The sequence below is a fragment of the Rattus rattus genome, chromosome 15 (assembly GCF_011064425.1).
Source record: "Rattus rattus isolate New Zealand chromosome 15, Rrattus_CSIRO_v1, whole genome shotgun sequence".
NCBI classification, from domain to species: domain Eukaryota; kingdom Metazoa; phylum Chordata; class Mammalia; order Rodentia; family Muridae; genus Rattus; species Rattus rattus.
This window is the reverse complement of record NC_046168.1, coordinates 39,845,519-40,096,099: the sequence shown is the minus strand read 5'-3', so window position 1 is coordinate 40,096,099 and position 250,581 is coordinate 39,845,519. Positions and strand designations below refer to the sequence as shown.

The 250,581-nt window shown below is 41.3% G+C and overlaps 2 protein-coding genes and 1 pseudogene across 3 annotated transcripts; all 3 read left to right on the top strand.

The window, feature by feature from the left end:
• The first annotated feature begins 8,909 nt into the window (after positions 1-8,909).
• Positions 8,910-15,131, top strand: Arl14epl (ADP ribosylation factor like GTPase 14 effector protein like). Its single transcript, XM_032885469.1, has 3 exons — positions 8,910-9,005; positions 11,306-11,445; positions 14,909-15,131. The coding sequence occupies exons 1-3, from the start codon at positions 8,910-8,912 to the stop codon at positions 15,129-15,131; spliced, it is 459 nt and encodes a 152-aa protein (XP_032741360.1).
• Positions 15,132-39,711: 24,580 nt separating this feature from the next.
• Positions 39,712-166,962, top strand: Commd10 (COMM domain containing 10). Of its 2 annotated transcripts, XM_032885331.1 has the most exons (7): positions 39,712-39,783; positions 41,334-41,424; positions 44,445-44,555; positions 48,480-48,635; positions 71,763-71,873; positions 165,412-165,471; positions 166,153-166,962. In XM_032885331.1, the coding sequence occupies exons 1-7, from the start codon at positions 39,743-39,745 to the stop codon at positions 166,189-166,191; spliced, it is 609 nt and encodes a 202-aa protein (XP_032741222.1). In that variant the 5' UTR covers positions 39,712-39,742; the 3' UTR covers positions 166,192-166,962. The 2 variants fall into 2 exon arrangements, with proteins under 2 accessions (XP_032741222.1, XP_032741223.1); XM_032885332.1 differs by lacking the exon at positions 71,763-71,873.
• A 28,106-nt stretch (positions 166,963-195,068) lies between these two features.
• LOC116884843 lies at positions 195,069-196,041 on the top strand (annotated as a pseudogene).
• The last annotated feature ends 54,540 nt before the right edge of the window (positions 196,042-250,581 follow it).

Below are 250,581 nucleotides of genomic sequence, written 5' to 3'. Positions count from 1 at the left end.
AGGAGCTAAGGTAAGAGCTCTACATCTGGATCCACAGGCAGTAGGAAGACAGAATGCTTCTGGACCTGGCTTGGGCTTTTAAAAACCCCAAAGCTCACCTCCAGTGACACACTTCATCCAACATAGCCACACTTACTCCAGCAAGGTCCTCCCAAGTAGTGGTACTCAGTGGTAACCAAGCATTCAAATATCTGAGCCCATGGAGGCTACGCTTATTCAAACAACAACAGATGTCTACAATATCACATGCTTTCTTGATAAAGTCATTTGTTGTCGTTTACTTTCTTTTCAACTTTACAATTTATCCATTAACATAAAACTGCTTGTAGCTGAAGTTTTGCAGAGATCTTCATTTTTACAATAGATTTGCTAAGGAAAATGCTTACTTTAGAACTTTTATTAGAGGGCTGGAGAGATGGCTAAGCAGTTAAGAGCAGAGGACCTGAGTTCAATTCCTAGCATAAACACATGGAGATTCACCACCATCCATAACTCTCATTCCAGGGAACCAGATTCCCTCTTCTGACTTCTGCAGGTACCAGGCATACACATGGTGCACAGACATCCATGCAGGCAAAATACTCATGTATTTTTTTAAAGATATCTAAAATAGAAAACAAAGCCTTTTAAAAATGTACCAGATAGCTATAGTTTCCATTGAACAAGCAACAGAAGGTATTTGTGGAAGAGAGAATAATAGGTCCAAATTGAGGTTATAGCAAATATAACTGTGTCTTGGGACTGGGACATATTCCATGCATTTTAATAAGGGTGCCATGATATTGGTAAATCAACTAGTAATACAGCATTAGCATAATAATTACAGTTCTAGCAGAGTATTTGCTATAATAGTAAACAGAAAATAAAACAGTAATATAACAAAATAATTACATTAAAAAAAGCCTGTTATGGGGCTGGAGAGATGGCTCAGCAGTTAAGAGCACTGACTGCTCTTCCACAGGTTCTGAGTTCAATTCCCAGCAACCATGTGGCTCACAACATCTGTGATGGTGTCTGATGCCCTCTTCTAGTGTCTCTGGAGAGCAGCAGTGTACTCACATATATAAAATAAATCTTAAAATAACAACAAACCTGTTAGCCTGTCTGTCATATTCACTCACAGTACTCTGTTCAGGTTGGAAACAATGTAAAACCCTGTGAGGTATCCCCAACAGGGAGCTGCCAGAGGTCCTGAACATACCTTTCTGCTTGTTCCCTCTTGGTTGTCTTATTCTGTCTGCCTTGTGGCCAACCACACCATTTTTTGCCATTTAGGAATGGCACATCTTGGAGCCTAGATCATCACACAACAGTTTCAACCTAAGTTAACCCTTCTGCAACACGTAGACTTCTTATATTTAGTTCTTGCTTGGAGCAAGCCCCTCCCAAATAAGCCCATGCCTTTCCTACTCCATTTTTCCCTGGACTTTTCTCGCTCCTTTAGAAGCTCTTTTGGATGTGATTTGACTTTTTTGGTCTCTCTTCTTCTGTGGGGAAGCTCACAGTCCTTTTACTCTTGCTTCTGGCTCAACAGTGCATTCTGTTTGTGGTGGATGTCCTCTACTCACTTGATTACAGAACTCCTCAAAGCAGGTCTGAGAGCTCCCTGAACAAAGGAATTATGACTTGTCTTTTATTACTTGCCCAGGAAAGGCTTCAACGAGCAGCAATGACTGATGATCTTAATGGCCTCCAGTGACACTGACACTGTAGGCCTTGGCTCACCTACACAACACTCATAGCAGTTCCTACCAGGAAATGGGTCTTTTGAATACAGGAGTCTTTCCTGTTTTAAAGTACCTTAATCAAACAATGGCTGCAGCAAGCCTGAAGTAATGGAACCTGGCAGGACTGGTGATTCTTATGAGGACCTCTCCAAGAGAAGGCTGGCTTCTTCAGTAAGTGCTGAGGGAGATGTTAGAACACTTGGGAAGCAGACTGTGTTGCCATGGCTCCTTAGATGCTCTTGGCTCTCAAAACAAGTGGCTTCTCAATTACACTCACAACAAATTGAGTATTGAGTTTTTTTAAAATTATTTGGCTAGACTAGGCATCTTATATTTCCTTTGTCTTAAGTGAGGATAATACACACAATACTGACTTACAACTGTTTAACGTATGGTTTTTGATTTCCCTTTTAGAGGTTTTAAATGTTCTTTCTAATGTTCTTGTTTGTTTGTTTTTAGATTTTTGAGACAGGGTCTCTATGTAGTCCTGGCTGTCCTGGGTTTTGCTGTGTAGACCTCGCTGGCCTCAAACTCACAGATAACCTCCTACACCACCAAGCCCACACACCTAATAGGAAGTAGCTTTTGAATTTGTATCTTGATATTTTCCAAGAGTAATGACACTTGGCATGATATTTCCTTCTGATAATGAGCAGTAACTATAATTCCCATGATCACAAATGAGGAAATTTGGTGGTACTCTTAGTGGTCAACCTTAAGGATTAATGCATATTAGGCAAGTATTCTACCACTGAGCTGCACAAGCAGCTAAGCATGCATTTTGGAGTCACAATTTCTTAAAGCTCTGATGGGTTGATCGATTAGGAAGTTTACTATAAGTTGAGGAGTACAGTTAACATTCTTCATATGTTACTTTTAAAATTTACTATATGCACTCGTACACGCATGTATTTCTGGGTGTGTGTGTCAGTGTGTGGTGTATATAGGAGTTTGTGTGGGTGTGGGCACTTGAGCCTCTATTACTGTACAACATGTGCTTTACCAGCAGAGGTATCTCACATGTGTTGTTTCATTAGAATCCCTTTTATTCTTTTGTCATATCACATGTTTGTCATATAGTTTAATTAGTCATTCTCTTATGCATGTACCTCAGTGTTTTGCAACTATAGACAATAGGTTGAAGTAGTTTTAAGTATAGTACATGTCAAAAATTAATATGTTATAAGCTGGTATAATAAATGAGTATAATTCATAAGCAGTAAGGTTTTTGCTCTCTGGGGATTATAAGAAAACTGAGGAGAGTTTTGAAATGTGAATCTTTCATTTGGAAAGACAGTTTTGGATTATATTCAACGGACTGGCACACCTGAGGAAACCTGAAAAGTTATTTGAAAGGGCAATGGATTCTAGATGCACAAGGTTAATGATGTACTTTAAAAAACACCATTCCATCTCTTACCATCAGATCATAATCTTTGGGAGAAACACTGGGAAGTTCCGGTGATTTCCACTGTCCTTCACAGGCGTTTATAACACCTTCTCCTTAGTTGGTGGGAAGGCTATGGAGATTCACTGGAGGAAGTTGATCACTTGGGGGGTGGTTCTTGAGGTTTCGTGGGTTTCTCCCACATCCTATTTACTTTGTTTCCAGCCGGGGTATACAGTGTGACTAGAAACCTTCCAGTCCTATGGCCATGCTTTCTCTGACATCATGAAATATATCCCTTCAAACGATAATGAACACAAGTCTTTCTTCAGTTGCAAAGTCCTCAGTAGCATCAACTGTCAACCTCACAGCCTAGAGTCACCTAAAAAGGTTTCAACTGAATAATTGTTTTATCGGATTGGGTTGTGCAGTTGTCTCTATGCGGCTGTCTTGATTGTCAATTGACTTAGGAGGGGACAGCCCACTATGTGTGATGCTTTCAGTTTCTCAGCCCGTGGTCTGAGCTACTTAAGAAAGGTCTGGGTGACAAGTAGGAGTAAGGCTGTAAGCAGATTCCCCCAAAGTTTCTGCAAGTTCCCTCTCTGGCTTCCTTCACGGATGGACCATGGCCTAGAAATGTAAGCCAAAGAAGCCCTTTCCTCCTCCAAGCTGCTTTAGGTCATTGCATTTCATCACAGCCACAGGAACGTAAGTAGAGCACCAGGCATTTTGTCATAGCAACAGGATACATAACTAATGGAGAAATTTTGTCAGTTGACAGTTTAAAATTTGTATTAGAATATGCTTTAAGGACTTAGAAAAATACAGTATAACTATTTAATATGCCTAAGAACTTCTGTACCATGGTGCATTGTTAGTTTGGGGCACCTTAACCTTTTAATCGAACTCTGTTTGGTACTTTTCCTCGTCCACCATTCTTTCCCCTTAGGAGCATTTCCTCTGCTTAGTCTCACTTCATCACCTTTGAGCTCAGCCAATCACGTTTGATTTTTCCAGGTTGATTTTTGTGCCCTTTTATAAGATCAGCAAAGTGGACATGCTACTGATTGTGTAAGAATGAAGTCAAATTTAGTCAAAGGGCATGCTTTTGGGTGTAATGATTCTGGAAAAATCCGGTGAGGTTTCTACCTTCTTGGACTTTCATCAGTCCTTAACTCAAGATCGTGCTTCTCATTACGCTCATGTTACTTGGGAGCATATATCTCTGTCTTGATATAAAGCCCAGGTCAAATACAGCTCAGTCTGGGAACCAGCTTAAGGTTTCACACCATTGCCAGATGGCTGCAAGCTTTTGGTTTCTTTCCTTGCAGTAAAAGTAACTAGGAATGAGATAGTGGGGTTTTTGTTGTTGTTGTTGTTGTTGTTGATTGTTTGTTTGTTTTTTTCCCTAGTTCATAGTAGAACAGGGCTGGGTTCAAGCTGCTAGGGAAGTGGTTTTAATGACTTGCAACATAATATTGGTGTCCTGGTGGCAGAAGATGACGTTTAGGGCGTGGAAATTTAGGGATTAATGAATTTCTTAGACACAGTCAAAAACATGGGTTAGTTTTCTCTTGGGTCAATTTTTTTTCATTAGAAATATGTAGATACCGCAGTATTTAGACTAAGGTATAAAATAGCCAAAGAGTAATTAGATGTTAATATATTAAACACTCGAAGCCAAGATATGAGATGGGGCTCTAGAGCCAAGACTTGTTTGGTTTGAATGGAAGTTGGGAGAGAAGATGCTATGATATCATTGCTTCACCTCTAGGACTTTAGAACTGACCTGCACTTAGAGATGGAGGGGCCTCCTCCCCCACCCCTACCCCATTTCTACTTTTCCTCCTCCCGGAGCCTTGATTACACAAGCATTCAATTGTAGGAACACTTGGGAGACTATAATTTTTTCCCTCGAGGGTTCTATGGTTTCTTAGCAAAACAAAGGGAACAAAAGAACACAGTTTCTCCCTCCTTTCCTGTGTCCTGTCCTTTTCATCCTCCTGAAAGGTATGTGTGCGTCCCTCTACCAATTACTACCTTCTCTCAGTTAGGCGACCACTGTTACAGGAGCACAGGAGCGGGTACCATCAGCCTGGCAGGTCATTTGAACAGGGCTCTGCTAACAACGAAGGTTAAATCAGAGGCAGAAGAGAAAACACAAGCCAGGCATGGAGTGCTGACTCAGCTGCCCAGTTACCGTGTTATGGTTAATAGTGGACAGCAATCCAAGTGCTTTTATTGCAGTGAGGACCAAGACAAAGTAAAAACTGAGAAATAAACACTAAACGGCTGTTGGGATCTGGGAAGAAGAGCCTCTGTGCTTAAGTACTGGGAAGAGTGGTTCTCTTTTCCTTCTATCCGTTGGGTATGGCAGACAGGTTTCTGTCCTTCGTGATCCTTAAAACTGCATTGAATTCCACACTGGCCCTTGCAGCTGGTAACCTGCTACTGACCCAGACCAACACTTTGGGGGTGGGGGTGAGGGTGGGGTGTGGAACAGTTGCAAGAATGCTGTAAACACAGTAAGTATGCGGAAGTATGCTAGCCTCTCGATTGCCAGATTCTCAAAACAGTACATTTTTAAATCATTTTAAATAACTGGGTATGTTCTTATAGCGAGCCACAGAGTCTCTTTCATGTGCACGTGTGTGTGTGTGTGTGTGTGTGTGTGTGTGTGTGTGTGTGTGTGTGAAGTACAGTTGTTTCTAAACAAACATTACTTATTTAACAATAGGCTCGAAAGGTTACTTTTTGTTTAGTTTAGCTTAGTTTTTTTTTTTCTCTCCTTTTCTTTTCTCTCTCTCTCTTTTTTCCCCTTGTGCTATTCTTTTAAAAAGAGAGTTTTGTGGCTTTGAAAAAGACTCCCTCAGTTTAGAGACATCAGCAAGGGAGTCAGATAACTGACCACCTGCCCTACCTTTTCCAAAACTGCCTTTAAACCTGGAGTGGCCCGGGATTTTTAGTAAGTACAGGAACTAAGGCTAGTGACAGAGAGAGGTAAAGAAATTTGACTCTTTTGTGTGAACGTGTGTACATTTCTTACTTCTAAAGAGCTTACAGGGAAATCTTACAGAGAATATCCGAGTAAATGGCTTTATCTGATACAGAGTGAAAACAGGCCAAGCCTGGGGCTAGAGTTTAAGCCAAACATTTTTTTCCTGCTTTAGTGATTTGCAGGCGTCTTAGTGATAGAGCGAAACAATACTCATTCTTTCCTATACGAGACACAAATCAGCTTTTATAAAACCAACTACACATGCCGGGTGGGCTTACTGTAAAATATCCCCCATAGACTCATGTGTTTAAAAGTTTAGATACCCCTGCCTCACGGCGCTGTTTTGGAAGTGTGGTGGACCCCATTAGCTGATGGGGCCTCGTGAGAGGAAGTAGGTCAGTGGGGGTGGGCCTTGAGGTTTTAAGACCCAGTCCCACTTCCTGTTGTCTTTCTCTGCTTCCTGGCCATAGATACAGGCGATCAGCTGTCTCCGGTTCCTACTGACTTACGTTCCTGTTTTGCTGGACCGTATTCCTGTGAATTGTAAGGAAAAATAAGCCCTAACCCTTTCAGTCACTTTTCTCAGGGCGTTTTAACCCAGGAACAACAAAAGTAACTGATACACCAAGGAGACCTAAAGATCCCTGTGACTAAAATGTGGCTTATTTTGTCTGAAGCTCTTTTGGTGGCCTGTGCCTCAGAGGGAGTTATAAAGACAAAGATCCGACTTAGTCTCTTTCATTGGTGAGAGGCCTCGAGGCTTCGACAGAGGGTCAAACTTGTCAGGGTTTAAAAGCAAACCCTGCTTATTCTCCACTGATATTTTAGCCATCCTGACTCCCAAATAAGTCCCTACTTCATCTGATGTTCAACGGAAGAAAGGATGACCAGTGCTAGAGAAATATGTGGCATTCTAATGTAGACTTTTTTAAAAAGATAATTTAAGTGGGTAAAATTGATTGCAATGGACTGAATTATAAATAATATTTAATTATATAAGTATAATTATATATTTAATATATTTTAATGTATACATTTATACACAATATATCTATAATATATTAATTATATCATAGTATATATAATATATATAATATAATATATCTCTGGCTTATGTGCTTAAGACAAGAATCTCTTTCTCATGTACCCTCTACCTGGAAGGAGGTGACTCAAGTGGCCTCAGTGTGTCCTTCCTGTTTCCTTCCAGGCTTCTCTAAGCAGTCTGTGTGCTGGTGCATATCACTACCCCTCCTTCAGCAGTGTCCTCAGTACAGATTGTGACAGATGCATTGTAGTGTCCTGAAAAGGGTAGAGACTTGAAGGCCAAATATAAGTTTCAGATTCACAGAAGCTACTAGTAACTTTGTGATTTAACTGATCTTTCAGAGTCTTGGTTTTTTTCTCTTCCAAAATAGAAAAAAATATTTGTTCATAGTTTAGTGAAATTTTAATGAAGGACTTTATGTGGAGTGTTAGTAGAAGGGAAGTGTTTAGCATGTAACAGGTTCAGTAGACACAAGATTCTTAGGGTGTGTGTGTGTGTGTATCTGTTTTAGACAGGTGTCACTATGGTGTGTAGATTGACCTGGAACTCACTAGGTTAACTTGAACTCTTGAGGGCTGGTATTTAAGGCCTGTGCCACCAAACCTGGCTATTCACAAGATATCACTGAGCATTTGAGCTGTGTGCTAGCTTTGGCTTCCTGTGAGTGAAGTGTAAACGTACTCCAAAGGTAAATACCTAACCAAAATAAGAATGTTCACTTAAAAACTGGGCATGGTAGCACATGTGCTAAGCACTAGAGAGGCAGAGGCGGTCAGATATATCTGTGAGTTTAAGGCCAGCCTAGGTAAGCCAGAGCTATATAGTGAGACCCTGTCTTGAGCAAACAAACAAACAAACAAACAAACAAACAAACAAAACTCAACTGACCTAGAAGGAAAATGAGTTTTCAAACAAGCTTGCCTCTAGAGCGACTCCAGCTTCCTGTCTAAGTCGAATAAATGGATCAGGATGTAGAACAGTTGTGTTCCCTGCAGGAAGCCGGTATTCTCTGCTGTAAATTGCCAGCTGATCTGCCCAAGGAGCTTAAGGAAGCAGATGATTTCCACTCTGACAAACCTGTTCTTGTTCCTATACTGACACCACACCGTTCTCTGCTGGCTCTAGGGCCGGATCTGCTTCAGGAGAATGTTAGGAGTCTAGAAGACTTCTTTCTTTGACTTGGCCCATGTTTTAGATCTTTCATAATGAATCTGACATGAGTTAAACTGATTTTGTGTTCTTTTAGTCAAATAGAATAACTCGAGAGTTTCTGTGTGTCCAGCCTTATTCATGGAAATGAGCTTCTTCCATAGCCAGGGCAACGCTAAGCTGGGAGCTTTAACTGCATAACTGTGATGGTGGGGATGGTGACAGGAGGTTCTTGGGAAAGGCTACCCCAAGAGAGTCAGCACAAAGGGAGAAGAGTGAATTACTCACCCGCTTTTTAAACAAGAGGGTGCTCTGCAGTTTTGCCCACTCCAGAGCCATCTGTGATCCTAAGGTTGATAAAAGATGCAAGTGATTTGCCAGTGGAAGACCTGGAAGACAAAAATGCTATTAGGACAGTTGAGGGGAATAAAATGCAGGAGGCTAAGCATGACGGGGGAGAAGGAGCCAGGCTTTCTCATGGAGTGAGGCTTTGAAAGTAAGGAGACCTGGACAAAGATCAAAAGGCAGCCCTAAGATGACAACCTGGCCTGTGTACATTGATGCACTTCATTTCTTTCCAATTTTTTTTTAATAGTTGTCAAAATGACTGAACCATCACATAAGAACAACTCTACTCAAGAGGAGCGCACAAACCATGTGTTTCCAGAGAAAAGCAGTCAGATTGGACAGAAGCAACTGGTATAGCACAAAGATTTAATGATTCTATGTTATTCGATGAGTTTCTAACATGGGATGTCTGAGGTCTCTGTGGACATGACAGAAGGTCAGGAGGTCGGGACTTCCCAAGAAAGAACTTTGCTCTCCAGCTATTGGGATTGTCTGACAAATTTTCTCTTTGCTTTGTTTTAGCCCAGTATTCTATGCAACACTAAGTCTTGTCTTCACAGCAGAGTACTTGAAAAGAATCTAATCTAATGTCTATATTTAGTTAACAAATTTGCCTTTTGTTCTAAATACTTTGTGTAGATTGATTCACCCAAGTTTTACCACAAGATACTATTAGCTTTATTTAACAAAAAGTGAACTGCTAAGGCCCAGAGAAGCAAGAATTTATGCAGTTTTCTTAATTTACAATGCATATAACAAAGAGCAGCCGTAGGCTCATCTGCTGTGTTCATTCTTAGTTTCTTAGTAGGAAACCGAACAGGAACTGAAAGTGCTTGGTTTACACTTTTCATAGCCATACCCAAGTGTAGAGCTGTGGCATAGGGTAAGTCTGTAAAACAAACCCCATCAGGATGAAACTTTACAGAAATGCTTATATTATTATATTATTCTAGATAGGCTACCTGGACTACCATTAAACTAGCTAAGCTGAGGAAAGCCTGTTACCTTGGAAATGTCCTTTTTGTTTCGAGGAATCGAATTTCTAGCCTGCGAACTTTCAGGCTACCCAGGTTTTCTCCTAAAATCATCCAGAAGAATATTTTTTCCCTCATGTATATGAGCATCCTGTTGCTGACACACCAGAAGAGGACACTGGATCCAATTACAGATGGTTATGAACCACCACATGTTTGCTGGGGATTGAACTCATGACCTCTGGAAGAACAGACAGTGCTCTTAACCACTGAGCCATCTCTCCAGCCTGAATATTTCTTTTCCTATGATATGTATATTATACACACTTGTAGCCTCAGCATTTGAGATGCTGAGGCAGGAGAATTGCCACAAGTTCAAGGCTAGCCTTGGCTACATAGTGAGTTCAATGCACTAAAGTGTCTCAAAGAAACAAACGGGGATAGAAATAATAAAAAGTCACAATTTCATTTTTGTGTGTAGATCAATGTTTGACTGGGTGTATATGACTGTGCACCCCAAGTGTATGTGCCTGGTGCCTGCAAAGTCAGAGGAGGCTATTGGGACCCTTAAAACTGGAGTAACATGGTTTCGAGCCACCATGTGGGTGCTGGGAATAGAACCCCATCCAATGCAAGAACAGCCAGGGCTCTTAACCACTGAGCTCCAGTACCACATCACCATGTTGGTTGAAGTATCTGGTTTCTTGTCTTCACAATCAGGCCCCATTTTGTTTGTAAATACAAACATCCCCCCAAAGACTTTTGAAAATCTCCCCCAACACCCCAGAAAATTGTCCTAGCAAGATTTCTCTTGTTCAAATCTGACTTTGATTGAGAGCAAACTCTCAGTGTCACTATCTGTTGAAAGCTGATGGTGTGTGAAGCCCAGGACAGAGCATAGTTCTGAGACCCATTTCAGAAGCCAGAGGTAGGTGAGGAGGACACTGCGTGCTGTGGCTTCTCATGGCTTTGACATAGTATAGTGTCTTAGTTAGGGTTTTACTGCTATGAACAGACACTTTGACCAAAGCATCTCTTATAAAGACATTTAATTGGAGCTGGCTTACAGGTTCAAAGGTTCGATCCATTATCATCATGATGGGGGCATGGCAGCATCCAGACAGGATGGTTCAGGAGGAGCTGAGAGTTCTACATCTTCATTTGAAGGCTGCTAGTGGAAGACTGACTTCCAGGCAGCTAGGATAAAGGTCTTAAGCCCACACCCACAGTGACATACCTACTGCAATAAGGCCACACACCTCCTAATAATGCCACTCTCTGGGCCAAGCATATTCAAATCATCACACATAGTAAATGGGTTTCCTCAGTGATGGTTGTGGGAGTACCATTACTGCTGTGTCCTTATGCCCAAGAAAAGCTAGCTCCGTTGTTCACCCTGTCAAGTTTGCAAGGCTGGTTGGTGACTCACAGATAAGCAAGTGTTTTGTTCCCTCTTGACACTTTTCCACACTTTATACCCTGCCCTTTATACTCTGTCTTTGGAAGGAAGAGCCTGATTTGAGAAATTGTCTTTTGAAACTCAGTCAGATGGAACTCTAGATTCTCCCTTATAAAACAGAATACTTCCTTGCTATGGTTTGATAGGAACCATAGACAGTCGGTTTTGAAGAAATGTAAAATGAACACAGCTACTAAAACACTTTATTCATTTCACAGCAACAGATAGAACGGCAGCTAAAGTGCTTGGCATTTCAAAACCCTGGACCTCAGGTGGCAGATTTTAACCCCGAGACGAGGCAGCAGAAAAAGAAAGCACGAATGTCGAAGATGAATGAGTATTTTTCTGTGAAGTACAAGTAAGACCATGACACATTTGACTGATGGGATAAGTTCGCAATTCACAGATTGCATGTGTTCTTGATTTTACCGCAAAGTAACTGAAGGTTAAAATTTTCAAAAAAAGATTTCTTTTTTCTTCTATAGTACACTACCACCCTGGTTGTTAGCATCTTTAAGAGACAGGTTGAGAGCAGGGTGTAGTGGCACATTCCTGGAATGGCAGCACTTGGGTGCAGAGGCAGAAAGATCGAAAGTTCAAAGACAGCTTGGGTTACTTAGGGAAACTGTGTGGGTGCAGAGTGGGGGAGGAGGTCTCTAAATCTCAAACTAAAAATCACCTTTTTAAAAAGGGTTTTGTACTAAAACAATGTTTTTAGTAGAAAAGTTGACTGGATATAACAAAGAAACATAACTAAAAGGAAAAATCATGTAATTGTAAGAGTGGGTACCATGCTATCACTAAATTCAACCATTGTGAATGCACAGGGATCAACAGTTCCTGGAGGCGTAGCTCAGTGATGGATCACATGCCTAGCATGCACAAGGCCCTAGCTTCCACCTTCAGCTTGACAAGGAAAACATTATAATGTCGGGAGCTGGAAGAAAGCTCAGGGGTGAGGAAGCTTGGGCAGCTCACAACTGCCTGTAAATGTAGGGAATTTAGGGACTCCGACACCATTTTCTGGCTTTGGGGAAGGGGGTCTCCGTACACATGGCATTGCTTACACACACACACACACACACACACACACACACTAAATAATTTATATGAAACAGGAGGAGTGAAGGCTGAGCATAAATTTTGAGATTTTCAAATGTTTCAAAGGTGGTGACATAAGCCATTGGTAGGATGCCAATTTTTTTTTAACTCCTTTTATCGAAAATAGATTCTTTCCTCAGCTGGGCGATGGTGACAAACGCCTTTAATTCCAGAACTCAGGAAGCAGAAGCAGGTGGATCTCTGAGTTCAAGACCAGCCTGGTCTACAGAGCAAGTTTCAGGACAGCCAGGGCTACACAGAGAAACCCTGTCTGGAAGACAGACAGACAGACAGACAGACAGACAGACAGACAAAAACGGAAAAGCAGTGGTGGCACATGCCTTTAATCCCAGCACTAGAATCTATAAAACTAGATTGTTTTCTCATACACATATCTTGATTATACTTTCTCCTCCCTCATTTTATGCATAAAATATATATAGTTGTGCTGATCTTATATAATTATTTTTAAAATAAAATTTTAGTTAATTCTCATTAAGGAAAATTGGCAGTACAATAAAGTACTTGGTTTTTTTTTTTTTACAACCAAACAAAAATGATTTATATGTATTGTTTTTAACTCTGTGAAGGTATGAGTGCCAGTGGCCATAGAGGCCAGGTCAGAGGCATCAGATCCCCCTGAAACTAGAGCTACAGGTGGTTGTGAGCCATCCAAGGTAGATGCTGATCTGAGAACTCAAGTCCTGTGGAAGAACAGGATGTGCTCTTAATTAACCACTGAGCTTTCTCTCCAGTCTCATACATGCATAATTTAAAAAAAAACATATACATACACATATACATATAATTTTAAAAAATCATATATACATGTATAATTTTTAAAATCATATATATCGCAAACCATAAGGAAACGGTTGATAAGTTCAAATACATTAAAAATGTCTTAATTAAAAGGTATTCCTGATAATGTCCGATTACAAGGCTGTTATGAAATATGTGGCAAGGTATGCCCCTGAGTATATACACTATGCAAAAGATCTGGTATAAAGGGTGTTTACTGGGGTAAGGGAGAGGCGTGAGGGCCCGGAGAAGGGGTAGAGGCAGACAGGGCAGAGAAAGGGGTATCTCAGAGAACAGAAAGGAAGAGAGAATGCTGGGAACAGAGAGAAAGCCCGAGCAGTGGCCCACACCTGGCGCACGGTGATGATGTAAGCCGTTGCATACCTCGCCCTTCCTTCCTTTTCTAGGAAAGGGGGAAAGGAAGAAAGTATGCAACTTCAACTGAACAGGAGGAGAGGAGGGGTTATGGTTGAGCACAAAGGTTGCAGAAGTACCCACTGTGACCACAGAGTGCGGTTCCAGCCTTCGGAGCTCATGGCGATAAGTGATACAAGCTGCTCCCAAGGCTCAGAAGCAGATCTGTTTTGAAGGATGTAAGGAAAGTGGTTTAGTTTCGAGTGTGTGGTAAAGTTCTTGTAAGTCTTTTTATTCATAGGAATGCTGTAGAGTTGGACAGAGAAAGTGTGGGGATCTAAAGACTGCATTTGGTGCTGCCCTCTGGCACTGAACCTTTAGTGGGCCCTTAAAATGCAGACCTCTGCCTCCTCTGTCGTTCTTTATCCACACTGGGGGTAACATAGTCATAAACGAACAGGCACCCCACCCGAAACCTTTGCCAACAGCCCCTCCCCCTTCCTTTAATGATTACAGTATAGTAACTTACAGGCTTCATCTTGAGTCATTAAGAAAAGGTAGTTTTTGCTAGAGTACTTTTAAGAGGGAGAAGGAGTACAAAATTAGTAGAAAAAAATATGAAGGGCGTGATGCTCTTGTGCTCACAGATAAGTGTAGGGAAACCAGGAATTTTAAACACACATGGTTCTCTCCAAAATGGAAGGGCTGTAATACCTGTTTTCCATCGACAGTGCTAGGAGTGGATGTGGTTAATAGCCTGATGACCTCTTCACTATCTCTATCAGGCCAGACCATACCTGGTTCCTGTCCCCACAAGCAGAATGGCTCTGTAGGACTAGGTCACATCTCCCCCACCCTTACCAATAGGACTGGGTATGGGTTATAGCCTTTGCACGATCTATATGACAGACCACACTAGATCCTCCTCCAGGCCCTACACATGTAGTCTATCTTTGAGGAAGAGGTAATGTACTTTGAAAAGAATTTTCATGCAATTATGTCTTAAACTTTATTGTACATGTGAGATTATGTTACACTGGGAAACTTTCTTTTCCAAACTGTAATTTACTTAAATACACCTTAAAAAAACCTGCCCAGTGTCAGACTCTAGAAGTTTGAGCCAACACGGACTACTGAGCTGTGCTGAACCCTGAAGCTACTGAGCTTGCCTCATGGGGATTGACATTCTGCTGGTTATGATGTTTGCAGGGCCCCCCTCCCCAGCAGGAAAACACCATCAACATGCTGGTACTTCAGAGGGAAATGTAGAACTGTTTCATCAGGAAGCTTCAGCTAGCCATTCCAGGGCTTTTAGGTGGATGAGTCAATGCTCCAGAAATGCCGGACAACTCAGTTGCTCTCAGCAACAGTCCTGGCTGCCCTTCCTGGCTGACGACCCCAGTGCCTGTGACCGCTGCCATTGTATGCTTCCAACTGTTTCTGATAATGCCTGGGATGCCATTCTCTGAGAGTAGGTTCAGTCGTGTGACACGCTGTGCGTCGACTCCTCACACGGGGAGGACAGCAGTGCTAGCTCACTTGCAGCATTATTTTTTTCTCTTCAGGGTGATGAAGAAGTACGACAAAAACGGCAGGCTGATCTGTAACGATGTGGACCTGTGTGACTGCCTGGAGAAGAACTGCCTGGGATGCTTCTACCCGTGTCCCAAGTGCAACTCCAACAAGTGTGGGCCGGAGTGCCGGTGCAACCGGCGCTGGGTCTATGATGCTATCGTCACCGAGTCTGGCGAGGTCATCAGCACCCTGCCATTTAGTGTTCCAGACTAGGAGATGATATGCATAGATTCTCATTCTTTCTCTCTCGCCCCTCCACCCCGCCCTGCGTGTGTGTGTGTGTGTGTGTGTGTGTGTGTGTGTGTGTGTGTGTGTGTACCTGTGTGTGTGTGTGTGTGTGTGTGTGTGTGTGTGTGTGTGTGTGTGTGTGTGTGTGTGGTATGTGTGTGTACTTGTTTGTTTTTTGAGAGAGGTCTTATCTGTGCTAGCCTTGAACTTATGGCAATCCTCCTGCCTCAGCTTCCCAAGTTGTATTCATTTAGGTATATTACATCACACCTGGCTTCTGTTTCTTATACATATATACATACATATATAATATATTGCATTATATATATATATTTAAGTCAAACTTCTTTCTTTTGGATAAGTGTTAGTGTTTAGGCAAAATATTATCTCAGGCTACCGATGGCTGTAGAATGGATGATAACTGCGTAGACCCTCTCAGCTTCCTCAGCTCATGGCCAAAGGCTGCAAGAGTGGACGATCAGTCTCCCTCACTGGCAAAACTCTCTGCCTTAAAGTCACCTCTCCCTTCTCAGGGTGTCTGGCTGAGAACACCATGGTTTTAAGATTTGCACAACTCTACATCTGAAAACTGTTACCTAGAACATACAATGTATGTCTTTCTTAGAATGTCATATATTACTAAGAAAAGCAGACTTGTGCCTTTGTACTATATATCTTTAGTCTTATTTTTTATTGTTTATATTTTGATGTTAAACTTAAATTTGGTGATGATAATACTTTTATTACCAAACTTTTATATTTTACTAAATTATATGTTAGTTGACTAAACTGAGAAGCAAAGACTTGAATGTGCTAAAAGTCAGTGATTAACACATTTCCTTACAAGATCAGTATTTCAGGACTTTTTATAAAAGGAAGTTAGCCTTAAATGATACTCAGTGGCTTGCATGTTTACTAGTTGGATGGATGGATGAGCAGCTGACTGAAAGCATGATGTGGGTGTCTCCGTTCTGATATACTGTAGCAGGTGTCTGGAAAGTTGAATTCAGCCTTCTATGAACAAATGTGTGTGTGTGTGTGTGTGTGTACTCACGCGGGTGCCCACGCGCGCGTTCATGTACCTGTAGAGGCCAGAGATATTGGCTTCTTTGGAGCTTGAGTTACTGACTTTTATGAACCACTTGAAATTAGTGCTGGGAACCAAACCCAGGTCCTTTGCAAGAGCAGTGTGTGCTTTAAATGTCTGAACCATTTCTCCAACGCCAAACCTGTTACTTTTCCCCATCTTAAGTCAGAGTTTCTCTTATGTTCATTGTCTGGAAGGTTCTCAAATCCTCAGTCACTAACTTAAGATGTGTACTGTGACTCAATTTACATTTGAAACAAATTCCCAGGTGATGCTGATGTCACAGACCTGGGGGCCATGTATGAAAACATGTATGAAAAGCACTTCTCTAAATTACATTAGATATGTAATGAAAAGAAGTGTCTAAACACTGGGGCGTAATTACTTGGTACTATTTTAAACCTTAAGATCTTGTTTTAAATAAATGTGTGAAGTGTTGAAAGCTGGATTTTCAGGGTTTCTTTTTCCCTCTGTAAACCATCAAAAGACTTATTTCTGTAAAATCTACGTTTGTTTGCAATTCTGACAGTCTTGGGACTTGTTACATGAGAATCTGTTTTGACATGAAAATCCCAAAGATTTTACTGTGGCTTTGAACTCCTGTCCACATAACAAGAATCTACATCCCCCTGCACTGTTTCCCACAGTTTGCCGGCTTTTATGGGTTCTAGTTTTTTTGTGGCTGCATGTTGAACCCAGGGCTTTGTGCATGCACAGTAATGCTCATCGCTGAGCTACACTGGAAACCCTTAAGTCTCTTTGGATCATCCACACGGTGAGCCAAACACTATGCCAAGTTTCTATGTTTGTGACCTTTAGCTATCACAGCCCTGAGAGGAAGATAAAAAGTGAAATCACCCAAGTCACATGGTTTGAAAGCTCACTGAGCATGTTGTTGCCCCAAGGCTAGCTAAAAATGTGGAGGCCCTTTCCATTTGATTTATTGTCTAAATAGTGGACCTGATACACTGTTTTATGACTTATTTATCTTTGAACCATGTAATGTTTCAACTCATGGGAAAAGTAGGATGGGAAACACAGAGAAGGTAGTTATGCCAAACATTGAGCTAGATGCTGGAGACAGCATCAACCAAAATCTACCTTCTCTCTACCTTCATGGAGTTTATGGGCTTAAACCAAGCCATTTTCATTTTTGTTTCTTTTCATTCTGCCTTTGCAACTGAGTAAATGTGGCCCCAATTAAGTTGGCCCCAGTGAGGAATCACTAAAAAGCTAGCAACCCTGGTATTGTTTGAGTTAGAATTTTATGTAGCACAGGCAGTCCTAGAACTCCCTACATAGCTGAGGATGACCCCAACTTTCAGATACTTTTGCCTCTACCTCCTAGGAGCTGGTATTAAAAGTCTGTATTACTATGCTGTGCTAAAGATGGAACCCAAGGCCTTGTGCATGCTCGCACGCCCTCTTCCAGCCCAGCCCTGATCTTAACACCTTCCTTGGTAAGGTGCAAAGTTGGCTAGTCTGTAATTACATGCAGGTACTTTTTGTAACATTCTGAAAGACCCCCGAAGTGGGGAGACCCTCACTCAAGTCTTGGGATGATGCAACCCCCCAAGAACTCATGTGAGATCGTCCTTGCTGTAATCACACAAGGTTTATTGATAGGAACCAGTGCACTGGGGTCGAGACTCATATCCCACGCAGGGGTAGAGGAGCTCGACCCCAAGTAGCTGGGCATTTAAAGGAAGAAACCACAACCCAAGGGGCTAGGGATGGCGTCATTGGAAAATGTTGAGAATACCAGTGAAAACTCACAAAGAGAAAGCTTCCTGTTTCTCAAGATTGTTCTTTAAGATTTTAATCTAACTTTATGGTCAGCTACCTGGGAGAGACTGGTGTAATCATCAGTTCTATGGTCAGTCAAGTTCCTGGAACAGTCACTGAACTGGCTAACCAAGATTTTTGGCTCTACTCTGTTAGGGGGTCTGAATTTTTCCTGGTCCTTCAATTCATTTCTGAGCTGCCTCCTAGTCCTTCAAACTCAGCACTTCCAGAACTGTGGCCTAGGCATGTGTTTCTTTAAAGCAGCTTCCTTGGTGGACCTCATGGTTCATGTGGAAAACTCTCCTCATGTCACCAGTCCCTGCCATCACACTAAAAACAAAGTGGTACTAATCTCTCTATTTCCTCTTGTCATTCCCTCTTAAGCCACAAGGTAATTTGGCCTTAAATGATCTGTCTTGATAAGTAAGTATATTAGCAAGTTATATTTGCAGCTTTCCCAGTAAATCGAGAGACAGAGAGAGAGAGAGAGAGAGACAGACAGACAGACAGACAGACAGACATTGCCTGTTACTTACACAAAGCCTAATAAAACATGGTTCACTGAGATTTTAGAAATCAGGTTTGTAAAATATGACTTTAGGAATCACGTTTATCTCGTTCAAATTGATCGAATACCAACTAAGTGGATTTTTGAAAAGCCTGCAATAAATTTTTGTAAAAATAAACTTTTGTGACTTGCCAGAAATTCATTTTGTAAGTATCTAATTTTGATCCCAGACTGAATGAAACTTATTAGCTACTTGATATGAGTGTGGTTCCATGGTCTGATTGCACTAACCAAGGAAATTGTCTCCTTGGTGTGATGGGATTTTTCTCTTCCTGCTTGGCTCTCATTCAATGCTGATGGTGTGTCTCATGAATATGTAATAAGAAGGGAAGAGAATTCACGCGGGTCATTTGAATATAAACTGGTATATGCTAAAGGATTCAGACAAGTCATCATGTGCCCATTTATGAAAAGATTTTGAACTGGAGTGCTGTTCCTCACCTGTCTGCATGACAGCTTTGTGGGGCTCCCGCTTATATTAGTGAAAGAATATCCACTTCGTGTCTGAGTGACCTGCTCTGCCTCCCTTCCAGCCCCAAGGCCAATATAGTTACTTTGGGATGATGGTCACGGAGGCACCATTTAATCTTTTAATTTACAGGTCTGTTTGCTTTCCTGGGAAGGGAACAAGTACCTCCCTCATATTTGGTGTTTCTGTAGTGTCTTAGAAACCTTTAAACACCTTTAGGATCAAGTCTTCAATATTGGGTTGTTCACAATTTGCTACGTAAGTCCAGGAGTTCCTTCACACACACCAGTGCCAGTGATGATCCCTGGAGGTGCACACCATGGTAGCCCTGCAAGCCGGTTCATTCTACAGTCAAACTGATTAGTCACTTGCCAGGCCTCATGTGCTTCTGATTAGCTCATATTCTTGTGTAACAAAGCAAATAGAATCTTCGTAGCTCTTTTTCTCACCCAGTTTCTCTTTCCTTCCTGCTCTGTAGTGTATGTAAACAGGAAATGACACTTCCTAAGCTATTTTAGACAAAGTTCTACACATTCTAACTTAAGTAAGTAGCCTTCAAACCTTTCTTCATAAATTTAGAGTTTGCTCTAGAAAATTCTCTTCAGCTTCTCAGATTGCCTAAAAATTCTACTGTTCCCATAGTAAAAGGAAGGGAAATGACATAACATCCCGTGTTGGACAAGCAGCATACTCTTTACTATCTAAGGCTTATACTGAAAGAGTTAAAAATACAGCCAATAAGTCAGAAGTTTAGAAATGCTATCTCACCCCTAAGAAGCCCTAAATACCTCAAATTCCAGACCCTGCTCTCTACCTGTAAGTAGGTAAAAGGTCACATTTCCTGAGCCTGCTCTCCCAGAAACTAGATAAAACGGCTTAAAGATAAGGCCCTTAGATTTGAGATTCCTGACCCAGTAAAGATAACAGAAAGCTTCTCCCGGGAACTAGCTGACCATAAAGTTAGATTACAATCCTAAAAACAATCTTGAGAAACAGGAAGCTTCGCTTTATGATATTTCACATTTTCCAATGAAGCCATCCCTGCCCCCTTGGGTTGCGGCTTCTTCCTTTAAATACCCCTTCTCCCAGCTACTTGGGGTCGAACTCTGGTGCCCCTGCGTGGGATACGAGTCTCAAACCCAGTGCATTGGTTCCTATCGATAAACCTCATGTGATTACAGCAAGGATGGTCTTGTGTGAGTTCTTCGGGGGGTCACGTCATCCTGAGACTTGAGTGAGGGTTTCCCCACACCGGGGGTCTTTCAATACTTGCTTTGAAAAAAATGTGATTATATTTTGCAGGACTGGGTCTGGCATGGCCTTGGTGGGGACAGATTGACAGGGTTCATGCCCCTAGGACGGGATCTGCAGGTGTGAGCCTGCATGAGTGTTGCTTGCTGCAATGTGCATAAGCCTTGTTTGTATTACAATGTACATATTTTACATTCATTCTTTAAGAAATGTTCTCCCTGTTAATATCAATGACTCCATGATAATCAAAGAGCAGGAGTCCTAGAGGCCAAGATGTGGCTAATGTCTCAGCAAAATAGTAAATGCTGGGGCCTTCAGGACATCCCTCAAGAGTGTGGGAAAGAGCTCTAAAAACATGAGTTCAAAAATATATGATTTCTCAACTAGGCAAAAAGTAAGGATGCACTATTAATTATTTGAGAGGCTTCACGAATCTAAAGAAACAAAGGCAGCCGCCTTAATGAGCCAGCTTGTCAGAAAGATACAAAAGCAGACAGATTCCTGTGTTCAAGGTCAGCCTGGGACACAGCAAGGTTAGGCTCAGGTGTGGTGAAAATGGTAATTTCAGAACAAGGTCCCACACCAGCTATCATCTGTGCTTAACAGAGGCAGGAAGATCTCTGAATCCCTTTGCAACGTTAAAAGAAAATGTGTGCTTACTGTCTCCTAAGAATCAAGAGGCTGGGGACCACAGGATGCTGAGACATAGGATAGACAAATGGAAACCTGGAGTAAATGACTGGATTGATATGTAAAATAAAAGAATGATCTGCAGGAGATGAGCTATACAGAGAATTCTTTCGAATGGAGATAGATTACTGCTTGGCAAACTGTCTCAAGAAGAATGTGGGGAGAGAAACAGAGGGCGATCTAGAGATTTCCACAGAGATTGAGAAAGTAAATCAGAAAATGAGAAAGCGGACTCAGAAAGAAAGCAGAACCAGGGGACTGGAGAGGTGGCTCAGTGGTTCAGAGCACTGACTGCTCCTCTAGAGGTCCTGAGTTCAATTCCCAGCAACCACCTGGTGATTCACAACCATCTGTAATGGGGTCTGATGCCCTCTTCTGGTGTCTGAAGACAGTGACTATGTACTCACATACATAAAATAAATAAATAAATAAATGAATAATTCTTAAAAAAAAAAAAAAGCAGAACCAGACTGAAAAGCTGTCTTGAGCAGAGCACAGGCTACCAGCTTGGACCAATGATTTGACCTCAAGTTGTTTGTTTCATTAAATTATTGTTTTTATGTGTTTCATTAAATTACTGTTTTTATGAGAGAGAGAGAGAGAGAGAGAGAGAGAGAGAGAGTGTATGTGTGTGTGTGTGTATACACGCGTGCACGTGCATGCACACGCACACATGCAAGTGTGGACCAGCAGTTAACCTCAGATATCATAACTCAGAAGTCATCTATCCTTGGTTTTGGGACAAAGTTTCTCATTGGGACCTTAGCATGTTGGTTTGGTTAAGCTGGCTGGCTGATAAGTGAAGTGGAGATTTCTGGTTTTGTTGAAGACTCAGTTGTATTATGTGATGTTCTTCTGGAAACTATCTTATGACAGGATGCTCTTTTGTTGAGAACAAGCACATGGTGTTATTCTGGAAGCCTGGGAAAAGGGCATGTGATGTTTTGTTAGAGTGGATGCTTGAAGAGGACATGTGATGTTTGGAAAGGATATAAATATAACCCTGCAGACAGTGGATGACACTGTCATTGGTGTAGAGAGCCTTTGGGGCCACTTGCTTCCCTTCTAGACACTTGGAAGGAATCTGACTTTATCAGTCCAGGGCAGGAATCTGGCTTTGGGCTTGAAAGAACCTAGCTCGAGTCTCAGGATGGCGTGCCCCAGGAAACACCGATCCCGGACGAGCCCCCAAATGAAAGATTCCTGAAGAGAGACCCTTACTCAAGTCTTGGAAAATCGCGGACCCTAGACACATAGAGACCATTTTGGATTGAAAAGTTCTCAGAGAGAACTTTCCCTCAGGAAGGAGACCCCCAAGCCCATCGACCAGACCAAGACCACTGGATGCAATCAGCAAGAGGATGTATTATCAGGATACACAGGCACCTGTGGGCGCTTCAGTCAACTCGGGGGACTGGCGCGCCCCGTGGAACCAGGGACGGGTTTTTTATAGGGTTCTGGGGAGCAGAAGCAAGCATACAGAAGCAGATGCATGGTTACAGGGACATAATTGGTGGATTCTAATGAGGCGAGGGTTCAGCCCGGGGGCAAGTTTCCTGGCCGCCTTCTTGGAACATAACGGCTGACTCGGCCCTCCACCAGGGTGTGGGACCTCTCCCGGGGCGGCCCTCCACCTCCCCCCTTTGTTGCCAGGCACTCAACCACAAACATCCTGTTTGGCAGCCGCCGCGTTCCCAGTGTTCTGACCCTTCCCTGAACCAGTCATCCAAGCACAGCCTTGTAAAATGGCATTACTGCTGCTAAGCCGGGGTCTCTCATTATGTAATAAACAAAGGCGAGGTTTATTACGGAGATCTATTACGGAGACAGAGGTGTCGACCCCGAAACTCAAAAGTCAGGGGTTTATATAGGGAAGGCTAGGGGGTTTGGCGCGGTTTTACACAATTGGCTGTTTCAAACAGTGATGGTTAATTTTTGGCACGGCTGTAAGTGATTGGCTCATTCAAACATAGACAACACAGCAGAAGAGTACGTGCTGACTGGGGCGTTCAGGATTTTAGAAGCTAGGGGCTTATCAGGGTTTGAAGGACACCTGGTTAAAGTGTGACTCTGAGTAAGCTGGGGGAGATGTCCTCCTGCCAAATGGTTTATGAGTCAGTCCTGATAGCTTGGGCTGGTTCCTGCATTCCTTTTCTTTATCTTTATGGCTTGTCAGTCCTGGCTGCAGGGCGGCCCCCGCCCTGCCTGGACAGTGTTTAGCCCTGAGTCTGTGGATTTTGAAACTTATTCTTTTAATTTTATGTTTTTAAACCTTAAATCTGTATAATTTTCCTTTCAGGCTGAGGCTCAGGAAATGGACCCTGATTAAGAACATTTTCATTTGAGTTAATGCAAAGCTCGAGCAGGCTCAGCAGAAGTATACATAGCCTTCCTTTTGCTTTGGTCGTCCTGACCCAAAGAAAGGTGTTTACAGGAGCCTTGCTTGTTCCTTGACCCAGAACTGATCTTATTATTCCGCATGTAATTAAAGTGGTATAAAAGCAGATTGGAAAATAAAACATCTGCTTCAGCCTTAGAACTGGCTGGAGTCGTGTTAAATGTTGTCTAATTGTTCTTTTTCTTTTCAATCCTCACTCCTGCCCTGGATAACCTGTTGACTGAGTTGGCTTGGCCACATTGGTTCACCTTGTCACTCTTTGCTGGTCTTCATTGTGTTTTGCTGACACTGGTGTTTTCTGATGGTGCTCTAGTGTTGGTTTGCCTTGCTGTGCTTGTCCGGACTTCATAGAGAGAAGCATACCAAAGAACTTCTCACATTCCAGTGACTTCAGGCAGCTTCCTCAGACTAGGGCCAATTGGCAGAAACTCTCAGTTACTACTGGACAAATTGCCATTCCTGATTCATGAACGATGTTTGTGAGTGGATCGAGCTGACACTGCTGATTCGTGTGAACTGAACTGCTGATAACCTGACAATGAAAACTGGAATTTCTCCAAAGAACTATCTCTAAACAGGTCCACATCCCCCTTTACCCTATTAACTCTTCCTTTCTGTTGGTGTTCTGTCTAAGCTCCACCCCCACAGCTGCCTGGGAACAGCCAGGTATGCTCCGCCCCACAGTTGCCTGGCAACAGCCAACTGTGCCTGACTATAAAGGGGGCTGCTTGCCCCCTCCTCTCCGAGCTCTTGCTCTCTTCGTTCTCTTCTCTTCCCTGCTCTTTCCCCTTCCCTATCCCTTCTCTCTACCCCACACCCCACCTCCACCCCCTTCCCTCCACGTACCCATGGCCAGTCTCCTTTCCTCTGCTCTACTCTTCTTCTCTCACTAAACCTCTCCACGTAGAGCCATGTTGGCTTGGTGTGTTCTGTCTGGGCACAGACTGAGATTTAAACCCTAACACTTTCCACTACCTCTCATGGGCTAGAAGGGAGGTTAAAGTGTTTAAGAACCCTTATTAAAGTAGGTTGCAAAAAATCCAAGCCTACAAACAAGCCCCACATACCTAACTGTCTTATCTTCCCCAGGGTGAGGTTACAAAGGAACACCACCATGACTTAAGGCACAACCATGCCTTAGTGCACCACCATGTCTGAAACATAAAACTAGGTAGACCAGTTCTCATTTTGTTCTCTGTTTAAAAGTTGGGGGTTTATTTGTTTGTTTGTTTTCTGGATGTGGTGGTAAACACCTGTAGGGGCAACAGAGGCAACTGGATCTCTTTGAGTTCTGGGCCAGTCAGGACTACATAGTGAGACCCTGTTTGTTTTGAATGTCACTTGCCTTCCCATGTATACTGTAGAATGTATATGGTCTGAAAGAGTTTAGGCAGCATTTAAGTGTAAGGGAGTGTGGGGTGGCTAGTCAGGGCCGCCATGGAATTGGGATGTTTGTTTCTGGCATGGAAACCTGCCTTGGGAACTAGATAGGTAGAAAGATTGCTGCCAGGCTCAGAGAGAGGCCTTTGGCAGTGTGATATGAGCAGAGCGGGTGAGATGCTTTGTTGACTGAGACTTAAGATATCTAGCAGATATCTTGGGGCACTGCGGTGTTGGACCTAAAGCGGGTAAAAAGACTTTTATTTTTTATATTTTTACAACAGATAGTTTTACACACACACACACACACACACACACACACACACACACACATACACTATGTATGTATATATACACTATATACACACACAACACCCCAGAAGAGGGCATCAGATCCATTACAGATCGTTGTGAGCCACCATGTGGTTGCTGGGAATTGAACTCAGGACCTTTGGAAGAGCAATTGGTGCTCTTAACCACAGCCATCTCTCTAACCCTGATTTGCCATTTCATTTACGTAAAATTACCTCTACTTCCCCATCATTACTTTGTAGTTTGGGGGGGGGGTGTTGGTATGTACTGTTAGATTTATAACCACATGTTTCTGAGCAGATGCAAAGGAGCCTATTTTAAATATCAGTATTCACTGCAAACATACAGATCCACGACAGACTTCATGTATAACTGTTACATATCTTACACGTTTCCAGAGCTTATTAGTTATAGAAGGTTCTTGGTTGGGTCTATGGTTCCCTGTAGGGGTAATCTGCCCTCTTGTAGACAGGGACAACTATTCCTTTCTAACACATGTGTCTCTGTGTCCTCCTCTTCCATTATCTCCGTGTGGTCAGAGTCCAGCTCACTATGCTGTATCATACAGTGAGGCACAGACAACCTCTCCTGGCCTTGATCTCAAGAGAAAACAGCCAGTCTTTCATGAGAAAATCTAACCGTTCACATGGGGCATGATTATGGAGAGAGTGTCTGTCCATCTGGATTTCCCCTTCTGTTCTGAGGGATTTCTTTGTTGCAGGGAGAGTTCAGTGTATCCACCCTTTCCTTTCCCACTCAGAACATGTTTTACCACTTCCTCTGGGCCCTGTGGTTTCTGCACAGAAACCACCTGCCATTCGATTTGCCCCTCTCTCCACCAGTAAAGTCTGGTTTCTCTTCAGATGTTTAAGATGTCTTGGTATGGATTTGTCCTGTTGAAGAACCTTGGCATAGTGTGACCAGGGTACAGAGCCCCCACTCAGCTGGAGTGGGAGAAAGGACAGTTTTGACCTTGCCCTTGGCCAGAATCGAGGGACCGTTATCCAGAAGTGTTCTGTCTTGCAGGGCTAGCTGCCCCTTTCTTGGTCTTTGGCTGCAGAAGCCATGCTGCTGAAGACCTTTCACAAACGTTTGGCATTTCTGAATGGCTGTCTTCTCCATTAGCCAGCCTTCAAATACCCAGGAGTGCTGTAAAGACCACAAACACAAACAAGCAACACAGCACTGACTTCTGCTTGTTTCTATCAGAAACTTCCCGGCCGGCTGCCTGCTTTCATCTCTGGCTGAGTTGTTTCTAGTGTCCACTATGGTTAGCTGGACTTGACGAGAAGAGTGGGAAAAGCAACTCTACTGATCTTTTGGGAAATGGGTTTTGATGTCATAAAAGTGTTTGGGGTGACCTTCTCTTCTCTCTCTTTCTTCTCTAGAAGGCTTTGCTTCAGGTAAGAATTTCATCCTTAAATGGAGTTTGTTGAGACTTACCAATAAAGTCATTTAGCCAACAAGACTTGTTTCTATTCCTCTCCTCCCCTCCCTTCCCCTCTTTTCCTCTCCTGTCCTCCCCTCCCCATTTCTTCTCTTCTCCTCTCTTCCTCAGTCTCCTCTCTGCTCTCTCCCCACTTATCCCCCCTGCCTCCCCCGTCCCCTCCTTTCTTCCCCAGCATTGATGGGAAGGGCTCACAAAGTCTCATCCCTAGCTCAGGAGTTGTTCTTGGTAATTAATGGTTGGAGGAGGTAGAGGAGGAAGAAGAGGAGAAGGAGGAAGAGGAGGAGGAGGAGGAAGAAAGGAGGAGGAGAAGGATCAGCTTTATGTAGGAATGTTTGAAATAATATGATCACTTTAAAATAATCTCATTCTTTCCTTTTCTTATGTAAATTCCAGTTATATTTTCTAGGAGTTACATACTTTATCTGTTTTCCAGTGTGCAAACTTAGTTGTACAAAACATTCTCTTTTTTATTTTTTCTTAATGACTATTCCATTTTTTTTAATTAAATTGAATAGATAGTAAAGACCAGAGTCCCTTAGTAAACTCCTTCTTCCTTAGGCTGGTCAGAGTTGGATCCTGTTAAATAACAGAGAGACAGCATCTATCTTGCCTGTTAAGTGAACAGACACTTATGGGTAATTGCATCAAATTAATTTTCTCCTAATTTCTACAACTTGCTTCTGAGACAAACCTAAGACCAAAATGAAGAGGTCCTTTGTGTCCTTACAGTGCACAGGGAACCAGTGTTTCCGGATTTGGGAATGGGTAAGGGTCTCACATACTCAGATGAAGAACATTTCATCTGAAATAAAATAGAAATTACCTTGCTTTGGGATAGTATTTGCTAGCAAACGAGAGGGGGGAGGGATGGAGGGAGGGAGAGAGGGAGGGATGGAGGGAGGGAGAGAGGACGGGAGGGAGGAAGGGATGGAGAGAGGGAGAGAGAGAGAATATAATAAAGAAAAAAGGAGGTTGCTAATCATTGTGTTGCTTCAGATTGAAAATCCTATTTTACCTTTGATTTTGTCCATACAGTACTCAGCAGCAGAGCGACATTAAACATGATCTGCATGATTTTTAGTATAGATTCTAGAAGAAGTAGAGTTCTTCGCAATAATTTTTAATAATCCACTTCCTTAAAACTACAGGAAAAAAAAAAACAAAACAGAAAAAACATGCATGGTTTTGTCTCCCCCTGCTGGCCATTTATATGTAGTTTGGTTTTAAACCAGTCTTGTTTCTTCTCCCGCCACTGTGAAATAGTTATTTTATTTAAATTTGTTGTTTGAGAATTTCCTACACGTCTACAACAATGTTATGATCAAATCCCCTCTCTCCGTTCTAACTCCTCCCTTATCCCCTCCACCACTCTTCACTCCCAACTTTGTGTGTTCCCTTTAAAATCCACCGAGTCCACTCTATGCTGCCTGTAAGTGTGTGGATGTAGGACCATGCAGCAGAGCGTGGGCGTGGATGTAGGACCATCCAGTGGAGCATATGCAGCCTACCAGGGGCCAAATTCCCGAAGAAAGCTGGTGCCCTCCCTATCCTAGTAGTCATCTTCCAGTCGCACCTGAGCTAGGAATGTGGCTTTTGTGACCCCTCCCTGTATATTCTGGGATCATGGCTGGCTTGATTTTTCTGCAGGGCTTGTTCATGGAGTCGAGATGTTGAGAGCTCGTGTACGCAATGGCTCTGTGATGTCCAGAAAACACTGTTCCTCAGTAACCTTCCTTTACCTCTGTTTCTTACTCTGGCAAATACCTTTCTGCCTTTCCACCCCATCTTCTAGGATGATCCTGGAGCCTTTCAGGGAAGGGATGTGGAGTAGCTGTCACATTTAGGGCAGAGTATTCTGTAGCCTCTTATCCTCCACTCCTCAATCCCCTGTGAGTCTCTGAATTCATCACCATTTACTGCCAACAGGAGATTTCTGATAAGGGTTGGGGGAATCCTAACCTATGCATCTGACCGTAAGTTAGGGGCAGTTTAGTATATGTACATTTAACAGTATAAAGTGGTAGGTTCTCCTTTGGGACCCATGACCTACCCTGCCATGAGTTCTTGGCCAAGTGTTTACAGTGTCCAGCATTGTTTTCTTTCTGTGAAATGACTTTACATCCAATCAGAAAGTGGCTACTTATACCCACAACATTCATGTCCTGTTTGCACCAAAAGGTCTATCTTGCCAGTCTGGTCATTACTGCAGCTCACAGAGCCCACAGCTGGGTAAGACTGCAGATAGCTTCTCTCCCCTAGTAGAGTGTATAGCACCTTCCAGCACTACAAAAGATAGGCGGGGCTGGAGAGATGGCTCAGAGGTTTAAAGCACTGGCTTCCAGAGGTCCTGAGTTCAATTCTAGCAACGATCTGTTGGTCATAACTCTAATAAGATTTGGCGCCCTCTTCTGGCCTGCGGGCATACACACAGGCAGAACAAACAAGATAGGCAGGAAGGATGAAGATTCCAGGTCAGTGCCAGCTTGATTTCTTCATGGCCTGTGATCTAAACATATGACCTCCTTAGCAGTGTGGTTCTACCATCAGGCTCTGACGAGTAACGAAGAACGATGGGATTCCCTTGTAATGTTTAGTGTGTTGGGGTGGGGAGGGGGTCTCTATGGGACCAACAACTGGAAGAGTTAGTTACCTTACACTTGGCACTGGGCTTTTTCTTTTTATAGTGTATGGGAGAGGCATTACTCCCTACCCACCAGAGAGGGTGACTTAAACTTTTTGTATATGTGTACATGTATATTTAAGGCTGGGGCTATCTACAAAGCAATCAGAAAAATAATTTAAAAGATTATTTAAATGTGATGAGCCTGAGTATTTTTCAACATATTTGCAATAAAATATTTTCTCAAAAGTTTATTTACATTACTTTATTTTTCAAAAATTTGACAGATTTTTTTTCAACATGTTAACATTTGAGTTTGGGATTCTTTTTAACTTCAGAACTAAAACTTCATACACAGGACACATCTAGAAGAAAAATAAATAGTAAATAAAGTGGATGAAGTGTTCAGCTGGAGGATGTCTGCCTCTCAGGCTGTCTGGTATCACCCTGTCCTGTGACAATGTCTGCCTCTGTCTGGTCAGTCTCAGACCTGCTCCTCAGTTGATATGTGTTACTGTGTTCACACTGCTACTCTTTCATGTTTTTAACAACACTTCCTGCTTGTGAAGAACATGTATCATTCAATCCAGTACATTGACATGCCAGGCCCCTCTCCTGCCAGAATTTTGGTAAGGATCTCTCTTCCTCTTTGCCTCAACTCTATATGCTCAGGAAATCAAATTCCTCTCTTGTCACAGAGCAGTTGATTGGAATCAACTTGAGTGCCCATCTCCCCAGATTTTACAGATTACATATGTCAATCATATATCTGTCAATCATAATCTGACAATCATACATCTGCCAATCATACATATGCCAATCATACCTATGTCAATTATACATATGCCAATCATACCATTCCTTTCTTCTCTATATCTTTCCATGTTCATTTTCTGTTGTGTTTTCATAACCTTGCTTGGTTTTCAACTGTAAGTGGCTTTGGCTAATTTGAGTAAAATGGGAACAAGGGAGGGAAGGTGTCCTCTCTTTACCAAGTGCACGAGCCTAACCTCAGAAGGACTATACCAGAGCTGTTTTATGTACCAACTGGGCACTAACTGGGCATCCACAGTATCCTCTACTGTCAACTGTGCCCAGCTGACCAAGCTGGGCTGTCAGGTGTCGGAGTAGCCAATGAAAGCAACACGCCAAGAATCATACGGACCTCCAGCCCTGAGTGGTGATAGAAGAAGGCTGCTTCTGTTCCATCCCTTTTGAGCTATGTTTTTGTGTCAGGTACCAACGTGGTACCAGGGTTTCTGAGGTCATGGATGTATAAGGATGGACATATGCCTTTTGGACAGGTGGATTGTGATGCAAAACAGCCCTATGTATGATAAACCCTTTTACAGTTCAGTGAAAAGAGTGGCTAGGTGGTTGCCATAATAGAAACTGTGTGCTACACTGGACTGTGTAATCTTGAAGACTTGGTTTCTTTACCCAGTTGCTATTCACATTACATGAGATTATAGGAACCACTGGAAGAGTCTATCTCAAAAGAGAGAGCCTATCTCAGAGGAGACACTGCAAGGCTAGAAGACATGAGAGGCCAAGCATGTCGTGCTTGATCAGTGAGAAGGCTAGGCAGCCCTGAAAATCTGTGTAGTAGCTCCTGATTCTCACGAGGCACATTAACCTCCTCCTGCCTGCTTGGCTTGTTAGACCCACTACTTAACTTCAGTAGTGCTGTGCTGCCTCTGATCCCGAAGGAAGATAATCGAGCCCATCTTGTCAATTTACTAATCTAAGCAAACAGTGAAGAGAAAGCCTTTTAAAAATCCTTGGTAAATAAAATATGGGTGGCTATATTGAAGATATGTGCTTGGAATCTTTTCAAATGCAGTAGTATTATTAATAATTCAGATTTTTCCTTTAACACAAAAAAGTCTTAGGTAAATTTTGATCATGTTTAATGAATTTCTGTCCCATATAAGGTACCATAGGATGACATTATGAGGCTGGAGAGAGAACTCTGTGATGAAGAGCATGCACTGTTTTTTCTGAGAAGTACAATTTGATCCCCAGCACCCACGTCAGGCAACCTCTTGTAACTTCAGCTTAAGGAGGATCTGATTCCTCTGACTTCTGTGCACACCTTCATTCACATACATATATGCATACACAGACACATAGACACATACACAAGACACATAGACACACAGGTACATACACACAGATACAGAACATGTATACACAGACATACACACAGACATGCACATACACAGACACATACACAGAGACATATGCACACACACAAACATGTACACACAGATACACACATATACAGAGCATATATATATACAGACACACACAGATACAGAACATGTATACACAGATATACACACAGACATGTACATACACAGACATATAGACATATGCACACACAGAGACATGTACACAGACAGATACACACATATACAGAACATATATACACAGACACACACACAGACACATATACACAAACATACAAACATATGCACATACACAGATACATACATAGACACATACCCAGACAGGCAGACACATACACACATACACAAAACATACATATTCAAAGACATGTACACACAGGCATGTACACAAACACACATATAAACATAGACACAGACACAGAGAGAGAGAGAGAGAGAAACACACAGACACAGTCACATAATTGAAAATAATTAAAATAAAAAATTTTTAAAGTGATTTTAGAGCCAGGTGTGATGGCCTACATCTTTAGTCCCAGCAGTCAGGAGGCAGAGGCAGGGGGATCTATGTGACTCCAAGGCCAGCCTGATCTACCAAACAAGTTCTAGGATAGCCAGGCTACACAGAGAAACCTTGTCTTGGAAAAAAACAGCAACAAAAATAAATATTTGGTTTCCAGTTCTCTGGAATGGATTATGGATTATATTGTTTTCACAGTGCCTCAGAACCACTACTGGTAGATAAATGGGCAAAGATCATAATCTTGCACAATGTCAATATTTTTAGTAGATATGCTACATACTTTAATACCCAATGTTTAGGAAAAAGTAAATAACATTACCCCCTTCACCATTTTTAAATAGTGGCTTTACTGTTTTTGTAAAAATAACCACTCACTACAGGAAATTCAAGTGACAAAGAAGGACACAAAGCAGAAATTATAGATGATCATATCAAAGACAGTAAGTACCCTGAACTCACCCCGCTCTGGTGATGACTCCAGATATTTCTGTGTATCAGTCACGGTACCTGTGTGTAACATGGCTTGTGGGGTTAAAGTTCTGTCACTATAGTGTGTAACCACAGAACAGGCGCTGGTGAGTTGTGTTGTTTTACAGCTTCTTTGGCTTTGTCCTTCGCGTCTAATCCTTATTTTGTTTTATCAATTTATCCCTTCGTTCTTTGTCCATTGTTAATTTCCTCACTAGGTTTTGTCTTGAGCACTCCTCTGGCGTTTTCAAGGTTTGTGTGTCACGAGTGCCTGTGTGCATTTGCATGCTGTTAGCCTATGTCAATAGTTTCTGTAGGATGTCCGCACAGTTGCCATGATGCCTCTCCCTTCCTTCTTGTCTTATTCCCAGCAGGTCTGCCAAGGCTCTACTCTCTCTGATATGCCAAAGCTTTCCTGGTTATTTGGCGTATTTGTGTAAAATCAATGCATCTTTCCATTTAGAATGCCAGGTGGATGTTTCAATATTGAATTCTACTTACTTTTAATAAAAGCTTAAAGGGAATCTGATTGTGCATTTATTAGTGGGTTCAGGTTTTACCTCTCAGTTCAGCTTTTGCTAACAGACCAGTATGGAGAGGGTTTGCTCACTTTGTCAGACTGTGTCAAAGCCCAAAGAGGATACCCCAGGCTGCAGATCCACCCTTCACTGTTACATCCCTGAGCCTCAGTGGAGTGGTGGTGGGTTGGAGAGGGGATGCTTCTCTTCCCATTTCATGCTTCCATTGCTGCTCAGCACAGGGAAAAGGGGTCAGAGTGCTTGTGGAGGTTCAGAACATTAACAAAGAAACAGATGTTGAGGGAAGTCCTTTGTCCTGTGGATGCAATGTAACACCTTCTTTCGGTTTACATTTGCAAGCTGGCTCCCTGTTTATTGTGTGGAATAATAAGGCATAATTTTCCTTGTCTTGCTGCTTCTGTTTACTGTTCTATCAATAGCACTGAAGGAAAGAGTAGCCCCTGGACCAATCTAACCTCCACCATGACCTGCATCAGCCCTCCGAGACCCTTGATCTCCAGGGATTTTTATAATTCTCCCTTGGCTAACCATTGACTTCCAGTTCTGCTCCCGTCCAAACTGGGGATACACCAGGATTCTTAGGAGCACCTTCTTTTCCCAGCACCATTTCAGCCACATGGGGAGTACATTTAGCATCCGACCCAGCTGTGGCTCTTTTCGTAGTGTATTGAGCAAAGGCGCTGTTACGGCTGTTAGTTTTCCTGATGGCTGCCAGTGATGTTTACTAGTGTTAATTTTCTTCACCAGCCAGTAGATAAAAAGCACTCTACCACGTCTACATGGGAAAGCACCATCTAATCCCTTTCAAATGGCGTTCATAGGTGAAAATTACTGAAGAAACCAGTCGGGTTTTCACACATCCTATGTGCGAATATCAGTCCTGTAAACGGCAGTGGCCTCTGGGAGGTGGAATTGAGGAAAACTTAGGTGCAAATGAAAAACAGAGAGAGGTGAAAATTCCAGATTCTTTTTCAACTTCCAGCTGGAGCACAGATTAGGAAGAGATCAATTTATGTATCACAGAGTATATTTGTGCTTCATTTTAATTAAGGTTTCCATCCTGCCCTCGACCCTACCATCCATTTGGTGACTGTAAGCGAAGGAGGATGAAGTTTTGACTGGCAAATGTAACCTGCGGCTTTGACCCTATTCTTTCTTTTCTTTTTCTAGGCATTTTGTCTTCTTTCTACATCACCATGTATTATGCAAATCCTCGGAAAGCAGACTGTGTGCAAGCACACCTGATTTCTCAAATATCACCCAAACAGGGACGTTTACGCAACCCACTCACGAGTAAAAATGCAGTCGGAAAACATTATGCCCTTTGGAATCCGGGGAAAGATTCTGGGCCGAACAGTGCAGTGTTTACGACCTATAGAAGCCTTCTTTCTTTGCTTACAGCCCCAGTTGATTCTCTCACACCTATGAGGTACTGTCAACTACAGCTAAAACCGGGCTGCCAGGCATTGGTGGTGGTGGGGGGGAGGGGGCAGAGGTGTGCACTCAACCTTAGGATGGGAGGAGGAAAACAAAGACTGGCTTCTGAGAGAGACGCTCCACAGGAGGCTTGCCCTTGGTCTAGGATGAGCCATATGGAGCCGGTAATGCTGATTCTGTCCCATCATCCTTTGCTTCACGCACCTGACAAAGTTGCTGAGGGCCATGCAGGAGGAACGACAAACAGCTTTAAAGCTCACGGAATATGGCCCACGGGTTAGCACAGCCAGACAGGCATGGCCGTGAGGACCACGTGTTCTGAGGACTTCATGCTGTCACGGAGTTCTGCTCTGCTTGCTGCCCTCACGGCCTCGTAATCTAAGAATTGTGCGAAAACTCTCAGGGGGCTTCCAGTCGTCTCACCCGGCAGTATGTCTGGCACTCACAGTAATAATGCTTGGTCCTGTTCAGGCACTGCTGCTGGAGCAGATTTATGATTCAATCACAACCCTAAGAAGGACTTAGAAATGTAGATTGTCAGCAATGACCACCGCCCTTAGAAAACATTTGGAAAAATAAAATTGTTAGTTATACTAGGTTAAGATGTTTCTGCTACTGGCTCTGACGTAGAAAATTGTAGGGAACAATCTGAAGTTCAGAAAGGCACACTCGTCTTAGTTAAGCTAGGGATCTTTATGGTCAGGGAACAAGAACAATGGCAGCGATGGCTGACGTGACTCTCACTGAGGCTGCACTGGTGAGGAGTGATTTCTTATACCCATTCTTGCCCTCAGCTTCCTGATATGATTTAATAAGAATTGCTGATGAGTAGATATGCATTCTGAGGATTTAAAATTGATATGACTGATGAAAGTTTAGATTTGTGATTCCTATAAGATTACTTTTAAAGATAAATAATAATTAATTCTATGTAACCACAAAGTGCTTCATACTAGTACAAGAAACTGGCTGAGAAAACTGCCTTGTTTGCTCACACTTTGTTAATCTATAACAAGTTGCTTAGTTATGAATATATGTGGGTTCTTGAGAAGAATTTGTTTTCTTTACCTGTACTATGTAATGGTATTTCTTATGAAGGTGTTGGGGAACATACTGTCTTTCCATAGTCTTTCCACTAGAAGAAAAATAGAACGTAATCACATTGTAATTTTATACTGCTTGAAAGATTTTGCTGGAGGGGGGGATAAATAAGCTATGGAAGGAAAAAATTGTTGAAACTTTGTTCCACCTACCCACCAAGCATGTGTATATATATGTATATATGTATATATGTGTGTGTATGTGTGAAATGCTTGGAGCCTGCTTGTTGGAACATTGTTCCATCCATTCAGTATGTGACATGTATATGTATATGTCTGTCTATAGGTCTGCATGCATGCATGCATGTATGAATGCATGTATGTATATGTATGAAGTTATTGGAGTCTGCCTTTTGCATCAACCATTCTGTGTGTGTATGGATTTCCTTTCGTTCTTTTCTTTCTTGGTAGCCACTAATAGCTGTGCCGCAGGAGGAAGGAGGAGTCTTTCCAAAGCCCTGCCAACCCACCTCCCTCACTCAGCCCAATCGGTCCAGACTCCTCCCTTTGGTACTCTGTCAGGGAAGCACATTTGTGATCCTTTCTCCTTCATTTTCCCATCAATTTTTCACTTGCAAACTTGGAGTGTTAATGGGGACACAGAAAGTTGGGCCTGAAAGAGGTTCTTAAAGAAAAAGACAGAGCTAGCCTCTGCCTAGAAATCCTTCAAGAAACATGGGGTGGGGGTGGGGGTGGGGGTGGGGGTGGGGGTGGGGGTGGGAGTAGGAGAGCTCTCCTAACATTAGAATCTTTGACCTATTGCCTCATAAGAACTTCTGAGACCCTTTCCTTTTTTGGAAACAAGGGCTGATGCAGATGCTTTCTGCTCCATTTTCCCAGGCTCAGCACCAATCTCTCTCTGTTCCTCACTTTGTTTCCCTGGAGCCTGTGAGTAGTAGAAACCCCAGGCTCTCCTGATAATGCCGCTGGGGCTGCTAGCACTCGCTGATTAACTTCTGAAGGTAATCACTTGCTTTTGGGCCTGACCTGCTGAAGGGTGTATTTGGAGTGGCCCCTTGGTGTGTCTGGAGTTCACTTAGGGTGGGAGATTTCTGGAAGAAATTAGCCTACTTTACAAGACACCAAAAACATAAATCATGCCTATTGGACGGAGGGAGTGTCAGTAGACAAAAAAAGAGAAAGAGACTTTGTAAAAGAAGAGACTGCAGGACCAGGTTCGTAGAATGAAGGGTAGGTTCCCAGGAAAGATGGAGGTGATGCTACATTTCCTTTCAATAGGAGATAGAAACTGGTTGGGAAGCTGGGTGTGGTGTTGTGAACCTTTGATTCCAGCACTCAAAGGCAGAGGCAGGTGAATTTCTATGAGATCAAGGACATCCTGGTCTATAAAGTGAGTTCCAGGACAGCCAGGGCTACATAGAGAAACACTGTCTGGAAAAACAAACAAACAAAAAAAAAAAAAAAAAAAAAAAAAAGAAGGAAGGAAGAAAGGGAGGGAGGGAGAGACTGAGAGGGAGGGCGGGGGAGACTTGTTGGAGAATTTTAGGGCAGGGATTCTGAAAGTGAGCAGTTCTGGTTCTGTCCTGACCAGACAGGAATGCCAGAAGTATTTGGAGGCTCCAGTTTTCTGGTCTGGTTGGTATTAGTTACTTTCCTCACTGCTGTACCAAAATGCCGGATCAAATCAACTTAAAGAAGAAAGGGTTTATTCTGGCTTATTCCAGAGGAAGTCAGTTATAGCCAAAAAGGCACGGTGGCAGGAGCACATGTAGCTTGGTCACGCTGTGTCTACAGACAGGAGTGATGAATGCTGGTGCCAAGTTTGCATTATCCTTTTTAATGCAGTACAGGACCCTGCCTGAGGAATGGCGCTGCCCATGAAAGCTGGGTATTCCCACTTAATATACCTCGATCCTCCTCCAGAGACATGGGAGGGGAGTGGAGGGCAGTGTGGGTGGGGCACAGAGTGGGTCATGGAGGAAGGCTAGGGCAGGACATAGGTTTGTCTCTGGGTTAAGTTTAGAGTCTGTCAAGTTGACAGTATTAGCCATCACACAGTTGGATAACATCGCTTTGTATTTTGCTCCCCCATCTTTACTTCTTCTCCACTCTCATCCCCACGTCTCTGGAATTACCTCTAACAAGGTACTGGTACTAGCGTATAGGTAACTGTGCTTGTTTCTCAGAGAACTGTGGCTAACACAGAAGGTAGAAATGTAGACCTGAAGTAGGAAACTGGAAAACCTTCGCTGCACTTAGGAGAGCTGGGTATCTGCAATAGATTAGTGGTAGCGGGCCTGGCCTCTGCATCCATCCTGAGCTGGCCTGACTAGTTTAGAGGGCAGGGGTAAAGGGTGGGGATGGAATCCCGACTCCAGTCAGTCCTTGCACTGCAGCAAGCAGTCCCAAGTAGACAACTTTAAGGACCTTCTCATGGACTTATGTGTCTGTACACCAGATGGTGCAAAGACAGCTTAGGGGTGAAATTATGCACAGCATCACTTTATATCAGTAGGTGATCAGTCATTTATGGAAAGAATCAGTGTGATAGACCATTGTGACTGGCAAGGACTCTCTCTGGAGGTCTGTGCTTTGTACTACTCTTGGGAGAGAGTCTCTCAAAGGTACAGACCACATACCTTAGTCCTCATCACAGTCTAGGGAAGCAGACATCGTCATCTCCAGATTTCAGATCAGGCGCTGGAAGGTGTGTGAGGTTACACAGAATCCAGATTTGAGCCTCCTTCACTAAATAAAGCTCCAGCTGTGTTTTTCAAGACAGTCAAGGAAGGGCTGACATTCACAAGGGATTTGAAACAGTTTTAGTTGATTAGTGACTTTGCCTCAGCAATGAATCAAGACATTAGCAAATGCTTTAAAGGCTGAGGAGAAATTGGACCCCTCTAAAGTTGTGCCAGGTAAGGCAATCTGTGTTTGGATCGTACACCCGTAATTAGGTAGATTCACACACATCTTTTTCAGATATGCATAAATTGGGGGAGTGTGTAGAGTGTTGTGGAACTAAATGTATTTGTATGTGTTCAACATACTGTATAATTGACTCAATTATCCATGTGGGGATTATTCACTTTTAATTTGCAATCTGGCTTCTCTCAGTTACAGTGTTGTTCGGTTGCTCCAGGAATGCCAATGAATTTAAATAATAATTTAAGTAAAACATAATTAGGAAGGAAAATTAAATTTGATCTTTTGCCAGCTCTTGAACAGTCTACTATTGAAATGTAACTCTAATCCATGGGCTGTCTTCATTTTTCTATGCCTTTCACTCTTACAGGACACCATCTTTCTCACCATAGTCTTAAAAATAAACAACCCTCCTAACATTTAATGGCTACCCATTTATTTACAGATAGTGCACAGAGCCAAAGCCTCTCATAGAAGTAGCTTCTAGCATTACTTCCAGCCTGTCTTTGACACCCCAGTCAAATACTTCTACTCCTCAACCTTTGCTCTGGGGACAACCTCAACTCTGCCGACTTAGGAAGCTTTCAAATCTTCCAGCCCTACCCACTGTCGCTTCTAGGTCTTAACACACTCCACTGTTTTTTTTTTCTTAAGGCAGAAGAAGGTGTTTGTAATAAAGCATGTTCTCCTTTCTCTCTTGTGAGAAACAACTATACAGTTCTCGGTGAGTTTGCTTCCTTCTATGCGATGCTGGACCCCAAAGAGCATCTCCACGACGAATACGTGTACATATTAATTGATGATAAAAACGTAAATGCAGGGCTTTTGGTATTTTGTCTGTTCGAAGCTACAGTGACTGGTTCAATGCTAAGTAAGCAGTGGGCTCTCAATGAACCCACTGTGGAAGGAATTAGACCACTATGTTCAAGCGCAGAACTCTGTTCTGCAGAACACTCTTGGGGTGCAGACACAGGGGGTGGGGATGGGGGTGGGTCAGTGGCACAAGAGTTGGCAGCACAATCTGACGGTACGCCCTTTGGCCCATTTTTCCGTCCGCAGACTCCTTGGATTTTGCTTAAACCCTGCGTAAACCTGAAAAAAAAATGTAAATGCATTATGCACTACATGTGCGTGCATGCCCAGCCATGTATAAACGTAGATAAAACGCACACATAAACACACAGGCCTAGCCAGGGATGCAGATGTAGAAATAAAAAAAATATGTACAGTTCCAATTTTGAAATGGTCGGAAGGTAGAAAGGAGCACCATGACCCCTCTTCCTTTCTGGACCACGTACAAGCCTTCTGAAATCAAGCGCATGGTAGACCGAAGTCGCAAACCTGCCGGGCGGCAAGACTTGGCCCTTCCGGGTTTCCGTCAGGCGCGCCGTGATTGGCTGGATTCTGCACAGCTGACAGTCGCGCGGGCGAGGGAGCTTCAAGGATGGCGGCGTCCGCGGCGCTGATCCTGCCCGAGAGCCCCAGGTAGCGGTCAGGCTGAGCGCCCAGCCACGCGGGGGTGACCTGTCAGGGAGGGAGCGGGGTTGCTGCCACCGCCTGCTGCTGTGGTGCGGCTGGCCAGGCTCACGAGCCGGAGCGGAGCTGCGGAGGGTCTTGTTGGGGCTCAGAGGAGGGCGTGGGCGGGCGTGAAGGATGGCTTGGGTGGGCGTGGAGAAAGGAGTGGGCGGGGCGGGGCGTGGGGAGGAGTGCTTCCAGTCTGGAGTGATTCCTTCCTCTTGGAGCTTGCAGTGCTGGCTGCTTCTCTTCTGTAGCTGAGAAAGTGACTTTGTAGCACAGGTGGAAGTTGATAGACGCCACCTAAATTCTGTCCACTCTCTTGGGAAAAGACTTCCTGCTTTTAGTTATTTCAGACCTGATGATAGTGAGAAAGGCTCACGCTGGTACTACGGAGTGATTAACAAGGGTGATTTATAAATAAAACGTGTTAATAGCCCTTTGAAACCGAGGTCCGATAGTTTAGGCATTAGTGACTTACTTATCCAGTTTTGGCATATTCAGTATATGCAGTTATGCCTACCACACAATTTGAAAATGGTTATTCCAAGTGACGCAGGTTTTAAACGCCATTGATAGTGTTGCCATTTATGTAGTTTTTATTTATTTATTTTGGGTGTGTTAGGTTAGAGTGATATAAAGCCCAGTTTTAAAGTTTTTTTTTTTTTGTTTTTTGTTTTTTTTTTTTTTTCGGGGATGGGGGCCAGGGAGTGGAGCAGTTCTTACTGTGTTGCCTAGGCTAGCCTCAAACTCGTGGACCCAAGAACCCTTACCCTCCCAACAAGCTGGCTCTATTGGCTGTCCTACCACACCTTGCTGAGATTTCCCCCATTAGAACAAAATTATTCCAGGAAAAAACTCGACTCATTCTGTGGGGGCAGAAGAAACATTCGTGCATGTAGGCAAATATTGAAAATTGAACACAACACTCCTGCATTGGAAGAAGACAGTTGGTATTGTAACGTTTTTCCTTTTTTCCCTGGATCTGATACCCACTTCTTATCTTCAAGCCCATGTCCTGGGGGATGCACACCACGAAGGTATACTCGGTATATGCACAGTTATGCTCACCAAACACTTTGAAATTGGTTATTCCAAGCGACACAGGTTTTCTTCAAATAACTGCATTTCAAATAAGTATGTATTATCTTTCCCCTCCCCTCACGGATACTTGCCACCATTATCCTTTATGGTTTTGGTGTAGTGGCCTCATTTGCTGTTTTGCATAGTTGTATTTTGGATTAGGTTGTAGCTTGCGTTTTCACTGCTAAACCACTGCTGTTCCTGACTGGGTAGATGCCTCCGCAAGTACTTTGCTTGGGAAAAGAAAACTTATCAGATGTACTCCTTAACAGGAGTGCTTTGGGTAGAGCCTCCTTGGGAGATGCTCACTGATTGACCAACTGTCCTTCACGCCACTTTATCTCACTGAAAGGGCATAGCTACCAGAGTAGTTGAAATAAAAATGTACAGACGACGATGGCAAATACACGTAAAACTCATTTTGAAACTCTGTTTAGCATGAAGAAAGCAGTGCCGCTGATAAATGCAATAGACACAGGAAGATTCCCACGACTTCTCAGCCGGATTCTTCAAAAGCTCCACCTGAAGGTTTGCATTTCTGTGTTCCCGTGGCTTGTGACTTCTCTGATTCTCTGAAACATTATGCTAGTATATGGAGAATTGTGAGAAATATTGTTCTCTAATGGGTTCTTGGAAACTCTAGATCTGTGGAAGTTTGGTGATATTCTCTGGTCAGAAGCTTGGGAGACTTTGTATTCTGTAAATAACTAAAATAAATGGAACTTTGTAGAACGCTCTGCATGCTAATGTTCAGGTCATACATTGAAGGGTTTGACTTGGGAATTGTTTTCCTTTGGCATGTTCTGTGGAACATGCTTTGGGGAAATGCTGGTTTCATTCTTCCTGGTAGTTCAGGCTGCAGAGGTGGTGAAGAACACCTACAGAAGCCAGGCAGTTCTGGTGCATGCCTTCAACCTCAGCACTTGGGAGGCAGAGGCAGGTGGGTCTCAGAGTTTGAGGCCTACCTGGTCCAGTAGCCAGGGCTACACAGAGAAACCCTGTCTTGAACCCCCATTCTTCCCTGCCAAGAAATAGCACATACTACTGTTGCAGAGGACCTGTGTTTGGTTCCAAGCACCCAGCTAGTGGCTCATAACCACCTCCAGATCCAGGGGTCTGATTCTTTCTTCTGGCTTTCTTGGGTTCTTGTACGCATACGGTGCATGTAAACATAAGCAGGCACACGTGCATACATCTATAAATGATAAATCTTAAAAAAATGCAGTCAGGATTTCTTCTCACATAGTATTTAATATCTGATCTTTCTCCTTTTATTTCAAGCATATAGTTGGTTTGGCTATGTAGATGCTTGGTAACTAATTCATTATTTGGTGACCAGTTTAACGTAACATTCTTTATTGGTTTGTAAAACTGCATTGACCATCTTTATGGGACACATGCTAAGTGTTCTGCACGTTCCTAGGCACAAACATTTAGTTCTAGCCAAGACTCTTACCTTCCCTTTCTTTATTAGCAAGGAGACAGCCCCAAACCCATTGTCTTTTCCCCCGAATTGTCTCTCAGATTCAAATTTTCCACATTGTTTTATTTCAGATCCTTCTTGCTTCCTGGCTTTAGTATCTGTCTCTCATCATCTTTTTGGTTTTGATCTTTTTTTTTAACATTTATGTATTTCTGTTTTTTAAAAAAATGAGTGTTTTGTTGCATGGGTACCACATGTTTTCTTGGTTCCCATAGCGGCCAGAAGAGTGCATTGAATCCCCTGGAGCTGGAGTTAGAGATGGTTGTAAACTGCCTTATGAGTTGCTGGGAACAGAACATGTCTTTTGCAAGAGCAGCAAGCACTCTTAGTCACCAAGCCAACCTTCCAGCCCCTGATTGATTCCTAGTAATACCATTACAGTAACGTTCCCAAATGTTTTTCTCTTTTTAAAATGTCAATCATATTTTAACAGCACGTAGAGACATCAGTGAGTGTCCCTTATCACATGGAGAAAACTTCAGAATCCTTAACACTGTGCGAGATGCATTAGACTACGGCAGTGGCCTACATTCTCCTTCCTTTCCACTTGCAGTCTCACTGGATGGTGCTCGTTTCCTACGCTGTGCTAGGCCTTTTTCAGCTCTGTGTTGTGCATGCATTTTTGTCCTCGCTTCCAAAGCTTTTGTTCTCTGCTTCACTGAGAGAATATCACTGTGTCGTAAGAATGCTGTGGTCCCACTCTCAAGCTTTGTGAGGTTCTCTTCTCTGTGCCTTCAGGACATTTGCTTGGTTCTCAGCTCACTTTAGCACTGCATTTGCTTGGTTCTCAGCTCACTTTAGCACTGCATTTGCTTGGTTCTCAGCTCACTTTAGCACTGCATTTGCTTGGTTCTCAGCTCACTTTAGCGCTGCATTTGCTTGGTTCTCAGCTCACTTTAGTGCTGCATTTGCTTGGTTCTCAGCTCACTTTAGCACTGCATTTGCTTGGTTCTCAGCTCACTTTAGCACTGCATTTGCTTGGTTCTCAGCTCACTTTAGTGCTGCATTTGCTTGGTTCTCAGCTCACTTTAGTGCTGCATTTGCTTGGTTCTCAGCTCACTTTAGTGCTGCATTTGCTTGGTTCTCAGCTCACTTTAGCACTGCATTTGCTTGCTTCTCAGCTCACTTTAGTGCTGCATTTGCTTGGTTCTCAGCTCACTTTAGTGCTGCATTTGCTTGCTTCTCAGCTTACTTTAGTGCTGCATTGCCAGCACTTATTTCACAGTCAGGAGACGACCAAACCCTAACCTCTGACCCATGCCATTCTCATCGTGGAGTTCCCTTCCCGACTTGTTCAGTATACACTTGGTATGTAGTCACTTTGGGAGTTAGTGCAAAACAACATAGGACCTCCAAGTTCCTGCCTACGGTAAATTTGTGACGTAGATGGTGAGTCAGGAGGAATCACAGTAATAGGAACAGTCTGTGGCATGCCTCATCCTCATCTTACAGGTCAGCAGTCTGCATTGGGAAAAACTGAGGGAAGTTGCACAAACTTTTGTCGCTGAGAACTTAGAAACATGTTTGTGGCCTCTGATCTTCAAAAATAGTGGTTACAACTCATCTAATGAAGAATCCTCTGTGATTGACCCCATGGGGGAAATTTTAGGCCCCCATATGAAATCTGTGGATGTAACTGCTGTGGGCTTCACTCTGTAGAGCCAGCTGTCTAGGGTCTTGACCAGGCCTGTAAGAAACAGCAAGACAGACTAGTGAGGGTCAGGTGGGGAATGTCAGTGCACTGTGATAGGGTGAGTAGGCAGTTTCAAGAAGTGACTGCTCATTATGAGATGAAATGAGAAATTAAGAAAACCAGATGTAAGAAATATAAAGCATGGGTGTCTAAACTTAAAGCAAAAACCTCCCGCTCCTCAGCCCAGAGTCCCAGCGATTAGTCAGGTCACCACAAAGGGTTTGCTTTATTTCTTACAGTTGTCTAGAATGCATGTTGTAATGTAGAGTATAAGCACACAAGTTTCCTTTCAGGACAGCCTCTTCTTCTCCTGTATGAGGGACTGAGTCTTCTGAGTGTGTGCTCTATGATGACTGAATGCTGTGTTTGTAGGCCGAGAGCAGTTTCAGTGAAGAAGAGGAAGAAAAACTTCAGGCTGCGTTCTCTCTAGAGAAACAAGAACTTCACCTGGTTCTGGAGACAATATCATTTGTTTTGGAACAGGTATTTTTATTGCCTCAAATTTCCTGCTTACTGCATACTTTTATTACTTTAATATCTATGGCTTTCTATATATTTATATAGCTACATAAGATGGATATTTTAATCAAGAGTTTCAGTTACTGAAACATTTTAGAACGCCTGGCTTCTTCCCATAGTACTTCATTCTGCAAAAATAAACATGATACAGTAGTAGTTAAAGCTTCCCTCTGAATTGGGCCTTCATCTGGCTTTAAGTCATTGTTTCTTGGTATACCCGGAAAAGTGAGCATTTTCCATTTGTGAAGTTGAACAGGTGATTGGGTGGCATGCACTTGGTTAGGATGATTCAGAAAAGAAATAATGTCTTTTTTTTTTTTTACTTTTGAATTTCCTTCCTATACCATTTCTTCTCAAGGTTCATTTCATGATTTTTAGGCCTGTAAGTCCTATCACTGCAGCCCACTTCGCTTAGTCCTGTAGCCATACCTTATTTGTGTGGTTTTTGATCATTACGGTAGGGCACATTGCTAGTCTTTCATTATTCCACACACATCAGTTTGTTTCCATTACTAGACTTTGAATGTATTGTAGGCCAGGATCTTATTTTTTCGCACCTCTTTTATAAGCTTAGCTTAAAAGAGCTGAGCTTAAAATAGATTTTTAGTAAATTCCTATCAGCTTATTAAATAGGATACTCCTGAAATAAAAGGTTCGGTAGTACTGCAGTTTCATGAACGTTGTAGAGAACAGGTACTATTAGGACAAGCTGTCAGGCAGCTGCTGCCACTTTATGGAGACTGTGGATGGAATTTGTTACCATGAGAGATTACCTGAAGAAACAGCTTTAGGAAGGATTTATTTTGGTTACAGTTTGATTCCAGGGAGGAGGGATGAGAAGACATGGGAGCAGCTCCTGTCCGTGATGTAGGAATGTAAGCCATACCATTCCTATTTCTGCATATCAAGAAGTGCAGAACTTGCCCTGTAGTTGGAGCTGGGCTCTCACAAATGTGCCTGCTTTCCAGTAAGGACCCAGTAAGGACCCACTTCCTAAAGGTTCCACAGCATCTCCAAACAGCCACCAGCCTGGGACTAAGCCTTTAAACATACTAGCCTAAAGGGGAACACTTCACTCTGAAGTGGTAACATTCCACCCTTTGCCTCCATACTCTTTTTGCATCTCATAATGAAATAAGAATTTAGTTTAAATTCAGACATCCTCATAAACACTCTTCAGAGATCCCAAGACCAAATCCCTTCTGAAACACAGAACAGTCTTTTAGCTACGAGCCCTGGTAAAACAAACAAACAAACAAACATCAAGTTACATGTTTTTAATGTACAGAGTAAGTATTCCATTTTAAAAGGTAGCATTCCATGGAAAGACCAGCACACATCAGGGAAACACCGAGCTCTGCAGTTTTTTGTCTAGCATCTGTAGCTAACATGGCCTGATGTGGATCCCAAGGGGCTTTACACAGCCCTGTGGCACAATGGGCGTCTGTCTTGGCCTGGCTTCATTTGGTGCCTGCAGCTTTTTCCCATGGGTGCCACATATTTCTGGTATTCAGATGCTCCTGTCTCTATTACACCTTTGGGTTCATCTTTGCAACATCATGAACAGCCCAGTCAGGCACTCTGGTGTCTCACTGCTACACGTTGTCTGACCTCATTAGTTTTCTAGAACCTGGAAGTCTCCATAATGTTATAAGTCCTGCATTCTGCATAGCTGCAGACCCAGCACTGTGTAGATGCAGCTCTCAGTTCCTGCCGCAAGGTTGAGATGTAGCTTAGCATCCATTTATGACAGTTGCAGCATCTTTTGTGTGGGGACAGTAACCCAGGCAACCGTTTTCCAGCTGTTAGCCCTGGAGCGGTCTCTGTTTAGGCACTCTGTTTTTCTCTCTCCTTTCAGATGAATGGCTTTCAGTGTTATACCCTAGAGCCTTCAGTGGGTAGTCTCTTCTTCCCAGTGCTTCGTTCCCGTTGTCCCAGTGTGAAGTGTAAAGCGCCAGGTTTTCCTTCATCTCATTATTCTCCTTAGCGATCAATACCTCTGTGTCTGCATCCCCTGTGCCTGCCCTGCCTTTAATTCTGTGTTCCAGCTTTTTTCTTGTCCTTTTTTATTTCTTTTCCTTTTACCTTCCAATACCTGGTTAAAGGCAGTGAGCAGTAACCATGCCAACAGAGTATGTACTGCCTTCACATTTCCTCAACCAAACATATTAATTAGTCCATTATCTTTTGTGTCTGCATGTGTCTGTGCACCTTGTGTGTGTCTGGTGCCCTCAAAGTCCAGAAAAGGATATGGAGCTAGAGTTACAGACAGTTGTGAGCTGCTATGTAGGTGCTGGGATCTGAATCTAGGACCTCTGGAAGAGCAGCCAGTGCTCTTAAACTGCTGAGCTCTCTCTTCAGCCCAGAGTCCACTATTTTTTAATTTAGCCTCACTCAAAACTTCAGGACGCATGTAGAATGCAGTCACACGGTATGTCAGAATGTCACAGGAATGACTTCTAGCTCCGCTTCTGATCGTCCTTATTCCTCCCTGAAACCTCTTGAGCATTACCTTCCCTGTCAGCATCTCTATCAGAATCAGCCTCATGTTCTTCCTAGAGCATTCGGGATCTTTTCTAGCCTGTGGCTCCAAATTCTTTCACTTATATTCCACTCATATGCGAACTACAAAGGCCTATAATTCGCAGGGTCAGGCTTATCCCAGTAATAGGCACACTCCATATACCAGTTTTCTCTCTTATTTGTTGTTATTGTGACCAAATACATGACCCAGAGTAGGAAAGGTTTATTTTGGTACATGTGATTTTAGGGGTACAATCCATTTTGGGAAGCATGGAGGTGGGAGCGACTTGTGACTGGGGTGATGGGAACATGCAGCCACTGGTGATTTGCATCAACAGTTAGGAAGCGGAGAGCTCAGGCCTAATTAGGGCCAGGCTGTAACCCATAATGCCCTTCTCTAGATAGGTCCCATGTTAAAAGGTTCCAGTCTTCCAAAGAGAGTGCCGTCCGCTTGGACTAAGTGCTCAGGCTCATGAACCTGTGGAAGACACTGCATATTCACACCTTAATGTGGGATATCATGAAGCGATGGCTGGTGCTTAAACTTGGTGAAGCATCAGTAGAAAAAACGGTAGTTTAACAGAACAGCCCAGGGGTTTGTGGGAAAGTTGTTTTCAATTCGTGTAGGGAACAGAACAGATATTGTTAAAATTATTTAATTTCTTTATTAAGTGTAACTTTAGTTGGTAGATAAAGGTAGCTTTAAGGATTCTTTAGGGGGCTGGGGATTTAGCTCAGTGGTAGAGTGCTTACCTAGGAAGCGCAAGGCCCTGGGTTCGGTCCCCAGCTCCAAAAAAAAAAAAAGGATTCTTTAGGAAAAGTTTATTTGCTGTGACCATTGTAAACTTTAAAGTGATTAAATGAAATAAATGGAATAAAACTTTACTAAGTAATTTTGGTGTTATTTAAACCACAGGCAAAATAAAACATTTAGCCTGAACAAGTTAGGCCTACTGACTGAACTTTAGCTGTTGGTTTTGTATATTAATAGAACTGTTGAAAATGCCTGTGAGAGTTCCGTGAAGTCTTTTTGATTTAAATAGTTTTAATGCTGAGACTGGAGGTACAGATGGCTCAGAAGTTAAGAGCACTTACTGCTCTTGCAGAGAACCGAAATTCAGCTTCCAGCATCTGCTTCGGGCTGCTTAAAAGCACTGTAATGCCAGCATCAGGAACTCAATGCCTCTGGCTTTTACAGCCCAGAATATACTCTTATTCACAAGCAGTCGCACAGACAGACAGACAGACAGACACACACACACACACACACACACAGTACTTAATTTGCTTTAAATACATATGCACTGCTTACAGTCAAGTCTGTATGTGAACCTGAGGATGTGTGTACTTCCCCGTCTTTGGCAGGCAGTGTATCACAACGTGAAGCCAGTGGTCCTGCAGCAGCAACTAGAGACCATTCATCTTACACAGGACAAAGCAGAAGCATTTGCCAATGCCTGGTCGACTATGGGTCAAGAAACAGTTGAGAAGTTCAGGCAGAGGATCCTGGGCCCTCTCAAGGTACAGGACATGCTGCAAACATATTTCTCAAAAAATTATAGCACCCGTCTTAAAAATGATAATATTTTTGTTAAGAGGTAAAGTAAGGTAAAAAGTCAAATCGAATATCCCTGTTCAATCTTTTCTTCATATTAGCATATTTGTTACCACAACATGATTTAATTTTGACAGTTTAAAATATGCCTTTGTCATTTAAGAGTAGGAATGAGTCAATATCCTTACGCCCTCTAGCAGTGATCTCTGTTCCCAAGTGAGACTTACTGTTAACACTTACTGAGTCATATTCTTGCTTGTTTTTGTGGATACATTCATGCCTAGCAGAGCCCCTTACACCATGGGTGCTGACTTAACCATGTGTCAGCTCCCGTAAAACAAGCACCGGCAGAACAGTAAACTCAGCGTCACAAGGTGCTCTGCTAACCGGCCCTCACAGAGCAGATAGGTGGGCAGACTGCCTTTCCCTATACATTCTCCGTATTACTTTGATCTTCTGATGTGCAAACAGCTTTGTGTTCCCAGGGTAAATCTTCTGCGTCATCCTTTTAATATGCGGCTGGTTTGACTTGCTGGTATTTGGCTAAAGGTTTGTCCACCTGTTTATGACACATCTGAGGTGGGCTGGGAGCTGCTCCTCTGCCTCCCAGGAACTTCTCTGCAAGATCGGCATTGCTCAGCATTGGCAGAGGTGCGCTGGGTCAGCAGTCACAGACTTTGCAGCCCTTTATGGTGCATTAGGTTTGTGGTGCTGTCTTGTGTTTTTAGCTTACTTTCACCTAGTCCACAGTTTTGATGTCTTTTTATGTACTTGTGCATATGTATTTTGTGGTAAGGTGTCTGGATATTTTGCTTAACTGTACTCCACACTAGAGAAGACAGAGATGCAGCTTTCACTGTATTCCAGGCATAGATCCTACAGAAACGCATTTTTTTTTTCAGTCTTAGTGTATAAGAGGTACTTGCTTGCCTTCCCTTGCCTCCCCTTAGGTTGGAATTGAATTCTAATTGAAGTTCTAATTCTCAGTGTGATGTTCAGTGTGATGTGTGATGCTCTGTGTGCTGTGTGATTGGACAGTGTCTCTGCCGGTCTGTAGCTGTCTTTCTTTTTTCTGTAATGGCATGTCCCACACAGCTCACGCTTTAGTTATTATGTTGGTGCTCCAAATACCATTTGGTCTGTTCTTGGTCCATGCTTAGTTTTGTGCCCAAGAGTGCCTAAGTCTTTTGTTCCTCATCAGTGTATTATACAGTGTTGACGCTTGCACGTAAGTCTGAGACCCATGTTGAACAACATCTCGGTAAGGTGCAAGGTGCAGGCTGACGGCCGTGTTTTCTGTTCTTGGTGCCCCTCAGTGCCAGTGTTGTCACTATAATTATTATGGACATTTATCTTCTCGTCTCCACATTGCCCACACCCTCTGTCAAAAGTCATTTCATGTATTGTCTAAGTCTTTTGGTGAATTCTGTGATTCTTTTGATCTATTTGTCTATTCTAGAATTCTTCCGCCTTAAGCTGGAGCTTTGTAATAAGAAGGCCAGGCGTGTTTCAAGCCGTTAATCACAAGACTCAGTAGGCAGAGGCAGTCAGATCACTGTGAATTTGAGGCTAGCCTGATCTACATAGTGAGTTCCAGAATTGCCAGAGCTACATACAGAGTGATCTGCACTCCACCGCCTCCCAATTGGTGTGAGTGGAGCTGGAGAGATTGATTGCAGTAAAGAGCGCTTGCTGCTGTTTCAAAGGTCCCAGGTTCTACTTTCAGCACCACGCCAGGGGGCTCACAGAAGCCACTATCTGCAGCTTCCTGGGATGGCATCCCTCTGCTGGCCTCTGCAGGCCCCTACACACACACACACACACACACACACACACACACACACACACACACACACACACACACACACACACACACACACACGAACACACGCACACACGCACACATACACAATCTGAGCTTGATGGCTTTGTTCTCACTTTCATATTTTCTTTGGGTATTTTAGTTTCTTACCTTTACATATACATTTGAAGAATGACTTTCATTATCTACAAACAATCCTGCTGGCATATTGATTAAGATTATATTTGATTTAATGATGAATTGGTAGAGGAATAAATTCTTAGTAGTATGGTATAGATTTCTCCATTTATTAATCCCTTCTTTGATTTCTTTGGCAGTGTTCTTTATTTTTATCACAGAGCCTGTGCATATTTTGTTGTTTTATAGCTAAGTATTTTATTCTGTTTCTAAAACTGTTATAAATATGCTATTTTTAAAACATTGGTTCAGTTGTTTACTGTTAGATACTAGAAATAGTATAATTAATTCCTTAGAAATAGTTTTTGTGATAACAGAGATTGAACCCAAGGCCTCCTGAGAGTGAGTAGGCCCTCCATGACATGACTTCACTAATTAGGGATTAGAGCTTTTTAAAAACAGATTTCTTTCAATTATTTTCAAATACATTTCTTGTAATTGTTTTTGCATAGATATTTAAAGTATTTGTGAATAGAGACTTTTTCCCACAATCTGCACAGCTCCCACACTTCTTTTGTTTTTAATCTATGTGACTTGCATGTGTGCGTGTGTGTGTGAATGTTAGGTCATGTTGGGTGTTTCCCTCAATCTCACCCCTAACCCTGACACACACCTTATGTTTTGGAATGGAGTCTCTCTGTAGGACCTGGAACTCACTGATTCAAGTAGACTGGGATGGCCAGTGAGCCTCTTGTGTCAGCTGGTTTCTGTCATGCTGCTCTTGACGTTATAGATGTAGCCAGTGTTTCCATGCTGAGGATCTGAACTCAGGTCTTCATGCTTGCTTAGCAGTCCCTTTACTGACTCAGCCATCTCTGCAGTCCCCCTTTGCTTTATTTTCTTGGCTTCTTGATTGACATGTTCCCAGTTTTGGGGAGGGGGACACTGTCTCTCACTAAATATTACCCCCAGTGTCTACAAATGTTCCCTGTTGTTTCCATCTGAGTTCCCCTCTGTGTCTGGTTGTCCTTCTGTCCTCTGAGTTTCTGCCTGGGTTTTCATCCTTTCCGTTTCTTTGTTTACCTCCCTCCTGTACATATTTCAGTCTTCCATTTTGTTTGCCTGAAATTCTTTCTTCTTTTAAACGCTGCATTTGGAGACTCTTCTTTTATTATTCCAGTTTAGCTTGTGATTTCCTTCCGTGTTACAGTGTCTGCTTCCGCAGCTTCCAGTGCTGTCTGTGCTGCTCACCTGCGGGAGGCTCTAGCTGGGAGGTAGTTCTCAGTGACCCCAGATGCTGCTTAAGAATTAAATAACCAGTTGTCATAGGAAATTGGAAATTGGGAAAAAAAAACTTGAGGGCTGGGTGTTGTGACGTATTATCCCAGCAGCTCGGGAGTCTGAGGGAGGAAGGTCACAAATTGATGACGTCCAGGACATGGATGTAATGTGGTAAAATGGACACTGAGAGAATGAAGTTGGGAAGCCTGGAAGAAACTGGAAAGAGTAGATTGTGTTTTGCCAGTGTATGTGTATGTACCATGTGTATGACTGGTGTCAGCAGAGGCCAGAGGAGGGCATTGGGTCTCCTGGAACATGAGTTACAGTTGATTTTGAGCCTTCATGCGAGTCTGGAGTACTGAACCACTGAGCCTTCTCTTCAGTCCCCAAGTTACCTTTTAACGATTAAATAATATTTCCCTGTAATTCTCTGTTGTCCCACTCATTCATCCACTGGCAGACACTTAGATTGTTAGTGCATCTTGGCATTGTGAACAGGGCTGCAGTGGACATGAGCATGCAGGTTTCAATTTCATTTCTTTTGGTTATTTACTTAGCCTGGATCCCTGTCTCATTTGGTAGTTCTATTTTCAAGTCACTTTTCCTTAACTAAATTTGTCTTTGACCGTTTCGTATGTAAACATAATGCATAGTGACCACTCTGTGTTACATCTTCCCTTGTTTTCCCTCTGCCCTCAGATACTCCTGCCTTCCCACAGAGCTCGTCCTTATGTACGTATGTACCTATTCATTTTGTTTTCTGACCTACTGGGTACCAGAGCTATCTGTGTGACCATGGGTTTGGATCTTTCCTCTGTAGGTTGGTGGCTACACGGCTGATAACAATGATTGCAGCTCCCAGAATCCATCAATGGCAGTTTTCACTGTTTTGAGGAACACCCCTGCTGTTTTCAGTAATGAATGAACCAATTTACATTTGTAGTGTCAGTGTGAGGGGAATTGTGTGCCTGGTACTCACAGGGATCCAGAAAAGGGTGTCAGATCCCCTTTGACTGGAGTTACAGATGGTTGTGGGTGGTGAGAATTCAACTGGGGTCCTGTAGAAGAGCAGCTAGTCCTCCTAAATACTGAGTTGTCTCTCCTGCCCCACTAGGTGTCTTCTTGATAACAGCTGTGGTAGTTTGAGTAGGTTTGACTCTCATAGTCTCGTGTTTGAATGCTTGGCCTGTAGCAAGTGGCACTATGAGGAGATGGGGCCTTGTTGGAGTGGGCGTGGCCTTTTGGAGTAGGGGTAGCCTTGTTGGAGGAGATGTGTTACTAGGGGTGGGCTTTGAGGTTTCCTGTGCTTAAGCTCTACCCAGTACAGAATCCTAGTTTCCTCCTGGCTGCCTACAGAAGGCAGTCTTAGTTTCCTCTTGGCTGTCAAGATGTAGAACCTCTTGGTTTCTCCAGCACCATGTCTGCCTGCAGGCTGCCATGCTTCCTACCATGATCACAGACTAAACCTCTGGAACTGTCAGCCAGCTCCAGTTAAATGTTGTCCTTTGTAAGAGTTGCCTTGGTCATGGCATGGTGTCTCTTCACAGCAACGAATCCCTCACTAAGACAGCAGCTTACTAACATGTTGAGGCGACACTCCTCTCCGGCTTTGTTTGGTATATTCCTGGTGTGTGACACTAAGCACCTTTGCCATGCCTGTTGGTAGGTTCTGTTTAAAAAAAACTTTATCCATTTTTAATTTTTGTTAAGATTTATTAATTTTTTTTAAACTTTGTATGCATGTGTGTACGCATGAGTGTGAATGAGTGTGTGGTGTTTGTGCACATGTGTGTGTTTATGGGCCTGTGCACTGGAGTGTCAAAGCCAGAGGGGGCCAGAAGAGGGTGTCAGATGTCTTGGAGCTAGAGTCGTAGGTGCTTTGAGCAGTTTGATATGGAAGGATTGGAAACCTAACTCAGTTCCTCTGGAAAAGCAGCAAGTGCTCTCAAGTGCTGAGTCACGTCTCCAGCCCGCTCTATCCACTTTAAAAACTGGATTGCTATTTTGTCAACCCTTGTTTGAATCCTTTTATTTTTTTGAACACTTATCAGATAATATGATGTTTTTCTGTTTTGCACCTTGCTGCTCAAGGGCTTTGAGTTTAGCACAATCACAGTTGCTTTTTCTCTGTGACCTTTGCTTTTGCTTTTGTATTCTAAGAACTACTGCCAGAGCATTGCAGAAGTTTTCCCCCTGAACATTCATTATACCTGGTATTTAGGTATTTAAATGATTGAAAATTAATTTTTGCATATGATGTAAGAGCCCAGTTTGTGTTCTTATGCATAGCCAGTTTCCTCCACCATTTGATAAGGAGACTGCATTTTCCTATTGTGTGTGCTTAGTGTCCTTCTCAAAGATAAATTGAGAAGCAGTTGAAAGACATAGTGGGAAAGCACTCTCTTTACGTCTTTATTATTTAGATCTGGGAAGTTGGCGAGAGTACTGAGAAACCATCAGAATCGTCTTTTCCAGCGCTTTATTGCAAGTTTTCAGTTCTGTCTCCTCACCTTTCAAAAGCACTGTCTTAATCTCTTGGAGACGACGTTACTGCTGCTTATCTGGCTTTGTGTTCTTGCCTCTTATCTTATTCTTGCCTCTGTCTGTCAGCAGAGCTTTCAAACATTGTCCTAATGCTATGTGATCATAACCACAGAAAATGAGCATTATTTTTTAATTTTATTCATTAATTTTTATTTAGAATCCTTTAATATATTCGAACCATATTAAAAGTAAAAACCATTGTGTCAAATGTTTTTACCAATAATAACTTTGTTTCTGAAACTTTTTTTGAGGCACTGTTCTTAAATTGTGTTTTTGTATTTTTTTTCTAAAATACCTTTAAAAAGTAAGGTAATGGAAATGTCTAGAAGGCCAATTATAAGTCCTCCCAAAGTAGCTTGTGCATTGATCTCTCTTCTTAAGAGAGAGTTTATGTATTGGGGAGTTTTTAAGTATAAGTTTAACTCTTGTTTGTTTTGAATGTTCACAGTGTGCTCAATGTGATTTTTCTTTTGTCAAGCACAGCTTCCTCTTTTCATTTCACCATTTACATACAGATTTTTTTGAAATATATAGCCATTGTGATATATGATGAACTTTTATTGTCTTTATACAGGTTTTGCCTGCATTTAAAAATAGATGGTCCAGGTTTCTTTTTTTCTAAGATAGTAATATCTCTAAACACTAAAATAATTCCCTTTAAGCCATTACAAGATTTGTTGTATTAACTATAACAGTCAATTGTTTATTTCATTGTTGAATACCTGTTTTTACTTAGGATATTTTCATTTATTTGTCGAGAATTATATACATACATAAAATGCATTTTGATCTTAGTTACCCTCTTTCCTCCCTCTTAGTCTAACATGGCCTCCTTCCAACTTCATGCTCTTCAATTAAAGGAAAGAAAAAAACCCGCCGAGTCCAGTTAATTCCACCTGTGTGTGTATGGGCAACCTACCTACCTAATGGCCGCATCCTTTTAGAAAACGACTCTTTCTCCTGTACCAGCCAACAATTACCTAGGGATAGGGCCTTATGGCCCCCTTCCTCATCCATGCTACAACTTTGCTGGCTTGTTCTTCTGTAGGCCTTGTGCAGGTAACCACAGCTGATTTGAATTGACGAATGCAGTAGTCACATTCTGTCCAAAAGACAACATTTCCCAGCACTCCTTGCTGTTCTCTGGCTTTTTGCTCACCTTTGTGATGTTCCCTGAGCCTTTGGATGGAGGACTTGATATAGACATTCCATTTATGGATGAGCACACAGACTCTTATTTTAGCATTTGTCCCAGTTATGATTCTACTATACTGACCTCTGCCCACTGCTTCTCTGGCCAAGGTTAAGAGCACCACAAAGCTATGGTTATAAACATAATTCTTTAGAAGAAGGATTAACATCATTGATTAAGAAAACAGCAACAATAGATTCCCCTCTAAGGCCCATGGTCTCTGTGGTCATGAGATTAGACATGAAATCTCCCCTATGGAGCAGACCACAAATCTAACCAGAAAGCAGTTTGTTAGCCTTTTAATGGCCGTGCCGCTAGTGTGCCAGGTCAGTACTGTAGCACCTAGGGTTCCACATTGGATAAGACTATTGATGTCTTTTCTCTTCCAGTGGCACTGGAGCTAGCTTGGAGGGAGAAAGCTTCCCAGGTAGTGAGAGATCTATCTCTCAATGACCTGAAAGCAAAGGAGTGTGTGGAGTCTTCGGCATTACAGTCTTACAATCTAGTTATGGTGGGTGACCAAGAGCAGTAGCAATAGCTTGTGTTGTTTGAGGCCTCCCTGATCAGCAAGTCATAGTGAGAGAGCCTATGTTTGCAACTGAGAGTTCTGTTTAATAACATATAACTCCTGGGAGGAGCATTCTCTACCCATGCAGATGCTCTTCTCTTTTACTGAGTGTAAGAAATTAGAATTTGCTTTTCCTTCTGCTGGGTTGCCTTGCCCAGCCTTGATATGATATGCCTGGTCTTAGTGTGACTTGATATGCCATATTTGGTTGATATCCCTGGGAGGCCTGCTCTTTTCTGAAGGGAAACAGCTGATTGAGAGAGCGGAGAATTGGTGGGGAGGAACTGGGAAGAGTAGAGGGAGAGAAAACTGCAGTCAGGATGTAATATAAGAGAGAAAAAAAATAGAACTTGACATTTTATAATTTATATTTTGCATATTGTCATTTTAATATTTTTATTGCATCTCCTTTGGCTTTCAAAGAATAGATGAATAGTTTTATGATAAAGGGGACAGAGTATTTTCAGCATCTAAGTCTTTAAACACAGTGTCACTGTAATTGCATACATGTCTATGGTCTTTCAGGATTTAAATGCCTCTTAGCTTTATTGTCCTTATTTATGAGCGAGGTACTTTTGTAATCATATGCACAGCCAACTCAGATTACTGCCTCTATTACTTAAGTCATTGGCATGCAATTAAATAAAAGGCATAATTTTTCTAGGTGTTTGAATTCATTGAGTATGAGGTTCTGAGATACTCTGCTATATATATTTAAGCTTGTTTTTACAGAAATATAACTTTCTTGCAATAAAATTGAGGGATGTGAAATATTGAACTGGTGAGTTTCAGCACCTCTGTATACTCAGTCACCCCTGTATACTCAGTCACCCCTGTATACTCAGTCACCCCTGTATACTCAGTCACCCCTGTATACTCAGTCACCTCTGTATACTCAGTCACCCCTGTATACTCAGTCACCCCTGTATACTCAGTCACCTCTGTATACTCAGTCAGTCACCCCTGTATACTCAGTCACCTCTGTATATTCTGTAAAACAGATATCATGTATTCATCAGCCAGGTGTCTAGGTTATCTCAGTCCCTCCATCTCACCCTCTCTATCTTTTTAAGAGAATCTGTGACTGGCCTGGAACTAGCTGTGTAGATCAAGCTGGCCTGAACTCACAGGGATCCACCTGGTCTGCCTCCTGAGTGCTGGGACTGAAGATGTGTACCAGTGTACCCCAGTATACCAAGTGTCCTCTTCTTGATTATATTGCTGTAGCTTATTTCTGTGTGATATTGGAGTTTATATAAACAGACTTGTATAACACGTATTAACTTAGTGACAGTGACACCTTCTTGGATTGTCTGGTTTGCTGTAGGTATTAGTTGTTCTTTTATTGCTAAGTAACAGTCCACTGATTAAAAGTCACAGTTTGTTTCTATTTGCAGATGTTGGGGCAGTCACAGTTCTATGTCCTTAAGAGTAACACTGATATGAACATTTGTGGACAAGTATTTCTTTAAAAAGTGTCTTTATTTGTTGATAACTTTATACACAACATATTTTGATCATGTTTCTCTCCCCATTTTCCCCCCAACTCCTCCAAGATCCACTCCTCTCCTCTCCTCTTAATTTTGTGTCCTGTTCTTGCTTTTGTTGTTTTTTTTTTTTTTAATTTTATTTTTTAACTTGAGTATTTCTTATTTACATTTCGAGTGTTATTCCCTTTCCCGGTTTATGGGCCAACATCCCCTAATCCCCCTCCCCCTCTCTATGGGCACTCCCTCCCCATCCTCCCCCACCGCCACCCCCCCCCAACAATCACGCTCAGTCTTAGCAGGACCCAGGGCTTCCCCTTACACTGATGATCTTACTAGGATATTCATTACTACCTATGAGGTTGGAGCCCAGGGTCAGTCCATGTATAGTCTTTAGGTAGTGGCTTAGTCCCTGGAAGCTCTGGTTGCTTGGCATTGTTGTTCATAAGGGGTCTCGAGCCCCTTCAAGCTCTTCCAGTTCTTTCTCTGATTCCTTCAACGGGGGTCCTGTTCTCAGTTAAGTGGTTTGCTGCTGGCATTCGCCTCTGTATTTGTTGTATTCTTGCTGTGTCTCTCAGGAGAGATCTACATGCGGTTCCTGTCTGCCTGCACTTCTTTGCTTCATCCATCTTGTCTAATTGGGTGGCTGTATATGTATGGGCCACATGTGGGGTAGGCTCTGAATGGGTGTTCCTTCTGTCTCTGTTTTAGTCTTTGCCTCTCTATTCCATGCCAAGAGTATTCTTGTTCCCCTTTTAAAGAAGGAGTGAAGCATTCACCTTTTGATCATCCGTCTTGAGTTTCATGTGTTCTAGGCATCTAGGGTAATTCAAGCATTTGGGCTAATAGCCACTTATCAATGAGTGCATACCATGTGTGTTTCTCTGTGATTGGGTTACCTCACTCAGGATGATATTTTCCAGTTCCAACCATTTGCCTACGAATTTCATAAAGTCATTGTTTTTGATAGCTGAGTAATATTCCATTGTGTAGATGTACCACATTTTCTGTATCCATTTCTCTGTTGAAGGGCATCTGGGTTTTTTCCAGCTTCTGGCTATTATAAATAAGGCTGCTATGAACATAGTGGAGCACGTGTCTTTTTTTATATGTTGGGGCATCATTTGGGTATATGCCCAAGAGAGGTATAGCTGGATCCTCAGGCAGTTCAATGTCCAATTTTGTGAGGAACCTCCAGACTGATTTCCACAATGGTTGTACCAGTCTGCAATCCCACCAACAATGGAGGAGTGTTCCTCTTTCTATGCATCCTCACCAGCATCTGCTGTCACCTGAGTTTTTGATCTTAGCCATTCTCACTGGTGTGAGGTGAAATCTCAGGGTTGTTTTGATTTGCATTTCCCTTATGACTAAAGATGTTGAACATTTCTTTAGGTGTTTCTCAGCCATTAGTCATTCCTCAGCTGTGAATTCTTTGTTTAGCTCTGAACCCCATTTTTTAATAGGGTTATTTGTCTCCCTGCGGTCTAACGTCTTGAGTTCTTTGTATATTTTGGATATAAGGCCTCTATCTGTTGTAGGATTGGTAAAGATCTTTTCCTAATCCGTTGGTTGCTGTTTTGTTCTAAGCACAGTGTCCTTTGCCTTACAGAAGCTTTGCAGTTTTATGAGATCCCATTTGTTGATTCTTGATCTTAGAGCATAAGCCATTGGTGTTTTGTTCAGGAAATTTTTTCCAGTGCCCATGTGTTCTAGATGCTGCCCTAGTTTTTCTTCTATTAGTTTGAGTGTATCTGGTTTGATGTGGAGGTCCTTGATCCACTTGGACTTAAGCTTTGTACAGGGTGATAAGCATGGATCAATCTGCATTCTTCTGCATGTTGACCTCCAGTTGAACCAGCACCATTTGCTGAAAATGCTATCTTTTTTCCATTTGATGGTTTTGGCCCTTTGTCAAAAATCAAGTGCCCATAGGTGTGTGGTTCATTTCTGGGTCTTCAATTCTGTTCCATTGGTCTATCTGTCTGTCTCTGTACCAATACCATGCAGTTTTTATCACTATTGCTCTGTAATACTGCTTGAGTTCAGGGATAGTGATTCCCCTGAAGTCCTTTTTTTGTTGAGGATAGTTTTAGCTATCCTGGGTTTTTGTTATTCCAGATGAATTTGCAAATTGTTCTGTCTAACTTTTTGAAGAATTGGATTGGTATTTTGATGGGGATTGCATTGAATCTGTAGGTCGCTTTTGGTAAAATGGCCATTTTTACTACATTAATCCTGCCAATCCATGAGCATGGGAGATCTTCGATCTTCTGAGGTCTTCTTCAATTTCTTTCTTCAGAGGCTTGAAGTTCTTATTGTACAGATCTTTTACTTGCTTGGTTAAAGTCACACCGAGGTACTTTATATTATTTGGGTCTATTATGAAGGGTGTCGTTTCTCTAATTTCTTTCTTGGCTTGTTTCTCTTTTGTGTAGAGGAAGGCTACTGATTTATTTGAGTTAATTTTATACCCAGCCACTTTGCTGAAGTTGTTTATCAGCTTTAGTGGTTCTCTGGTGGAACTTTTGGGATCACTTAAATATACTATCATATCATCTGCAAAAAGTGGTATTTTGACTTCTTCTTTTCTGATCTGTATCCCCTTGATTTCCTTTTGTTGTCTGATTGCTCTGGCTAGAACTTCAAGAACTATATTGAATAAGTAGGGAGAGAGTGGGCAGCCTTGTCTAGTCCCTGATTCTAGTGGGATTGCTTCAAGTTTCTCTCCATTTAGTTTAATGTTTGCAACTGGTTTGCTGTATATGGCTTTTACTATGTTTAGGTATGGGCCTTGAATTCCCATTCTTTCCAGGACTTTTATCATGAAGGGGTGTTGAATTTTGTCAAATGCTTTCTCAGCATGTAATGAAATGATCATGTGGTTTTGTTCTTTCAGTTTGTTTATATAATGGATCACGTTGATGGTTTTCCGTATATTAAACCATCCCTGCATGCCTGGGATGAAGCTTACTTGATCATGGTAGATGATTGTTTTGATGTGCTCTTGGAGCTTTTGTTGTTTTAATGATCCATTGAGTCCAGTTTGTCCTGCCCATGTACTTATAAGTGTGGGGCTATTCACAGGATCATGGTTGGCCTACAGAGGGTAATACCCTTAAAGAAAAGTGATTCTCCTAGGAGCCCTCATGTGTCCACAACTCCTTAGTTAAGGGTGGAGAGTTGTGAACCCTCTCCTGCTCTACCATAATGCTGACTGGCTTGATCTTATGCAGATATTGTTCAGGCAACCACAACTGCTGTGAGTTCATGAGTACCCAAGTTCTGTTAGAGCTAGAAGACACTGTTGTGCTCCAGTCCTGATGTCTGACTGCCTTTTCCTCAATGTTGTCCTGAGCCTTGCGATGGCGGTGTGTGGTATAGATGGGATAGCAGTGTGCGGTATAGATGTCCCATTTGTGGCTGAACACCTCACTCATGCTTATCCTCTGCACTTTGATCAGTTGTGAGCTTCTGCATTCACCACTATCTCTACAGGAAGAAACTTCTTGAATCTACTGAAGATATTAATTTAATGTTATGTTTGTTACTTTGTTCATTTATCAGAATAATCATTGTAGCTTTATGTCTGGGGCCTATGAGCTCCTCAGTCATGGGTTTTGGCTGGACTTACAGTACCAGATATGTGTTTGTTTTTGCATAGAAGGTTTAAATCCAGTTAGAAAAATGGTTGGCTACTCCCCGGGTATTCATGCCACTATTGCACTGGGCAATCCTGTCATGCTGGTCTCTATTGCAGTTCACAGAGTTCACTAGCCAGGTAAGACTGTTGGTATTTTTTCTCCGCTAGCAGCTTGCACAGCAACTTTCAGTACTATGAAAGCCATCAGACAAGAATAGTCCTCATTAGTGTCAATTTGATTTTTCCATGACATGTGATCAATGAATGTGGTGTCTTGAGCAGTAGGGGCTTGCCACATGTTCTTGTGCACAGTCAAAAGCAATGGCAATAGCCTAGGTTGTTTTGATGCCCTATACCTGGCCCTGGGCTTTGTATTTGTCAACTTATGGCTTCTGGGATGAGCATCATTCCTAATGTACGGTAACTTCAGTTAGTGGATGAATTGTCTTATGGATCTATGTTTCCATGACTATCTAGCATCCAGGAATGGGATCACATTAAGCCCAAAACTCTGAAACGTTCTGTTAGAGTATTAGCCACCCCATACTACAAGGATTAGAGAAAGTCAGAAATGTGAACTTCTCTACTCTATGGTTCCCTTCTAAGAGTCAGAATCCTTTTATCTTTATTTTTTAAGTAAATTCCTCCTGATTTCTGCCTGTGGCTATTCATTTTCCTCTGCCTTCAAATTATTACAGAAAAATATTCTTCCTGGAGGTTATAATTTTTGTCTTTAAGAAATTTTTTCTTGTTTTGCAAAACAGGGTTTTTCTGTAGTCCTAGCTGTCGTGGAACTCACTCTGTAGACCAGGCTGCCCTAAACTCAGAGATCTGCCTGCCTCTGCCTCCCGATTGCTGGGATTAAAGGCTGTCTGTACGGGTTTTAATGTAACAGGAACTACTTCTCAGCCTTTACTAGCTCAGAATACCAACAGTGTTAACGATTGTTGTAAACTGTCATAATGAATTTGCTCCTTTTCTGTCAGAAATCCATGAATGGTTTCTGGGTTTCTTATGATAGAATTCATTTCTTACAGTTGCCTGTGTGACCTGTAGCCTCCCTCAGTCTTTCACTGCTGATACCTCTCACCTGGCTCACTCTGAATCCCTCTGATCTCTGCCTCAGAGGCTCTTCTACTGGACTGGGCATCCATATGGCTGTCTCCTTTACCAATGTCAGATCTAGGTTTATGGTGACATTTATCATAGACTCTCATAACTGGAAGAACCTTCTACTGATGCTTAGCTCTTTTTGTACCAGGTTACTTTATATTTTATCTGTTTACTTTTGAAATTGCTTCTGACCTCTAAAACAAACTCCACAAGGACAGAGCAGGGACAGAGCAGTGTGACTGCTGTGCTCATTGCTGTAGTTCCACTGTTGTAGTGGCCTCTGGAAGGGAGCAGAGGTTGTTGAGTGAACAAAACCCTTCAGTCACCAATTATGCTATTTTAAAATTGAGGCTGTCTGCTTTTCTTTCTTAGAGGTTTTTTTTTTTTCACTTTAAATTTTCATGTATTTTATAAACTCTGTGTATGTTGTGTGTGTGTGTGTGTGTGTGTGTGTGTGTGTGTGTGTGTGTGTGTGTGTGTCAGAGAGAGAGAGAGAGAGAGAGAGAGAGAGAGAGAGAGAGAGAGAGAGAGAGATTGATTGATTGATGCTATGGCCCTTGAATCTTGTTAGAATCCTAAATTCTAGATATTTAAAACTTTGTCTTTAAAAGTGAGAGTATAGGAGGAGTTCTTTAAGCTTGAGAGAGGGGAATTCTTCTAGGGAACAAAAATGTGATGGATTTTGCTTTTGATACAGCAGTGAATTTAAAGGGTTTTAATTTAAGAGACCTTTAATCAGTCTTATTCGGAGATGTAGTCTAAATAATTTGCTGTGACCAGAACCATTAACAAATTGAATAAAGATTTTGCTAATGTCAAAGAACTGTGCTATTAGCAAGATTACCCCAATGATGTCATTGTGCTCCAAGATGTGCACTTGCTAAATACAGCTGTTGTATTTTTCAGTGTTGCCAACTTGAGATCATTAGTTGAATGACATTCCACTGTCCTCAAAGTTGTACTATTTATATATTTTTGACATAGAGCAGTAGCAATGTGAAAGTCATTGATGAATCTTAAATTTGAATTTGGAGAGAAGTCTCATGATAGGAACTTTGGATGAATTTGTAGGTCAAGAAGTACACTTTTTTTCTGTTACCTTGAAAGTGAGAGCGTGCTGACTTCTGTGTCTAAGCTTGAGGATTTAGTTAGGGCAGATCCCTAAGCTGTGATGTTTATAATAACATTTCCACCTCTTATAAGACTTGATTTGGTAACATGAAAAGCAAAGGACTGAAAGTAGATGGATCACTGGTTCAGTTGAAAGCGTGTTCTGCTGACCTCTGGAGACTGCTCAGTGGGATGTCTTCCCAGAGATCTGTACTGCATGTTCTGTGGAGGGAGACAGTCACTTAGGAAGACCTCCTGAGTTCAAGGGTAGCATGGGTTGCATTGGTGAGTCCTGGGCAAATCTGGGCAACATAAAGCAAGACTTTCTAAAATAAATAAATAACCAATCTACCAACTAACCAAACAAACAAGAAAGAGGCTTTTAAGAATGATTGAAATTCAGGAACATTCTCTGCTTTCTCTTTCAAGTGAATTTGCATTCTGAAAAGGTGGAGCCTTCCACAAATGTTGTCCGGGTCTAAAGTCCTGAGCCCTAATCTCTGTAACATTACAAATACTTCGTTGTCTGCCTGGACTGAAGCCACACGCCTTTCCTTGTCATGCTTCTTACTCTTGTCTCACAACAGACCTGGCTGAGAGTAGCAAGCACTAACTGTGCCCCAGCCTGAGCTACCCTGGCTTTAGATCTCCAAACAGTTTAGTTCATTGCCTTTAAATCTAGCCCCACGAAAGTTTTCAGGACAGGTTGTAGCTAGGTACTCTGCTAGAAGATTACACAAATGACCAGTCCCTGATGGGGCCCTTGTTCTCCCTGGGTCAGAAACCAGGCCTCCACTGTACACATTCTTGTCTTCCAAGTTCCCATCAGCATGGTCCTTTGAGACTTTTTAAATCCAAAATTCTCTTGTTTCTGCTGCTCCACTGCATGAGAGCCTCCTGCCTATTCTGTCTCTCCACTTCCCATCTTATGGGTCTTCACCTCCCATTTCACTTAGGAATGCTGGGATTACAGGTTTTTGAATATCAGGCTTAAGGGCTGCTGAAGATGGAGCTCAAGTCTTCAGGCTTTTATGGTCTCAGATTATTTTCCGGGCTACATGCTTTAAGATTATGCTTTTGTCCACCATTTCTAACCTTCTTTTATTTTATTCTTACCACTCAGTACCACACAATATTGCTTACTTATTAATCATTAATGGATCATTTGTTAACTTCAGGAAATTTGAAGTATTTTTGTTTTTTATTTTCAAAGTAAAACTGCAAACCTACATTAGTACCTAGGGCATAATATGTTATTATTGAATGCTAGTTGAATAAGTTCTTAGAACAGTCACAACACTGGAATAGTGCCAGAGTTATAGCATCCAGTGGCAGTGAGTGGTCCTGAGCGGCTTGTCATCAACCAGGGAGTATATGCACACCTACACATCAGTAGTATCTGTAACTGTCTTTGAACAATCTCTGAGCTGTTAGGCATGGTCAGGGCATTAGTGATAGGCCTGTGGTTTTAAACTGAGTCTACAATGGCTCATATTTCATTGCCTCTGGGTTGAATGTCCATGTTATAATGTGTGCTTGTTCTGTTCTCTCTCTCTCTGCCTCTCTGTCTCTCTTTCTCTGTCTCTCTCTGTCTCTCCCTCTGTCTCTCTCTGTGTCTCTCTGTCTCTTTGTGTTTCTCTGCCTCTCTGTCTCTCCTCTCTCCATTTACTCGGTAGATAGCTGCCACCTTCATCACCTAATGTCTTTTTCACTGTGTTGAAGAGAGGTGGCGATTTCACTGTGTGAGGTTACTTGCACAGATGGCTCCTGACTTATTTATTGATATTTGATTTCCATATGCTCGCCATCAGCACTGCTACAATTCTTACAGTGTGCAGGATGCAGCATTCCGTCACCAGCTGACTAGCTGGCGTTTGAATTGTGACCTCCTGTGTTTCTTGTAGTTGGGATGTGAGCGTAGAGAGCTTCACCAGCTTTATACAACAGCTTTGGCTGAGTCATCATTTCCACAGCTATTAAAAATGGACAGAAAACTAGCTTGAAAGTGCCATTCTATAGACATTTTTGTAAGTATTGAATTAGTCTCTTTGCTCAAAAGTAGGAATCAACACTTTTCTGATAGGACCAGGTTTTCTCTCACATTGTAGGCTTGTTGCTTAAAATTTATATACCTGTAGATAATTTTTATAGTTAACTTCTGCTGTCAATTTGACATGACTTGGTGTCACCTTGGAGGAGGAATTTCAACCAAAGAATTGACTTATGACATGAAAGTGGCACCTTCTCTTAGTTGTTCATTGATACAGGAGGGCCCAGCTCACTGTGGGTAAGGCTATCCCTAAGCAAGTAGGCCTGAGTTCTAAGAAAGGCAACTGAACAGGGCAGAGGGAGCAAGTCAATAAGCACTGTTCTTCCATGATTCTGCTTCAAGTTCTTACCTTGATTTCTTACCTTGGTTTACCCGAGGAAAGGCTTTAACTTCCATAAGTTGCTTTTGGTCATGGTGTTTATCACAGCAACAGAAACCTAAGTAGAACAATAGCATTTAAGAAAAGAACACATATAAAATGCTGGTCAGTACAGTTTTGTCTAATGCCATGGTGTTGGTTTTGTTTGTTTGGTTTGGTTTGGTTTGAGGGCAATGAGAAGGAAACTTTATTTTTTCATGTTTTATACACTTTTGTAATTAGGAACCTATCATATACAAAACGGGGAATGAGTTGTATTCCTTGAATTAAATTACTTGATAATGTAGCAGTCATTGCTTATGTTGTTCTGACAGCAGAATGTAAAATCAAGTCTGACTTTAAATAAGAGATTCTGAAACAACGTGATAGAACATATTTGAAAATAACTAGCTATGTGATTTTATAAAAACAAAAGAAGCAGATGTGTGAAGAAGTGAGGGATGCACTTAAACGCTGAAGGAGTAGGATGGGGTTTGGTTTTGTCTGTGGTGTGAGCCTCAGAGGATGTGGTCACAGTGGCCATAGGAGAAGTCAAGTCATGTAAAGGCAACTCCAGAACTGCGTCATGGAGCTAAATTCATAGGAAGGGACACAATTCCCACCTAATTTGCTTTTGAAGAGAAAACAGAAGTTTATTGCACTTTTGAACAAATGGGAAAGACCTGCCCTGAAATCAGCTAGGCAGACATGGAAGCAAATTAAATGTCTGTAAGTTCTTAGGCTTAAAAAGAGCCTTAAGGAAATGATTGTAAAAGTAATTGACTGGGCTGGAGAGATGGCTCACTGGTTAAGAACACTGGCTGCTCTTCCAGAGGACCTGGGTTTGATTCTCAGCACTTGCATAGCTGCTCACAACTATCTGTAATTCCAATTCCAGAGGCTCTAACACCCTCACATAGACACACATGCAGGCAAAACACCAGTGCACATGAAATAAACATTTAAAAAAATAAATAAAAGGAATTGACAGTGGCTGTATCCTGAAAGGGAGCAGTGGAGGGCAGTATTTATCGTTAACACCCATTTGTCAGATACATTGCCAGTGCTTTTACACATACATACCCTTTGCCCACAAAAGCTCAGTTCAGTGATTGAATCAGATTTGCTCAGTTTTAACCCAAAGTGAAGAAACTGATGGTTAGAATTAGTTGAGCTGTCCGGCGGCAGGGAAGTAGGAAGAATGGCCATGGAGTTAGAGACCTGTTTGATTGACCAGGAAAATGCCAGCTTCCTAAGGTGACTTAAGGGGTCGTATCTGCACTCCAGCACCTGGTGCATGATATCTGCCTCCATTTCTGAAGATGTCATCTAAAATTCAGCTGAAGTAATTTGCCCCAAACATGTCTAAAGAAGCTCACTGTCTAGTCTTAGGTCTTTCTCCAGTTTCCTCCGAAAACTCCCACACTTGTCAGTAGAGGTCAAGTGTCCCTCATCTCAAGTGCTTGCTCCAAGAAGTGTCCCAGACTTTATGGTTGTTCAGATTTTGGGATATTTGCCACATGTTCCCAGCTGTGCATGTGCCTGTGAAGGGTGTAATTTGAAATGCCCCAAATTCCAAGCCCTCTGTGTGGCACATTATTATTGGAAAATTAGCGGATTTTGAACCATTTTTGGTATTTGGATTTCTGGATCAGGAATGTTCAAACTGTACCTTATGCACCATTTCCTTTTCCAAGCAATTTCTCTTTTCCTCTTGAAGAAAATAGTAGTTATTTCCTTTTAAACCTAGATTCAAGAAAATCCTAATTTCTGCCTTTTATCACTATATTTTCCCTCGTTGAACAGATTATTAGAAGATCCAGCAGCCTCATTGCCAGTGTGAAGGGTGTGTTCTCTTTCATAATTACATCAGTGTTCCTATGGATGATTGTTATCCTTTTCAGTCAGTGACTTGAAGTTTGCACTGTCTGATATTAATATAGCCCATGTAGCCTTCTTTTAAATGCTAGTTGTATGGCATGCCTTTTCCCTCGTCCACAACATTTTAATACTTTTATTTTTAGAGACATATCAGCAAAAATTAGTTGCTTGTCTATTTACTTGTGTGTTTAGCTGCTAACGTGTGTGTGTGTGTGTGTGTGTGTGTGTGTGTGTGTGTGTGTGTGTTTGTGCGTGCCAGTGAGCTCGCAGGACCAACTGCCCCCTTCTATGCTCAGCATTTCATGTGGATGCTGGGGATCTGATCACCATGCTTGTGTGGCAGTTGCTTTCCTGACTGAGCCATCTCTCCAGCAGTATTTACTATTCATTTTAGCTTTATAGAGTTAATATTATAGCCATTTTTGTTCATTTTGACCATGTTCAGAATTGTGTTTTATTGAGTAATTATTAGTTAATAATTGATCGAAAATTTCACATGGACATAGTAGACAAAGGAAAGTCATTTATTAACTAATGAGTAACATTTCCAAGTAAGAAGCAATATTCGTTAGCTGCTTAGGAGGTAATGTATTTACAGTTCTGGAATGAGCTAAAATCATTTAAAATATCAGAGGTTTATTCTTCATCTTTTAAATTTATTTTGCTGACATTTAAACCCAGACCCTGTGTAGAATAGTTTTTTGTCAACTTGATACAAACTAGAGTCATCTGCAAAGAGGAACCTCAATTGAGAAAATGTCCTAATCAGACTGCACATAGACAAATCCTTGGGCCGTTTTCTCGGTTAATGATTTATGTGATATTAATCCTGGGCTGCTGTTCCTAGGTCAAACGAGAATGCAGGGCGAGCAGGCCATGAGGAGCAAACCAGTATGCAGCACTCGTCCACTGCCTCTGCTTAGTTCCTACCTCTAGGTTCCTGCCTTGACTTCCTGCCCTGACTACCGTGATAGGCCATGAGCCATAAGCTGAAATAAACCCTGTTCTCCCCAGGAGTGCCTGTGGACACTGTGTGTCTTTATCACAACACACAAAGCAAACTAATATAGACCCCAAGTTTTAAATTTAAATATAAATAATACAACAAAATTCCCTAGTATTTTAATATACATTGTAACGTCCTGAGTATACACAGGGACAGAGTTTCATTTTGACCAGAGGTAATATGGCTTAGCTAACTTACGGCAGAACTCTACACTAAATTTTGTTGTGTTGTATGTAATTAAAAAGTTGATGACAGCTATATTGCTTCTCGTTGTGGGTCTCAGAGGACTCATTAGTGTGCCGTAAGACTTTCACCTTTGCAGAGAGTGTCTCTTGTTCACATCTGTATCACCGTTGCTCTTTGTAGACCCAGCAAATGACATTCCAAGCAATGTAAAGGGTTACATCTTTAGTTTTTCTTTTAAGACATTCATGTGTTTGATTTATAGATGCAATTTATCTTGTAGGATAGTCCTTAATTTACAGTTCTCTTTAGTTTGTTCACGATATGATTTTGGCTGTGAATTTTTATTAGTTTCGTATAAAAGTGATCTTGTACTATCATAGTACATAAACTTTAGGGTCTTGACAATCATTTCCTAGTTTTGGGTCATGCTAACTTTGACCTCTTGGGCTAGATGACGAAAGCTTTCCACGTTGAACCTCTCCCCCTGCTTTGTAACATGAAAGCAGTGGGAGTAGACACTGACACTTATGACTGTGCACTACTCACACTGACACTTATGACTGTGCACTACTCACACTGACACTTATGACTGTGCACTACTCACACTGACACTTATGACTGTGCACTACTCACACTGACACTTATGACTGTGCACTACTCACACTGACACTTAAGACTGTGCACTACTCACACTGACACTTATGACTGTGCACTACTCACACTGACACTTATGACTGTGCACTACTCACACTGACACTTATGACTGTGCACTACTCACACTGACACTTATGACTGTGCACTACTCACACTGACACTTATGACTGTGCACTACTCACACGGTCCCAGCGACTATACCAATGAGTGTTAGCAACCAGAACGTTAGGGCTACTCAGTAGACACCTTCCCAGTGAGTTCTTACTCGTTACTGGCTGTGGGCATGCCCTCTATGCCTCTGAAAGAGCAGGGAGAAGCAGCAGTGCACCTGTTTTCTCAGCACATCCTCTCATGTTGCTGATGCTCTCATTGCATTCTTTTCAGCTTGGCCTCAAGTCACTGCTGTGTCTGTTCAACATGCTTTCAAGTTAAGTGATCAGGATTCCGGTCAAGTAGTAAGCGTTGTGAGGCTGGCATTCAGATCCTGTGCAGCAAAGGTAGTTTGGCTAAATCATCAGGAAGGCTCTGTTGTCAGAGGCTTGTAATAACTATCGCACTTCACAAAGCTTGAAACTTTAGATTTATAGGGAACTGAATTGAAAACCACATGACCATGCTGCTGTGTCTAGTCTATGCTGTGTAATGTTTGCAGGGAACCTGAACTGCCATAGTCTTTCTCTCCTGATTCTGTCCTGCCTGATTAGCTTGTACTCTTCTGTTAGTAGATTCAGAGGGAACAATTAGTTTTCACCATAGGGGAGCTGTAGTAAGTTAATGTACTTTGGGCAGTATAATAACCTATCTGGTACCACAGCTGATAGATCAGCAGTTTCTTGCCTGAATCTATTTATTGATTGTGCCTCATGGTATGCACCACACACTTGGGTACTTTAGTTACCTTCTCAGTACAAAGATACAAAAGAAAGGAAGGAGGGATGAGAGAAAGAAAACCTTATTTGTGCTCAGTCTAACAAAGAATTTTGAAAGACAGAGAGTCAATAAAGGATTTTCAACAAAATATGCTATTCACTAGTTGAAATTTTTATTTTTTTAAAATCTAATTTTCTTAGATGCAAGAGACCCACAGCCAGACATTAGGTGGAGTTCAGAGAATCCTTGGGAAGAGGGGATGGTGGTGGGAGGATTGTAGGAGCCAAATCGGTCAAGGACCACAAGAAAACCTGCAGAATCAACTAACCAGGATCATCAGGGCTCATGCAGACTGAACCGGTAAAAACCAGGCAGCCTGCATATGATTAACCTACACCCTCTCTCTATATATATGTTACAGTGTACAGCTTGGTATTCTTGTAGGACTCCTAACAGTGTGAGCAGGAGCTGTCTCTGACTCTGTTGCCTGCTCTTGGAATTCCTATTGGGTTGCCTCAGCTAGCATTAATAGAACAGGTGGTACCTACTCTTACTGCAACTTGCTATGCCATGGCTGGTTGATATCCATGGGAGGGCTGCTCTTTTCCAACGAGAAACAGAGGAAGAGAGGGGGGTGGAAGATTAGAGGTGGTGGGGAGAGACTAGGAAGAAAGTAGGGAGGGGGAACTGTGGTCATGGTGTAGAAAATAAATAAATAAATTAAATAAATAAATAAATAAAAATAAAATGCAAGTTTCTAAAATGCTCTCTTTTAAACACCATTGGCTCAACTAAATATGATGCCACCTGTCAGTAAGTATAGTACTTGGGACGGGGGACGGAAAGATCAGGAGTTGAATGTCATCCTGGGCTACATGATGGGTTTGAGAAACATCGTGTGCTCTCCCAATACCCCCCCTCCTAATTCAGCCCACTGTCAGCTGTTTTTGTGTACTTGATTGCTAGCATTTTTATTGTTTTGAATAGTCTGTTTAGAGACCGCTTCTACTGTTGGTTTGGCAAGTATGACAAGAGGCTGATCTACTGAGACTAGAGGGAAGCTTTACAGAGATTTCAGGTTAAAGAAGCCTGAAATTGGCTTTCTATTAAGTCTATGCTGTTTGTGTTGATTCCCACAGAGTGGAAATGTACTTGAAGATGACTGTCCTCTTCTGTACCATCTTAATCCAGTCTGCATTTGTCTTTCGTAGCTAGAGACAGTGGGATGGCAGCTTAACCTGCAAATGGCTCACTCAGCTCAAGCAAAGCTGCAGTCTCCTCAGGCCGTGCTGCAACTGGGAGTGAGCGAGGAAGACTCCAAGGTGAGAAACTGTGCCCTGGGGAAATGAGGTTTTCTGGTAGGTCTTGTGTCTCATTGACAGAGGAGTCCACATGTAAAATGTAAACAACTTACAACAGCTTACCTTGCAATGTGAATTTAGTGACGTCCCTATGAGGTCACTGTTCTTGATGGCCCCTCCCCATCACACGTGTGTGTGTGTGTGTGTGTGTGTGTGTGTGTGTGTTTTTAAGCCGTAAGCTGCATGCATAAAGGGAAGGGGGTGTTTGTTGTCAACCAATGCCTGGGACAGTTAGATAGTCTGAGTTATGTTTTGGGGAGTCATGTGTTCATGTGTTTAAATCCATCCTCTTGCAAGATAGATTTTTGAACCAGTTTTACATCATAGAACAGTTTTTCCTTTAGTATCAGTTTCAGAATAACTTGAACATAATTACTAAAGGTGAAGAAGTGCCATGGAAGGGTCCTCACTGTTGCTCAGAGAGAATTTTCTGATACAATGAGCACTACCTATCATAGTTTGGGCTGTAATTACCCTTTTAAGATAGGAAAGGGAGGGTAAATTTACCCTCTAAATAGATACTTTGTATCATTTTGAGATGTTTAGATAGAGCTGGGAGTGGGGTGCTGTGGGAGATGTGAGGATGGAGAGGTGACTGTGTTTTTCCAGTAGCTGTGCTTATGGTGGGATAGAACGTACTTTGATAGTGTGCTCACAGTTAGTTATTATGTCATAGGCATTTCTGTCCTTTTCAAGAACTGGGCCAGTAGCCAGTCCAGGTTATATAACCACAAAAGACTGATATGATTTGTCTTATACATAATAAATTAGTTTAATGCAGTGTTCCAAAATCATTTCACACATTTTTCACTGCAAACCAATACACACGTACTAGTGAAGTGTTTAAATGAGAAGTATGTCATTATGGTGTAACGTAGTGGTGACATAATCTGGGCATGTAATATTCTCTCCTGTAGTAGGTAGTGTGCACCTTGTCGGTTTCTCTGAAGATCATGTGCCTACTGTGTGTAACACTTAGGCCAGTGTGGTAAATTCTCAGTAAGTCCTCACTGTTCTCTTCATCACCATCATCAGTGCAGTGTGTGAGGCTAAAATCAATTAGTCAATCTGTCCATCAATCCATTTGCTCCAGGCCAAAATTTCTTACTAACCTAATTTACTAATGTAGTTATTGTCATTTTCTTTTTTCTGTGTCATCGCTCTTTATTTCCCCCTTGGTATACTTTTACTATTTACACTTACTGCGAACCCCAGAGCACAAGGACAGCCTGGCCTGCCCCTTTCCTTCCTGACAACCAAGGGAGGCATTCCTTTAGTTTAGCAGAACAGTCTGGGACACACTGGAGTAGACTGGGGCCCACCATAACTGAGCCTATGCATCCTTAAGTAGCTCTGCCGTCAGTTTCTCTGTGGCTACCACATGTTAACTCCAGGCAGCTGCAGCAGTCTATGAGACTTTTTAATACCAAATCTTAGATGTGCTCTAGGCACCAGGGCTTCTGTAGCACTTTATTTTGGGATGCGTAAGGCTTCCTAACTCTATCGCATAGGTATAAGAAAATGTTTTCTTGTTAGGCAGTGGACACAAAGGACTAAAGTTTCTCGCAAAGCAATCCTTTTTTAAAATTCATGTTACCCAGAAGTTAGTACAGATATGAAAACATAGCTCATTTGTGATATGAGTTCAAGGATATTTACAATTTTCCATTTGTTGCTCTTTTGAATTTTTGATTGGATCTTATTACGTATGAGTGTTATTTAGCCTTATAGCATGAAGAGCTAGAGCACCACTGTCATTCACAGTAAACGGAAGGAGAGCACCACCCCCTGGGAGGGGCACTGGGCCTCCATTCTGGGTGCAGACTGAGTCACTTCTTTGCATTGCCCCTTCCCTGTGTCACTGTGTGGACTTTGACCCAGCTAGTGTTTCCTAGGCAGTGACACACAATGAAAAGTAAAACCATTGTCAGCCTGGGCAGGGGCATGCTGTGTCCAAGTGATGGGGTGCCTCAGGGAACAGTTGACAGCTACACCGACTGCTCAGCCAGCCGCTGAGTTCTACCTTGAGTTGAATCTTTTGTTTACATTTTCTTGTTATCATGAGTTTATTTTTTAAAATTTTTACTTTGTGTGGCTGCTTAGTGTTAATATTTATGTTACTTCTGTTATTAGAGACCACAGACTATACTGTTTTCTCTCTGTTTCCTGTGTTCTAAAATGAGAATTCGGGAGTTGTTGATAGGCTGAAGTGAAAGGCAAGGATATGGAGCAGGTTTGAAAACCAAACTTACTGAAGGGACAGCTGCTATTAAAATACTAGAAGTCAGGACTGAGGGTATTATGAAAAGAACCACAAAGTACGAAATTATCAAATTATTTAAAATAGTAATCTGTAGGTAGGAATCCTTTTTAACTATTTATTTTATAACGTATTTACCCAGGAAATGTGCATGGATTGAGACCCTGAGAGATTGGAGTCAGTGTAATTAGAGCGTATCTGAACAGAGTATCTGAACAGCGAAACATGAACGGTTGTAGATTTTGCACAGATCTTTAGTCTAATGATTTTTCAGCTAATGTCCTTTGTATCTCCGACTGCATTTTGCAAAGTAAGATGATTTCTCTTGTTCACAAATACTTTAAAATGAGCTTTCTTGTTTTGTTTGGTTTGGTTTGTTTCATTAGGGGGCAGTAGAGCACTTTGCCTGCCGAACCATTTCTGGCATTCACAATGTTATTTAACATAACATTCAAAGTAGTTGTGGGAAATGCTAAGTGTTTACATTTCTAATCTGTATATAACAATAGAGTTCTTCTGTTTCCATCAACAGAATTAATGCCAATTAATCAGATATGTATAGAACAAATAAATGAGATCAGCATGAGTCAGCTTTTGTTAATTTGTCTGTGATCATTTGCCAAAATGTAATTCATTAAAAGCCTTCTGCACAGTTGACTTCTCCTGTGCATCCTGTCTCTTAACATTTATTTCTTTACAAGAAAATGGAATAAAATAATCCCAAAGATAACTGAATGACTCTGTTGCATAATAGTTTAAACGACTTCCAGACTAATTATAGGTAATTAAAAAAAAGGTGAAGAATACAATGTCATTAGTAACAAGTCTCAGTAATATTGACTATCATCAATGCTTTGAATATTCTTACTTCAAATATACACTGAAGTTCCTTATCATCTGTTTGTTACTCAATAGAGTCCTATTCTATTAAAGTAGAAATTAAAATCATGTTTCATTCTTTACCCACAACCAAGATAAAATTACTTCCACAGCAAACTTCCATTTTTTATAATGCTAAGCTGGACTTTACTTAGGATGCAGAAGGCATTTATGGATAAGTAATTATGATTTTGAGTGAATATGGTTCCTGAGATAGACATCTTCATATTTCCAACATGACATATTCCATTTAGAGAGAGAAAATGAGCTTTATTCTTTTACTGTTATGGTGTTTTCTAACTATGCTGGGAAAAGAACTCAGGGCCCGCATATGTTAGGCACCATCTCTACCATGGAGCTACCTCCCACCTCTTTCATTTGTTTGCTCTGTCCTAGATGCTAGATCTTGTCAGGTGCAGGTTGTCTACAGGTTCTCTTTCAGTCATGATTGTAATTTTTTGGATAGATAGAGATAGGGAAATTCAGAGAAGTTAGGTAATTTCCCCAGGTCATAAGGCTAGCAACCCACACATCTAGAATTTGAAGCCAGACCATTTTATTTCAGTGCACTGCAGTGCTCATGGGTTGGTGTGGGGCTACTTTCCTACTTAGGTGATTCAGTGATCCATCCTATAATATGAACACATATTTTTAGATGTTGAATGTTATTTTAAAATGTGAGGTTTTGTTGTTCTTTTTCTTCTTAAGAACCATATTCCAGGTTTCCCGTTTTCTTTTTGTGTGATTTAGTTTGGGGAGTTGATACTTTTGTCGAGAGACACTTCTGTGCCTCTGCACAGCGAGTGTGTCCATGCTTATGTATGGATGATACTTTAACTGAACCTACTTTTTTAAAAGCAAATCTTGGTATAAAGGTTATATTATGTCATTGCATGAAGCCTTTAAATAAACTATGTTACTTAAGGAGGAATATGCAATCTGATTTATTTAGGATACGTGTCTCAATAAGAAAAAATATGCCAATTAAATCTCGAATTCCTGTTATGGCAATTTAAAATACTCTGATCCCTTAAAGGTGTTGTACAGTATTGTATTGTATAGTATTGATTGAATTAGTTGCACCTACAGATTTTGTAAGATGTTCTCAAATGTAGATCTGAACTTTGTAAATGTATTTTAAGGTATGCTATATCACATCTTCACTAGCATAAATCACATTAAAGGCTACTTTTTCTCGATCATGCAAGCAAGATGATCTGTCTGATTGGAGCATAAATGAGATGTGGAAAAGAATTCATTTCTGATGTTTAATCCCTGCTGGAGGATCTTTTATTATAATATATGTAATATATATTATAATAAAAAGTTGTGCTATCTACTATGTTTATATAACTATACCAAATATGTTATTACTGCAGTTTAGCAAATTAGGGGGGCTTTGCTTTTTATAGTTAGCTTTTTTGTATATGTGGTAAAAACATCTAAAATTTTCTCGGTGAAATGTCAGTATGGTTTTTATCCACCCTGGACCTCAACTTGATCATGGTAGATAATCAGTTTGATGTGTTCCTGGATTTGATCTACAAGCATTTTATTGAAAATATTTGCATCGGTGCTCGTAAGGAATATTAGTCTATACCTTTCTTCTTTTGTTGGGTCTTTGTGTGCCTTTGGTATCAGGGTAATACTGGGCTCATAAAAAGAATTAGGAACTGTCCCTTAAGTTTCTATGATAGAACCATATGAAACTCTTCATATTATTGCTGTTAATTCTTTGAGGACCCTAGTAGAATTCCGCTTTAAATCCATCTGGTCTGGGCATTTATTTTTTTTTTCTCCATCTTTATTAACTTGGGTATTTCTTATTTACATTTCAATTGTTATTCCCTTTCCCGGTTTCCAGGCCAATATCCTCCTAACCCCTCCCCCTCCCCATCCTCCCCTCATTACCACCCTTCCCCCCAACAATCACGTTCACTGGGGGCAGGGCCAAGGGCTTCCCCTTCCACTGGTGCTCTTACTAGACTATTCATTGCTACCTATGTGGTTGGAGCCCTGGGTCATTCCCTATGTACTCTTTGGGTAGTGGCTTAGTCCCTGGAAGCACTGGTTGCTTGGCATTGTTGTTCATATGGGGTCTCAAGCCCCTTCAAGCTCTTCCAGTCCTTTCTCTGATTCCTTCAACGGGGGTCCCGTTCTCAGTTCAGTGGTTTGCTGCTGGCATTCGCCTATGTATTTGCTGTATTCTGGCTGTGTCTCTCAGGAGAGATCTACATCTGGTTCCTGTCAGCCTGTACTTTTTTGCTTCATCCATCTTATCTAGTTTGGTGGCTGTATATGTATGGGCCACATGTGGGGCAGGCTCTGAATGGGTGTTCCTTCTGCCTCTGTTCTAAACTTTGTCTCCCTATTCCCTGCCAAGGCTATTCTTGTTCCCCTTTTAAAGAGGGAGTGAAGCATTCGCATTTTGGTCATCCTTCTTGCGTTTCATGTGTTCTGTGCATCTAGGGTAATTCAAGCATTTGGACTAATATCCACTTATCAATGAGTGCATACCATGTGTGTTTTACTGTGATTGGGTTACCTCACTCAGGATGATATTTTCCAGTTCCATACATTTGCCTATGAATTTCATAAAGTCATTGTTTTTGATAGCTGAGTAATATTCCATTGTGTAGATGTACCACATTTTCTGTATCCATTCCTCTGTTGAATGGCATCTGGGTTCTTTCCAGCTTCTGGCTATTATAAATAAGGCTGCTATGAACATAGTGGTGCATGTGTCTTTGTTATATGTTGGGACATCTTTTGGGTATATGCCCAAGAGAGGTATAGCTGGGTCCTCAGGTAGTTCAATGTCCAATTTTGTGAGGAACCTCCAGACTGATTTCCACAATGGTTGTACCAGTCTGCAATCCCACCAACATTGGAGGAGTGTTTCTCTTTCTCCACATCCTCGCCAGCATCTGCTGTCACCTGAGTTTTTGATCTTAGCCATTCTGACTGGTGTGAGGTGTGAACTCAGGATTGTTTTGATTTGCATTTCCCTTATGACTAAAGATGTTGAACATTTCTTTAGGTGTTTCTCAGCCATTCGGCATTCCTCAGCTGTGAATTCTTTGTTTAGCTCTGAACCCCATTTTTTTAACAGGGTTATTTGTCTCCTTGCGTTCTAACTTCTCGAGTTCTTTGTATATTTTGGATATAAGGCCTCTATCTGTTGTAGGATTGGTAAAGATCTTTTCCCAATCTGTTGGTTGCCATTTTGTCCTAAGCACAGTGTCCTTTGCCTTACAGAAGCTTTGCAGTTTTATGAGATCCCATTTGTCGATTCTTGATCTTAGAGCATAAGCCTTTGGTGTTTTGTTCACGAAATTTTCCCCAGTGCCCATGTGTTCCAGATGCTTCCCTAGTTTTTCTTCTATTAGTTTGAGTGTGTCTGGTTTGATGTGGAGGTACTTGATCCACTTGGACTTAAGCTTTGTACAGGGTGATAAGCATGGATCAATCTGCATTCTTATACATGCTGACCTCTAGTTGAACCATCACCATTTGCTGAAAATGCTATCTTTTTTTCCATTCGATGCTTTTGGCTACTTTTTCAAAAATCAAGTGACCATAGGGGTGTGGGTTCATTTCTGGGTCTTCAATTCTGTTCCATTGGTCTATCTGTCTGTCTCTGTACCAATACCATGCAGTTTTTTTATCACTATTGCTCTGTAATACTGCTTGAGTTCAGGGATAGTGATTCCCCCTGAAGTCCTTTTCTTGTTGAGGATAGTTTTAGCTATCCTGGGTTTTTTGTTATTCCAGATGAATTTGCAAATTGTTCTAACTCTCTGAAGAATTGGGTTGGTGTTTTGATGGGGATTGCATTGAATCTGTAGATTGCTTTTGGTAAAATGGCCATTTACTATGTTAATCCTGCCAATCCATGAGCATCTTTCCATCTTCTGAGGTCTTCTTCAATTTCTTTCTTCAAAGGCTTGAAGTTCTTATCCTACAGATCTTTTATTTGCTTGGTTAAAGTCACACCGAGGTATTTTATATTATTTGGGACTATTATGAAGGGTGTTGTTTCCCTAATTTCTTTCTCAGCTTGTTTCTCTTCTGTGTAGAGGAAGGCTACTGATTTATTTGGGTTAATTTTATACCCAGCCACTTTGCTGAAGATGTTTATCAGGTTTAGTAGTTCTCTGGTGGAACTTTTGGGATCACTTAAATATACTATTATATCATCTGCAAATAGTGATATTTTTACTTCTTCTTTTCCAATCTGTATCCCCTTGATCTCCTTTATTGTCTGATTGCTCTGGCTAGAACTTCAAGAGCTATATTGAGTGAGTAGGGAGAGAGTGGGCAGCCTTGTCTAGTCCCTGATTCTAGTGGGATTGCTTCAAGTTTTTTTCTATTTAGTTTAATGTTAGCTACTGGTTTTCTGTATATGGCTTTTACTATGTTTAGGTATGGGCCTTGAATTCCTATTCTTTCCTGGACTTTTATCATGAAGGGGTGTTGAATTTTGTCAAATGCTTTCTCAGCATGGAATACATATTTTTAAAGTATGTTCTTATAATTCTTTGAATTTCTTACCTGTCCATTGTTATGTTTTTTTTTCATACCTCATTAATGTAGATCTTCTCTCTGTCTTTTGGTTCATTTGACCAGAAGTTTGTCTCTTTTGTTGATTTTTCTCAATGAACCAACTGATCATTTCACCAGTCATTGTATTGTTTTGTTTTTATTTCATTTATTTCAGCCCTGAGTTCAGTTATTTTGTCCCATCCTCTTTTGGGATCTTATTTCTTCTTGTTGTCTTAGAGCTTTGAGAGTTGTTGTTAAGTGGTTAATATGACATCTACCCAGTTTTTAGATGTCTGTACTGACTTTTCTCTTAGAACTGCCGTCATTGTGTCCTGTAGATTTGGGTATGTTATGCTTTCATTTTCATTCAGTTTTAACACGTTTTACATTATTTCTTGATTTCTGTCTTCGCCCAATTTTAATTCAGTAGTGAGTTAATATACTTTCTGCTGTTCCTGTTGTTGATATCTAGCTTTAATCACTGGTGTCAGATAGGATACAGTGCGTTATTTCAGTTTCCTTGTACCTGTTGAGACTTGCTCTGTGTCCTCATATGTGGTCAGCTTTGGAGAAAGTTCCACTAGATGCTGAGAAGAAACTATATCATTTAGTGTTGGTTGGAATGTTCTATAGATGTCTGTTAGAGCTGTTTGATTTATAATGTTGTTTCACTCTGGCATTTCCTTGTTTAGTTTTTGTCTAGACGACCTGTCCATTGGAAAGAGAAGAATACTGAAGTCAACACCACTATCACTATGTAAATTTCAATGTGTGATTTTAATTATAGTAGTATTTCTTTATGAACTTTGGTGCCCATGTGCTTTGTGCATAAATGTTTGGAAGTAATATCATGTTGGGGTTTGGTTTTTTTTTTTGTTTTGTTTTGTTTTTGCGTAAGTAATGTTTTAATTGTTTTCTGTTTAGTTCTGGTTTAAAATCTATTTTGTCAGATATTAAAATATTAAAATAGCAATACCAGCTTGCTCAATGGACCTATTTATTCAGAATACCTTTTTCCCTTTACCCTAAAATGATGTCTATCCTTGATGGTGAGGTGTGTTTCTTGGATGCAGCAGAAAGATGGATTTTGTTTAATAATACAATTTATTATTCTGTGTTTTGTTTATTGGAGAATAGAGAATATTACTATTTATGAGTTATTAAGGAGTAATTTTTTGATTCCTCTTGTGGTGTGTGTCTCTAGTTTTGATTAACTATTCTCTTGATTATTTGTTTTTTGTATCCTCTTGAATGTACTTGGTATAGTTAACCTTCTCTTCAGACAAATGTTTTCCTTCTAGTACCTTCTGTAGAGCTGGATTGGTGGTCTGAAATTATTTGATGTCGTTTTTATTGTGAAATGTTTTTGTTGATTGTGATAGGTTTGCTGTGGATAAAACTTCATTAGCACTTGTAGGCTGTCAGACAAGGCTTTTTTTTTTTTTTTTTTAGCTTTCAGAGTCTTCATTGAAAAGTCATATGCTATTCTAATAAGTCAGCCTTTATATGTGATGTAGGCTACCTGCATCGTAGGTACAATTCTATTTAATGTTTTTCTCCTTCCTATATGCCTGTTATTCTTAAATTTGATCTTTTCACATTTATTTCACTATTCAATTAATTCACTATTCAATTCTATTTAATGTTCTGAAGTATTTTTGCATTATTTTCTTCAACTGTTTATATTTTCAAGAATACATTTATTTACATTTTCCCTAATGGCCCTATTTGAAGACCTTGTGTGGTACCTCACAAGCTAAATGGCTTTTCTCATGGCCTATTGCAGTCGGGTTGCTGGCTTCCTTTGTTTGTGTTTTTGCACTGGGATCTAGGTATCTGGGTAAAGATATTTGAGGTATCTGGCTTTGGTTGGGTGAGTGTTCCATTCTTTGGTTGCAGTTGCCCTTTCTGGGTCTGAGCCAAAGTGTGTCTGTCAGCTGTGGGTTCCCTGGAAGAAAGTGGTTCTATTGGACAGATGGAGTCACAAGGATGGGTGTGGGTTAGAAGTAATGGCTGAAAGGACTGGCAGAAGAACTAGAGGGACTGTGGACCTTTAGTCCGCACCAATAGGCCAAGTCTCAGGGGGTTGAGGTGAGCTGGAGAAGGGCTCAGTCTAGCATGAGGCAGCAGACCAAAAAATAGTCTGGAGTGACCAGAGTGGTGGGGAGAACGATGCAGGTAACCTACCTGGGTCTTAGCCAAGTGTGGTGGCAGTGGAGTCCTGGGTAGAGAGTCCTTGTGTTTGTCAGGTGGGGAGTCCCAGAGGAAAGGAAATAGGTTAGAGGAATGGCCAAAAGAGGTGAACAGAAAGGCCCAGGGGAGCATGGCTCCCTCAGCCTGAAAATTTTCTTTACTAAACCTTTTCTTCTACATCAGTTGGTAAGATTCCTTTACGAATTTTCTCCATTAGTTTTCTAGTTTATCTTAGAAGATCTTTATTCTTCACTGTTTTTAAAGGATACATTCGTTGGATATAGTAATTTAAAGGATATGTTCGTTGGATCTAGTAATTTAAAGGATACGCTCGTTGGAAATAGTAATTTTGGTTAGTAAGTATTTATTCATGGTCTTTAAAAGTATCATTCCATGTTTCTCTGTCTTTCATGTTTTTTTCTAAAAGGTTTCATGTTGTTTTTATTTTGCCAGTTGGCAATCCCCCATCCCTAAGTTTTATTTCCACATTCTATACTATAGTCCTCTTACCTAAACTATGCTATGGGGAGGTCTGGCCATTTACTTCTACATGGGGTTCTAAGTGTCTCCTGTACTTGTATGGCTTATAACTTTCTGTTTTTTTAAAAAGTTTTGTTGGTGATTTCATTGAGTAGTTCCTGTTTGTTTCTATCCAAGCTTCATATACTCTGGATTCCTGTGTTTGTTCTTCCTAGGGGTCACAGTTGTTCCCAAATGCATGTGCCTTCATTTTCCTCTGCAGAGTGCAGCTTGTACTTCCTTCCATATAGACCTGTGTTTGTAAGTCTGCATCCAAGATAGTGTGGACTAGTTCCTTAACCCCACTGCGGCCAGCAGAAAGGGAGGCATTGTGGATATGTAAAAAGTTCAGTTCCTTCTCTACTGGAAAAGTTTGACTGTAAGACTCATCTTATGGAGATTTCCCACCAGGGCTCCAGCACTCTGAGCTCTTCAATGAGGAGGCCTGGCCCCCTCTCTGGTACTTGTTTGTATAGATTGTAACTCTTCCATCAATGCAGTCTAATTCCCAGCACACCAAATAGTACATTTGTGCGGTCTGCTGAGGCCTTCCTGTTTGCTTTTGCTTAAAGCCTCATTGAGAGGACCCTCCCTTCCTATTCCATTGTCTGGTGCCTGATGTTAGGCTCTGCTTTTCCTACAAATTTAAAGTTTGCTGGTTCTAGGTTTCATCTGGTTTGTTGGTACTTTACTGTTTCAGAGTCTTGAAGATTTGGGAAAATGTGTGGTTCCAATCTACCATTTCCCCAGGTTTTAGCATAGCCTTATTTTTCCTAATGTGAGTGGTGGTTACATTTTTATCCCCACTTAAATGTCAGGGATTTTTCCTCTTCTACATTTAATCTTTTGTGTGCATTCACCTCTTTTGATTCTTAAGTACAAGAAAATGTAGGTATGTACCTAGTATAGTCTTACTGAGCCTTTTTGCTGCAGACAGGTGAATAAGACAATTTGTAGACGTCTTAGCTTTGCCAGAGGATATTATGCTTCCAGTTATGCAAAAGCTACATAATAGCCACCCACTCAAGATCTTTCGTTCTGCATAATAATGATATGTAATAATAGGGCTGTTTTCATAGCACAGTGCATTCATGTGTCTCCTATGTTGTACATTTCTTTGTAGATAAAATATTACTGAATCCTCTGTATTTTAGAGAGATGGGTTAAAACACCAAGAAAGTAATATTCTCTGAAAGATGGACATTTGTTGTAAGAAAATTTATGCCAAGAAATAAACCTCGCCAAGACTGTGAGGATAGCAGACAATAAAGAAAGGAGAGTACAGGCTGGTTGAGGTCACACAGGGATGCTACAGTGGCATAGGTACTGATCTTGCTGGGGACCCAGTTCCCAGTGCCCCATGTGAAGCTGCTCACAATCGTCTGTAACTCCAGCTCCAGACACCCCTGGCCTCCAAGGGCACTTGGATTCTTGGACACATACTCAACACACATATACATAATTTAAAATATTAAAAATACATTTGTGAAAAGAGGAAAAGTAAAATAAAGGTAGGCCAGTGATAAGTTCTAATGTAATTTTTCAGAGAAAGAAGGAAAAGAGAGAAGCCCGTGAAAGTTGGTAAGTGTGATCTGGGACCATTTGAAGTGGAGGAACCATCAGATTAACTAATGGTGTTTGCACACTTGCAGGCACCGGAGCTACCTCAGTGTGTCTTTCCCCTCTTGGCACTGTTACCTTCTTTCTTTTGGAATTGGTGATAATGGCTGTGCAGAAGCAAGAGTCACTATGTCTGACACTCCCACGTTCACATGATGGGAACACACAGTTCATCAGTTACTTTGTGCCAGCCATTGTTCTATGCCATCTTATTTTCTCATTGAGCCTTCCAGGTTAATAAGTGGGTCACTTCTTTTATTGTCCCAGAAGGACTGAAAATAATTTATGATTTAATAAAGTAGCTACTATGCTCCCATGGCCATTACTTTGTTTCCTGTCTTAAGTAAGACACCTTATTTGTTCAATAAATCCTATTCTTTCTGGTGCTGTCTCACTCTTAAACACTTTGATAGCCTTGAAACTCCCCTGAAGATAGGTGATTTATTCCCACTTGCTAGCTGGAGGACTAAGACCAGGCCCCCATACAGGACTGGGTTGAGATGTGTTCCACTCACTCCTGTGAGGGCTTTCTATATGTGAAGTTCTTACAGTGCTAGAGAATCAGAGAACTCTGGCACGGGGGCTGGCAAAGACCGTACAGGACTTGCTTGGGCATAGATCGGCACAATCCATGGAGGCTCCACATCTGCTTGGTGAAGATGGTTGTCTTAGACGAGACTGTTCCCTTCTAGAAAAGTATCTTCCTTTACCCTAAGAAACTTTATCAGAGCCACACTATTGATCCTAAGCAGCTGTGGCAACACTTTGCTGTTTCCTTAGTTAAGCACACAAGAGTACACACGTGCCTTTTAGCATTGGATCTATTCTTTGCATACTTGAGACCCTGGAAACACAAAGACCTTGGCATATATTGACCAAAGGAGAGTTGTATATTTTATCTTATGCCTCTCCTCAGCTTTACACCTATGAAAGACCTGGTAAATTGAATTGTCTGCAGTCTTTTATTGTTTTATTTCTGGTTTTAGTGTATGCCTGAGTTCATGCATGCACATCATAATTAAATTCACTTGACTGTTTTGTTACTCTGCTGTAATAGTGAATGACTTGTATTAGAGGTCTTTGTCCTTTTTTTATTTATTTACATATTTAAAGCCTTAAGTTTCTTATTTTGTCACATTTATAAAGCATTACTCCTGTGTTCATTAAGGCAATCTCCCTGTTTCCGCTCATCAGTGGCTATAGCATCAGAACTTGAAGGTGGTTCTCTCATGGAAGCTCATCAGCATTCTGCTTTGTTCAATAAAAGTACTTCGTAGAAATTATACAGATAAACAGGCATCATCTGTGACTAGGGGAACAAAAAGAAATGTGGGAGATGGTGGAGGTGGCAGGCTAATGTACAAACTGCTGTCCAGAGGATGCGAGTCTATTGTTGTGATTGTGTTGTAATATTAATAATTCTACTTTTTCTTATTTTCCTTGTAAATGTATTGATTCAGATTCAGTTGTTTGCCAGCCAAGTTATTTTAACGGGACACACACACACACACACACACACACACACACACACGAGAAGCAGGTAGCTGTTTCTCCCGACTTCTACTTTTGGAGGTTTTTCATTACTGCTTGCAAAGTAGGACTTTACCTTTATTTATATTAATAGCATTAACCACCTATGGTGTTTTTTTCTTTTTGACCATTAAAACCTCACATTCATTTGTACCAAAACAAATCTTCAAGTCAGTAATTTTAATAAAGCCCTAATATGTTTCAGAACAATGATAACATTTGATTTATTGCATTAAAAAGGTATGGCTGGAGATTATTATTGTTTCCTTTTCTTCATGTTACTAATACTGTAAAGTGTTCCCAGAGAGGCCTTAGACTTTGTTAGTAAACACCTCACTGTCTGAGAACTGTGCTGCCTGTCTGGTCCTACAGTTTACATAGAAATAAAGAGTGAGTGGAGTGATCACTTCCATCTAATTACAAAGGCAGCATTGGATTAATACATCTTTGAAAGTTGACAGAGGACAAGGTGGGCTGATGATGACACTGATATGCAGTTAAAAACAGCTGCGGGGTTGGGGTCATTGCTGGCGCACTAACACAGCGTCTGGAGAGCCTTGTGATTGCTTAACCCACTGAAGCTCAGTGATGTGGATCTGGAAATGTGGACGTAATGGCCACCTCACATGATTGATTCTCTTAGAACTCAGCATATAGTACAAAGCCTTTTGAATTGAAGCCTAGGTTCAATACTGGGACTCCATCGTCCATCAAATTTAGTTGGCTAAAGCAACCTACAGGGTTGTCTTATACTCACAGTTGTCTGGACTGTCATTTGATGGGAGATGCTTTGATGACAAGAGTTGATGTGAAGTCACTTTGGAGGAGATAGGTGAGAGTGGAGAGCTGCTTTGCAGTTAGGTACCATAGTTTGTCTACCATTTATATGCTGTAGTCAGTGTTTTAATAACCCTGGCAAGTACCAAAATGAACAAATTAAAGGAGAAAGGATAGATTTTTTTTTCTCATGATTTTAAAAGTTTCAGTTCCTAGTCCTCTTCTCAATCAGTTCTGGGACCATGGTGAAGCATAAAAGATGGGAGTGTATAGCAGAAGAGAGAAAGGGACCAGGCAAAAATCCTCAAAGTCATGCCCCTAGTGACCTGCTTCCTCTACCTAAGCTTCCAACCCCCTCCTCCGAGTGCTATTAGTGACAGAGAATGTGTTCAGTACATGAGCTTTTTTGTTTTGTGTGTGTGTGTGTGTGTGTGTGTGTGTGTGTGTGTGTGTGTGTGTGTGCATGTGTGCCTGTGTGTTGGGGTTGGGAGTGGGCATCTCATTTCAATCCATAAGAGCTGCAAATATGGGGGCTGGAGAGATAGCTCAGAGGTAAAGAACACTGTCTGCTCTTCCAGAGGTCATGAGTTCAATTCCCAGCAACCACATGGTGGCTCACAACCATCTGTAATGAGATCTGATGCCCTCTTCTGGCCTGCACATGTACATACAGGTGGAATGCTGTATACACAATAAATAAGTCTTTAAAAAAAAAAAAAGCTGCAAATATTTACACCATTTCTTTACCCTTCTAAGAGTTCAGTAGCTGTAGCAGTAAACTTGAAAAAGATTGTCTTCATGAAGTCAGAACATTGCTCTTGGGGACAAGCTACTTTTGTTCTAGAGATGTAATATTTAGAAAGAGTATTTCTTTCTATATACCTGAATGTTTGTTGATGTCAAACAGAGACAGGATTAACCTCAATAGACTTTTATTTTCAAGAAGAACAGGAGGGATTTGACTCTATATTTGAAAGCTGTTTTGAAATCCTTTTGGATAGTTATTACTAGATTATGTATTTTATTTATAATCCTAGTAGTAGCGAATGCTCTTGGGTTAGACCTCTGTTATGCCAGTCCATTTGTGAAGGGTGTATTCTCCAAAGCTCCGAACTAACTCCCTTTTGGGTCATTCTTCCTTTTCTATTGTCACTGTGAAAGACCCCCAGAGCGGGGAGGCCCTCACTCAAGTCTCAGGATGATGTGACCCACCCCAAGAACTCACGTAAGACTGTCCTTGTTGTAATCACATGAGGTTTATAGATAGGAACCAGTGCACTAGGGTCGAGACTTGTATCCCACGCAGGGGCAGAGGAGTTCGACCCCAAACTCAATTTTGGGGCTTATTTTATAGAGAAAATCACTCAGGCGGGAAATAGTAGGCGCGTAACAATTTCATTGGCTCATTCAAATTGGCATACTCTATATAATGCAAGTTTAGTCAACTTATCTAAGCAAACCATTTCCCTGCTCTTGTCTTTCTCAGAATTACTGAACCAGCCCTAATCCAGGCCAGATGGACTTGTCGTTAGCCTATTTCTTGGAACAGGAGGCTATGTCCCCAGGCTGGGTACGAGTAGGTCTCTGAGTGCTTGCAGTGGAGTTAACTATAAGTTTTTTATTCTTACAACTGTAACCACCTCTGAAGACAGCTTTGAAAATAGACTATCCCTGTGAACAGCACTCTCAAGTCTGAAAGTAGTTCCCAAAGAGGCCTATTTGAATTTTGAATACTTTTAGGCCCTTTTAGTCGATTGGCCTCATTTTGGCCAGTACAACTTTCTTAAAATATTGTGGACCATCTATTCCATTAATTTGACCTCATCTAATTTTGCCAGAAACCATACCTAGCCTTGTTTGGGGGCGCATTCCTTTGTCTAGACTGAGTTTGTGTGTATCAGACTGCCTGGGGACAACTTTCTTTAATATTGAAGAACACTTTTTGCTTTAATGGGCCCTAGGAGGCACCTCTATAATTGCTTAGAGCTATTAACAAAGGGTTTTACACGTGTCCTTAGGTCAGAGAGTGCCTCTTTGCCATTCCATTGAGGGAGTGGAGCTGAGGCTATTGGATCTCCCAGTCCACGTCCTGCTCCTTTTTTCTTTCCTCTATAATTTGCTTGTCATCAGTTGGATTTTCTTTTGCTGATCTCTTTCTTGTTCTATTGCGTTACTGTGTGTAGAGAGCCAGAAGCTACTTGGTGCCTCTCAGCTTTTTGCCTGGACATCTCAGGCAGATGCAAATGTTTGCAAAGTAAAATGTTACCTTCTGAGTTAACACTGGGAACATAATTTGCCAATCATTTTGTTACTTTTTTTTCCTTTGTTTTTATTGTTCTCAGCATCAAGTAACAGTTTTGCTACCATTTTACAGCTTTTGCTAATGGTTTATCATTTTTCAAATTCCGGAACTCCTCTTCCAAAGTCCTGCATTTTAGTTTTAAAGTATAGCAAGATGATGTGTCTGGTGCTAACAGCTGGCTGCTGCTGGGAAATAAAGCATCCAAATTAGAGGTTTAAGGCATTAGCCACCATAACTGCTCCAGTCTGTGATGACCGAGGTAGTTTGTATGGCTAGGTCTCTAGGGACTACTTCCTTGGGCCTCAGTAGTTACCTTCAGCAGAGCTAGCTCAGATGATATTCTTCAGTGGAAAAAGGGTGCCCTGCCTCATGTGTCTCCTCAGTTAGTGACTTAATGTGGGCTTGCTCACTTGATTCAGAAGGACAGAAGGCCTCTTGAAGAGGAAGCAAGGGTAGGCACTTATTTTACTTCATTCTGTTGGTTAATATAAAGAAAGGGACCAGCTTAAGGAGTAGGGACCTAGATTTCAATTGTTGATGGGAAATAATGCAATTATGTTTCAAAGAACATGTTCATAGTATGAGGTGAAGAATTACATTATTTTTTTCAACATAGACACACACACTCTTGTACACATATGGGCGTGTGCACACACATGCATGGTCATGCATACACATATACTGTGTATGTTTAATTTTAAAGTAGTTGCATAACAATTTGTAAAAGTTGTAACCATTCTGCATTCCTTTTAGAACTTGGCAGTGGTAACCCTTTAAGCTTTAGCCATTTTGATGTCTTGGCGGTATACCATTATAGTTTTGGCATTTATCATATGTTACTTGCTAGTAAGAGACTTCACTCATGATAGTAAATCAGCATTGTAGCTGATGCGATCACCTAGGAGATGAACCTCTGGTCACTCCTGTAGCTAATTATATTATTTGAAAGGAGAACATTGCACTGTGGCAGTGCTATTCCCTGGTTGGGATCCTGCACTGTGAAAGTGGAGAAAGGGAAGTGAGCTGCAGCCTGCACTCATTCCTCTCTGCTTCCTGACTGTGGATGGGATGTGACCAGCTTCTTCAAATTCTGCTGCACTGAATTCCCGCCATGCTGAACCTTGAAGTATGAACTAAAATAAAACCCTCCTCTCTTAAGTGGCTTATGTTAGGTAAATTTTATCACAACCACAGGAAAATCTAAAATCTTGCCTTTATTTTGTTTTTTTAAATAGTTTCAGAATGTAGGCAAGCCCCAAACTCATTTTATAGCCCAAGCTGGCCTCAAGCTTAGCTTAGCTGAGATTACAGTCAGCCCAGGTCCATCGCACACCTGTACCCTGGTTTAGAGACAAGTCTGCTCAGCTTGCATCTCTTTCTTTACGTGGCCATTTGAGGAAGAGGCTAAAGAAGAATTCAGTTGCCGGCTCTCTTCAAGTAAATGTTAAACAGTTCGTTTCCAGTTACATTTTTATCAAATTTCTCCAGTTTATTCTCAGTGAAAGAGCAGGGAGATTAATTCATTATCTTTTTTCTTTTTTAATCTTTATTAACTTGAGTATTTCTTATTTACATTTCGATTGTTTTTCCCCTTTCTGATTTCCGGGCCAACATCTCCCTAACTCCACCATCTTCCCTTCTATATCAGCTTCCCCTCCACATTCTCCCCCCATTGCCACCCTCCCCCCAACAATCACGTTCACTGGGGGTTCAGTCTTGGCAGGACCAAGGGCTTCCCCTTCCACTGGTGCCCTTACTAAGCGATTCAGTGCTACCTCCACAGTTAGAGTCCAGGGTCAGTCCATGTATAGTCTTTAGGTAGTGGCTTAGTCCCTGGAAGCTCTGGTTGGTTGGCATTCTTGTTCATATGGGGTCTCAAGCCCCTTCAAGCTCTTCCAGTCCTTTCTCTGATTCCTTCAACGGGGGTCCCATTCTCAGTTCAGTGGTTTGCTGCTGGCATTCACCTATGTATTTGCTGTATTCTGGCTGTGTCTCTCAGGAGAGATCTACATCCGGTTCCTGTCAGCCTGCACTGCTTTCCTTCATCCATCTTATCTAGTTTGGTGGCTGTATATGTATGGGCCACATGTGCGGCAGGCTCTGAATGGGTGTTCCTTCTGTGTCTGTTTTAATCTTTGCCTCCCTATTCCCTGCCAAGGGTATTCTTGTTCCTCTTTTAAAGAAAGAGTGACGCATTCGAATTTTGGTCATCCTTCTTGAGTTTCATGTGTTCTAGGCATCTAGGGTAATTCAAGCATTTGGGCTAATAGCCACTTATCAATGAGTGCATACCATGTGTGTTTTACTGTGATTGGGTTACCTCACTCAGGATGATATTTTCCAGTTCCATACATTTGCCTATGAATTTCATAAAGTCATTGTTTTTGATAGCTGAGTAATATTCCATTGTGTAGATGTACCACATTTTCTGTATCCATTCCTCTGTTGAAGGGCATCTGGGTTCTTTCCAGCTTCTGGCTATTATAAGTAAGGCTGCTATGAACATAGTGGAGCACGTGTCTTTTTTATATGTTGGGGCATCTTTTGGGTATATGCCCAAGAGAGGTATAGCTGGGTCCTCAGGTAGTTCAATGTCCAATTTTCTGAGGAACCTCCAGACTGATTTCCAGAATGGTTGTACCAGTCTGCAATCCCACCAACAATGGAGGAGTGTTCCTCTTTTTCCACATCCTGGCCAGCATCCTGCTGTCACCTGAGTTTTTGATCTTAGCCATTCTCATGGTGTGAGGTGAAATCTCAGGGTTGTTTTGATTTGCATTTCCCTTATGACTAAAGATGTTGAACATTTCTTTAGGTGTTTCTCAGCCATTCGGCATTCCTCAGCTGTGAATTCTTTATTTAGCTCTGAACCCCATTTTTTAATAGGGTTATTTGTCTCCCTGCGGTCTAACTTCTTGAGTTCTTTGTATATTTTGGATATAAACCCTCTATCAGTTGTAGGATTGGTAAAGATCTTCTCCCAATCTGTTGGTTGCCGTTTTGTCCTAACCACAGTGTCCTTTGCCTTACAGAAGCTTTGCAGTTATATGAGATCCCATTTGTCGATTCTTGATCTTAGAGCATAAGCCATTGGTGTTTTGTTCAGGAATTTTTTTCCAGTGCCCATGTGTTCGAGATGCTTCCCCACTTTTTCTTCTATTAGTTTGAGTGTATCTGGTTTGATGTGGAGGTCCTTGATCCACTTGGACTTAAGCTTTGTACAGGGTGATAAGCATGGATCAATCTGCATTCTTCTACATGTTGACCTCCAGTTGAACCAGCACCATTTGCTGAAAATGCTATCTTTTTTCCATTGGATGGTTTTGGCTCCTTTATCAAAAATCAAGTGACCATAGGGGTGTGGGTTCATTTCTGGGTCTTGAATTCTATTCCAGTGGTCTATCTGTCTGTTTCTGTTCCAATACCATGCAGGTTTTTATCACTATTGCTCTGTAATACTGCTTGAGTTCAGGGATAGTGATTCCCCCTGAAGTCCTTTTATTGTTGAGGATAGTTTTAGCTATCCTGGGTTTTTTGTTATTCCAGATGAATTTGCACATTGTTCTGTCTAACTCTTTGAAGAATTGGGTTGGTGTTTTGATGGGGATTGCATTGAATCTGTAGATTGCTTTTGGTAAAATGGCCATTTTTACTATGTTAATCCTGCCAATCCATGAGCATGGGAGATCATTCCATATTCTGAGGTCTTTTTCAATTTCTTTCTTCAGAGGCTTGAAGTTCTTATCCTACAGATCTTTTACTTGCTTGGTTAAAGTCACACTGAGGTATTGTATATTATTTGGGACTGTTATGAAGGGTGTCTTTCTCGGCTTGTTTCTCTTCTGTGTAGAGGAAGGCTACTGATTTATTTGAGTTAATTTTATACCCAGCCACTTTGCTGAACGTGTTTATCAGGTTTAGTAGTTCTCTGGTGGAACTTTTGGGATCACTTAAATATACTATCATATCATCTGCAAATAGTGTTTACTTCTTCTTTTCCAATCTGTATCCCCTTGATCTCCTTTATTGTCCGATTACTCTGGCTAGAACTTCAAGAACTATATTGAATAAGTAGGGAGAGATTGGGCAGCCTTGTCTAGTCCCTGATTCTAGTGGGATTGCTTCAAGTTTCTCTTCATTTAGTTTAATGTTAACGACTGGTTTTCTGTATATGGCTTTTACTATGTTTAGGTATGGGCCTTGAATTCCTATTCTTTCCTGGACTTTTATCATGAAGGGGTGTTGAATTTTGTCAAATGCTTTCTATATAATGGATTACGTTGATGGTTTTCCGTATATTAAACCAACTCTGCAGGCCTGGGATGAAGCCTACTTGATCGTGGTGGATGATTGTTTTGATGTGCTCTTGGATTCGGTTTGCCAGAATTTTATTGAGTATTTTTGCATCGATATACATAAGGGAAAATGGCCTGAAGTTCTCTTTCTTTGTTGGGTCTTTGTGTGGTTTAGGTATAAGAGTAATTGTGGCTTCATAGAAGGAATTCGGTAGCGCTCTATCTGTTTCAATTTTGTGGAATAGTTTGGATAGTATTGGTATGAGGTCTTCTGTGAAGGTCTGATAGAATTCTGCACTGAACCCATCTGGACCTGGGCTCTTTTTGGTTGGGAGACATTTAATGACTGCTTCTATTTCTTTATGAGTTATGGGGTTGTTTAAATGGTTTATCTGTTCCTGATTTAACTTCCATACCTGGTATCTGTCTAGGAAATTTTCCATTTCTGCAGATTTTCAAGTTTTGTTGAATATAGGCTTTTGTAGTAGAATGCGATGATTTTTTTAATTTCCTCTGATTCTGTAGTTATGTCTCCCTTTTCATTTCTGATTTTGTTAATTTGGACAGACTCTCTGTGTCCTCTCGTTAGTCTGGCTAAGGGTTTATCTATCTTGTTGATTTTCTCAAAGAACCAAATTTTGGTTCTGTTGATTCTTTGTATGGTCCTTTTTGTTTCTACTTGGTTGATTTCAGCTCTGAGTTTGATTATTTCCTGCCTCTACTACTCCTGGGTGTATTTGCTTCCTTTTTCTCTAGAGCTTTTAGGTGTTCTGTCAAGCTGTTGATATATGCTCTCTCCTGTTTCTTTCTGCAGGCACTCAGAGCTATGAGTTTTCCTCTTAGCACAGCTTTCATTGTTTTCCGTAAGTTTGGGTATGTTGTACCTTCATTTTCATTAAATTCTAAGAAGTCTTTAATTTCTTTCTTTATTTCTTCCTTGACCAGGTTATCATTGAGTAGAGCATTGTTCAACTTCCATGTATATGTGGGCATTCTTCCCTTATTGTTGTTGAAGACCAGCTTTAGCCCATGGTGGTCTGATAGGATGCATGGGATTATTTCTATCTTTCTGTATCTGTTGAGGCCTGCTTTATGAGCTATTATATGGTCAATTTTGGAGAAAGTACCTTGAGGTGGTGAGAAGAAGGTATATCTTTTTGTTTTAGGATAGAATGTTCTATAAATATCTGTTAAGTCCATTTGGTTCCTGACTTCTCTTACTCTGTCTTTGTCTCTGTTTAATTTCTGTTTCCATGATCTGTCCATTGATGAGAGTGGGGTGTTGAAATCTCCTACTATTAGTGTGTGAGGGGCAATGTGTGCCTTGAGCTTTAGTAAGGTTTTTTTTATGTATGTAGGTGCCCTTGTATTTGGAGCATAGATGTTTAGGATTGAGCGTTCATCTTGATTGATTTTTCCTTTGATGAATTTGAAATGTCCTTCCTTATCTTTTTTGATGACTTTTAGTTGAAAATCAATTTTATTCGATATTAGAATGGCTACTCCAGCTTGCTTCTTCAAACCATTTGCTTGGAAAATTGTTTCCCAGGCTTTCACTCTGAGGTAGTATCTGTCTTTGTCTCTGAGGTGTGTTTCCTCTAGGCAGCAGAATGCAGGGTCCTCATTGCCTATCCAGTTTGTTAATCTATGTTTTTTTTATTGGAGAGTTGAGACCTTTGATGTTGAGAGATATTAAGGAGTGTTGCTTCCTGTTATATTTGTGTTTGGGTGTGAGATTATGTTTGTATGCTTTTCTTCTCCTTTTTTTTTTTGTTGCCAAGACGATTAGTTTCTTGCTTTTTCTAGGGTGTAGCTTGCTTCCTTATGTTGGCCTTTACCATTTATTATCCTTTGTAGGGCTGGATTTGTAGAAAGATACTGTGTAAATTTGGTTTTGTCATGGAGTTTTGGTTTCTCCATCTATGTTAATTGAGTGTTTTGCGGGAAACAGTAACCCGGGCTGGCATTTGTGTTCTCTTAGTGTCTGTATGACATCCATCCAGGATCTTCTCGCTTTCATAGTCTCTGGTGAGAAGTCTGGTGTGATTCTGATAGGTCTGCCTTTATATGTTACTTGACTTTTTTCCCTTACTGCTTTTAATATCCTTTCTTTATTTTGTGCATTTGCTGTTTTGACTATTATGTGACGGGAGGATTTTCTTTTCTGGTCCAGTCTATTTGGAGTTCTGTAGGCTTCTTGTATGTTTATGGGCTTCTCTTTGTTTAGGTTAGGGAAGTTTTTTTCTCTATTTTGTTGAAGATATTTACTGGTTCATTGAGCTGGGAGTCTTCACTCTCTTCTATACCTATTATCCTTAGGTTTGATCTTCTCATTGAGTTCTGGATTTCCTGTATGTTTTGGACCAGTAGCTTTTTCCGTTTTACATTATCTTTGACCGTTGTTTCGATGATTTCTATGGAATCTTCTACTCCTGAGATCCTGTCTTCTGTCTCTTGTATTCTGTTTGTGATGCTTATATCTATGGCTCCTTGTCTTTTCCTTTGGTTTTCTATATCCAGGGTTGTTTCCCTCTATCCTTTCTTTATTGCTTCTATTTCCATTTTTAATTCCTTCATCTGTTTGATTGTGTTTTCCTGGAATTCTTTCAGGGATTTTTGTGATTCCTCTGTATAGGCATCTACTTGTTTATTTATGTTTTCCTGTGTTTCTCTAAGGGAGTTCTTCATGTCTTTCTTGAAGTCCTCCAGCATGATGATCAAATGTGATTTTAAATCTAGATCTTGCTTTTCTGGTGTGTTTGGATGTTCAGTGTTTGGTTTGGTGGGAGAATTGGGCTCCGATGATGCCATGTAGTCTTGGTTTCTGTTGCTTGGGTTCCTGTGCTTGCCTCTCTCGATCAGGTTGTCTCTGGTGTTACCTTGTTCTGCTATGTCTGACAGTGGCTAGACTGTCCTATAGGTCTGTGTGTCAGGAGTGCTGTAGACCTGTTTTCCTGTTTTCTTTCAGCCAGTTAAAAGAACAGAGTGTTCTGCTTTTGGGTGTGTAGTCTCTCCTGTCTACTGGTCTTCAGCTGTTCCTGTGGGCCTGTGTCCTGAGTCCACCAGGCAGGTCGCTTGGAGCAGAAAATTTGTCTTACCTCTGGTCCCGTGGCTCAGTTTACTTGTGTTGGGCTGCTTTTGAGCTCTCGGTGAGGGTGGCAACCAGGAGGGCCTGTGCTACCTTTTCCCGGGGCCCCTGTGCACCAGGGTCCCAGATGGCGTTAAGTGTTTTCCTCTGGAGTCAGAAATGTGGGCAGAGTGTAGTCTCTTCTGGCTTCCCAGGTGTATCTCCCCCTCTGAACGTTTAGCTCTCCCTCCCCCGGGATTTGGGTGCACAGACCTGTTGACAGGTTCCCTTCAGGTCCGGGTTGTGTCTGGACTAAGGGGGATCTGCCGTTCGAGTGCCCCTATCTTCTGGTTCCCAGAGGTCGTATGCAGTTTCCTCTTGGGCCAGGGATGTGGGGAGGGGTGGGCAGTATTGGTGGTCTCTCCCACTCTGCAGTCTCAGGAGTGCCCACCTGTCTGGGTGGTGAGCTCTCTCTCCCAAGGGGTTTGGGAGCAGTGAGCTGCGGGCTGGGATCACTGAAGTTGGGGCTCCAGCTAAAAACTAGAAGTGTCCAGTCCCAGAGGAATGTTGCCCCTGTGGTCCTGAGTCCACCAGGCAGGTCGCTTGGAGCCAATTCATTATCTTTATAGTTACTATTTCATAATCTGACAGATTTGGTGAGCCACCTTTAAATCAATAATGCACATTATGTAAAGACCCGTATAATAAAGCCACAGGTTTTTTTTCTCTCTCTGAGGTCCCGTTTTGCTGACAAACATTTTTGTCACATTTGACAAGTAACAGGTGCTAAGATCTTGTTTCAGGGAATAAAGGGTCTGGGTCACCGTGTTCATTAATTAAATTCAGAAATTTTCTTCCTCCCTGGCTAATCATTCTCATTTGACACCAGTCTGTCCTCTGTGCCTCTGGCTTGCTTGCTGTTACCTGTTTTTTTGGCCGTGATTTTTTTTTTCCAGACAATAGTATAAATTTTAAAATATAGTTTATCTTGTTATATCTTTTCTCTATATTTTAAGGACTTTTCTTATAATTCAAAACAGATGTGATTTATTATACCCATGAGAGGAAATGTGATCTTCCACCGTGCCTGCTTGACTTCAGATTAATATGGTTAGTCAACCTGCTCAGCCTGCTATAACTATAGAACTTTCCTTGTTCTTGCCCACCACTCCAACAGTGTTCCTGCCTCATGGCCTTTGGGCTTTCTGTTTCCTATTTAGAGTGCTTTCCTCTTAGGTGCCCACATGAATTGTTTTATGTCTGCAACCTGATCCCATCAGAGAGAGCCTTCCCAAGCATAATGGAAGTCATTGTCACATCTCTCCTGTCACAGTTTATCAAAGTTCTGAGGTGTGTGCCAAGTGGATATAAATGGGTATTAATATTCCTGTTCTGTATAGGAATATTATTTCTGGTCCAATATTTCTGGTTGGAGAAAAACTTATTTGCCATGTATTCCAGTGAGAAATGGGCCTAGTATCTACAATAGTGCCCTAAATATTTGATGCTTGTGAGTAGAAAGGAATTACGAAAGTTTTCTTAAAGTACAAACTGTGCACACAAGTACATGGGGGTGACTTTGTGTAGCCACAGGTGAGGCTACAGAGAGGAAAACACATTTGCAAGAGACTTTAAGAAGTGAGTGAGAAGTGACCGAGAAAGAATCTGAGAATTGGGAAGAATGTATTAGTGATTAAGTGCAGTAAGAGTGAACCTTAACTTAGTTGTCCATACATGTGTTTATTTTGTCTCCCTTGTTGCTTTTATTTAAATAAATCTGCAATGTGAGTAGTTTGTATTATCCTCCTATAGACTGTCAGAAATAAAGATCAATAATATCTGTCTGTCTCTCTGTCTATCTGTCTGTCTGTCTATCTATCTATCTATCTATCTATCTATCTATCTATCTATCTAAATCTCTGTGTAGTGTAGCTAACTTATACCATGTAAAATATAGTAGCTCAGTCAGGACACCATTTGATCTTCAGGAGTCTGCTGTCTTTGTTCTTATTTCATACAACTCAATATTGTTTCAAAAAAAATATGTAGACCCTTAACATGTCTAGTGAGTTTGCCTTGTTCTGAAGTCACTCGTGGATGGGGAGGATGGATAACTGATGGATTGAGGATATAAATACCTAATGTGGTATCCAATATACTAGCTGCTCATGAATAGTAATGAATACCCAGGTCAGTCTACGGGCATAAGGACAGCAAATACCAGGTTGTTGACTCCATTGCTTTTTTCTCTTAATCCCTTGATCCCTCCTCTGTCTAGTAAAGAGGTAAATCTAGACACCAGAGTATGGGAGAGATTGCAGTGAGTATTTAGATGAACTTTGTGAAGGAGAACTCCTGGGAAGAAATGTTTTCAGAGACTGATTGACTGATTTGGACTCCAGTTATGTGGAGAAGTTGGAATGTTGCAGGTCGACAGCTAATTACCTTATGTCTGGCTAGCTTAGCCCCATGAATAGCCAGCCTTACTCATGTTTGTGTCAGAAATAACATTCTGTGACTAGTAGGTAAAAGTCTTTTATTTTACTGTTTTCAGTTTGGATCTGCTGTAAAGCTGCCCTGCTCCCCCCCACCCCCACTTCCCCCGCCACTGCCTTTTTTTTTTCTTTCAATTTTTGCAAGACAGGATTTCCCTATGTCTTTCCCTATTTCTGACTATCCTGAAACTTACTTTGTAGAGCAGACTGACCTTGAACTAACAGATCTGCCTGCTTCTGCTTCCTGAGTACTGGGACTAAAAGCATGCACCATCATGCCCAGCTGATAAAAACCTTTTACAGTTGACTAGACTGCTGGCTTCTACCAAAAGCGAATAGTGTCATCAGATAGCATCTTAGGATAGCAAAACTTCCTCCCTCTTGCTGTACTTGTGTCTCTGATTCACCCACTACTGTATTTTTATCTCACAACCAACAGTACTACCCAGGTATGACACCTATGAACTACAATAACCAGCATGGAACACTTATCCAAGAGTATACTAGACATGCATATTTTGGTGGTGACAACAGATCTCTAATTAACAAGATGGAAATCATGCCTGGCAGTGGAAACCTGCCCAACTACCCAGGGTTGATGAAGCCATGAATCTTAGAGGACTGCTGGCAGTGAGAGAAATAGCCTTCCCCACGGAAGAGTGGACCAATTGGTCATCCAACACCAAATGGACATCTCTGAAAAACATACACACAAGTAACATACAGACTGTGCTGGTTGTGTTTAGATATTTAGGAACACACACGTATGAAACAATTAATGGAAAAAGAGGGAATGAATTTGAAAGAGAATAAGGAAGAATATACGAAAGTTGGTAGAAGGAAAAGTTATGTAATTATAATCTCAAAAATAATAGTAAGTTGTTAACATATTTAGAAAGAGGCTTTGGCAACCTTCAGTTTAAGACTTCCAGTAAAAGAACAAGGCACATTTGGATTTAGTAAATGTAAGCCTTTCAAAGATTTTGAATTTAATGAATGTATATTGATTTTATCTGAAAAGTTTGGATAAGAAAGTTGCTACGATGTTTCACTTATATAGCAAATGTAATAAAAAGTTTAAGGATGTAATAAAAAGTTTAAATGCAATTTAAATGAATTAAACAATGAACAAAATACTGTGAAAGTGAAGCCACTGTTTGATTGGAAGTGTGTTTGCAGCTTCATTCTCCATAGTTCTGACTGTGGTGTGTGATTATCTGGGTGTGTATCGATTGGTGTTGTGAAGCACCACATGCGTTATTCCTTTAGTGCTGTTCTGTCCATGTAGCGGATACTAGGCATGCACTGTTCACATTGTGTGGCTTGGAGAAACTGTTAATAATTAATAATCAGAGCCAGACTTCAAGGTAACAAGTTGCTTACTTCTATTATTTTTGCTACTGTTTATGACCAAGACAGCTTTACTGGGGCCTAGTGTATTTTTAAAGCATTTTACTTTCTTTTCTTGTCTCCCACGAAGCGTTTTAATCCTTATTTTTATAAATTGGGGGCTATCCAAAAGTAGAATGATTTCACCAAGGCCTTATTAGCATATTTATAATTGTGAGGTAGAATTTATTCGTTAAACCCCTTTGCACGTGGTGAAAAGCATCATTGCCTTGGCATCAAATAGGTCAGTTGAAGGAGATGTTTCATGTCGTGACAGATTTCTGGTAAGTTTATAGGGAACAGTGTTTTACATTTAATTGAAGAGAATTTTTTTAGATGACTTTAAACACCCAAGTAGTCCAACTAGACAAAAATAGGCAGTCACTTCTTATTTTTAGATCTTTATACCTCTGACTACAGTGTAAATGTGTGTGTTAGTAGCACTTTTGTTGCTCTTCCAGGACTCTCTTGAGGTCTTGTGCTTTAGTTGGGCTCCTGTCAGCTCCATCCAGTGATTTCCCTTAAACTCCTAATGTACTCTCTTGCCCTCAGAATTTGCCTTTTACAACCTCTCATCATTTTTTTTCCTAGCATGAAGTTCTGACACAACATCTTGCCACTTAGAACTTCGTAATTGCACCCCATTATTTGATATGAGGCTGAATGCGTTGGATCTTGACTCTCCGTGTTTTAATCCCACTTTCCATGAGCCCTGTGAAAGGCTCCTTTCATATAGAACTTCTCAAAGATTCCCAAGCATCCTTCCTTCTCCTTTGCTTAGTCTGTTTTGTCTGGTGTTCTTTACCCTTTCACCTGGATAACATTGCTGAGCCTCTGTTCCTAGCCTTAGCCCTTCCTCAGTCTTTCCCTCCCTCTAAACCTCCTTCAGAGCAAAGTGATCATGTTGTTTGGATTGCTTCTGTGCAGTATTATCTCACGGGTGTGTTTATATACAGGGAACTAAATAGATACTTTTTATAGATGAATGAATAAAAATATACTCTCATCTTTAATATTTTTAAGTCAGGTAATGTTCAAGGTGAGCATGGGCCACATAGTGACATTCTGTCACAAACAAACAGCAGGGTTTGGAAGGATGTATATTATAGTTGAAAGCTTATGCTTATAAAACTATTTAGATTTTTATAGTTCTGTTTTCTCAACACTTACATATAGTGCTGTGTGGTAGAAAATTTAGAGAAAAAGATGGTGAGTGAGCTGAGAATAAGCCAGTTTGTTGAAAGGGGTGATAGAGGAAAATTAGGGTGTGCTTCATTGTGAGTTGCCAAAGACCAGCCTCAGCTTGGAGGAGGGTTCCTGAGGAAGAGGTGTTTGAGAGCTGTGAAAGAAACGACTTAAAGTGAAACATGGGTACAAGCTGACAGCTCTGCATTCTGCTCAAGACAGCTCTTCTGAGATCTCCAGACAGTTCAGCTCTTGCTGATCAAAGCCCAATCTTTTACTTGCATATCAATTCAATTGTTTATCCAGGTTCCCTTTGGATTATCCCATAAATCAGCATTTTATGAGCTTAGTCCCTTGATTCTTTGAAAAAGACATCATATGAATTCAGAGAACTGCCTGCCTCTGTAAGCACAGACAATAAGCTAGCTGGATAGGATCTGGCTCTGAGATCACCATTCTTACCATGTCTGTACCTAAACTTGCTCTATCCCAGGCTGATCTTGAACACAGAAATCTGCCTACCTTTGTAAGCACAACCAATAAACTTAGCTGGGTGGGGTCTTGCCCTGTAATCACCACTCCCCAAATCTCTATCTCTCTGAGAAGCTGGCTAAAATGCAGCTGCTTCTTTTCCTTTAGGTCCCTGAAGCCCCACATATAATTCATATTGCATCCTTATATTTTGCATAGTTGACAAATTATATATTCTTGAACTTGTGTTTTCAGAGTTATTTCCCACAGCCCTAAGAGCTGTCCTGAAGGTTGCAGTGTTCACCATTTTTGCTGAAGAACACCAGACACATGCTCACCTCCCAAACTTGTGCTATTTCTAATTTTCATGGAGTCATTAAGCTTGGCAGGGAGACCATCTCCCAAAGGAGATACATAAAGTAAACTATGTACATTAATATACACAAACAAGCATCATGCCTAGCAACCATCAACACTTGTGAGGCCTACGCTCTGCTAGCTCTGCTCCAGGAACTGTGTCATGCTGTCCCTTCCACATGGCCATGCAGTACTTGGCAGTGAGTTATCATCTTTCCATAAGATCAGAAAGACAGCATTTATTTATTGTGCTTCATTGTACAAGGGACATTATGCTAAACTTGGCATTTTAAAACCTGTACTCATAAGGTTCTATGATTAATTATAAGATTCAAGCCTTAAAACACTTAAAACATGGTTATTATATAAGTATTTGAATTGTTATAAAACTATAGGGTTAAGTAAAATATTAGAAAGTATTCAGTGAGAATACCAAAAATTTAACTTGTGTATGGCCATACGTGCACATGTGTATATGTGTGTACACTGAGTATTCATACATTTTACAAATTGACATATAACTGCGATGTGGATGATTACCTTCCCTGTTTTAGTATCTGACTTGGAAAAAAGTTCTCCTTTTCCTGAGAGAAACTTAAAAATTATTGTACCAGGAAACATAGCTGCTTTGACAGCTTTCTTTGTAGTCTGTATAAGGCCTTTGAGTTTATTATGCTTGTCCTAGTAGCTGTAAACAAAACTGGTTTGATAAAATAATTTTTAACAAAACATTTGATACTATCTTATATTCAGAATAATTAGCTTTTGCTCATGAAAGCAGTTCTTGGACTGTGTTGATATAAACATCTTTTATTCCAAATGATTAGAAAGGGTATGGTTCAGTTTAGTTCTTTGGTTGCAGTAGCTACCTGTTATTCTGTAGCACACCCGGACAAATCACTTACAGATTGCAGATAGTCTTTATTAAGGGAATAAAATGTCAGTATATTTGAAAATGTTGAGATTTACAATCCCATACCCAAAATAAAGTAGCTGAAAGGCAGTAAGTAACTCTACTATGCTTTACTGAGTTCAAAAATGCATAAAACATATGACTTTCTTCCTTAGAATATTTGTTAATTATTTATACTTACATATGTAATTTAGCAAATATTTCAGTTATATAAATCCCTACTTATAATTAACAAAATTTTAAGGCAATAAGTGTTTTAGGAACTAAAGAATTTAACACCTAGGTGATTTTAGAGATAGTCTAATTCAACATGTCATTTCTGATGTTTAATCCCTGCTGGAGGCCTTTTTATTTTATTATTTTATATAATGTGTAAAATCTTAATATATATATTAAGTGGTGCTATCTACTATGTTAATATAAATATACCAAATAAGTGATTACTATAGTTTGTCTTTTATAGTTAGCTTTATGTGGTAAACCATCCCAAATCTATTTTCTCAGCAAAATGTTAGTGTGATTTTGATCCACCCTGGATCTCAACTTGAAGTTGAGAAGTATGGATTATTTGCTGTTTCAACCTCTTGCTTAGAGTTATTTTTTGTTTGTTTGAATATAGAGAGCCCCCATAAATAGGCTCACGTATTTGAATACTTATTCCCCAACTGATGTATGGCACTGTTTGAGGAGCTTTGGAGACCTTTGGGAAGTAGGACATTGCTGAAGGAAATATACCACTAGGAGTGAGTTTTGCAGTGTTAGGCCTTGTCCCACTTCCTATTCTCTTTACATTTTTCTATGTCAATGAAAATGTGATCAACCAGCTTCCTGCTCCTGCCATGCCTTTCCTAACTGTCCCCAAGCCTTTCCCACCATAATGGCCTCTCTAGCTCTGGACATGGGCTCAGGTAAACTCTTCCTTCTTTGATGCTTTTGTCAGCAGCACAAGGTAAGTAGTGCAGTCAAACTGCTGGGTCATATAAGAGGTGGGCCTAGAACCTGGATTTCCTGCCTTTTGCTCAGTCCTAACTCTTTTGTTTGAAAGCACTAATGAGCCTGACTGTAGTGGGCTGGATTCAGGGAATACAGAGGAAGTGAGCATTGACAAATTGGGGTGGATGGTGAGAGAAAAGCTGGTGTTTCATACTGAAGGGAAAGAACAGAAGTTTAGACAACTGGTGAAGACTGAGGGGAACAGCTCATTGACAGTGGAAGGCACACAGGGGTCTGAATTAGGAAGGAATTGCAAACTGGGCAGTTTTTATGTAGTAGACATTGGTCTGTGACTGAATAAAAGTTAAATCATTGGAATGCCAGTCTGTGATGGTGAGCCTTAAGAATGAAGTAATGCCAGGGACAAGATAGGAGTATAAATGAAGCAGAAAATTGAGATCCACAAAACATTTCTTGAGGTAAACATGTTTGGACTAGATAGTAATTTTGCAGTGAATAGAAGGAAAAATGGGATGGATTTCCATGAACAGAGCTAAAGGAATTTTGAAAGACTAGGATGAATTGAGTCTGTCAGTCTGTCAGTCTGTCTGGTGTCCCTTCCCCTCTGCCTCTCCTTCTTCTTCCCTATCTCCTTGTTCACCTCTCTCTGCATATAACACACAGATCACTCATATGTCAAATTATATTAAACTTACAAAGAATTTTAGGGACCTATCCTGTTTGAGGATAATATTAGGCTGTCTAGTTGATTATATCCTTTGGGAACTTGGAAATAACAGCGCTCCTGTGAATATCTAATGGTGGACATACAGATTGTGGAATTTTGCCAGTGTGATTATGTTGAAGACTTATCTGTAGAGAAGTAGCACAGATGCAGTCTTGGAAATGTTGCCCATTTCCAAGGGAGAAGTAGAGGCACCAAGGAGGTCAGTGTCGGTTACCGTGGGCTTCAGAGCAGACAGACTTAGAGTGAAGTCTAGCTAGCCTCTGTTTCCCATGTATCCTTTGATTTAGTCATGGTTTTCGTGTAAGGTGGGGCAGTGAGAGTATCCACATTGTAACTAAGAGTTACTGTGACGCAGGAAAGCCAAGAATGAGCTCTGCTAGCTCAGTGTTTGTACGCTCATTTGCTAACCACTAAAATGAAAAATGGGCCTTAAAATCTCAGAGAAAACAGAGGTGTCACTGGATCTGAAAAACTCGCACATAAAAGAAAGCTAACAACTAGCCTTTGACAGGTGTGTCTGTGGTAAAGGAGCAGCATTCTAGAGTCACACACGAGGCCACTGACAAGTTCTTAGGGTATGTGTCACTTTTAAGTAGAAACTACAAACTGGGGGAGCCTCTGTTATTTCTCGTGATGTTGAATGAATTATTGTTGGGGGTTATGAAGGCGCACTGTGAGGTAGAAGATGTACGTTTGTGACTTCATTGTTTTGGGAAGTCAATAATAAAGGTTTTTAAGGGAAGGTTAGTAATTAGTCTGTTGTATGTGCTTAGAAAATGTTAGGCCATCTCTTTATATGCATTTATATGTATACACAGGCATTTTCATTAGAATACTAATATTTAGCTTTACAAAAAGTCATGATGTAATGCTGGCTACAGGATTATATATTATTTACAATTGTCACTGCCTTCTTGCTGACAGTGCATATTAAAATGCGCTCATACGCAGCAAGAGTCCTGCTCCAGCTAAATCACTAATTTATTGTTTGTTAGGTCCCAGGCCTATGAAATAGAGTGCAGCTTGAAAATCCTTTCTTCAGTTCCATTTTCCCCTTTATTAATTTTGGGATAATGACTTTTTCATAAAATACTCCATGGTGTTTTAAAATATTTTAATTTGACCATAGGTTCTACATCAGCAGATACAACTGAAATCATATAAAATAGTTTTAAAATATTATATCGGGGCTGAACAAGTTTGGTCATCTCCTGCCCCTCCTCCTCTTCCCCAAACAGCACAAAATAGCAGATATATAAGACTTTCATTATTCTAGCTTTCATAAATAGCTACAGATGCCTTAACATATATGGAAATTCCATAGATTATAAGTAAAAATGGTCTTGGTTTATTTAAGCTACTTGATCATCCACAAAATTCAGTCTTCCCATGACATCAAGAGGCAGTCCTGGAGTTCTGGAACCAGTCCCTTGTAGAGACTAAAGGAGGACTGTATTTGCTCAGAGAACACCATTTATTGTGATAAATTCCATTAGCAGTCTTTTCATAAATATCTAATTTATTAACTTTTATGTTTTGTGCCACTAGTCTTAATGTTTGTTTTTCTGTGTTTGAGAAGTGAATTTTAAAACGTTTTATAAATTCAGTTCTTTCCATTTGTTTTTCTTGGTGTTCCTGTGTGATGACTGGGCTTGACTCAGCACCACTGTTACAGACGCTGGCCTGTGTCCCAGGCACACAGCACCTTTCCGTGTTGCACTTCCCTGTCTAGCAGCTTTCCGAGTTACTAACATCACTGAACACTGACTTCTGGGGTGGAGTCTCATCTGCCCTGTCCACATGGAACTAGGACATAAATGCCATGCTTGGAGCCACAGCAGCTTTTCCAGAAGCGTTGGAGAGAGAAGAGCATATTTACCAAAGGAAGCAGCTTGAGTTGGAATCACTGTTATGTACTGTTACAGTTAGAGGATCGCTTGCAGTGGCTGAGCTGTTTCTAAGAGTATGACTGAGAAAACTTTTATGGGCTTTTAGCCAGAGGATTTTATATAAAAATGGTAATAGAGGAGCCATGCAGCGTTTATGAATGTGAAGGCAGTGTGATGTGATGGGTTGGCTTTGTGATCAGTGGCTTTTAATCCTGGTCTCATTATCTTTGTGACGTGGGTAAGTTAGATGGCCTCTTTGCCTTTAACTTCCTAATTTTATAAAATAGGATGTCAGGTTTCCTGAAATGAATTTTGAGAGATTAACTGCAGTCACATACATAGATTTCCTAATGAAAGGTTAGGCATACAGACATTTTCCAAAAAGATGTACAGGTTTCATTGCTAAGTGTAGAAAAGGAGATAAAATGAAAGTTTCTTTATTATTTACTATAGCGCTGTGCTCCTGGGTTTCTGTATTATCTCAATTAAGCCACAATAGTCCCAATATGGGAGTGCCTTGCGAAAGTGTGGGGTTTAAGTTTTTCCTTTCAGTTTGAATCAAGCCTACTTTACACTGCGGTCCAAGGTGCTGGGACTGTGGGGCATTTAATAGGACATTGAGTCCTACTTCTAGACAACCAGCTACATGTTTCTGTTTGCCGTTTGTATTCCTTTTAAGATACTGATTGAAGAAGGGACCTGTGTATCATACAGGAAAAATTTGATGTTTAAAAATTTGATGTTTTGATTTATGTTTAAGGAGCCTATTCTTCATCCTTCTCAAGCTCCACTTGGTTTCCTGGCTTTCAAGTGTGTAGGAGTGGCCGAGTTAGTGTGGGAGTGGGATAAGGAGGGGCTGTTGTCTGCTTTAGTGCACAGACCTTTCAGAGAACACAGTACGACCAAGGGGCAGGGTTAGCCTAAGTCCACTTAGCTCTAGCGCTGATCTCTAAGCACACAAAATACCTTTTATTTATCGGAAATTTGCCAGCTGGGAAACAATAATATAGGCTCACTCTCTTGTTACTTTGTCTGTTTGTCTGTCTCCTTTGCCTTCCTCCTTTCTTCTCTCTCCCTTGCTCCCTCCCTCCCTCCCCTCCGCCTTACCCTGCTCTGTATATGTGTGTCAGTGAGGTCAGAGGTGGACACTAGGTGTCTTGCAGTTTCTCTTGAGCTTACTTTTTGGAAGAGACTCTCACCGAAGTTGGAGCTCATCTAGTCAGATAAACTGGCTGGCTGGTTATCTCCACTGAAGCTGGGCCTCTGCCTCCACTCTGCTACACCTTCAGTGCTGGTCTTAAATCCAGAGCTGGCTTTTATGTGGGTACTGGGTCCTCATGCTTCAGTGGTAAGCACCTTCCTGACAGGGCCAACACCTTGTCCCTTCTTATTCTGATTCATTGTTTTAGTCTCTTTTCAGTTTTATGTTTGTTTGTTTTTAACCCACCTGCCTTGCTGCACCGAGCAGTCACTCTGCCATCAAGCACTGTCGAAGAAAACAACATGTTGAACAGGTTCATTCTGAGCTCCAGGTTCCAACTGTTTGAGTCATCTTGGTGGTTTCTCTCTTCTACTTTAAATGCTGTTCTATCTGTTTGACCTGTCACCACCAACATTTAAATGTGCTTAAGGAAATTCAACCATCAGTTAGGTAGTCAACATGCCCAGAGAAATAGAGAGTGTAATGCTCGCCCTAAGCCCTCCACAGATGAGGGAACACCTCATGATTCAGTTGTCTGCTCTGCTTCACTTTTTGAGTCAGGTTTTCACTCTTTATTTTTCTGTCTATTTTTTAATATTAGTGTTTACAGAATAGGCCCAGATACTTGGGTGGAGCTCAAGAAGTACTTGTTGAAGAGGTAGTTCATTAAATTGTCCCCTTATTCTCTCTCAGTTTGGTTTACAGTTTCTGTCCTTGGCCTTTCAGAGTTTCTGAGTATTCCTTTCAGTAAGAAGTTAATACAGACAAATGAATCGAGTTTCTAAAAATATAAAAAAATAAAGTTGAAGCAACTATAAACATTTTAAGAGCACATGTGTTCAAAGGAAACCTAAGACGTTGTTTTCTTCTGAGTGTTTTAGACCTTTCTCAGCTATTCATGTTACTGAGGTAAATGTTACAAAACATTTATAACTGTGATGTACTTGATACCTGGATTACAGTGAGAAACAAGCTAGATGAGTACACCAAAGAGCTGGTAGCAGCAACACTGTTTAGATTGTCATTTTTACACAAATTGGTAATAAGCTTCTGCTTTCAGTGAGCAGAGAGTGACTAGTGCGGAGCCCAGCTTACTTCCTCTCTTTTTCCTTCTCACTCTGCAGCCCATGTGGTTGCTGCCTGCAGTTAGAACAGGTCTTCCCACCTCATTTAACCCCATCTAGAGAATGCTTCACAGACACACCCAGAGGTTTATTACCATGGTGATTCCAAATTTTGTCAGGTTGACAATCCTGACTAACCAGTTGACAGTGTTAGAGGTGAATTCTAAAAGTATTTCAATGTTTAGAAGTAAATTTTATGTTAATCACATCACTTCTTTGTTCATCATTTTAAAGTAACTCCCAGCAACCTGTCATCATGTGGCTATGTCAAAATGTGCCAGGACTCAGGCTTGTACTACAGGAGGGATGGAATGATATCCCAATTACTTCATCTGATCCTATTATGTGAGAATATGCTCCTAGTGCATTTTAACTTAAATGCTCAACAGAAATGTAGAAATGAGTACAGTTTGTGTCCAGCTGAGTTGAGAGAAAACATATTGAGGTAAATTGAGCTCAGTGTTTTCTATTTAAAAAGCATTTCATTGGTAAACTTGCTAGATTTCATACACGTGTATTTTAATCAAAACATTTGTACACTGTAAGCAAAATTTTCCTCTTAAATGCTTCCTTTATATCTTCCACTTTTTTTTTTCTAAAACTATAAACATGTGGCTTAGGTCGAATTCTCAAAAGAATAACAATGGTCTCTACTCTGCAGTCACAGAAGCAGGAGCCAAACGACAGGTTTTTCCTTCCAAATGTGTAAATAATTGTCTGAGCAGAACTCTTCAGAGGGGCGCTGTTCCATCACTGTCAGTCAGAACAGGATGGCTCAGTCCCTTTGCAGTCACTGTACTGGAAGAAAACGCAGAAGAGAAACTGCTGTGTCTATGACCTGCCGTGGTCTAACTTAGCCCACAGTTTGATTGGATTTTCTCCCAACTTTATTAAAACCATCAGCTTAATGTATGTTCTACAGGCAGAATAAATTGAGGGGAAAGGAATTGGAGTTAATGTTCAAGAATCGTTTTTCTACTTAATTAGAATTAAGACCCATAAGGTTCAATTCATCAGTGTGTAGTTTGGGTAATATCTTTCTTACATCTGACTTTAATGAAGAGGATACTGTCAGTCATACAGCAACATAATTACCTAAACCAATTTATTGAGGGTTCCCTATGTGTAAGGGTTTGTTCTAAGTAATTTAGTCCTCAAGTAGAAGCCAAACTAAGGCAGATAAGCCCCTTTTACAACTCTTTCAACAGTGCTTGGGCACATGACAAAGCATCACCAATTGTGGAAATCTTTGCGTGAGATATCCCATAAAGGGATTTGTAGTGAGTTGATCTGGTGCTACTATATATTCAAATGCTAAATACTGACTCCCAAATTCTGGTTGTCCCTCACAAGCAGATCCTCACATACACCAAGTGATGCTAGGTAAACCTTGCTCCCCAATTTAACTGGTCAATGAAAAGCTAGAGCCTGTGATTGGGCAGTAGAGGGAGAAAAGTGGAACCTGAGGATAGATTGAGGGGTCTCAGGGGGGACCAAAGAAGAAGGAAGGACACACAGAAAGGAGGATGTTGCCATGAGAGGAGATCGTCCATGAGCCAGGAAAAACATCAAGTAACAAGGGACCCATGGCTGGGATGTAAGTTAGAATAGCTTTAAAAATCTGCCCAATCTATGCTTACAGCTTATAAATAAAAATACTTGGGATTGTGTGACTTTTATATGGGCTAGCAAGGCTTTTTAATTCATTTTCCAGAAATTGTCATGCAAAGAAACATAGGCGAGCATAGAAGGCCTCGTCTAGTGCTGCAGAAAGGGCTTGCTGGTACTGCCCATGGCAGTAGCAACAGTCTCAGAGGGTGGCCTGTGAGCTGTACCTCTGCAGTCAGCACAACATCAGACAGCACAGCCGCATGTGTCTCATGGAGCCTGAGAAGCCAGCATATCAGATTGGGGCTGTGAGGGTGATGAAGAGAAGCTAATGCTTACAGCCATGCCTGACGCTGCTTCTGTTCCTGTCATTGAAGTTTGTGATCCGGCCTCTGCTTCTTGTGTGCACCAGTTTGGATTGTTTCTTCATCTGCAGCCTATACTCTTGTGTCTTTAGATTATAAATCATCTAGACCTGGGATCATAATACATGATTGCTAACATTTTAGGACATGGTTGTGTATGTGTGTGTCATGTTCATGTGTCTACATATCCAACTAAAATTATGTACCTGGACAAAGAAAATCAACTTGAAGATGAAGAATTAATCCAGAAAGATGAGAATGAAGACTCCAATGGACTCCAACAAAACTTTGGGGTAGCCACATTTTCTTTATACATACATCTGGGTTGGGGATTTAGCTCAGTGGTAGAGCTCTTGACTTGCAAGCACAAGGCCCTGGGTTTGGTCCTCAGCTCTGGAAAAAAAAAAAGTTATACATACATCTGTAGAAGACTAGTTAGAAATAGAAGGCTATTTAAGTCATATCATTATGTTTTAGAAAGCCACACCTATTTTAAACATTTTTCTATAGCTAAATACTTAATATAATTTAGAACTTTAAGCCAGAATTAAATGCTTAATATTTTTAATCAAATGAAAATAGACAGTATAGCCTATGTTGCCTTGCTATATAGCTTTAATTATTTTGACACTGAAATATTATAATTTTCAAATTTCATTAATGAAAATACAAGCTTATGGATGGGGATCATGCTAATTTCCAGTTTAATATGTAGATACTTTAGTACAGAATTATATTTATTATTATTGCCATTAACTTCCTCAGCTCATTTTTTCTCAATGCCTAATCAAAGCATAGTGAGACTAAAAATTCTCCAAAATTACCATTGAGTTCGTTTTGTGTTAGCCATCTACTGCTGGGCAGGGGGACCCTTACACTGTCTTGTATACCCCATGAGGCTGTGTTGCAGAAAACTAATTTTTCCTTCGTGAGAAGTTATCAACGGACAATAGTATCTGGGTTAGGGATGGGGGCTGTGTCTGCTTCCCTCTCAGCCCCGGGACCCATCTGGCTTAGACCCATGCAAAGCCTGTGCCACATCTCTCTAGGTTCTCATGGGCCAGTCCTCTTGTGTCTAGAAGGCCGGATTTCCTTGGTGTCTTCTGTCCCTACTGGCTCTACAGTCTTTCTGCCTCCTCGTCTACAGAGTTCCCTGAGTCCTGAGGGGAAGGATTTGACATTTTATTTAGAGCTGAGTCTCTCACCCTTTGCACATTGTCCAGCTCTAGGTCTCTGTATTTGTTTCCATCATAGGAGGTGTGGGTCGACAACAAAAGTAAACACACAAACAAAAGTAAAGACCACCTCTTGGTTTTGTTTAATTCTCTGTCGATACTGAGCAGTATACTGATCTATGAGTATAGCCGGATGTTGTTACAGTCATTTTACTGCTGTTTTCCTAACAGAACAGTAGTGTTTCATCTTCCCCTATGTCTTTGACCTATCTGGTATCAGGTTGTTGGCCACCCAGGCAGTGTCTAGCATGGGTCCCATCTCATAGAGTGGGCCTTATATCCAGTCAGATAATGATTGGTTACTTCCACAACTTTTTTTTTTTCTGGAACTGGGGACCGAACCCAGGGCCTTGCGCTTGCTAGTCAAGAGCTCTACCACTGAGCTAAATCCCCAACCCACTTCCACAACTTTTGTGACACCATTGCATCTGTGTGTCTTGTAGGCAGGTCACCATTGTAGATTACAGGCTCAACCTCATTCCTTATCCTGAGTTTATCTTTGCTCTTCTTCTTGAATGTGAGATTGAAATTGACTTTCTTCATTGCTTGTTCTTTCTTGAAGTGCACCTGTGCATGTTAAAGGGAAGAACTCATGGGAACAGCCCCGATAAATTGTGTTGGTGAGGCTCCTTTTGGGTGCTAATTCTATAGGCCTACCTTAATTAACTTAAAAATTATATTAAACCTATTACAGACATGCAAGCATCACATATCAACTGTTTAATTACATTTCTATATTTTATACTCCTGTGTTCTCTTCCTGTGTAACTGTAGTAGTTTTGACAATGCAGTATTGTGGTTTCTGTCAAGCTTCATGAGTGAAAATATGTAACTATAATATACATGTAAGTTTCTGGTGCAGATAGCTATGCCAAAACAAGAGCTGGGCCTAACCCAGGCATGGCAGAACCCTGATGAAGCTACTGAGCTTCTTTCCCTGTATCCTTTGGTTGATTGTCATTGTCTGTCTGTCTGTCTGTCTGTCTGTCTGTCTGTCTCTCTCTCTCTCTCTCTCTCTCTCTCTCTCTCTCTCTCTCTCTCTCTCTCTCTCTCTCCCCTGAGCTCTTATAAGCCTTTTTTCATCCTGGTTTCACGGTGTAGCCCTGGTTTGTCCTGACCTCACTACCTTCCTTCTCTAGCCTGCTAGGTGCTTCTGATTTAAGCCTGAATCTATACCTAACTGTATCATTCTTATTTTTTTGTATTTCAAATGAATTTGTCTAAGTGACTGTAATTTCTGCCAATAGAAGGGTATAAGGAGTGATATTAAAAAATAATCAAAATAAATAAAACCCACCTCTTTGTCCTGTTTAGTTCTGAGCACCAGGACTGGCGAAGGAAGGCCATGGCGAGTGACTGACTGTCAGACTCACATTGACTAGAGTGGAAATAGTTCCAAAAGGAAGGAGTGCAGTTGGGAAAGTGTAGATGTTTTCTTGCCTATGGCTCATCTGCATCTCACTGCCAACTGCTGTGCTTGCTCTGCTTCTCTACCTCTTAGCTATAATTAAATTCCTTCGAGTCACCCTCTTCTTAAAGGCAGAAGGGCTTCTGTCAGGACTGAGTCATTTATACACAGTAAATTCCACCAGGCTGGTTCCTGCTAACAGGCCGCTGTGGAAGGATGGTCAGGCTGGGCTGTGGGAAATGCAGTGGGTGTTTGAAGCTTAGCAATGCAGCAGAGTGGTAGGCAGCTTGGACTTGGAGGTAATGTGGACCTGCATGCAAGAACATTGTCATTTCTCATCTGTGTGACCTTTAAAAGGTCACTTAATTTTCCAAAGCCTGATTCTTTGCCTGTAACACAAAGATAATAGCAGGTCCCTTCTAAAGTACTTACAAACATGAAATGGAGTAAATATAGAAAGGTCCTCACAGTGCCTAGATGTAGGTGACATTCCTATGAATAGTGCAATAATAAATAAACTGTCTCTTTGTTTGTTCTCAGGTAGCCCCAGTTTCAAAGGATTAGGAGTTCAGATGTGTTCTGTACTTAGTTAAGGCCAATGTTCTTTTTTATAAAATAGTTTTGAAATATTACTACTTATCTCATTGGCTATATGGGGAAGTGGGTTCCAATTGTTTTTTTTTTTCAGCCAAAACAAAATAGACATTTAAAAGACAACTCATTTTTCATTATATATTTATATATATTTTTATATCTTAAGTTGTTTTATAAAGGAAAGGCAGTCATATAACTAAAGGATGGAATCTGTTTAACGAAGTGGTTTTGGATTGAAGGATTTTCTAGCAGAAGAAAGTATCTCGCAGAGTTTTCTTTTATTTATTTATTTATTTATTTTATTAACTTGAGTATTTCTTATTTACATTTCGAGTGTTATTCCTTTCCTGTTTACGGGCCAACATCCCCTAACCCCTCTCTCCCTTCTTTATGGGTGTTCCCCTCCCCATCCTCCCCCATTTGCCGCCCCCCCCCAACAATCACGCTTCACTGGGGTTCAGTCTTAGCAGGACCCAGGGCTTCCCCTTCCACTGGTGCTCTTACTAGGATATTCATTGCTACCTATGAGGTTGGAGCCCAGGGTCAGTCCATGTATAGTCCTTAGGTAGTGGCTTAGTCCCTGGAAGCTCTGGTTGCTTGGCATTGTTGTTCATATGGGGTCTCGAGCCCCTTCAAGCTTTCCAGTTCTTTCTCTGATTCCTTCAACGGGGGTCCTGTTCTCAGTTCAGTGGTTTGCTGCTGGCATTCGCCTCTGTATTTGCTGTATTCTGGCTGTGTCTCTCAGGAGAGATCTACATCTGGTTCCTGTCTGCCTGCACTTCTTTGCTTCATCCATCTTGTCTAATCTAATTGGGTGGCTGTATATGTATGGGCCACATGTGGGGCAGGCTCTGAATGGGTGTTCCTTCTGTTTCTGTTTTAATCTTTGCCTCTCTATTCCCTGCCAAGGGTATTCTTGTTCCCCTTTTAAAGAAGGAGTGAAGCATTCACATTTTGATCATCCGTCTTGAGTTTCATGTGTTCTAGGCATCTAGGGTAATTCAAGCATTTGGGCTAATAGCCACTTATCAATGAGTACATACCATGTGTGTTTTCCTGTGATTGGGTTACCTCACTCAGGATGATATTTTCCAGTTCCAACCATTTGCCTATGAATTTCATAAAGTCATTGTTTTTTGATAGCTGAGTAATATTCCATTGTGTAGATGTACCACATTTTCTGTATCCATTCCTCTGTTGAAGGGCATCTGGGTTCTTTCCAGCTTCTGGCTATTATAAATAAGGCTGCTATGAACATAGTGGAGCATGTGTCTTTTTTATGTTGGGGCATCTTTTGGGTATATGCCCAAGAGAGGTATAGCTGGATCCTCAGGCAGTTCAATGTCCAATTTTCTGAGGAACCTCCAGACTGATTTCCAGAATGGTTGTACCAGTCTGCAATCCCACCAACAATGGAGGAGTGTTCCTCTTTCTCCTCATCCTCGCCAGCATCTGCTGTCACCTGAGTTTTTGATCTTAGCCATTCTCACTGGTGTGAGGTGAAATCTCAGAGTTGTTTTGATTTGCATTTCCCTTATGACTAAGGATGTTGAGCATTTCTTTAGGTGTTTCTCAGCCATTCGGCATTCCTCAGCTGTGAATTCTTTGTTTAGCTCTGAACCCCATTTTTTAATAGGGTTATTTGTCTCCCTGCGGTTAACTTCTTGAGTTCTTTGTATATTTTGGATATAAGGCCTCTATCTCGCAGAGTTTTCTGACTGCTGTCATATCCGTCGTAACCACGTGGCTTTGTGGGAGTTTAGGGGCAGCTGGACTAATGCAGCTGGGAGTGGAAGTTCAGGCCATTTCATCTCATTGCTGTGTCCAGCTGGTTACCAGCTCCCTTCAAAAGCCCTGCGATGACCTGTGCACTTCTAGGGTGTGAGCTGTATCACTCAGGGTTAGGGAATATAAATGGGCAAACCACTTTGGACCCGAATCTCTATTGTTATAAAAATGTATCTCAGTGAAAGCCGCCCACACAGAACAGGATCATTGTATAAAGCCACAAAGAGCAGGCAAGGGAATCTGCTATCCATGGTTTATTAACAGTATCCAGTGCAGCTGAGTATTTTAAAGCTATTCATATTCACAAAAGTCAGAGTCATTCTAATAATATTTATTTATTGGAAGGACATATTTGCCACTTAACTACCTTGTTGTGAGATGTGAATAAGTTGATATAAACAAATAACCTTGACTCACAGAGCTGTAGTCATTACTTTCTAATATAAAAATCCAGTAGCCAAGTCTATTATACTTGTGTGCTTTGCTGACTAGTGCAAGTATGCCATATGGTACTTAAGAGTCATAGGTGTCAAGGCATTAATCTGCTCCCTTTTAAGAAAAAGCCATTATTGTTTGTGGAGATAGACAGTGTATGTTTCTATTTAAACAGCCCTCGAACACGCTGTTTAGTCACTAAAATGCCAAATCTGTGCTTGTCAACGTCTTGCTACAATCTGTTTGGAAAATAACGAATTTTTAAATGATACATTTTTATATTCATAGATAGGTATCATGTTACTAATATCCAAATTTATTTAGAAAACATGACATTGAAGACAACCTAAAAAAATAATAGTTATCCTTTTAATGTGATAAATATTAGAGCTGAGACGTTTTTATGTGGATGAATTTCTCTTTTTTCTAGTGTTTATTGGGGGAAGGGGAAGAGTAAAAGGCCATCTTGGAGTGGGGACATGAGGGACAGATAGAGACAGATAGGCAGATAGAGAGAACAAGACAGAATGAGGGAGGCAAAGGCAGGGGGAACGGGAGAGAGCGAGAGCTGGAGAGAGTGAATGATTTGCAGTTTTCTAGGTGTTTACGTAAGATAATTTGATAATGGTCTTGGTTGTTTTTCTGTTGCTATGATAAGACACCATGAACAAAGCAACTTATAGAAGAAAGCTTCTTTGGACTTGCTTCCAGTTGCAGGAGGTGAGCGCATGGCCATTATCAAGGGGAGCATGGCAGCAGGCAGGCAGACATGCTGGAGTAGCATCTCACATCTTGAGACAACATCTGAGGCAGAGAAAGCTAACTGGGGATTGTGTGGGCTTTTGAGTCCTCACCCCAGTGGCACACCTCCTCCAGCAAAGCCATACCTTCTAATCCCCCTACCCCAAACAGTTCCACCAACTGAGCACTAAGTATTCAAACATGGCCCTAGGCCAATGAGAGTGTTCACGTCCAGACCTCTGTAGTAAGTATTTTTCTTTTATCCGGTATGCACCAGCGCTTATATCTGAAGTCTGTAGTCAAGAAAACATAGTCTTTGCTATAGAACGTTCTTCATTGTTTTATGTGGTCCATCGTATTTTACCTAATCTAACTCATAGTCACAGAAGCCTCAGGTTTTAATGAAAGTATAAATCTTAAGCTTATTCATTTCCAACCATTTGAGGGTTGTGTACTTTGAAGACTTAGTAAGAAATTAACACATGGAATGGTGTTTTTTTTTTTTAAAAAAGATTTATTTGTTATAGATGAGTACACTGTAGATGTCTTCAGATGTGCCAGAAGAGGACATCAGATCTCATTACAGATGGTTGTGAGCCACCGTGTGGTTGTTGGGATTTGAACTCAGGACCTCTGGCAGAGCAGTCAGTGCTCTTAACCACTGAGCCATCTCTCCAGCCCAGAATGGTGTTTTTTTAACTTTCCAAAATACTGTTTCATATAAACACTAGGTAAACTTATAATAATAGAGCGAGTGAAAATGCTCAGTGGGTAAGGGTGTGCCACCTGGCCTGGTAACCCAAGTTTGATCCCTGGGATGCCTGCTGTTGAAGGTGAGAACTGACTCCCACAAATTGTCCCCTGACCTCCTCAAGGGCACAGTGTGGCACAGACGCACACGCACACGCACACGCACACGCACAGGCATATATTTAAATTGCAGTAATGTAAGAGTTATACTTAATTGGGTTTTACTTTCACAGTGATAAGGAATTCGTTGAAGAACTTTGTTTTCTCTTCCTTTCTGAAAGTTCAGGGACGAGTGAGCCATGCATTGTTTGCACTGGAAAAGCAGGTTACCTCTTGGGTAGACTCTAGCTCAGATGCAGACGCGCATGACTCGCCTAGGTTATTGATCTGTGGCATGAAGCCCTGATATGTACTCTGTTCATCTCAGAGTGTGGGTATCCCTTGAGGTTATTTCTAGGGATGACTGACAGTTGAAGACATAAAGGGAATCTCTTCTGTTCATTGTACCCTTTTCCTTCACAGCTGTGTCTCTCTTCCTGTCCCCTCCCTCATATACTAGTATTGATCAGTTTTTATAAACTTTTTAAAGCCACATATACACATTTCAAGCATGATTTTGAAGAGTTTTAAATCTCCATCTGTAGCATTAAAAGTTGGCCTCAGCAAAGTTCATTGCTGCCCTTAGAAGAAAAACCTTATCAATCAAGCTTGAATGAGAGGAGGAAGTGTAGAGTGAAGAACGTTGTTTTAAAACACATTAGGTACACTTTTATTTGGCCCTTTGCAGTATATTAGAAATGCACTTCTTATACTTTTTTAAAACATTTCCAAACTCTTAGTTAGACTTGTTCTTTGACAGTTTCCCACATGTATATGATGTATTGTGACCACTCTCAACCCCTTATCCTACTATTCTATCTACTCTCAATTTTTCTATAAATATTTTTCTTACATTCGTGTTTGTTATTTTCTTTTGTGACCCACTGTTTAACCAGTGTCTGCCCATCAGTTTGGAGCTGTTTGTTATAGCATGCTGTACTCAGCAGTGGGTACACAGTAGAACAATGATTGCCACTTCTCAAGATCCATCAATAGCTCAGAGTTCAGCAGAAAACACCCCTGGCCCATCCATAACTGATTGCTCACAAGTCCCAGTGCAGTTGTGAGTTTCTGATTGCTGTGGTTGTGTCGGGTCTACAGGCTGCCATTCCACATCTCTTCGCCTTATCTTCTGGATCAAACATACTTACTGCCTCTTTTTCTACAGTGTTCCCTGAGGTTCTTCCTCAGAGGGGGGGACCCTGGACTGCCATGGAGTCTCAGCATTTTGGGACATCTGTAAATTACATGTTGACACTGTCTGTACTGCATGTAGCATTCAAACAGGAAGGACACATGGCTTGAGTTTACTTCAGTGATAGAAGGCCACAAACAGCAGAAGTGGGTGTGGAACAGAAGTTCTTGGATGTCTGGTCAGATTCTCTCCCATCCACTATGACGTTCCACTCTTCTGGAAGGTAATGTGAGTGATGCACACTTAGATGGACACATATCATTCTTTTCAAACTCACACTTACCTGACCATTCCTACTTTTCTCTATGTTCTTTAGCAATTTTTTTCTTTTACATCTGGTTCCTGACAGTGCTGACTATTTAGAGGAATACCTGCCTCTTGGAAAAAGGAAATAATCTACTGCTTGTATTCCCTCTCTGATTTATGTTCTAGGCAGATGAGGAACTGGAGTATACAAGTACTCCATTTGTACTCACTGAATTAATAGAGTGTGTTCAGTTCACTGCAAAAAAACCCTATATGCTAAGAACAATTCAATACCACTATAAAGTTGCAAAGTATATCATCATTGTACACTTATTTTAATGTTATTAAATGTTATTTATTTTAATTTTTATAATGGATATGTGCATGTAAATCTTTTATTTACTGTGGAGGTCATGATATATAATATATAAAAAGATGATCAACTAGAACTCATTCTTGCAATGAGCTCCCAGGATCCCACAGCAATTTCAGACGGCACATGCTGTTTTACTGGAAGAGTAACTACAGGATACAGTCTGATCACTCTCCACCTCCCATGGTAAACCTTCTGTTTGTTTTGTGAATTTGGTAGTTAAAGGTGTGTGATAAAACTTGCCATCTCTGCTAGATGCTGCTAAATCAGACAGTAATAAAATGGCTGCTCAGCTCCAGCAGGTCTTTTTATTCCATTAAGCATAGGTTTCCTAGATGGTCATGGCATCTGGTTTGTCCAAAACTTGTTACTCTGAGAGCATTAAAGTTTACAGCATAAGTTTTAAATTTACATGAAAGAGAAGAAGGAGCCATGAGTGAAAACGTACCTCAGACAAATGAAATCAAGAGAATGTCTCGTGGAAATTTTATTTCCACACTCTTGACCATTGTATGATTACTCCAGTAATATAAAGTAATTCCCTGCAGCCGCTCTCCATTTAATTGTTGAAGCAGAGAAGTACATTAAATGTTAATTAGCTCTACTATCTGTAATCGCATCTGCTACTACTGAAGTTCTGCCTGCATCTCAAAGCAATACAGTAATCATTCTTTACCTGGAGGATTCATTCCAGCATTCAGTTTCATAACTTTTCTAGTCTTTTACCTACCGACTTTGCGGAAAAATTCTCATATAAACATATGCACATTGTTTTAGTTTGGGTTTTACAGCTGCGAGCAGACACATGAACAAGGCAACTCTTATATGGGCAACATTTAATTGGTGCTGGCTTATAGGTTCAGAGGTTCAGGCCATTGTCATCAAGGCGGGAGGATGGGAGCATCCAGACAGGCATGGAGCTGGAGGAGCTGAGAGTTTTGTCTTGTTCCACTTGTTCCAAAGGCAAACAGGCATCAAGGCAGCTAGGAGGAGGACCCTAAAGCCCACGCCCACAGTGACACACTTCCTCCAACAAGGCCACACCTCCAAATAGTGCCACTCCACTGTGCTAAGCATATTCAAACCACCACACATGCTTATCATATATCCACATACCATATATAGTTTGTGTAATTTTTTGCCTTGGAAAATACAAAATGCAAGATTTTATTGAAACTTGTGTGTTTTTCATTTAGTTTGGACATTTTCTAGCATCTACTTGATTTTTTGTTTACCTGATGCTCTGTTTTATATTTTCTTCCTGGAATTTCCATTGTTTCCTATTTCCCTGAGATACCTTATACCCCACCTCTAATGACTCTTCTTCTTCCTTTGCTAGATTACATATTTTTTTTAATTTTAACTTTATAATTATATTTTTTCCATCTTTATTAACTTGAGTATTTCTTATTTACATTTTGATTGTTATATCCTTTCCCAGTTTCCCGGCCAACATCCCCCTGACACCTCCCCCTCCTCTTCTCTATCGGGGTTCCCCTTTCCATCCTCCCCTCATTACCACCCTCCCCGCAACAATCATGTTCACTGCGGATTCAGTCTTGGCAGGACCAAGGGCTTCCCCTTCCACTGGTGCTCTTGCTAGGTTATTCATTGCTACCTATGAGGTTGGAGCCCAGGGTCAGTCCATGTATATTCTTTGGGTAGTGGCTTAGTCCCTGGAAGCTCTGGTTGGTTGGCATTGCTGTTCATATGGGGTCTCAAGCCCCTTCAAGCTCTTTCAGTCCTTTCTAAGATTCCTTTAATGGGGGTCCGGTTCTCAGTTCAGTGGTTTGCTGCTGGCATTCACCTATGTATTTGCTATATTCTGGCTGTGTCTATTAGGAGAGATCTATATCCAGTTCTTGTTGGCCTGCACTTCTTTGATTCATCCATCTTATCTAGTTTGGTGGCTGTATATGTATGGGCCACATGTGTGGATATATGTATGGGCCACATGTGTGGCAGGCTCTGAATGGGTGTTCCTTCTGCCTCTGTTCTAAACTTTACCTCCCTATTCCCTCCCATGGGTATTCTTGTTCCCCTTTTAAAGAAGGAGTGAAGCATTTGCATTTTGGTCATCCTTCTTGAGTTTCATGTGTTCTGTGCATCTAGAGTAATTCAAGCATTTGGAGTAATATCCACTTATCAATGAGTGCATACCATGTGTGTTTTTCTGTGATTGGGTTACCTCACTCAAGATGATATTTTCCAGTTCCATCCATTTGCCTATGAATTTCATAAAGTCATTGTTTTTGATAGCTGAGTAGTATTCCATTGTGTAGATGTACCATTTTTTCTGTATCCATTCCTCTGTTGAAGGGCATCTGGGTTCTTTCCAGATTCTGGCTACTATAAATAAGGCTGCTATGAACATAGTGAAGCACGTGTCTTTGTTATATGTTGGAGCATCGTTTGGGTATATGCCCATGAGAGGTATAGCTGGGTCCTCAGGTAGTTCAATGTCCAATTTTCTGAGGAACCTCCAGACTGATTTCCAGAATGGTTGTACCAGTCTGCAATCCCACCAACAATGGAGGAGTGTTCCTCTTTCTCCACATCCTCTCCAGCATCTGCTGTCACCTAAGTTTTTGATCTTAGCCATTCTCACTGGTGTGAGGTGAAATCTCAGGGTTGTTTTGATTTGCATTTCCCTTATGACTAAAGATGTTGAACATTTCTTTAGGTGTTTCTCAGCCATTCAGCATTCGTCAGCTCTGAATTCTTTGTTTAGCTCTGAACCCCATTTTTAATAGGGTTATTTGTCTCCCTGCGGTCTAACTTCTTGAGTTCTTTGTATATTTTGGATATAAGCCCTCTATCAGTTGTAGGATTGGTAAAGATCTTTTCCCAATCTGTTGGTTGTCGTTTTGTCCTAACCACAGTGTCCTTTGCCTTACAGAAGCTTTGCAGTTTTATGAGATCCCATTTGTCGATTCTTGATCTTAGAGCATAAGCCATTGATGTTTTGTTAAGGAAATTTTCTCCAGTGCCCATGTGTTCGAGATGCTTCCCCACTTTTTCTTCTATTAGTTTGAGTGTATGTGGTTTGATGTGCAGGTCCTTGATCCACTTGGAGTTAAGCTTTGTACAGGGTGATAAGAATGGATCAATCTGCATTCTTCTACATGTTGACCTCCAGTTGAACCAGCACCATTTGCTGAAAATGCTATCCTTTTTCCATTGAATGGTTTTGGCTCCTTTGTCAAAAATCAAGTGACCATAGGTATGTGGGTTCATTTCTGGGTCTTCAATTCTATTCCACTGGTCTATTTGTCCGTTTCTGTACCAATGCCATACAGTTTTTTATAATTATTGCTCTGTAATACTGCTTGGAATAGTGATTCCCCGGAAGTCCTTTTATTGTTGAGGATAGTTTTAGCTATCCTGGGTTTTTTGTTATTCCAGATGAATTTGCAAATTGTTCTGTCTAACTCTCTGAAGAATTGGATTGGAATTTTGATGGGGATTGCATTGAATCTGTAGATCGCTTTTGGTAAAATGGCCATTTTTACTATATTAATCCTGCCAATCCATGAGCATGGGAGATCTTTCCATCTTCTGAGATCTTCTTCAATTTCTCTCTTCAGAGGCTTGAAGTTCTTATCATACAGATCTTTTACTTGCTTGGTTAAAGTCACACCGAGGTATTTAATATTATTTGGGACTATTATAAAGGGTGTCGTTTCCCTAATTTCTTTCTCGGCTTGTTTGTTTTTTGTGCAGAGGAAGACTACTGACTTATGCGAGTTAATTTTATACCCAGCCACTTTGCTGAAGGTGTTTATCAGGTTTAGTAGTTCTCTGGTGGAACTTTTGGGATCACTTAAATATACTGTCATATCATCTGCAAATAGTGTTTACTTCTTCTTTTCCAATCTGTATCCCCTTGATCTCCTTTATTGTCCGATTACTCTGGCTAGAACTTCAAGAACTATATTGAATAAGTAGGGAGAGATTGGGCAGCCTTGTCTAGTCCCTGATTCTAGTGGGATTGCTTCAAGTTTCTCTCCATTTAGTTTAATGTTAGCTACTGGTTTTCTGTATATGGCTTTTACTATGTTTAGGTATGGGCCTTGAATTCCTATTCTTTCCAGGACTTTTATCATGAAGGGGTGTTGAATTTTGTCAAATGCTTTCTCAGCATCTAATGAAATGATCATGTGGTTTTTATCTTTCAGTTATTTTATATAGTGGATTACGTTGATGGTTTTCCGTATATTAAACCAACGCTGCAGGCCTGGGATGAAGACTACTTGATCGTGGTGGATGATTGTTTTGATGTGCTCTTGGATTCGGTTTGCCAGAATTTTATTGAGTATTTTTGCATCGATATACATAAGGGATAATGGTCTGAAGTTCTCTTTCTTTGTTGGGTCTTTGTGTGGTTTAGGTATAAGAGTAATTGTGGCTTCATAGAAGGAATTCGGTAGCGCTCTATCTGTTTCAATTTTGTGGAATAGTTTGGATAGTATTGGTATGAGGTCTTCTGTGAAGGTCTGATAGAATTCTGCACTGAACCCATCTGGACCTGGGCTCTTTTTGGTTGGGAGACCTTTAATGACTGCTTCTATTTCTTTATGAGTTATGGGGTTGTTTAAATGGTTTATCTGTTCCTGATTTAACTTCCATACCTGGTATCTGTCTAGGAAATTTTCCATTTCTGCAGATTTTCAAGTTTTGTTGAATATAGGCTTTTGTAGTAGGATCTGATGATTTTTTGAATTTCGTCTGATTCTGTAGTTATGCCTCCCTTTTCATTTCTGCTTTTGTTAATTTGTACACACTCTCTGTGTCCTCTCATTAGTCTGGCTAAGGGTTTATCTATCTTGTTGATTTTCTTAAAGAACCAACTTTTGGTTCTGTTGATTCTTGTATAGTCCTTTTTGTTTCTACTTGGTTGATTTCAACTCCGAGTTCGATTATTTCCTGCCTCTACTCCTCCTGGGTGTATTTGCTTCCTTTTTTTCTAGAGCTTTTAGGTGTGCTGTCAAGCTGCTGATAGGTGCTCACTCCTGTTTCTTTCTGCAGGTACTCAGAGCTATGAGTTTTCCTCTTAGCACAGCTTTCATTGTGTTCCATAAGTTTGGGTATGTTGTACCTTCATTTTCATTAAATTCTAAGAAGTCTTTAATTTCTTTCTTTATTTCTTCTTGACCAGGTTATCGTTGAGTAGAGCATTGTTCAACTTCCATGTATATGTGGGCATTCTTCCCTTATTGTTATTGAAGACCAGCTTTAGCCCATGGTTGTCTGATATGATGCATGGGATTATTTCTATCTTTCTGTATCTGTTGAGGCCTGCTTTATGAGCAATTATATGGTCAATTTTGGAGAAAGTACCATGAGGTGGTGAGAAGAAGGTATATCCTTTTGTTTTAGGATAGAATGTTCTATAAATATCTGTTAAGTCCATTTGGTTCCTGACTTCTCTTACTCTGTCTTTGTCTCTGTTTAATTTCTGTTTCCATGATCTGTCCATTGATGAGAGTGGGGTGTTGAAATCTCCTACTATTAGTGTGTGAGGGGCAATGTGTGCCTTGAGCTTTAGTAAGGTTTTTTTTATGTATGTAGGTGCCCTTGTATTTGGAGCATAGATGTTTAGGATTGAGCATTCATCTTGATTGATTTTTTCCTTTGATGAATATGAAATGTCCTTCCTTATCTTTTTTGATGACTGTTAGTTGAAAATCAATTTTATTCAATATTAGAATGGCTACTCCAGCTTGCTTCTTCAGACCATTTGCTTGGAAAATTGTTTCCCAGGCTTTCACTCTGAGGTAGTGTCTGTCTTTGTCTCTGAGGTGTGTTTCCTCTAGGCAGCAGAATGCAGGGTCCTGATTGCCTATCCAGTTTGTTAATCTATGTTTTTTTATTGGAGAGTTGAGACCTTTGATGTTGAGAGATATTAAGGAGTGTTGCTTCCTGTTATATTTGTGTTTGGATGTGAGATTATGTTTGTGTGCTTTTCTTCTCTTTTTTTTGTTGCCAAGACGATTAGTTTCTTGCTTTTTCTAGGGTGTAGCTTGCCTCCTTATGTTGGCCTTTACCATTTATTATCCTTTGCAGTGCTGGATTTGTAGAAAGATATTGTGTAAATTTGGTTTTGTCATGGAATATCTTGGTTTCTCCATCTAAGTTAACTGAGGGTTTTGCTGGATACAGTAACCTGGGCTGGCATTAGTGTTCTCTTAGGGTTTGTATGACATCCGTCCAGGATCTTCTGGCTTTCATAGTCTCTGGTGAGAAGTCTGGTGTGATTCTGATAGGTCTGCCTTTATATGTTACTTGACCTTTTTCCCTTACTGCTTTTAATATTCTTGCTTTGTTTTGTGCATTTGCTGTTTTGACTATTATGTGATGGGTGGAGTTTCTTTTCTGGTCCAATCGATTTGGAGTTCTGTAGGCTTCATGTATGTTTATGAGCATCTCTTTCTTTAGGTTAGGGAAGTTTTCTTCTATGATTTTGTTGAAGATATTTACTGGTCCTTTGAGTTGGGAGTCTTCACTCTCTTCTATACCTATTATCCTTAAGTTTGCTCTTCTTACTGAGTCCTGGATTTCCTGTATGTTTTGGACCAGTAGCTCTTTCCGTTTTACATTATCTTTGACCGTTGTGTCGATGATTTCTATGGAAATCTTTTGCTCCTGAGATTCTCTCTTCTATCTCTTGTATTCTGTTGGTGATGCTGTATCTTCAGCTCCTTATCTCTTCCTTTAGTTTTCTATATCCAGGGTTGTCTCCCTTTGTGCTTTCTTTATTGCTTCTTTAATTCCTTCACCTATTTGATTGTGTTTTCCTGGAATTCTTTCAGGGATTTTTGTGATTCCTCTCTATAGGCAGAGTGTAGTCTCTTCTGGCTTCCCAGGCATGTCTGCCGCTCTGAAGGTTTAGCTCTCCCTCCCATGGGATTTGGTTGCAGGGAGCTTTTGATCGGGTCCCTTCAGATCCGGGCAGTGTCTAGACCCCAGGGGACCTGCCGCTTGACATCCCCTAGATTATATATTTATATGATGGAATATAAAAGTAAAAGTGCAACTTAGAAACAAAACTTATGTCAGTGTCATCGTACCTAATTTTTAGTTGTTTCTTAAAAATATCTCATTGAGGAACATTTTTATGTCCAGCATTGAGGGTCTGAGGCAACAGGAGGTTCCCATTTCATTTCTGGTTGGAGTTGTAGGGTGTGAAAGTTCAGAGTGTTTTCTGCATTTTGTTACAAGTTTGAACCAGTCACTCTATCAAATGTCCATAAAATTGCAAAGTTTTCTCTTGGTTAGATGCAGACACCTTTAACATCCATTTCCATTACTAGAATAATGTAGAAATTAGTGGGCTTTGGCTGCATTTTAAGAGGAGGAAGAACATTGTTGGGGAAATTTGCCTGAAAATAGAATTTTTTTTTTTTAAAATCCGTATTCATTCTGTGGAAAATAAACTGTGAAAAGCAAATGTTGTCAGTGGAGCTTTGAGCTTAGCATAAAGTAAGTCAAATTCCATCGGGAAGCAGTACTACCTGGATTCTGTCCTTGGCCCCATGTGGTCATGTGGTGACTGGAGGGAACGGATGCCCAAAAGCTGACCTCTGACCTCTGTGTGCATGTGGCGGCGCATGCCTTTCACTTTTACAGAATAAATAAATGTAGAAAATTAATACAAGCAACAAATTTACAAGAAGTAGCCTTTTCATTCTGTGATTTCAGAAGAAGGCAATAACAGGTACTCAGCATTAAGAGGACGTTGCATTCTGTGAAACTTGGATTAATATCTAGCATTTTCAGTTTCTCGTTAGTGAATAACGGTTACGGCCTCCAGACCTCAGGCCTCAGTGCACATAGCAAATGCACATGTGCCCATGAGATCTGTGCCACTCTTTTATGCTGATTAGCCACTTCATAAACCAAGCACCATATAGCAACCTTCTACTATGACTATGTGGACAGAACCTTTCTCCTAACAGTCCTGTGTAAAGCTAAGTGAGGAGAACTCCTCATTCTTCACTCTTCCTAATGCCCAGCTCCTGGAACAGCTTGGTTAAACCGTGAAGGCCTTTGCTGCAGCCTTCTATGCCGGGGCAGAGAAAATTGCTCTTCTTTCTTGGTAGTTGCAGGTGTTAACATCATTTTTATTTTGCATAATTTCTTATGAGAGAAGGGACATTTGTATGTTCATGATTACACTCTCACTGCATTTCGTGTTGAGGATTAGCCGTCTTCCAGTCTGACTGCTGAGGTTACAGCATGGACCAGTTTTAGTCTAAAGGTACAGATAGCAAAGCTGTTCATGCTGCTTTTCGTGGGAAAGGAAAAGCCTTTGATATAAGGAAACAGTTGTCCTGAAGTAAGACTGACCAGACCATGTCCGCACAGATAGCTTTGTCCCGCCAGATAACCTAACTGCTTTAATCCCACTGAGTAGGCAATATTTTGGTGGTATAATGTTTTTGGCTACAAAATAAATATTTTTGCTATTAAGGAAATCCTTTTCCTTTGATTAATATTTTTAACCATTGCATAAGGTTTTTTATTGGAAAGGGGATTGGCGAACTGATCAGATTTCATATCAAAGAGAACACTTGGGCTTTTACAAGGTTTCAATTAGTCATATTTCCTATTGTGTTCCCATACATTCCCGAAACTATTTTACTCATTACTCACCTATTTGTGTTAGCAAATGGAAGAAAAAACTAGTTGCATAAAACAGAGCATATGTATAAAATTTATCTTGACTGGAAAGTTTCATTCAGTTTTTAATAGAAATAAAAAACTAATGTTACTTTCTGTTTTAAAAAATGGTTTCATAGTATTACAGTATGATTTTAAGATTCATGATTTTTTTTAACAGATCCATTTACCAAACATAATAACTGCCAGTGCATGTGACGTGTGTCCAGCATAGAACCCTTTAAAGTGGCTTCTAGTTAATTGTACCCTTTCTAAGTGTCAGGTCTGCTGTTAAGGCTTGTACGCTCTTTGGTTCTGGCATTGCACTCTCAGTACAAACATCTATTAAGTGTTTGGTGGGGATGGATGTCTGCTGATGTTTTTGAGCATAATTGCAAGGAAACAACCATTAAGCATATTATATATATACATATATATATATATGTAAAAGGACTTTTAATTCTAAAAGTAAATTACTATCAAAGAAGAGGAGGGCAAACAATACAGACAATATAAGGAGGAGGAGGAAGAAGAGGAGAAAGAGGAGGAGGAGAGGAGGAGGAGGAGGAGGAGGAGGAGGAGGAGGAGGAGGAGGAGGAGGAGGAGGAGGCGGCGGCGGCGGTGGTGCCGCTGCCGCCACCGACAACGACCTACTCCTACAGTTCCATCATGCAAACCAGCTTCTCTTAACAGTGAGTGTTTAAGCTTAAGTTGACTGCTGTTTAGATTGTATTGTTTATAAATCCTCACTGTTAGAAACAGCTTCACCCTGCACAGCTTCTAAAGGATGCTTCCTAAGGACATCAGAACACAGTTTGTGTGAAGAAACAAATCCAACTTGCTAAGCAGCAGCAGTAGCAAGGAAGGGAGTCCTGTGTTTGGAACTTCAGACACAGATGTGTTGGTTTCTGTGAGCCAGCTACGTCACAGATTTTCCAGAAGTAGGGGAATTGGAACCACAGTTACTGATGAGGCAGAACAATACAAAAAGAGTAGGTAGGATGGGAGGTGAGATTCTTAGCTCTAATCTCAAATAGCTAAAAAGTGTCAAAAGGAGCTTACATTGAGTCTTTTGTCCTTAGAAAGTTCCAGCTAGTTTCCAGTAGGGTTTGACTTACCTGGCACACGAACACTCCTAGAGAGTGTTTGAGGCGCGTCCACTAAGTTCTTAAGTTGTAGTCCTAATTTGCAATGTGATTTCTTTAAGAGAAGCCTCTAACGTGGTAATTAACATTAAATGAGGGTGGAGCTCTGTGGTGGTGTAAATGAGAATGGCCACCGCGGACTCATATATTTGAGTACTTAGTCCGCAGTTGGTGGAATTGTTTGGGAAGTGTACCGGGTAGTTTTGTGTGTCAACGTGACATCCATCTGAGAAAGGGGCAAGGAAAGGACTGAATTGTGCCAGTGCTCCCTGGGGACCCAGGGACATGAGGAAATGTGCAGTTCTTTGCAGTTGTAGTTAAATCCTGTTTAAGCCTGTAGCTTGATTCCTACAAAAATATTCCGAAGAGCTGAAGAGAAAGCAGTCTGTGAGTCTTAAGAATAATTTTCACTATTGAAATTAAGTTTTAATAGTTTAAGTTAAATTAAATTAATAGTTTAATTTATGCATCTCAAAATATCAACTTGGTAAAACAGGATCTTGTCATCCCATTTAACTGTGGAACTCATATTCCAGGTGACATTGAGTTCACCTATTAAATGGCAATGTACTTCTTACATAGGAGGTTACTTGTAGTCATGAATAGACAATGTTTTGTGAGGAGATCTAACATTTTATCTAGGAACACAAGGCTTGAATTTAAAGGAAATTATTCTGTTCTCCACATTGACCTTTTCACAAAAGAAACTGGGGAAAAAACCACATTGGCCATTTTCATGTTATGAGCATTTTATTTAAATAAATAAAAATACCATTTAATATAGAAAGTATCAGATTCCTGTGAAGACATTTAATTTTACGATGGGAAAAACACAGTAAACAATATCAATTATAGAAAATAAATACAGACTAGTAAATTAAGAGCAAATATTATCGAATATTTTATATCCTTTAGTCAAGGCCATTCTAAAGAAACTAATTAATTAAAATGATATTTAAATATTTATTTAAGAATATTTATTGACCTCCAAAGCAGGCATCGAAGACCCTAGCAAGCTATGGGACTGTATCTGTGAACATATTGGTGAGTTCACTATTCAGTTTATAACTAGAAATATTAGGAGTTCAAACAAGAGGAAACTGGAGAGTCTTTTGGAGCCCAGTGTAGGGAAAGTTAACATAATTCAGGGAATGCTCGTGTGGCCACAAACAGTGCCAGGCAGAAAGTGAGAAACTTAAGCGAGTATTGTGGGAAGCAGAAAGGACGTACTCAGAACCTTGAAGACTTGGAGTGCACGGTAAACACTCTGAAAAAAGGCTTGGCCCCTGCAGTGCAGGGGTGCAGATGAGGGCAGGTGGAGAGGAATCACTGAAGTTTGATGCAAACTGATGCAAGCTAGGTGCTCATCCTGTTTAGGCATAAAGGCATTCATTCTAGCTAGTGTTTTTGGACTGGCTGCTTCCCTTTTTTGTGGCTCTAATTGCTATCTAACATCACTTCTCTTCAGCCTGAAGGATTCTGTTGGCATTTCTTCTAATGATTCTCTACTACCAACCTATCCTAATGTCTGCTTTCCTGAGACCTTTCTAGAAAGAGAATTCGTGGTTGTCTTTTGCCCTCCTGGTTTGCTGTTCCAATTACTTTGATGTCCATGGAATCAGCTGTCATTTTAGAAACTTCCCCCATTTTAGAAAGGGCCCCTTTGGATCCTTTGGCAGTGCCGGGTTTCAGATGCAGAGCCGTGTACATGCCAGGCACTCCGTCTACCCCAGAGCTATGCCTCTAGCACTCCCGCTCTTCAAAGATCTGAAGAAGGGTTCAGCAGTTTAACTACTTCTAGAATTTTTCTTTGCATTTATACTCATTAAATAATGAGTTTCTTTGTGCTGGACTCTGTCTTTTACCAGACTGGAAAATTTTCGGTGCACTGCCTTAGAGTTTTCTCTTCCTCCTCCTCCCCTGTTCACCTTAGCTTCCAGCCACACAAATTCGAGACCATTTTATATTATCTCATAGAGCTCTGATTTTTAAATCAGCTTTTTGCTTTGTGGGAGGGTTGGGTCTTTCCTGTTGACCCATCTTTAATTTTACGTTTTCTGCCGTCTCTGCTCTCTGTGTCTAGTAAGTATTTCATTTCAGTTACTGTATTTTTTGGAGCAATAGTTTTACCTTTTTCATTTCTGCTTTTCTGAGAGTCTTTTCAACTCCATTCCTGATAAATATGCATTCCTTTCAGTTTCTCTTATGCAATTGTGTGGATTCTTTTACCTTTCTTGGTTACTCCATGTATAAACTTAGCATCATTACCTACTTACAGTCATTTTTATTGATTGCACTTCTAATGCAACATCTAGAAATTCTTTTGTTAAGATCTGTTCATTGTGAGCTATATGGGAAATGACTCTTGGTTCTCATAAATTTTTCAGTCATTTTTTAAATTGTTCAGTTTACCTGAATTGAAAGTGTAGACTGTCCTGTGCAGTATATACTTGAGCTTCCTCTGGGACTTTCTCATCTTGATGCCCTGGATTGCTCCTGAGGCCTAGGGTCTAGCAGTCTGCACATTCCCTCCACTCCAACCCCTCTTGGTTGATGGTCCCCTTTACAATTTTATTCCTTAAAAATAAAAAATAAAAAATAACCCCTTGAGTTGAGTTCAGTTAGTGCTATCCATGCTTATAAATATGGGCCATCTACTGAAGTACAGTAACCTACCAGAGACCACACCCCTAAAGAGTCCACACCATGGTCCCTAGTATCTGTGACCTGCTACCTGCATCTCATCTGGGGAAAGGACTCTTGTGCTCCTTCCCCATCCATGCTAGAACACTGCATTGAACTTGTGCAGGTCTCACACATGTGTCCACAGCTGCTGGGAGCTCATACTCTCCTGTCACGTGCAGAAGACACTTGGCCCGGTCCTCCCACCATCTCACACTTGCTCACCTCAGATATTAGATGCTCAGGCATGCTGCCAACATCTTGTCCTCCAATCTGATTAGTTTCCTTCTTAAAACCAGTAATTAAAGTTTGCAATTATTTTCTTGTTTGTGTGTATGTGTATTTGCTCATCATTTTAAAAATTAGATTTTATTAAGTGGGAAATAAACAGTTCAACTTAACCTAGAGAGTTTGTGGAGAAAAGAAGAAACTTTAAAATACAATTAACTTTAACTAGTCTTACATTTTAAATATGGCCATAAACTTACTTTGCTATTCTTTTTTTTTTTTTTTTCTTTTTTTTGGAGCTGGGGACCGAACCCAGGGCCTTGTGCTTGCTAGGCAAGCGCTCTACCACTGAGCTAAATCCCCAACCCTTACTTTGCTATTCTTAACTATAGAATTCAATGTATTAAGCCACAAATATTCCTTAAATTTATAAGTGCTAGGTTACTTATCAACTGAAAATTTACATTGCTGGGAAAAAAATGGATCATTTTAAAACATTGTACATAAACTAGCTTGACTATTTTCTATTCATATTCTCTTTCTATGATAAAGATACACAGCTAAAATGTTACATAGCTAAAATGTTACATAACAAAAATGTTACAAAGAGTCCAGTATTTGTAACGTTTTAGTTATGTATCCTTACTATTTATTACTATATTTAGGAATTCATATGGTATGTTTTTAGAATACATATAGAGGTTTTATAATTTAAGTGGTAAGTTATTTGGTAGTGGTTGAATCTGACAAGAATATAGACAATTGTGTATGTTAATTGCTACCCTATGGACATGAACTTGTGGGATCCACGTCTTCGTTCATAAATCATGAAATGCTGAATTGTTGAGGTTGGGGGAAAATAAGAAGTCAAACTGATAACTTACATAGTCTTTATTTCTTGATTTTACTTAACTCTTTGACTTTGAGAAAAGTCATCTTTATCCATACGATGTTTCCTACAATGGGCTAACTTGGAGAAGATTCTTAAGTAGTACGCAGCTGCATTGGAATGACTTGGTAATGTCTTCCTAATCGGTATCAAGAGACTTGGGTATGGGTCATGGTCACAGCCTGCTGCTGCTTCTAGCCTTAGCTAATAGTGCTGGGTTGGAGGTGAGGCTGTACTCTGAACAGCACAGGGCAGCGCCGAAATAACAGAGGCCATCGCTGTCATCATTTTCCATCCACGCAACCTTGGCTGGATATTTGGTTTTGTAAGTTAAGTCTCAATATCAATCAGTAAGATAAGTAATTGCAACACCTATCTCATAACATTGGAAACTAGTTACAGTATTTTTTTCTGAGTGGCTGACATTGAGTAAACATAAAGTATACATAACCTATTTGTTTTCATCATCATAACTCAGTAAAGAACAACCACTATTCCCCATTCTAGTACAGCACTGCAGTGTAGCACAGAACACTGCCCTGTCAAGCATTCTGGGATAGCGAGCTTACCCCGCTGTGCTCTTCCACCTCCCACTAGTGTTCTCTGCACTGCTTGCTTCACTGTTCTGTCAGAGCACACGGTCTCAGGGGCTATGCAGGTGATGAAATTCTAAGACAGATTTCACCTGAGTGTCTGCGGGCCTCCAACTGGGGTGCTCACACACAGGTTCAAGTTAGCAGTGGCAGTAGCTCACTCACGGTGATTCATGTCCTTCTGTATAATGCGGGCCACCCTCTTCCTGCAGCAAACACAGCAGTCAAGGCAGGGAGGTCCTGGATCTGCTCACTCAGGACCACAGACTCCACATTTGTATCTGTCTCTCTCTGTCTCTGTCCCTCTGTCTGTCTCTCGTCAGAGTTGTACAAACCACCTTTGCAATGTATTTAACCCATTTATCCTAGAGCTACTAGGTTGTTGTGTTTAAGGCTTTTTTATTTTTACTAGCATGTATTAGTTAAATGTAAAATGGGCTTTGTTACGGTCTTTACATATTGTATACAATATATTTTGAGCCTGGTCATTAGTGTTACCCACTCTCATCCCCCTCCCACTCTCACTGATCCCCTTCATCTACCCCACCCATTCTCTTGTACTTAGTGGGTATATGTATATTGGTGATATAATATGCAGCATGGACAAGGGCACTGACCACTTAGTACCAACTACACCACTGAAGAAAATGTCCCTTCCACCCACCTACCCCCAACCTCTGCAACCACTAACTGCTGGTAGATAGACTGGAGGCAGCAGGCCTTCTGAACCCCTCTCTACTCCTCTTACTGTTTCTGCTTCTATTTATAACCTACTCACATGATGCAACAGTCTTTTCTCTTTCAGTTTTCATAAAGATTTTTATTGTTTCTCAAGCTTATCTCACTGGCCCTCGTACCCCTCTTTTCTCCCTTCCCCTTCCATTACTCTCCTTTGTTCTTCCAGGTACCTTTATTTGGTGTACACACACGGTTTTCAACTGTGGGGATGCTCTCACAGACAGGTGCTCAGAGTTTAAAACCCCAGCGAGCTAACAATCAATACTAGCCATCATGTCATACAAACTATTTAGTCTAGAATCTTGGTGAATTAATTTTTCTTTTCTAAAAACTCTTCCTCTCCCATTTTTAGCAGCATCCACTGTTGATGGTAATTCCAATGACATACAACTGTCAAATAAATTTGTTCTAAAGCCTTCTTTGGAAGAGAAATCAGATTTGAGACGGGGAAGAAGCTTATTTTTTCAAGTATTTGTCACTGACTCTAGCAAATCTTACAAACCAAACATTATTGGTTGCCTAGGATTATACAGTGTCTGCAGGGGTCAAGGTTGGGGAGATAGCGTAGAGTGCTTGCCACACAAGCATGAGGTCCTGAATTTTATCCCAAGAAACTGTATGAGGAAGTTGGCCATAGTAGTTCACACTTGTAGTTCCAGGACTTAGAGACAGACAGATCGCTGGACTCACTGATCAGCCAGCCCAGTGTGGGCTTTGGGTATGAAATGCCCCCATGGGCTTATATATTGGTGGTGGTGTTTGGATTTGGAGTATTGTGTGGCAAAACTTTTCCCTGGGAGGTGCAACATACACATCTACTCACCGTAGATAGGGAGCCTACAACAGACCAAAGTACGAATACAACCAAAGCCCACCTTAGGGAACCATGAGTTTTTTGGGGGTTACTTACAGGAGCAGAAATGAGTGAAGGATAACTACATCACCAAAGCCCATCCCAGTATGGGGACAGCCCTCAAAATCCGAAAATCTGGAGTATACTGTATAGTCCGCAGGCAGCTCACAAGATTGGTAAATGTCCTTTCCAAGTAACTCAGTTGGCTTAAACCTCTTCCAGGCAACTCAGCTGGTTGCTGCTGCTTCCAGGAATCTGGTCTTGCTCCTAGGATTTTCTTTGCAGCATGGCTCCTCTGAATCTTTGAAGCTTGTCCTGTTGGAGGGGGACTCATAGCTTTCATTGCTTACTCTGACAGGGAGGAGGTAGCCTCCTAAATCTTCACAGTTTCAGGGACTTCCTGAAGCTATTTTGAGTCATTTACCTTTCTGCTTAATCAGCATCTGTGAAAGATGGCATATTTTAAGTTCAGAGGAAATTGTTTCACAATGAATATTTAAACCTCATCCTGCTTCCTGTTTGCTCTCCTTGCTTTCTTTGTGTCATTGAGATGTCATCTCTCAGCTTCTTGCTGCTGCTTACAGCCATACCTCCTACCATGGTGGACTCTTATCCCTTTGGACTGTAAGCTAAAATAAAGTCTTCCTTTCCAAAGTTACCTTTGGTAAGAATATTATATCACAACAACAAAAGCAACTAATGCACTAGCCTACTTCTGAGTTTTGTCTCACTGAGAGGCTTCAAGTCTGTGAGAAACCCTTTCTCAAAAAACAAGGTAGAGAGCACCTAAGGAAAAAGTCAGGAGTCAGGGTGTACACACACACACACACACACAGGCGCGCACACACACACACACACACACACACACACACACATACTTCTACTGAATTCTTGAGTGAAAAACATTAATCTGCCAATCCTCATTGAATATCATGATTTAAATTGAGTATAAATTTGTGAATTGAGTTAAAAGCAAGCTATGCTATTCTTAATCTGCTTAATCAAAGAAACAGTATCACTGAGTTTCTTTTAAACATATGCCATATCCTTAATAATCAACTTCATGAAAGATGTTGCTACTAGCATGTAAGAATTATATTGTTTAAAGAAAATGTGCTTCGATAGCTAAATGCAGAGTCTTCAAGACAGTTCAAGATCACCCAAACGGTTAGTCTAACCACTTGGACATATTAGACAGTCATCTTTGGAAATGATAGAAATGACTATTACGTTAACTGTTATCCCATGATACTATGTCCCAGCCCTGCCTCTGTGTGGTTCTGCACTTTGCTAGACTCATTCATTGCCAGTTTGCCCCAGTTAAAATATGAATTTGAATTTTTCATGTTTCAGTAGAAATATGGTTTTCTGTATAAATAAAATGGATATTTCAGAGCATTCTCCTAGGGAGCCTACAGATTTCTTTCTTTTTTTAAAAAAAATATGTATTTTATTTATATGAGTACACTGTACACTGTGACTGTCTTCAGAGCCCTTTACATATGTTTGTGAGCCCCATGTGGTTGCTGGGATTTGAACTCAGGGTCTCTGGAAGAGCAGTCAGTGCTCTAACCACTGAGCCATCTTCTCCAGTCCTGCCTGCATATTTCTTTATCTTCATAACAAACTGTAAAATTAATATTAGAACACTACTTACCTTCGGTAGCATGGTGGATACTCTGTACGAGGTGCACTGAATAAAACTTGAAGAGGGTTCAAGCTTCCCTGTAAGGAGCGGAACTCAGTCCAGTGGAAAGTGCTGAGGATGGCTTATAGGGGAATCAGTAAAGATCACAAAATGGCCCGGGTCAGGTTCACTGATGGGCTTGTCTGTTGACCCGTGAATCCCAATAATGTTTTTTGTTGCTTGACTCAGTAACTACTAGGAGGTTTTCTGTCACAGGCAGTGTGAACTGTCCGAGGAACAATTTCCGGCTAATGTTTTATTAGACTGGTTATAAGTAATTCTTTTTAAGTAATTCCTTTCCTCCAGAAAACAGCCTTTCATCTTGGTATGAAAAATTCAAGGGGAAGCATCCTTTTAAAACTCTGGGCTGCTGCTGAATTTTGTACGACTTGAGTTATACTGATTTTGAGAGACTGTGAATGTATTCAAATGAAGTGATGGTGGCACCTGCGAACATGTTTTTAGATTTGCTAAACGCACCTTGATTGGAGCTAAGATGGTGACTGTGAAACAACAGCGGCTCCATGTTTTCACCTTGTCATTGTGCCCAGTTATCTTTTGTGGCATCTGCTGATATGCTTCTCAGATGGAATTGATTTTATCCGTGTAAGTCAGGTGTGACAGGTTAAGCAATACTGTTAACTCATAAACGTGCAAAATTATTTTATGAAAATTTTCTTTAATAAACAGATGTCCTCTGTTCATAATTTGGCTATGTAACACAAAGCAGATCATCAGTCTCCATTAATATACCAATGACATCCTTCACAGAACTAGAAAACACAACCCTAAATTATTATAGAAGCACAAATGATCTTAAATAGTCAAAGAAGTCTTCAACTAAAAAAAAAAATCACAATTGGAGCCACCTTAATGCCTAACTTCAGTGTATACTCAGAGCTGTCTAACCCAAACATGGTGTTGGCACAAAGACAGACTGAAGGCAGTGTGTCAAAATAGAGATCCCACACACAGGGTCATCTCTACAGAAGCAAACACAAACCCTTAGTCTCTTTGGTTGCTGTGAGGAAACACTGACCAAAAGCAATTTGGACAAGAAAAGGGTTCACGTAAAGGCTCACTTAACCTTCCAGGTCTCACTCAAAAGTGTGGGAGGTGACAGCAGGAACTTGAAGCAGAGAACGTAGAGAAATGATGCTTGCTGGCTGAATCAGAGGCTTCACTTAGAGCCAAGACCACCTGAGTAGGTGCCACCCACAGCAGGCTGACCCATAGCCTTGGCTAAAGCCAGCTAGTCTGGACAAGGCTTCCCTCTCAGCTGACTTTAGACTGTATCAAGATGGCAGTTAAAGCTAACTAGGAAATCAACAAGGGATGCTAGGCAAACTGGAGATACACACTCAGAAAATTGAAACTTGACTCCTATCTCTCACCACAAAAATGGATGAAAAATCTAAACGCAAGATTTAAAATTACTAGAAAAAAACAGAAGTAACTTTTCAAGACATTGGTTAGTTCAGGTACTGAATTTCTGAACCTTAACATTACAGGAAATGGGGCTGGAGAGATGGCTCAGTGGCTAAGAGCACTGACTGCTCTTCCAGAGGTCCTGAGTTCGATTCCCAGCAACCACATGGTGGCTCACAACCATCTGTAAAGGGATCCGATGCCCTCTTCTGGTCTGAAGACAGCTACAGTGTACTTGTATACATAAAATAAATAAATCTTAAGAAAAAAAAAGGTAAAGTCTGCTTTTAAAAAAAAAAATTACAGGAAATGAAGAAATTGTAACTTCTGGTACTACAGTAAACCAAAGGATTCTGGGTGACAGAATCAACCAGTAGAGTGAACACAAAGTCTGTAAAACAAAAGAAAATGTTGTCGACTGTTTGCATCACTGTTAATATCCAGAATTATTAAAAATTCCAAATAATTCCAAACCAAAAATGCCATCCAATTAAAAAAAGGGGGGCAAAATAATACAGATAAATGCTTCTTGGAAGAAAAAAAATGGCCAACAAATACATGAAAAGAAGACAACAACCATGAACCCTCAAAGCTGGAAGCTGTTGGGAGCTCATGCCCATAATCCAGCACTCAGGAGGCTGAGGCAGGAGGATTTTCATGAGTTTGAGCCTTGACTATATATAGTGAGTACCAGGTTAGCTTGGGCTACAGTGTGAAACCACATCTCAAGAAACAGAACAAATTTTAAATAAAGTGAGGTACTAGCTTACTCTTGAAATAAATCTTATCAGAAACAAACAAGTAGCATGCAGGAAAGATGTGAAGAAAAAGGAGCTTTTATAAACACTGCCACTGGCAGTGTAGACGCGCACAATGATGGAGCCTGAAGTTCCTCAAGAAATTAAAAAGTGTTGGATGTAAGGCGGAAGCAGGCAGATTGTGAATCCAAGGCCAGCTGAGATGCCTAAGGGTCAGGTGAGCAGTAGCTTAAGAAAGCGGCAGACATGGCCTAGGAACCCAAGTCTAACAAAGCAGCACCTGATGGACCAAACACAGCAGAGAGGCTGACGTGTTGTCAGCCTCTTCTCCTTTTAAGCACCATTTTTAACTGGTCAGCAGGTAATTATTAGTTCACACTCTTTATTACAGTATCAACATGCCTTGTTAAAAACAAAAGACGAAGGCTCAGTATATTTCACAAATGGAAAAAGAATACATATATACCTGTTTTCGAGGCATGTGTGTCATTACATAAGTAATTAATTATTTTACAGTTTATCTGAAGAAGTTCATAAGGTACTTTGTGTCTAGTTAGATATGCTGTGAGAAGATTTCCTAGTAAAATGAAATATCTGCAGACCTGCAAAGACTGCTGTTGCCTGCTCGTCTTTAAGTGTCCAGTTAGAGCTGCTTGTCTTTGTAACAGCCCAGAAGCAGTTTCCTATGTCCTGCTACCATTTAGACTCAAAGAGACTTCTTCCCGACTTCATAAGAGGAATTCAGAGAGCCCTTTACAGTCAGCGCTCTGCAGGTGAAATTAGCCTGTTGGGTCTGTTTTCAGAACCCAAGACTGTTTGCTGGATAATTCATAACTTGATCTGTGTGTAAATTATTTACAACTGAATGTAGTTCCACACAAATTGCTTCATTTAAATGCACCATTGCTGGACATATCGGTAGCTTCTCCATTTGTACACTGAATTATACTGTACTTCAAACATGCACATAAGCAGTCTGTAGTGCGTCCAATTCCCTTGCTCTACAATACTTTACCCTTCATCGAAGGTGTATGCATTAGATTGTTTGCACCTTAGAGAATTCATATGTGAACTAATAGTATTTTTCTGTGTGTCTTTGCTTTAATAATTATACAGATTTGAAACTTTTCTTCAGTATGGCCTATTTCCTTTTGTTTTGTTTTGTTTTTAACAAGTGGTGTTTCAAATGCCCAGCTTATGGGCACCTGTGAGTTAGCATAAGTGACTGGTACAGCAGTCAGTGACATTCTCTGCCCTTGCCTGCTACTAATCCCACGAAGGCTCTCCTGTTTCCTCCAATTCTACTGTTAGAATTTCCCTTTCTTCGTCTGCCTCCACTGACTCTGGCTTCTGCAGCCTTGTCCACCTGGGCCCCAGCCTCTCCAACTATGACAGCTGGGGAGATGCTTTACTTCCTGCTCTCCCCTAACAGGGATCCTGACCTTTCAGACATATTAGCCTCAAATTATTAGCTTCTGGGTTTTGTTCATTACTCTATCTCTTCTGTAAATATAGTCCTCATTTTTCTGGGGGAAAAATACTTTCTTTACTCAATTCTTCCTTAATTATATTATATAGCACTAAAATTCAGACATTCATCTTCTATGTATAGTTTATTTTAGTGGACTATCTATATAAATAAAATGGCTACGTATACATATATAATTATATATAATACAGTATATATAATTTTCATAATTATATATAGTATAGCATATATATATATAATTCTACATAATAAAACCCCTAGAAATAGAAAAATTAGATAAATGCATATACGTTCTTGTGTTTTTTCTGATTTTATATTGACCACTATAGAGTTAAATCATATAATTAGGCAGATTATTTAAAGTGTATAGGAAACTTAACTGCTTAGTGGTCTAACCAGAAAATTTTTCATGGGACAGTTTTCCTTGATGATAATTCTGAGAAAATATACTATCTGCAAGGCAAATTTATTCTCTACATTCTTATATATAGTCATTTTAGAACACTCATACTCTCCAATTAGGTATATGGCAGACACTAAATATTTGAGTAAAAATGAAGATTTAACTCTTTTTGCTTAACTTCTCAACTAATTCCCAATTTTCTTAATTTTGCTTATGAAAAGTGAAGGGAAAATTTGCCTACTTGATTTTTTTCAAGGTACTTTTTTTTTTAGAACTTATTTTTGCATACCATGAGTTTGTGGTTTCTGGTGACTTTTCCCCTGTGACCCAAGGATGTAACTCCCAGTTTCCCTCCTTTTCTGAGAGTTCCATGCATGTTAGATCAGCAGTTATCAGCCAGACCTATTCACTGTGGGCTCTTAGAATACGTGTATTCCCTGTTTTCTGGAGGAATTGGTATTCTGAAGGAAAATTGTATGCTTAAGTTCCTGTCTATTTTACGTTATGCCTGTTCATCACCGGGCGAGGGGTGGGGTGGTTATTTTCTGGTTCTTGTGTAATTATCTTTTAAATTGTTAGCATTTTTCCTTGCCTCAAAAATTAAATCTAATAACCTTTTTCTTGAATCTCTATGTGATTGAATGGTCAAAAGACAAACAGTGTTAAAGGGCAGCTTAGTATTAATTGGTTTTTAAGTAGTTGAGGAAGGAGATAGGTTTCCTGGAATTATTTAACCATCTGGTTTCTTTGTGACTTGACCTAGCTGGGCAGTAGTCCTTGGAGGTGATTACATAGTTGTTAGAATTGAACCCACTTTGATACAGTTGTAAAGCATATGCGGCCTCAGGAAACAGTTCTAGATTTAGCTGTGGGATGGAAACAAAGCTCACAGTGTTGGGTGTTGGGCAACTTTTCCTGAAGTTACTTTTGCTGGTAGGCTGAAAGAGATTGCGGTGCTGAGCGTCTGCCCTGGGAGCCTGCTTCCTCGGCTCTTTACGAAAAGGCCTGGAGCTGTCTTTTGCCAAGGGAATTTTTCTTTTTTTCTGTGATTATCTTTCCCACCCAGTTATCATTCTCTTTTTCTAGGTAACTTCTGAACTTTTGTAAATCTATCCTCCATTCATCTTCCTTATTCTTTTTCCAGTGGTTTCTGGAGAATCTCTTGCCTTTATCTTCTCACTCGACAGTTAGGTCTTTAACTGATTCTTTTTAATATTCAACTACATTTTTAGTTAGAATTTGATCATTTCTATTTTTAAAAATTTGAGCTGTGTTTGTTTTATTTTTTTTCAAAAACACATTGCTCCTTTTTATTTCTTGTTAGGTATCCTTTCGAAGTTTAAGGCTTTTTGTGATAGCGATGGTTTTTTTTTTCTTTGTTTTGTTTTGTTTTGTTTTGTTTTTATCTAGTCCGCAGGTTCTTTGTTGTGTTTGTGCTGTGAAATCCTGCTAGGCTTTCCTCACATGTTTGTTGATCTTCCTTGTTATACGTGGAATTGAGAGGCTACACTGAGCAGCCATTTTACACCTGGAGATTTTTTTGTTCTTTACTTCATAGGTTTTGTAGAGTTTCCTTAGACAAGTCTTCATCCAACCACTGCAGATCAGGAGCAGGCCTGGCTGAGAGCCCTTTGCTGAGGACCACAGCATAGGGTTTGAGTTCCTTTCATGTAGCTATTGCCAGCTCTTTCTGTCTGTAATCCTGCTCCCTGTTCTGGATCTCCCCACTGCCAGAAATCATGGTTGAATACATAATATATACCTGTTTTTACTGATCAGTCATGGACTTTGTACAGCTCATTCTCCTTTGACTTGTAGTTTACAGAATTTCTTCAAACTGTCTAATTAGAAGTAGCAGTCTTTTTTTTCCTTAGCTAGGTTCTCTTATATCTCAAATTGGCTTTGCACTTACTTTGTAGTTGAGTGTATGATCTTCTTTATTCTTCTGCCTCCACCCAAGTGCTGGATTGCAGGAATGAGCTACCTTGCCGGATTTATGTGGTGCTGGGGTTGGAACCCAGGGCTTTGTGCATGCTGGGTTAGGATTCTACCAACTGAGCTACACCCCAGGCCCAATAGGATGTATTTCCTTTTTCTTTGTTTCTTTCTTTGTCTGTGTCTGTCTGTCTGTCATCTCTCTCTCTCTCTCCCTCCCTCCTTCCCTCCCTCCCTCCTTCCCTCTTTCCCTCCTTCCCTCCTTCCTTTTCTCTTTTCTAATTTAACACAGGGTCTCACTATATAGCCCTGGTTTTCCTGGAACTCATGATGTAGACAGACTGGCCTCACAAACTCAGAGATCCACCTGCCTCTGCCTCCTAAGTGCTGGGATTAAAGCCACCTCCAACTTCCTTTTAAAGTTGCATTGCTTTGACTTTGAAGGGAAAGTGAAGAGGCAGATGTGCCCTTGTCTCTTCTGTGATCCATTTTCTTTAAAAATTAAATCTAAAAGCACAGTATGAAATTGAGAAGCCAAAAAGATGATGAAATCATCTTAATGAAATCTTATATAAATATATTTGAAAATGACAAAAATGTGCTGTTCATAATACTTATTATGTAGGTCATTATTCAGAATTCATTTCTATTATGACTTCATTTTTTTCCCCAGGAAAAGAAGTTGAACCTAATTATTTTAACAAAATGTATTGGACAGTATTTATTATTGGTCATTCTGTTCAAGAAGAAATTGCCTCAGGGTATCTTTATTTATCATTAATAAATAAACTCTTGATGTATTAAGTACTCAGGGACCCATTTTACTAAATATGTATGTTATTTTCAAAAGGTAAATGTCATTGCAGCCTCATATTTGTAATTTTAATTTTCCAGTACCAAAATATATAAAATAATTATTTATTTTGATGGGAATTATGAAAGATTGCATTACTTTGTCTAGGCAAGATTCTGTAAAAATCAAATCAAATGTTGGGCTAATAAGAAGACCAAGTGGGGCTAGAGAGATGGCTCAGAGGTTAAGAGTACTGATCATTCTTCCAAATGTCCTGAGTTCAGTTCTAAATAAAACCATCTGCAGTGGGATCCAGTGTACTATCATATATAAAATAAATAAATCTTAAAGAAAATGTCTATCTGAAGAAGACAAAGCCTGATGGCCTGGGTTCAATCTGTAGGTCCTATATGGCAAAGGGGGAAACCTACCCCTGCAAGTTGTCTGCTGCAGTCCATATATGTGCAATATCGTGGGGATACCCACACATGTACACACACACACACACACACACACACACACACACACACACACACACACACGCCAAAGATAAACATAGGTAAGTAAGCAAAGGAAATCAGATATTCTATTACTGTATGAGTGACGACGCTACATGAAGGAGTAAACAAACTGCTTAAATGGAGTTGTTTAAAACTTATTTTAATTAAATATACTTTAGAAACACTGCAATTTAAGCTTGGGCCCTGGGATTGACTGTGCTAGTTTTTATAATTATATTTTGAAGCAAAGTTTGCTAATAAATGTTTGGAAGAGGATACAGAAAGGTTTCATTTGCTTATCTCAGGATCTTTATAAAGTGGTCATTATGTTTCTCATTAAAGTATTCTGAGATGAAGGAAAGTTGTGAAAAAATGGGTACTAATGTGTTAGTAAGCTTGTCTTTATGTATTGCTTTGTGATAACTAACAATTTTCTTTTTTTCTTAACTTTTTTTCTAGTAAAGGCAGTTCCTACTTTAAAAAAAAAAAGTAGCTTCTGAAAATTTGTTAATTTCATTTTAAAAGCACACCTGCATCCAAAACATAGTTTTAAAAGAAAACTACCTTACTGAATTACATTTCTGAGTGCTATCTCATTTGCCAGTATGACTAGTTTTGATTAAAAAAGAAGTCGATTAAAATGATCAAAACTGTTCATTGAGCAGAAAACCTGGATGCAATTAGAAAGCATAGGTGCTGCCTACGGCGTTCTAAACGTGAAAACCTTAACCTGACTGCTGTTTCCTTTCAGGATGTTAACTGATCTTGCTAGGATCTTTGGAGGTCTAAACAAAAATGTCTGCTGGGTATCGACAGTCTTTCTTACAGCTTCTTGATGTGTGTGTGGCTTCTAACTGCATTTAGGAAAAGTCTATTCTCAAGATGATCAATACAGCAGGTGGCCCCAAATTCTCCTGCCATGACAGCGGCTTTCACTGCAGTGACTTCAGATGACACCCTCCTGGCTGTTTTGGTTAGAATATCTAACTACTGTCTCTTCCTTTTTACTCTGCTCATTTTATTTTGTTCTGTCTAGTGTACCATGGCAGATATGCTGGTTCCTTCGTGTATATCAGCCAAGCTTCCTCAGTCCCAACTAACTTTTTGTTAACTGACTTTTATTTTGGATTACTGTGTTGGTTAAGGTTCTCTAGAGAGACAGAACTGGTAAAATAAATCTATTCTGGAGAGCGGGTGGGGTGGGCAGAGGGTGAGGGAGAGGGAGACAGAGACAAACATAGATCTGACTGTTCCAACAGTGGCTGCATCTAGAGGGAAAGTCTCAGAATCTAGTAATTGTTCAGCCCATGAAGCTGGATGTCGCAGCTTGTCTTATATTCCAATCTAAATGCCAGCATATGCTGGAATACCAAAGAAGCAGGCTGGAATGCCAGTGAGAGTGAGCACAAGCAGGCAAAGAACAAGAGCTTCCTTCTTCCGTGTCCTTTATGTAGACTGCCACAAGGTGTGACCCAGAATTAAGGTGGGTCTTTCCTCCTACCTCAACAGATCAGGATTTAGTGGGGTGAGTCTTTCCACTTCAATCAAGAAAATGCCTTTACAGGCTGGAGAGATGACTCAACGGTTAAGAGCACTGACTGCTCTTCCAGAGGTTCTGAGTTCAAATCCAAGCAACCACATGGTGGCTCACAACCATCTGTAATGGGATCTGATGTCCTCTTCTGGTGTGTCTGAAGACAATGACAGTGTATTCACATACATTAAATAAATAAATCTTTAAAAGAAAAAAGAAAAGAAACTGCCTTCACAGGTGTACCCCTTCTTGGGTTTTAGTTAAGTCTAGGTGTAGTCAGGTTGATAATCAAGAATAGCTTTCACACTTACCAACTTAATGTTCTCACTTTAGGCTTAACTCATGACTTTACTGTGCTGTTTTTGTTTTAAAACCATTTTAGATATAGTATTTTCATTATTTCTTTCATACTGTGTCTTTTCATCACATTCACCCTAACTTCCTCAACTTCTAGATCCACCTCGCCATACCCCAACAATGCATCAGCTTCACATTTTTGTGAGTCTGTTTTGTGTGCCTAATTACTCATGCCTGTGGAGCCCGATCTTGAGCATGGCTGACCGGCTATGTCAGGAGCTGAGTCTTCTCCCGCAGCAGCTGCCAGTAGTGCTTCACTAGGTACGCCTGCATGCTCACTCCCCGCCCCACTCCATGCTGGCTTGTGGTTTGGCTTGATCTTGCACAGGCCTTCTACATGCTGTCACATAAAACCAAGTACCAAGAAAAGTTACTTCTTTTTGAATTATTGACCAATGGGTGCCCACAGACTTCCAAACACTGATTTTGGTTAACCTCCAGAATTTGATGATAAGATACCATTACTAAAGATATCACTTAGAATGTAAACATGAAAAAGTCAAATGGACACTGACTCGAAAGCTTCATCCCTACTGGCTGGCTTTCCTAGTGCCAGAAGATGCTGTGCATGCTACCCCTCAAGAGAAAAGTACTCACCATGCTGTGGTCTTGGGAGCTCTGTTCTGCATCTTACAGAACTCTCTTCAATCTCTAGTGCTGCTGACCACCATTCTAAGCCTCTGGGCTTTGGAATTAATTACACTTTCTCCTCCAGTTTAATCGCTATACTAGCTAAGAGTCCTTTACTTAATTTATAACATTTACTATTCTAAACCATTTACATATCATATTATCTTCACCGCAAAATTCAGGGCAATTTACTGCTATTCTTCTTGCTTTAAAGATAAGCAGGGTTGGGAATGAAAGGTTAATTACTTTGTATAAGGCCACACAACTAGCAAATGATGGAAATCGAACTCTCATACAAACATTTGAACCGAGGAGCCCATACTTTAAATATCTAGATGCTGTATTATTCTGACCAGTGTTTCCTTTCACCTTTTCCTATTTGCATCCAATTGTTCATGCTCAAAGTTGACTTAAATACTATTATATTAAAAATTTTCCACATCCCTGGCAGACTAGCCTCATATCAATTAATATACTTTTACCAGAGTGGAAATTGAATACATATTATAGACACATTTATGCTGCACTTTGAAATTAAGTTGAAAGAATGGTCATTGCAATATTTACGGTTAGAACTAAGAGGGCCTAGGGGAGATATCGTGCCTTTATCCTAAGAGGGCATTATTAACAGCTAGTTTTCATCATTAGCAGTTGAGTATGGTATTTTTAAGAATTGAAGATTGAATTTAGGGCTAGGATTTCTTTTTAAATTTGGGCATAGTATTTGCACATACCTATGGCATGTACATCATGGTAATTTAGCACATGTGTACAATGCATAATAATCAGGTCTAGATACTAAGAATTTCTGTCTACTCAGTCATTGGTTGTCTTCATTTGTTGCTCATCTTGTACTCTTCAAGTTCCTTTCTAAGTACCTCATAAATTCATTTACCCACTAGTTACCCTGTTGCCCTACAGACACCAGGAGTCCTGATCCACACTGAACATCTGCCCTTCTCCCCTCCCCCTTGATCTCCATGCACTCACTAGCATTCGACTTTCTCTTGATTTCATATATATGTGTACATATATTGTGAAATCTATATATTGTGAAAATATATAGATGTGCGTATAAAATATGTGCACACGTATAATCAGCATCCCAACTGCAGTGAGGCGCCACTGCGTTTTGGTATGGACTCTTAGCGGGAATGAAGCTGAGCATGTTCATGTGTTTGGTAGCAGCTCGTCCGTCTCCTTTGGTGCCTGCTCATCCCTTAGCTCACACTGCAAGTGCACGGCTTATTTTGCTGGTGCTCACATTTTTAGCCTCACGTATATTTTGAATATTAATCTTTTGTTAATGAATAATTTGCATTTTCTCCTATTGTACAGTTGTCTTTTATTTTTATAGATTTTTTTCTTTGCCATATAAAAATTTCTTCATATGATAACTTTTTTTTTTAATCTCTTCTTCCTTTTGTGCCTTTAGGCTCCTGTTGGGAATGTTGCAGCATGTTAAAGTCTGGGAATATATTGTTTGATAATTTTATAATTTGAGATATAACATTTTGAGACGATTGTTGTAGATTTTGAACTGATGGAATCTGTATTCATTTTTCTGGATAGCCAACATGGCCAGCAACATTTACTGAAAAGACTTCCTGTTTGTGAAGTCTTTGTCAAAGATCAATGGCTGTATGAACATGGATTAATTGCTGAGTTCTCTTGCACTGTTGTGCCCTTTGTCTCGTGAGTTTTAAGGTTAGGTTGTGACACATACACACGTACACACACATGCTTTTCTCTCCTCCCCACTCCAGCATCACTCTGACTTTTCTGGGTCTCTTTTGGTCCCATTCAATTCTAGGATTCTTTCCTTCTTTTTATATAGAAAGCTATGTTATAAAGAAATTACATTGGCTCTATAGATTGCTTTGCATAACTTTCTGACCCATGAATACCTCCCCATTCCTATGTGTACCCTCTGTCATTTTATTCATGTTTTATAATTTTCCTGTAGATATCTCTTTCTTTCTTTCTTAGCTACCGTTTTTCTAAATATTTTAACTGTTTTGCTTTCTTAATTTCTTTTTTGGTAACTTCATTATCAGTGTATAAAAATGCTGTTCTTTCTGTATTCTGACTTCATATTCCACAACTGTGCTGAATTCCTTTATAAGTTCTAACCATTTGGTCACAAAGTATTTAGTTTCTTCTGTTTAGAGAATTGTACCATCCACAAACATGGTTGATTGGATTTTTTTCTTTACAATTTGGATATCCTTTGTTTCTTCTAGTTGCTCAGCTGTCCTTGCTACAACTCTGTTATTGTATCAAGAGGGAATGAGAAATGAATGTCTCTGTCTCCTTACTGATCTCATGATCAGTTTTTTCCAAGTACATTAATTATGATAAAATGTATAAATGTACCTACTATAAATTAGATTATTGTCTCAGTGGTGGCTGGCAAGTCTGAGTTCCCAAATGTTTTACTCTAAAATAAGCATTTTATTCTTTGTGTTTTCTAACACAAAATGGCAGTTATTTTGTGACCTTGTTAGTCATCCCTGTAATGATTTATGATGCACGTCGGGCCCATTTGCACAGTATTTGACACTTCTGCTCGCAGATATTTTTTAACCTTACATTTAAAATGGCTAATGTAAATAAGTATTATTAGGGACCATTTTCCCATTTTTAAGAAAGTAGAAGAGTTAAAAACAGAGCCCTGGAAATTTACTTTAGTCATCAGCAGAAAGAGCTAAGATAGAAAGGGAAAGCTGGAAGTGTTTCATAGATTTGATGTTCTCATAACTAAAAATAATTTTTAATTATTTCAAAATTGTTTACTGTTGGTTTGATATTGTCATGATTCAAATTTTCTGTGGTTGCTTAGAATCTCTTTAGTAATATATAAGCAAAATTTTGCTTATACACAATAGGTATTTTAGAAAGTCATTAGTTCATATTTTGTTAATGAAATTTTTTCTTAGTTAATATTAATTAGACGTTAAGATATATTTGAATTGGAGTCACACTTCCTAGGAAGAATTAGAGTGAGCTGGACTATTCCAAAGAGTGAGCCTAATTCTAGTCAAAGTCAGGCCTGACCCTCGTGTGCTCATGCTGTAGGACCCACCGAGGTCTTCCTTCCCAATGTGTGTTCTCTTCAGATGGCTTCTGACAAGTAAATTATAGGATGAGCTGCTTGGAGAACACAAAAGAATTTTCTTCGACAAATTCATCCTGATATAATTCAGGTCAAATTTTGAATATATGTGTAAAGCAAAGGTTCTACTTGATATTCTAGTTCATTCTCTTCAGTAACTACAAAAATTACTGTTTAGAAAAGTTCATCTGGTAAGGGCATCTTTTCACTGACATCCTAGGTCTGTAATTTGACATTTCATTTCACAGCACCTCACATTACCATGACCTTCAGGGTAGCACTTAGCGTGCCAAGATTTTATTTTCTGCAACTCTTCTGTCACCTCATTTATCAGTGACTAAGAAACCATTAATTCCAAGTCAGAGAAAGGACAAGTCCAGGCTTAATTTTAAAACGGAAGTGTGTGCATTTCTGAGTTCAGCGTGCTTGTAATAAAGGCCGCATTGCCATTCCCTTTAAAGACCATGAGGCCCACATGCTGCATCCTACTGGTAACAAATGTGTCATTCACCTTGCTTGATAAGTCTTTTTTGGTCTGGAGTTTGATGTAGAGAGATATCATTTCTAGCAGATCTTGCAGAAGAATATCTTAAGCTCCCCAAAAATATTTGTGTCATCTAAATGTAAAACATGGTTGATTCTTATAATCTGAGATATAATGTGAATTTGAAGTAAGATCATACTATGAAAAAAACGACAGACAGTGGTCACACTGCCCACCATGAATAAATTAAACCCTTAAGTCTCAGGTAAAGCCTGGATTCAGGGCAATAGACATTTCATCTTGTTTTCTTGTGTTTAGAAGGATTAGGAAAATGTTTTTCATGTTAATACTATAGCTTAATTTCTAGTCAGCACTGAGGTGAATTTTATAGTCAGTCTATTACAGACATTTTTTATGAATACTTTTAAAGCAGTAATATAGCTTTGTTTTTTTGGTGGTCTGTGCTCATGGGAAGTTAAAAATAACGTTGTGATTTTTACCTGAAATAACAGTATACAAGAAAAGAGACCAACTCTCTATGCTCTTGCTTAAAGCTGAGTATTTTGTGTGTTGCCCTTTTCCCCTCTAGAAATCATACTATTAAAATAGTGATTCTGGTCAGGCCTAGAGGCCAAACCTTTAATCCCAGCCCTCAGGAGGCAGACGCAGGAAGGTCTCTGTGAGTTTCAGGTCAGCCATGGCTGTATAGAGAAACCTTGTCTCCAATAACAAACAGACGAAAAGTGACAACTGATCATGTTTATGAAATCGCTCAGACACCTGTGCAAGCATTCTGTTTTTACAAAGCCATTGACTTCCAATTACTTGGCACAAACACCTTTTACAGCTATTACAGTACATTCCAGCAACCTTGCAGTTTTATATTGGTTAACTCAGATCTGATTTACAAGTAAAAGTCACTTTGGGACTAAAGAGATATCTGCCTAGATTTTTGGGGGGCACTGGGGAGCTGGTTTATCATCTTCATTGTTCCCCTCCTGTTCTGGACGTCCAGTCCCAGACTGTACATGCTTAGCAAACACTGCCAACTGAGCTGTACCCCAACCAGAAGTAAGCTGTGTTTACACTGTTCTCAAGCCTTTTAGGGAATTTTCGGTCTCAGTCCCCTCTTCCATTAGCCTACCATGATGAAGCAGCCATATGTGACCCACGGTCACAGGATGATATGTGGGATAAATGTTCCCACCACTTTGGCATTTTCCCACATTCAGGTAGGAAATGCCTTTGTTTATTTTCCAGCACAATTTTGAGTTCAAAATTATTATTGAGACCATCTTAGCAGTACATTTTAAAGTTAGTTTTATTAAGTTGGCCTGGGTCACAAAATTCATTAACATTAGTGACTAAGCTAGCAGGCACTTAGTCTCTCTAATCAGTAACAGATACAAAGCATTAAACCAAATGTAGGGCTTGGTTACGCTGTGAGTCATTCCAGCAAGGCCACATGTCATAAGCAGAAGGAGAACAGCCTGCCCACCCAACGCTGCCTTCTGACTGAATTTCCAAAACTCAAATACATTTCTATTGACGTCATATGAATACATGAAACAAAATACTTGGGATTAACCACTAGTGGTTTGAGAACAGCTCCAAAACTCCATTACTAATAAGCTGTTAAACAGAGAGAAAAACCTTGGGAATGCACGAACACGTCAATATTAAAATTGTATTCATTCACTAAGTTTACTGTAGTCATTACTGGCCTTTGTGAAATTCGTATAAATATGAGCTGCTGTGTGGTGGGTTCTGTTTATCCAAAGCCTCTGAAACTGTCATCAGCCTTTCTTATAAAACAGAGAAGTGTCAGAGGACAGCAAGGACCTGACATTTCACTTTGAAATGAGCAGTTCCCAGTTCCGTTGTTGATTCAGATCCCACTTCCTCAGGACAGACAAGCAACATGTTCCTCTTACAGGCAGTGGGAGCGCAGAGCTCCGCAAGTGCTGCTCAGGCCACTCTGGGAAACGGAACTAATAATCTAAGATATCATGACAAAGGTGATCAACAAACCTCTCTGAAAAGCCAGATCAGAAATAGGTCAGGCTTGCTGAATACTCAGTCCCGTGATTGTAAAGCAGAAGTAGCCATAGCCAATGTACAGCACAGACAGTGTGATAAACAAGAATGACTGTGATCATCCAGTAAGCCTTTATCTTAGAAAACTAACAGCCATTCTGATGTGACATCTGGGTTATACTGGATCAACCCCTGGTCACTATGACCTTGCTCTCTATTACCTGCTGGGAATACTGGGCTTGGCTTCTCCCTACCGTGCCACCAAACAAATTTCTGTTGCTGTCACTGAATCTAGAATAAAAATTTACTGCTCTTTGTTTCTGTTGGATTATTGTGTGTTGTTACTACTCCAGTGATTGCTCTTAGAACTCTCCAGGGGCAATGACAGCACACTTTTGGTTTATATGGAGACATCCCCTTATTGGTTGTGACATTAGCATTTATTCTCAGTTGTCTCCACTTGCTGTCCTGGAGTCTTTAACTCACATTGTTAACTGCTCCCCTGTACTTAGGCCTTCAGGTTTATGTCTAGGACCCAGGTCTCTAACCCTAAAGAGTTTGTATATTAAATAGCTTGTGAATTTTTTTCCCTACTCGATTATCCAAAGATACTTCTAAATCCATGTTAATTTGAACTCATAGTTCCTGCTCTTTGTTTCCTCACTGTGCTGGATAGTTTTATATCAACTTAACACTAGCTGACATCATCTGAGAGGCAAGAACCTCAGGTAAATAAGACAAGGCCTTCATAAGGCTGAGCTGTAAGCAAACCTGTAGGGCACTTTCTTAGAGTTTGATGGTGAGGACCTGGCCCCTTGTGAGTGCTGAACAAGCCTGGGTGAGCAAACCAGTAAGCCGCACCCCTCCATGGCCTCTGCCTCCAGGTTCCTGCCCTGTTTGAATTCCTGTCCTGACTTCCTTCGATGATAAACAGTGCTGTGGAAGTGTCAGCCAAATAAACCCCTTTTCCCCAGCTTGGTTTTTTGTCAGGTATTTCATCCCAGCAATAGAAACCAAGCCAGCCCCCACGCCTTCTCCCTTTACGCCCATCTTATCTAAGCAAATGGGTCTACTCATCATTTACCAGAGCCTGATGCTTGTCCTTCATTCTTAACCCCTTGTATTACACATATTTCTATTAAAAGACTTACTGAGCTCTCCAGATCTTATTTCTTAAGTGCATGTATTTCTTTTAGTTTTCTACTGCACTTACCTTAAGTCAGACCTCTGTTACCTCTAGATTAACATCATATTAGTCTCCTCTCTCTTACTGTTCTTCCTACCTGGCCTTTTCCCCAAGAATTTATCTTTCTGATCTTGGATTACCTGGCATTTCTGTTAGGAATCATGAATTTTCTCTTGACTTTACAGTATCTTGACTGTTACAGCATTCAAGTTATTTTCAAGTTATTTTGTTCTTTCTGTCCATCTCTGTTGCTCAGTTAAGTTCAAATAAAGCAAGAGCTCTGTGTGTTTCTCATTGCTTCAGCCCTAATACTTTTGCTTATAAACATATGTTGAAAAATGAAATTAGCTGAAACCCCCAAACCACACAATATTCTAAACAAATTGTCAAAGCACCAGGACATATCTAATGAGCTAGACTTGTAGGGTTAAGGGAAATGTGTAATCAGGAAGTTAAATTCATGCAATAAAGAGGTTAAATGCAATAAAGAGGGCATAGTTCACATAGGTGCTTTACCAATGATAGACCTTGGTCATTATGGATGCTGCAGTTGGCCAGATTTGCTCTGAGCTATGTTAATGTGTATGCGTATAATCTTGTACTTAAATGGCAGGCTCAGCTCCAGCTTTATGGAATCATGGCTTTCAGAGGAAATGTTAAAAAGATAAATAAACCAAATCAATTTGGGTAGTATAAGACTATTCTCAGACACGCTCATTTTCACAGTTAATTCTAGACGTTGGTTTTACAGGTTAGAAATCTGCAGTGGAGGAGGAATGAGGGAAGATTAACCCATAATGTCTGTGTTCTACATTAGATACTGGATATTAATATATGTGATTCTGCCTTGACACCAAGGGGATTGCTGCATGGTATGAAAGCTTCCTTTACAATACATCATAGCAAGAACTATCAGAAATCTCACTGTTTCAAGAGTAGAAAAGCAGGGTCTAGGGTGGTGGGAGTTGGGGAGACTCAAAGAAGGTTTCACAGAGGAAGTGGCATTTCAAGAGTCTGAAATATGAGTAACAGGTTTCTCCTTCTTAGTTGATCATATTTATCTTAAGACTACTTGTTCTGAAGTGCTAGGCATTTTCAGTTTGGGTCAGTGATAAAGTTGAGTTTGCCCTTTAAATAAATAGTTTTTTTAAAAATACATTGCTAATATAGATATAGTTAAAAAGCTGAGAAGCATTTACTAACAAGAATGATACAAGCTATTAACTAACTAGCATTAACCATGTGATCATGTAGTTACATGGTCACATAATTTCATTCTCTTAGGTTTATTACTTTGAAAATATATATATTGAAAACTCAGACTAAAATGGTTTTATTTAAAATAGTATATTTATTATAAGGAAAGTGAAAGTACTCAAGGTGGTTGAGGTAAGATCACCTAAAACTAAAGGAAGCTCAGTAACTTCACAGTTTAAGTACAGGTTTACTGCCTTAGTGTGTTAGCATCTTACAGGTGTGTACTTAGGTATATTTCAGGGTTATGCTAATAATCTCACTAAGCCTGGTGGCAAAGCTATTCTTACAATAGAAAAAGCCACAGCTCAGAAAAGTACTGTGCCTAGGACTCCAGTCTGAACTGTCTCCCCCAAAGTTGCTTTTCTTTCCCATAGTGTCTCAAAATTGAAAATATACAGACCAGTTTAAGAGCGTAGACTTCTGGGACCTTGCTACCTGGTTAGAACTCTGACTGCCAGCCTGCTTGGTTGTGAGGACTTAAGGAGCCTAACCTAACCTCTTTGTGCTTCAGATTCCTCACATCCAATGAAGATCATTATAGTCCATGGGATTGGTGTGGGAATTCAATTAGTTCACAGGTGTGAAGCACCTAGCATAGTGTGGCTGGTGCATAGTAGGTTATGTTTACAGTTATTAAGTTATTAATTGTACTTTACTTTTTGTAGTGGTTTGAATAAAAATGGCTCCATAGGCCCATAAGGGGTGGTATTATTGGAGGAGGTGTGGCTTTGTTGGAGGAAGTGTGTCACTAGGGATGGACTGTGGGGCCTCTGAAGCTCAAATCAGTCTTAGTGGCTCACATTCACTTTCTGCTGCCTTTGGATCCACATGGAGAACTCTCAGCTAACTCTCCTTTACCTTGTCTGTCTGCATGCCACCTGCCATGCTTCCTGCCATGATGATAATAGACTAAATCTCTGAACTGGAAGCCATTAAATGTCTTCCTTTATAAGAGTTGCATGCTCATGGTGTCTCTTCACAGCAATAAAACCCAAAGACACTTTTTATAGAGTGTTTTTCTCATCATTGTTTGAACTTCCAGAACACAAAATTTTAGAAATAGCTACCAAAAAGCCTTAGGAGTATCTATAGATAAAAATTAGTCCTAGGATCAATTGTTCATATCAGGAACTTAGAATATAACTCAATGGTGAAATATATGTTTAATAAGACCGAGACACCATGTTGTCCATGTTTACACTAGATACTGGATATTAATACATATATATAAAATACTTCCCTTGATGTCAAGCATCTTACTGCATGGTATGAAAACTTCCATTGTAGCACATTGTAGCAAAACCTAACAGAAATCTCACTGTGTGCGAGTAACTAAGCAGGCATCTAGGGGTGGGAGTTGGGAAGACTCAAAGAAGGTTTCACAGAGGAGGTGACATTTCAAGAGTCTGAAATATGAGTAACAGGTTTCTAAGAGGAGGAAAAATACTTCTTAAAATTATTTTTAAAATAAATAAAATATGTTTATGAGTCATGTTCATGTGCTATTATATATTTTAATTGTCAAAGAAAAGAAAATAAAACTGTGTCAGCATTGTTTTTTCTGTACTGTGTTTAGGCATGTTTATATCATATATGACTTGTTAAATCTGAATTATAAAATTCAATTCCCACAATTTCAGTTACTTAATTGGGCTTTTTTTTTTTACATAGCATTTTATACTGTGTGGATATGTCATGGAAATACAGTAGATGAAATTAAATATCACTTATACATGATTGTATTAATTTTTTATATTGTTTTCAGAATAGGCAAGTCAATAAAGACTAGATTGCTGGCTGCCCAGGACTTGAAGGTAGGGAGCAGAGTAATTAGCAGTGTTAGCAGGAAATGGCTAGAGGTCTGGAGTTGCTCTGAGGTGGCGAGAATATTCTAGAATTAACTCTGAAGCATAGCCTTGTGACTGAATTATTCACTCTGAATGAATGAATTGAATAACGTACAAGAATTTCTATAAAACTGCTATTAAAAAAGTAAATTGAATTCCTCAATGCTACTCCCTTCTCACCTGTAAAACCTACATTCTGTTGCTGTCTCGAGTATCCTGGTACAGATTGAGTTATGTGGTGGTGCTGTCTGTGCTGAAGTCACAGCAGCTGCCACAGACGAACACTAGACATCAACTGAACGTACTGTTGATGAGCTCTCGGCTGACGATTAGAAGTGCACTGGCTTGTTAAAGCCACTTACTTTTGTGGATTATGCATCATTAGTTCAGTTGACTCCAGGATGATCTTACAATTACAGTTCTCAAGAATCTAATAGATATAGGAATGTGATTTCAGTTATGGTCTTAATACGTTCCGAACAGTGCTGTGACAGGTTAAAGTGACCTCTGGCCAGTTGCTACATTGATCCTGCCTGCTATCCTATTTTGTTTGTATACTTGACTGTCTTTAGGAGTTTGAGTTCCTGGGTATTTGGGATGGAAATCAGTACTTCCTGTCCCATGGCAGCAAGTGGTGGGTTGTCAGCTACTCATGGGTGACAAAGGACACTTCATAACTGAAGCAAGCGCTGACTTTATCTTCTTTGCTCTGCTGAAGCACCTTCTAAGCAGATCAGTGAAAAGGGTGACTTGATGTTGAGACGGAGGGACACACTGGTCCTCTTTCCTTGAAACTGACTTAACAGCACAGTTCTGTTAGACATAGTGGTTCATGCCTATAGATTCTAGGAGATGAGTTTTGCCAGCCCAGGAAGACATCATGAAAAATAAAGAAAAAGAGCAATTGGGCAGAGAAATAGGAGAGAAGGAGCTGGCATATCCCTTAACTATATTTTTGTAGATGGTTGACTATGGTAGGTTATTTAATTTAGACAAATATAAAGTAGCTTTCAAAAGTTCAAGAAAAATCACACAGATTTTTCACTCTACCTCCAATATTGACTTTAAGAAGAAAACAGATTCCAAAATGTGGCTGTTGAACTCCAAGTCTTTTACACTGCATTCTAGAAACAGTGCGAGTCTAACTAAGCATTTTTTGTGTACCCAGAGTCCCTCAAGCAGGACACAAAAGCATTCTTGGAAGTCACACAGCTATTCCAAATGATAATGCTGCAGTAGGAGTGCTTATGATTATGATAATTTCCATTTTCTAGAAAACAGAAAGCATCACCTACAGTAGTTGATACATTCTGAACTGTCACTATTTAAAGAGCTTCATGTAATGATATTTAAACTTCTTCTTTGGCTGATTAGATTCAACAACCATGACTAAATGTATCCACACCAAAACTGAATATCATGATGACATATTGGCACACACATAATACCACTGGAGTCGATGAATACTACATGGAATACATTTTGACTGGCTCCAAGCATATGTACTACACTGTCCACCTTAAAGAAGAGAGATCTGCTGGTAGGGCTGTCACACCTACCAGCAAAAGAGTAAAAATGTTTGCTAACTAGAGTGAAGAGTGTTATGCAGATCTGGGTAGTATTCCATTGTGTAGATGTACCACATTTTCTGTATCCATTCCTCTGTTGAAGGGCATCTGGGTTCTTTCCAGCTTCTGGCTATTATAAATAAGGCTGCTATGAACATAGTGGGAGCCACGTGTCTTTTTTATGTTGGGGCATCTTTTGGGTATATGCCCAAGAGAGGTATAGCTGGGTCCTCAGGTAGTTCAATGTCCAATTTTCTGAGGAACCTCTCAGACTGATTTCCAGAATGGTTGTACCAGTCTGCAATCCCACCAACAATGGAGGAGTGTTCCTCTTTCTCCTCATCCTCGCCAGCATCTGCGGTCACCTGAGTTTTTGATCTTAGCCATTTTGACTGGTGTGAGGTGAAATCTCAGGGTTGTTTTGATTTGCATTTCCCTTATGACTAAAGATGTTGAACATTTCTTTAGGTGCTTCTCAGCCATTCGGCATTCCTCAACTGTGAATTCTTTGTTTAGCTCTGAACCCCATTTTTTAATAGGGTTATTTGTCTCCTGCAGTCTAACTTCTTGAGTTCTTTGTATATTTTGGATATAAGCCCTCTATCAGTTGTAGGATTGGTAAAGATCTTTTCCCAATCTGTTGGTTTGCTATTTTGTCCTAAGCACAGTGTCCTTTGCCTTACAGAAGCTTTGCAGTTTTATGAGATCCCATTTGTCGATTCTTGATCTTAGAGCATAAGCCATTGGTGTTTTGTTCAGGAAATTTTCTCCAGTGCTCATGTGTTCGAGATGCTTCCCCACTTTTTCTTCTGTTAGTTTGAGTGTGTGTGGTTTGATGTGGAGGTCCTTGATCCACTTGGACTTAAGCTTTGTACAGGGTGATAAGCATGGATCGATCTGCATTCTTCTACATGCTGACCTCCAGTTGAACCAGCTCCATTTGCCGAAAATGCTATCTTTTTTCCATTGAATGGTTTTGGCTCCTTTGTCAAAAATCAAATGACCATAGGTATGTGAGTTCATTTCTGGGTCTTCAATTCTATTCTACTGGTCTATTTGCCTGTTTCTGTACCAATACCATACAGTTTTATTTTGTTTTGTTTTTTATCACTATTGCTCTGTAATACTGCTTAAGTTCAGGGTAGTGATTCCCCCAGAAGTCCTTTTATTGTTGAGGATAGTTTTAGCTATCCTGGGTTTTTTGTTATTCCAGATGAATTTGCAAATTGTTCTAACTCTCTGAAGAATTGGATTGGAATTTTGATGGGGATTGCATTGAATCTGTAGATTGCTTTTGGTAAAATGGCCATTTTTACTATATTAATCCTGCCAATCCAGAGCATGGGAGATCTTTCTATCTTCTGAGATCTTCTTCAATTTCTTTCTTCAGAGGCTTGAAGTTCTTATCCTACAGATCTTTTACTTGCTTGGTTAAAGTCACACCGAGGTATTTTATATTATTTGGAACTATTATGAAGGGTATCGTTTCCCTAATTTCTTTCTCAGCTTGTTTCTCTTTTGTGTAGAGGAAGGCTACTGATTTATTTGAGTTAATTTTATACCCAGCCACTTTGCTGAAGTGTTTATCAGCTTTAGTAGTTAGATTTTGTGTTTTAGCTACCTGTTCAGAGTTCAGAGGCTTCATTTTCCAATACAGGTGTACTCTTCAGTACTCTTACGTCTTAAGACAAACAAACAAAAAAACTCTTGGGAGATGAGGATGCTTCATATCAGTAATACACATGGAGCTCAGAGATTCTTGAATGACCAAATGCTGTGGGTAAGAGAGATGGCCAATGGCTATACATATAGAGTTCATAGCTTCTTTGTTCTGTTTAGAGCTGACATGGTTTTGTTCTTTTTGAATAATACTTGATAAAGACAGTAAATCACTAATAGTAAATATACTGGAACATATTTACAGTTATCTCTAGTTACATGTAGGATAGCCATAAAACCTCCAGAGATATTACTTACTCAATGATGCCTAATGACATTTGTTCCCTGAGCTCAGTCAGTAGGGTGGACTATTATTTATGTGCTTTCTGCCTAGTGCCTCTCCCGAAAAGAGAACCTCTGCAGGGACCCCCCACCCAAAGTGTCTTTGGTCTTACAGAACAAGAGCTGGTAGCCTTTCTCTTGCAGGAGGATTCTGGCCCTCTAAGTGAAAGGATAATTGTAACAACTCTAATTTTGATACTCAATATAGGTTTGAAAGCAAAGCAATATAAATATCAGTTCTTGTCTGGGATAATTTTATTATTTCTGCTTAGATAATTTGTGACAAAATTGGTGCATTTCTCTTTTCAAAATGTATTTGTGTTCCTCACTAATGGGAAAGCAGAAGATATTTTTAGTGTCATCTTTCATCAAGTCAGACCTTTCTGAAGACCTGAGTAAATTCTATTTCCATGGGAATTTTGCTAATGGGCACAAGTAACATTATCCAAGTGCTGGTGGATAAGATTACAAATTAAAAATGAAGACAGATAGAAAAAGTGATCTTTCTCAAGATGTTGGCAGAGAAACTCTTGTTCATTTTCATTTTTCTGTGTTTTCAGGTCAAGTACAAAACATCTAAGTTTGGTATACATGGTTAGCCCCATCGGTAGAAACGGTGAATATCATAAATGGATTTTTAGCTGTAATCTTACATACAAGGCAGGAGAAGGAGAGAAGAAATCTTCCAGTCTCTCTCTGTCTAGTTAACAGTGTTAGTGACATCAGTGACTCAGTGACGTTGGTGACAGGAAAATGGAATGTTGAAGGCATAATTGTAAAACAAACCACCTGGATTTATTGTTTGTATATCAGCTTACTGATTCTTTGCAATAAATAACCAGTAATTCACTGTAATAAATAACACACTTCAAAATAACATGTTAGGGAGGGAGGATGTATAAAGCTGGAGTTACTCCGTATTTATCCAAACCTCCTTACCTTAAATATCAAGCCCTGGACACGTTCCTTTCTTATGTTCTGTGCTTTCACAGGGAAGTTTCGTCCACTCAGTTTTAAGTGTAGTGGCTCTCAAGTGTCTGTCTCCTCCCTAGCTGTCTTTTCCAGACTTACTTCATCTGTTTTCTGGGTGATCTCTGCTTTCCTAAGCCCTTCTTTTTGATGTGCCTTCTGAATCCGCTGCCCTCGTAGTGCTGATCACATTACTGTCCCTCTGATATCTCTTTCCAGCAAACTGGCAGCCATTCTTCATCTTTCTACCCCTTTATGACCTCCTAACCCCACCCCATTACTCACACTTAACTTTTCTCTGTCACCAGAACCATTAGATCAAGTTGCTTCTTACCTGACCTAAATCAGCACCGCATGGCTGCCTTGTCTACAGCCGGTCTGACCAGTTCTAATCAGTTTTAAAGGAAAGCAAAATTGAGATATTGACTGTAAATGGAATTGTGTCACTCTTAGACCTGAAGTCTTCAGTGATTCCCATTGCTTTTAGGAGTAAGATTTTTGCCAGGCAGAGGTGGCACACACGTTTAATCTCAGGACTCAGGAGGCAGAGGCAGACAGAGCTCTGAATTTGAAGCAAGCCTCTTCTCCAAAGTGAGTTCCAGGATGGCCAAGGCTACGTGGGGGGTGGGAGTGGGGTCAGGATAGAGTGAATAAGCGATTTTTATTTTAATCTCTGAAAGAGATGGAAGGACCTACATTAGCTTTCCATGACTCTCTATTAGTCTGGGTTTTAATTTTGCTTTTTATTTGTTCTTGTTTAATAACAAAATACCTGAGAAAGCAACTTAAAGAGGAGAAATATTTATGTAGTTCATAAATTTGAATGTCAATTTCAGTTGTGTTGAGTGTCCGGCTTAAGGAGTATTTGGTAAAGACTGCTTATGTTATTGCTCTAGCAAAGCAGGGAGAGGGCAGACGGGAAGGGGCAGGGACAAAATCTAAGCTCCCAGAAGCCTGCTTCTTACAGCTACCTCCACCCCAAAGTGTCACCTATCTTGCAAAGTTGGGCCACCAGCTGAGGCCCAAGTCTAAAACTTATGGGCTCATGGGAGGTGGTAGGGGACCACATGTTCTAGCCATGACAGGGTGGCATAACAAAGTGACACAGATGTAACTGAAGCATGAAGGTGTTCTTCACACTTCTAGAGTAGAAGACCCAGATCAGGCTGTGGAGCATCGGGCTTCTGAAGCCTCTCTTCTGGGCTAGAAAATGACCATCTCCCGCTGGTGTCTTTACATTGTGTTTACCTTATACATATATCTGTCTCTCTGCTGTAAGAGATGCTGGCTTAGGGCCCACTCTTCTGACTACTCTTCCAGTACATCTCCAGTTCTGTCCATGGGTGCAGTGACATTTGTGCTTCAAGGGTTAGTGTCCCATTTGTGTGAGTTAAAGGGAGATGCTGTTCAGCCCAGAACAGAGCTTGAGTTATAGGACCGGGGAGGGGGAACAAATAGAACTTAGGACTCCACAGTGTTTCTCTACACCTGTGAGCCTGCTGTCTATGCTCTTGGCCTCACACCTGAGCTGCTGCTAGGTCAACACATCTGAGACCATCCTTTTGAGTAGACAGCTAGCTACTCACTTTGTGGTGACAAATGGTAGACAGGAAGCAGGTGGAGAATCCCTCGTCTAATTTCAGTTCATATAGCTACTTTAGCTGGTCTTTTTTATTATTTTCTTCCACAAAATCCATTGTTACAGTTGATGGTAGCTGAGGTGACAGAGTTGAATTTCAACTTTTTCCCCCTTCTCTCTCAGCAGAGATGCTAGTGAACCATGAATTGGCTCAAAAGGCAGAAGGATATAAAGTTGAGGAAGAGATGTTAGATGTCCAGTTACCCCAAAGAGCAACATCCCCAAAATACTAAATCTCTTTGAATATAAATGCTTTTCTTTCTTCTTGGTTGGGTCAGAGTAGCTACTGGCTTGTATGGATGATAAACGGGGGAGAGGCTGTTAAAAGTTTGCTTCCCTTAATGGTCAACACTTCCATACCTTGTGTAGACAGGAAAGAGAATGTCCACAAACAGTCTCCTCTGGCCTCCAGGGGTGCCCAACATGCACATGAGCATGGACATACATGCAGGCACAACATGCATATACGTAGTTTTTACATTTTTTAAATAGGACATAAAAACTGGGATTGTTCCATGTGATCCTGTTGTAAAATAACATCCTGATTCTTTCGCCTGCACATCTGAGTCTCCATACAGATTTTAATAAAGAAAGTACTACCCTTACAAATCTTTGTTTTACTAGGACCGAACTTGGATCCTCTGTGAGAACAGTAATCATTTCTAACAGCTGAGCCATATCTTCAGCCTCTACTTTTAATTTTTAATGAACCTTCATTCCCTTTTTCTTTTAAGATTTTTATTTTTAATTTTGTATTTGCATAGGTGTACACTTTAGTGCAGGTGGGAAGCCATGTTTGCTGGAGCTTGAGCTGCAGGCAGTTATGAGCCTGAAGTGGGTGTTGGGAGCCTTACTCAGCTGCTCTGGCAGAGCAAACCGTGTGGTCAGCTGCTGAGCCATCTCCAGCCCCATGCTTTTCTGTGGGGGCTGCACCACTTCAAAGTCTCACTGCTGGTGTCAGGGTTCCAGTCTCTCCACACACCCTCAGTTGTCATTTTTTTATCTTTTATTCCAGTAATAGCTGGTCCCCTGTATGCACTACAGTATCTCGGGCTCTCACAGACATATTCTGATCTGTGTTTTGTTAGTTCAATGCCTTTGTAGAAGAAAGATGGCTTAGTGTTTTCTAGTCTGACACATGCTGCCACAGTAGCCATGATTGTTTTAATAAGCATGTTCCATTAATCCTTCTCCTAGTGTAAAATTTTAGGAAACACCACCTTAATACAGAACAAAGCAAAATACAGCCTAATCTAGTGCTGGGTATAGGGTTAGGCAAATCAGTTGTTTTTATGTAGTTCTTTCCCACTTAACTCCCTCTTAGCTTTTGACATGGAACTGAGAGGGTAACCCCCCTTCTAACTTCAGGGAAAATATTGTATCACTACATCATGCTGGTTAGACTTTTGCATATTTAATGATATGTGCCAATCAGCTGAATATTTTTAATAGAGTTCACAACCTTCATAATCGACACCGTTCCTAAGGGACCAGGCTGCACAGGTGATAGCTTCCCATTCTCTAAGGCTTAAGTGTGTACGAGAGAAAGTAAAGAACTGTGCAAGCTGGTCCTCTAGTGCTTAGGCTTCACGAAGAGGGAGGCGCTGTTTCTGAATCAGCCCGTTGACCTAAGACTTAGCTGGAGATAACTTGGTTTAAAAATTTTGGCTTTGTTATAAAAATGGAAACCATCAAAACAGATTATTTTTTCCAAGAACAACACAGAAACTGAGAATTGAGTTTATACAGTGAATTTGACCAGGTTTAAGTACTAGAATTAATGTCTGTTTACAACAGCTTCCCTCCCACCTCTTCAGTCATGATACTCATTCCATGTCGTGAGACCAAAGCAGAGGGCTCAGCACTGGTGGTGCACTCTTAGCATTCTGCCTTTGGTTTTTCTGCTTCAGAGGAACTTTGGATAAAGTACTTAGCCATACAGTGGCTTGTTGTGTCAGCGGGTACTTACAGTTGACTTGGTTGGGAACACTTAACTAAATCACTGTCAATAGAAACACGGGGTTTGTCTGCAGCACCCAGAATGGTTGCTCCAAAGCGTGGAGATGAATCTAAAATGACTAAGTCCTGCCTTCGAAATTGTGAGTTGTTTGCTTTTGCTGAATGTACATTTAAAAAAAGGTAACAATCTTAACACGTTAAGGTTGTAACTGTCTGGGTAGTGCTTGGAGGCAGAGGCTGTGCCCAATGAGACATGAATGCTGGATGAGTTCAATCAGATATGCTGTGTCCAGTGTCTGCATAATGGTATTTACTAGATTTTAAATCAACTGCTGAGAAAGATGAAATATAATCTCATTTATTATCTCTATGTTGAAAAAAGATAATTAAATTGCTCTCTCACTAGCATATATCATATTAACTTTTGTGGAGTCAACTTAAAGAAAAATGTCCTTGTAGAGTTGAAAGCTTTTGCTCAGGTGGAATGTGACCCAGTGATTTTGGGAGTTCTAGGAATCCCATATTCCTAGAGTATCTGGAGAGTGGGAAATGCAGTGTGCGCTGCATACAACTGAATGCTTTTCCTTTCTTGCTCTTCTTTACAGAACCTGGAGAAGGTTCTAGTGGAATTCAATCACAAGGAGTTGTTCGATTTCTACAACAAGGTCTGTGTTTATAAGTGTTTTCTAGTATGTAGAGGTTTCCTAATGCTTCCTTGGTTTAATCAATTTTTATTTTTGAATGCCTTTTTATAGGGCCAAGTTCTTTAAACTCCTGTAAACACCATATATTTCACAGTAGGAAGAGGCAAAAACAAGATGAAAAGAATCTGAAAACTAAATCAGAAAGAAAATGAAAATTAAAAAGATAGAGAGAATTAGTGTTTTGTGTAGAACTAAGCAGGGTACTGTGTGCTCCCCATGGCTACTGGCCCATTCCATGTAGACCACCTCACTAAAATGGCTGAGACCATAGGTAAAAAGAGGCTGCCAGATTTTAGAGATGTATCTTTGAATACATTCCCCTTTTCTTTCCAATGCCTCTCAGTAACTACCAAGCGTTAAAGTCTTACCATATAATAGCAATGTACTAAAATAGCTGAATGCACTTAAGACAGTAGTACTTAAAAGTCTTCTTCCTTCATGAATATAAAAACATTAAATGACAAGCCTAAATCCTAATGTATTTACACAGCGAGAAAGCATCCTGAGTATTACCGTTATGCCGTGTGTGGTTTGCTGCATGGAGTTCCCGCTGCTGCTGCTGCTTCCTTTGCTTTGCACGTTTTTAACCATATGCAGTTTATTTCCTTCGCTAACTGCTGTCTTTATTTTGTCTGTAACTAGCTGGAGACCATACAAGCACAGCTGGATTCCCTCACATGATGTTCTTGGAGACTGGCTTCGCCATCACATGCTGGCCACCTCACTCTTTCACATTGAAGAAAGACTGCCCAAGCATATTTTCTAGAGGATTTGGTGACTTTATTCCTATGTATAATATGGCTTACTGCGTCTTAGACAAACACCAGTGACGGGAGATCATAATAAGAACACTGGGTTTCTAAAGTACCTTCTCTTCTCACATGAGCTGTACCAAGGACAAGCGTTGAGAAAACTGTTAGAAAGAAGTAAGAAGTGAATGCCACACTGGTTTTTCTGTCAGATTGCTGCCTTGTTGCTTCCCCTCAGTCCTGCTTTCAGGGATCACTGCAGATCTGTAGGCAGAAGGTACGATGATGTTTGCCCCAGTAGAATATGGAACCTTACCCAGTACAGTAATGAATTAGGGAAGCAGCCACAAGCCATCAAATGTTTTGGCATTCATCCTACCACTTGATTTTGCTTGAGGTGCCATGCAGGAAAGAAATCTAAAATGCTTCAGTACTGCTAGGAGTTCATTCCATTGTGCTCCTCTTGTCCCACCCCCTGAATGTTTCTAACTTTAATGAATTAAAAAATCATCTAGGTTTATATATACCTCTGCAAATTAATAATGCTGCACTTCTCAGTGCTTCAGATCGTGAATGAACACTTTACCTGTAATGAGTATGACATGGGAATCTCACATTGTAAATCAGAAAAGGTTTGCATTCTTTTATGAATATGTTCATTGGTTTCAATCAATAAAAATTTCCTACTTTAGAATTAGTCAAACTCAAGTATACAATAGTTTTATTTTATAATATATTTTAAGCCATGACTCTGTATAAATAAATGATTTCCTGAAAAAAAAATCATTTGAAAATCGCGTTAATGAAATGTCTTACTTTGTTTCTAGGGGAAGGAGGAAGAGGCTCAGACATAGGCTCTCTCACTTGACGGAATGTGGTTTCAGAATGTCCTGTAGTTAAGCAAACAAAACAATTACGGTTGAGCACATTTCTGCTGTGAGGGTCCTGACTTACCTCCAGTCAGTGCTTACTGTGTACCATGATGCCCGTACTTGTTCATGGAAGAATGTCATTGCTTAGAATTGAGTTTGGGTTATTGCAGAAAGCAAGTGTTACAGATGTTGTCCCTAATTCCTTGATATCAAATGTTTTTAAGGCCCCAGCTTCCATTGTGGTATATAGCTCAGTGTGGGTTATAATGTAACCTGGTAAGTTTCTTTCTGTGGTTGATAGGATCACTCTTACTTTCTTTTTCCTTAACATCTTAGTTAGGGTTTCTGTTCCTGTGACAAAAGACCATGACCAAAACCAACTTGGAACAGACATAGTTTATCTCCACTTATAGCTCTGAAGTTCTACTCCGTCACTGAGGGAAATCAGGGCAGGTACTCAAGGCAGGAACTGAAGCACAGGCCATCAGGGGATGCTGCTTATTGGGTAGCTCTTAGGGCTTGCCCAGCCTGCTTTCTTCTACAACTCAGACTGCCTACCCAGGGCTGGCACCAATAACCGTGAGCTGGCCCTCCCTCACCAATCACTCATAAGAAAATATTCCACAGGCTTGCCCATAGATAGTATCATGGAGGTATTTTCTCAATTAAGCAACCCTCTTTCACAGTGCCTTTATCTTGACTGAGACAGATGATTTCACTACTGTTTCAGTGTTTCTATTGCTACATGATCAAAAAGTAACTCGGGGAAGAAAGGGTTCATTTCGACTCACATTTCCACATTGAGATGTCACTGAAGCGATGCCATGGCAGACTGCTGCTCCTGTTCTCCTGACAGCTGTTTCAGCCTACTTCCTTCTACCACCCCAGGAGCACCTACCCTGGGGCGGCACTGCCCACAATGTGCTGGGCCCTCCCACATCAACTATCAATCAAGAGAATGTCCTACAGACTTGCTTACAGGCTGACTCCATAGAAACATTTCCTTGCTTAAGATTCCTTTTTCTCTAGCTTGTGTCAAGTTAACATATAAACTACGGCCATGCTGCCCAGGATGGCCATCACATCCTGGGCCTGAGCGACCCTGCTTTATCCTTCCCAAGAGGCTGGAGCTGCAAGCATGTTTCCTTACCCAGCTTTCTTTCTCTTACCCTTTGTATGTTCTCAGCTGACCAGTTTCCAAAGACTGCCCGAAGTCCCAACGGTGCTATAAAGACCTGCTGTATGTGAAAATTCTTCAGATTTCTTTATGTAAACAGTCTCAGGTTGAATTTATTTGACCTTCCCAACAGTGACCATACAGGTAGGTAGAAGTTTTTAATCAGTTTAATGGCCAAATTAAATTCCCAGTGTCTTAAGTATAATTAGAAATAAAGCTTTCTAAAAGTAGCTCATATTTTTGCTCTATAAAAAGACCCTATACAAAAGCATGATAAACAGTGTCCTCTCTATCAGCCTAATTCAACATGTTCTTACTCAGAGACACTAAAGAACACATCATGTGGCTTAATTCTAGCAAGGCTGTGGGGATAAGAAGACAGACTGGCACCTGCTCAGTTCAACCTATATGATCATGTGCCATGGAACATGTTGGTCAATAAAACCACGTATATGATGGACTGTGTTGTATCGCTGTTGTAACACTGCCTGGATGCACAGTGGCCTAAGTCATGTAGGTTTCTTTAAGGACATTCATTGTACGTGGACAATGATGGAATTGCCCAGTGATAAATTCCCAGACCATATTCTTACTGGAAAGAGAATCATTCATTAGAGTGAGAAGTAAATGCCTTCTGCAAAGATTATGGTGCTCCCGTGGCTATTTTAAGTCAGGAAGTATGTGAAAATCACAGTGAGCCAGTGCAAACCTGTGGAATCTCGTCATCCAGAAATGGCCATTAATAGCATTTTAGTGGGTTTTTCACTTTTTAAATTTCCTGTCCATACATTTTTTTCTTATTCATTTTCTTTTTTTCTAGGAAATTGAGGTTTTGCTATAGTTAAAATTTTTTATGTCATATTATAATGTGGGCATTTTTCATATCCTTATTATGGAGAACATAATTTTAAGCTCTAGTAAATAAACCATCATTTGAATAAGTTAAACCTCCTCTATTGTTAGGCACTTAGATTATTTCCACTTTGTAAAATGTTAATAAAGGACATGCTGACATACAATGCTAGACCAGCTATCTCTCTACGTTATTACCAGAGATTTGTAGAAGTAGAATTGCTTTTGCAAAAGTATGAAGATTTATTTTCTGTTTTTATCTTTAATGGTAATTTTTATTATAACAGCAACAGTTTCCCATTAGCGGCACAAAAATAAAAATAGCTAGCTGTTCCACTTTGCCATTTCAAACCCTAGAAGTGTCCTTTTTATGTTTTTATTTATTATTTTGAGAATTTTGTGCAATATATTTTGATCATTTGTCTCCCACCCTCCCACTCACTCAACTTCATATTCTTTCTCTCTCTTAAAAAACACATTCAAAAAAGGTAGAATCAGACTTGTACCCATTTCCCCTTCTCTGAGTTGCGATTTTGGCTGGCTTGACCTTGTGCAGACCCTGTGCGTGCCGTCAAAGTCTCCGTGAGCTCATATGAGCACCAGTCCTGTTGTATCTGGGAGATGCTATTTCCTTGGAGTCCTGCACCACCTCCTCTTAACGCAGATCCCTGAGCCTTGAGGGGAGTTTGATAAGCTCATTCCTTTTGGGCCGAGAGCTCCGAAGTCTCTCACTCTCTGCATATTGTCCATCTGTGGGTGTGTCTGGTCATTCCCATCTACTGCAAGAAGAAGCCCTCTGAGGAGGGCTGAATGCCTCACGGATGTACAGATAGAACAGAGTGTCATTGGGATTCATTGCTAGGTCCCTTTAGCAGGATAATAGTGGGGTTAGAAGTGCTTATTTGATTGTGATAAATGGTTTGGTTTCTATATTTTCAGACAGGTGAATACATATAAAAATGCCTTAAATGTGTTTATATTTATTCCGCCTCTGATGTATATCACTGCATTGTTTCCTCAAACAGTTACTCTGCTCCCTCCACCAATGAATAAGCATTCACTCTCCCAAGCCTTTCTGTCAACTTTTCCTCCCACCCCTAACATGCTCCTTCACTGGCAATTATATAGTTTGTATCAGTCAACAGACAGAAGGAAACACTGCTTTCTACTAGAAATATATTGTGTTAGTAATTCTAGGACCGAAGAAAAAAAATTTTTTTAAAGATAGGCAGATGTGTACAGTGCAGTAAGTGTAAGCGCCTTGAAGGCCTGATGTTAATTTCTTAATAAATATTCGCCAAATAACATGTTGCCAAGAACTCTGCATACGTAGCCACTGTGTTGACCATGGTGAGCAAAACAAACATAGTCCCTCCCTACAAAAATACAAAGTGAGGGTCAAGAAAGTGGATACTTGCACAATACGTTGACGGGGTGGGGTAGGTATTATTGGATTTTATTAAGAAAAACTTCAACACGGAACCAAACCTAAGACAGTGGGTTTCAGGAAGGATTCTCTGGGGAGTGAGAATGGAATTAAAGAAAAAGGCATTTTAGACAGACAGTCTGCTTTGTGCAGCAAACACCCTAGAGGTTAAAAAAGACTTATTAGTGTATTTTAAGAACCAACAAATCTGTATGGCTAGAGTGTGCTGGACAATAGACTCGGGGAGCTGCTACAGTTAGTGAGCTAGACAGTGTCAGTTCCTCACCAAGGGCTGTCACTTTTTATGACCTAAATATATTATAAATCTATTTCTAGGTCTCTCCCCTGTCCCAAGCTACCAACATCTTTGCCCTTATACAACCCTGCATCCACTCCAGCTCTCTTTCAGCCCAGGCTTCATTCTGGGCTAATTAAACACTAATCCTACTAATTATTCCATTTCCATGCCTTCAAAGGGTCCCATTATCCACCAAATAGCATGTAATGGACTCGGCCCCTCAGCCAGTGTCCAAGTCATACCCTAGTTCGTGTTTGTTGTGCATATATTAAACAAATTGCAATTTGCTAAATATCATTTCTCTTGGCCTTAATATGAATATAATTCCTTAATAGGAATCTAAAGAATGGCAATGTTGTGAGGATTAAGTGAGATAATTTGTGTTGAACATTTTGTCCAACTCTGATTCCCATGATCACATGCAAGTGTTAGTAGTATTTTTACAGCCCCTTATAGGCTTTCTACTGAAAAGACTCCAGGTGAGCTTGAAATTAATGTCAAAATTACCAACAGCCTTATGAAAGACTTTCTGTTTGAATTTATTTTGCATTCTAACATCAACTCCGTCTTTTCTGCTGTAATACTAAGCTATCCCTTCTTAATTTTCTGCACTAGAATAAGAAACATGGGTTTGTTTGTTTGTTTGTTTGTTTGTTTGTTTGTTTGATGAGTACATTTCCACATGGTCCTTCTGGCTTTAAGAAATCTTTCTCTCAGGCTAGGGAGATGACTTGTTGTGTAAATGCATTACACTTGCTGCTCTGGCCTGCTAACCTGAGTTCAAATCTCCAGAACACACATAAAAGCAAGACAAATAATGCAAGCATCTGTGATCGCAGTGTCCCTGCTAGAGAGATGAGAAACAGAAACTGGCACATCCCTGGAAACTCGAAGCCTAACTAGTTTAATGTGGTCAGTGGAAACCAGCAGGGAGCCTGCTTCAAACAAGATAGAAGGCGAGGACCAGCACCTGAGGTTTTCCTGGTGCATATCCACAGCTACACATGCACCCAGGGCACATAATACTTACTTTATTTCATTTTGCCTTAAATAATGTCTTTGCTGTTTGTTAATTATACCAAGGATCAGTGTGGCTCTGCTCATCATGTCTTTCTCAATAGAACTCCATTAGAATACAGCTCTCTAGATGTCCACCTCACTCTAGAGACAACTGAGCCTGTTAGGAGAGAGCATGTGGTGAGGGGCATATGGTAAGGGACTCAAGAAGTGACTGAGAATGTAGCCAGCAAGAATTGAGACCACAGCCCTATGGCCAGAAAGAAATCCTGCAAAGATCTCCAAGAGCCTGGAAGTAGGTACACAGTGCAGCTGATACTTTGATACAGCCTTAGAAGATTCTAAAAAGATCAGCTAAACTATGCTTAGACTCATGACCCAGGTAATCATGATAAAATGTGTTGTTTTAAGCTTCTAAATTCATGGTGATCTGTTACAGCACAGTGGGGAGCTAACGCAACAGCTGTACCATTTATGTATATGTATTGTGTTTGTCTACTTTTGCACCGACAGCAAAGTCAAGTTGACAGAGGATCCCATATAATGTACAAAGCCTAAACTGGTTATCACATAGTCCCTTCATAGGAGAGAAAAAGTGTGCAGATGCCCGAATTATAGTCTACCTCCTAAACGCAGACATTCCTAAAGGACACAGAAAGTTGTAAGATGGGTACAGTGAGTGTTTCCATAGCTTCCCTTCAATTGGTACCCAACAAGGAAGTACGTTTTCTATCCTCCTTTGCAGCTACTTCAAACCACAAGGCTAAGTCTCACCACAGAACTGGGGTGAAAACAGATTTGGAGCTAAGTCAGATTTCAGCAGGCAAGGATTATATCTAAGGTGTGAGGAACAGCAAGGTGAAGGAACATGGGTCCCCACCTCCTCCCATAGTATACTGTTGCCTGTGTTCTTGACAGACAGACTGCTACACGAGGAATTAAACATCCTTGAGCAACTATATTTGGGGTACAGGAGCCCACAAACTGCTATTTAGCCTATAACTTAATTTGATAGCATCTTTTTAATTATGCAGTAATCTAAAATAAATTTTAGAGTGAGAAATATTTTACAACAGATAATTCAAACTGTATAAATGTCAAAGAAAAAAAATGGAAAGCACGAGGGAGAAAAGCAAAAACTGAAGCAGCCCACAACTTCAGGACCAACTCTAGGAGTTTCTATGACCTTCCTTCTCTCCAAGTAGGGCTACTTGAATTTGAGGAAACCTGAGTGGACATTATGAATCTGCCCTAGTCTTCCCACAATTCCCTTCAACTGCTACAAAGAGGCAGCTGGGACAGTTCTCCCTTGTTCAGACTCATTAGTAAGAAGCTAGTAGGGGTTTGAAGTTTTAAGGTTCAGATCAGTTCATTTTGCCTCCCTAAAACTTTGATTTTTTTAAATTATGCAAATAGTCTACTGAACAGACCAGCCTCATTTAACACTAAAATTAGAAACACTTATTTGAATTTTATAGTAAAGCTTAATGGCATTTATAATTTTGAAAAACTGAAAGGATTTTCATCATTGTTCTTCTACTTCTGCAAACTTGAAATCTCCTGAGATCATCGTGTCTCTCTGGAGGATGAGTGGAGGGTAAGGCGTTGAGGTCCATGGTCCAAATCCAAGTGATAGTGGATGCTAGCTTGCTTTGTCTTATTTAAAATGGAAAATTTCTAGTTTCTATTTCAAAAGAAATTGACTATAAAGGAATCCATGTGTAGTGGGTCCAGTCTATTCCTCCACAAGGAAGAGGAACCTGGTAGATTAGTCTTCAAGACAGGAAAAATATATGATACCGTTCCCTTAGCAGAACCAGAGTTCAGCCATTTTTAGCAGCCTATGAAAATCTGAGAACCATTTCATAAAGGATTAGATTTCTTAAAGCGTCTTTTTCTTCAAAGAAATCTACATGAAGGAAAGCAGTAGACAGTAAATTTAAACATTGCATTTACTTTTACTCGTGTTTTGATTTCTTCTTTACAAACACAAGTTGCATATGCATTTATTTTTGAAATTGAATTTTGAAGATCACAGTTCATCTTACTTGAACTATTTAATGTAAAGTCAATAAGGAAGGCTCTCTTTCTAGCACACAGTACAGATTCTCTCTGCAGGGTCAGCCAGCCACCTATAGACAAAAAGTGCCCCCCAAAAAAAAATATTTCCTAATACTTTCACACTGATGCTCCACACACACACACACACACACACACACACGCACACCATGCAGAAATGCATTGATGCTTTGGCAGGGAAACACAGCAGTTTTCGAAATGCTAGAGGATGAGTGACTCACAAACCCCAGTCCAGCCTCCACACTGCAGTCCAGCTTCTCCATTACATGCTGACTTAAGTAGTTTTGCAAACATCACAGTGCTAGAGAAATATAGGTTCATGGAGTACATAAACAGTGTTTTTCCCTCTGCCTCTCCTCCTTTGCACAATACCATCTAAATGCTTAACCAAAATCATTGTAACCTCAAGTTGTACAAGAATGGTTTTCAGCCAAGTGCATCTGCAATTCCGTAAGGGAACGGCCCTCCTGGGAAGCGTCTCCTATAGTCTCGGATCCCTTCAGTCATCATCTACATACGGAGAGTAAAGGCTTAATGACCAGCTGAAACCCAGATTTCTGCCACCCAGAAGGCTAATGCCTGTTCTCCCATTGCTCAGAAGAGATTTACGACAGTCATGAAACTGGCCCAGCCATGCTTCTGGGTACTGGTGCTGCAAGCGCTGAAAACAGTTACATTCCTAGCAAACTCTGAGACTACTTATAAGACGGAGGCAAGTAAAGTGCTCCAGAGAGACATCAACAACATTCTTCTATTTAGAGGTATGCTCAGCATGCGTACGTATTGTGAGCTCATTGCCCAGAAGACTTTAATTTCCTGCTAAAAGTACAGTTTGATTGAAGACATGTAACAGACACAGCCTGTGAACATTCCCTCCAACGTTACCCACTGATTGGAGGCAATTCAATGACAATATTTGAAAAACAGATATCATGATGCAGATTGTTTAAGGTTACCACAAATGTGCTACCTGATTTTATTTATTTATTTATATATAAAACAGATTCCAGGAAGGGTGGCAAAACGGACACAAAGTTATTCAATATTGGGGTCAAACATTCCACCTATGCAACTGAAATTGTTTGTGCTCTTAGGAGTGGTGTCCCATGGAGGAATTGGTTTCGTGTTGATAGAATGTCCATCTACAATGTCTTGCTACCTCATGCAGAATGCTCTATTAGCCTTAAAGTCTTGGTCTTCTATCAGCACTGTGGTGCTTTTTACTGCTAAGTATGTCCTATCCTTTTTGTGGTAATAGAGCAGTAAACACAAAATCATCAAATGCATCTGTCTTGAGGACTTGTGAGTTACCTTGTGCAGAATGTGCTCACACCGTAGACTTGGGAACTCTGAGGGTGGCTGCCTTTGCTAGACATGCCGTTAGCCCCTCATATTTTTGGGTCAGTGATCTTGCAAAGTTCTGTTTGGTGGGTTCACATGTGTTGGTGGGTGCTCTGAGCTGGTGATGCAGTGGAGTGCGATGGCCATCTGCGAGCTTCTTCCTTTAGGTGCTCATTTCACGCAGTGCCTTGGCTCTGAACTAGCTCCTGGGAACCACTCTTCTCACTGATTGCCCTGAGTCACTTTCCTTGGGGCAATGCCATCCCATAAATGTCGCTCTACTCCTGTATCTATTTTCTTAGTTCACACTGTCAGGTTCATTTATAATGAAGAAAAATCTCAAAATATTTTAGTCACCACCTGTATTTTCAGATCGGCAGTGTATGTAGAGTTTGCAGGCTATAAACAAGCTGATTGCAATGAGTTAGATTTTCTTCTCATAGAAAAGAATACTTGGAGATGTGAAAATAAAATCCTTATAATTAAATAATTGGGCATCTCATAGCTTTCTCAAATTGACCTTTTTTTTTTAAGGTCTCACTGAAGGATATTACCTCTGTTTCATGAACTTCTCTGTACAAGATATCTGCTTTAACACTTACAAGGAAGGATCAATGTTTTATAGGAGAGTAGATGATCTACCTCTACCCACTTGCCCATGGTCACTTCTAGCCATTCTCCGTTGAGGAAGAATAACATGTCTCTTGGCAAGGCTGCCCCTGTGCACAGATGGGCAGAGCAATGGTAAAGGCTGTGAACAAACTCCTCTCACTGCTGCCGATCCATGAGTTAGAATGGCCAGTGACTAAGTGTCCTTCATGGTCCCTCCCTCTTCATGAGCCATGGGGATGCACTGTTGCTGTGGGTTTTTGCAATATAACAGGCAGAGATGAGAGAGAGACTATCCAGACTTTGAGGTGAAGCTGGGGATTGATGAAGGAAAGTCCTTAGCTAGGCAGTACGGACGGACCGCATGCTCCAACCCCACATTACTGAGTTCTGAGAGATGATCAAGTGTCTGACCTTCTGTATGCAGCTCCCTTGGGAGAAGAGCTGAGGAATGATTGACAGGACAAGATTTGTAGTTCTCAAGTGAGTGCCATTAGCTCAGTAAGAAATGCTTCTCTGTCCTTTATGGCTCTTCTTAGAAGATCTGACACTCTATAGGAAACATCTGTGGAGAGCTGTACACAAAAATGTCAAGGATATCATTCATTCTTTTCAGTTCTCAAGTGGGTACAGAGTAAGAGCAGGAGGCTTTGAAGTCAATGAGTTTAGCTCACTCTGAGAAACACTACTAGCATGAAACTTCTAACTTTGCACTTCAGATAAGCAAAATGTCCACATCTCTGAGCCTAGAAGAGAGATATGGCAGGACCAGCTTCCAGGACTCAGTGGAGTGTTAGCCTGGCACATGTGAGACCTGGAGATCCATTCCCAGCACCATGAACAGAACAACATGGTTGATGGGTGCTGCTTGTTGTAGGATGGAGAATGACCTCGTGCTCACTCTTTCTAGTCTCACTTCTGAGACCACTTGAACTGAAGTCTCCCAACTCCTAGGGAATCCAAGGAGGTGTGGGACATATGTGCCCCTGGTAACCAGGATTGTCTGTCAGCCTTTGGCTTCATTTGTGGAATCAGAAGAGCAAGAAGCATTTCTCCTCCTTTCCGGGCTAGCATTTAGAATGCTGCCAGGGTTAGGAGGAAGCCAAGAGAGAGGATGTGATGTTAACTGACAGATCGAGTTACCCTAGTGTGCTCCAGTAACAGATGTCCAAGATACTCCAGGGCCACACTCGGGACTCCTTTTCCAAATGCAGTTGGTTGTCTGCAAGTAGGTCTGATTCAACTCAGATGAAACCTGTGTGATTCGCCTCAGGCAGCGGGGTGAATGAATTGAAGAGACTCTTCCACGTGTGATTCAGTCTCTAGCATTTCACCATCCCAGTGTGTATCAAAAGCAGAAGCAACCGTTTCTAGGATGCCAACGGGCTGCTACCCCAATCAGTTAACTAGCACCATGCCTGGATCTGTAAGTGCTTCTTGGCTGAACTTCATCCACAATGTATGTTACAGGCAGTGAAAAGGAAAACATTAATTGTATTAGTGGCATTGAGCTTTAAAGAGCATGTAGCATTTTAGTTCCCTGCATGGGGTTCTGAAGTGTCCTAGGATATGTTTTAGAGTAATTAAACTTGTTTGCCATTCTGCTTTTACAGGACTGCCTCAGAGCGGGGAGGAGAGCCAGATGGCAGGAGGATCCTCCCCCAGACCAACCAACATGTCCTAAGTATTCTGTCCCCTTCAGCCACAGCTTGTTCCCAGCTCTCTCCCTCCATGAATCATGAGCAATCAATCCCAAGACAGGCAGAGTGGGAGCTGCAGACCACCAAGAACTAAACCTTCTGGCAGAGAAATGCTCTTCAGATCTCAGATGGCAGTACCCATGATGCACAAGCACTGCACAAGATGCACAAGCACTCCACAAGATGCACAGGTGGTACCCAGGATGTACAGGCAGGTCCCAGGATGCACAGGCAGGACCCTGGATGCACAGGCAGGACCCTGGATGCACAGGCAGGACCCTGGATGCACAGGCAGGACCCTGGATGCACAGGCAGGACCCTGGATGCACAGGCAGGTCCCAGGATGCACAGGCAGGATCCTGGATGCACAGGCAGGACCCTGGTGCATTCTCGGAGTTTTGTGGTACAAGAAAGAAAGATATCATCTGCCTTTATGGTATATGGTTTTACACATTTACCAGAGTTTCTTCATTCATTAAAAAATAGTAAAGAACAGGAAGAAAGGCTAAACGTGTGTGTGTGTGTGTGTGTGTGTGTGTGTGTGTGTGTGTGTGTGTGTGTGTGTGTGTGTGTGTGTGTGAAGACATTGTCTAAGGGCAAAAAATAGTTAAATGGCTTTTGGTGGAATCATGATTATTATATTCATATGGGATACTGGACAAAGCCTCTGCCAGGAAACCCTGTGCTCGATGGCTCACTTATTCATTAACCATCTATTTAACCCAGTATTTGATAATTCACCAAGCAGGTTACTGCCAGGACTCTTGTTCTGCTTGCGGATGACAGCTGCATTAACAGCATTGCTTCAGGCAGAGGTTGACCAGTTGGGGAAGAGGCTCTTCCTGCTGACTCCTGTAGCCACTGGGGGCTGTGGTGGGGAAGTTAGAAATGTACACTGAGGGACAGTGACTGGTCCATGATTGACAGACCCAGCATTGCCTTAGCACCTCCATTGATAGAGAACATGTATGTATGGCACCAGTCTTAGTGCCAGGTTGAGCGTCACCCACCCTGAGTGTGACACTGAGTACACTTGCCAAGCAATGGCTTGTTGGAAATGTGTGGCACTTTGACATTTGCAAAGACCATTCTACCCCTTCCCCCCAATACCTGTGCTTGTGGATACTGTCAGAATTCTTTAGAAAGTTGAGTGTGTGGTTTCCATTATCTAGATGAAGAAATCAAGTTTTCTGAAGCACACAGTTCACTTCAGATTAGAATCCCAAATTTCTGAAACAGACTGGGGCTCTGTTGATTCTGTGCAGGTTAATGTTTGCCTTTTATGAAGAGACTCCAAGTACTTGCTGTACTTAAGCTGAAACTCCAATAGGTCCTTCTATTTGTGTGGACCCTAAGTAAACATTCTCAGTGGAGAGGGTTGGAGGCACAATGCCAGTGGAGGGCTCATTCAGTGTGCTCTGGTGGCTACACCACCAGTGACTGGTAAAGGTGTGACAATCTGCCCCATCCCCATGTCCAGAGCACACAGTCTACTCATGAACTTGCAAACCTGATTTGCACTAGAGAGTATCTTTCCAGGGTGGGACTTCCAGCCCTCTGCATTCCCACACTTCTCTCTAACTGCTGGGACCCTCCTGCTTTCTCCCCTGGTATCACCAGTCTGAACCTGTCCACCATTTTCTCTAAGCATGGGCATACAGGGGTGGTGAGACAAAGTGCCACCAGGAAATAGGGGGAAATATACCTCAATACACAGATATCCTTATCCTAGTTCTAAAAGAGTTCATTTGGGGAATCCTAGCAGCCCTCTGCAATACTGTTACCTTCAGTATGGCAACAGTAGTATGTCCGGTATGGTAGGATCTGGCTCCTGAAAGTGGTTGTCTTGTGTTAAACTCCGGCATCCCCTGAACATCTCTGGATTGTCTGGTGTGTTCTTATGGCTGAAGGAATGCAAACCCTCCTCACCACTCTTCTGCAGCCTCTGTGCCTTGGCTGTGCTAAGGTCCTCTTGTCATGTAGGTTTACTTATCAGCATGGACCTTTGGTTTTTGTTGTTATTGTTGGTTTTCGGGGTGGGGGTTGTCTTGTTCTTTTTTTGAGGGGTGGGATTTTGGGTTTTTTTTTTTTTTTTTTTTTTGCTGTTGCTCAACTGTTATTCTTTCCAGGGAGCCGTGCATGGAATCCTTAATGAAATGGGAGAGCCAACCTCGCCTGCTCCACATACTCCTGTGAAGCTTTGTTGGAAGCATGACTTTAGCTTGAGCTCTGAAGTGAATGCATGGGCATATGTGACACACTACATTCAACTCATTTTTCATCGACAGATGGGTCACAGATGAGCCTGTGAGGGGAGTGGTTGTAGCAAGAGTTGCATGAGCTAAGTCAAGCCACGTTGAGAATGTCTTTGTAGGCTGCCATTGAGAAACTGATTAATTGGTTTGGGATGTGCGTACACCTCTTTTTGGAGAATCAAGAAGCACATGGGCCCAAAGGACATGTGTCTGAGTGTCCTGGGAAAGGCCAGCTGCCCTGCCAGGAACTCCAAGTGAAATGGGAACTGTCCTTGGCAAGGCAACCCCGGCTGGAAATGTGTCTCAGTAGAATTGTGGGGCCTGGGAACTAGAATCATCCTCTGGAGAGAGTCTGCCACAGTGACCAAGGCTCTGTCTGCCTGGCCAAGTGAAATGAATGAAAAAGGATGCTGTCAGAGTTTCTAAATGTACACATACCCTAGGTTCTTCAAAGCCTAGACTTGCTCTGCAAGCCATGAGATATGTCCTGGCTTTCCACAAAACCACTCATCATCATCATCCTCTTCTCCTCCTCTTCTTCCTCTTCCTCCTTCCTTAACCTTCTGAAATCTTGCCTGTGAAGTCTAATGCTCCCTCTGGGAATAGCCTTTGTCTTTCTTTTGTTTTAGGTGCTTCTCAACCTGTGCGTCATATCCCCTTTGGGGTCAAATGACCCTTTCACAGGAATCAAATAGCATATATCCTATTTACATATTTTTATTATTTTATTATATATAGATATTTCCTGTACAGTTCATTTACTGTACAGTTCATAACAGCAGCAAAATTTCAGTCATGAAGTAGCAATGAAAATAACATTATGGTTGGGGGTCACCACAACATGAGGGGCTGTAGTAAAGGGTGGAAGGAAACCTTAGGGAGGTTGAGCAACTGTCCACTCATTCATTCAGGAGACACTGCGGTTGACACTGTCCACAGCCTGCATGTGACTTCACCGTTAGCCAATGCCTTAATGGCATTTGTGTTTTTAAAGATTTAGTTCATGTATCCATGCATTTGTGTGTGTCCATGTGTGTGTCACTGGGCATTCTATGGGGGTAAAGAGAAGAGCAGATCCCTTTAGCTTGGAGTTATGGTCATTTTGTGGAAGGGTCCTTTAGTTACATGGGCACATGGCTCTGCACTCGAATCCTCATGTGGAACAAATGCTCTTAACAACCAAGCCATCTCTTCATCCCCTTCCTTGTCAGGCTTTGCTAACATGTAATTGTAGGACTCAGTAGCAGCAACATTCAATACAGTGCACTTTGGAAGTCGGAGACCACTGACTCTGAGGATAAGGCAATCTCAGAGCTATAGTCCCACCCCTGGTTAGAGTACAAACTTGGACATTTCTTGCTTTACAACTGAGACAAAACTTTTCTGACATCCAAAATACTCTGTGTTCCTATGCCATCAGTCTCCTCTATCCATGGCTCCAGACACTCAAGCTGTGCTTGCTGTCAGCATGGATTAATGTTGCCTCTCCTAGAGCATCGTATAAATGAGAAGCGTGTGCTCTTTTGTGTCTGGTTTCGTTGGCTCGGCTTGTTTCTGAGATGTGTGTGCATTGTCCTGTGAATCCAGGCCACCCTTCTCTATAGCTAAACTGTGTCCCATTGTTGGGAATGAGTGCTTTTCTGATCCCCCATTGATCTGACAACACCAATGTGGTGCTATAAAACCATAGCTCCATCGCTGCTATATGCCTATGCGGACTTCTGTCTTTTGAGAGACATGTTTTTTTCATTGCTTCTGTGAAAATGCCAGGGATTTGATCTAACAAGTAACATGGATAACAGTTGATAGGTTATACATGAAACAGCAAACTCCGAAATGATTGGGGCATCAACAGTGCTTGCTATTACCCCCCCCATTTCATTATTTTCTAAATATGTAGAGGTTTTTGTGATGACTAATATTCAATGAGTTACCATGTAATTATTGACAGTACATTGTATATATACTTTCTCTTAAGAAGTAGCTGCTCATTTAAACAATCGTTTGGGGGACAGTGAAATGGCTTAGTGGGTAATGAAGCCTGCCATCAAGTCTGATAACCAAGTTCAAGTTCAATCTCTGGAACTCACATGGTGGAAGGAAAGAACAGATTCCTGTACTTCCTCTCAAATGCCTTGGCCTATGTGCCCCCTCACACAAAATAAATAAACAAAAATCCAATAAAAATTGTAAATTGTTTTGGACCTAGATTTTCATATAGATATGTAAGGTCATGCATGTATATGTGACATAAAAGTAGAAATAAAATTGTCCTCAATTGTCTAATGAGGGCTAATAGAAGGAAAAAAGGGATCAGGGTGTGGTGTGTGGGGGAAGTACACACCACATGGCATATATTATTATATGAAAAGGTCCTTTTGTAACAGCATGCCATGTATAGTTAATATGTACACTGGGTATAGCTGCATAGGCCTGTAACATTCATTTTTAGAAGAAAAGGTACTCTGTATTCAAAGGCACTATTTAAAATTCAGCTATTCAATGGGTAAAATATTTCTACTTGTGCTTTTGTAAATAAATGTATCATACTTGTAAAATAACCCCAAAGAATATTGTTTGGGTGGACAGGAAGACACACAAGAACAATATAATAGCATATAGTTATTACTTTTCTGTTAACTTTAAAACTTAGGGCTGGAGAAATGGGTGAGGGGTTAAGAACACTTGCTGCTCTTACAGAGGACCTGGGTTTAGTTCCCAGCATCCACATATTGGTTCACAACCATAACTTCAGTTCCAGGAAACCTGATGCTCCTTTCTGACTTCTTTGGCTACTAGACATACACGGAATGCACATACATATGTTCAGGCAGGCAAACATTCATGTACATGGAAAACAATCAAATAGATTTCAGGGCTGAAGATATGGCAGGGCAGTTAAGAAACCTTGCTATCTGACGATCGTGAGAACCAGTTCAGATCCAGAACCCCTGCAACAAAGTGAGTATTCTGCAAATACTTGTGACTCCAGCCACACAAAAAACGATGCCCTTTTCTGGGCTCTGTGCAGACACAAATGTACTCACATGCGCGCACACACACACGTGCATGTGTGCACACACAATATCAGGTGAGAAAAAACCCTAAAATACTGAAAAATTAAAAGATAAAATTGGGTTATCTTCCTGTTGATATGAAGAGTTCTTTATATTTTTTCTGGAAACACTGTGGTCAGCTCACATACCCTGTCAGCTTCCTGTCTTAAAGCACAGTACATTTTTTCTTTTATGGCATATGCATTCTTCGTCCTCCAGAACTACAAATTGTTTGAATTATATAGTCTTAATTTTTATGTTCAGATGCACAATTCATTTTAAGATGATTTTTACAAATGGTATGACAGAGAGCCCAGAACATTTCCTTGTAGATGATATCCTATTCTCACCTTGCTGTTTGTCAGAATAAATATTGTTTTCCAATTGAATTATGTTGGTGCCCTTTTTATTCTTATTATTTAATTAAATGTGGGTGGGAGTGGGGGGCTGGGTGCATGCCAGGTGGGCACCTTTCCTCTGAGTTCTTTCCCCAGCCACTTCTTGTCACTTTTGACTACTGAGTTGGTAGGTCTTTTTCCAGAGTGTATTTGGTGTCATATATGTGTTGACCAAAACCGTACTACTAGGTAACCATAGAGAAATAGCAAAAAATAGTATAATTAGTCACAAGTGCTTAGCACAGTCTATATAATTTGGATTTTCCTGTGATAATTGGAATGAGCTTATCTATGGCTATAAAAAATTCTGGGATATCTTAGTTAGGATTTTATTGCTGTGAAGAGACACCATGATGAAGGCAACTCTTATAAAGGAAATATTTGGCTTGCAGTTCCAGAGGTTTAGTCCTTATCATCATGGCGGGAAGCATGGCAGTGTGCAGGCAGACACGGTGCTGGAGAAGGAGCTGAGGGTTCTACATCTTGATCCATAGGCAGCAAGGGGGGAGACTGGGTGTCACACTAGGTGTACCTTGAGCATAAGAGATCTCAAAGCCCACTCCGACAATGCACACTTCCTCCAATGAGGTCACACCTTTTCCAACAAGGCCACACTTCCTAATAGTGCCACTCCCTATGGGCCAAGCATTCAAACATGAATCCTTGGGGCCAAACCTATTCAAACCAGCACAGAGGACACCTAGCATTGGTGTTTTAATCTCAGTCATGTCACCTTGCAGTGTCCACTTCTTAGTTCTAGTGGTATCTTTTGAGAATTCCTTTAGATCTTCTATATATAAATTCATATACTATGAACAAAATGTTTTGGGATGGAGATGGCCCAGTGTGTAAGAAAACTTGGTCTGATTGAAAGCCTGAATTCAAATCCCTGATACTCACACAAAAAAACTGGGTATAGCAGCATAGGCCTGTAACATTAGCCTTGAGATTAACAAAGCAGAAGTTCCTCAGAACTTCCTGGTAAGCCAGTCAACCCAAACAAAACGTCAAACTTCCGGTTCAATGAGAAACCTTATAATAAAGAAATAAGGCGGATTCTTGACATCCTGCTCTGGCCTCCACATGCTGATGAGCAAACTTGCACGATCATGCATGTGTCACACACACACATTTACACGTACACACATATATACACATGTACACAAACATTTATATACACACATACATACATGCACACACATACCCATGCACATGTACAATAAAAGCTACTTACTTATTCTTTTATGATCTCCATGCATTTCCCACTACCTCATTGTACTTGCTGTAGCCTCCAGGACAACATTAAGCAGAAATGAAGAGTAACCTTCTTTTGTTCATCTCTGAAAGAGAGACTCTCATCATTACCCATGATTCTTTCTAAGCTATTTCTTGCACACATTGAAATTGAAAAACTCTTTGGCTGCTAAAAAATGTTTTATCATGAATGGGAGTCTAATTTTGGCAAGTGCTTTTTTTGTATTTAAGTGGAAAATACTTTCCTTATTTTGTCAATGTGATGGATAACATTAAACTAGTTTTCAGTGTTTAACCAAACTTGCATTCCTGGTATAAACACAACATTGTCAAGATGCATTATGGGGAGCAAAATATTTCGTTTATTTTTTAATTAAAGGGGTTCACTATAAAGCTGTTTGGTAGCTTTATTTGTAGAAAGCCATTTAGTTTCTGTATTTATTGTGTGTTATAAATAAACTTTTTATACCGCTTGGACTGGTTTCCATCATCTTGAAAGACATGAATATTTTATCTGGGCTGTGGGTTTGTCTCCTTCACAGTGTTCACACTCAGCCATTGGCTGTCATTTTTTGTAAGATGTCCTTGCTTTGCTTCCACTATTGGTGATCTGTGACTTCCTGCTGAGTCATGTAAAATAGGCATGTGTCAGTTTTACTGGTCTTTTCAGATTGGCGGATTCTTCCACTTTCGTTCTTCCAGTGTTACGGATTCTTTACTAAATGTTGCTCTCAGTTTTCTTTCCTTTATCTTGTTTGGAGTGAATTTATTTTTCTTAGCCTCGGGGCATGGTTCCAAGGCAGAATGCTTGGCTAGCTGGATGTGGCCCTGGGGTTGGTTCCTTATGTCACATAACAACAAAAGCACCGCAAACCAAGCATTTCTCCCTGCTTCTTAGGGTACAGCTTCTGATTTCTTTCATTTCACACACACACACACACACACACACACACACACACACACACATATATACATATACATAATATATATATATTACTGTTAAATTTTCAAAAACTTGAGGATTTTTTAACATCCCAAATATTCTAAAAACCTCTCAAGGATTCAGAATATATTGTGGGTAATTTCCCTCTTCTCATAATTACTTTTTAAAGGTTTTATTTTATTTTATAAGTGTTTTGCCTGAATGTATGTATTTGCACCATGTGGATTCCTAGTGCCTGCAGACAAGTCCTCTGGAATTAGAGTTACAGATGGTTGCTAGGAACTGAACCCAGCTTCTCTGTAAGGGCAGCCATTGCTCCTACCCACTGAGCCATCCCTCCAGCCACTGGTTTTATGAATACTAAAGTTTGTAGAACACAAAGTTGTCTGCTTTGGAACTGTCCCATTGTATTTGAGACTAACAAGAGCCTTGCCATTGCTGTGACCTGCCAAATTGGTTGATTTCGCCTCTTTCCTTACTGACTTCTTTCTTCTCTGTCAGTTACTCACAGAGGACTGCTGACTCTCAGGCTTTAATTGTGTATGTTCCTCCTTGCAGAGACTTCTTTGGCCAACAGAGGCTGATTCTCAAGAACCTACTTTGTTCAGGAAGAACAAGTGATTGCAATCTGGAATTTGCTTGCCACTGTGGACCACAGATAACCCAGGGGATTGAGCCAAGGTGACGTCTTTATCTGCATAGAGGGAGCATCTAGATAAGCTGTCCTTTTTCTCTTCTACTTACTCTTCCTACCTAACCCTCCGTTTCCTGGAATCCCATACAGAAACTCTGGTTAAACAACATGGTTTGATTTTTCTAGGAAACCCCTTTTTCAAAATAATCTTTATTTTTATGTGTTTGGGTATTTGCCTGTGTGTGTGTGTGTGTGTGTGTGTGTGTGTGTGTGTGTGCGCGCGCGTGCGCGTGCGCGCGCTACATATGTGCCTGGTGCTGGAGCTGGGGCTGGAGCTGGTGCTGGAGCTGAGGAGGTCAGAAGACAGGATTACATCCCTTGAAACTGGATTTATGGACAGTTGTGAGCTGCCATGTGGGTGCTGGAAATCGAAATTGGGTCTGAAAAAGCAGCTAATACACTTAACTGCTGAACCATGTGTCCAGACCCAGAATCTTTTTAAAATTTCTTCCAAATTTGAGTGAGTGAGTGATCGTGTGCATGTGCGTGTTGTGTACCTGAGACTGTGGGAATATATGCCACGTGTGTGTTTGTGACTGAAGAGGCCAGTGAGGGTATCATGTGTTAATCCCACTGGACGAGAATAAAACCACTACCACATTTTTAAAAATTAAATTTGAAGTAAGCTTTATTAAATATTGGCTAGGATGATGGACACTGACCAGTTCCATATCCGGAATTCCCAGAGAATGGCAATGAAATCAGTCTGCAGCTTGTAAAGGCAAAAGCCACAAGGCTAGGTACTTCCTGACTTTGTCCAATCAGGAGCAAGCATACATCATGATGTACTTCCTGCCTAAGCACCTCCCACCTAGATATGACCAAGCACATCCTGTGCTGTTGGGGCAACCAAGCTTGTTTACTAAAGTGAAAATGTGGCTTGTTATCGTACATGAATAACAGCTCCCAGCGTTCTAGAAAGTTACCTGTCTTTGGACAAGTGGAGCTTACAGGTTAGAGGCATTTTTTGTTGTAGCTCTCTTAAGCACAGCAGTTTAAACTTAAAATGTAACTTTAGCTCTTACACATATTCCCTCAAGCTGGAGTTACTTGTAGTTGTGAGCTCCCTAACATGGGTTCTAAGAACAAAACTGGGGTTTTCTGAAGAGCAGGCAGTGCTCTTAAAGACTGCGCCATCTTTCCTGCTCCTCGCATAAACTGTTGTGAAGTAAACATCTCTGACTAGAAGAGCTGATTGTAGGAGTAGGTTCTTCACTGGTAACACTGGCTGTTGCTAGGGAGATGTCCTTCAGAGAACCGGCTTGAATGAATTGTTGGCACTTTGAGAATCCTTGTAACGGTCCTGTCACAAACATAAGTACATGAGTGCTATTCCTCTAGGGGCACTGGGACCTGGGCGAATGAAGCTTAAAAATGAGACAGACTTGGGTCTCATGCCATAGCCAACTTTATTTAGAGCATCAGACAATTCGTATTCTGATAGTTAAGCAAGGTCATGTGAGCAAAGTTCACATGAGTTCAAGGTACATGCAATGATAAGACCAAGCCTTCCTTGGAATATTTTCTGAATAACAATAATAAGTAACAATGGGTAACTGGAAGCAAACCTTATTCCTGTTTGCTACACCAGGGAGCACATTCCAAGAACAAAGCAATTTTTAAGGAACTGAGCTTATGAGGCTTGTCTCTTGTTTTCTTGGAGTTTTCTCACAACCACTCAGAATTTTCCTCACATAACTCCAATCATGGTCTATGCTTTGACACATGGAGACACCTCCTTCATAGCCTCCTGGTTCCATTTTGCTTGTGTTTGAAATAAACTGATTCTATATTAGTATGGTAGCTTTGTGTTATTCATTTTGAAACCCTGGGGTTAAATGCTTATATATTTAGTTCTGTTATATCTTCTTAGAAATTTGATCCATTTATCATCATATAATGTTCCTCATTATTCTTGATAATACTCCTTCTTATGAAGTCTTTTGTTTAAAACTAAAATATTTTGTTTGCTTAGTATTTGTATAATACTTCTTTCAGTAATTGGTGTTTAACCTACGTGTTTTTAAAATAGGCTTCTTGCTGAAAGAATGCAGTTGGGCCATTCCTCACACCTATTTTTCTAGAATAGAATACTTAACACTGTGTAGTTTAGTAATAAAAATAATGTACTGTTTTTTCTTATATGCCTCAAGGTTGGAAAATTCAAAAGCAGAGTGGTAGCATATGTAAAACAATGTGAGTGAATTAGCTAAAAAGATAGGAAACACCCACGACATAATAGCAAACCCATTTCCAAGATGCAGCCATTGACGCATCTATGAAGACTGCCCCTGTGATCCAAACACCTCTTAGTGACCTTATATCTTAGTAAAGCCACACTGAGGAATTTAGTTTGCAATACATGTGCTTTTGAGGAACATAGCTTTGTTCTGGCTTTCCAAACCCATGACCTTCTCACCATGCAAAATAAATCATTCCATTCCAGTTGTTTCAAAAATATTTTATTATTGTGGTATCAACTCAAAAGTTCTAAATCAAAACCAAGTCTCACCTGGGACCCAAGGCAAACTCCTTTTAGTTACAACTCAAAACAGCTCATCATCCTGTTTTGTTTGTCTCAAGACAAGACCATAGAATGCAACAAAGGAGGCTATCCAATGGTCTTTTTGGCTTCCACTTGACTGTACACAGATATGTACATCTGTATACTCAATGTATGCACCACACACATGTACTACACCACATGTCATATATACAATACAGAGATGGGGGAGAAGGAGTAAGGAAAGGAAAGAGAGGGAGAGAGAGAAAAGGGAGGTAGTGGAATCTGCAGGGAGGATAGGAAAGAAGGTAGGGAGGGAAAGAGAATTTGCTTTACTATTCAGTGAGGGACATATTCCAAAGGGAGCCTTAAAGACGATAGAGAACCAAGAGCACAGACACTCAGTCGTAAAACTGGTATAATCTTCCCTTCCATGTGCTTCTTCATAGACATACTCAGGAGACTGGTGTTCCCAAAGCACTGGGCAGCCCCACCCCTCCTGCAGTACTAGATCAGTTCCTATGTCAGTTCTCCTGAAATGGAATTTCCCACTGGTACCTGTGGTTTTCCCAGTTGAATTCTCTCTGCTGCCAGGAGCTCTACCTTTCTGAGGTCCCATGGATGTAATTCTACTCCCGTGGCTCCAGGGGGCTTTGGCCTGGTAAGCACTGCCTGCTGAGGCTCTTGCTGGTGACAGATCATCTTACATGGTCACTCTGGGTTTCTGTAGCAGCCTCTGCAGTCAGGTGGAAGAGTCACACCCAACTCTCCAGTCATTCTGCCTGCCTGCAGGGTGAGCACCATACAGACGCTGCTGGGGCTCATCCTATGAACCATATCTAGGGACGCTGGAGCTTTGGCTGCTGTGGCCAGTGATGCTGCCCTGGGATGCAGACAGCAGAATCCCAGTGTGGCCTTGGGCATAAGAGTACTCTCCATGAAAGTACCTCTAGCCTTTCCTCCTTCAGCTCTAGGACTATGATGGGAGAGAGCTCAGATGCTTCTGTTCATGCTGATTTCTTTAAATATCTCTGAGCATTCTCCATCCAAAAACGTGTTTTTACACCTTTCTGTCCAGTCTGCAAATTTCCCAAATCTTTACACTCTGCTTCCTTTTTAATTATAAAACCTGCCTGGAAGTCATGGTTTTTCTTCCTCACATCAGCAGAGGTAGAAGTAACCATGCAGAAACAGATCTCTGCTATTCTCTGCAGAAATCTACACCATCGCTTATGAAGTGCACCTGTCAGGAAGCCCTAGGCCATGGACACAAAGCTTCAGGCTCTTTGCAACCACACAGCACAGAAGGCCTCGACTCCGGGTCTCCGTTAGATGTTGCTATCAGCATTCTGGTCGCTCACTTAAGTAATCTCTAATAAGTGCTAGGTTTTCTACAGTCATCTTGTTTTCTTTTCCTTTTAAAATTGTTATGTGTTTAGGGCAAATTGTGCAGGCACACACGTGCATGGTGTGGATGAGGAGGTCAGAGAACAACTCTGGGAAGTTGCTCTCTGTTCCACACTGGGATAGAGGGGCTGAACTCATGTCATGGGCCTTTCTCGCTAAGCACTTTATCTACTGAACCGTTTTTGCCACCCCTCGTCTTTCTTTTTTTTTTTTTTTTTTTAAATACTTGAGTAAGTTTTATTTAAAAATTTTCATGCAATGTATATTTTGATCATGTTTTCCCCTCCCCACTTCTCCCAGAAGCCCCCAACCTCTCTACCCACCCAACTTAAGTTCTCTCTCTCTCTTAAAAAAAAAAACCATGAAACCCACAACAATGAAAATATGAACAAATAAGCAAAAAATGCAGTAAGTAAATAAAAAAGCTGAAATAAAACAAAAAGTCTACAAAAACCAAAAAACAAACAAAACATGGAATTTGTTTTGTGTCAGCCAATTACTCCTGGGCATGGGACCCACCCTGGAGTGTGGTTGATATTCCCAGTGACATTCCACTGGAGAAAACTGATTTTCCCCTTGTCAGCAGGTATCAGTTGAAAATAGCTTCTTTGTTAGCAAGGGGGGACAATGTGATTAATTTTGGAGCGAGCTCCCTCAGCTGCTGAGAAGGAAATACGTCCTCTAGTGTTTAGGTGGACTGCTCTGTTGGGTCTGTTTGATTTATGATGTTTATTCACTCCAGCACTTTTCTGTTTAGTTTTTCTGCCTGGATGACCTATCTACTGGCAAAAGTGGGGTATTAAAATCATCCACTACTATTCTGTGGGAGTCAATATGCAATTTTAGCTGTAGTAGTGGTGCTTCATTTATAAACTTGGGCGCTCTTGTGTTCAGGACATGAATATTTAGAATTATAATATCCTCTTGGAGAATTTTTCCTTTGAAAACACCAAGTTTTCAAGAGATTTACCCTATCTCTTCTGATTAGTTTTATTTTTAAGTCTATTTTGTTAGGTTATTACAATGTTGATACCTGCTTGCTTTTGGGTACATTTGCTTGGAATATCTTCTTCTACCCTTTTATCCCGATATCTATCCTTACTAGTAAGGTGTGTTTATTGACTGCAACAGAAAAATGGATTCTGTTTTGTTTTCTTTTTTTTAAATTAAGATTTATTTATCTAATGCATGTGAGTATACTTTTGCTGTCTTCTGATACACCAGAAGAGGGCATCGGATCCCCATTACAGATGGTTGTGAGCCACCATGTGGTTGCTGGGAATTGAACTCAGGACCTCTGGAAGAAAAGTCAGTGCCCTTAGCTGCTGAGCCATCTCTCCAGTCCTGGATCCTGTTTTCTAATTCAGCCTGTTACTCTATGTCTTAGCATTAGGAAATTGAAACCATTAGCATTGAGAGTTATTAATAAACAGTGTTTATTATTTTCTGTTATTTTGTTTTTGTGGTCTGGGTCTCTCCTCCTTTTGATTTACTGTTCCTCTTGTATTTATTCCTTGGGTTCTCTTTGGTTCAGTTAAACTTTTCAAACTGATGTTTTTCTTCTCATACCTTCAGTAAGAGCTGAACAAGTAAATTGAAATTGCTTAAATTTGGTTTTATCATGGAATTTTTTTTTTCTCTGACAGCTGTGATTGATAGTTTTGCTGGGTATTGTAGTTTGGCCTGACATCTGTAGTCTGTCAGAGTTTGTAAAACAGCTATCCAGGTCTTTCTGGCCTTCAGAGTCTCCATTGAAAAGTCAGGCATTATTCTAAAGGGCACACATTTAAATGACTTGATCTTTTTCTCTTCCAGCTTTTCATATCCTTTCTTTCTGATTATTATGGTCATGGGAAGGTTTGTTTGTTCTCTGCTCCAGTCTCTTTGGTGTTCTATATTCTTCTTGAACCTTGAGAGACATCTTTATCTTTAGAGTAGGAATTTTTTTTCCCTCTGATTTTGTTTAAAGTATTTTCTGTGCCTTTGACCTGGGTTTCTTTTCTTTCCTCTATCCCTATTATTCTTAGGTTTTGGTCTTTTCACAGTGTCCCAGATTTCCTGGATGTTTTATGCTTGAAATTTTTTAGATTCCACATTTTCTTTGACTGAGCTAACCGTTTCTTCTGATTTGTTTTAAGACCTGAAATTCTTTCTTTTGTTGGTGAGGCTGATCTCTGAGGTTCTTGTTTAATACCCTAACTTTTTCATTTCCAGTTTTATATGCTTCGTTTTTGTGATTCTATTTCTTTGTTAAATTATGCTTTCTTGACATATTTTTTATTATTCCATTCAACTGTGCTTTCATGGTCTTCATTAAGCCATTTATCCACATCTTTCTCATGGACCTTAAACATATTGATAATTGCTATCTTGAAGTCCTTGTCTTGCACTTCAGCTGAATTGCTTTTTTCAGGGCCTGTTACAGTAGGATTTCTGGTATTTAGGAGAGGCACACTCATGGTTGGTCATGTTTGTGTTCTTATGCTGGGCTCTAGGCATCTAGAGTTATGATGTTTGAAGTGTTTCTCAGTGTAGATATCTGGTCTTATCTCTGTTTTGGATATTCTGTTCTTTGGTTGCTGTTGCCCATTCTGGAATATAGTCTTATGTGGTAGCCATGGGATCCCTGATAATGTGTCTACAGGTTAGCAGGTGTCTGAGCGTCTTTTCTATTTCCATGACAAAACAGCATAACCAAGGTAACTTACAGAACTTCTTACAGTTCCATAAGGTTTAATAGAGTGAGTCTATAACCATCATTTCAGGGAACATTGACAGCAGGCAGGTAGAATGGCACTGGAGCCAAATTTTTCTAAGTTTCACCCATTATCCATTCCCAAAGTTACTTCTCAATATTCAGGTATCTTTAGAACAACAGTGTTCCTCACAGTATAGTTGTCTGTCTTGGTAATTCTGTTTTGCCATAGGGGAATACCTGAGGCATGTTCACTTATAACAAACAGAGGTTTCTTTGGGTTGATAGTTCCAAGGTTGAGAAACCTCAGGACACAGCATTGTACCATTCTCTCTGAGGCAGAAAGCAGAAGGGCAAGCTGGGTCCTCCACGGTCATCAATACACTCTCTGATGACAAGCATTTATGAGTTTGTAGGGGCATGGTGTGCATGACCCAAATATCATCCACAATGTCCTACCACTTAATAGTGACACACTGAGAGATGACATCTCTAACACGTGAGTGTGTGTAGAACAGTCAAGCTAAAATGCCCATGCTGCATCTGGGAGTCTCCCTTCCATCCAGGTTGACCTCTTTGAGTCATTCTGCTCACAGATAGAATTGGATTCAAAGCCACTTGGTCTTTGTTTCTTCCTCCCCACCCCCCATCAGATTGAAGATTCTTCATTGTTTCATCTCCTCTATTAGCTTACAGTTCGTGCTTTAACACTTTGGTGGGTTTCTGTGCCATCTGAATCTACCTTCAGAAAGCACATCGCCATTCTGAGTGCAGTTCCAACTCTTCCCGCTCCTCATTTGTGCTTTGGTCTATCTTACGTCTTCATGTGCTGTACTATTTATGTTACTATTTTGTCCTAAATACTTCTCTTTCAGCAAAATTTAAATAAGATTAATAAATTTTTGTCATTTTTTAAATTTCTAGTCTTGTCTTTGTGTAGACACAAATTTTACTTATGTCCCTTTAGCTGAAATAATTCTCTCTAAAAAAAAAAAACATTAGATACGTTGGTGGTGAACTGCTAGGGTCATCCTCTTTTGTTTAGAAGTGTTCACTTAGCATCAGGTTGGACAGGGTTCTTTTGTTTGGTTTGTGTTTTTGTTCTCCACCTTTAAGATATTCTGTTGTCTTCTTGCTTACCTGGTTTGTAATAAGACATTTGGCTCTGATTTTATTCTGCTTCTTATTTTTAATGTGTCTCCTTCTGGGTGCTTGTAAGATTTTCTCTTTGTCTTTGGTTTTCAGTAGTTTGACATTTTTGTTTTTGTTTTTTAATCGCCAAGTTTATTGGTTACTTTGTTTGGTGTCTAACAAAAATTTTTGAAAATTCTCAGTCATTGCTTATTCAGATATTAGTTTTGACCCACTTTCCTCTCAGTGGACTCTGATTTAATGTTGCCCCACAGCTCTCTGGTGTGCGTTCTAACATGCATTTTCACTGTGCAGTTCATCTTCAGTAGGTTCTAGGGACCTCTGTTCAAGTGCCTGGTACTTTCTTCTGAGCTGTGTGAGCTGTGTGAATATATTCTTGAGTCTTTGGAAGGCAATAAAAAACCAGTCTATAACTGGTTTTGAAAATTTTCATACATCACCGTTTATTCTTTATTATATGTTCTGTTCCCTTCTGAGATTACCAATCTGATCTTGAACGTTGTCTACCTTTTCCATAAGCATTTGACAGATTTTATCACAGGAATCTGGAACTCTGTCAGATTGTTCCAATATCTGAATCATGTTTGACGCTGGTTCTGACAATTTCTTTACCACTTCATATTGTGTGAAAAGATATCTTGTGTCCCCAACGAACAAACTATTACTGATATTTTCATTTGCTTCAAGTTTCTGATCTTTCCTTATTTAAAATCTTGACATACTAGCCATGAATCTTCTTTTTCCATTTTAAAATTTAAAACTATTACATTGAACATTATTTGGCTCGAGTACTGCTCTTCTCTTAAATTTCATGCATGATATAAGTAAAAAAGATAGAAATCATAATAGTTTAAGCACTGGAGAGATGGCTTAGCAGTTAAGACGAGGGCCTGGGGAAGTTGGGTAGATGAGATGGAGAAAAGAAGAGACTGTTTGAAGGAAGAGGGGAAGGAATACCAAAGGATATGAAAGACCAGGATTGCAGGGCATGCTTGAGTGGCTACATGCTGGGGTGGAGACTTCAACTTTGGTCCCTTCTCTAGCCATGGCAGCCAGGATTCTAGAGAAGACAGTCACAATGGAGATTCCCATCCATAGCAATGTCGAAGCTGGGCTGCTTCCTGATGATGATAGACTAGAGCAGGACCTCCAGCAGGTGATGATGTCAGGACCCAACCTTGAAACTAGCATCGTGTCTAGTGGTTATGGGGGCTCTGGTGATGGACCCACAGGGTCTGGCCACCAACCATCTCACAGCACCTTATCTTCTGGCCCTAGTGATAAGGTGGCCCAGGGGTATCACTGGAGAAATGTTTAAAATCATCAAAAAATGGAGCATCAACACATAAGTGCACAAAGCAGCTGTTATCAGAGAGATGTGGCCGAGGCTCCCCAACTGTGGATCTGGACCTAGAGTTGCAGATTGAGTTGTTGTGTGAGACGAAGCCCAAAAATGAAAGTGTCCTGCATCTGAGTTGGCCACCTATAGCCCACCTCTACAGCCTGCTGCAGGCCCAGCATGCACTAGGTGACTTCTTTGCTGACCTCAGTCAGAAGTCCCTGGAACGTCAGGAGGAATTTGGCTATAATGCAGAGATGGTGAAGCTGTGGTACAAGAATGGGGAGACACTATGAGGGGCTGGGAACTTCTTTGTCTCTTGCATGAGCACACTGGTCAACAAGACCATGGAAGCCACACTCATGACTGTCAAACAGTACGAGGCTGCAAGGCTAGAATATGATGCCTACTGGACAGACTTAAAGGAGCTGAGCCTATGCCCCTGGAATGCAGGAATGCAGTGTTGACTGGGGAGTGCCCAGGCCACTTTCCAGACCCATTCAGACAAACATGAGAAGCTGAAGGGAGTTATGGCCATCAAACAGCCCAACTTCCTGAGAGAAAACAAGATCAAGTTGATCTATAGCAACTGCTCTTCAACAGTGCAGTGTCTGCCTACTTTGCTGCGAACCAGAAACAATGGAAGCAGATCCTGCAGCAGTTCAACATTCAGCCTCCAGGAGCCAAGAAGGCTTCCTGGATAGAGGCGCAGTGAGTGGCTCTCAGCCCAACTCGGCTATCCAGGACACTGGGCAAGGTAGCCCCAGGTGAAGGAGACAGGAAATGTCCTTTACAGCATACTTGCTGGTTTGAACTCCCTTTTCCTGGCTGGGGTCTGACACCCGTTTTACCTACCCTTCTGTGGTCTGAAGAGGGCCTGTAGGCCCAGAAGCTGCTGCCCTGTCCTTTATCTTCCCAGCCACTGGACTTCATTCCCAGATCTTTCCCTTTCACCCCACAGTCAAAGGCTATGATGAAACATCCCCTGGCCAATGGAGCCATTCCTCAGGCATATTCTCAGCTCTTATGATGTGCCCCTGACCAAAGAGAAGCCCTCAAAAGGCTCTGTCAGCCAATGGCAGCTCTTCTTGGGTTCCCCTGGGCCAATAGTATTGTTTACAATACCCTTTGTCCCTCCTCGATGTGTGTCCATTGTAGAGAAGGGAACTGGGATTAAAGGGGGTGGGGATATTGGGGGCTCCTTTTAATGGCCCTGCATCTGAATTTGCCCTCTTCTGGTCCACCCACCAGTACACATACTGCTCTTGCAGAAGACCAGGGGTCAGTTCCCAGCACTCACATCAGGATGTTAACAGCCACCTGTAACTCCAGCTCCAGGGGGTCTGATGATTTCTTTTTTATCTTTTCTTTTCTTTCTTTTTTTTTTTTTTTTTTTTTTTTTTTTTTTTCAGAGCTGGGGACCGAACCCAGGGCCTTTCCCTTCCTTGGCAAGCACTCTACCCCTGAGCTAAATCCCCAACACTAAATCTTAGAGAAATAAATTTTGATAAATTATACTTAAGCATATAATTTATATCAATGCTGGGCAATTTGGGCATGAAAAACATTCTGAAACTTTCCCTTAGATGAAAAATCAGTAGAGTACACATTTTACCAGAGTCAGAGTAGGGAAATGTCTGTCTGACAGGCTGAGAGTTTATGAGACTGCATTCCCAACCTCAGCCAGATTTATTATGCTGTGTAAAAAAAGTAAAGGGTCTCTCAAAATCTCCATGTGAAGAGTCAGCTAGGAGCTCCTGAAAGGTTTTTAAAGATTATTTGTTAAATGTCCTCTCCATGCGGCCCAAAGGGCTCGTTTCCATGGAAGAGTGTTGGTGCTTATTGGGTCCTCCCACTGGGAAGAGCCCACTCATTCCCCAGGCTCACCTCACAGTGTCTGTCCCTGAAGAATATGCTCAGGTAACACCTTCCTAGATCTGCTGAGAACACAGGATGAAGAGTGAAGGCTCAGGGTGGCCCTTGCTGTCTCCTGGCTCTGATGGTTGTGGCGTGATCACCATGGGAAGGCCTGTGTGACCATCTCCCATGCACCAGGAGATAATGCTTTGAGCAGGAACATGTGTTTGCTATTTGTCTGTTTTACTTTAGCATTGGGAATCTCACTATGATAACCTCCCAGAATTCCTTGCATTAGAAAAGACTCAATGACATAGAAGAAATAATAATAATAATAACTTTTACTCATTAATATTTGTGAGAAAACTGTAAAGACAAAATAGAAAACTAAAGTATTTCTTCAGAGACTCAGGAAACCAATCCCAAGACAGAAAGGCTGGAAATCTCTATGCTTTGGTTTGGATTTCACAAGCCACTGTGGTTTGAGGCACAAGCCTGAGGGCTCAGCATAAAAAAAAAGACTCTCCTACCCCTCCCTCGCCACAGTCAGGTGACTCCCAAAATGCAAGGTTAGGAGACCAAGAGATTTTTCACTCCTCTGTCCTGGAGTGGCATGCTCTACTGTTTGAGGCTTGAAGTTACAAGGACACACTTTATAGAATCCAGTGACTATTTGCCACACCCCAGCATTGAGCCTTGGTAACTGAATCCAGCTAAAGAGAGACTTGGTAGCAGACCAATAGGTACAGGGCTTATGTTTTGCTTTAACATAGAGAGAGCTAACACTAAGCCACTTTTTTACATAGCTCATCAATCTGAATGCATTTTCAGAAACATTTAGATTGCACCAAGAAGACCGTGATACACACATAAGAGAAATGTTCAATAGCCTGTAGTACATACCGAGAACTCTCTTTACCAAATATCTCTGCTGTGGCATGGTTTTTTGTTTTGTTTTGTTTTGTTTTTTAATACCTTAGTGCCCTACCCACTAAGTTTATTTTTCACATTAATGCTACACACAGGAAATGTTTGTCCAGCACACTGAAATAACCAATAAACTATAGAGGATTTTAAAAAAATTGTATTTCGCTGACTTGTGTGTCTGTATGTATGCACGTGTATGCATTCACACTTATGCTCAGACCATCTGATTTGACAGCAAGACCTTTTAGCTGCTGGGCCATCTCATAAGCCCTAAACCTGGTTTTTAAACTCTTCACTAACCTGCTGCTAGCTTAAAGAATTGTAAAGACATATGTCCATAGGAAAGAGCTAAAACCATGAACACAAAGAGCTTAAACCTCAGGGAAGGAGCTAGGGCCAAGGTTCAGAGTCAAGTATGTGTTGTGGAATTAGGGCCGCTTTCACTACATAGGAGTCATGAGATGTAGAGGATTTTAACCCAGCAACCTAACTGCTCTGGCAAGGGATCACATCCAAAGACCTAGGTCTGTGTAATCCAGCTGGAATGTAGACACACCACACACCTTTAATCTCCTTGGCTGAACTACAGACAGGCCCTTAGTACACACCTTTAAGGTAAAATTAGTTTGTAGAAGGAAGCAGCCATGCTTGAAAGTGACATCTAATTGAGGGGCAGACAAAGTAATGAATCAGAGAAAGATTTGACAGAATGAGTCAAAGAGAGCAGTGGAGGGTGTTGAGAGAGAGAGAGAGAGAGAGAGAGAGAGAGAGAGAGAGAGAGAGAGAGAGAGAGAGGCAGGTTTACTGAGACAGGTTGCAGAGAGAACAAACTAGACACAGGTGGAAACAAAATGAACCAGAGAGTGAGAAGAGGCCAGAAGAATAAAACATATTGCTAAAGCTGAGAGAAGCTGGATTGAATCAGTCAGCTCTAGTTCATAACAGCTGAGTTGAAACAGCCAGCCAGAGTTCAGAAAGAGTGGGAAGAGGGGAACTTACTCATCAGTAAGCCTCCAAGATGACAGTTTCATCTGAGGAATAAAGGTTACATTTACAACGAGAGTTTAACTAGATTCTGAAACCGAGATATCTCTTATTGGAGAATTTCAGCTTCTGTAACCCATTCACCAAATACCTGATTTGAGAATTTCAGGTCACCAAAACAATGTGAATTTTGCAACTGCATCATTTCATGCAAAATAAGAGTCAGTTTAGGAAAAGGCACACTTGATGTGTTTGTTAAAAGCAAGAATTCCTTTCTAGATTTTCATATTTGAAGAGCTCTGTGTAAATGTACACTATGCTTTGGATCATACCAGAAGTTTAGCCTCTTGTTTGGCACTATTTATAGGCAGAGTCACCTAATTGTGAAGACCTAGGTTACTGGGAGGCTGTGACATCATGGGGACAGCAAGAACCACTCCCTCTATTTCCACGGTTTTTTTTTCCACGTCCTAGGTATGAATTGAATAGTTTGGCACATGCCCATAGTATGACACATTGCCTTACTTCAGACCCAGAAGCAATGGGGCTAATTACTAAAAGTCCACATTTCCAGAACCATGGGGTAAAATGAACGCTTTCTCCTATGGGTTGTTTCTCTTAGAGTCCTCTGACAGCAAAGGAAAGCTGAGTTTACTGACAGCGAATCAACAATACGCTGTAGTCCTTTTGTCTGTCTTCTTTCTCCCCGTAGCCACAAAGTGGGTAATCCAGCGTTCATCTGACATGAGAATGTTTTAAAACCTGCAAGGTTGTAAGGTAGGATGTGGCTCTCTGGGCAGAGTCTAAAGGGATTTGTGTCATTTTGAGCCCCTTGAAGGTTTGGAGCAAAGAGCTCTGGCAAATGCTTGCAATCTTTTGAAGTGCATTGCTGTTGGCTCTTTATTGGGCTCTGGTAGATTTTGACCACGGAGACATGAGATTACCATAAGATTCAAGCCACCCATCTTGGGTGGTTTCTTAAATTTGTATTTGTAATGGTGAGGAAGTCAAGAAGCATTAAGAGACAGGAGTCTGCAACATCTTGCAGGCCTTATGGAACGTTCTCTGTGATTAGCACTGGAAAATTAAAATCCAGCTTTCAATTAAAGGCGATTTTCATGGCATATTGGTAGCTATATAAGCAGGAGGAAGTGGTCATTACGGGGAAGTGGCGGGGGAGAGTCTCTAAGTACTAAGACTGGGATTATTCTGTCTGGTTTCATTTCTGTTGCTTTGATAAGTTATATTAACCCAATATAACTTAAAGGAGTGTGTGTAGTGGTTTGAATATGTTTGGCCCAGGGAGTGGCACTATTAGGAAGTGTGGCCTTGGAGGAAGTGTGTCACTGTGGGGGTGGGCTTTGAGGCTCCTTTGCTTAGGTTCCTCTGTTTGCCTTCTGAAGCCAGTCTATTTCTGGCTGCAATTGGATCAAGATGTAGAACCCTCAGCTCATTCTCCAGCACTGTGTCTGCCTGGATGCTTCCACACTTCCTGCCATGATGATGATGGACTGAACCTCTGAAACTGTAAGCCAGCCCCAATTAAATGCTGTCCTTTATAAGAGTTGCTGTAGTCATGTTGTCACTTCACAGCAGTGAAACCCTGACTAAGACAAGAAAAAGGGTTATTTTAGCTTGCAGTTCTAGGGCACAGTCCCTCATTGCAGAGAAATCACAGCAGGCATCACTTGAAGCAGCTAGTCATAGCATATTTTCAACCAAGAGCAGAAAGAAAGGAGTGTATGCACACTTAGTGTGCAGCTAGCTTTTCCTATTCTGATATAGTTCAAGGTTCCTAAACTAAGGAATGGAGGCTCCCATTTTTACACTGTCTTTTCCACATTAATCAAGGCAATCAAGATGACCCCCAATTCTAGATGTGCCCATGGGCCAACCTTATATAAACAATCTTTAATGGAAATTCTCTTGATGATTCTAGGCTTAATCAAGAAACTTACCTACAGTCAGGAAGGACCACAGTCCTCATTGGTGAATTTAACTTTTGTGCAAAGATTAGAAAACCATTAAAATGATTATCATTTACATGTGTAAAGCATATGAACACCCAGTTGCCATACACGTGCTCTCCATTGAGGTCCATAGCCTGAGGGATTCCTAGTAACTGTAGGCTCCACCTGTCACAACTTAAGCAGTAAAAATATGTTTTTGTAGAGTTGGGGTGAAACTATTGACTTTTTCTCCAAAAGATAAAATCAACAAACATTTACTAAACCGTCTTTTAGACTTAGCTAGCCACTCTGCTAGGTATTAGGCCTAAGATAGCACCGAAACACAGTATCTGTCCCAAGAGTTTGGGGGATGTATCTCTCCCTTAGTCTTGAAACTAAAATGAAGAAAAGGATCTTAGGATAAGTCTATGTTTCAGATTATTAATATGCATAGTTATGCTAAGAAATTAGCATGCTGGAAAGTTCAGAAAGTGAGATCGTTATAAAACCATGTAGGGTTCCATGGTGGTTTGATTATGCTAATGACACTATTAGAAGGTGTGGCCTTGCTGAAGAAAGTGTATCACTGTGTGAGGGGGGTGGGGGGAATGTTTTGAGGTCTCCTATGCTCAGGTTCTGCCCAGTGTGGAAGAGAGCTTCCTCGTGGCTGAGTAAAAAAGACAGTCTCCCTCTGGCTGCCTTGGGATCAAGATGTAGAACTCTCAGCTCCTCTAGAACCATGTCTGTCTGCACACTGCCATGCTTCCCAGCATGGTGACAATGGAATAAACCTCTGAACCTGTAAGTCAGCCCCAGTTAAATGTTTCCTTTATAGCAATTGCATTGGTCATAGTGTCTCTTCACAGCAGTGAACCCTAAGACAGGCTTTATAAATGATACATGGATTAACACGTGACTAAAAAGATGCCCAAATCATCTCCTAACTGGCACAGGAAAAGCCAAGAATTGGTGGCAACGGACTCAAGTTAATGGCCAGCCTCTGTGACATCCCAGTGTCGAATGTGGGCATGATTTCAATCCCCCTTCAACATCGAGAGCTAGAAAATTAAAGAGCATATTCAATAAAAGTTAGATTAAATTGTGTATTGCTGATTTTAACGTAATTCTTTACATTTTATCTGGTACTTGCTCCCAGCTCCTTCCAAGCATGCACAGTTCATTAATTCACCATAGACCTGCACTACATTCATCCAGAGAACCAGGGTTCCTCTGGGCCTGTGTTTTCAGGGGTCCACTATTTCATGAAACCCTGACCTTCCCCATCCCTTCCAGCCAGAAAGCTGGTGGCCTTTTGGGAGGGGGGCATTTTGGTGGCATGAAAGTGTTGCCAATGTGCCTAATGCTGACCTCAGGATACAGGGACATAAAAATGGGATACTCACTCTGCCATTCACTTTTCAAATGCCAGCTTCTTGCCATAATCGGCATGCCTTTTTTGATCACCAGAACAAGTAGGTTTTCTCTGTTTCTTCGCATCTTTTTGGATTTATAGTTAGTATTTTTTTTTAAAAGATCAGCTGCTTCACAGCAAGTGAGCTCCATCCTCCCAACCCCATACATTATAATTCAGCTATTTCTGAAGAGTTCATACTTTATCTCTGAACAAAATTGCATTGCATGTATGGGGAAAAAAAGGATCAGCTGTATTAAAGCCAACTTCTTTTTAAAAGCATAATTTTCCCTTTTCCTTTCCTCTCTCCAAAATCCTCCCAGGTACTCTCCAGTCACTGCTCTCTTTCAAATACATGGCTTCCTTTTCATTAATTGTTGTTACATTTAAACACACACACACACACACACACACACACACACACACACACACACACACTCACAAGCACACCAGTTGATTATCTAATACCAAGACCAAATTGTCAGTCCTGAAAAAAAATATATATATGTATATCTCCAATCAGATGCTGAGGTAGAAAATTACCTTAGTTTTGATATTTACCAGCCTCTTTTCACCTCCAGTTAATCTACACCTCTGGTGGATGTTACTTCTAAGTCATTCCATTGAGAGCCCCATGTGGTCTTTCACCCCTGTCATGGTCAATCCTTAACGGTGCCAATTGTTTCCACAACACTGAGAGTCTGACTCCATTTCCAGTCTATATTTCAAATACTTTATCACTAAGCTTTTGGGACCCTCAATCAATGTAGTCTCAGAATTTAGAAAGTATCTTAAGACCACCTGGAGGTACACTGGACCCAAACCTGGTGAGACTCCACAGCACTGATTCCCGCTGCTTCCTCTGCCTCTGTTCACACAAAGCCTGATTCTTGGGCTTTTGGACTTTTCCCCACATTAACATGATTGTGGGGTTGGGTGTTTGGCTGCAGAGGGTAAAGTAATTATTCCCTAAGTAGTTGTGATAAATTCCTGACAGGAGCAATTTCAAGGATGAAATATTTATTATGGCTCACAGCTTCGGTCCATCACAGCAGAAAGGTACCGAGCAGTTCATGGCAGTGGTATCTTCCTATCTTGGCAGAGCGGGAAGCAGAACATGGTATGGAAGGGGTTGGGAATAATCAGTGCCACTCCCACTGACCCATTTCCCCCAGGTAGCTCTCACGTAGCTTAAGGGTTCCTCACCCTCCCCTTATGGGTATCCAGTAAAGGCTAAGTTCCCCCCTCTCCTCTCTCTCTCTCTCTCTCTCTCTCTCTCTCTCTCTCACACACACACACACACACACACACACGAGCCGGTGGGGAACACTTCACCTTTAAACCACAACACATCTCTTCAGTCTTTCTCCAGATCTTGAACCCTAATATCAACTTAAGTGTCTTTATACTAATGGTTTCTTTTAAAAAGAATAATGTGTGGCCAGTGAGGTGGCTCAGCTGGTAAAGGCACCTGCCAGCAAGCCTAATGACCTGAGTCACGCATATGGGAAAACTCTGCTAATTAAGGTTGAAGTCTACCATTGATCAGATAGCCTTCTGAGGCTTGGTACAATATGGACAACTCCCTTCCTTGGCAGGGCTTCCTTCTGATCTTGTCTGCATAGTTCAAACCCCTGAGCCCCATACCTCTACCTGCAGAAGATCACGCAGCCTTATTTAAATTACAGGTTCAGCTTCCTTTCTCCTGGTAAGAACCTGATCCGTTAGCACCTGAGACTCCTGAAAGGTTTCCTCATGATAATGAGGTAATTCTGTTTCCTTAGTCTTCAGCCAGTCTTTGCCCAACCTGTATGTTTCTACCCCCCTCCTTCCCCCAAATTATATAAGCCTTGAATTACCCCAAGTAAAGTTGATCTGCCTCCCTGCAGCTGGTCCCACTGTCATCATTCACCGAATGTGCTCACAGGGCTCCTCCCTTGCCCTCACATCCATCCTCTCTCCTCCCATTGTCCTCATGGGCTGATATTGACTGACAATCCCAGAGGGCATGGAGAGTCACATACATGGTGGTAGGAGAGCACCAACCCCAGCAAGCTGGCCAGTGATACAGTTTAGTGGGTAAAGGAACTCGACAGCAAGGATTCTGGTCTCAGTTCAACCCTCCAGACCCACGTGGTGGAAGAGAAGAGCAACATTCATGAGTTGTCCTCTGACTTCTACACGTGTGCTGTGGCATGACGTCCCCACACATACGCATGCATGTACATATAATACACAAATAAACAAAAGCATGTGGTTTTGTTACAGAGTCATCTCTTATCAACATTATCAGTGACAGTTTTATTTGCCACAAGTCAGAGTCAGAGAAAAAGATAAGATAGATAAATAAAACAATAAAAACATAGACCTGAGGCTGGAGAGATGGCTCAGCGGTTAAGAGCACTGGCTGCTCTTCCCAGAGGTCCTGAGTTCAAATCCCAGCAACCACATGGTGGCTCACAACCATCTGTAATGAGATCCAATGCCCACTTCTGGTGTGTCTGAAGACAGCTACAGTGTACTTATATATAATAAATAAATAAATAAATCTTAAAAAAAATAGACCTTACTAGACCATCCATGGTCTAGTAGTCTACCATGAAATGAACAAGCATGGTTCACTCTCACACCTATATTTACTCTGGACAGCCAAACCAGGGAAGAGAAAAGCAGAGAGAAAGAGAAATAAGATGAAGTGTGTTAGACGAAAGGGAAAGAGATAAAGGGCAAAGTAGAGGGAGAGGAAGAGATGGAGCCCTCCAAACATGCCTGATTGGACACAGCAATAAAGCCTCGTGGTTTGGTTATAAAGGTGAAGCACAGTCTTTTGGGATAGATAGTGTCTCTGGAAAGAAGGGAACTGAGATCCCGTTGGTCCATTCTTCTTCACCTTGACCTCTGCAGTGCAGGGAGAAGCACATCCTTCCCAGAGGATCTCCTCAGGCTGTGACTATTGGTGATGGATGCTTGGATCACATACTGGACTCTGCTTTGTGTCCTGTTGTGGTCCAGACACTAAAGATACTAGAATAAAATGAAGCAAATTTTTGTTCCAGCTCCTCATCCTAACCTTCTTTGGGCGATGGGAGTGAGGAGATAGGGTCTTGCTATATAGCCTAGGCTGACCTTGAACTCATAATCCTCTTATGCCAGCCTCCTGAGTGTTTGGAATTCATGAGTATGCCCCACAACAACCATCTTTCCTGCATTTTTGAGGGCCTATCAGTTGCAAAATGCTCAGTGATGCTCTTTAAACAATTTTTCTTGCCAGTACCTTTTGCCAACTCCATATCTCTTCAGTTAGTGCTGACCTGGTGGAAAGTCACAAGCAATAGAATGAGAAAGTTTGGTGCTTCTCATAGCTGGAAAACTGACCTCCCAGGTCACTGTCCTCTGCTAAATACATTAATATCATTCTCAGGGTTTTGTCACTGTGATGAAACTTGGAAAAATATTTTATGGGGATTATTGTATCAACTGGGTCCAATCGGGCCTGGGTTCTTTTTTGATAAGGTAAAATGGGAGATGACTGTGTAGCAGCTTTCAAACAGTAATAAACCATGTATCTGAATAAAATGTTAACATTGCTGGCAAGCAGAGATTATAGCAATGTAAATTTTATCTTTAGAAACAGTCCCAACAGTGTAGCTTTAAAAACACTGAGTTCTACTTGCAATTATTGCCAAAGACTTGAAAATTCAGTTTCTTTCCCTGGAGTAGTTTAACTATCAGAATGGTTCCTTCCTTTATCTGCCCATCCCAAATTACACAGTTGCCTTAATCCTTTCAAAATTAGTGGATTTCCACCACGGGATTTAGCCAGAGGATATTTTCCAGTTCTGCTGATACCAACACTTAAAGTGATTATGTATAATCTATTTTCATTCCACTATTTCATCTTAGAAAATACTGTTTTCCCAATTTCTCTCTCTTCAGTAGAAAAGAGATCAAGACTGGGTGAGCTATTGGCAGTTGGCTCTGTGCCATTTGCAGGGAAATAGCTTTCAGAACTGCTGCTGAGGGCCTGCTTTTCCTTCCAAAATCCTACCATACCCTTGGTTACAAGTTGGTTACAAGTCAAGCAAGGGCCAGGGTTGGGCTATTATAAGAAGTTTGGGATAACTAGGGATATCTGGAGATACAATCAGGGGGTGTTTGTATTAATATGACTTCTCTGAACAGTAGTCAAGGAAATTCTCCCTAAATTGTTTCAATGGCACCAGGTGATGGAACTTGGCTATGTTAGAGTGTATGGTAAGAGGCTAAGTTCTATTCACAATAGGAAATACTGCACAATAGAGTCTACTTGACCTTAGTAAAGCTGGGCCATTTATTGTGTTGGTGTTCCAGATTCCTTGCTTGAGGTTATACAAGGGCTACAGGATGTACATTTTGTTGGGTATAAAATAATTTAGAATGGTACTGAGTGGCTGTTTCTACGAATGAGTTATATTTCTAAATGCTGCAACAGAATTTCTAAGACTGGGTAATTTACAATAAGCATAAATTTTTTGACTCAAAGTTCTGGAGATGGTAAAGCTCAAAACCAAGGTAGCCTGCCTTTGCTTTGGAAAGAGTCTTTCTGATGTGTGTGTGTGTGTGTGTGTGTGTGTGTGTGTGTGTGTGTGTGTGTGTGTGTGTGTGTGTGTGTGTGTGTGTGTGTGTGTGTGTGTGTGTGTGTGTGTGTGTGTGTGTGTGTGTGTGTGTGTGTGTGTGTGTGTGTGGTGGCTGGCTGGCTGGCTATGCATATATGTGTGCTTGTGGGGCCATATCTGATGTTTGTGCGTCTACATGGGGGTGTTCACCTGAGTATACAGGTAGAGGCCTGAAGAGGTTGCTGTCCCTCTCTGTCTTTATATCCTTGAGTTAGGGCTTCTCACTGAACTTGAAGTCCATGCCTTGGCTGATATTCCAGCCAGCGAATCCCAGTGATCCTCTCATCTCTGTCCCTCACAGTGCTAGGGTTACAAACCTATGCAGCCATAGCCTGTTTTGTTTACATGGTGTTGGGGATCAAATCCATGTCCTCATTTTCTTGCTGCATTACATACGGCAGAGGGCAGAAAGGGAAGAGTATTAGAAAGCACTCTCTGCCATGGTTGTCTTATAATGAACTTAGTTTATTCACCTACTGTCCATATCCACAGTGAAAAGACAATGTTGAAACTTGAGAGCTGAGAAAGGCAAAGCCTTAGAAATGGGGCAAATCTGATGTTGAGTCTTACTGTTAACAGTGGTGTTTTGCTGACTTCTTTGGATATATAATAATTTTATTGATGCTCAGATGTTACAGATTTAACATTGTTGAGTGGTTGGTTGGTTCGTTGTATTCCTTTAAGTAGTGTTACGTATTTCCTGGCATGTACTTTTGTTTTTCTCTAATTAATTTGATTCTTTGGGCGATCATGTCTTTTGGTTCTTGCTAAAGCTCAGTTTTAAAAGATCATCAAGAAAGGAGAAGGATGATGGGATTATCAGAAGGGATGCTAAGCGGCCCTTTTAAATCTTTTGTGTTTATTGAAATAAATAAAACCATAAACACAATGAAGAAAGAAATGAAAGAAAGATGGAATGAAAGTACAATAGCTGAAGTGAGACTTGCAGAGCAGGCTTGAGAGGGGATTACACACTGAAAATGGAAGGAGCGGCAATCTCAAATTCACAGATAACCTGGCAGAAAGAGAAAGCACGTGTGAAAAATGAGCAGTGCACCACAAGCTGTGGGACAACATTAAATCGTTAAGCATAAGCGTAACTGGGATCTCAGGACAGGGAGTTGGAGCAAAAAGTTTATTATGGGAAACATTAGCCAGAAAGTTGTCTAATTTGATAAAAACAAACACACACACACACACACACACACACACACACACACACACACACAGAGAGAGAGAGAGAGAGAGGGAGAGAGGGAGAGAGAGAGAGAGAAAACCCTTAAATCCACAGATCTGAAAGCTCAGTGAATTCCAAAGATAAGAAACATTAAAAAAAAAAAAAAAAAAAAGGCAAAGAAAAATCTCTGACGGCACCCACATTGCTCTGTTTCAGTGTGCTGACAGTTTGATAGTTGTCACTCCATTCTACCAGTGAGCAGAAAGGAAAGATTAAAGGAGCCAGAGGACCAGGGCATCTTCTGTATATAACAGAGAAGTTGAACATGGAATCTCAATGTTGTGGTTTGCCCTGGAGTCACCTGTATTTTGATGCTAATTCCACTGCCCCAAGGACAGCTGCCTAGTCACAAGCTCAGGACTCAGGTGACTTCACCACAACCTTCTCCCCATTGAGTTTGTAAAGTACAGGTGAGGGGCAGGTACAGGAGAGGAGGAGGCCTGTCATTGGAGGAGAAGTAAGGATGGGCGGGAGAGAAGTTAAGGAAGAGGAGGAGACTGGGACAGAAAGGAAGAGAGAGGGGAGAAGCCATGGCAGGTGACGTAAGATTCCACTCTATGTATTTACAGGTTGTTATTAATGTTCCTAAGGGATGGCTGGTACTGGGCTTTGTATGTTTAGGTGGGCAATTATATCTTATCAATTGGGTCTAAGATTATTGTGTTGTGTGTTCTTTTATGTGACGGTTTGAGTGTAGGAAAGTGTGGCAGCAGGAGACACTGGGCCGCTGTGGAGTTGGGGTGTGTTTCTGCCAAGACATCCAGCAGATATCTTGGGGCACTGGGGTGCCGGACCTAGTGAGACAAAAGACAACATTAATATTTTATTTTTTATATTTTACAACAACATCTCAATAGTGTGGTCACCTAAACAAGACTTGAAATGTGGCAAGCCCAACTGACAAGCCAACATGGATGCGAGCAATCTTAGAGTCCTACATTTAGACGAAGAGCTATAGGCAATTAATGGCTGCTAAGATAACAAGAATTAGTTCTTTTTAGGGATAAGCCCACTGATAGGTTATCTGACCCCCAGGGCTCAGTCCTAAAAGCATATACATATAAGTACTACCAAATGTACTCATCAGGGTACACACACACACACACACACACGTGTTCGAGCATGTGTGTGTGTGTGTGTGTGTTCACATACACAGAGAATGAATTTGAGATGAAGTGGTTGTGGTTGAAGGGAAGATATGAAGTGGGGAATTACAAAAATACAGTATTCATATGTAAAGTTCTTAAAAAAAACTTTTAAAAGAAAAAGATGGAAAAGTCAAAAATAAAACGAACAAAACAAAAACTCCAGTGTCTTTTAGATCTACCAGAGATGTAAGGTCAAGGGCAGAACAAAGTAGAGACAGGTAGATGCAGAGTTGCAATTCCCAGAGCAGAAGCCAACGAGCAGAAATATCTACAGGACCCAGCCTCAGGGGAGAGAGCCTGAACTATTGCCTGTGCCCTGGGCTCCTTGCACCTGACCTTACCTACCCTTGGGAGGTTGGAGGTAAGGTGTACAGAGTCGATGACACAGACTCAGAGAGCAGCTAAGAAACACTGCAGCAAGCTCCTTTAATACCCACCACCTGTGCCCCATTGGTCCCAAGAAAGCATCTCTTCTAAACAGCAGTTCCCGATTGGCTGGCATTGTCTGCTTCAGCAATCCTTGGTCTCTCAGTCAGTCCTCAATTAGGTCCTCCTGCTGGAGATGCTTTTGTGGCTGTGCAGCTCCCAGTATTTACATAGAGGTGCCCCGCCGTTCCTGCTCCATTGAACTTCATATGGACCAGTGGCTGGAAGCTCAGTGTTGAAGAGCCTGAGAACTGTGGATTGTAGGTTGATGTCAAGGCAATATGTGATTGGACAGTAGAGAGTGGAGCGGGGACAAAGTTTTTGCAAGGCAGGAGAGAGGAGGAAAGAGGGGGATCAAGATGGAGAAGGATGTTCAGATTTAGGTGAACCAGATCGATTTTATTTTGTCTAGGTGGACGGTTTATATCTCTATCAATTGGGCGGATTTATTGTCTGGATGAATTGTGGATTGAGAATTTAACATGTAAATCTAACTGCTAAATCACAAGTTTCTGGAACTTTGATTTTAACAGGCTAAAGGGTACAGTGTATGAAAGAAATGGCTGAGAGGCAGTTGGAGCATGCGGATCTGGTTCTGTTACCCGTGTGGAGTGAGAACGTGCAGGGCTGGCAGAATGAGGGGTGTGTATGTGTGTGTGTGTGTGTGTGTGTGTGTGTGTGTGTGTGTGTGTGTGTGTGTGGCGTGGTAACTACTGCCTAGGGGACCTCACAGAGAGGGGGGCTAAAAAGGGAGTGGGCAGCTTGCAGAGCGCATGGAAGAGTAACAGTCGGAGCGAGTGGCTCTGGCTCATGGGAACTGCTAGAAAACGTTCGTTCCTTTTTGATTTTTACCATAACAGTGGGTGACAACACTGGCCACGCAGTCTTTCCCAAACCCATGCATAGCATCTTTAGACTGCTAGCTGAGAGTTAGCAATGGTAAAAAGCATTATTTATGCCTCGGAAGTCAGCAAGTACTAATACAAATTCAGTCTTCTTTCACCTTCCCCAAAAACCAGTTACCATCGGGTGAGAGTGTGGGGGAACTAAACCGCCTTGAGACTGTTTGGAATATAAAGTAGTGAAGTGTCTACACCGCAACATGTCAATGTCTAGCAAGGTTATTGATGATATCACACCTTTTGCAGCAACAACTCTACTTCAGGAATTGACACTGATATTCTTGCTTACAGGAACTCACAAGCATAAACCTGTGTGGAGGCCTGTGGGTGGATGATTGGTTTGTAATCTGTGGGACTGCTGTGGCTGCCTAACTGGGTTCTAGAAAGCTGACTGGAAGCAAGGGGAGATTAAGAATCAATGAGGAGCTAGGATCGGGTGGGCTGTGCTCTTGAATAGAGACACACCAGCAGCACTCAAAGTATTTATAACATACACTGGGAGGTGGGTCAGCTAATCTCAGGAGTCTTGGTAGGGGAGCCGTCTTCAAAGGCTGTGGCCTTGTGGTCACACAAGGTGAGGTCTAAAATTTTGTACAAACTGTTCTTAGCTAAAGGTCAAGCAGATGTCAACATTCCTACTTGCACCTACCATTCCCATAAGCCTGAGTCTTTTGCATCCTTGACATGGCCTTGCTCATGCCAAGACCACTCAGTAATAGAGTGGCACACTTGCTCCGAACAGCGGGGCATTTTACACAACAGAATGGTAAACAGCTGTTAAATATATAAGCATGCCCTTCATGCTCTAATGTTGGATAAAACCCAGTAAATATTGTTAACGGAAATATGTGCAAGATTTTGAGGGAGAGCCAGGATGTATTTACAAAGATCTGCTAACACCTGTGCAAGTAATTTTAAAACTGTTCTCAAGGAGTGTCAGTTATCCCTAGGCCAGGTAATGCTTTTAGACTGTAGTAATACGAAGTTGGACTGAAGTTAATTTTTTCAAACTTGAGCTATGCACAGAGTATCACTTGTTTAACAAACACATTAAGGGTCAGAAAGATCCTGTGTAGGGTCTTTATATTATGTCTGGTGGCCGTGGTGGTTAAATGAGAACAGCTCTCATAAACTCCTATATTTGACTGCTTGGTCCCCAGTTGTTGGAACTGTCTGGGCAAGATTGGAAGGCACAGCTTTGATGGAGGAGGTTTTGAATACCTACTCCATTCATTCCTCTCTCTCTCTCTCTCTCTCTCTCTCTCTCCTCTCTCTCCCTCTCTCTCCCCCTCCCAACCTGTAGTTTGTCCATTAGATATGAGCTCTTAGCTACTGCTCCAGCAGCACGCCGGTCAGCCATCATGCTTCCTGCCGTGCCTATCAAGGACTAACCCTTCCCTCTGAAACTGTAAGCAAGCCCCCAATTAAATGCTTTTTCTTGTAAGTTGCTTGGTCATGATGTCTCCACAGAGCAACAGGACAGTAACTAGGAGCACTGTCTTAAGCACTACTGGTGGTTCTTTGAATGGGAATAATTTTTCTCACATGAAATTTGGCAACAAGCGGGAGGAATCTTAATGTAGCTCTCACTCCTCAATTGAGTTATTGCACATTTGTATTTATTCAGGAAAAATACAGATGTAACAAACATAGATATAACCGTGGTACTGTAACAGAGAAAAATTTAAGATAGCCCAGATGTTTAAAAAAATAGGAAATACTTAAGTCAATTCTTTTTTTCTTTATAGAGTTTTGAAAAAAATTTAACTCCATGCTCAAAATGCTTTGAATGCAAAAGTAAGGTGGCAGTTTCACCTGACCCAGTTTGTCTAAGAAGGTCTGTTTATACAAGTATCTGCTCCTATAAGGTTCTGCACATCCTGTCTGAAGACAGCAGAAGCAGGAGACTTACTCTCACTTCTCATTCTCTCTGGAGGCAGAACATTAAGTGATTCTTTGACTTTCTCTTGAAGTTATAAAATCATTATAAAACCTTAATTCCAAAACTATGTTTCCTGTCACTCAAAGGGAAGGTACATGCTTTCCCCAAGCCACAGTGACCCCAAGAAGGTTCTGAAGTGGCAACCCCACCCCTCACACCCACTCCCATACCCTACCTTGCACATTGTTACTAGGAAGCTGCGCTACTTCTGCAATGTGACCTCTGTTCATCAAACCTAAGTGCACACATACAGTTTTACAGTTTTCCCCCTTTCTATGTGTCTTTATTTCTGAAGGTTCCTGTGTCGTGGAAAATTTAAATATATTTATATGGTTTTCCCCCTTGCTAGTCTGTCTTTGATTATGGGATCTCAGCTACAAACACAGCCCAGCAGTGAACGAGGACAGAAGTCTCCTGTCTTACATTAGCATGCACATGTAAACACATGGTAAAAAGACACAGTGTAATGAGAGGATCCTTTGTGCATTTAACATCATTAAAGTCCAGTACTATCCCAAGAGGATTTTCAATATTATCTTGTACATTAAATGATTTGAACAAACATTATTATTAAATCATTTTAAAGGACATTTAAAAGACATTGAGATTTTGGTGCTCTCGGACATTTGGAACATAAACGTTTCATAACATGCTCTGCAGGCCCTTCCCATGCTGAACATCATCATCAAATAAAACACCACCACTACAAAGCATCTAAACTATAAATAAAGGCAAAACACAAATATGTTTCTACTTACCAAATTATATTATATGTAGAAGATCTAAAAATGAAGTATTTCATTGTCAAGAAATGTAAAGAAAGTTTAAGCTACATTTTATGGTTGCTTCTTCCTAGACTTAAGTAATTAATATTGTCATATTAATGTTTCAGAGTGATCCTGCAACAATGAAGATTATAAATGTTTTACTTCGAGTTTTCTCCTCTTCCTCTGCCACCATCACTAAATATCTCCCAGCAAGCTAAGAATATGGGATAGTAGGTGATAGGCTCAGGACAGTATAAACCTTTTGTTATCTCATCTCTCACACTTTTTAATCCTATTATACTTCATGGTTCACTTCAGTGGCAGTCTTAGCCCAAGTGCTATCCCCTGATTGCACTTCATCCCGAAGGTAAGAAATCTCCAGGTTACTCCGCCATCTCTGCTCATCTTAATGTCTTCCAGAAGACACATCTGCCCATCGGAAGCACCTTTTCTCTTTAAACAGTGAAGGTGTGGAAGGAAGAGGTGTAAGGGGGATTTTGATAGAGAAATAACAGAGGGTAAAGATAAGAGAGAGGGAGAGAGATGATGGGGTTCTCACAGTACTGAAGAGATGATGAGGGCTGGAGAAATGGCTCAGTGGTTAAGAACATAGATTTTACCCAGGACCTGGACTCAGTTTTCAGAACCCACATGGTGGCTCACAATGTAGGTAAAACACCTGCCTTAGGGTTTGACTGCTGTGAACAGACACCATGACCAAGGCATCTCTTATAAGAACAACATTTATTTGGGGCTGGCTTCCAGGTTCAGAGGATTAGTCAATTATCAGAAACGTGGGAGCATGGCAGCATCCAGGCAGGCATGGTGCTAGAGGAACTGAGAGTTCTACTTATTGTTCTGAAGGCAAATAGGAGAAGACCCACAATGATACACTTCCTCAAATAAGACCACACTGACTCCAACAAGGCCACACCTCCAAATAGTGCCACCCCTTGGGCCAAGCATATTCAAACTACCATACTACCCATACATATAAAATAAAATAAAAGAAATAAATTTTAGAAAGGAAATGTCAAGAAAAGAAGGAAAGGAAACAAGAAATAGGAAGAGAGGTACATCTCAAAGTTCTTTTGTCATTTTACAGCTTCTCTATGGACTGTGTAACTCACCTGAAGCAAGGTAACAGGTTTAAAACCCCACACACTCAGAGCAGACCCTTTAGGCTTGGGAGGAAAAATGCCATTACACTGCCAGCCATGCAGCTCTTTGACAGAATTGCTGATCAGAAAGAGGAAATGAGCAGATTAAGACAACCCATGGGAACCTGAAAACCTGGCTTGGGAGAGAGAGAGAGAGAGAGAGAGAGAGAGAGAGAGAGAGAGAGAGAGAGAGAGAGAGAGAGAGAGAGAGAGAGAGAGAGAGAGGGAGGGAGGGAGGAGGGAGAGGGAGAGGGAGAGGGAGAGGGAGAGGGAGAGGAGAGGAGAGAGAGAGAGAGAGAGAGAGAGAGAGAGAGAGAGAGAGAGAGAGAGATATCCACTGAGCTCTGCAGACTGCTTTCCTTTGTGAATGGATACATAGCAGCCTCATATTGACTTTCTTGGAAGCCAACTGACAAGAAGGGAAAAAAGGAGTAGGCTTGAGGACTATACACAGAAAACACAGCCAACAGAACCCAGATAGCTCACTAGACAGTAACAGCTCCATCAGCACAGTTTGAAAAGGAATACAAACAGTGAGAGAATTTTCCAATGTGCTGAGTTATCTAAGGGGGAAAAATACCGACAAGGCTCAAAGTTAAAAGGATGTTAAGGGCATTTTCTAAGCCAAGGTGACGTTCTGAATTAGTGAACATTCTACGGGGGAATTTGACAATAAGTGTCAAATGTTTCAGTTTAAATGTTCACACACACATATGTACATACATGTGCCCTTGACATGACAGTTTTCTCCATTGGAATATTCTCTGAGGAGATAAATAAGTGAGTCCATAATGATGCACAGCTAAGAATTTTTAAGGTTATTTTTATATAATAGCAAAAATACCCTGTGAATAATTTAATTATGCACCACTAGGAGGTTTTAGTTTAATAAGTTAAATGCATCCATGTAGCAGCATCTGATGCTTTGGATGGTTTTTCTAAGCGTAGGCCTTACAGTCAGATTCCATCCATTTAAATCTGAACCCACCACTTACTGCTTTCATGATTCTGGTACATTTTTTAAAGGCCTTTTGTATTCATTTCTGAATCTGTAAGATGCTCACAATTCATAGCATCTATTAGGAAACTTCATGATCTATAAAATGCATTCTACAAAGTTATCACAAACATTAAACTACAGAAAAGTCTATGAACATAGTAATGACACAGTGGTGTCAGCTTAATGCTATTGTGTGATCATTAGAAATTACTTTCTACGTTAACACAAAAAAATTACACTTCAGACAGTAATAAGTTTCTACTGATATAGACTGACTTACGTGTGACAGTAGCATAGAGATTTCTGTAAATATGTTTGCTATAATCTTAGTACTAGATATCTCTACTGGTAATGTTTTGGATTTTTTATTTTTTCTTTTCATCTGGATTGGTGTTTTATTAACATATAATAAATCCTTTTGTTAGAAATATTTATTTGTTTATTTTATGTATGTGCTCTATCTGCACGTATACCTGAATACCAGAAGAGAGCATCAGAATTCATTGTAGGGGATTGTAAGCTGTCCTGGGGTGGTTGGGAATTGAACTCATGACCTCTGGAAGACTAAGCTGGTGCTCTTAACCACTCAGCCATCTCTCTGGCCCCCATATAATACATTCTAAAAAGACAAGTTAGACATTTTAGACCAGCTTTTCTACTGAAGAAATATAAAATTCATATAAACTAGAAAATCATAACTTCAAAACATAAGAAGCCAACCAGAATCAGTGCTCTTGGCAGCTGGTTGGACAGTAATGGACCAGCCCTTTGGAGACTCAGCAGCTGAGTAACGATTTTTTGCAGCATGGAGGTAAGAATCTTTAGAAAGCTCTGTGTGTTCTGAATCAATATTCAGTAAATGGGGTGCTGTTTCTCCCACAGTCAGGAAATGGGTTTAGGAACTGGGGAAAGGGATATACAAATGGCATGACTCAGCATTTTATACCCAGTTCTACTAACATTTTTTTTTCCTTTCTGTTCTCATGACAATATGTTCTTTTGGTTTAGAGGTCTTAGTTCTAGGGCGCTTCTAGCAGGAGACACCAATGAGCCCATTGAACTGGAAGCTAAGTTTTGGCCCAGTTACTTAGGGCTCTTCATGCTTCTCAAGCAGCAGACAAAGAAAGGAGCTGCAGTGCTGGCTGGAGCAACTGATCCCACACACCAAGAAAAACTAGGCCACTGCTCTATAACAGAGGCAAGGAATAAATTGTTTGCAATGAGGAAGATTCTTTAGGACATCTTAGCATTTCGATGTCCCATGATTAATGTTACAATTGTAAACTACAACACAATCAAAACAGGACTGATAATTTCCGTGACCCTCCAGGACTAAATGTCTGGTTCAAAGGACCAGCTAAGGTGCTTGCTGAAGGTAATACAGAGTTACTAGCAGAAGACAATTGCAAATACCAGTTATAAACATGTGGCCAGTTACAGAAATTATGACAATTGATATTGTGGTGGTTTGAATAGGAATGGCTGCCATAAACTCATGTGTTTAAATGCTTGGTCCATAAGGAGTGTCACTATTAGGAGGTGTGGCCTTGTTGGAGTAGGTGTGGCCTTGTTGGAGTAGGTGTGATTTTGTTAGAGGAAGTATGTCACTAAGGGGTGGGCATTGAGGTCTCAGAAGCTCAAGCTGGCTCACTTGCTGCTGCCTGAAGATCCAGTTGTAGAACTCTCAGTTCCTTTTCCAGCACTGTGTCTGCCTGCCAGTCACCATGATTCCTACCATGACAGTAATGAACTAAACCTCTTAACTGTAAGCCAAGCCAAATTAAATGTTTTCCTTTATAAGAGTTGTCCTGGTCATGATGTTTCCTCATAGCAATAAACCCTAAGACAGCTATTATGAATGTTTCATTTAATTCATACATGTGTGTTTGTTTTTATTCACTTGTCATACACGAAATAAGATACACTGATTTCATGTTCCAAATGATGGTTAATATTGATTGTCATCTTGATAAGATGTAGGCAATCCAAGAAGGAAAGCCTCTGAGTCTGTCTCTGAAAGATTCTCTAGATTATGTTAAGAAGGGGAAGACCCTCCCTGACTATGGGCATCACAATGCTATATATGGGTTTGGATCCCAGACTGAATCAGAAAGTGTATTGAACAGCAACATTAATTACTTTCTGTTTTCTGACTATGGACACAATGTGACCAGCAACCTTCTGCTGCTATGCCACTCCCACCATAATGGACTATATCCTTTGTAGAATGGACTATGAGACAAAATAACTATTGTTTAAGAATTGCTTTTCTTAGCATTTTGTTGTAGCACCAAGAAAAGAAATTGAAACAGAAAATCTGTAGTGAGAAGCTAGGCTGTTGCTGGGGTAGATGTTGAGCAAATGCTTCCTGAGCCTTTGGAAAGATTTTGTAGGAAGAATGTGGAAGAGTTTGCAGTTTTGAGTCTCAAAACCCCTTAGAGCTTACTGAAGCCCCTCTGATCAGAACTTTGAATGGCAGGACAAGCATGGTCAAGCGTAGCTCATGAGGTTTCATAGGAGAACAGATCTCTGCCAGGAAACCTAGGGGGCACTCATATGATGTTCTTACAAAGAATCTGGCTCAATTCTTCCCGTGTCCTGAGAACCTGAGTGAGGCAGGATTTAAAGGTGACAGGCTACTTGGCAGAGGGAATCTTCAGACAGGATGGATAGCTTTCAGACTATGATGCGGTAACTGCAAACTGTTTTCATCTAGGGGAACAATGAGAGAGCACAAAAGGAGGAAGCACCCTGCTGAGGGATGCAGCTCAGGAGCAGAGCCAGTGACCCGGGCATGAATGAGGTGCCAGGCCCAAGTCCCCGTATCAGAAAGAAAATGAGAGAAATATTTTATAACATATATAAAATGTGCAGTTCTGGAAAAGCATGCAAAGGAGTTTAATCTTACAGATGGGGCAGGTTTGAAAGCAGCTGTAGTTCTTTAAACTGGGTTTTTTTGTTCTGTTTTCGGAGCTGGGGACCGAACCCAGGGCCTTGCACTTGCTAGGCAAGTACTCTACCACTGAGCCAAATCCCCAACCCAGCAGCTGTAGTTCTTAAAGACAGAAGTACAAGCAACTTGGAACTTTACACGGACTGGGACAACAGGAAGTGTCCTGAGGGCAAGAATCTAAGGCAAGAAACAGCGAAGGTTCTATCTTGGGAAAATGTAAATTCATGTGATTGGATAGAGCCTACACCAGTGGTTCTCAACCTGCAGGTTATGACCCTCTTGGGGATAAAATATCAGATGTCCTGTGAATCATATATTTTCATTTCTATTTATAACAGTAGCAAGATTACAGTTATGAAGTGGCAACGTGAAAATTTTATGATTGAGGGTCATATTAACATGAGGGACTATATTAAAGGACCACAACATTAGGAAGGTTGACAACCACTAACCCACACCAAGAATGCCACCCGTAGGGATTCCCTGTTTCCCAAGATCAACTGCCAAGGGAAATTTTTCCCCCAGGGTCAGCACATAGAAGCTGATGCTAAAAGTGCCAAGCTCCATCCTGAGCTGGCAGCAGATTTTGGCTGTGTCATACACGTGGTACTGGTTGTACAGGCACGAAGGATATAAGATTGGGGGAATCATGGTAGCTTGCCTGCTGGTTCCAGAGACTTGCTAAGGCAGGGGTTGGAATCCCTGGCAACGAGGCCCTGAGAAGCCATTATATGAAGCTGTGCAGGTAAAGCTTAAAATTCAGTGGAGACCTCAGGATGCCAGAAACAGCAGTCATCCACTGAGGAAAGCTGAGAGCCAGCCTAGAAGAGGGACTGTATGCATTATGCATGGAAGAGCTGGATAAGTAGGCTTATCCAAGTTTTTTGAAGCCCACATTATTCAGTGACAAGCCCTAGATGCCAGACTTTGAGTGGAAGAAGTTGGTGCTTTCCTACCTGGGTTTCAATCCTCCCTTGATCCAATAATTCCTTGTTATGCTCCCAGGCTCCCTTTATAGAATGGGAATGTTTATCCTGTGTCATTGAATATTGGAATTGCATACCTTGTATTTTATTTTAAAGGAGATTACCCTTAAGAGGTTGTCTTGAGTCTTTTGACTTTTAAACAATGTTAGGAATATTAGAAACTATGGGGTCTTTTTGAAGGTAGACTGAATGCATTTTGTATTATAAGATGGTTACAAACCTGTGGTGATGAAAGATAGAAGACTGAAAAGGGGGATTAGAGAGATGGCCCAATTGTTGATATTACTGACTGCTCTTCCAGAGGACCTGGTTCAATTCCCAGTACCTACATGGCAGCTTATGCCTGTCTGTAACTCCATTTCCAGTAGATCTGACACCCTCACACAGACATAGATGAAGACACAATACCAATGTACATAAAATAAATTTATTTTGATAAGTCTGAAAAGTGACACTTGAGTATTGTATTAGTTCATGTTTTACTGCTGTGAACAGAAACCATGACCAAGGCAACTCTTATACAAACAACATTTAGTTGGGGCTGGCTTACAGGTTCAGAGATTCAGTCCAGTATCATCAAGGCAGGAGTATGACAATGTCTAGGCAGTCATGGTGCAGGAGGAACTGAGAGTTCTACATCTTCATCTAAAAGCTGCTAGTGGAATACAGGAGGAGTAGGGTATTAAAGTCCAAGCCCACAGTGACACACTTACACCAACAAGGCCACACCTCTAAATAGTATCACTCCTTGGGACAAGCATATACAAACCATCACAGGTATCAAGTTGACAAGGAGTGTATTTGCAATGTCATACTGATTGTGAGCGGGATTTAGAATCACCAAGTGGACCAACCTCTGAGTCCATCTGTGAGGGATCTCTAGATTAGGTTGATTGAAGACCAATCTCACTTGGGACTGAGGGTCAACATTTATCGACTGTGTATACATTGTTCCCAGCTTCCTCAACCCCTGTCCTGATGGACTAAGTTCACTGTACTGTAAGTCACAATTAACCCCTTCCTTTCTTCCTTGTCAGGTGTTTCGTCGAAACAAGACAAGTAATGAATACATATGGTGCAAAAAAATTATAACTTTTATACCATAATGTGTATAGAATATCAAGAAAAGTAAACATCATCTTAAGGCTAGCCTGGTGGGAGGGATTAATCCTTTTTAAATTGCATGAAACACAGTTGCATCATATTAAGCAGAATTACAGCCTTGCTACCAGCTTTATTTGGAAATAAGTGGGTTTTTTTTGAGTATATATTTGTGGATGTCAAACTAACAAGGCTAAACTCATGTTAGTTAATTAGATTTCTGTGGATATTTGGGAGCTCTTTAAGCATTCTTTCTACATGTGTCTATAAGGCTATTATAGTACTAGAAGAGATTAATATTTGATTTAGTAGATTGAATAAAGCAGATGGCTTGCTTCCCCAGCGTAGGTGAGCAGCATCTAATCCACTGAAGGCCTGAATACAGGAAAGTTGAGTTAGCTGCCTGGCCAATTTATAAAATCAATCTCTCTCTCTCTCTCTCTCTCTCTCTCTCTCTCTCTCTCTCTCTCTCTCTCTCTCCCTCCCTTTCATTCATATTTTTCTTTCTCCCTCTCTGTCCCTCTTCTGTAGAATATAGGACATAATTATGTAACCAATATCTGGAAAGAGCTAAATTATTCTCTTAATAAACTTTAGCTTGGGCATTTGCTGAAGACTGGACTATAGTTTTGGTGAACTCATGGTAAGAGGCAGAGAAATCCAATGAAGGGTTATAGTGCAGGTGGGAATCTGACGTTCACTTCTCTGTATACCTGCTACGCTGGAACCCCAAAAGCTTCATACTTAGGTTATCAGAAATCAGCCAGCCAGCTTGTCTGCCTTCCTTAAACTGTTGTCTCTTAGCTTCACCTGGCTGTTTCAAGAACTTTTCCTGAAGCACACTTGGACTAAGGTATGGCAGACTGGTCCCGAGTCTATGTGCCCAGGAAGATCAAACAAAACACAGTCCTCGAAACAGGTAAACTTACCTTCATTAACTTCAAATTACTCTTCAGTGTTTCAGTTTCAGGCATAATGGCCAGAATGCAATGGAGAAACAAGCCCACAAGAAAGCAAGCCATTTTGAGTGAGCACTAACCAATACCATAAAACTGTAAACCGATTTAAAAGACCGGAACGGTGGTCAGTCACAGACTCTAAAGGTCTTAAGTGTAATATACAAAGTCAGTTTGGTCTGTAGAAAGTAGAAGCCTATAAAAGGCAGTAGTGCAGATATTTTTTGAAAATCAGCTAGCATGTGCAAGCTAAAAAGCTTTGCCAACTAGCACCTGACAGAAGAGAGAATTGTAAACAGGAAGATGGAACAAAGAAATTGCATAAACACAGTGCAAGAAAGACCAAAAACTAAAGACATGAAAGTAAAGAGGATGAGAAACACAAATGATAAAATCAGAAGAGCTAAAATAATTTCAGATGAGTCTTAAAGAAGAACAAGAGTGGAGTACTTGCAAACGTAAAGAGAAGGTGTTGATACTTTTCTAGATAAAATTATAGCTACAAAATTCAAGTAATTTATCAAATGGCAAAGACACAAACAAGTCCACATAATTGTAATACAATTTTAATATAAATCAAATTTAAGAGAAAAACCTGAGAGTTTGGATCCATGTTTCAATACATTTAGACTATTAAAACTAAAAGTATCCAAGGAAACTGAATCAAATGATTTGTTTGATCCCAGTTTGGTTCAAAGTGATTGAGCAACTAACTGGTGAGAATTGGCCAAAGGCCCATTTCTGGGTTTTCTTCATTCACCACCTGCATTTCACAGGAGCAGAGGAAACACACTAAAGGAGTTCTCTGGCTGCTGCCCAGAACTCTTGATGTATAAGGCACAGGATATGTGTGGATAGCAATGTAGAAGAACCAAGAGTCCTGAAGTTGAAGACATAAGACCCTCTGAGATCATTTGTGGGATAACATAAGCAAGTTAAGAACGGTTATAGTTGGAGGCTTTTGTGTTGTAGACTGACTAGCCTTTGATGCTCCTTTTTCTTTCCTGTTTGTGGTGCAGCAAGTTTTAGTGATGGTATTCAAGAGAGTAGGGAAGGGTCCCTAGGCCCCTCCTGTTATTATGGAGGGTCTGAGATGGAAATTGTGAGGGAGATGCTCAGTGTTAGGGCCTGAGTTGGGATGGGGACTCCTCAGCAACTGAGGGCCTCTCTCTTGCTCTCGGCGTCCTTGCTGGGTTGGGGTGGGTGGTCCAGGGTTTCTTACTCGTTGCAGGCCATGAGGTCCATCATCCTGTTGCTGTAGCCATACTCTTTGTTATACCAGGAAATGAGCTTTACAAAGTTGTCATTGAGAGCAATGCCAGCTCCAGCATCAAAGGTGGAAAAGTCAGAGTTGCTGTTAAAGTTGCAGGAGACAACCTGGTCATCAGTGTAGCCCAGGATGCCCTTTAGTGGGTCGCCAGATGCCTGCCTCACCACCTTCTTGATGTCATCATACTTGGCAGGTTTCTCCAGGCAGCATGTCAGATCTACAGTGGATACATTGTGGGTAGGAACACAGAAGGCCATGCCAGTGAGCTTCCTGTTCAGCTCTGGGATGACCTTGCCCACAGCCTTGGCAGCACCATTGGATGCAGGGATAATGTTCTGGGCTGCCCCATGGCCATCATGACACAGCTTTCCAGAGGAGCCATCCACAGTCTTCAAAATGGCAGTGATGTCATGGACAGTGGTCATGAGCCCTTCCACAATGCCAAAGTTGTCATGGATGACCTTGGCCAGGGGGGCTAAGCAGTTGGTGGTGCAGGATGCATTGCTGACAATCTTGAGGGAGTTGTCATATTTCTCGTGGTTCACACCCATCACAAATATAGGGGCATCAGCTGAAGGGGCAGAGATGATGACCCTTTTGACCTCACCCTTCAAGTGGGCCCTGGCCTTCTCCATGGTGGTGAAGTCAGTAGACTCCACAACAAACTCAGCACCGGCATCACCCCATTTGATGTTAGCGGGATCTCGCTCCTGGAAGATGGTGATGACAAGCACCCGTTGATGACAAGCTTCCCATTCTCAGTCTTGACTGTGCCATTGAAATTGCCATGGGTGGAATCATGGAACATGTAGACCATGTAGTTGAGGTCAATGAAGGGGTCGTTGATGGCAACAATGTCCACTTTGCCAGATGAAAAGAAGGCAGCCCTGGTAACCAGGCATCCTATTCGGCCAAATCCGTGCACACCGATTTTCACCATCTTGTCTATGGGGTGAGGCTGGCACTGCACGAGAAGATGTGGCTGTCTCTGGAACAGGGAGGAGCAGAGAGCCATCTTTGAAGCTCTTATTGGATGTTTTCTCACTTCTGGCATTAAAATCAGCATTGCTTGGAGCTATGGTAGGTAGAAAGGGGTAGGTATGCTTACAGACTGTGTAAGCAGTAGTAAGAGTGTAAGTAAGCAGAAGTAAGCGTGTAATAAATGGCACCAGAGTCCTACTGTTCCTCTGCTGGCTGCCACTAAGTAGTCTACAGGCACTGTGCTCACACTGAGCATTTGATGGGAGTTTTACTAACAGAGTTTATATGTCTTAGTTACTTCTATGCTACTGTGATAGAATGCCCTGGCAAAAGCATCTTAGGAGGAAAGGGTCAATGTTGGCTTACGTTTCTACCAAGTCACAGTTGATCATGGCAGGGAAGACATTGCAGTAAGTAGGTAGGGGAAGCACAGTGGCAGCGAAGAAGGATGGCTGCTCATGTGTCTGCACTCAGGAAGTAGAGGGTGACTAAGAAGTGACCTGAGATTATAAAAACTCAAGGTCTGCTTCCAGTAACCCACTTCAGCAAGACTTTACCTCCTGAAGGTGTTAGGAAGGAGTTTCCTGAGTTCAGCCACCTCAGGAACAAGTTCTACCTTGCTGTCAAGATTAAAACTGAGTTCATGTTCCCAGGCCCCGGAACCCAACTCCTATCCTGCTTCTTCAGATGTTTCATATTTGTCTGTTAACCATTAAAGGATGTAAAAAGGGAAGATACTGTTATCCCGTTATCTAAACTAAGGCACACAAGTCTTAAAAGTGCTGCCTGTCTTGAAATTAAGTAACTACACGCACCTTGGCCACTCCTTTGTTTTCTTATCACTCTGAATTCGGAATCTTCTGGTTCAATTGCCTAAGTGCAGCCTGCCCACTCCTTTGTTCTTTATCACTATGGATTCCAGGTCAGAGTCCAGAAGGGGACCTGGCTGTGAAAGCTGACTCAAGGACTCTGAAACCAGGTGACCCAGATAAGGCCCAGTCACCAACCTTAACCTTCTTGCTTAACCCCTCATGTCAAAATGCTATTGGTCAATGCAACAGCTCACCCCCATCCCCCTTGCTTTGTGTTCCCATCCTATAAAAATGTACAATCTCCCTTCCAGGACGTGGTTCAGATCCTGAACTGGCCTCTACTCCACATGCACAGAAAATAAAGCTGATGAGTTTTCCTGTGACAGTCTGATCATGTTTTTTGGGAAGACTGTGAAAGACTTTGGAACTTTGAGCTAGAAGAGCCACTGGGATATTAAGGTCTCTGTGGGATGTCTGGTAGAAGGTAGAAGATAGTGTTGGGAACAGTGCAGAAGATGGAGACCTGGCTTGTGAAATTTCAGAGGGAATATTAAAGACTCTTATCAGGGCCATTGCTTTTTTGATTGTGAAGATTCTGTGATTTTTGGTTAGCTGGGGCTGAAGAATCAGCTGTGAGTAACAAAATATCAGAACTACTAAAGTAAAACCTTTGCATTACTGGGATGATTAATACTGGTTAGCTGGAGCTAAGAAATAAGCAGTGATTAAGAGACCAGAATCACTAAGGTGAAACTTTCTGGGAAGTGTTTCCTGAGAGCACAGAGAAGCTGTGTTACATAGGCAGTCATGGCTGTACCTCATGTTGGCAGCCAGGCTTGCTAATGTATATGGATCACCTAGGTGTTACTGGTTTCGAGACATGCAAAAGTAGCAACTGATGTTTGGCCCTGTGAGAGGCTAGAAGAGACCATTGGTGAAGGTGAGACTTCAGTGGCAGTTGAAAGCCCAGGTCTGAAGAGGTCATGCAGAGAAGTTGAGGCTTAGCACCACGAAAAGAGCCTCCGATAGGCTATTTGTGAAAGTGCAGTCCAATTGCCACAGAAGTCAGCAGTGCTTTGGAGATGCCAGTGCCATGAGATGACCACCAAGAGCAGCAGCAGAAGTGTAGTACAGGCAGCTGGACCCTAGAAGACAAGCTGTGTGCTACAAAGGACAGAGCTGGAGAAGTGACCCAAGCCCTCGGAGGAGCCCAGAGGATCCTGAGTGAGTCGACTCCAGACATTGGACGGTTAGAGTTTGATTTTGCTTTTGATTGTGACTGCGCCCTGATATTTTCCCCCTCTTCAAGTAAGAAAGTATTTTAATGGAGCCCACAGTTAAGAGACTTTGAGTTGTGAAAAGACTTTGAATTTCAAAAGAGATTGGATATTTTAAAGGGATTGAAATTTTAATATGTAAGAATTTGTATAGAGTGTGGGACTTTTAAAGTTACTTAGATCTTGGGGTTGAATAAGAAAGTAAGAGTTGAGGCTTAATAGTGATGTGTTTGTGTGTCAAGTTGACAAGGAGTCAGTTATACTGGCTGGATTAATGTATCCACTTAACACAAGCTGGAGGTATCATAGAGAAAGGAGCCTCCCTTGAGGAAATGCCTCCGTGCGCAGATCCAGCTGTAAGGCATTTTCTCAATTAGTGATCAAGGGTGGGAGGGCCCTTTGTGGGTGGTGCCATCCCTGGGCTGGTAGTCCTGGGTTCTATAGAAAGCAAGCTGAGCAAGCCAGGGGAAGCAAACCAGTAAGCAGCATACCTTTGGCTGTATACCTCTCCACTGTCTCTGTACCAGCTCCTGCCTCCAAGTTCCTGCCCTGTGTGAGTTCCTGTCCTGACTTCCTTTGGTGATGAACAGTAATGTGGAAGTGTAAGCTGAATAAACCCTTTCCTACTAACTTGCTTCTTAGTCATGATGTTTTGAACAGGAATGCACACCTGCCTAAGACACAAGGTGCTATTATTTAGTGACTTTCAAGGACAAAGACATTACTCCTTTTGCAGTTTCAGCTGCAGAGAATCTTCTGATGCAAGCATTCTTCATCTTAGTGCAGATAACTCTAGGAAGCGGTAGGTGCCCCAGACACTTTGAGCTCAGCAAGGGGGTTCAAGCCTAGATCAGAAGACAAAGTGTGTGTTGGGGAAGGGGCTGGGTGAGCAACTGGCTGTTATCATGAAGGGAAGTGTGCATTTCATGCCCGGGAGATGAGCTTTTTTTGCGGTGCAGGGATGCTAGGTATCCTATAGGTGGCATCCTGGGCAACTCTGAAGTGTTAGGTAGTGTCCTCTGCTGCCAGCATCTGACCTGGAAGGGCTGGAATCAGCTACTTGCTAAGAGATCAAAGCTGGCATTACCTTTACCTCCCCCCCCTTCTCTTCCCACCCCCTCTCCCTTCCTCTATTTTTCTTGCCTGGAAAAAATCCAAACTCCTGTCTGAAACATAACCACTTTCATTTCTATAAAGTTCCCATGCAGGGATTTTTGAGTCTTCCTTGTCATCAAAACCACTGAGCACTAAATGTTGAGACCTCTCTCTTGCTTGCCTTCTATCAGATGGTCCCCAATGCACATAAACTTTCTTAAACACACCTTTGTCATTTTGACACGGCAGACCCATGAAACATCCTCTCATGATGTATCTGGTCTCAGATCTGTGGGAATCAGAGTAAAACCCAGAATGAAACAGAGATCAGTTTTGGAAACAGTTACTGAGGACCTGTTAGATGCCAGGCATTGTGACAGGAGGTGCTGGAGACAATCATGGACAAGACAGGATCTTTCATGAAAGCAAGGAGAGGCTCTTTCCACAACACCTTTTTAGCAAGACAGGCCTCCCAGATTAGACCCAGTGTGGGAAGAGAGGACTCCAGACAGTAACTGTCTTTGACTGACAGCTCACAATTGGTTTTCAAGTGTAAAGGTCGTAAGTCTGAAGTGTCCATTGTTAAGTATGAAGTTAAATCTCCAAATATAAGCTCATGGGCTGTTAGCATTTGTTCTGCCCACCTAGGTTTCAGCCATGTGGATCCCTCCCAGCTCTTCCTGTGAGTGATGAGGTCCACAGCTCTGGGGAAAGGCAAACAGCAGTGCTGCACTGCATTCTTTGGGCAAGGAGGTGCTAGACATATTGGTAAGTTGGTAACCCTCCTCACTGCACTTTTGGGCTCTCAAGACTAGCTCCTGGATTGTACCATTAAACAGCTTCTGAGAGAACCCTAAGCGTCCCTTTCCAGCTGGAATCCACTCGCTGGTTTTCAGTTAGGAATCCTTCTGTGGCAGAAGATGGGTGGGTGGGTAGGAAAAAGGAAAGGCAGACCCCTTTCTGTGAAGAATGTGGGGAGCCAGCCCAGATATGGCGCACCACTTTGGTCTTGGGGAGAAAAGCAGCGAGGGTGAAGCGTTAGCCGCGGAGATGTGGAACGCTGGATGTTACTTTGTGCTGGTTTGTTTTTAAAATAGAACATTTCCCCTGCTAATAAGCTAGCAGAGCCTGTTTCTCTTTTTATAAGAGGGTGAGGATGACGTCAGTTTGTTGACACTTTGCTGTTGTTTTTGTTCCAAGTGTAGCTCTTTTATCTTCTCACACCTTTCTGCTACAGATTTGTTCTTTACATTCACCCCGCCCCCGCCTACCCTGCCCCCATCTCCCCATTTCTATAAGCGGTTAGGCCCTTCTAATGAGCTCATTTATTAAGCCCTAACTATGTGCAGATGTGGTCAGCATCACCCATGCGCAGCCCACTGAAGAGTCCTAGTAGCTTAGGTGTATTCTGTACCCTTCACAGGAGAACAATCCCAGAAAAATGCAATGACTTCTTTCTGGCCAAACTGGAGTTTGAGATTAAAGCTTTTTGATCCCCAAAGAGTGCTTCCTTACTGCTCTGGGCACTGGCCCTGCGCTGCCCTGCTCTTCAGGACAAGAGACTTTGTGCCAATCTCATGCGTCTGCAAGTGTTAATGGAAGCTTAATGAGCCCTCTGTCGCAGCTGCTGCTGCAGGAGTGGGTGCGCCAGGACCACATCACCTAGGGCTCTGGATCTTTGTTCGAGGACCTATTTGGTGCTCTAAGAAGCAATGGGGAGACCCTGTGCCTAGCGCTACAGTTGCTATTCTCAGCCGAGGATCTGAGCAAGCCTCTAAAAGAAAATCATTGTAAACCTGGCCCTCCCTGAATATCCCCTTCAGTGACTGCAACTCCCAATTCTCTCAGGCTAGAGGTCTAGATTGCAAGATAAGGAAGGATCTGGGCCAATTTTCTGGTTGCTTCTTGGCACTGAGTTCTTGTGTTTTTACAGCAGTCCTGGGCCCTACATCCTTCCTGGAGACCGTAGGGAGGAACACAAATAAATCTCTCTCTTTCTACTTCTCCTGGCATAGTGTCTGTCCTGATTCGCTATGCTTGTGGAGACCCCCTTTTCTGGGTGGGAGCCTCCATCTGTCCCCCATTATAAAGGTATGGGTTTTGAGGGGCTCCTGGAAATCTGTTGCAGGTGGGCTCCTGGACACTTGACTTGCCTATCGCTCCTTCAGCTCTGTTTGCTTTCCCTAATTGTGTTTTCTCTGTTGATTTGAGTGGAGTTGTTCTTCCCATTTTGTCAGAATTCCACGTGGTACATCTGGTCCCTATTTGACTGGGGAAGGGCAGGAGCAGGGTGGTTAATTGAACGCTTGGCACAGGGCAGCAAGAAGTAAAGAGAGATGAGAAGCAGGCTGGGAGAACAGGGCTGGTCAGAGCCTCGCACAGCACCCAAACTCCACAAGCTCTGCTGCTCTGCTTGGTTCCTGTCCAGAAACAGAGTCTTGAAAGGGGCCCAAGGGCAGGGCTTTGATGTGTCTGCAACTCACTGCAATTTCTGCTTTGCTTTGAGTCCTGCAGTGCCCCACTTTCTCCTGTGGCTATTTGCAGGTACCCAGGGTGTGGACAGGAGAGGAGCCAAGGACAGAAAGGACCACCTGCAGCTGTTCTGTTGCCCACCTAATTTGGATGCAGTCTTTAATCCTGCAACAAGAACTCTGGCTCCAGACACTGGTTTAATTCCAAGATACCAAATTCAAGTAAAAGTGAAGTAGAACCTACTTGGAATCCATTTCTGGCTGGGGTTCAGGCTAGCTCAGCCTTCCTAGGAACTCTCTCTGCCTACTTGTCTATCTGGCTTTCTGTGTCTCTGGCATTGAGAGGTCACCAGAGCATGCCTCGACTTCCCCAAGTTAGAAATGGTTTGAATTTCAGATCCGAGCTCCTGAAAGCTGTGGTGTTATCTGCTAAGGGCCAGTTGTTCACTTTGACCTCAGTTGCTCTATCTGTAAAATGGGATGGTTCACATAGTTCCAAGGAATGAATGAATGAAATGATTGAAAACACAAGTCAGTCCTATGTCTCCATAGATATTCAGGAATCCTAGGAAGAGGGCAGTTTGGAGCAACATCTCCATCCCCAGCATTGCCTTGGGAAGGCAGGGAGACATTTAGAGTTGAGCAGTCCATGTTCTCACAGCCAACAGTGGTGAAAGTGACAAGATTCCAGGCACAGAGTCTGGCCGAGACCGTGCCACCTGCCTGTGCTTTTCTTTTAGTCAAGTGGGCCCTGTTGATGTTATGAGTACCCAGAAACAGCCAACAGTAAACCAAGCCCTTAACGTGACTTAGGTTTGCCAGACTGACCAGGGTTGTCTTCTGGCTGTAGTGTGGAAGGAATGACAAAGACTCTGAGAGCCATCAAACGTAAGTATACTGAGGAGGCGAAGACCCTGGGTGTGGGTGATCTGGGGAGTCATAACTGCAGGGCAGCAGGAGCCAGGCCTCTGGAAACCCACAATGCCTTTGCTGGCACAGCATCCTCCTGGGGATGTGCTGGAGATCCAGTCTATTTCGCAGTGGCTTGCCCTTGCTGTGGCTGCTGTCTTCTCTAAACAAGTCCAGATTTAGGGCTTCCCCCTCTGGATCCCTTTTCTCAGCCTGATGCTTTCAAGTAGGTCCAGCACGCTCCAGCACTTGGCTGCTCTCCCTGCCTCCCCCTTGATGAGGGCCCGCATCTCTAATTTTCGTCCTGCCTGCACCCTGCCCGCTGTCATTACTGTGGTTGTGGCTGCTGGGGAGGCAGCAGCCTCTCTTGCTGGCCCTGAGCCCAGCCCAGGCCACCACTGCAACTCTGCCACCTCATGGACTTGGTCCAGCCCCTGCAGAAAGGTGACCTACTTGGGTGTTGTGTTGCTGACTCTGGACATTCGTAGACAGGGACAAGTTAAAGGAAGACAGGGCAAGTTAAAGGCAAGGACTGGTGAATTTGAAGGAATCTCATGGTATTAGTTTACCCAAGACAACCTCATAACAGGGTGGAAAGGAGCAGAGGGCATGAGGAAGGAAGAAGGAAGGGAGTGGCTAGCAACAAGTTGTAGGATGGCCTCTGATTCTGACAGCTGTTCTACGCTGGTGTTTCTAGTGTATTATGTCACAGCCATTCCTAATCATGATGAACTGGGCCCTCTCAGAGTTCTCACAGGTCACAGCTGGGTGGGGCAAGGATGAAGAAGAGAGCTTTAAGTCTTGGTTTAACTGGACTCCTGCACAAGTAACCCCCTGCTCTGAAATTCCATGGCCCCTTTAAAATCAAGGAGAACAATATGGAATTGTGGCACACAGCACATAATAGATCCTGGAGAAAGCCCTACCCACTGCCTTGAAAGTTAATGAAAGGGCCTTTGACCCTCTTCCTTCATTCCTATGTAAATCTTGGATCCCTGGTCCGGATGACCTCATGCCTCACTTTCCCCTGATTACAAGGATGTGGAATGTTGCCATTGCAGACAGGACAGCCTGTCTGTCCTAGGGGACCTCAGGGAGTGATGTTGAGTACCTTCTTGACCAATATCTACTCAGTAGTCCTGGCCTGAGAAAGGCATGGAAAAGCTAAGTGTTTGTGTCATTGCATAAAGAAGGCAACTTGTGCCAGCTAAGCCCAGACAGGGAAAGGAGAAAACTGCAGATTTGATGGTAGAGGCAGTGGCTATCAGTAGGTCTAATATATCAATATGCTGGGCAGGGGGAGCAGAGCTTGGGTCATTCATTCTCTGGTTGGAAGTCCTGGCTGAGGCTGAAATCTTTCCCTTGTTTTGATTTTTGGGACAGGTTATCTTCCTGTGGCCCCAGGTTGGCCTTGAACTTCCAATGCTCTCGCTTCTGCTTCCCAAGTGCTAGGTCTGTAGGCTTGTGACAAAATTCCCGGCATCTTAAAATTGCAATCTTGAAAGACTCAAATTTGGCATTCATGGGTTCACAGAAGATTGGCTAGGTGTAAGGGTCATCGCTTCGCTCCATTTCAAACACTCTGTGCCACTCTCTCCTTAATGGGTTGTTGCACTGAACCCTTCCACAAGGGTTTGAAGCAGTTTTGCGAGGTTACTATGGCAGTACATACCTGTAATCCCAATGTTTAAGAAGCAGAGGCAGGAGGGTTATGAATCTAAGGCCAGCCTGGTGTACATCATGCAACTCTGTCTCAAAATAGGTAACTACAATAAATCACAGCTTTGCTCACTAGCAAAGTGACAGTGGCTGTTCCACAGTGGGTGATCAGAATGTCCCTGGGACTTACCTGGAGATGGAGGTGAGTCAGGGTGAAGAGCTGTGCTTTACTAATGATGTGAGGTGTGAAATATGAGCTGCAGGTGGTCCTAGGGGATTGATCACCGACATCAGGAAGAGCAGCCCTTCCTGCACTGCTGGCTTTGGTCTTCACTTCTCACTTGATCCCTGGGATCGGTTCACAAAGATGCTATTTTTAGGTAAGCCTGTATCTCAGGCGTCACTTTTAGGGGAACCCAGACTAAACTAGCCATGTATAGAGTGTAAGAAAAAGGGGGAAATATTCCTATGGAGTAGAGAAGTAGGCCCTTAAAGACATATACAACTGCCAGGTAAGGCTGGCCACAATAGTAAACACTCAGCTCTCAGGAGGTGAGTCTGAAGCTAGCCAGGTCTACACAGTATGTTTCAGGCCAGCCTGGGGTACCTAAGGAAACCTTGTCTCAAAATGAAGAGACAAAACAAAACCCAAAACTCTGTCAGGTGTACTGGCTACCCGGAGAATGTGCTGACCTGAGCCCGTTAAACCTTCCGGGTTTCTACCACAATTTCAAGCATCCTGACTGGTCATGAAATAGGTGGGTATTTGCTTATCCTTGAGACAACCGGTGCCAGGTGAACCTGGTGAAAAGAGAAAGGCATGGGACGTAAGAGAAGTCCCCAAACAGTAATGATAAATATGAACCATGAAATCAACCTCAGCAAGAAAGGGAGGCTGGCTGCATTGGGAAGACCACACGTGTGGCTCGTGTCTACAAGTGTGGTTCTGGGTAGCTTTATACAGGCATAAAGGTTATAGGGCAAAAAGACGAGCGCCAGAAAGCGAGGACTGTTGAGGTAGGGATTCGAGGATGCTAATCGGTGACCATGGGAGGAACAGGAACACGGAGTACAAGTGTGCAAGTCTACAGCTGAATTGGGGCGGGGGTCAGGGTTGTTGGAGGCACGGAGGTCACGGAACTCAGAGGGTAAGGTATTGAGTGAGGTCACAGAACTCAGAGGGTAAGGGATTGAGTGACTCACTGTCCTTCTAGACTATGAAGTCGCCAAGAATGCTGATGGGAGTGAGGGCGGGGCAGCAGGTGCTTAAGTGATGAAGGGGAGGAAGGGAGTAGGTTGACGCGCAGCCTTGACAAGGGCAGGTGGCAGATAATGAAGTTTGGTGGCATGGCTTTTAAAGGTTGTGGGAGTTTTGAAGGAGGAGGGAAGAGAATAAGTTTCATGGTGCAACCCCACCTCCACCCCATGCCTGAGGTAAGGAGAAAGACGTCTACTTGAGAAGCTGTGAAACATTGTACTTGCCCAGCTTCCATTAAGACAAAACATGAAGTGACCTTACAAAAGAAGAAGATCGTGACTACTAGGGAGTTAATTGACAAGAGACCCTGGGACTCAGGAGACTTAGTTTTTGAAGGTTGATAGCATGGAGAGAGAGACAGAGAGAGACAGAGAGAGACAGAGAGAGACAGACAGAGAGAGAGAGAGAGACAGAGACAGAGAGACAGAGAGAGACAGAGACAGAGAGACAGAGACACAGAGAGAGAGACAGGGAGAGAGAGAGAGAGACAGAGAGAGAGAGAGAGAGAGAGGGAGAGACAGAGAGAGACAGAGACACACAGACAGACACAGACACACACACACAGAGAAAGAGAAACAGAGAGACACACACACAGAGACAGACACACAGACACACACACAGAGACACACACACAGAGACACACACACAGAGTGAGACACATCAGAATGAGACACATCAGAGTGAGACACATCAGAGAGAGAGAGAGAGAGAGAAAGAGAGAGAGAGAGAGAGAGAGAAGAGAGAGAGACAGACATACACAGAGAAACACCCACACAGAGAGACACACAGAGACAGACAGACTTGCCTTACAGGATTAATGAAAAGTGAAAAGATAACTCTATATAAGGAAGTGACAGGGTGATAAAGGTGGTGGTAGTAGCGGTGGTAAAGGTGGCGGTGGTGGTGTTAGTGGTCACAGATTACCAGACAGATGAATGTTAAGGGCAAGCAGAGGCAATGTGACAAGAAGTGGTCTAGGACTCAAAACATCCTCATCTTCTGTCACTAACTAGCTGTGTATCACAACGTTCTCCATGCCATGGTTTTTCCATTGATGAAACAAAAAGGTCAGATAAAATCAGTGTGTGTGTGTATTATAAATATATGGTAATTTCCTTAAGCACTTTTTCAAAATGTGTGTCTGAGCCTCCCCGAGGAGGAGGCTCATTCTGTGGGAGTGAGGACTCAGGAGGCACGTTTTGAAACATTTCCGCAGACCATTTAGTAAGCACCCCCCCCATCTCCATCCCTGTTTTCTTTCTTCAGAGGATTGCTTTGCCGAGAACCCAGCCTGTTCTTTCCAAATGGCATCCTTCAGAAAGTGATAGGGAGTCAGATGTGGCTTGTCAGAGAGAGCTGGGCCAGCAGTTATCAGAGAAGACCAGACACAGTGAGCTGTGCCCTCGGTGGGCCAACCGCCAGATAGCAGGCGGCTTTATTTTTACAGTCTCGGTCTTTGGGCATTTTTCCCACACCGTTGTGTAAGAATCAGAACTGAGTCAGCATAGCTAACTTTTTTTTTTTTTTTGGATGTTGTTGTTTTGTCCTCAGTTCAGTGTGTGATCACAATATTTGTTGTTGCCCATCTTAGTTACTGGCTATCCTTGAGGAAGGTGGCCACTGCCCGGGAACGGAGGGACGCAGGGTCGGAGACAGGCGCATACGTAAAACACTTGTGTCTCAGACATCCTTGTGTCTGCAGTGCTCAGAACTGTACCTGGTGCTGGTGGGGACTCAACAGGTATTCGTGAAACAGAAATCTAATGAAAAGCAGAAGTACACCATCAAACAAACAGTGACCCTGCCCACCCCAGTGATTTAGGGGAATCGCCGCTTTTCATCTGCAGAAAAAAGCAAAACAAACAAAAAAAACCCAACAACAACGATGACAACAAACCAGCTAGAAATGAACCAGCATGTGATGTTATCCCAAACTCACATAAACGTGGAAGGGCAAAATAAAACTACTATCCCGCAAAGATGGGGAAAGATTATCACCCACACACCCTCTCCCAGCAGAACACTCTAGCAAGAAAGAAAATGAACCTAAAATACGGCCAACCAGAGAGTGGGTATCCAACATTCACTTCCTCTGCTTCTACAAATTCTGTAGCTGGGTAAAAAGAGAACAAACAGAATCCCAGATGATCTCAACATCATGGCTCTGGGATAGAAAACACAGGGCGAGGAAGAAACAAGTGGGTTGATTTGAAGTTGTGTCGAATCAATAGAAAATTCGTTCAGGGTGTGTAGCAATGCAAATCAATCCTAGACATTCATTGAATAGCATATGCTTAGCTATGCATTTAAATTTGAGTATAGACAGGTGTGCTGGCTTTTTTTTTTTAAATGTCAACTTGACACAGACTAGAGTCATCATCTGAGAGGATAGAACCTCAACTGAAAACAATGCCTCCATGAGACTGGGCCGTGGGCAAGCTTGTAAGGCATTTTCTTAATTCGTGATCAATGGGAGAAGGTCCAGTCCATCGTGAGTGGCTCCTCCCCTGGGGTCCTGGGTCCAATAAAAAGCAGGCTGAGCAAACCTGGATAGCAAGCCAGTAAGCAGCACTTTTCCATGGCCGCCTCTGTGTCAGTCCCTGCCTCTAGGTTCTTTCCCTACTTGAGTCCCTGTCCTGACTTCCTCAGTGATAGATTGTGATCTGGAAGTGTAAGTAAAATAAATCGTTTTTTCCCCAACTTGCTTTTGGCCATGGTGTTTGATCTCAGCAATAGTAACCATAACTAAGACAGCTGTAAATATTTGACAAATGGAAAATAAGAGAAATACAGGATACATGGGAAACACAAAATTCTGACTGTAGAAATACTTCCAAATACATTAGTAATCACAAACTATTCCAAGTGTGTATGTGTGTGTATATGTGTGTGTGTATGTGTGTGTATGTATGTGTGTGTGTATATATGTATGTGTGTGTGTGTGTGAAATTTGTCTGCCATTTGACTAACAGTTTCTCTCAATAGAGTAAGAATTCTATGAGATCTCATATCATGTCTTATCTAATCATTACTTTATAAATATTTGTATTTTAAATATATATATATATTTTTTTTAAGAGAGAGAGAGAGAGATGGGGGAAGGAGGTGTGAAGGAGGGAATATTCCACTAAGTTTTTTTTTTTTTGTGAAATTTTTATTGGATATTTTATTTCATATTCAAATTTATCCCCCTGGTTCTCCTCCCAAGGAAGCTTTCCCACCAACCAATTCACTACCCTGGCATTCCCCGACACTGGGAAAATGAGCATTCACAGGACCACGGATTTCTCCTCCTATTGATGCCAGACAATGCCATCCTCTGCTACATATGCAACTGAAGCCATGGTTCCTTCCCTGTATACTCCTTGGTTGTCCACTAAGTTTTTAATTTGTGTTTCATATTCAATTCCTCTCCCAAGTTTCTTTTTTCAAAGAATTACTTATTAACTTATTTTATGTATATAGTATATCATAGCTGTCCTCAGACACACCAGAAGAGGGCATCAGATTCCATTACAGATGGTTGTGAGCCACCATGTGGTTGCTGGGAATTAACTCATGACCTCTGGAAGTGCAGTCAGTGTTCTTAACTGCTGAGCTATGCTTTCAGCCCCCATTTCCAAATTTATTGACCATTCAAATATCATCAAATGCTGATTTACATGTAGGTTCATTTTATAATAGGCTGTCTTTATTTTTTTTTACTTTTTGTTTGTAGAAACTTTTTATAAATTCTAGATATTCCTACCAGAAAATTTAATATGAATGCCTAAATAATGTGGGGACAAAGAGGAAATACTACTGAAATTATAAGCAACTTTCAGAACAAATTGCCTCACAGCACTAGGAAAATGGGATGTGTGTAAAACAATTCTCAGAGGAAATGTCATGCCTTTAAGTATCCTAACGAGGAAAGTATTTTAAAGTAGACTACACTTATGTATCAAGAAGCTATAGCACAAATACTAAAGTAACCATTCTCCCAAAGAAAGTGGAATGAATAATTAGCATATTTAATACATTTTAATAAAGTTTACCAAGGCAACACTTATGAAAAAGGAAGAAAATTTTAAAATAGCATTATATATATATATATATATATATATATATATATATATATCTGGAGATACATCCTGTCATAAAGCTCAAAGTATAAAAACATACCATGTTCAATTTCATTACCATACATTTGCTGATTGAGATTTTAAAATGGATGATTTTTGTAGGTAAACATGAATTCTAACATTGACTAAAAAGAGGCAATTATAGAAACACTTGAACATTCGTCAGTGTTAGTCACAAGCTTGGGTGACTAGGGAACGGATAATTTGGGAGTTGTATCACTTCATTTACAGCACAGTATAAAACTGGCTGCTTCTCCACTCATCTGTGAGGCTCACATGAGCACATCCTACAGTAAACAAAATATACCATAGAGTGGGGGGTAACATTTGAAATGTAAATAAACAAAATAACCAATGGAAAAAAAATATCATGAGGAACACAAACCACCAATTCATCAGTTAGCAATAGTTAGAAAACCCCAACCGAAACATTAGCAAAGTAGATCCATTTGTGTATTAAAAAATAATTCATCTTAATTAATTAAAGTAAGTATGGTTTATCTTTGAAATGACAGCACATTTCACCATTAGGAAACTCATCAACATAGTTCATTTGATCAAGAACTAGGATTTAGAAAAAAGACACATTCAACAAAGACCTACTTTTGACAAAAAGATACATAACAACATAGAAATCCAAACAAATCTAGCTTCTTGTGAATGAAAGAAACAAACCCTACACAATACTCACTGACTTAAAATCAGGGGAAAAAAGTACCAACTCAACCTTTCAATAATGATGAAACACAAAAGGGAAGAAAACCCAGTTCTGGAAAGGAGGAGGTAATAACTGTCTTTACCTGCAGAAAATAGCTTTCTTTTTAGAAAATCTGTGCCAATCAACCAGAAAATTATTTGGACTAATGGGAATACAGTAAATTGGACAGATACTATTCTTCATTAATAAACAAATTGTGAAAACCCTGTGAGGATAAAACAGATAACATTTACCAAACTCTAAACTACATGGGACTAAGTTTAGAATCTGCAGGAACAATTGATTCTGTTATTAAGGCAGAGAGCCTAACTAGGTTAGATGTACCCCACAACATTTACCCAATAATTTTCCATAGAGATCATGAGCCAAAGCTATGTGGCTGTCAAATTGTAAAGTAACAGCTGTAACCACCTGTCAAAATGACAGTCCATGCCTGATCTCTAAGAAGCAGGAAAGGACCGGGTTGGCACAATATAATTTGGTGGTACTAGTGTTGTCCAGAACTGTGGTCTTCGCACTCACAAAGGATATAGGCAGCCCGGAGGATGCCCTGTTCTGACTCTGCTGAGACATTGTCTCAGCCCCTGGTGGACTGAGTACACACTGCATTACAAACTCAGGCTCCTCTTGAGAAGCATGTGTATGAAGTTTCATCTACCTGTTTGCCATTCACATGAAATGCAACTTACAGACTTTACCTGGGCCAAATCTTCATGTCTGAAATAAGAATCCCAAGACAGAAGAGTTTGGGAGTCAGTTTTCATGAGACGGTTGCAGTCTCAGAGGAGTAACAGTCAGAGACTTGACATTCATGGGGCGGCAACACTGCAAAACACGAGGAAATGACACGCAGTTCCTGCTTTGAAGTACAGGTGTTAGACTAAAGAAGGTTCCTGAGAACCTGGTAGGCTTGTCTTGAGGTAGGAGGAAGTGGCAGAGATACGTACCTTTCCAGGAAGTGGCTGACTTGAAAATATTAGGGTAAGGAAAGCACTTGAACTAGTTAATGCTGTCTGGGTAGATGTCTCCACATAGCAGATCTCCAGATTAGTCATTCACCCTTGCTTCTTTGTTGGTTTCTCCTGCCATGTTGATGGTGTGTATACCGGGGTCCAGGTTCCCAAAGCAGAGTCTAGAGCAGCAGTTCTCAACCTTTCTGTGTCCCTTTAATACATCTCTTCATGTAGTGATAACCCCAACCATAAAATTATCTTCATTGCTACTTCATAACTTCAACTTTGCTACTGTTATGAATCCTAGTGTAACTATTTGATATTCTGGATATCTAATATGCGACCCCTGTGAAAAAGTCATTTGGCCATTCCCAAAGGGGTTACGACCCACAGATTCAGAACCACTGGTCTAGGCTGATGGCCGGGAAAGAATAGTCCCATCTCAGCTGCTTTGGTGATCACCCAATTTTGCTAACCACCATTCTCTACATGGCTAGCAGGGATACTATAACTAGTGACACCCAGCTGGGAACAGGAGCATAGGGTAACAGTCCTGCCTAACTGGCTTCCTCTCACCTCCACTCTACCCTCAAAGTGAACATGAGAGCCTCTTCAATCCCAGCCTTGTTTCGAAAGGGGGCACATAACCCAGGCTGTAGCAGTAACAATAGGTAGTTTTCTATTGTCAAAGCAAAACAACGAACACCCTATTTTCCTACACTGAAGGCTGACCAGAGAGCTCTGGACAAGGTGGACTATTGACTTTCCTCTTTTACACTCAGTGAATGAAACTATTTTTCCCCCTGTAAATCCCGCTGCAAATCCTGTATCTCCTGCCTGGCCAGGTAGCATGGCCAACTCAGACAAGGTTTCTTTGGGACACGTGCAAGCCAGGTGCTATTGCTGGTCCACTTCAGGTTTTGTGGCTGATCCTGGAGTTTGCTGCTTAGCTCTCTTTCAGTCAAGTTAGGATAATGGCATGCATTGTCTTTGCTGGAAGGTAAGCTGCATCCTGTCAGAAAAGAGATGGAATAAGTTAGTTTCAAAATATGAGGAACAGTCTGAGTAAGGAAAGGTTGAACCCAGTATTCAGCTGTCCTGATTCCTTCCAGGGAAAGGCAGAAACCCATAGCCCTCTCCTCTGAAATGATATTTTAAAGCCACGATTTAAAATTATAATGAAGTTCTTAAGAAAACCCAGTAAGTTTGGAAGGAATGAGATTCCCCACTCCAACCCCAGAGTCATTATTTTCCATAAGACCCTTCACATTCCCAACTCACCTTCTCGTTGGAATATAAATTGTCAGACTGCTCATGGGTTTTGACCAAGTTCTTTTGTCTCTAGCCACCTTTCAAAAGAGAAATTTGTTTCATTTTATTTTGTTTTGTCTTTTAAATAAGTTTCCCGTGTTCTTCGGAGCACTTAGAAAAGATTATTTGTGTACAGTTGACTATATTTATAAGACTTTTAAAAAATTGTCATGGGCATGAAAAAGGAAGCCACAAAAAGCAAGCACTGTTTGCATTAAAATGACGTTCCCGGTGCTGCCAAAGTTTGCTCGGGAGGTTAATAACCTTCTGTTTCAAAACAGGAAAGGGGGTAAATCACAGGGAGTCACCTACACATGGTCTTTGCTTGATAATTATCCAACCGACAGTTCAGAGAGCTCAATAAACCCTGCTCCATGGTCTCTGAATATCAAATTCATTAGGTCTTAAACATTAAAAAAAAAAGTTCATGCTGAGATTATCAGATTTTTTTAAATATGTGGTTTACCTGTTTAAACCCTTGGCAAAGAAGTTGTTTTTTGTTTTTTGTTTTTTAACAGTCTTTCTTAACAGTTACATCTTCTGCTTTAATTATTCTCATTTTTGATCTAGCGCTAGATCTAGAATTAGAGTCTTCTTTTGATGTGGGTACCTGTTTTTCAACTCATAGACGTAAAAATCTTCTATCCATCCACAAACAGCTTGGGTGGAGAGAAAAGGGAAAGTGTCAGCTTAGGAACTTGGTTTTCCTCAGATACTGATGGGTAACTGTTTGGAAATGTCTGGAGTATCTTGAGTCTTGCCTGTGGGGAAAGGCTGACAAAGGCTTACAGTTGACCCTGGGGACATACATATAATCACAGCCTGGACACTGTGCTCCAAGTCTTTCCCTAGCACATTATAAGAGGCTGGACTTGGCTCTCAGGAGACTGTGGGGCATGGGGAGTAAGAGGATGGAAGGGACTCTGGGTAAGATTTTTTTTTTTTCTTTCTCTTTTTTTTTCTTTTTTTTTTTTTTTCTTTTTTTTTTTTTTCGGGTGTTTTTTTTTTTTTTTTGGATGGGGACCAAACCCAGGGCCTTGGCTCTACCACTGAGTAAATCCCAACCCCTCTGGGTAGTTCTTTGACGGAGGAAGGAGGAGAAGAAGGGAAAAGAAGAGAGAGAAGAGAGAGAGAGGAGAGAGAGAGAGAGAGAGAGAGAGAGAGAGAGAGCACAAGAAAGCATGGAATTAACTACTCTGGGATCACAATAAACCAGCAGAGGTGGGGAGAAAAAAGAGACAGAGATAGAGACAAAGGGTATCCTGAGTGTCCTAAGCCTGAGGGGAGAACATCATAAAAAAAGAAAAAAAACACTCTACAAGTTATGAGATGTCACCGAGGCTAAGGCAACAACAATAACACAGCAGCGGTCACCTGGGCCCGGATTGCATTCCAGACACTGTTCTGAATGCTTTGTATACGTAAGCTCATTTCATCTTCACAATGACTCTAGAAAAGCAGAACAATCCTTATCCCCATTTTATAGACATGGAGACTCCTATCCAGAGGGGTAATAAGCCCCGTGGGTAGTCATGGCGGTTGATGCTGAAACAACCTAAGTCTAAGAGGTACACTCAACCACTGACCAGTTAACAGTAGAGAAAAGCAAAGTGAACGCCAGGTGGAAATTCGAATGCTAGTGTTTGAATGACAGGGTACAGGGGAGGAGAGGAGCCCCATGTGAGAGTTGCTGGAGGATCCAGAGGGATGATGGAAGAAACTTCTGCCTGTATGATTTTAGGGCCAAAGCCACCAGTGAGTTATGATCACCAGATTCCTTGTGAATTTAGACTCTCTAAGACAAGAGATGACAGTAGGAATTTAGTAAATGTAGCTCCTGCTGATTGACTCCACTGAGTCAGCTCCACTGAGTGACTGGGAAATGTGTACCCTGCTGTTGGATGGGAATCTCCCAGTGGTTAGAGACAGGTTTAAAAGAGGGTCAACATGTGGCTGACATTGAGGAGTATCAGATGGTAGAAAGGCTCTCCTGCCTTATCTTTGCTCTGAGAGAGAAACTCAATAGTGACCTCTCAACAAAAATAGCTTAAGTTCAAAGCACAATCTCCATAGTGATCACCAAAGGTGGTTATCTAATTGTTAACATTGGCTGTCACCCTGACAGAATTTAGAATCTCCTAGGGAAAACAACAGCAACAACAAACCTCTTATCCTGTCATCAAGGACATTTCTGGAACGGCTTGACTGAGAATGAAAACCTCTTCTGCAACCCACTTACAAAACCTTCCACCCAAAATGTGTCCTGCCTACGAGATATACAGGGACAAAGACAGAGCAGAAACTAAGGGAATGGCTAACCAATGACTACCCCAAATAGAGATCCATCCCATGGCAAGAACCAATCCCTGACACTATTAATGACACTCCTTTTATACTTGCAGACAGGAGGCTAGCATAACTGTCCTCTGAGAGGCTCCACCCGGAATCTAATGGAAAGAGATGCAGAGACTCATACCCAAACATTAGATGGAGCTCAGGGAGTCTTACAGAAGAATTGGGAAAAGGATTGGAGGACCAAAAGAGGACAGGGACTCCACAGGAAGACCAATAAAGTCAACAAACCTGAACCCTTAGGAGCGCTCAGAGACTAAATTGACAAGCAAAGAGTGAGCACAGACTGAACCTAGGTCCCCTGCACATATGTAGCAGATGAGCACTTTGACCTTCATGCAGGTCCCCCAACAACTGGAGCAGGGGCTGTGCCTGAGCCTGATGCCCACTGCCCATGGGAGAGGAAGCACCTAGTCTTGCAGCAACTTGATGTGCAGGGAGTGGGGATTAGTGGGGGATGACACATGGAGAGGGGCTTCCCAGTCTCAAAAAGAAGGGAAAGGTGGACTGGGGGGAAGGCTTGCATGAGGGGGTACTGGGAGGAGAAAGGGGCTGACATTGGGATGTAAAATGAATAAATAAATTAGTTAAAAGAAAAAGAAAAATCTGTTCTGAATTAGGTGATTTTAAGACATTAAGGATATGACATTATAATGACATTATGGGCTGGGGTCCTGAACTGAAGGAAAAGGATGTGCAAGCAAACTGAGCACCATCATTCATCCCACTGATGCGCCTTCTGTTCCATGGTGGACTTCTTTTTTGAATGGCAAGCCAGTGAAAGCCAGTCTTTTCTTCATAAGTGGCTTTGGGCCTGGGATCTGGTCTTAGAAACTAGAAAATAATCCAGGTTATAACCTGCATTAACTTATACCAATTATTACTGGAATTTTTACCTCTTCTTCCTAAACTAGGAATCTAGGCTTGGAGAGTCTCATCAACCAGTCTCCAGCTCTGCAGCTTGAAAATGGCATCCAGGACGAAGGACACATGGCTGTGCCTTCCATCCCACTGATTCATCCACAGGTGTCACACTGACCCCTGGCTGCTCTGCTTTGGGTCAGAGTCTACAACATCTTTTGTAATTATTCTGGTGAGCATTTCGATGTCCACACTTCACCTTAAAGTTATTTTAGGTTTCCCTAACGAACTTGGGTGTGATGAAAGTTATCAGAATTTTTAGGAGGGTGGCAAAAAGTGATTCATTTCTCACCTCGTTGTACAATGGTAGAAGTGATACTTTGGGACTTTTGAGTGAAGTCATAGGTGCAAAAAAAAAGAAAAAAAATCAGAATTTCTGGCTCACAGCCAATGAACCTCATCATGCGAACCCTGAGCCAAAAAGTCCACAGCCTACCACACTCCAAGGGAGGGAGCACAGGGTCCAGGAAACTTAGTTTCACTGACTGCATCCTCAAGCTGGAGGATAATGTTTGGATCTTTGAGACACAACAAAAGCAATAGCTTCATGCTACTAAATACTTTCCACATGCCTGGTACTTAGCATGACCTATTCATTAAACTAGTATGCCAACCCTGTGAAATAGGACCTTTGTCTACTTCCATTCTAAGACAAGAAGGCTAATGCTTTTGGATGAGTTCACTTGTCCAGCATAAAGGGTGAGCACATAAAGAAATGTTCTTTTCTTTTGGATTCTTTCCTTTTTTTGAAACCTTGCTTACACTGTATTACATATATCCGTCACAATGGGTTAAACTGGAATCAGACCTGCTGTCTGCGGCCTGCCCCATTTCTCTGGCCTTTGAACCTTGTCCTCTGTGGCCGTGGGAGTGGTGGTGGCAAGGTGGCTCATGTAACCACAGAAGGAAGGAAGTACCTCATCATTTCCTCAAGTTGAGCCTCCCATTTCCTCACCTCCAAATGAAGTTGGAAGAACGCCTGGGTTTGGACTAGGACTGAGGATCCTGGGATCTGAGATATAGAGGAGAATTTTCAGGCAATCTAAATTGAAATCTAGATAGTAGGTTCTCACTAGAAATGGAGTATATTTTTAAATGCTAAGATCTAGGTGATTGGGTGGAACCCTCAGGATCTTTCTGTATTGGGAAAGGTCTTTGTACACTGAAACTAGACAAGCAGGAATATTAGGCCAGATGGAATTATGCTCATGCCACAGAACTAGCACAGAGCATGGGATTTGGTCAAAAGTACTTAACTCTGCAACTTGCCTAGACTCAGGCAGGCGGTCTTCTGTCCAAATGGTAGGGGAGAATGCAGAAAGAGAGTTGGGTTTTGTTGTTGTTGTTGTTGCTACTGTCGTTTGAGACAAATACTTTAATACAATTTATTTTTCATTGTACTCATTTCACAGCTGAGGTCAATGAGATTTGGGACTGCACAAAATCAGTCCTTGAAAGATAAGGCAGGCTGTGACACCATGTGTCCCAATTCCTTGTTGCTTACTCCCGATAGCTCACGAGTGCTTTAGGTTCTTGTCTGGTTCATGCGCAGTTGAGCCCATCTGTTCTTATGGTCCTTCCTCTCAGAAAAGGACATACTTTGCAGGCTCCCACATGGTCAGAAGGCTCTCATAGAGAAGCTCCAAGAAATGGCTCCCACCAGGACTAACCAAACTCTCTTGTTACAAATCTTTTGGAAATACCAGTGACCACAGTCATGTCTTAGAGAGTAGCATTTAATGAGTGTAACTAAGATTTTCATATAATCCAAGATACTACCAATCCTCCAGGCCGTTGTTCAGGAGATCTCTATGGGCACCTTATGAGACAAATCTTACATCATCTTCTATGCTTACAAAAGTAAGTCGAACAACAGAATAATTGAAGAGTTTGGACTGTTGAATCTGGATAGGTAAAGAGTTTTTTTTTACATTCTATAGGCTGTTCTACCTTTGTCCCACCAGCCACATGAAACGAGTTGTGAATAATATTTAATGTCATAGAAACTTCTTAATATTCATTAAAACATTGTGCTCTCTCCGTGGCTTAGAACATGTCCACTGTAAATCAAACAAGAAAAAGATAAACAGACCTATAAGAGACTGTCACTTGGCCTAGAATATGAATTTGCCCTTTCAGCTTCCTCCAGTTCTGAGAGACAGAACAGGGTTTTGACCTCCATCTTGGGTCTGTTGCAGTACCCACAGGGTGAGGTGGTTGGTGCTTGGCTCTCTTCCAGGTTCTCAGGCTCCTAAATGGACAGCCGTTGTGGTGGGAGGATTTGGCCACCTGTCTTCCCTCTGATGCAATTGGGTTACTCAATCAATAGAAATGGCACTGGCTTGGCTGCCTGGATGTCTTTTTTCTGAATCTAGTGATTGTTTCATAGGTCAGGGCTTTTGTCTTCTTTCCTTTAATCAAGTAGAACATCTACAATTGTGTGTGTTCCTAATGTAGTCATCACTTTTCTTGTGCGACCCTGGGAAACAAGTATCCTCACAGGGTCACTTTATCCAGGCTTGTTTTTAGGGATGAAACCAAGACCTCTTCCAGCTAAGTTACATAAAGGGGAAATGATGAGGTTTATGATGGAGTAATGAGGAAGGCCAAGAGGCTCCTAGGAGTTCCAGGACAGATAGCACTGTACATCCAGGTCATTAGCAGCTGCAACAGAAAGAATCAGTTGGAGTTGGGTAGGAGCTCTTAGCAAGCATTTGCCAAAGATGTTGGAGGGCCTGAGGCATATGCACCACCACTGAGATGAAATGCCTTTATTGTCTGCCACTGTTTCCTTCACTACCAAAGTCAGCAATTTCTTCTGCTGGCCCACTGCCCCAGTAAGCTCTTAAGCCCAAAGTTTACTTCGTGACCACTCATAAGTAATTTTACCTGCCAAAAGGAATTTTTTTTATTCATGACTAGGTAGAGAATGAAGCCAATTAAATACTCTCTGTTCTTAGCCTGATGTGGTGGTGGACACCTTTAATCCTAGCACTGCAGAGGCAGAGGCAAGCCAGATCTCTGAGTTTGAGGCCAGCCTAGTCTCCAGAATGAGTTCCAGGATATAGGCAGGGCTACACAAAGAAATCCTGTCTTGAAAAATCAGATTTATGTATCTTTTTTCTCCCACTGGCAAGATTTCTTCATGGGTAAAGGAACATGGAACAAACCCAATGACAGCCTGTGTTTGTTCTCCACTTCCATCCTACGAGGTAGAAGGAGGGAACCAATTACTGTAAGTTCTCTGATCTTCATGTGAGTACATGTAAACACACACACACACACACACACACACACACACACACAGAGAGAGAGAGAGAGAGAGAGAGAGAGAGAGAGAGAGAACAGACTATCATAGGTGACTGGAAATTTATCAATTATGTTAGACTTATAATCCTTGGTCCAATGATCTATGTGGACAGAATGTAGACCCATCTGACCACAAGGACTTTCCTAGGCCAACTTCCTTTTGAAGGAAGTACTGTCTGCCCAGGCAGCAATCAAGTAACCACACCTGTGGGTCTTTTTAGAGGGATCTTAAGCTACCACTTCCACAGAAGATCTGGCTCTATAAGAGACCAGAAAATGATGGGAGACAATAAGAAATGAATCCTTGATTCAACAGTGTCTTCATCCCTTCTCTTGTTTCTGTGACCAAATTCCTTACAGGAAGTAACTCAAGGGACAGAGAGTTTAATCTGGCTCTTGGTTTTATGGGATACAGTCTGCCATGATGAGGATGGCATGGCAGTGGGGGGTTCTGTAACAGTTGGAGATATGAGGTGTATTTCAGAGAACCAGGAGACAGAGACAGGGCAGGAAGCGGGTCGGGCTCTAGACCTCAAGGTCCTAGCAATTCACTTCTTCCAACTAGACTTGACCTTCCAAAGGTTCTACAAGCTCCCAAAACAGAGACACCAGGTGAGGACCAAGAGGTCAAACATGTGAGCTTATGGGACACAATTTACAGCCAAACCATAACATACTCCAGTATTTTGTTTTCACTTTAAATACAAAACCATGGGTAATGTGGCTATATCAAAATTAAACAAAAGAGAAACCTTACTTCTGGCCTGCTCTGCATCATGTTGTGCTTTGGGGAGCACAGCAATGAACCTCACTGTGTGTTGGGTCCATATGTATGCATACACAGGATATTTGGAAGATGTAAAACTACCCTGCAAAGTGGACAGGCACTTCTCTGATGTTTCTTTTTTGTAAGCTTAAATCCAGGATCTTGAGGGAGTGGTCAACCGATGACAGCCCTAACTTAAGACCCATCCCCTGTGAGAGAGTCAACCCCCAACACTATTAATGATACTCTGCTATGCTTGAAGACAGGAACCTATAACTGTCTCTTGAGAGGCTTCATCCAGCAGCAAATGGAAACAGATTCAGAGACCCACATCCAAATCAGGCACACTTGGGGAGCTTTGTGGAAGAGTGAGGAATAGAAGTGTGTGAGTCAGAAGGGTCAAGGAAACCACACAAAGACTCAGTCAACTAACCCGGGCCCATGGGGGCTCACAGAGACTAAACCACCACCAAAGAGCATGCATGGGGCTAGACCTAGACCTCCTGCATATTTGTAGCGAATGTTCAGTTTTGTCTCCATGTAGATCCCCTAACAACTGGAGTGAAAGCCTACCATTGGATCCCCTTCCCCTGACTGAACTCTCTGGTTGGGCCTCAGTTCTAGAGGATATGCTTAGTCCTGTTGGAACTTGATGTCCCAGGATGGGGTGGTGCCCAAGGGGGATTTCCCCTTCTCTGAGGAGAAGGGGAAAGGGTAATGGGGAGAGGGATTTATAAGGGTAGGACTGGCAAGAGAGGCGGGAATAGGGCTGTGACCAGGATGTAAGGTGAATAAAGAAATTGTTGGAAAACAAAACAAAACCAAAAAACAGGACCAGGCATGCCGTTCATGCTTCTCCAACGGAAATACCTACAGAGTCTCTATTGTTCCCCTCAGGTAACAAATGCCACAGGTCCCAGCCAGTCAAAACCACAGCTGCTTCGGCAGCACACCAAGAAGAGAAAGATGCCTTGTTTTAACTGTTGAAGTTGGTCTTTTGGGAAGGATGGTTTCTGACGCTGAGTTTTCTGGGTGACCTTTCTAGAACTGTGTACAAACGCATCTGCAGACAGTCCTGGAGGTTGCCTGGAAAGGTTAGCTCCATTCACCTACACTGTTTTCTTCATAAAAGGAAAAGGGAAGTACAACTAGAAGCAAGGCCAGGGAGTCTACACCCAGTCTCAGGGTCCCTAGTCACAGGTGGCCTTTTCCATTCCCTTTGATCTCCTACATGTTATGTTACCCTGGCTCAGCAAGACCATGATGACTGAAGTGACACTCTAGCCCCTTCCCCCATTATCCACCTACTCACAACAGGCCCCCTTTGAGCAGAAGCAGGACATCTTCCAAGCCCTTGAAGCTAAGTCATGCTGGAGACTCACTCCTTTGAACGACTGAGGTTATGTTATAGGGATATTTAACATCTACTGAGGGCTCAGCGCATCAATGCTTTAACCTTTCAAACAACTCTCCTATTATTCTTTTTAAGGAAATACTGCAGAAACTAGGTCGGAATTAATGTATTCTTTGTCACTGCAGAGCAATCTGATGGCCGTTTGTCCCCAATCTCACCATGGTAGTCCAAGAAGCAAGTTCTAAATAAGCAGTGACCAGATTTAGGTTGCTAAGAAATTAAAAAAAAAAAAAAAGCAACTGTTCTGATTGATGTGTCAGGGGTAGATTTCTTGCCCCCTCTGGTCACTCCCAGCAAATTCAGACTTTATTTTCCTTCTGGGTGGAGTCCTTGGGGGTGTAGCGTTAGAGGTCACGTGGGTGAGTGGCATGAGCAGGAAGCTGGCAGGCTTAGGCTGGTGTGAGGTGTGAGAGAGGCAGGAGGGGTGTGAAGTTGTACTGAATCATGTCAGCTGTTGGCTTGGGATTCACAACAACAGCTACATGGACAAACCACTGTGGGGACTTAGGGCAAGCAGGTGGTGGTGACACAGAGTAACCTGCCCCAACCTGCCCCCATTAGATGTAATTATGCTGACGATTCCTGCTCTGGGCAGCTGAAGATCCATCAAGGCCCACCAGGACTACTAGGAACCCTCAGTTTTAGATGGTGGCCAGTCAGCTGTAAAAATGGGCCACAGTTGGTAGCAACAGAAGGAGCCTGAAGCCTGAAGCAATTTTTCTTTGAAATCAGCTTCTAAATTGCAGGGCGTCCAAGTAAATTGACACATTTACTACCTTGAACTCCTCTCTCATTCTGCTTCAGTGCCTCGGCCTTTCCTCCGTGGACCAATTCTCATCGATGGGATGGGGTGGGCTCCCTATCCCAGACAGGATGATGCTCTGATCTCTCTGTTGGCCTGCGAAGGGACTCAGGTGACAATTTTTGCCTGCATGCACATGTTCATTTCCAACATTTACGAGAGCATTTGATCCATGTGACTGAAATACTTTCCATAAAAGAAAACCATAACCCAGGAGGAGGAACCCCTGCTTAAAAAAAATAAAAATCAAAGAATTAAGAAGCAAAGTGGTATCAAGCACACAGTGTGAGATCAATACTGTGTGCTCCCTTTACGGTCTGCGCTTCTGGGTGGGAAAGCCATGCTCTTAGCTAGCAGGTGCCTCTTTATAATTTAGCGGGTGTAAAGTCTAAGGGGTTTCCTTTACTAGTCGGAAGTCAAATAACAAGAAGCATTCATGAGTTTAGCATCTGATTAGCTGTGTAGGTTGTACAATGATGTCTTCCTGGGAAG

What these genes read in the sequence shown, in the direction of transcription:
- Arl14epl (XM_032885469.1), top strand. Translation starts at nt 8,910, where the DNA reads ATGACTGAACCATCACATAAGAACAACTCTACTCAAGAGGAGCGCACA. An exon ending in AGATTGGACAGAAGCAACTG is followed by an intron (nt 9,006 to 11,305) that starts GTATAGCACAAA and finishes TTCATTTCACAG; the next exon opens with CAACAGATAGAACGGCAGCT. An exon ending in TATTTTTCTGTGAAGTACAA is followed by an intron (nt 11,446 to 14,908) that starts GTAAGACCATGA and finishes TTTTCTCTTCAG; the next exon opens with GGTGATGAAGAAGTACGACA.
- Commd10 (XM_032885331.1), top strand. Translation starts at nt 39,743, where the DNA reads ATGGCGGCGTCCGCGGCGCTGATCCTGCCCGAGAGCCCCAG. An exon ending in TATCATTTGTTTTGGAACAG is followed by an intron (nt 44,556 to 48,479) that starts GTATTTTTATTG and finishes CGTCTTTGGCAG; the next exon opens with GCAGTGTATCACAACGTGAA. An exon ending in TGAGCGAGGAAGACTCCAAG is followed by an intron (nt 71,874 to 165,411) that starts GTGAGAAACTGT and finishes TCTTCTTTACAG; the next exon opens with AACCTGGAGAAGGTTCTAGT.